Source organism: Nyctibius grandis, chromosome 8 (genome assembly GCF_013368605.1).
Source record: "Nyctibius grandis isolate bNycGra1 chromosome 8, bNycGra1.pri, whole genome shotgun sequence".
Taxonomy (NCBI): domain Eukaryota; kingdom Metazoa; phylum Chordata; class Aves; order Nyctibiiformes; family Nyctibiidae; genus Nyctibius; species Nyctibius grandis.
In genome coordinates this window covers 34,989,437-35,277,794 of record NC_090665.1, presented here as the reverse complement: position 1 = coordinate 35,277,794, position 288,358 = coordinate 34,989,437, and the positions used below count along the sequence as shown (strand labels likewise).

Sequence of the window (288,358 nt, the reverse complement as noted above, 5' to 3'; positions counted from 1 at the left end):
ACTCAAAGTTATGTTCAATATTTTATTTTACTGACAAACATTGTTGTTCCAATGTTTCAAACATGAAATCAATCCTTCAAACAGATTATAGTAGCCAATCTCAACAGTGCTGGTTCTGTGGGAATGTTAATCTTCTGTTGAGTAAAGGGAAATGTACTTATTTGTAGCCTATGTGAAAGGAAAAAAAAAGTAGTTGGAGAGTGAAAAGTGAGATAAAACAAGAGAAAGTGAAATACAAAGAATGGAGTGTCAGTTCATTTATTAAAATAATAAGCAAGCTTTGCTGCCAGTTTCTTCATTTTTACTGAAACTTTCCAAAAATATTCTTTGTACGTGCCACAGTCTTATATGTTAAGCAGTTCTTTGTCCAGTACTGCCAGAAATTAAGAAGACTAATGAGGATAATTTTTCTGTTCTTTAAAATTAAATTACTTTTTAATTTCTTCATACTCTTCACATGCTGTTTTTGTTCTGTCACAGTGCCTAAGAATGTCAAAATAAGTAACAAATAAAACCAGATTCAGGTTACTGCTATCTGGAGTACTTTGAAAGAGTTTTTTATCTGGAGTTAATTTTTTACCATTAAATGTTTAGGATAAGGGCCATCAAATGATAGTGGAGTTGATCCCAGTTCTCACAGAGGAGAACCTGAGTGGAAATGTCAGCCTCTGCTTGCACATCCTTTGGCTGAGGACCCCAGCCGTCTGTGCAGTGACTAGCATGATAGCACTCAGGTGTAGTCCTTGTTGACTGGCAATTTATTTTAAGAGTTGAATCACAAGGGAGGTTATTTTAATTGACTCGAGTACAGAGTCAGTGTTCACAGCTGTGTGAAATATCATCTTCTTTTATACTCCTCCTCTTCTGATTCTTGCCATTCCTTTAGATATACCTGCTCATTCTAACACTTCTGGCAGTACTATGTCACTTTACCAGTAATCTAATGGATCTTTGGACATCTGCAGGAAGGATCATAGCATTAGGTCTGACCAGATGCCCCAAAATCCCAGACAGGCGGCTGGAGAACATGCACAGATTGATTCTACACTGTGTGTACAACTGAGTCAAACAAGTCAGACTAATTCTTACAGAGCTGCAAGATTCAATGGGGACACTTTGTAGTTTCTTGAGTTTTAATAAGTAAGGTGAGCTGCACATATTATGTGTATACGTGGGAAAACGTCCAGTGTGTGTATCGCATCTCTCTGCATGTGGGAGGATTTGTCTCACATATGCATTCTTTAAATGAAAGTGAATTGTCACCTGCCATGGTGTACTACTTGTTTAGTTCTCTCCTATGGTTTGTAGTGCAATGTTCTACATCAATTAAAAACAAATGAGAGAACGGTTTAGCTGAAGAGTTTGTTTCCTTGTAATCAACTGCAAAAAAAACAAGGTCATGTAACAGATTTCTTCTTCCCTCTCACTTAGCAAAGGCGGCTGTGTGAATGCAAATTGCTTTATTGGTGGAGGGAATTAAAATTATAAAAAGCTAGGCTTAAAGAAGTGCAAAATCAGGACTGTGTCAGAACAGGGACAATATAATTGTGGTATGGATTCCCATATGGGACTAAATTATCTAGATTTTAGTAATGTCAGCAGTTCTATGTGACTGCTGGAATGCGGCCAATGTGCCACATTTGCTTCATTTTTTAAGATGGTTCCGATAATACACAACTTTAAATATGCAGAACGCTAAATTTGCTCTAGGTGTCATAGTGGCACTTCTGTGCTACATAATTTTGCATGTTAATTTTATTTAATAGAAACATAAAAGGACCCTTGAATGTATCCTAATCCAAAGTAAAGTTACTATGATTTTGGTCCAGCTTATGGTATCTTCAGAAAAAGATTGCTTAGCTCTGCAGACACATATCAAGGTTGTCTCCCTTTACAGTGCATTCCATTCAGTAACACTATTTTGTAGCAACTCAGTAAAGCTGATAGTTTTTCTGGGTAATTACCCACAGCCCCCTGCAGGACAAAATAGCATTCATGACCTGAATAATGCTTACTAGAAAGAGTTCAATGGAATTTACTTAATCAGAATCATTGCATTCTTGTGGCTACACTATTTTTAACCTAGTCCCTATTGTCTGCTAATAGCAAAAATCCTGTCAGTGCCAGGTCCAATTTGGCACTGGGTATCTAAGGAGAGAAAGATTATCCTCCTCAAAGGTACACAGTGTATTTTTAAAGCTTAGGGACTGTGTTCTGCAGTCTTTACTCAGACCTTGCTTAGGTAAAAGTACACTGAAGTCAGTGGGAGATTTGCCAGATGACAGAGTGTTGAATCAGACATTATGAAAAGAAGTGTATATGTCTGCTAGGCAGTCTATGATTTATAATTTCTGGTAACCATGAAAGGCTGCTAAAGAGGACTTGCAAAGGTGATTTTTCTTTTCTGGGCTTGTGAGAGGAGGAAAAGTTCCTGCCTGTTTCAAGTTACTTTGTAGGGTTGTTTTTTTTTAATTACCTCTGATGTTTTCTAAATTATATAAAATAGAAATAACTACTGCTTTGATGGTTTTGACAGTTCGTGTTTTGCCTTCCACTTCCTGAGACTGTGTAGCACATCAAGGTTAGTACAACACAGGTAAGCCCTACAGTGGCTTAACCAGATGCTCACTAAAGCAAACCAGGAGAACTGAAGAGAATTTCTGAAATATTACAGAGATTAAGTTCATGCACGCACACACACACAACCACAGCCACCAACAAAACCAGAAAAATACACAGAAGGAAAGTTATGTGAAGTTGAGGTACCACTTCCCATGAAAGAATTCATGTTTTAGCTGTGTTTTCCTTGCACAGGTTGTATCGATCACAGTAATAGGAAATGAGAGGTGGACCTAATTTGTACAGAACTCAAAGGCTTTGCCAGTGTTGTCTGACCAGTGGCTTCAAACTATGGCCAAATGACTTTAAATTCCTGGCCAAAGCTATAATGATAAAGAAACTATGTGGAAAGTTGTAGTCCTTTGATGTCCCATCCCTTTAAGCAAATGTCTTTTACTGTTATTAGTGTGTATTTGTGCAGTAAAATGTATCTAAAAGCAAATTTTAATGACTGATTTAATGGCCCTGGAAGTGGATGTTGATAGTAAGGATGCTGGAAATACAGGAAACCTTGGAGGACTCTTCAGGGCCATAGTCTTAGTGAAAGGGGTATTTGTATGAGTACCAATATACAACACATAAATAGCATTCAGTACACCAAAAAATCTTGAGTTTCACTTTGGTGGCTCTCTCCATCTCAGCCTACAGAAGTCAGAATAATCCTAGGTGACATTAAGCAAGAAATGGGACAAGCTGAATAAAAACAACATGTGAACTGTTGAGTAAAGAGAGACTCATTGAGGCCAAATTTATCCTCAGCTGTATGTTAGCACAATCCAGTTCCGGATGATCCTGACTTACTTGTTTTTGTAATTGTCAGGAGGTATTAAGTAGTGATGCTCTGTGAGGAATGGAGTAATAGCATTGCAGCCAGCAGTATATTTTATTGTTCATAGGTGCAAAAAAAAGGGAGTTGTCCTTTAGGTTTGCATTTCTTTTACTTTAGCAGTAGAGACTATGCCAGGATATTGCAGGCAGAACATTTCCTCTCTGCCATCACTGAAGAAATACAGTCTTCTCAAGTAAAGCAATAACAATTGCTTCCTCAATGAGAGTGAGTACTCCAGTTTCAAATATATTAGATGAAATAACAGGTTAATTTATTTTAGATGAGCATCATATTGTTTATTTGAAGAGAAGATCTAATTACAATGGGAAACTTAACACTAGCAGAATTTACAAAGAAGTCTTAGTCACTAAGGTGGAGTTTGGCTTTAGCTGGACTGACTCATTCCCAAAGTAGACTCTGAAGCCTTCCTCTTGGGTAATATCACCCTATCCCACACCCATCAATTATTTAAAACTTCTTTTCTGAATCTTCACATCCATTCTTGAATTAAAACCTTTCCAGAAGGAGGCTAAAATCAGGTTCTAAAATTCTCAATTGTCAAGTTCAGTTTTTACTTTTAAAATTCCTTTAATAGATTCATTTAAATTTGAGACTAAATGTGTTTTTCTCCAGCTTTATATCCATATGCAGAGAGGTTTTGAGAGACCATCACAGTTGGAGATAGGGTTTGGTTGTGAAAATACTCCTTAGAAAGTCTGAATTTCGCATTTCCTTCACAGTGACTTCTCTCATCAGGAAGCTGGCCAGGGCAACTAGAGAAAAAGAATGGGTAAGACAGCTTCATAGGAATTTATTTCGCTGTTTCACAGCAGTATTTCCTATCTCTTTGCTTTCACTTCTGCTTTTTACAGAATGTTACTAAATCAATCTTTCACATTCCACCATGCTATTGACAAAAATTATAAACTGTAAGTGTAATGCATTTGACATTCTTTTGATTTCTAGTTCATGTTATTCTAGTTCACATGGTTAAGAGAAAACCTTAAACAATTTTAAAATAAATGTTAAAAAGTAAAACAGAGTCAGCAGACGGCCAGGCTCCCAGAACCTCATTTTTTCTTTAATGTCAAAGTAAGAACAGGTCACATATGCAAAACATCAGATTGAAGCTCACATTCATTTATTAAAATAATGAACTTGATCAACCACTCCCATCAGGGTTATTTGCTGAAGACAGTACATCAGACTTGTAGACGTATTAGTGGAGGAACAAGTAATGAAACTTCAGTCATTTCAAATACTCTGGTTATTGCTTGTGGATTCAAAAAAGGGGTTATTGATAGTGTTTAATATGAAACAATTATAATTCTTCCATAGATAAAGGTGCACAATGTAGAATGCTTCAAGCAGTATTCAGCAATATCTATCTGTATGGGATCCTATGATCCCTTTGCCCAAGAACTGTCTATTCATTCTGATGCAACAGGAATTAGAAATCACCCACACAGAAACTCTGAATGCCTTGACAATTAAACTTGAAGTAGCACTGATAACAAACAGTAACTGTGAATATTTCCTTGATTAAATTCCTAAGCCCATTTTGCCTGGATGCACTGACCTCTGGAATTAAATTCTGGGAGTACCCTGCTACTTACAGGATTATCAGACTACCTACCTTGGGCTGAACTGAGGCAGCAGCACTCTCATCTAGTCAATGTAAGATCATAATTCTCAACTGTAGTAATATATAAAGCACAGAATTAAAAACCTTAAAAATCTTAACCACCTCAGAAAAGTTTACAATTCCAAGGAATGAGCAACAGGAAGGTATCAAAAATATGGCATTTAAACTGGTAAATTACTGCAGTAGTTTGCAAGCACATAAGAATTAAAGCCCTCCTCTCTGACATGTGCCGATCCTGGTCATATCCCATGTTCTAGGTGGAGATAAGGGACCGGTTTTGCTTTGCTCATGAAGGAACAGGAACAGCAGGAGCACTGTGCTAACTTCTCAGGCAGCCAGTCTGGGAACTGAGATACAGCTGCTTGATTAGAAGTGAATAACCGAGATTGAGATGACTTCAGTCTATCTTGCACCGTGAGGTGTTATGGCATCTGACAAGACTGAAGGAAAAATTTCCACTGGGAAGACACTGTCGTGTTTGCAATGTATTTCAGTAGAAGACAAGTTGCCAATATCCTGCTATCCAAAATGGCTAAGAACAGAAATAGTCCAAAGATGAGGTAATATAATACTTGATGGTGAGTGGAAGTAGTCATCACAAACTAGAGTTATGGTGTTCATCTATTACCATATGTAAAGGGAGTGGGAACATGTACAAAAGAGATATTGAGGGAGAATCAGGCCTTGGAGGCTTAGGGATTTATATTGGTGAAAACGGCACTCTGGAAGTTGTTTAATTGGCTTTTCCTGTCTGTTAAATGAGTATGCTTTTTCAAGAGGGTACCAGCATCCATGTGCCTATGACGTTTTTAGAAAAAATATGAACTAGCATTCCTGAAATTCTTAGTTTATCTTGAACAGTAAGCAAATATTCTGCTGTAATGTGAAAGAAACAGTTTAATATTTTACCTCCTAAATCAGCAGGAGAATTATAAATACATATTCAGTAGCTCTCCAATGAGTTTTTTAAACACTTTTGCCAGCTAAAACGTCAGCTAAGAAGTGACGTTCTGACACTGATGTTCTTCATAAGACATTTCCTGAACCTTCAACAGTTCTATGCATTGCACAGGGGCAGGACATGGTCCTCATAAATTAAATGGTTTGATTTAGACATTTATTACTGCTGTGTGGAGACATGGACTCCTGCCTCCAAGTAGTCATGATGCCTGCTTCTTTATTTCCTATGGTTATTTCTGCAAATGGGAATTTTCATGCCCTTCACCTTACTACTGCTCATGCTTCGGTAGACATCTGTTTAACATCCACAAACATATTTCACTAGCCTCCTTTTAACTCTCTTTAACATCTTTTGTTATGATATTGCAAAAATACATGACAATGATGAGGTCACTGGGATTTTCATGCCAATTGTGCTAAATAGTATGATTGTACACATACACTTTTTGTCTTTTGTCCAGAAGATTACTCTTATGGGGAAGGTTGGTCACAGTCTTGTCCAGGGCCAAAAGGATCTGACTGAGGGGATGATGGTGGGTGGAGCCTTACGCAAAACATCTTGTATTTGCAGTGGTGGGTGATTTATGTAACTCATCCTTTCCGAAGAGTGGATATACTTAGTATTATATTTGAACACTTGTTCTAGTCACTAATAAACTTTATCAGTGTGTGCACTGTTAAGTATTTATATTTTGGTGAAGGTCTGAAGATATTTGAGTGGTTTTTAACAGAGACAAATGTTTTAGATTTGCAGACAGACTGACATAACATTATCTTTGAGAACAAAATTTAAAAGTCAAGCAGTGTAGTATGCCTTCTATAACATTTGAGTGGGAGCTTTTCTATCAATAATGTAGCTTTGCCAAACACAGAAGTATGCTGGAGACCATGACCTTTGGAAAATAATGTTTAGTGACATTAATCTACATCTAATAGAGGGTTTTGTATCATCACTTTGGTTTATATCTGCCTTATTGTAGCACATAGGCTGTCACCTGCATTTATATAACATGAGACTGATTATTCCTTATCACACACAAAATGCAGACCTCAGAGAAGAGTTCATTTTGGATCATTTCCAGGGGTACATGTAACATGTTATGAGCAGAGTACTGCTTTTAAAGCTATCGAGTGCAATTTGCACTCTTTTTCTCTTCGCTATGTCTTACACTTGACAAGATAATTGCTCCCCATTACACACACACATCCTAAAACACACTCATTACAAAGCCATTGTATTGACTTATAGATACAGACATCAGTGAAGGAATGTACTTGATATTCTTTATACAGTATGATATATGTGGAATATATCTTCATAAGTAAAATAGAAGTTAGCAATTGTAATAAACTGAAGATAAAGAAACAGAATTGAGAACCTTGCATGTGTAAGTGTTCCACTTGTCAGAGAAAAGAGAGTGTTCTTTTTCACATAAATAACTTTGAAGAGGTGGTAGTGATCAGAGTTTAGTTTTTATTGTTAAGTTTCTTAGAAGTTTGTGAATATTCTTGAATTCGGACTATTGTGTACCTATATTACCTGTGCATATATACGTACATATACGTGCTTTGAGTGTGTACCATTCTGGAACATAAGATATACATATTGGAATATCTTTTCTGAGCAGTTTATTGTTTATTATTATTACAATTCTATACATTAGATACATAGAGAATTTACAACAAAATAGAAAAAATAATCTGTCTTTGAATATTTGTAAGTTACGAATGATATCTCAGCCTCATTACTGAGCCTGAGTTTAACACACTCTAGAAAATATACAAAAATTAATTTCAAATTAATTTTGTTAATTTGTTTCACACAAATTGGTAGGGAGAGTAAGTTTGCACCAGGATTATGGCATTATAAGATATTATTTGTTATATTTATTCTTTTGTTTTTACAGTTACTTGATGACTTTTTTTCTTTCTTTTTTTTTGGCAGAGATTATAGTCCATATCTTTATGATTCACTAGCAAAAAAATGGGCTAGATGTCTCATATTAGTCTTTTCCATTCTTTATTCTGAAAATTCTGCACAGGTCTTCATTTTCAAAGCACCTAACAGAGGTTGCTGCTCCTTTGATATGGTTGTACATAACTTAAACATTGTTAAAATGTAATAGAAGATCTGCTGTGTTGTGTTGTACTTCCTGTCTATTTCTTAAGCTATAGTTTTTATTGAGTGATATAATCAAAGATCCTATTATAGCAGCATCTAGATCTCGCATTCCAGTTTGGTGAGAGCATTGTATATGACAAATAACAGGGCAAAGCTGCTCATGTAGAAAGCAATCATTCCCTTTAACCTCGGCAATGAATCGTGTTAGGTAAGCTGTGACACGCTCTTCCTTTGGAAAGCAGTTTTCTTATATCTATTCGTGACAGTAACAGTATATCCTGTGGGAAATATTATTTTACATTATTTCCACAAAAGTAGGTTCAAGTAATGTGAAATAAACATATAGCAAAGAGAATACTACAAGGTATTGTTCTACTGAAACTCATATTGTGCAATTCTGAATGTGGATGGAAATAAACCTTTCTTTAAAAAGGGCTGTATTTGCCTGTGGGATGCACAGTATTCCTCTGTTTGGTAGTTTTAGGAATTATACCTTTGCTCAGTGGCCTTGATTTGTAGCTGCAGCTAAAAGCAGCTCTGTTCGGTGAAGGTCATTTTTGCTCTCTCCTAAACCTAATACAACATGTATGAAATCAGTGACCCAACATACTCAACAAAATTTGTTTTACAGTAAGGAGTTCCCAGCCAAGCAACCTTTATTCAGGCCTTGCATTTGCAACACCAGCTGTAACAACAATGAGCAAGTGTGTTCAGACACCATTCTGCTCGCTTAGTGCTACTGAGTGACAAGACCATGGTGAGCAAGGTTGCATTACATCAGCCCAGCCAAAAAAGTCTGGCTAAGCACAAACTGAAAGTGAAGGATTGACCTGCTGGTGCAGTGACTCAGTGCTCTGTTCTGTTCATTTAAGTCCATACGTAAAATACAGAGCAATGGAAACTTAGGGCAGAAAGAATATGTTTCTTGCATTAACGATAAAGCCCATGTTTAAAGTGACAGCTTTACAAAGACAAAGAATATTTAAACATTTTTCTTTTCAACACTGGCATCTTTAAATAGCTGTTTCTTTTTACCGATACTCTAAAACTAGACCCTTTTTTCTGACTGTTGCTGTTGCTGAAGTTACTGCTCTACTTCCTACATATGCAATCAGGGGAATTTTCCAACGCACCCACTTTGTGCTGGGCCTTCAGTTGTTTTTCAGAGAGGCTGTGTTTTTTTCTTCAAATATGAAATGTGCTCATTCTAGCCATAAGTACTTTTCAGTCTATCACTAATGTTTCTTTCCTATTCAGGAAAGTAACTTTTAATGCATTAAAATATGATTTTAAATTATATTATTTACAAAAATGTGAGTCTGTGATAACTCCAGTGAAGTCAGGTTTGCATGAAAATAACTGAGAGTTCACACACACAAATAAGACAACATCCACAGACTATTGATGTGTATTAACTGCCTGCTTGTGTGCACTTAAATTGTTAAATCCAAGTTAGCTTAGCTTGGGAAGGATAAGGTCCCAGAGCACTTCCTTAGTGAAATTTGGGGCATGTGAGGAACATTGACCAGGTTTTTATTTTGCTAGCTAGTGTATTTCTCAGTTATAATACAAAATGTGTTGTAGATCTATCCTGACAACAAAGATCTGGGAATATACAAATAGTTCAGTACTATGCATTTAATTTGCGTGTTCAGTAGTTTTTCATGGGACCAGTTAGATGTAAAACTGGACAGTAACGTTGCAAAGGCAGCTGAATTACATGTGCAAATTGCACTAATTATAGATGAAAATTAAGACTACGCTACAAATTTCTTTTTGTACGTGTAGATGCATGCATGAAGTTTAGAAAATCAGTCCAGAAAACTTAAAACACAAATGAGCCACACGGATCAGTAAGCAAACAGTCTGAAAATTCTGCTGTATATGATGTCATCCCTTTGCTGTAGGTCAGAAATAACTTCATGCTGTTAATTATAGCTATTTATCATAGTTCATATGATTTTGTGGGGCCTTGTCAGTGATCAAAGGTGGTTCTTTGGACGCCTGTCATCAAGTGAGTTAGTAATTATAGAATAGCTTATTTACTGAATCTAATATGCCATTAAATAGACTTATTTTCCCTTTTTCAGCAGTTAATGTTGTTGATAAAAGGACAGTTCTGTTTTAGTGAAGTTGATTTGTTGCAGTCAGGTACAATAATTATGTACTCATATATACTGTATGTTTGTGCATTAACACATAAAAGTTATAATAGAGCTTTAAAAGTCTATCTTACATTGGTGATAGGCAGGAAAATACGAATTAAGGTGAAATGACCTGTGGAAGCTTAATTTTAAAATGAATAACAAATATGACAAAAAAATAAGACAGTAAAATCACTATCATACATGTTAACTATGTGCCTAGACTGATTCTTGAAATTATTATAAAAACATAAGCTGCAAATTTAGACCTCAGGCAAAAATGTTGCATTTGAGAGATGAGGGCTGCTTTTATAAATCATAATGAATACACGGAATACAAAAAATAGAGAGGATTTGAGCTGGAAGTGAAGTAGATAGTGCTACTATTAGATTGTATTACAGGTGGGAACTTTTTTTCCTCTGCTTCTCTGAGCCTGAAAGTACTTTTGTTCTAACCTTGCACCTGGATTCAACCTACTTCCTTTGAATCCACTTGCATTCTGCCTGGGAAAACCATTTATGTAAAGAATGACCTCTCTCTGGGTTTTGCAGCTTGTTTGTGGTGCAGATGAGTGTGCCAGTTCAGAGCCCTCTGTTCAGTGTTGACTAAGACCTTGAAGAGTTCTTCAGCCCCACTAGGCCCCAGAAGAGCCTATTGAGACTGTCAACCTTTTTTCCTGCCAGCTACTTTTTTTATGAGGCTGATAAACTCCTGAATTGTTGAAAAGCAGCTGCTCTGAGGAGGATTTAGCTAATTCTCAGGGCAGTTCTGGGTGTGTGGGAGACATATTTACGTCTGGACTATGAAGGTCCCTTGCATTGTTAGACCTAGGTGACCTCTTTCTAGATCAAAAAGAGGTTGCTGGAATGCAATTAAAATGCAGCGTTACTTTCTTGTAAAGCCTCAGTAACCCAATCAACTGTTCTCTTTCCCCATCTTTTTGTCAGTTTCTCTGCTCTTTCAGATTTTATTCCTATTTCAAGTTTTGTCTGTGCCATAATTTGACTTTACCTTATCGGAAAATGCCTCAGATAGTATTATTAAAATTCTCCTTAAAAAAAAAGAAAGAAAGAAAAGGTGTCCTGTCTTTTAACAGCCAGTTCTGCAGAGGTTCAAGCTATTCATTTTCACATATTGCTCAAGTAAGCAGAACTATGTGCATTTGACTTTTTCCCTAATAATCTCAGATGTAGTTTTGCTGTAATGTAGTACACAATTCATATTGATTAACATGTCTGTGAGATATGCATTTTATAGACACATTCCAAAGTGAAGCATGAAATCAAACTGTAAATAATTACATTTTTAAAAAGGGTGGTTTTTTTCAGTTCTATGGCAAAATTTGTACTTACTGAAAAAAAGGTTTGATTAAAACTAAAAACAAATTTACATTTGTAGGAGTTTCAGCACTGTTGTTTGCAATTTGTTATATGCCTTTACCTGGCATGCTATTTCACCCTTCACGACACACATCAATACCTTCTTTATGTCTGGCTATTACCACTCATTTAAAAATCTATTTTACATGATTCTTTCAGCCAAAAATGGACCATAATGACATAGAATAGAGCCTGTGCTTCATAAATTCTCCAGGAATCAATACTTTGGCTGGGAATGTGTCAGTCTCACAAAACTATGCATCATTAAACTTTACTATTATTACAGTGGACTCTGCTTCAAAGTTCTCTACCTAGTTGATATGGGATGAACCCATTTAAACCAAGGAAAATATATGAGATACAAATGCTTCTGTACTGACATGTATTTATCCAGATAATGTTTAATTTATGAAATATAAGTATCTCTTAAACTGCTTATTGGTTTATGGGCAAAGTTCAGCGATATCATCATTAAAGATTATATGCTGATTACAAGTTATTGGCAAATGACTTGAAACTGAATCCATTCAGATTATTTCAAATACAACTTATTCTGCCCATAGGATCTTATACATTAATCATACAACTATGAATTTGTGAGCACAAATATCCATTCAAATTCAGAACTCATATCAAGCCAAACCACATTAGCAGGAGTTTTTATTGTTGTTAGATATAAACAGTTTTTTGTCACTGTATCTATTTGTAATATGGGGTTTCTTAGCAAAAATATAGGTTCTGTGCAAACAAAAGTATTTGTTACACACTATTGATCATGTGGTATGCATCAGGTTTTGTGTGAAATATTTTAGCTCTTTTACTGAAGAGCAAAGATTTTTACATGGCTCCCAGACAGAATAATTAATAAACAGTGACATTCAGGAATTTATGGATGACACACAGGAGGAGAACTGTTTATTTCTACTACTCAGGATTATTCTTGAATACTGAAAACATACCCACAAATCAGGATTTGTTTATAGAAGGGTTATGAGCAGAATAAAAGCTAAATTCAAAAGATCATTAGTATGCACTAAATGAAACAGGCTGTATACACTGTCTGCCTCACACGCTTGCTTAATTGACCAATTCCTGGACTTGAGAGCTATCAGACCCCTTTGGGTAGCCGCCTTCTGCTCTTCCACAGTGCTCCTGACCATGGGCCAAATAACAGTCAGCTCAGTTGAGAGTACTCGTGCTGACACCTGTAGACTTCAAACGGTACTCATCATGTGCGAGTACCTGAGAAAATACTTAGAATTGGGATTAATGAAGTATTTTCTCAAGTACAAGGATTGGGATTAACTGAATTTGTTCAAAGTGCTCTTGGTTCGTCCTACTTCAAAGAAACATGGGCGCATGCAAGGCTCCAGTAAAATCACAAGCTTCTAAAAATGCAAGTATTTTTGTTAGTCCCATGAGAATTCACCTGCAAGAAGATAAAGGACAAAATCAATGGTTTGTTGGCAGGCACACACACACAGGCACATGCCCTCTCTATCCTCTCCTTGGGGTTGCCACACCTGCCTGTCTGCTGTCTCAGCATCATCTCTCACACTCAGGAGATCAAAAAAGGAGAAAACAAAAAGGGTCATTAGTTAAGAGGCGCAGGTGTGAAAAGACTTTCTAAACCATAGACTTTTTGCACCTGCTCTGGGGAGCATTGCTGGGAATTGGGACAGGTGTACTAATCTCCAAGCCTTGCCAGGCTTTCAGAGATTGCTGGCTATGGAGACTGAATGTTGTGTGTATGCAGGAGAATATAGATAAGTACTGGTCTTAATGCATCTTTGCATTGTGATCTGGTGCATTCATGATCCAGGGCAAATTATGGCACTGTGATCTCTTGCACAGCTGCAAATAAACTGCAAAATGAGCTTTCCTTTAAAGCTAGAACAAGTTCTGCATGTCTCAGATCAGCTATGAAGCTTACATTTAAAAAAATGTGTTCCTGCTTTGATTACCTTGTCCATTTCTCTTCTTCTAAGGCTTAAATATTGAAAAGAAGAAAAATACACACAAGGAGGCTGAAATATTGCACTCAAGTTTAAGAGGCTTCCCTCAAACGTGTTCATTTCTGTTGTTTTTTTTAACGGGTATTGGGATCCTCTTATATACTTTTTCCAGAGTAGATTGAGTTACTGGATTGTTTGCTCATGTTTTGATAGTATCTTAAAGGTATCCACAGGATCAGGTTTATCATTCTAGGCCCAAGTTTATATGAGGATTTAGTCAGGTGCCAAAGTAACTGTGCTGGAATCAATGTTCCAATAGCACAGTGCTAAAGATGCTATTTGGAAATCATTAATGACCCACCAAAACTTACAGTGTTTACACTTCATTTGAAGTGTTCTCACAGCTGAAAACCAGACATATCTCTGACCTCTCATGCACACACTCTCTGTATACATATCTATATACAGAAAATATCTGTTATATAGGTTTTTTATCACAGAGGAGAATACTTGAACTAAATGTAATTAATACAGTGGAAGTTGAAAGTAAAACAGAGTGGAGAATGATATAAAAAGATGATGACTTACAAAACAGGGGTGCATGTGGCATAGTTGATAGAAGATCCCTAAGGTTTTAGAGAAACTATTCAGCTTTTCATTAGTATCGAGCACTTCCTCAGGGACACCAACTACATGGAACTGGAAAGATAAACTTACCCTTTCACACATAATCTCATTCAAAATCTTTCACAGCATTTCCAAGTCAGAGGATATGACAAAGATACAACTGCTGTCTTCATTATTGTCTTAGTATTATTTCATTTATAACACATACTTACATGCCTGGCATTTCACAGATAAAAGGCAATCCAGGGCCTCTATGCTTGGCATTTTACAATCTAATCTAATCAGCAGAAATCACACCTGAAGCAAAGCCACTATAAACATACATATATCTCTGTGAAAAAAAAACAAAAGTGTGAAAACAAAAGAAAGGTTCTCCAGGAAATGTTCTTTTTTTGTTTGATTTTCGTTAGCCTAATTGCTTTAATCATACTGGCCTGTTAAGGAGAGAGAGTGTCAGTGGGCTGTTCTTAAGCAAGGATAAGAGGTGGAAAGAGAGGATAAAGAAAATTGAAGTAAGAAAATGAGGAGTTGAAGGAGGGGGAATGAGGTCATTGGAAGCACTAGGGAAATGTGGAAAGGGGTTGACTGCTTGAGGCGGAGGCAGTAGCCTGGAAGAGCGTATGCAGTCGCAAAGAGACGAAAGGAGCACAGCACAGGGCAGAGTCTGCAGAGTGAGGGTGGAGTGTCTGGGGAAGCAATATGAAGCCAGAAAGGAGATGAACATGGATTAGAGTCATTACAGGGATCCCTGAATGTGAAGAGCAAAAATCACTGGTTGTTTTAAAGAAACAGAAAGATGTTTTGTAAGGTAAGTGCTGATGTTTTGAGTTGAGAGAGCAAGAAAAGGCTTTGCTAGCTTGAGATAAGTGAAGGTTTGTGGGACGGATTCTTCCTTCAAAGCACCTGTATAAATGGTGTACAACTATTGCTACAGGCTTTAGGTTGAAATAGCAGACGTGTCTTTGCATCAGCCTTTTGAGTCTAAGACGCTTTGTGACACATGCTGAATCTACATTGGGCCAAGCCAAAAGAAACATCCCTGCTGTCCCTCACACAGCCAGCTCACCCTATTTGGTCCCTACCTGCCTAAAAGATGCGACCTTTCAAGCCTACTGTGAAGGTCATCTTTTTATGTATGAAGTACAACCCTGATCCATTTGAACATTAATAGTAAAGTTCCCATAGATGTGGTGAAACTAGAGTTTCATCTAGGCTGTCAGTGGCTACCAACAATCCCAGTGTTTTAAAGTGGGTTTTGTTTAATGCTACCACATAGGGATGCTGATATACTTCTCATTGACTTCAGCATGTCTAGTTTTAGCTTTCTGCATCTATTGAAGCAGGCAGTCCTACCAATGTTGCTTTAGTTTTCAAAGTTCAGAATTATGAGTGATTTTTTAACTGTCTGCCTAACAATCTGTTGTGTTGACATTTGAGGAACATCTAGCGTATTTTGAGCAAATATATTCTTATGGGAAATTCCTGTTGGACTGCATGAAGAATAATTTTTGTATAGAATTTTCTTTATTAAATGATCTACTGTGTTTTTAGAATTCCATATATTTGATATAACTCTATTTTATAGGGTTTTGGAATAATTTCTTCTTGATTATATTTACTGTCCCTACAGCCTTGTTTTATTCTGCAAAATACTTGTCTTTTAGGATTTAGGCACCTAGTTTTATGACAAACAAAATTCTCTTTGCTTTTTATTTTGTATTCAAGGCACTGGCAAAACTTTTAGGAGTTATAGATACTGCATTCTTTATGCAAACGTCTCAGAATTTATAAATCCTTTTTGAAGCGTCATTCAGTAAATAAGTAATTTTTTTCTCTAAAATTCATTAAGAGTAAATGGTTACTGGGAACAGTTCCTCCTTTAAATCCATAATGCTTGAAGTCCTTCCTATGCTGCCTTTATCATCCTTGCAGAGTTCAACGATTACATATTTGACTTCAATTTACAAAAGCTTACCGCTGGGGTAAAGGTAATATATTTGGTGTTTTGATATAATCTATTTCATGAGCACTACTGTCAATATCTGTAAACTTCTCTCAATACACCACACGAATGTTAACATTTTCCTTTTGACTATTATTACCTCTAAAGCAGCAAGGGTGTTCAGGAGGGAAGAGGGAGAGGGATGTTTTGGATGATTTGTCAGTTATGACCCAGGGGACTACAGATGCAACTAGTCTTATTTTTATATTTATTGTGAAATTAAATGTTGACATAAGGTCTGAGGGATTTGCATGAATACAACAATGTCATTATTAAACAGCTGGGATCCTTGAATTTTTCAAAACTAATTCCAGGGGAAAAAAATGAAAACAGAGCTCATGTGATAGAGTGCAATGAATAGTGCCTCTTGTTTTCTCAAGAAATTATTCTGCACTCTTGAAAAATTATCGGCAGTGGTAATTTCAGTGCTTCTTTCATTTAATACTTTTTGCATTATTCACATGAAGTCTGTAAAGCCATGTACCGTGCACACTGATATCCTTTTTGCTATATCAGGTGCCAATTTTATTGCAGAATATAAATGTGTGCTATACAGAGGCCCATTTTTCTCCTCAGACAATAATGAGATATGTTTGTGTTGTTTTAAATAGTGTTGGTTGTTTTAAAACATCTGGTTACAGAGAAGGGTTGTATTAAGTAAAGGGTTATGCCCGTCTCTCCTGGCATATTCAGGACACAAGGTCAAATTTTGCATTAAAAGGGTGAATGAAGGGCGAGACGTCAAAGACAGGTGTCCCTGGCTGTGCTGTCAAATATTTAAAACCTAACATCTGCTGGCAAACTCCAGCCAAACCCAGTAATGGACCAGAGCTATGTAGTTAGTGTATGTGCTAATTCCTTCCCCAGATAGATGGTGTGTCTTTTATGCATCAGTCCATAACCTTAACTGCCCTCCTCTTGTGGAGCCACTGGGCCTCGGGGAGCTGCAATGCAACGAGCTGTTGCTCTCTGTAAAGGTGGAGGTTCTCACCCAAAGGCCTAGCACTCTCACTGGTTTAAGTAGAGCTGCATCAGCTGGCAGCTTTGTGGTCCATATACTCACCACAGTAAGCAACTGTGCATGAGCAAGCGCGCATATGTTAAAAGCATGTACACTCATTGACTGAAATTCAGAAAGTCTAGTAAACATCCTGTCATCCAGACTGAAGATAATATGTAATTATCCTTTTTATACTACTGCATGCCACCCAAATTGTGGTTGCCTCAGTGTAGGTAGTTTCATTAACTCCTGAAACAGTCCTGTTGAATCCCTTCCCTTTTCATTAAGTGGGCAACTGAAGGGTCAGTATGAGTGAGAAGCCCAAGACAGGTGCTACTAATTGTGGAGTCAACTATTAGGAATAGAAACTCCTCTGCCCTTCCTGAGGCAGCGAGGCAGATTGATGTTCACAGCTGTTCCTAATGCTATCAAACACTCTTACCACTAGCACACACCTTATTCAGTAAGTGCTGCATACAGACATATGAATAATAAATGGTTCTGCTTGTCAGTAAGACATCTTTAGCTAACATTAGTAGCCACATTTCCAAATTTCTATACTGAAAGATTTGCCAAAGATTTGCCAAAGATTTGCAGACGAGATAGCTTCAAGCCCTTTCTCAATTTTCAAACCTACATTTCTTCTCAGTTTACTAAAATGGCAGAAGATACCAAATTGCTATTCAAAAATCCTGAAGAACTGACAAGAAACAGTCTATTAATTTCTTTTTTCTGTCTGTCTGTTGTCAGTCTTTCTTTCAAGCATGGAGTTTCAGCGTTAACTTTTGGAGAGCAAGGTCTCCTCATCACAGCTTGTCGGATTCCAACGAAGACTTTGCAACTTGTCAGTAAAGCTTCCAAAGTGTTAGAGGCAAGAGAGCACAATGTACCAACATCTTTCCAAATTTCATTCACCCCCATTTTCAATTCTTAGCAATATGGAAATCATGTCCAAATTCTTGTCATAGCCCTTTACACCTATTCTGTATGTGTGGTAATCCTGCTTATTCAGCTAAGTAAGGGAACAAAAGCTGATGCTGCTCACTCACCTCCTTGTTCCAGCTGTCCGAACTAGAGGCTGTACACTGAGCCAGGCTATTTCCTCACATCCATTTCTGCTTTAGGTGTAACTGGGTAGAAAGAAGGAAGGACGAGCCTGGCCTTTGTACCAGCACTCTTCTCCCTATCCCAGAGAGGTCTGGTTCTTCCATAGCTGATTAGGGTAGCTAGCAAGCCAGATGAGGGGAAAAAACTGACTTTCACAACTGCAAGAATGTAGCTTTTGAGGAGCAAAGGGAGCAGCAAAAGTGAAGAATGATTTATTTCTTAGTAATTGAAAAGTTTCATTGCTATGTCAATTATAGAACTAGAAGAGACCACTGAAACATCCTACATAACACAGACTACAGACAGACTGTCCCTGAAATAATTCCTCCTTAACTGCAACAAATCTTTCAGGAACCTGTGATCTTTTGTTTTTGAAATTCCAGTCTTGGAAAATACACCGCTATTACATGTCATGTCTTATTCACGACTATACACTGAAAAGTTCAATCTTGCTTTCAGGGTCTCGGAGACACATTTATCCCCCTTAGTGGTACAGAGAGCCTTTAATAAAGCAGATGCTTTTCCTCCACTGAGCAGAAGGAAAAAAGGAATGACTGGAAAAGGCCTTAGTGAATTGGGGCACGGTTCTAGGGAGGTCTCCAAGCTTCAGTAAGCAGAGTGGAGGACAGCTGGGATGAGGTTGATCTAATGAGTGCATCATGACCCAATGAATCAATTGGTCGTTCCAGCTGTGCTTTGCCTCTGCAGCTTATTTGAACTGATTTGTTCTGCCAGTTTATTGGTACAACTGAGCGATCTTCAGAACCCATCCTTGTTGTTTAGACTCTCCACAATTTCTCCCTAATCGTGTCATCTCTACAGTCATCTTTATAGTTTTAGCCGCAGCACGACTGTGTTCACCCTCTTTCCTATTGTGCAAAGTGGCTAGGCCCCTATTCATGGCAATTTGCATCACTGATTCTAAAACTAGAGGATCTAAGTTAAAGACCAAGCTGTATTTTACTGAGGATGGTGCTTAACAAGTGACAATCTTTTGAGTGCTGATAGTCTGCCTCTGTTCAGCAAATCTTCGGGACAAGACACACACAGTAGAAATGAACTTTCTTAATCGGAAAGAATTTTAGAATATTTCATCATAAACAACTGTTTGGTATGCCCTTGAGACAGGCAGAAAAAGCAAGGATAACACAGAAAAACCTTGCTGTGGGAACCCCTAAACTTAGTCTGAGCTAACCTGTGAGTTCAGATGTAGATGCCAATCATTTGAGCTAGCTGTGCAGTATAAACATCCTGGGAATTAAAGTACAAGTGCTAAAGCACATCCCAGTCTTTTTCTGCAGGCTTCAATTTTCACTGACTTCCAGTAAAACTGTAAGATTTTGTTACTGCCACATGCTTATTGAAAGCTAAACAAACTAATCTGTCTTATAAAAAAAAAACTCAGACTGATAGCAATGTATTATAAAGGGCATAAAAGAAACTAAAATCTAAACTCAAGATTAAAATTAAAATTAATGTCATCATTGGCTCTTTGAACATCCTTGCTGGAAAACTAAAGCAAAGGGATTTTTGAAGTTTGAGGGTCCAATCTTGCGTTCTTCAGGGGAGGATGTTTCGTGCTCAGGCATCTTCTGGAAATTCACTGTAAGTCTTCTTACATAATTTTGGAGGATTTTGTACCTCAGGACTAAACCACCACATCATACAATTCAGGATTGTTTTAAAACCTTGTAGGGGGTTTCTGCACCTTTTTAAGGGCCACTTACACCATTTCTTACATGTGCACTAATGTGAACTGTGACTCTCCCCATGAAATTCATTTTACTTAGTGTATAAGTAGAGAATATTGAAGCAGAAATAGTTTTTTTTATTCTTAATAAGTACCAATACAGTTCTAAAGATAATCGGATTATTCAAAATGCTAATTTTCTCCAGTCTGATAAGAACTAAAGGTAGGTATTGTTTCTCTCTCTTTCCCAGAAATGGCATCACTAAGTGTGTGTCTGAACTTTTAAATACAAATATTTTATTGTTAGGATTTGTAAAAGCAGTGCTCTTTACAAGGTAAATGGTGCCACTGAAAAGAGGATGTCTTGTCTGAGTTCACACAGAGTGAAGAGAAAGGAAGGTTAAGTGATTTCCAAATCCTCCTTCAGTGTCCAAAACTACCCAAGTCCAACTCACATTGACAGTCATTGAAATTGTATTCAAAAAGTTTAAACTTAGGTTTTTAAGGTAAACACCCTAATCCATACTTAAGCATCTGAAAAAAAAAGGTGATTTGACTACCTGAGTACCAAAATTTTTCAGATCTTTAAGTTAAAATCAGCACCATAAAAAGTAGTCTGGTTTTGTTTCAGTGCTAGGATGTGGACTACATTTAAATTTGGTCCTTGAGTTTGGACTTGGCTCCTACAGCATATTCTTCTCTTATTGTTTGGGCTTCTTGCAGCTTCATAATATCAAAATACAAGGACTTGATGAGATATAAATATTCCAGCTAGGCAAGATTTTTAAATTATCAGTTTTATTTGGTTTGATATGCAATTCTGTCTTTTGGTTGTAGGAGGAGTTGGAGATCCATATTTAGCACTCACTAAAACCATTTTTGTTCAAGCATGATCAGTTGTTCCTGGAAGTGAGGAATTGTTTACATGCAAAAAAGACTACCGCATCAATTGTAGGGGGATGTTGCAGGTTACTGACATTCCTTCAAAACTTTCAGAAGCTTTATTTTTTTAAGAGCTGATTAACATGGAAATTACAATCTTTTCTGTCTTCATCTTGCAGATATGCAACTTTTTTCTCCTCCCCCTATGACTCAGATGGGTTGTACCTCCGTATCTGTGTCAATTACTGGAGGAGCACATGCTACACCAGCTGATGCTAATGAGAGAGGAGGCAGGAGGTTTAAGGAAGGAAAGTCACTTAAGCCTCTTTTACCTATGAAAGCCATGTTCACAAATGTATCAGCAATGTCAATTTCTACATATTTCACTCTCTACATACTTCAACATCGGTTCATTTAATCTAAAAATATCACTGCTAAAGATGCAGAGTAATTAATTTTTGAACTTTCAGAAGACTGCAAATAATTCTAATTGTGTGGTGGTTGTTTTTATGGTGGGAACGCTTATTTCTTGAATTTGGATTTTGATTCACAAACTCATTTCATGTTAAAATATCACATAGCCATCAGGTGGTAAAAAGCTTTCAGCTGTTTCTAGCCTTGCCTGGATTTGAACCAGTGACCTAAAGGCAAAAAGCTTTGTATCTCATTAGCAAAACCCTCAGCTATGCTGTGCACCCATTCAATTCAATTCAGTTCAATTTAAATGAAAAAATTTAGCTGTGATATGAAACATAAAAGAAGCATTTTACATTTAATTTTCTGCATGTGTGTTTTTTTTAAACATTGGTAGATGGAGAAAGTTTCAAAAGGGAGATGATTTTAAAAAATTAACATGTAGCCACTGCCATGACTGTTTAAACGTCAGAAAACTCTAATCTAAGCAGTATTACTTCCTGCTGTGACTAAAGAAAAAGCAGAAAAAAGCAGCTTCTTTGCTGTTCGAACATATTTCTAATAATAAAGATCATTGTCTTTGAACTCTCCCAACCTTACTCTGCTCTCCTTTGCTAAAGCCATTAAAATGATTAGAACTTCAAGCAGGGTTACAGAGTTAAAATACTCAACTTTTCCCTTTCTCCAAACAGAACAGGCTGGTTTTAAACATGGCACACATCACAGTAATCCAGTCTAACTCTTCTATCAGTCTGGCTAAATTTCTTCAACAGATTTGCCCAAAACTGTGTTAAAAAACATAAATCACTGGATTAAACTTGTAGAGAATGATGAAAGCTGAATTCATGTATATACATGTGGTGGTACAAATGGAGTCTTTTATTATTTAACCTGAATGAAAGCAATAAATTTGAAACAGGTTTAACTGATGATATTGGTAATCCACAACAGATTTCATGAATGTTGTTGAATGAACATCGGTTTTGTTGAGTAATCTCTGAGATTAAAGAAGGGACAGATAACTCAAACAGTCTGTTGAGATTCATATTGTTTTCCTTTAAGTTTTGCTCTGAATGAAAGCTATAGTGGTCATTGCATTTTTTAGTTATTAATAAAGAGAATACTTGCTTTAAATACTTATTAAAAATCTAGAAAGCCTGTATTAATCCTCTCCAGAACAGACATTCTCAAGAGCAGAGAACCTTTTCATTGAAATTAGCTTAGCTCCATTTAAATGTGGAATTTAAATTCAGATTGGTAACTTTTGGAAGTCTTTACAGACTGTGCTAATTCCCCCCCCTTGGATTGTAGGGAACATGATTCTCCTTTAATTTATTCTGTCCTATAATTTAGGAAGCCCTTTTCTGGCAATTGTGTGAAAGCAATATTTAGCTGCAGGGAACCTTTACAGTGATTTGAATTTTCTAGGTAAGAAGGATTTGAGCATAAGCAATTGGTGTGTGCTGACACAGTCATCTTTACTACCTTTGTCTCCATTTGATAACAATGGAATATGTAATACAAATTTATGGCAACAATACACTAATCAAGAATATTTCACCAATAGAAAAAAAAATTATACTGAAGAATGAATGATTATATCAACAAATTACTGAGATAACCAAGCTGGACTGAAACACTCAAACTGAAATGTTTGAAAAATAATGGTTAAGACTTGGCCCTGCTGAAATCAGTGAAAGTCAGAAGCAACATTTGCAGTGACGGCAGCAGAGCTAGGAGTCTTCTGAGTCTTCTGCATGGGTGTAATTTGAATGGGAGGAGAAGAAATTTAGAATCAGCCCTATGGAAGTTGAATTTGTTAAGGAGCTGTTTTGACATTCTTATCTTTCTTTGTCGCGTTTGGGTTTTTTAATGAGATACACAATACCATGCTTCTGTTTTTATATTTTAACCAACCTACTTGGCTCTCACATCTAAAAAGATAAATTGGATGTAATCTGTGAAAAGAGCAAGGCAAATTGATTACTAGTAAAATGCACATGGATATGTACACGTATTCATGCACACTGCAGGGAAATCAGGAGAAGTAACTGCAAACATAGTTGATGCATTGAGCTTTTAATAAGTATTGCATCATATATTTTATGTATTACCTTAGAATGATGTTCTGCACAGTCATTCCTGCGCTTGTCATCAAATGTCATTGATGCGTATATTTAACTCATTTGGTTATTTAGATCTATGCTTATTTGACAGCGAAAAAAATCACTCAACTACATTTTTCTCCATTACCAATTCAGCAAGATATTTAATCGTCTGCTTAATTCAAAATATCCACGTTCTCTCATCTAGAACAATGAGAATCCTCACATGGTTTAAGTTAGGCAGGTGCTTAAATATCTTCATGAGTTCAGTGTTAACTATGTAACTATAGCACGATATTTCCAATGTCATAGACGTTCCTTAAATTTTACTTGCCTGTCACTAGGAGTAAAATTTGCCCCATGCTGCTTTTTCTCCTGCTGTGTATGTTTTAATTCCTGAACCACACTCTCCACATTAAATATTTCTCTGTGACAATTCCAGTAACATTTTCTAATCACAAAATAATATTTACCATCCTCCCCCATGTGGTTTTCAGAACAGAGGGAGCTGCTGCAGTTCTGTAGAGGTCATGAACCTCCTTGATGAAGCACAGATGAATATAAAGTATTCTGCTGAGCTTAACAGGCTTTATTAATGTGCAGATCTAATACACATTTTTATTTAAATTCATCTAAAGGCTAAAGGACACATTTTTCAATTGTTATTTTGCACTTAGTTTTGTGAGATTAGTTTTGCATGTTTTTAAAGAAGAAGTGTGATTAGGTATCTACAAATTACTTTCCCTTAATTATAGTCACTGCACTTCATAGTACTTTTGGACTTTTAAGGGAAGAATCAACGAGCAATTTAATTTTAAATAGATTTGCACAAAATTCTCTGCTTCTTGCCCCTAATCCATACATTAAATCTCAGTTCTAAGACCCAAACTTGATACTTCTTTTTCTTTGAAAGGTCAAAAATAATTCTTTGAATATATTTTGTCCCTTATTTTCTACTTCTCATCCTCTAATTGAATTCCATCCATAAACAGGAATATTTTACTGCATTGCCATTGGGGAAAACATTTTCAAAGAGTCTAAGTCCGTTCGTCTGTGCCTTACTCATTGTCATACTTGATGTATGATCAGTTTTTTAAAGGTACTTCAGTAACTAAAGATTCAGAGAAGTGATTGTTGAGATTTTTCATAAGTATATGTTGATTTCAGTGAAAGACAAATGCCTTAATTCAAGTGGATAGTTCTGTAAATTCTCGTATTATATGTAGCTTCAAGCACCTAAGCCTTTGGCACCAAAGTCTTTGGCAGGCATTTCCTTTGCAGTACAACTGCTGTGTGAGATGTTATCATCTTCCACTGTTTCCCCACTGCTGGAGATTGCTGCTCTCAGTGGAGAGCAGGCAGGTTGGGACACACACCCGCATCTCAGTCATGTCAGTAAGGAGTCTGAGGGCTCTACTTTAAACTGCTGAGTAAGGTGCCTTTAATCTAAGCTCTGAGACTTTGCATTTAAGCAGCTGAGAAGCACGTATGCATTCCATTCCCCGTACTCAGCAGAGGGGCAAAGCAGATAGTGGGAGAAAGCATCTGGCAATTTTCTGCAATTACATTTGCTGCAGCCTACTGGTAAATGCACTTAGTCATCTGAATTCCCATTTTCAAAAATATCCTAGGCATTCCTAAGGGATTGGCTCCTCTTAATATATCTAGGTGCTGTAATTATAGCAGTTCGTTGCCAAGGAGTGGCATGTTACAGATCATACTGGTGAAAACACAGATGAATAGGCTTTAGCTGCCATTTCTCTCCTAGTGCTCAATCTTAGAAAGAAATGGAGCATTGCTCCCTGAAAAGTAGTAGTGAGATGCCCACTGAGCAACTTTGCAGATGCCAACCCTGCCATCTGGCACAGCCCCACACACTGCATGCCAGCAATATATCCCAGCCACAAGCTAAAATGAATTGCATACAGCATTCCAGTGCCCCTTTTATTTATCGGTGGAGAAAAGATATGTGTGCCAATTAGGATTAAGCTGTTGTTTCTATAATATAAAGGAGCCAGCCAAAACAGCAGGACTTCTGCTCTATAACCAGAGTCATTTTCTGAAACTGAAGCTTCAGCTGCTCACCAGCTCCACCAGTCCATTTTTCTGATGCCCTGATAGGGGCAAACTGGCATTCATGTAGCTTGCCCCCATTGCCGCCTTATTTGTGCTGAATCTATTGCTAATAAACATACTTAATTTCAGTCTGTGAATGTTTCATTTCAGTGGAGTTTTAGCTGCTTACATTTTAAGTCTGTATTTGTGAACTCTTGGCACTGACATCTGGATACTTAGCTTATAGGACCAGATCTTCAATTGCAGAAGGAGCTGGTACAGCTTGGGGATTTTAAGTCATTTTTATACTTTTTGATCCTGAAGTATTCTAATTATGAAGCATGTCAGACCTGTTCTTAGGCTGCTCTGTGGCACCAAGGAGACATTGCATCAGCCTGAAGCCTGCATAGGTGCAAAGTCATCCTTCCCTCTAGCAGCGTCATCTTTTCTAGTTGTAAGGTTTCATAGGGAAGTAAAGGGGGTTTGTTGTCAAAGGTGGTTTTAAGAAGAGCTTTGCATCAATGTAAAAAAAACCCTCTTCCTTCATTATCAGAACATCCAGCATTCATAACTGATCTTTGTTATGATGCTATATACACTTCAGGAAAGAAGTAGAAGGCAACTGCATCTTGTTGCATATAAGCATTGCAAGCAAAACTGATTACAATAAGCTTGCAGTCTGATGAGGAAGGCTTTAAACTATGTGGAGTAGCATATGGGATAACGACCTTGTAGTTAAGTGAGGGCACAGAGGTTGGGGTGGTTAGTACATAGGGTAGGTTCATAGGAGGAAGGGAACCACCAGAAAGGCTAAATCCCACCCTGAGGGAGAACCTCAAGTGCCTGTGCACAAAAGCACACAGCCTGGTAAACAAACAGGAGGAGCTGGAGCTCGACACATGGTTGCAGAACCATGATATCTTTGGGCCAACTGATGCAGTGGAATGGCTTGTAGGACTGGAGTGCAGCTAGGGTGGAAGGTACAGGCTTTTTAGGAAAGGCAGGCATGGAAGAAAGCGGTGGAGGGAGGGCCATTTAAATGAAGGAGCAGTTCAAATCTCTCTTCTAGGAGCTTTTCTAAGGAAGAGGTGGCGGGCTTGTTGAAGGTAGACTTTTTTGGGGAACTGGTAGGTGGGGTCCCATGGGAGACAGTGTTGAAAGACAAAGGAGTTCAGGAAAGCTGGCAGATTCTCTAAGGATAGCCTCCTCAAAGCACAACAGCACTCATCCCAATACTCAGGAAAACGCTATCAGGAGAATATCTTGGTTAAACAAGGATGACTGAAACTCATGACTGAACTCCAGTGCAAAAAGGACATATACAGAAGGTGCACATACACAAAAGGAAGGAGAGAATACTAAGGAGGGATGTAGAAGCCTTGCCTAGGCAAGCAGGGAAGGTGTTAGGAAAACCAAACCTCTGCTAGAATTGAAACTGGCAAGTGAAGCTAGAGCTGGACCTGGCAAGGGATAGCGAAGTCAACAAGAAGTAAGCAGTAAACAGCAAGTGAACTTGCTGCAAAACGGATCCTGCTAAATAGTAACAGCAGATGCAGATAAGGCTGTACTGTAACTCATTGCCCCACTCTTCACTGACAAAGTCTCCCATGCCTCTGACTAGACACACAGAATTTAAAGAGGACAGAAACTAACAGCAGTGGGAGAGGATCAAGTCAGAGTTCTCTTGAGAAATCTTGACCCATACCAGTCCACAGGACCAGATGGGAGGCATCCAGAGCTGCTGAGACAACTTGTTGATGAACTGGCCTCATTGTGGCCAGTGAATTGGCCTTTCTCCATCATCTTTGAGAGGTCATGGAGATCAAGGAAGGTCCTCAATGGCTAGAGGGAGACAAAAGTCATATCCATCTTCAAGCACATCAAGAAAGACAACCCAAGGAACTATAGGCTGGTCATCCTTATTTCAGTCCCTGGGAAAATAATTGAGCAATATTGGAAGCAATTTTTGGGCACATGAAGGAGAAGAAGGTGATTGGGAATAACAAACAGGAATTTACAAAGGTAAATCATGCTTTACCAACCTGATTACCCTCTATGATGAAATTAGTAGATCTGTAGGTGGCAGGGGGTATAGTGTGTGTCATCTACAATGGTCTTAGCAAGGGTTTCAAAACAACTTCCCTTGTATCCAAGTTGGGACATCACAGTTTAAATGAGTGAACTACTAGAGTGAAAAACTGTTTGGATTATCCAGCTCAAAAGGTAATGGCCCATGGTTACTACTCTGCTTGGAAAGTGTAATTCCTCTGTGATCTATACTGGCCCTGTTTCATATCTTTACCAGTGACCTGGAAGAGGAGACACTTACCAATTTTGCAAGCCTAGGAAGTGGGAAAATGGGACCTAATTAATTTCAGCAAGAACAAATGTAAAGCCCTGAACCTGGGAAGAAATTATGCTCCTGCATCAGTAGAGGCTGGAGACTGCTACACAGCAGCTCCGGAAGGGAGCTGGGGATTTTGTTGGACAATAGGCTACACCAGGCTACACCAGGGTCATCAGTGTGTCCCAGCAGTAATGAGGACTAACAGCATAAAGGGGTTGTATAACCAGGAGCATAGTCAGTAGATCAAGGGAAGAGATTATTCCTCTTTAATTAGCATTCGCTAGACCAGTTTTGGGCTCCCCAGTACCAGACAGACATTGAAAAACTGGATCAAATTCAGTGGAATGCCTAGAAGATGATCAGAGGCTGGAGCACTTGGCCTGTGAGGAGAGGCTGAGGGCCTGGAGTTTGTTCACCAAGGGATGGCTCCAAGGGGACCTAACAGTAGCCTTTCAATATCTACAATGAGGTTAAAAAAAGACGTAGCCAGGCTCTTTACAGAGATCTACGACAGGATCATGAGAGTTAACAGTCATAAACTGGTATAGGGAAGGGTTTGACTAGATGCAAGAATTTTTTTTTTCTCATGCTATGAAAATAATTAGTCTTTGGAGCCGGTTGCCCAGAGAGGTCGTGGAATTCTCCAAGAGAAGAGATATTCAAGTCTGAATTCTTAGTTGCTTGGTCAAAATTCAGTGTTGAGACAGCTTTAAGCAGTAATTTAGACTAAGTGACCTTGACAGGTCCTTTCCAACCTGAATGTTTCTATGATTTTTGATTTTCAAAGGTTAGACTTGCAAACTCTAATTAAGCAAACTGTTAATCTTTACATGTTGTTGACTTGTAGGGCAGATCACACACACAAAATCTGCAGGATCTGTTTCACTTTGCCTAAGTGCAAATATATGCATGAGAAAAGAGGCAAAGAGAAAAAAATTTCCAGGGGCAATAATTTGGAAGTGTTTCCGCCTACCTGCTTCTCTGTGCTTTATCATTCAGCCACCTATGCTAACATTGCATTTCTTCACATCAAAGAAGAATTGATATATTTTGTTGACTTCTGAGGTGCTGAAGATTTTTGCAGTAGCTTGGGAAGGAGAAGCTGTTTAGCACTGGCAGTTCTGTAATTGTGATGTGTTGGGAGAATTCAGTGTTAAATGATCCTCTGACTAGCACTTGCTCGTATGTGCACTATGATGAGGGGTAGGATTCAAATTAGTACATTGCCCTGAAATATAAATTATGTAAGAGCAGAGGCTGGCTCAGATGCCAGATGAGTCAGATAGATTACACTTGATTAGCCACCTGGGTCAGGTATCCTGGTACAGATCCGTTCTTAGCTGCAATACATATGAGTAGAAGTTGAATTCATAATGGAGTGGGGATCTTATGTTGCAGTGTCCTTGTCATTGTCAGTTTAATTCAGACCTGTAGGATTATATTATTGTAATTCATTGTATTTATGCTGGAAAACACAGGCGACTTAGCTTGCTGTTCATGAAATTCAGCTGCCAGGAAAACCCCCAGCCATGTGTCTTGGAGCAATGTGATGTTCAGTAGCCCTTTGCTACCCAGACCTTGAGACAACTGAGTTTAGGAGTAAAAAGGGTGAGGGAAAAACACTGATGAAGTTGTTGCCTCACCCAAATTCTTGAACGAAATGGCCAGTTAGGAGCTGTTGGCTGCTTTGGGGTGTCTGTGTTGCTCCTCTCCACAATTTCAGTTACGTGGGCATAAATCCATAAAATATCCAAATGCTACAGAAGCACTTTATGTCCTACCAGCAGTTCCAGCTCTTACTTTTCCATATTGTGGCTGAACTAGCCACCTCACAGAGTAAGTGCATACATGCAAGTGTTCAAGGATTTGATTTTTAGGGGGAAATCCTGCCCTATCTTTGTAGGTAGTAGAAGTAATGCAGGTTCTAGGGACAGTACAAAGGAAAACTGCTGTTCAAGAATCCAGATCCAGGTGGCTCTTCTCAAGCCAATTTGGCACTTCAGAAGAGCAGAAACTTTTACTGCTTTGGCATTCCTTTTTTTTTTGGACTTGTGCATCTGTCATGCAAAAGAAGTTGCTGAGTTCTTAGACTCATGAAGCTTTTAGAGATTTTGTCATCCATTAAATTTCTACATAATAAGTGAGATGTAAGTGCTAAGTTTGGATCATGGTACCAAACATAACTGATAGTAGCCCTGCAGCTATCCACTGACTTTAGCTAAATTTAAAACTTTCATTCATAAATACAGATTGAGAGAGCATACAGACTGTTATAGCATAGCTACAGTCCCAGCACACAAATGAATGTGTGTGCACGCATGTGCACACAATTAAAAGGTAACCTCTAACTCAGGGAAGTTTTATACTCAGAAGGCTCTAAGGACTCACTGGCACAGTCCCTGTGATTGTAGAGCTGAGTATCTGCCATGGTGTTTTATCCAGCCGCTCCAGGGGAATCTTAAATGCATGCGGAAAATGTCTGCCTACACCTAGCATTCTGTCTGCATCCACTAAATGAAAATGAGGATATTCAGTCTTAAAAAAAGCATTTTTATTTTTATAAAGAAATCAAAACCAGTTGCAATTAAATAGCAAACAAAGGAAGAACTGGAATCCATAAAACATCAGGGGCAATATTTAAAGCAACCAAACTAAAATCAGTTCAGTATTTCTCTGCTGTATTTATATACAAGTGCACTTATTTTTAAAGTACCCTAACACTTAATTTTGCTTTCAGTGATATTTTTTTATTTGGATTACATATGGTATTGTGATAGGATGTTTCAGAAAGCCATAAAGTGTTCTTGCCTGTAAAAGCAATGTCCTTTCTTGTTAATGCCAAGAATGCTTTTCCCAAAACACTCGTTCCCTGCTCAAGACACTGTAGCTGCTAATGAGGAAAACACTGCAAGTACCTCATTCAAATGTTTTCTTTTGTTTATCTACAGGGAGTTTACTCTGTAATAGTGAAGAATCCCTGAGTATCAATGAGTCTGAAAGTACTCATATTCTGCCAAGAGTAAAGTTGTAAAGCTTTGTGTGCCAACACTTTAAATTAATCTAAAATAATGCAAAGGGGACTTTGTCATCTTGGAAGGCTTTTTAAAGCCTCATCACTATTGTCTCAATTAATAAGAATATTCCATATCATTCACATGGCTGCCTTCCTCTGTCGCCAATTGTAGTTTCGATGGATGATGCCCCTCTGAGGACATATGTCGGAACTGACAGAAAGGATGATATCAGCATGTGACAAAATACACCTTCACACCAGTAGCTTTGCAGCACGTTGTTTTGTTTCCTAGGCAGCTCTGCTTACTCATAACCTTCTTTCCTAAGCATCACTTAGTGCCCAATGCTAATCAGTCCCTTTAGATGGCTTTTACAAAGTAGAGAGCACATTAATTTGGCATACAAATTGAGATACTATCTTTGATGGTGAAACAAGATTAAAATACCTATGCTCACACTTCAGTTTCATACAAAAAACATAAATAATGCAGTAACCCTCCCCAGCATTACAAACAGCTTCACATTTTCTCTGTTGAATAGTGTTTAAAATCTACATCTATTGCAAACTTAAAAAAAAAAAAAAAGAAAAAAAGAAAGGCCATAAACAAAATATCATGCCTGCCAAAAGGCTTTTTTTTATGTTCCCATCCACAGGGCCCTTAGTCACAGATCTGGCCCAGGATTTCCTCATGAGATGTTGTTTAAGAGCTTTTAAAAAAAACACAATGCCATTCCCATGATATATGCAGTTTTAAAATTTGTATTTCTGTATGGCCAAGGCTGCTGTATTTTGTTATAAATATGTGAAATCAATAGATTGCCCGGATCTCCATTTTTACAGGGGATACTGCATCATTAAGTACTGAAAGAATATAATGTAACTATTCAAACTACTTAAAATATTTTGTAACCATAAATTATTATCCAAAAATATTTTTCGAGTAGATAAAAAGAGTTGTCAATTCTGCATAGTGAATGCCTCATAAGGGGCTCATTTATGGTTGAAAACTGAATAAAAGCAGTAAATTAAGAACAGACGTAACCATAGAGAAGCTGTAATCCACAGCAGATTTCCTTGGTGAATGAAGTATTGTTGTGTGGATTTATCCTCCTTGCTTGTACAGTTAACCAGTCACATCTGTGGCCAAAGTGCTGTCTGTGCACACAGACAAGTTGGGTTCAGTAACCCCACGGAGGTAAGCACATGCTGGTTTACACTGTATTGATAAAGTGCAAAATAAACTTCACCAGCTGTTTCATTGGGGCATGCTATGCTGAGGGGCAGATATAATATTGAAACTGAATTCCTGCGACTTGGAGACATAAAAATGCTAGGGCATTTGAAAAACTGGAAGCAACAGCATATTTCTCCTAGATTTTGTATTAGTATCTCAGGCCTTGTTTTCTGGCAAGTTACAACAGACTGTGTCACTGACTCAGAATTAGTGTTGGTACTTCCTAAATACGATAACGAATGGGAGCTGCTTGAGCTATAGTGTTTGTGAAGGGAAAGCCACTTGTTATAAATATTCATTTGACAAAATGTAAATAGTTTTATAGGAGTGTAAACTGTTGCAAGTTATTTGATTCAGTACAGTTGTCTCTTCTGTATTGTTTGTCACAAATGCACGTAATGAACCAGCCAGGATGACATGTAGACTTGACAGGCTTATTCCTGTTTGTTTAACTTTGTGAATACACACCAGTCAGATAACTCATCTCCTTTGTCTTGAGAAAGCCACAGCAAGTTCCATATTTCTTATGTCTCTCCATTTCTTTGCTCCTTCCAGTACTTCAGTGTATCATTGGACACTAATTTTGATTTTACATCAGAAGGTTGTACCTATAGTGAGATCACCAGCTTATTAATTCAGAACATTCAAAAAAAAAGATCCTTGTGAATTTCTTTTCATCATTGAGGGCTTTTTTTAATTATAAGGCATGCTTCCCTGACAACAATAGATTTCATTTCAAATAAATAAGCTTCTTTCTAGCCGTGTCTGAAACAGCATTTAAAAAAATACAGTAAAAACAACAAAAAATGTTGTTGTTTAAAATTTGTAACATTGGTTATTTAGAACCCATTGTCTTCATAGAGATTTTATCTTCTTTATCTAAGTATAAAAACACATCAAAACTTATGTTTCCTCTTTTGGAGAGGAGACATAGTTGTGGAGAACATTATGATCAGCATCAAAAGTGAACTGTAGCACCTCTGTCTTACAGAAGATGACTACAAAGTTTTGTAGTCATTATAAATTCAGCCTGCGTGTGAACTGAAACAACACATGTATAAAATCAATCTCTTGCTGGTTTAAAGTATGTGCTCAGGTTAATGTGTGCATGCACATGCTTAACTATTATTAGTGCATACCTGTGTAGACAGAGGCTTACTAAATTTCTCTTCATAATCAGGAAAAATTAACTGTCTGTACAGGTCTGGTCCGTAACTTGAACTGAGTGAAACAGAATTTGTAAACTCTTGTGTCCCTTTAAATTAATCAGAGACTTTGAAGGTAGTATATATTATGTTTGATTTTGCTCCTAACATAATTTAAAGTTTAAAATCATTGTTGTCTTTTTGTACTGAGCAAAGAGGTCACAAGTCTATGCCAGCTACAGTTATTTATACAGCAATAGCAAATTTGGCTCAGGGGCAGTTTTGCCGTTTGTTTCAATGGTCAGGGTCCTTTTATATCTATTGTTTTGGTCTAGATCGTGTTTTCTCAGAAAAAAAAAAAAAACAAAAACAAATCTAGTGCTTTAAAAGGTAAAGTGAATAAAGTATTTTGTCTCTAAGTTTTGTCCTGAAATCTCTTCTGGGAAGTTTACAATCTGGAGGACTTAACTAGATTGCTATTTCAAGGCTTGTTCCAAAGATTTCAGTGAGCTTCCATGCCCTTAGAGACTGCTGGGAAAATAAAAGATTATGTATTTTAAACAAGAAAATTTTTTTAATGTTTATGAAAATTTATCTAAAAACCTTATTATGAAAGGTTAGAGCAGCAAACTTATTCGGTGCTCCAAAAGATAATTTTCTGAAATGGTTGCAGATTCATTTAGAGCTATCAAGTGTAGAGGGATTTGGAATTGGTTTGGGTTTATTTTTTTACTTAGTAAGATTTCTTTCCAAAGAGGTCAGCAGGACTTTTCTGAAGGAATTTAATTAAAGTTAGCAAGTAATTTTGTGTTCTACAGCATGTTACATATTGTGAAAAGGTTATGGAATCACCCAATGCAACGCATCAACAGTGTAAAGGTGATAGGTGAAATTCTTTTTGTTGCAGGTGCTGAGAGATAATCATTTAAAAGGTCACTTGCACTCAAGAAGAGCATTTATTTAACAAGTAACTTGTTTTGGGATATGCTGCAGTTTTAAAGGTTAAAATAGTGTCTTGCTGATCAACGTAATCAGCGAGAAGTAATTTTTTGCTTCTTTTAAAAAATTTCTCCATGTTACTTCACTATTTAGACTATTTATTAGCATCACTGATTTGAAAGCTCAAAATACTAAGATTTCCCACAGAATTACTAAAACTTGAGAAGCTTTGAGATCTAGAATTAGTTTGTTTATATTATTATGTACATTTTTATGGTAGTAAAGCTTTAACAATTCTAAGTGCAAAAATACAGGAGACGATTTATCACGGTGCAGACTGTGTCACTTTGTGTGTAAACAGTTATTCTGATGGGAAATGCCAATCATCTAAAATGAAGGGGGAAAGATTGATTTTTTTCTTTTTATAAAGTGATTTGGGAGTGAAATAAATTATGTAGGTATGATAGCTGGACAAAAGTGAATTAAATTTTAAATGATAATGTGAAAGACCATAAAATCAGAGAAAATTTTTAGGGAGCTGAAAAAGAAGATTTTGTTTAAAACAATTATTTAATTCTTACTACATTTATGCAAAGGAGCTCTTATGCAATGAAAATTACGTTGTGTGTTTAGAGGAGTTTTTCCCTTTTCTTTAGAAACATTTCAAATTGGCATTAAATTTCTTTAAGTCACGATGTTCTTTCCACTTGCATTGTTCAATAATCCGTAGACATCAAGGAGGAAAGAGATCTTTTGTAACCACTCTTTGCTGAATAAGATGTTAGGGTGATTCTTTTCCTTGATCTTAAAGATTGCCAGTACAGAGCAGCATTTTGTTCCTAATTTGTTTAAAATGGTTTTGTTGAACTGTTATCCTGTAGAAATTATACTAGCCATGAAAACAAAACTATTTTAATGAAATTGTATTGATCACTTATATCCACTGAACATTGCACATTCCAGATTAAATTATGTGAGCAGGAAAAAGAAAAAGTGTACATAAGGAATTAACAGTTAAAAGTGAATGACTTACATTTGTTTCAGGATAATTTTTACTCAAATAAAGTCATCCTCCTTAATTTGCCTTGCTTTCCATTTGAAAGAGGGCAAAATCTATTTCCTGGGCAATTTTGCACAGCACAGATATTAATACTTTGGGGTTTAATTGTATCCTGTGTTTAAATACGCTGTGGGTGAAACCCTAGACCTCTGCTTAATTGCTGTGAGAAAATAGCCTGATTTCTCTGAGATTAGGCACACGCTTATGTATACTTTGACCCAAGAGTGCCTCCTTCAGAATTAATCTTCTAAGGTAGTGGGATTTGCTTTTGTACGTGCAGTAGACCCATTCATGACAAACGGTGCCTAATAAACCAACTTCACCCTCCAGACCTCTCTTTTTGCTGTCAGAGGTTTTCTTCAACTATTCATTTCACACATCCCTTGTCCAGTTGCTTATTAGCAAATAAACTTTAAAGCAGGCAATAGGAATAAATTTAATGATTCCTCTTAATTAGAGAGGCTTAAGGTTTAAATAATGTGCTGCGGAACTGGAAATGTAAAGAATTTCCATGTAATTGTTAGGCAAAAATATTCTGTACCTGATCCAAATATGCTGGCTGTTAGAAGACAAATTTCCTCATATTTATTTTTAAAATTTCCTCTGTGCTATGCTTCAGCTGAACCACCTATTCCATAAAAGCACTTTTCCCTCTGTCATCTGCATTAGGATTGTTTCTATAAGATGTAACAGAAAGTTCTGGTTTTCAAATATTTATATTAGTCAAAGTTAGTCCTGTTTATACTTTTTGGCAATATAACTTTTTTCCTTAAAAATGAAGTACTTCAGTTTAACTAAACAAAATATGTTGAAATGGATGGTCTTATAAACTTAAGTACACTTGGCAACAGAAAGGACTAAGGCTTCAACCAGAAAACACTGACTCAAGTGAGTAGCCCCTACTCATACAAGTATCTCATTAACTTCAAAGGAACAATCTGTGTGAATTGGAGTTTTCAAAATCTGGCACTAAAGCACCAATCCTGACTGCAAACACTGAGCCAGATGTAGAAGTTTACTTCGTTTTATTAATGCCATTAAAATCAGGAGCTGGGATCGTTAGCAAAGTATTCCTTTATGTGTTTTTCTACAAATAATATGAATGCTTGCAGGAACATGTCCTAAAATTAGAAGATAAAGACATTTGTTTCAGTTTTGAGTTAGCATTAGACAAAATCATCTTTTTATGTTTTCATAGTTCTGCAAAGCAGTTCTCTGTATTTGCATTAGAAATATTAAATCCAACATCTACATATTACATTTGTAAGAGTTGAGATGCAGTTTGACTTCACTTTTTAAAATCAGTAACATTACAGTAGCAGAAATAATGATGTAGCATAGGAAGAAAATCCCAGATGAACTGATTCTTTTAATTAAATAACTGCATTGAAAATTATAGGAATAAAATATTATTTAACTTCTGTAAGTCTATATTTGTTCAAGTAGACTTTTCACTAATTATCGGTTACTTTGATTTTTTTGTCTGCTATTTGTTATTTTCTAAATAAGTGATCAGAAACAGACTGAAATGAAAGGTGGTTTTTTTTGGTTTGGGGTTTTTTTTTGGTGGTGGCTTTTTTTTTGTGGTAAACCCTCTAGCTATTGTTATGGCAATAAGCCTTGGTTGGCTGATACTGAACTACATGGTCAGGACTCTCATAAGGGAAATGCAGTCTTCATTAAACAAGCCTTTTAACAGCAAGCCAAGCTTGATTAAAATCATATACAGATGAAATAATTTCTTTACAATTCCTTTGTAGTTTTGTGCATTCCCAATAACTCTTTAGGCTTAATAATACTTAGGAGACAGCTGGATTACTACTTAAGATTCTGTTATAACTTCCAATTATTGCTCAGAAGTCAAAATACATAGTATAATTTCTGTTCAAATAACTGCAAGTATATTAATGTGATATACAAATGTGAAATGGGTTAGGCAAAAGTAAACATTACAGAAGGCAAGGAATTATGGCTTGCTGACTTCTATGGAATTCCTCTGCTAAAACCTTAAGGGATAAAACTTTAAAAACAAACAGGAAAGATTCTGTGAGTTTTGTTATTGTTACTCTAATCAAGCTGCGATAGCATACAGCAATCCTAAATTACTTGTATTGTAAAACGTAGCTACCACATTGTCTGCTTAATTTATATTTAAACTGTCATTAAGAGCTTACACTTCCTAAATTTAGAGGCACGATGTAAAAAGAAGCAAACTTCACTAAAAGCTTAGGAAACTAGGAATTCTTTTCCCTGGCATCTAGTCAGAGGAAAAATATTGTTGATAATACTAAACAAAAGAAAACAAAACAACTCTCTTAAAACTATTGGTTAATTTTATTAGCCAGAGTCCAATTAAGTAACTATAATCCTGTTGATCTTTATTACTGGTGTGCATTCCTTCCATAGCATAAATCTCTATAGGAGAGAGTTTAGGACTTCATGGATGGCAGAGGCCCATTGCAAATGACAATTCACTACTAAACAAAGCAAGAAAACAACTCAATCAAAAGGTCAAATTCCTTTCCGTGGGTGATGACGGAAGGATGATAAGAGGAAAGCCTTTTTCTTTCCTTCCTTCTTTTAATGCATCCCTTCCTCAGTAAATGCAAGTCCTTAAACTCCCCCTAATCAAGAGGAGTGGGCCCAACCTACCCTGCCAGCTAACAAGGCGATCCGAAACGTTAGCCACCAGTTGTCAGAACTGATAGGATGAGTTGATATAAAGCTCTTTTTTTCAAGTACTTGTAATATTTCACCTGCTCTTTCATTCCCAGCCCATGCACACACATTTCTTCTTCACCTGACCAGCTGCTAGCTTCTGTGTACTGTTCCAGTGACACAGCCTTAATGCTTAGGCATGAAAAGCATCATTCTGTGTTGTCTTCCCAGAAGGATTCTTTTAACTTATCCTTAAGACTTACAGGATTTTGTTCCTAGCTGTTACCAGATCGCATGTTCAAGGTTGCAAAGTGCCTGTGTATTTGCAAGACAACTCCCCATATTTTCTCTTCGGTAATCCAGATACTGAACTGTTTCTACCGTGGGTCTGCACTCCACATGCACTCCCACAGACTGGCTATCCCTGTCTGAAGTAGACTAGCGATTGCACCTATACTCATTTGATTGAAGGAGTTTGTATGCTGTTCAATTGGTTGTGGATGCATTTTTTTACTGTGTGGAAAGAACCAAAGACTTGAATTATGTACGTTTCTGTGTGCTTTTCAGTAGGATCAGAAATAATGCTGTGCTAATGCATAAACTCTTATGAATCCCCAGAGACTGTGCTGAAGTTGTGAACAACCAGTGACAAGTCACAGCAGTGCAGAGAGCAAGTTATGAATCACTGCAGTCCTGCTGTTCAGTATTTCATGTATTCTTTCTTTCTTCCTTTCTTCCTCCTTAAAAAATAGACATGAGTTTGCATCTACTAAGTCTATCTAATCTTTACACTACCATAGTATATGAATGCTATTCCACAGGCATTGCTGTTTGTGATTACAGCCAAAACAATTTTCTGCTGCAATATTCAGTAAAAATAAACAAGTAAAATATCAAGAATGAAAAGGAAATATTGTGGCAGCTTCTTAGCTACCAAAAATCAGATAACACCTCTAAAGCCAATGGAGCTGTACCAATTTATATTTGTTCTAAGACTGATTTAAAGTTTTAAGGAATAATTCTTTCTGTTGTCTTCTCTACAAAACATTTTTGTATATTCCATGTGACATATATATGTGCATGCAACAAACTGTCTTAATCTGGAAAAATTAAAAATGGGAAACTAGGCCAAGACAGATATCAGTAGATGGGAAGATACCAGAGATAAAAATAATATGATCTTTTCAAATAATTAATATGCTTTCTGTGATTCTAATTGAAAACCAAAGGAAGGGATATAGACCATTCAAATACAACCCCTTTTTAGATGGACATTCAGTTTATCAATAAATATCAACAGCTGCAGTTTAAATTCATCACCCAAGATTTATAGCATTAAAATTAAAACTACCATACTACAGAAAACAAAGAGAGAGTAGGGCATGACTGCAAGTAGGGAGCAGAAAAAGATCATATAAAAACAGTTATCTAGCTGTTCAGTATTCAGGGAGTTTACATGTTCTGTTAATTTTCTTTTAAGTTTTTAACCCATTTATTTTACTTTCTTTCTAAATCTCCATGGTTTCCCTAGGTATCTAACCTATTAGATCTAAAATCAGCACCAGTACTTAATTTTTCCTGAGGAATAACTTTTCCGAAAAAACAGTGTTCTTTTGATTTGCCTATATTATCTAATAGATTATTGTTTATACATCTATAACTTTCCACTTTTTTTTCCTTGCCACTTATTTATCAATGCATGTATAAGCATTACTGATGCAAGACAGTATTGTTTCGTAACACCTTTCTAGCTACGTGGTTTAAGTGGTGAATGTACCTGTGCTCTAGTCCAACATACTCTTTCATTCATTGTCTTTTTAGGTTCTTGGTTTCATGCTTCAGAAGTATCATGATCTTTTGTCAGCCTGAAATAGTGAGCCTCTTCATCAACAATAGTCCCTGAAATGAAGGTAGATTTTAAATCCTCAGGCACTCTTAGACAAAGAATGCATTGGGGAAGGAGCTCTGAATAGGATTGTGCTCTCATGGTCTTTCAGTAAAAAAATCTTTTAAGTTCCCTGTAAAATTCCGATAATTTAAGCTGATCAGATCTAATTGAGAAACTTTGTACAATTCAGCTTGCCTTTAATCACAATTCAACCTGCCATCAACTGGGCTTATCAAAACTTAGAGATGTGATAATTTACAAAAAAGGTCATTATTTTTCCATGTACAGCATGTCAAATTCTAATGTTATTTCATCCCACAGCTAAGGTATTAATTGAATTGGCATCTGTTTGCTCATCTGTGAAACATGACCATCTCTCAATAACATTGTTGCAATTTCTCTTTGTGTATTGATAGAAAAATATGACTGAGATTTATTTGCCATCCTTTTTATGGCAGGTCAGGTCAGCAGTTCATTGTTAGCTAAAACAAGACAGCCCAAAGAATGTTGCCATTTTGAGAGCAGAACTGTTAAAAAATATTATTTTGTAGAAAATGGCTTTATTCACGGAAAAAATAAACTTGGAAACTGTGTCCGAAATTCCTTCAAATCATCCTCCTTCCATTATGTAGGGCTTCTTATAGTTTAACTTATACAGATGCCATAATGTCATTAATAATATCTGCTTGTATTATAGAATAATGACAGTCTACATGTCATTCTTGATATTTAAATGATCAGGTTCTAGCAATAATATTTCTGAGCAAAACTAATAATGAAGTCCCTTTAAAAGGACAATTTTCTTGATTATAGTAAAATGCAACTTTTAATCTGACATTTGCAATTTCATTTTTCTACTTAGGGTGAGTCTCTCTTTCCTCCTTTTTATCAACTGAACCAATATTTTCCTAGTCTCCTTTTTCTTTTCTCCATTTTTTCACTCTTTAGCATGCTTTATTTCTAAATTCAGACTGTAGAGACCATATCATCCTTTAAACTTCCTTCAGTTATCTATCCATGGCACACACAGATCTGAAATTAGAGTTATGACATAACATTCTTTTGCTGAATAGTGACAAAGTTACCCCACACATTTATAGGTCTCACTACATGAAAACTTGAACAGGGCTAACAAGCTAATTCCAGTGTGCAGACAATAGGTACTTTGGAAAAAAAATACAAATTTGGCAAACTAGAAAATCCACAAGGTTCCTTTCCATTTATGTAGACTTTTATAAATATTACTCTTAACATCCATTTACTTTAACTGCTCTATTATCTCCAACTTCATTTCCATTACAAAAGTTTATCTAGATAACATTTTTAAAGTTCAAGTTTATAATTATATATATATTTGAGATCTAAATAAAAAGCATAGGAAGATTTTATGTATTTTTGAGAAGCAAACTTGAAGAGCTGTGATTATTTGCCTGTGATATCATAACTCTTGAAAAGTAGAAGTATCAAATTACCTGCCGAAAATAAATGCATTGAAACAACTTATAATTACATGCCTATTTTGTCTGCATTCGGATAAAACATTAGCTTCTGCTGGTTTTCCTCCAAGACTGATAAATTCAAATCAAATGCCATCCTGACCAAACAGCATTCAAATGTCCGTTAAAGAAAAAGAAATAAAATAAGGCACAGTCTGGCCACCTTGATTTTACCATTTGTTTCAAGTTGTTTGCTTACAATTATCATAATAATTGAAAGGTTACCAGAAAGTATGTGGAAGGCAGGGGCAACTGCAAAAGTGATCCATGTCAGAGCAATGTGAATACTAATGCACCTCCTCTCCAGGTGATCAGGAAAGAAGATCAGCTTCCCTGGAAGAGTGCAAAGTGTAGCACAGTGATTTGTAAACTACACACATTAATGTCATGGTTTAAAGCTGGGCCGGCTATTAAACCTGTGGCAGATGCTCTCTGTTATCCCCCTCCCCTCCCCCCAAAGGGAAAGGGAAAGGGAAAAGGGAGAGAGACTTCCAGGTTGGAAAGTTAAAACAGTTTTAATAAACTATAATAATGGAAAAGAGTATAATAATAATAATAGAAATAATCAAATATATACAAATATATATACAAAACCAAGACTGAGCTCCCCTGAAGTCAGCCACGTCACCACCGGCACTGCAGGGCAGGCTCCGGGAAGGCCCAGGCTGGGCCTAGCGACAGTCGAGAGCTGGATTCAGGGATGCACGGATAGGGATCGGGGGCAGCAGGAAAACAGACGGAGTCCTCCTTGGACACCGGCCATAGCAGAAAGAGAGCGAGACCCTCGTGATCCCCCCGCTTTATACCGAGAATGACGTGTATGGGATGGAATACCCTCGTTGGTCAATTTTTGGTCACCTGCCCTGTCTGCTCCCCCCTGCAGCTGCAACCCCCCTTCGGCTCTTCACTCGTAAGCAGTGAGGAATTCAGCAGTGACCTTGGTTTCTCTAAGACTAAGTACAGCAAGAGCCTTTCTGCACAACATCCCTACCGGTGCCTCAGCGATAACTACAAACTTCGAGCGTTATCAGTCCTGGAAGCAGACACTGTCTGCAAACATGTAGTTAGTTTCAGAAAGTGCAGTTACTTAGAGGAGACTTAGCTGAAAGTAAAAATCACTGAAAGGAAAATCGGCCTGGTTTAGGCCAAACCAGGACAATTAATTAAACAGAACAGCGCATGATAGTCGTTGTTTGCTTTTTTACTTCTCTTTTGTAGTTAAAAATGCATGTATTGTTTTTAATAATGTATTGATAATCCTGGTGTTATAAATTGAGGTTATTTATTTATAATGTAGCTCATCATTTGTATGCGTTGTCTATATTAGTAAATATTGCTTCTCATTCAGATAAAGTAGCATTCCTTTAAGTTTCCCAAACAAAAGCTTCCAGTGAAGCTGGTGAAGGGTTTTCCTATATTTCATTGCTTGTATATCTGTTTGGGCTCCAGGAGTTTGAAGCTTACACTCAAATCTGTATTTAACGGTCTGTTAGAGATGGCACTCATAATGTTTACAGCCACTCAAGTATTCAGTATTATCAGACTATTGAATTTTAATTATGGAATAAACAAATTCAAAACTAGTGTTACAAAGAAGCAACAGGTGAAATTATCTAGAACCACAGACCATGACATCTCCACCAGTGTGAGTCAAATGATGCCATGAGTCTCCAGCACGTGAGGAAACAGGCTCATGCTTTTTCCTCTGCCTATATCCTTTTCAGAGGGTAGTGCAGCTCTGAAAGGGAATTAGATACCAAATCTTGGGGGGCCTACACAATTGCAAATATTTTTTATTAAGGAACATAAAAAAATAATTTGGAATAGCAGGCACTACCAGCATACACCAAAAAAAGCCTGGATATATGGTATTGAAGGGAACCCAGAAGGGGAAAGAGGAAATATATTGGTGACCTACTTGACCATCAGGATGAATTCCTCTTTCCACATAATGGAGGGAAATAATATCAAGAGAAAAATTAGATAAACAGCCTGCACATCTAAGCTCTTGCACTGAGAAGGGTAGCTAGGTTTCCACTGAGATGTTTTCTGAGTTTTTTTTATGAGTGGGTTTGCTACAATGGTCTTGATAAGTTTTTACAGGGATGTTCCACAAACCTCTGTATTATAATACAAGGGTAAATCTTCTTAGCAACTACTTTGTATTAAGGTTTTTCCAGTAATTTCTCCTTACAACACGTCTGGAGTATTGTCTGTTATGGTTAGATTTATAATCCTAGGGGGAGCAGTGCACATTATCAGTAAAATGTTTATGTTTAAGAACAAGAATTAAATCCTTTCCTGGCCAATACTCTGAAGTGTATACTCAGACTTCCAGCTACTTTTAATCACTTTCCTTTTAGAACTTTAGCAAGTGGCATCCCCTGTCCCAGCTCCTTTATTAATGGCCAGTTGTAAATGACTTTAGCAAATGGAGCACCATTTGTCACGCTGTAACAAGTGACACACTGTACTGTATTTCTAGTCTTACCACTTAATTTAAGCATTGAGATTTATAGCTTGTCATCATCCTCTCTATCTTTCTGTTCCTTCTTTGTGCCTTCCCAAGTGCTAAAACAGGTTGTTGGGAAAGGGGTTTATAAGTAAAAACAAAGACATTTCTACCTTGGCTCAGAGCACTGAAAAACACTCCTGGTTGTTTTTCTTTTTCTATTTAATTGCTTCTCCACATTTAACTGATATTTGATGTAAAGATCCCCCTATTTTACAATTTCTCTCAAAATAATCCCACTGTAATTCCATTGCAGTCACCTGTGTATACACTACCTTTGTTTATTACTTTGAAAGACACATATGGTACAGACAGCAGCCAACTTGTATTGCAGATTAAAAACTTTTACTTGAACTTGAAATTAGTTCTTTCTTCAGTGTGCTACTATGCTCCATGCCATCAGCAAATTTCCCTGGCCTACAAATTTGTAGCCCATTCCTCTGTCTAGGCTATATAGATTTTTATATGGATTACAGACTCTATGTGTGATTTATATACTGCCACATGGAAAGTGGCAGACATCCAAGAAGTGACCCCACCAGTTTAAAGCTCCTATGAATCAAACATCTGTTCTGTGTTTGTGTGCATTTGTTTGTTTGTTTACTCACGAGCACTGAGCATTGGCCTTGCACATGCTTACCCTGTCTCTTCTAACAGACCAGATAGCTTGTTGGGTTTTACTTTTAATTACAATCGATAGCAGGCTTTTTTTCTTGTCATCCTTGTACTGTTAGCAATCAACTGCTCATTTCCCTCCAAACAGGTGAGACCACAGGTCTCTTGGTCAATGCTATGAATGCCTAGCTGGACATGAAGGACCCGAAGCAAACATTACATCTGCAGCAGTGTGTAGATTTAATACTCCCAGACTGCAAACATTTGGCCTGTTTCTCTACTACTCAACACCTTGTGAAATAATTTCACTGATGTAATGTGAGTGCGAAGCACAAATTCAACAATACACAAACAGAATTTCCAAGCACACGAGTGCTGATATTTTGCACTGTTTATGCATAGCTGTAGCTTATCAGAAAAGGCACAGGTTAGCAAAGGATCAGGATCAGTAACATATGTTATGCATGCTGTCTGACATGTCAAAGACAGCGAAGTTGACAGCCCATGTCTCAGTCTTTCTCTAGCAGTTGTGTCACTCGATGTGACCAGCTCTGTTTTCTGCACTGAAAGAATGCTGAAACCATTCCAGTGCTTCTTTCCTGAATCCTTGCAGCTACAAGCCTAAGCAGGGGCTTGTCATGTGAAAATGGTATAAGAAGCTTTTAGAAATTCCATATAAATAATGTCATATGACTGTAACTTTTCAGAACAAAAGAGCTAAAGATCAAGCAAATTGTTTCAGCCAGAATTCTAGTTGCACATTGCAACGTTTCCGCAGCCAGAAGGGCAGGCAGGATCTGTCTGCTCTATGTGCCTGCGGAAGGCTGCAGCCTCAGCTGAGACTGATGAGCTCTCCATGTTTACCAGTAAGGCTATGCAAGTTTGGGAGTTGCCTGCAGGTAGCTAACAGTTGGGCCTGAAACATTTTGAGTTTCCTATGGGTGCTTAAAAAAATGTAGCTCATAAACTGGGAAAGGAACTGAGAATAGAAGAACTGGAAAATGAGTCATTGATCTGCTGCTCTCCAGCGTGGTCATCTTTAAAACTTCAGGATGAATTCCAAGGAGTCTACTAAATTTATGGGAATTAAGAAGTCACAGAGTTACTGAACAGAATGAATCAAATTCAATTCTAGAAAAAGGAGGTAAATTTTTATTAAATTTTATGAAGCTGCACCTGTTCACATAGCTTTGAATTTTAACCCAGTAAATCACCTTGTATATGCCTACATTAATCCATTGTTTTCTACAGCATATTCTCAAATGCTTTGTCTACTCTGATGCAATTCCACGGCTTCACTTTGAATGTGATCCCTTTGTATATGCTGGCCAGAATCACATTTGTTTGTTTTCCCAGTGCTGTATCACATAGCAAACCCTTATTTAATTTGCTGTTTACTACTAGCCCTAAGTATTTTTTTTTAGTGCTTTCTAAACACTATCTTCCTTCCATAGTATATTTGTGTTTCAGATTATTTCCCTTAAGTATTTGACTTTTTAGTTTTCATTACTGAATGTTGTTTTGTCTTGTTTTTCAGATTTTCTACCCAGCTCTTGTAAGCTCTCTCAGTCTCCATGTACTATTTATTTACTGTCATTTAAATAAAGCTTCACAGGTAAATAATGTGCAATTAAGTTGCATTCCCCTCCTCCCCCTTTTTTAATTTAAGTAAGAAAGGGGAAAAAGCAAAAAGATTACAATGGAAAAAGGGAGAAAAGGTTACAAATGAAATTAACATCAATGCCGACAGTATTTCACCAGGTACATCTAATTCCATGTATACATATGAATGTTAAAAGTTAGTATGATACCTTCATATATTCTCTGACATATCTTAATATACTAAAATAAACGTCTGTTTTCTGTTGGATGGAATATACCACAATAATAGGGAATATTTTCTCTCTTTTGAACCTCCATGTTCTTTCTTTTTATGTACAGGAACATGTTCAAAAATACTGCATAGAGCAATATCGTTCCCGTTACTCAAAACAAAAATGCCAGCATCTTACCTCTTGTCAGGGCAGAGCTGTGTATTTTAGATAGTGACTGCATTTACTGTGCACCAGGCTAGAATGAAGCTTCAATGCCATCATGATGTTTCTTTAAGCAGTGTTTTTCCAATTTCAGATACAATTCTAAGAGCATAATCTAAGACATTCCCTCTGGAGCTGCCTCCATACACAAACACACTTTAATAAGTGAGACCTCTGCCGGGGTCATCAAGACTGAAATGAACAAAAAAAAAAAATCTTCAGTGCTGCTCTTATTTAGTTAGTGACCCAACCTTACCCTTTAAATATAGTAGGATCAACATACTGGGGCATGACCTCAAAGAGCTGTCATGTCACTTTTACTCTGATTTTCTTTTAAAATGTTATGTAAGTTGGGGAACTCAGCTGCAATGTGTGCTGTATCATATGTCTAGATTTATTTCTCTGGATTATGGGAAATATCTGTGGAGTGGGTGTGTTTAATTATTTGCAGATTTATATTGGTATTTTAGGATTGAAATGGCAAAACTGAAAAATAAAAATGTCACCAGTAAATTTTTAGCAACCAAAAGTGGTCACCTTATTAGTATTCAGTAGTTCTGTCCAAATCCTCAGCCATTCTTTATTACTGCTCTCAATCCACCCCAGTTTGGTTCAGACTTGGACAAGTCTTTGGCTAAAGAAGAATTATTGTAACAGGATTGCCAAAGCCTTTTTCCCTATGTAAAATCATGTGTCTTCAACACCTCCACCTCCACCCTCCTTTTTTTTTTATACTTTCGAGGCTCAATCTGCTGCAGTATTAATGGCAGTAAAGTAACTATATTTTTACGCCAGAGGTTTATTTTGTGTGTTGTTGGGATTTTTTTAACACTGGTCTGAGGTTGGAACACAAAGGCAAAATGCTCCTTTTTGTACCTTTAATCCCCCCAAAATCCTGTATCTCTGTTCACCTAGCAAATAACTTGATCATATCCAGACATAAATATGGCACGAATAAAACATACTGTGATTGTTTGATATAGTTATAGCTCATGATGAAAACAATTTCTTCCTTACTAAATCTGCAAAGTTAACTTCTGAGCTAATAACTCACAATCATCCCATCTTGCTTCAGAATGACTAAATATTAATTTTAATTTCACTGATACACAGTTCTTCTTGTGACAATAGGCAGGAACGGCATTTGGTAGCAGGAGACAACATTTCAGTTGTTGTTCTAATGCTAACTGACATTTCAAGGATAAAGTCAGAATTCCAGACGTGGGATAATACATTTCAATTTGTTGTCTTTTTTTAAAAAGTGACACTTCTGTGTAGACATTCCATCTTTTATTTTGTTAACACATGGATTGTAAAACATTGCTCTCTAACCAAAGACAAACACCTGTAGGGAAACAGAAAGTGTGAAATATTAACTTTCCCTAGTGTGCTCAATGTATTTTAATAATAATAACAAATAAATAAATAAATAAATAAATAAATAAAAGTTTCAAGACCACACTAAAGCTGCTATTCTGATACTATGGCCACTGCCATAGGCCTGGTACACATTAGGAAAGCATACTGTAACACAAAAGATATCCAAAGAAACGGGAGAGGATGACACAATCTAAACACAGGAGTGCAGCAACACCTGTGTTTCCCACAAAAGGCAGCAGGATCTAACATATGAACATTTTCTTTCAGACTTTTCCCCCAATCACCTTCTCAAACAAAGCTCAACTACAAGGGAAGAAAAGGCAGCAATTAACTCCATTATACTGCGTAGAGTCTTAAGGAAGGGCAGCAGACCAAAAAAGAGCCAGAGTATGCTCTGGAATGATTTATAGCACTGCACGGGAGTGGTGATGTTTGCTGTTTTCCACAGTGGATGTGAAAGGCCAGTGACATTTTCATCTCATAGGATAAACCAAATCAGGCACAAGTATACTTTTGAAAGGTCTCCATTTGATTTTGTAAGAATATCGTATTTCATGAGTTTTTGCATAGGAGGCCTTTTATCTTTAAATTACAGACCATCACCTCAAACCCCAGTGAAAGAGAGGGATTCAAAGTTAAAACATATTGTGTTCAGAACATCTCTTTTCTTCCTTACCAATAAAGTAGCTTTTCATTTTCTCTTATAGCTAAGTTTTCACATAAACTTTGGAGTCATTTCTATTTTGAAATTTGTCCACTTCTGCTTTTTGAAGATTTTTTTTTTTAGAGATACCTTTAAAAATGTTTTTTAAAATGCCATGAAACATTGCATAAAATGTAGTAAGAATGGTTAACTATTTTACTGGAAACAAAATTAGGGCTGTGATTTTTTTTTAATATAACAAATAAATCACAAATTTAGAAGCAAGAATGACATAGGTTTCATTTATCTTGCCTTTGGTAGGGAGATGAATTAGTTCTGTTTTTCTCAGTCTTTTGTAGTCAAAGGATCATCCAACCCTGTTCAAAAAAGTCCGTGGACTACCTTGTCTCCAACTCTTATTCAACTGCTGGGGAAGAGGGGTAATAAATAAAATACTTAACATTTAGATTAGACTGTACTCTATGATTTAAAAAAAAAATATCTTAAATTTCATTGCAGTAATTACAAATATAGGTTCCCAACTGTGTTTGCCTGCAGGTACTGACTGCAGTGGGAAGCCAGCTCCCAATTAAGCCCTCAGGAGCCAGCACTCAGGAGCCAGGTTTTGCCTCTGCCTGCCGAGAGGCGTTTGATAACAATTGAGAGGCAGCTCCTGAAGGTGCTTGCTAGCTGGCACAAGCAGCAGTCGTGCAGCTCACCAGTGGTCTACAGGTTGTTGAGTTATACTGGATCAGATTAACCTCCAGAGGTCCTTTCCAGTACTGTTTTCTAAAACAGTATGATATGACTTGCAATAAATTTCAGGGATGGCAACAGGATTTTAGGAGCGGCTTTGTTTTAGAAGATGCTAATGAGCTCTGCTGATAGATTTTCCCACTAGAGAGGAGAGAATGAATTTATTATGTCAACCAGAGACTTTCTAGAAAAGTTGTTTAAATTTAAAAGCTGTCTGAATTATCCTCTACTGGTACCCTGAGAAAGGACTGTTAACTGAAAAAGTTGTGTAGGAGCCTCTCGTGATGACTACAGAAAAGTCTATCCATGCCCACCTCCATCATATAAAAAATATACTGCACCAGATCATTGGTGATGTGATGGCTCACAAAGGCCTATTCACTAATTCAGTCACTGGAATTAACTTCACTAAGTCAGTCAGAGCTGAAGTGTGAGAAGGTGTGGGGGGGAATACAGGTGCTCTGCTCCCTCTTCCATCTGCCATAGGTTTTGCCATGTAGCCCTTAGCCCAAGAGGTGACAGGAGGACAGCGTGAATTGAGTAAATGCCACATTTCCTACCTTGGTGGAGCTGATAAAAGGCATGTTTGCACTCAGTGTCCTGAAACAAATACATACGAATCCAGACAGCTTTTAATTCTGCTTACTGTATGTTAGTCTCTAAAGAACACATGTTCTTGATGGAGGCTACAGTGTTGTTTTTTTTTTCTGAATGATAATCAGTAAAAATTTTCTCTCAATTAAACATGATCAGCCTCCTCTTTTCCAGATGTAAATGTTCCGCAAAAGCCAACACAGTTGAGATAACTGGACTAAATGCTCTCCTCTGGTCCATGGTTTCAAGATGGCTAATAAGCCTGTTTCTTCAGAACATGGTCAGAGAATAATAAGCAACCTTTGCATCCAGCTCTTTAAGTTTGTCAGTGGTATCTCTGCCTTAAAAGTCACTGAAGGGTCAGGATTTATTCCACAGAATATGTGGCTCTCAGCAGTTGAACATCAGGATAATCGGGTGCTTCTTCAGTTACAAGTCTGAAATCTAACTGGAAAATCTTCTAATAATGGCAAGTAACAAATAGCAGGTTTTATATAATCATATTCAGAATGAGAGGATAATAAACAGCAGTATCTGAAAGTCGGAATCGTGAGGCAAGATGGACTATTGTATTTTTCCAAGTGGGTAAAACAGCTTCCAATGAAGGCATTAGTTAGCAATAGCTCATGGTATTTCTGACTAGGCCAAATAGACAGTGTCTCTTATTGCAAGGTGAAAACCATAAATGGCAGAAAGATTTCTGTTTTATAATAATTCTGTACCTCAGTCAAAACCAAAAATTTCAAACAGAGGCCCTAATGTTGCAATAACACTTTAGTTTTCTGTCAGTTTGGACTAAACAATGCTGTACATAGTACAAAATTATATGTGCACCTATCATAAAAGTAGGCAACTATTAATCAACTCCTGTCTTAATGAGGTTGTATAATTTTAAGGGACAAAACATACAACTAGAGCTAATTGAACATTTGCATGGACAAGAGCGACTTGCCAAATCTTTGAAGCTCTGAACTTGTATTTCAAGACAAAAGGAATCATCAAATTGAAGAAAAAAGTTTTGTTCAAATGGAGACTGGAAATATAATTTTCATGTAATTTGTTTTAGAATATCAGCTACAAATGCAAAGTGTTTTAATGTCATATTTCCAAAGAAAATTTGGTTGTTCTTGTGCTAAACTTAATTTTCAAGTGAAAATAGCAGAAGGTTATGTTTTGAGATTTCCAAATTATCATTGTTTAAAAAAAAATTAATCAATCCGTATTTATTTATGTTACATATTTATTTTGATGTATTTCAACTTTTAAGATTTCTATTTTCATTATTTCCTGCAAGAATTAATTTTGGTTTGTTTCAAATTCTTGCATGTTAGTTATTGGAAAGTACTTTAAAGTACATAGATGAAATAAAAAGCAATAGTTTTAATACGTAACAAACTGAGTAGTTGAATGTACAGTTGCATCTTGGAAAAAGAGTAAGGTTATTAGAGTGACACTAAAGACATATACAGTCATTAACTACTTCCAGTCATTAACTCCTGAAATTGATACAAAGTCCAGTGGTGCCTGAGCCTCCCTAAAGATTAGGAAGGCTCTTTTCCTTAGTTATTTGCATATTAGTATATTTTCAAAGCGAAATCATTGTATGCAAAGTCTTGCTCATAGAGTAAAGAACTATTTAGTTGTACTGACTGTGAGCAGGTTGCAGGTTATAGTTGAATACAGGCTGTAGACTAAATCAGCCTTGTTTCTTCTGGGGTTATGTATATATCGAGTTATTTCCAGGACTATGATTTCTGCCAAGCTGTCAATTTTGTGCAGGCTTTAAAGAATATGGTAGTAGGAATAAAACTACAAATTTGCCAAGTTTTGGTCTTTAGAAGTGAGACTCGTTTTGTTGTTTAGAAAAACACCAGTCTTAAGTTGTCTTACTCCTTCAAAAAGACATTCACAGAGTACTTCAATCAAGTATTAAAATTTCGTTTTTTCCTTTTTTGCAAGTTTCCTTCTTGCCAGCAGCAGTTGCCTACATAGTCTGAAAACACATCACATAAAATTAAACTAATATACCCCTATTGGCTGTAATTGTCTTGGGAGACACATGATGCTTAGTAATAATGACATGAATTACAAAAGATTTGTAGTAACAGAATTAAAAGTCTGTTATTCAAAACCTGTTGAGAAGTTTCCAGAAGAATTTGGTGTTTTTCCTTTTTATCCATTGTGGTTAAGTTCAAGACAATCCTTGAGGGCATTTACTTTCACACGTATAAAATAATCATTAAGTATTTTGAAAGCAATAGAAATCAAAGGCAGTTAAGTTCCACAAACATAACAAGTATTTATCTCACTGAGTTCAGAAAAGAAGCAGATGGAATGTATTTCCAGTATTATTAAGCATTACAACTTGTGTAAAAGCTCCCGAATTTGCAGTGCAGTGTACCTGAATCACAGATTGTATATTATTCCCCAGTCTCATTAGAGCTTTCAAGGAGAAAGCCATCCTTACTTCTCCAAGCTACTAGTGTGTCTGCCAATGCAATTTATGGTGCAAGAGTGACCATTAACTCCTACTCCTTTAAAACATATTTTCTCTTAGAGACCTTGACAAGTTAGACATAGGACAAAAGTGTAGTTTATTGACTTCTGATTGAAGAAGATGGAAAAGTAGTCCACTAAAAAAAAAGAAAGTAACAAAAATAAAGCTTGAATTATTTATACTGTAAGGTAATAAACAAGATGTCCTAACTACTAAATCCTCCCATGAGCATATATTGTTATTTATTATTTGTATTACACTGGAGAAGTTAAAGAAGGAGTACGGCCCTGTTGTGCTCAGTGCTATATGGACAGAACAAAAGCATATTTGTCTGAGAGAACTTACCAAACACATTTTCATTAAACCATATATTCATAATCCTAACTCTATCATATATTTAAAATGTTAGTCACAGCAGTTATCTATTATTACATGTAAAAATGAATATGTACCTCACCTCTCAAAGCAACATTTGCATTCCATTCACACCCACAGACCCTAAACAAGATCGGGGCAGCAATGTGCTGTCCCTGCACTGTTCCAGAGAGTTAGCATGTCAGGAGTCAAGAGAAGCAAAATGAGTGGCTAAGCATCCCAGAGTAGAGCATGTCAGAGGCAAGTAGAGAGAGTGCAGCCTCCCTTCCAGATCAGTTCCCTCTTGTCTAGATCCCTGTGACAGTAATGAAGCCTTGCTTGGTCCAACACTCATTTCCTCATGCAGCACTTACTCATGGCAGTGGTCCTAGTCATTCCAGTTTGACAGACTGCTGTGAGCACACCATTTAGTTATAAATATTTGCAGTATCTGGCTTTATTCATGACTAAATAAGTTTAGTTATGAAAAAAATGCAACTGATACTTAAAGGGACACTAATTTTAACAGTACATTTTCTATGGTAAGTATTTCTCCTACTGTCAGTGGGAATAAGATTAGATCTTGCTTCAGCTCCAGCCCAGAGAACATGACTTCATTGCTGAGTTACAGCCACTAACATGTGGCTGTGGGGATATTTACAGCATGTAGTGGTATTTCGAAAGACAAATACAGAAAAAATAGTAATAGACAAGGAAAAGAATATAGAGTGCAGAGCTTGATAAAGGTGTGAAACCTGAAAGACTTAGTGATCTGATCCATGTTCACTGGAAAGGGCTTAATTGTGCTTTCAGTCACATTGCATTGCCTCCCTGTGTTTCTTTGTTCCCCAGCATAAGACTATCCAGATTTTTTCATACAGAAGCCCAAAAAACTCATTGTCTTGCAAACAGTCTGTTTTTCATACCAGATGAGATGGTGAATACAGCCAGTCTTATCCTTGTATTATGACTTTGCTGTCTCTTCAAATTCATTACATCATGAATTTCTAGTGAAATGTAGATGTAGATTCCAAGGAAATGTTGTTCATAAACATGGGATCTACATATAGGAAATGACATCCTACCCTCTTTTCTCATTTAAAACAGTCAGAGACTTGGCAACCTTGGTAAAAATGTCAAATAAAAAATTGAAACTATTTCAAATGAAAGGTTTAATCAAAGTTTTGAAATTAACCAATAGGAAAGTCAGAACCTTTATACTCTACTACTGTTACATTGCATCTCAAAAGCACAAATTAAATGTCAGAAAATAATTTATTTTCCCATCTTGAGACTGACAGCTACTTAATTTCTTTTATATTAGATATAGTATTAAAGTCATAGGAAACCCACAAAAGCTCCTGAAGTTTCACAGAGATTTCTTTTTCTATTTGTTTTGCTTTCCTCCATTCTTTCTAAGCAGTAAATGGGAAACCACAAATCCCAAAAATCATGCAAGATCCATACAGATCTTGAATATTGAAGGTCTTGTTTCTGTGTGCCAACTCAAGGGCACATAGGAGAAACAATCCTAACTTTACTTGCAGAATGGCTGAGCGATTGCTGCTGAGGAGAGAGATCTCGGAGTTATAAAAGTTAGTTCCCTGAAAGAAAAAACAAAACAAACCAAAACCACAGCTCAGTGCTTAGTAGCAAGCAAAAACCATTAAGAGAGGAAGAGGAGCAATCATTACATCATGTATGAGTCCATGGTGCTATCCCAAACCGAAAACCCACTAGACCTTGGGGTTTTTTTTTAAAAAAGTGATCTCAGAACCTGAAAACTTACAGAAAAAGGCAGGTACGATGATCAGAGGAGTGGAACAGTTTCTGTACAAGGAATAACTAGATGCTTTTCAGTCTGGGACAGATGACTGATGAGGGATATGATAAAACTCCAGAAAATCAGAGTAGCGTGGAGAAGGTGATTAGGGAACAATTATTCACTGTCTCTTATAATACAAGAAAAATGGGCATCAGATTATATTGTCAGATAGCAAGTTAAAATCAAACAATACATAATAGTACATAATAGTACGTAAGTATTTCTGAGGGGGCTGTAGATAATAGAATTTGCATGGATTCAAAACGCAATTACACAAACTCATGAAACCCACCAAGAACTGACTCAGAATATATCTGACTGCAGGTGACTGAGAGGTGGAATATTATAATAGAGAAGCATCACTAGATGCCTGTCCTGTTGTTATACTCTTTTCTAAGCATTTGCTGCTGGGCACTGGACTATAGTGACTTTTGATCTGAATAAATAATATTATTCTTACATATTAGATGGTGCTTCCAGAAAATACAACCATGTCGAAATCCTCCTGCTACGATTTTCCTTTTCTTTTCTCTTTATGTCTGAGATGCAGAATACCCACAACTTCACTGAAAGCCATGGTGATGATGTTCAACACACTTGAGGACCAGTCCCCAAGGTGTCTTTGAAAGAGATTCTATACACAGTTGCCCCAAAACTTGGTCATTTGGTCTTTTATGCTAGACACAAGAGACCACCTCAATTATGCTGTGTTTATCAATTAATTTACAACAGCAAATGAGATATAGATTAACCAAGGTAAGGAAAAAAGAGGTGCAAAGGATCCAAAGAGAACACACTTTTTCCTTCCCCTGTTAGTTACTGTCTGTGGAGGGTTTTGACATCCAGTGTTGTTGCGTTGCAGCTGCCCCCAAACATTACTGATGTCAGAATAGTATCAGAGATATCCAGAGGTGGAATATTCAAATGGTATAGATTCTCTTGCAGTATTTTTTACCAGTGCTTCTCTGGTCAGTTGATCCAGGACATCCAAAATCTTGAAACTAAAAGGGAAAGCTGAAGTAGTTGTTGAAGTTGTTGAACCAAGCCTTCAGATCTGTAAGCTTGGTTGGTGCCTTTCGCCTTCCCTCTCTCCTGCTCTCCAGTTGGTGTCTCACTAAAATATCGTGTTATCCCAAAGGCTGGCATTCTTGCGTTACTACTGCAATACTCATCCCTCATGTTGGTTTTGCCCATCATCTACCACATCATGTATATGCACAGACAGTACTGAGCCCCATGCCTTTCAGTGAATGACCAGTGCAAAACAAGTTATATTTTAATTCCATCACTGTAAGTGTACAGAGATGGAGAAAATCCTCGCTTCCAACATTTTCTCTCTTCTTGCTGTAATCTGTCTTCCTTTCTCACTTCTTCCACATCCCTTCCACTTTGGCTTTTATTTTTAAGGTATGATTTGGTAGCAAAGAGGGAAAATACTGAGAGTGCGTAATTTAAATTAGAGAGTGTGCTCTGCCACGCTTTCGTTAAAACTACAGAAAAAGACTTAGCTGTGCGGAGTATAAGATCAGAAGAGTCCCAAATCCTATCATTACATCTTACCTTTTTTTTCATCTAATGTAATAAAGCAGATGTCCTGAATTGATAAAATAGGGTTGAAACTGGCTGTAGCAAAAATAAAAACGCAAACGGTACAAGGTTCTTTTCCCATTCTTACATTTTGTTTCATGTTTTTATAATACTCCATCTGTATTTCTTCAAATAGTTCTGATGATACAATATAATAAGGTTCCCCTGTTCTTCCAATTCCTTTTACAATGCTTCCCTGAATAATAATGGGAATTCACTTACTGGCCTGAGAAACAGGTTCAAAAGCTATATGAAATTTTTCAGTGTCTGAAATGATACACAAAATGCTGAAGATTTAAGTTTCTTCAACTTACAGGAAAATATAGCAGTTATGCCTCTCTTGCCTATAAAATATTCCATGCTTGTCTTTGGACACCAGAAAAGGCTGAAGTTTGTAAGCCTTTTGCCTCATTGGTAAACAGAAATAAATAAACTAAATAAAGCACACCATGAGAGCCCACTCCATCATTCCTAAATCCAGTTTCTCTACAAATAGGCAGGTGTTTGCTCCATATACTCTGTCAGGCTAAACATACTGCACTCTAAAAAAGTCCAAGGTACTGTTCATACTCTAAATATACCGTAATGCCTGAAACACAAACTGAGAGGGAAAACACAATCCAAATTTTGCTGACTTTTTCAGATAGATATATATTCTGTGATATGTACAGCGGCACAATTTCACCAGTCTTTTCAATATAACTACGAGAAAGATTCAGGGCAACAAGCCCTGTTCAATCTGGTGTCACAGTGGTAGCCTCGTGGTCCCCATAAAGCACCCTTCCTCCTGCCATGTAATGAAGGAATCAAAGCTTCTGTATGTCTTACCAGTTACCAGCTGCTGGTTCAATTGCTTGTTGCCTTCATGAGCTATTACTTATTCAAAGTTGTAAGCCCAACATGGAACAACTCGCGACTAAATAAACAGCAAATTTTTCTTGTGTTGCCCTTCACACTGTGGAGTGCCACTTAGATGTTGTTGATTATTTGGATTCATACCTTTCTATCTTTTTAACTCACTGCCTCATGCACATTTCTTACATTCTGGCCAACTTTGTTGCAGCTTGTTATGTCTTATCATGTTTTCTTGCAATTCATCACTCTAGTTTCCAGCAGCCTAATCGGATGCCGTGTAACTGAATTTAACACAACAGAATGTATAAAAAATATTTTTTTCAAAATGTTTTCATCTGCCAGCATGTTAGGTACTGAGCCATGAATCTGTGCATAATGGGGAAATAGAAGCTGTATGCCCAATGAAGTACATCTGCTGTTTGTGAATTAATAAGCAGATCTCTCCAAAGTAAAACAGTATTTCAATTTACAAACATTTGCTGTAGCTATTTGCATGCCATTGCTTCATATTCCTGATATTCACAGATCTTCACGCCAACGTCTTCCTCCCTCCTTGCCCATGACCAAAGGCATGTGTGAAACATCTCTTCTCTGAAGGGCAGTGATGCTGTTAGACCATAGTTTAGATTTCCCTTTATTTCTATGAACCTCCATTTTTTCTTTGTTCGTTTTTTTCTTGTTTCTGATATTGCTTGACTAAAATGAAGAGATACTTCCTGTTCCAAAGGAATAAATTAGGTTCAGTGCACAAATTAGCTATACTTTGTTTTATGTGTAAATACCCCAAGGCTTGGTACAAGTCTTGAGGTACTTACATTACTGTAGTTGTGGTCCACTTCACTTTGTAATAGATTTTTCTTAAAACTGTGTATGATGGAAGTACTGCTCTTCACATTTTAGGAGAGGAGACAAAGGTACAGAAAAGCTAAGTGTCTGAACGAAGACTATACATAAACACAGGATAGAAATGAACCAAGTACTTCTGAATAGTAAACACCTTAACTCCTGGAAAACCTTTTCATCCTATCTTAACCCTAAGTTTCTACTACACCTCTATCTGATCAGTTGATTGTCTTAAAATATTTGCAGCATCAGAAGCATAAATACAGAGCAGTTGTCTGGTTGAGGGAGTTTGGCAATATCAGACTTAGAAGGAGAAAAATTAAAAACAAATTAAAATATGAGAAGTCCACAAAAGGAAGGGTAGGTGAAACCATTGGAAAAGTAGATGAAATAACACAAAAGAGGAATAAAAAAAAAGGCAGTGCATTTAAGATGTAGAAAGTTGAATTTGACGGATTAAGATAAGGAAGCAAGTGGAAAACACCAGAAGTGATGTGGTCACGGCAGCAGGTTGATGCAGCATGTTGGTTTCAAGAGCTGCCCTTAAGTTTGTGGGGAGAGGGATTAAAAAAGCTGCGATGGTGAGGAGTGGACAGAGAAAAGCAGATGTCTGTAAACAGAATGAGAGAAGGCTATAGACATGTTTCAGCTGGAATGAGCAAGAGTAGGTTGGTATTTTGGATCTACTCTGTTTTAAAAAACAAATTTTCCTAAGAACGTGGCGGGGGTGATAAAAGGAACAGTTGAGTACAACTTCAAACCAAAGTGCTGCTAACAACAACATTTCCTATAAAAATGGAAAGTGAGAGCATTCTCAGCAAATATCAAGCTAATCTTTACACCCTTTAAATGCCACATACGTTAATATTGGTGAGAATTATCCCACATTTGCTGGTTTTACATATGTTACCTCCTTAATACAAAAATACAGACAATGGAGTGACTGCACATGTATGTAGCTGTAGAAAAGTAGTGGCCCCTGGACCTGTTTTATCTTACATTCAGCTTTAAAATTATCGAGTCCCCAGCACAAATAGCAAATGCCACTGTGCCTGCTAAAACACATTTACTTCCAGCAACAAACAATAGGAAAACTCCATGTGGCACTTCGATTACCCAAGGAACCCAAATCACTAAAGAGATGCAACATCACAAATAAGTATTTGTAAAGGTTTGTCATCTCCAGTGAAGTTACACTTTTCTAGACTCTACTTTTTTCCACCTCTGCAATTACTCACTTGACAGAAAAAGGGTGATGCCGCTAAAATGGTGAAACCCTAATATAACCTTTTCAGCAAGAGATAAAATATATTGATTGGTGACTGCTGAAGGACATCATTAAGCAGTTCAATGTTTGATTTCATTTCTTCTTTCTTTCTTTCCTTTTTTCTTATTTATTATTTGGTTGCCCGGCAGGCATCTCTGTACTCACTGACCCTGCCAGTTCAACTATTAAAGAATTTATCTCTCTGAGGAGGCCTGATATAAACATGATAATCTGTTTGGCGGCCCCTATGATGGCCTATGAATAAAACATATGACAACACAGTTTGAGCTGAAGAGCTTACTATCTGTTACCAAAGAGAATGTTTGGAAGGTCCCTGATGGCTCGGCCGTTCTGAATCCCAAAAGTTGTTTGCTTTATACTCTAGCTAACCCACTCAGACTACACACAAAAGGTGTAGTTAACTATTTTTCCCTGACAACATCTGTTTTTCTAATGGCTTATTAAAAAGGAACTAATGCAAAAGATTGGAGTTTTCAATTGCATATCTGTCCACGATGAGAGAAAGGATTTTCTTCAAGCTAAGATAGTGCTGCTTTGGAGAAAAACAACAAAGAAAGAAAGAAAGAGAGAAACAAACAACAAACATTGATTTTCTTTAAGGAAGATCCTAAATTCCTTACGCTAGAGTGTAAAAATAGCCACTTGAGCTTACATATAGAATGCAAGCAAAAGTATGGCAGTTGAACTCACAAAATGTGTTACTCAGATGCATTGTATTTGTGAACTACTTTAAATAAGTGAAGCTTTTCCTTTGATTACCTGTTGAAATCAAGGAACTCTGATTCATGGTTCTACCCACAAGGCTGAGAGTCACATCTTGGCAAGTTAAAGAGGCAAAACCTGTTCCTAGTTCTTAAGGCGGATAAAGCCAGTGTGGAATTGTTTCATGTGACCTTTCCAGCACAAGAGAACAGTTGTTTTTCCATTTTCAAGTTTGTTTTTAAAGCCTAGTCATTAAAAAATGCTTATAACACACTTTTTTCCCTGGAAAACTCTCCCTTTATGTAGAAGCTTTGGCTATTAATCCTTTAATTATGTTCCTGCATATATTTCATTTTTGATCTTCTGTACTAGGAATCATAAAATGAGCATTTTATATAAAGGCTGTTTTATACTACTGCTTAACAGCTGCTATTGGCCAAACAACTTTCGAGGGACTGTCTCTTGTCCATCAGCGGTTCTCTTTTCAGTAGCAAACAGTACACTGTGCAGAGCACCTTTTACCCTGTAGCTTCCTTATTTCTTGTTAGTTGTTTTCGGATGCCATTTACTCCTTCGTGGTAGTAATGTCTGCACAAAACCCGAGTAAGAATAAATGGGTCAAATAGATGAGGAGGCTGGGGGTTTTTTTAGTAAGTTCAGGCCATCAAGCTGTGCAAGTGAAAAGTTATTTGACTAATCAGTGCAACACAGTAAGTGAATGTCAAGAAAATGTCTAGTTTAAAATAAATAAAATGAATGCCTAACTAAATTTGGTTTTGATCACCTTCCTGATGAGTCTAATTTATTATATGAGATATTTCTGATGTTAAAACTCTTCAATTAGTATTTTAGATGTAAAACCTTTTATTCTAGATTTTGCTTTTAGGAACACACCTTAATATAGAAAAGCTCTAACTTCAAAGCTTGCAGAGGTAATTATTTTTAATAAAAACATAAATGAAAATGACATGCAAGTGATTGATTCACCTTTATGGGGTTTTTTTATTCGATCTTCATTTGAATCATGGATGGTTAGAATGCTCATTCCATATTTATTATGTATTTTCTAGTATCTTGCAGGGTCCATTTTTGTGGTAATTGTTAATGCTTTACCTGAACATATGGCTGGTTATCTTCATCAGGAATTTTGAAATCATTGGGAAATATGCTTCAGTTATTAATAAGTAAAGAATATTTCCCTGCAGATCTGAGTCTGCCATTGATTTCAACAGTATCAGGATTTGATCCTCAGGGCAATTCACAGCTAATGTATATTGACATCAAAGGAGCTGTGAGGATTTAAATCAACAGAGAATCAACACCTGTTAAGTGTTTGAGAGCTACTGGGTTTTATCTGTCTAGATTTTCCATAGCTCTTACTCTGTCTTTGTTTTCTTCTATCAGGTGTATTTATTTCTTCAGAAAATGTAGACTGCCTTAAATGTGCTTTGGAGTCTTGAAGAGAATAGAAAATAAGTTTCTGAACCTTGTTTGCCAGTTTCCAGTGATCAGGGACTTCTTTAGGCTTTTTTTTTAATGGTAGCCTGTCTCCTCTTCTTCAACTCAGGAAAATCACTGTTCATCTTTGTAACTTAAGTCCTTCCACTTCTCAGTTTCAGCCAAAATCTTCACTTTGACTCATGCATCAAGAGAAAGGCAATAACTCCCTCAGTGCTATGCTTGTCTGTTCATAGTTTTACTTGAAAAAAGTTGTTCTTAATCTTTTTTGTTTCCTTCAGGATATTCCCACATAGAATTTTTCAATTATTTCATTATAAAAGCAGACTAGAATTGTTAAGAGTTATCATAATGGTACTCCCAGTTTAGTCTCTTCATTATGTGCTTGTAAATTTGTTGCCCAAACATTGTCCCAGGATGTCAATTACAGGTGTCAAAAAAATTATGCATTATTATAGTTAAGTACTATATCTGCTAAGCACTTCACCTGTGAGAAGAGATGGTGTGATAGGGTAAGTGCATTCAAAGTTATATTAGTTTTGTTCTGTTTTGTTCAAGTAGCTTTTCAGCCTTTGAAAATTAGTTCCAAATATTTATTATAAGATAGCCATGCTCTGATACAAAAAAACTGAGGGGAAGACATGACAAAGAACATCCAACATGAAAAAAAAAAAAGTCTTTACCTCTTTCAAGTGAGTGTAATGCATTTCACAAAGTAAGGGTCTAAGCAAGAGCTATGGAAATGCTGCATTACATTGCCTGTGGAATCTCCATTACGGGAATTCTCTAAAAACAGATTGGACAAACATCTGTTGACATTTACAGGAAGCACAGCGGATCCCACCTTGGGCAGAGGGTTGGACTAGAGGAGTTGTAAAGGTCCTTCTCAATCTTATTTTTAAATCAAAATTTCCTAACATCAGTGTAAGTGACACATACAGCTATATGGAAATACATTACTTTCATTTTCATTCTGACATAGAACTCAGGCTCAAAGGTAGGAGACCCTAGATCCACCATCAGTGAAAGCTACTTTTATAAGGCAGCAGAGTTGGAATGTGACCCTGCAGCAAATAGATACCATTTTGTATGCTGTCAGCAGCAGTAAGGCAAGAAAAAAAAGAAGAAAATGGAAGATAGAGAAATTGTTTCCGCTAGTCTGACCCAATGCAGATAATGTTGTAGGCTGGATTGAGAATGAGACATTCCACTTCACAGCAATCACATGTGGCACTTGAAGGTATGTTTGAAAGGAGTTTCCATGCTTGTGAACAACCAGTGGGCTCCAGATTATTTCCTTGTTTGTGAAGTTTCTTAACATCATGGTAGTAAGACTGAAAAATGAAATCCACTTAATAATTAATGTTTTTAAAAATCTGAAGTTAAGGAAAAAAAGGTAGATTTCATGCTTATCATAAATCACCTTAGAAGAAATCATTCAGCTTACTCAGAATTTATAGTATCTGACAACTGTCTTCTGTGTCTTTCTCTTCTACATATTAATACAGCATCCGTGATTTAGCAGAATATTTTTGTGAGGACTCTCATGAGGTGCTTCAGTGATATTTTGAGACACAGCAGAATTTCCAGAGTATATATTAGAGTCAAGGTAGGAGTAAAAATTTCATGGAACAGAAGAGCAGTGGGGTTTTTGATGAGATACGAACAGCGGTCCCCTTTGAAATTTCCCTCTCCAAATCACTTTCAGCTCTGAATATGCTTTACACAGGCTGAATGATGCTGGTGCCACACATCCAACTTCTAATGATAGGTCTGAACTGCTGCGGGGAACTGACACCTAACAAAGCTATTTAATGAGCATCTTTTTTTACAGCATGCAAATTAGGTTTTGAAAATTGAAGATAATCCAATTGAAATCTAAGAAAACAGTATTGAGTGAAAACATGAGATATAAATTAGAGAATATCCATTTAGGACTAGAGTCTTGTCCTTCAGATACACTCTATAGTCTCCGATTCAAAGTGCCCGACAGTGACAGGAAATGTACTGGTGGCATATGCCAAAGGAGAGCACAGTTCCTCCAGAGAAGGTTTTGATCAGGGAAGCCTCTTTACAAGACATTACATGAGCAGTCAGGCCAGCTCCACTGCCTAATGCAAAAATAGGGAACAGGCACAAGAGGTGTCTTTGTGCTTAGTGTGTTTTCAGGAGGTTTTGTTTGAAGTCATGTCTCAGCTCTTTCCAGCTCTTTTCCAACTTTGTGTGTTCCATCCAGTACAATTTTCAGTGTTACACACTCAATTTATGGGACATTAACATTTATTTCTCTCTATCGTATCAAATATTAAATACCAGTGGAGACTTTACTGGAAGGTTTATGATAACTGTTAGCCTAAGGTGAACTTACATGATCCATGCATGAAAAGCAAGAAGACTTGCTAACATGTCAAAAGCAGTCTGATCAAGATTATTTGGGTCCTACCTACCCATTACACGGCACATGCAGGCCAATCGGGGCATCGGGGCCAGCCAACATGGATTCATGAAAGGCAGGTCCTGTTTGACCAACCTGGTCTCCTTCTATGACCAAGTGATCTGCTTAGTAGATGAGGGCAGGGCTGTGGATGTAGTCTATCTAGACTTCAGTAAGGCATTTGACACTGTCTCCCACAGCATCCTCCTAGACAAACTGGCTGCCCGGGGCTTGGATGGGTGGACTCTTAAATGGGTTAAAAACTGGCTGGATGGCCGAGCCCAGACAGTGGTGGTGAATGGGGCAAAGTCCAACTGGCGGCCGGTCACTAGCGGTGTTCCCCAGGGCTCAGTTCTGGGGCCGGTGCTGTTCAATATCTTTATAGATGATCTAGAAGTAGGGATTGAGTGCACCCTCAGTAAATTTGCAGATGACACCAAGCTGGGTGAGAGTGTCGATCTGCTGGAGGGTAGGAAGGCCCTACAGAGGGATCTGGACAGGTTAGATAGATGGGCCGAGACCAACGGCATGAGGTTCAACAAGAACAAGTGCCGGGTCTTACACTTCGGCCACAACAACCCCATGCAGCGCTACAGGCTGGGGAAAGAGTGGTTAGAAAGCGGCCCGGTGGAAAGAGACCTGGGGGTGCTGATCGACAGCCGGCTAAACATGAGCCAGCAGTGTGCCCAGGTGGCCAAGAAGGCCAATGGCATCCTGGCCTCTATTAGGAATAGTGTAGCCAGCCTGTCTAGGGAAGTGATCCTCCCTCTGTACTCGGCACTGGTGAGGCCACACCTTGAATACTGTGTCCAGTTCTGGGCCCCGCACTTCAAGAAAGATGTTGAGGTGTTGGAGCGAGTCCAGAGGAGGGAGACCAAGCTGGTGAAGGGTCTGGAGGGTCTGTCCTACAAGGAACGGCTGAGGGAGCTGGGGTTGTTTAGCCTGGAGAAGAGGAGGCTCAGAGGTGACCTTATTGCAGTCTACAACAACCTGAAGGGAGGTTGTACTGAAGTGGGAGTCGACCTCTTCTCCCGGGCAACTAGCAATAGGACAAGAGGACACAGCCTCAAGCTTCACCAGGAGAGGTTCAGGTTGGACATTAGGAAGAATTTCTTTTCAGAAAGGGTCATTAGACATTGGAATGGGCTGCCCAGGGAGGTGGTGGAGTCACCATCTCTGGATGTGTTTAAGAAAAGACTGGACATGGCACTTAGTGTCATGGTCTAGTTGACATGGTGGTGTCAGGGCAATGGTTGGAGTCGATGATCCCAGAGGTCTCTTCCAACCTGGTTGATTCTGTGATTCTGTACCCATGTGCAGTGGCTAACGCCCCAAAGTTGTGTATTAAGTTACGTACCTTTTTACAGACACATGACCGTGTGGACAATTCATGGCATGTTTACTTCAGAGTAACCTGGATGAGTTGTCTGTACAAATCTTCATGGAAGATTGCTGTTACCTTATATAAACCATCCATGTTATGTGATCCTTACAATTAGATTTTTGGCTGTTTTTTCCAATGTTGACAACAACTATTCAGTTTTTCATAGTTACTCTGAGAAAAATAAGATCCAGTCTTTAGACCTGGCTGGGAAAATAACACCTGCAAAATATAAATCTGACACTACAACCATAGTGAGTACTATGAAGACCTGAGAATGTTTTATTTTAAAAGTACAGTACTTTTCTTTCTGTGGTCTCCTTTATAAAAACTAGAACTGTTTATGAAAATCCTAAAACTTGAAAAAATTCTGTCACAAATTATTTTGTTCTCTTCGTGAGGAAAGCGCTGAATTTTTTTGCCCCTTCATCTTGAATAGACTTAACATGAATATAGCTGTTTTGTCTAACTTCAGCTTCTTGAAGTGAACACCTTATCATGCCAGAAAACCATTTTTTGTTCGTGCACCTGCACAATGATTAATGGAGGTACAGCCCTGGAAATAGCATTTGGCAGTTAACAGCTGCTACCAGCACTCTGGAGAGTGCAGAGAACCTTGCAAAATTAAAGCCACAGATTTGTTCTCCTCTAAAAAGCCAAACAGAAGTCCTGAGTCATGTTTGAGGTGTAGATTGTGCATCATAATTTCAGGTATGCTCTTTATCTCTTTGTCTAAGAGTGACAAGTTTAAAGCCAGCTGATATATTACAACAAAAGACCTCTCAGAAAAATGTCAGTACACACCTGGAGAATATTGCCAACACAAGCAAAGAATTTTAAAGCGGTCATATTAAAACAAACTAAAAAAGTTGCAGTTACATAACCGACTAGCACACCTCAGCCAAGATGAAAGCACCCAGTTAGTCTCAAATGAAAATATATAAAACATAACAAAATAAAAGATAACTAGGACAGCAGCACTGAACGATCCCTTCTTGCCAGTTATTGGTCAACATCAGTTCAGTATTGAAGCCACAGCTATACTTCTGTGGAGTGAATGACCCTATTGACCTACACCTGTGCCAGAGCAGTTGGTAACAGCTGGTAAATGACAGTCAGGCTTTCTGATTACATGAAGCATGTATGACTGAGTCTTGGATTTACTATGTACTCAGTAGTAAATTTTCAAGGTGAGCTCCAAAAGAAAACTAGAGCTATTCTTCTTGACCCTAAAGTGACCTGTAATATCATTTGCCACAGTAGCACACCAGACAAGATACCAAGAAAACTCATACATAGATCGTGATAACTTATCTAAAATAAATATTTTCAGGCCACAAATTCAGCACTTGAAGGTTCTCTAGAAAGTTAGAAAGTTTGGATTTGGCACCAATTTGGTTCCCATCGATTCATCAAAGGCTTAATGACCTAGATCTTCAAGTAGGTTTACATATGCTTCCAATATCCATTTAACCTCAAGGAATTTGTAATTACCAAGGGACTGAAGGGAATGTGAATGCTGATGTAAGTGCCAGAGGTGACTATCTCCAGAAATAACAGACTAAAGCCAGGTTAATCTAGTTTTGATCTACCACAGCTACATTGTGAGAGCTCTGTGCCAAGCCTGCTTATGACTGTTGCTATGGAGGATGATACATACGTGTTAGATACTGATGTCAGACTTGTGTTGGACTCCCTGGAAGTCTGCTCATTGCTAGCTCAAGAAAATCTAGCTGGTTTGTGTTAAACCTAGGCCTTCTTGTCTTGCTATAGAGATTGCTATAAATAAGCACTGTTGTTTATTCAGGTCAAAGTGGGGATGTTCTCAAACAGCTTATGTTTTCCAGTTCTTGATGATCTCTAACAGTGGTAGTAAAATGTTGGAGAGAAAGCTGTCTCTGTGCACTTGTAGACATCTCACTCATGCTCTGAAGCTTTTTATGATTTATTAAATAAATGGATTTAATGGATGTGCTGGCCCTCTGTTCCTTCTTCTTTATCTAATACCTTTGAAGTACTCTCAGTGACAGCTGTCAACTAAGAAAAAAATATCAGTCGGACTAATGAATAGGCCCAAAGTTTCCCTCCCTATTCTTGTCCCCTGAGAAAAGGCCATGGCATATTGTCGAGGCAGTACAATCAGGATTTACTATTCTCCTCATTCCTTCTCATCTAAAAAAAGCTTGCACCAAACTGCAGATTAGTAGAGCATCTGAGAACAACTACTTGTCAGGAAGAGAAAGTCAGAGTAAAGACTTGGCCACAGAATCTTTCTGAAGGGAAAGGAAAGCAAGAAACTCTTCTTGAGAGATCAAATTCAGAAAATGTCTCTGCTAAGGAATTTGTGCCAAAGGGGCAATGGTAAGACACTGAGTTACAAAAGGAAACCAAGGGCTAGAGACACTGAAAGGAGAGGCGTCCCACTGTGGAACGACTGGAATGCCCCAACAGGGAAGACCCTGTATTGACCATCTTGCTTGATCTACATGTCAAAAGCAACTTCTGCTGTATAGAAACATACTGCTTCTGGGGAGGGGCGGGGGGGGGGCGTGGAATGCTGTGATAAACAAAGCACTCGAGGCCATGCCGTTGTTCTCTTCCTCAGCTGGTTTCAGGACAGATATATGGCATGAAATAGCATGTCTTTCAGAAAATCCCATGCACAAAAGGGATAATAAAAGTAAACAGTTATGGTCGCTTTGTAATGATGGATTCTACCAGAAGTAGGAGTAAAGCTCACTAATGTACAATCACATTTTTAGCTGTTAAGTCCCATAAAACTAGGTATGATTTTTCAAAATATTTTACAGTTTCACAGAATTCTCCAGGCAAACTCTAAAGTATTTGAGTCCAAGCAGGAAAATACCTTCCCTAAAGAACAGCTTACATAAGTTAACAGGTATTTTTGTGTAACAAGGATGAAAGATGCTGGTAAACAGACAACCATGGAAAAATGTTCTGTTGCTTGAAAATTGTCCACACATTTACTGTACATGATGAGTGCTTTCTGAGCACTTCCTGACATACAGAAAACAATGTAGCTTTTGGAGATATGCTCATTCATTAAATAAATATACACTCCAGTTGTCATGATGAGAGGATCCATTCCACAGAAAATTCAGAAACAAACTGATTTTTGTCATTTTGCCTTCCAGTTATATCTATTCACACTAATTAGTTCTTTTAGCCAGCTGAATATGAGCCAGCAGGGTGACCAGGCCAACAGCATACTGGCTTGTATCAGAAATAGTGTGGCCAGCAGGACTAGGGAAGTGATCGTCCCTCTGTACTTGGCACTGGTGAGGCCACACCTCGAATATTGTGTTCAGTTTGGGGCCCCTCACTACAAGAAAGACATTGAGGTGCTGGAGCGAGTCCAAAGAAGGGCAACAAAGCTGGTGAAGGGTCTAGAACACAAGTCTTATCAGGAGTGGCTGAGGGAACTGGGTTTGTTTAGTCTGGAGAAAAAGGAGGCTGAGGGGAGACCTTATTGCTGTCTACAACTACCTGAAAGGAGGTTGTGGCGAGGCAGGTGTTAGTCTCTTCTCCCAGGTAACAAGCGATAGAACAAGAGGAAACAGACTCAAGTTGTGCCAAGGGAGGTTTAGATTGGATATCAGGAAAAATTTCTGCACCAAAAGGGTTATCAAGCATTGGAACAGGCTGCCCAGGGAAGTGCTTGAGTCACCATCCCTGAAGGTATTTAAAAGATGTGTAGATGTGGTGCTCAGGGACATAGTCTAGTGGTGGACTTGGCAGTGCTGGGTTAACAGTTGGACTCGATGATCTTAAAGGTCCTTTACAACCAAAATGATTCCATGATTCTATATAGATTGACATTTGTGAGACAATGCAGAGTAATTCCAAAGCAAGTACTCAGGTAATTTATCTGGGATGAAACTCTTGATTTTTCACTTATCAGTTCTGCTTCTTTCTGCTTTCCAGGGCCTTGCACTGAACCCATTTGAAAGGATCTTTGTCACTGGCTTTAACAAGAAAGTTATCATCAAAAAGCAATGGCTTTTCAACTCATTTGCTAAAGAGCTTTGTAGGTTTCAATATAAGTGAGCTGTTGCTGTTAATGAAAGATTCAATAGCAAATTGATCAATGAACCATCAACACAGACATAGTTTTGTGCTTGTATCATCCATATTTCTGTCTAAAGGATAAATCTGTCCTAAGCGTCACTTAATTTCCACTCAAGGTTTCTGGTACCAAATAGATAGGTATGGATACAGGTATAGTTATGGATACATATTGTTTTCCACTAAACAAAGGAAAGTGTCTTGAAACTAACAATTCATTTGCTATAGTTAAAAGGCAAATACATTTGTCAAGATCTTTAACTAGAACTGAAGAAAATAGCTGTCATTCAAAGATGAATGTTTTAAACTTCACTTAGTAGAAAGCCAGTAAGCCAATTTACAATTGTTTCTGTGTGGTTCAAATGCCATAACCAATGTTAACAAGAAGAAAAAAGCTTTGTACTTGAAGTAGATTGACATAAGATATAATTATCTCTGCAACATAGTTTTTCCCTCCCCAAAATAAAATAAATACTAAAGAAATAGAAACTGTGAGTTCAGAAATAGGGATTGTATTATTAATTATTTTGTAAACAGAGAACATTACATCATCTAATGACTGATTCCAAATGTTACTATTAGAGTCCTGAAGGCTGTGATATAATTAGCTGCTCCACTGTACAAACTTTCCCAAAAAGCAAAGCTTCAGAAAGCAGAATTTTCAAACACAATCCCAGAAAGGTAAGATAACTAGCACTCGGCATGTTTGGTGGGCATTATGGATGTATCTCATATGGTACTCATTTGAGAACTATCATTATCGGCAACGAGGCACCACGGCTGCTAAAAGAGTCAATGAGATGGTACTATGTAAGATGGCATCTCTGAGACTGTTAATTTTAGAGGCTGATTTTCAATAAGGAGTCAGGCATGAGTTCAGGAGATGATGCATTTGGTCTGATTTGAAACACTCTTGAGTCTTGCTGAGAATCTGGAAATTTCCAGGCTTTAACATTTTCAAAAAAAAATTATTACCACAATTATATTTGTCTCTTATAAATGAGACCCAGTTTGCTAGTCATCTAAGTTCCGAATTGGGCAGAATCCGTCTTTGCCAGCACCATGTAGTAACTGCTTGTATGATTAAACCAACATTTATCCCTGAACTACCACATTCTGCCAGTCCTAGACATTCCCCCATATGAAATGGTTTTTCAAACTCACAGGGACAACTGAGATTGGGTTTAAACAATACGCAGGGTCAGTTTGAAACCTATCCTTGGATTAGTGACCCTCACTGTGTCTCATTTTGATGCACAGAATATTAGACAGCAACACAAGACTAGCAGCATATGCTTTACACATACATGCATGTGAAGTGCCTGGGCTAAATCCCTACCTGGTATTAGTGGATTCACCTCCTCTTGCCTTCAGTACAGCCACACCCACACAGCCAGGTGGGAATTTGTCCCAGGGCATTAAAACTTTCCAGGGAGACAGACAAATCTTTAAAAAGAGGCAATTTGTTAGTAACAAGATAGCCAAGATATCTAAGAAAAGGATATTTTCTATTGGATATATTGTTTTTAGCTGAACAAAAGCAAACCAGACAGACTTACGTTAAGTTAAAAGAGGAAGCTGGGAATGGTTGTTTGTTTGTTGGGGTTTTTTTTAAAGTTATCAGTCATTAGACAGAGACAAAAAAATCACAGTGGGAGACTTGTAAAATGGTTCTTGCTATCCTCAAGGGCATATCTTTCAGTCTTTCAACAACAGAACTGGTCTATATCATAAGTCTTATTTATAAAGAGGCTTTCAGGCAATTTCACACTGCTTTTCTCTGATGCCGCCCAGAAAAACATGTAAACCCGAGGGATTAGTAGTGACTTAGAGGGAAAATAGTGTAAAGTTACAGGATGAACTGAGCCAGTGCAGCTGGCTTGAGGCACTGTTCCCTTGGGCTACTGCAATGAATGAAACTTATCTAAGTGCCCCAGTCCACTCCCACACCGCCAGTGTACCGACTCCTTTGTTATATTGTGCACTAGAATTACTTGGTCTAAGGGGGCCGTCAAGCCTTTAATAGTCTAGAGTGTGGAAAGAGAGAGGAGTTCACTATCTAGGAGCTGCAAGTTAAACCTCCTTTTATATTTCTTTTTTGACAGTAACAATCGGGAAGCACGGTAAACAAAATGTTTACTCACGCACTGCGGTTGGTAGCCTATTTTGATTCAATTATTTTTATGTTATATCTTAGCATGCAAAATAAATTGTGACATTAATTATCCATTGTGGGTCTGTCCTGAGTTACAGGTATGAATTATATTGTGTTGCAACTGGTTAATGACACTGTACATCCCAGAGCCTTATTTTGAGAATATATTTTCTCATTTATTGAGTTTTATCTGCAGAGGAGTTACGAATACATAACAAGACTGTATCAGTTCTCATCTTTTGTTTACTATATTAACTGACGTACACCTGATTAATCCACTTTACATTTAAATTGTTACTAGAAGTCTCATATAAGCAATTGTCTCTCTGTAAACACAGCAAATGAAAACCGACACAAATTTCACTTCAGTCTTCAATATGCACAAGCTCTATTTTTAAATATAGGTCTTAAAAACCCATCACCTCTGGAAAAATAAAGTCTATATAGCTCACTCCCATTTGCTAAATGAAATACTGATTCGTTTTAGGGTTTTTGTGTTTACAGTTGTGCATACACTTCCAACAATTCCATATGTTGGAATATTTAGCATTCACTTGTCAGAAAGAAGTACTGGGAAAAAGAGTAGGAATATATATTTAGTCCCTTCTGTTACTGAAGTCAATAGCAATATTGTCTACCACTTCAAAGTTGGAATTGATATATTTTTTAATAGTTCTGTGGTCATTGTTATCTGTCTTCTCATGTTCCTACTTACTCTGTTAGTAAGTAAAAGGCTATTGAGTATGGACAAGAGTAGAGTTTTGCTTAGTAAATAGTGCATGATCAGACTTATTCCTTTCCCACTGAAGTGCCGTGAGGATTAATTTGCTAATGTCAGTGCAGCACTTTGAAGACATAATAAAGAAAATAAAGTTACTCTGGTGATGAGTGCCACAGAAGTGTCTATAAATGAATAAAGTGCTGTCTAAGTGCTAAGTATTATTATGATTACTGCCTGCATTTGCAAAGAAGTGGTTAAATACAGTGGGGTGTGGGTGTAAAATTGCATTTTAAATGGATCTATTTTTAAGATTACTTATCAGCATGATTAGTGTGATAATAATTACATTTATCATTAATAATACATTTTTGAAAAGTTAGGCAAAAAAAGCTAACAAGTTTGATTTTGATTTTGTCAGAAATGCGCAGTGCCTTCCAAAAGCAATCTGTGGAACTTGTCTCTGGAATGCAGCTGTGTAAGATTTCACTAACATCTTGCAGGTGGAGCCTAATTTTAGTTCAGCCTTGAGAAGGGGGAATTGTTTTCTCTGATATGCACAGTACCATAACAGCAGCAAAGCAGGTGGAGATTTAGACAAGTACTTGTTTACTTTCCTGTTTAAAAAAAAAACAACACAGATGATTCATATTGTTAATCATACAGTTTCAATTTGATTTTAACAAGTCTAACAAAATAGTCTGGAGCACATTTGACCTACTGATTCTCACATGTGGTACAAACCCAACAGAATGGAAAATGTTCAGAAAATGAGCATTCAATCCTAAATATAGTGGAGAAAGAGCTGGTAAATGATAGGAAGAAAAATTTAGAACTACATCTGCTCAGTCACAAAGAGTGAGCTGTAGAATCAGTCTCAACAATTTCTCTGTCAGCTTCAGCACTCTCGTATTAGGACTCTGAAGTTAACATTTTGTAGAGCTTTGAGATTCTTGAGCTGCAAAATATGGAAATGAACCAGGAGATAAAAGCTAAGCAGCAACTCGCTGCTTTTAGTCAAATTGGTAAAACAAACTCAGTGTAATAAATCTCATTCATTTATTTTTGATCAGTTTATGCTTTAAGCTCACTAAAAATCCTTATTAACTGAATGATCAATCACTGGTGACTTTTTCATCAGTTGTTATGAAACTTCTCAGTTTGTACATGGCATGGTAGAGTAATCCCATAGTGTCCATGGGGTAAACAGTATATTATTTGTCTAGAAAGGCCATTTTGCTATACATTCTTCTTTTCTAGGCTTCCACATTTTGGATTAATGTACAAGATATATTGAGGTTTTCAATTTATTGCCTTGAAAACCCAAGGGTCCTTTCCAGGCCTGTGTTCCACGTTTTTTAATGTGGTAGATTGTGAAGTTGTTGGTCACACACATGCTGTATCTGGTTGTTCTTGGTTGTTCTTTTCAGATGGCATTAACTGTGATATTTACGCCTCAGGTTAACTTTATGCATCTCACTTATTTAAACTTATTCACTGTAAAGCTAGTCCAATGTAAGGTTTTTCAGGTCTACCACAGAAAAAACAGTTGTGCTCCAGGTCATATATCATCTATAAGGAAATCATGGCTACTGGATTAGAAAATCTGCAGCTCTCTGACTCTTGATTTCTAATAGTTCTTTTAAAATTAACTGAGTGGACAGGAGCTGGATCCAACAAAGTACTATTGTTTCATGTGTTGTTATTTCCAAGCATCCATTTGGGGAGTTCATACACTTATTACCCAACTATATAGACCTTGCCTTCCAAATATCTCTTTTAACAAATAAGAGATGAAAATTTGTCTCCAAAGTTTTTCATAATTTCTCAAGAAGCATAAGCTGCTCCTGCATTAACAATTAGATGGGCTCATTAAAGGTCTATATTCAGAGTTCTTTTCTTTCCTTTTGCTCCAGACAGACATGACATATCTAAATAATTCCTGAGAAGGCCAATAGTTTGCTTAATCAATTCAGTGATCATCTGTTTATGTCTTCATAATGGTGATAATAACACTACTTTTTATGCAATGGTCCCACGGTGCTTATCATTTTTTTCAAATGGCTCAGCCACCTCACAAATGCAGCACACTCTGGAACATAATGTCACAGACTGTTGACTTCTGTCCAAGTAATTTTAGTATGAAACTGATTGGTAGTGACATGCCTATGAAGCTCAGAGATGGTGAACAGAGCTCATCTTACCTTATATCTCACCTTACCTTAGCACTTACGAGAGGTCTTCCAGACATCAGAATAGCTCCTTATACCAAAGGCATGTTTTGTTGAGTTGCACCTGTCATCTCCTTCTTCTGTATGTACAGGGCCTGTGTGATGGGTCAGCAAAGAGGTCTGGGCATCAGTGACAGACCTCTAGTCTCATTCCCATCTATTCCAACTCATGCAATTGCACCTGGCTAAGAATGAGGTGTGTGCTAATCTGATCACCCTGAAGTGATCCTGTTTATGGAGGTTTGTGGAGGAAGACCTGGCAAGAATTAGCAGACTAAGGACATGAATTCACTGGCATTTTTGAGAAAGCAATAATACCCCAGGAAGTATTTTGTGGTCAAAATCCTGTTCTTACTCTGCCTCTGAAAGTGTGCTGCCCCAGTTGTAGGGCCAATTTATCATTGATGCTGAATGTCTTCTTCTGAAATATTTGATGGAGATTATAGCATTTATAGTCAGTACCATAAAACTGAGCTAAAACAAAACCACCAAGAATGATATCCCCAGTGTTGAAGAAGGAAGGTTGTACAATAATTCCCTTTAGTCTATCACTTTTTTGTATTGATTTATGCCTTCCGTGGGAGCAAACTCCAGCTATCTGTGTAAAAATGTTTACTCTCTCAACTGGAGTACTAGCAATGTTGGTACTTAAGCCTGTACAGATTAGCACTGTATACATGGCTCAAAGAATGCTATTGCCATGCTATAATAAACAAGAAACTCCACAAAATAATGTTTGTTTCTAGTACTATTGGAACTGCAGCAGTGCTGGTAAGGATGATATTCAGATTGTCAAAAGAGACAAGTCTTTGGGCCTGGCATGTCCAAGAAGAGAACATAGCTATGTGAATATACTGTAGCATTTGAAAAGAAGCCAACAATTAGAAAGATATGACCTGGGAGTAGTTATTACCTTTGCCTAGTTTCTGTGTTTCTTGAATTTAATGAGGACTCACAGAATATATGGCCATTGATAAGTTTTAAAACATTAGCAAAGGCATTCTAAATCTTCTTATTGCTTAAGCTCAATTGATTCTGCAAATATCTGCCAGGTCTATATTTATCCCCCTGTGTTTCCAATGTCTTCAGTTTATGTTAACCCAAAATAAGTCTTTCTAGCATTTCCATGTTTTTACTACGTCAAAGCAATTTGAGCTGACACATCTTGTTCTGATCTATATTTTTTTATAAGTGATGGAAATGGACCTCAAATCCAGCAGAAGCTGAACATGCTCAACACTGAAGCGATGAGCATAACAGCCACAATGGTGTTTCAATTCAAGCTAAAGAAACTGGGGTTTGCTCTTGTCATGGTATTTCAGCACTTCCTGTGTTAACTGAGGGAAGATAAGTTACTATCCTGATTAATACTGTTAGCATGCAGAAGTCCTCCTTCTGAACCAATGTTTTCCAGTGTAAATCAGAGTAACTTTTCAAGTGATGCACTGGCATGATATCAAACCTTTTGTCATTACTGCCACAGTTAACTGTATTTGGCAAACAAGAACTCTCTGGGGAAGTTAGACCTTGTGCTTTACAAATATAATTGTGTTGTGTCATAGACTTTTTCCCAGTGCCTCACATTAAAACTAATTTTAAAAGACCGTATCCTTCCTTTAAGTTGTTGAGAAGCACAAAAGTAATCAGTAAGTGCAATGCTGCAAAGAACTAAGGGACCACGATAGCACTAAAGTGGGGAAATATCCTTCTTCATTGTCCTTCTTTGGACAACATCAGCTACTTTATCAGGATATCCACTTGTGCATTTCTCTTTTGTCATATTTTGAAGGAATTGACTCTGCCTTTTCCTAGGGCGAGGTTACGTGGAGAAAAAAGATCTGATCTTACTTGGGCGTGTGCTTTCTAGTTTATTGGGAGGTTTAGATCATTTTTTCAAACTGTTGGTGTCCCTTGCTATGGTAAATCTACCAGTAGAAATATGAGAAGCTCTCAGGTAGCGGCTCTGCACCAACAGCAGTCTATGGCTCCAAGGAAATAAAGTCATAAACTCTCTAACAGTACTATAATTCTGCAGTTGAAGACGCATTCTGTATGAAATTTTGTAAATGCAAAATACCAATGGGCTTGATTATATTATTTTCTGTTTCTGATGACTATAAGAGAATGGTCCTATTGCAGACATATTTGTGAGATAAAAGACCACTATAATATTTTAATTTCTCAGAGGAGATCTCAGCTGAAAAATTGTACTAAGAAAGGACTTCTTTCAGCCGAATTATAAAACCAGAGCAGAAGACTTCATTGTGAAAGAGGCTGGAGCTCAGCACTGCCCCAGAAGTCAGCATTTATGGATCTGTGCTGCAAAGAACTCTCTCTGCTACAGTTCCACTCTATTTGATGAGGATTCCTGAAATCATAATCAGATCTAGCTGTCAGCTCTTCCACTCTCCCTCCCCAATGCCCTATTCTTAATCGGCAAGAGCACGCCTTTAAAAATAAAAAACCATTTCAGGGAAAAAGAGAAAGAGAAGGAGTTTTCAAATTAACATTGAAATTGTCAGAGATTAATTGTATGTTAGCATCAAACAAACACTGTTGATGTTGTTGTTGGGTTTTGTGTTTTATAAGTTTTCTGTAACCCCTAATCAAACATGGGTGAGTATCTGTTGAAACAATGTATGTAATTTGTTTACATTGTTAGTTGAGATAATTACAAAGCAAGCACAATGGAAATAACTGGTTTCTTACTTTTATGTGGAAAGTGTCGGGGGGGAGGAACTCAACAACTAACCAGCGGTTGTCAGCTGCTCTCTAAAATATTGCCTAATTTACAGTTGTTGCATATTAGCATTGCTAAGAATGCTAGGGACATAAAGTGTCATGTTGAATATAGGGTGATGACTTCATACTAGAGCAAGTCTGGGGATATGACCGGTTTGCAGTCACAGAGAAATCAGCTTTAATTAATCTGAGTGCCAGCACTGTGTATAATTACACAGCATGAGAGTTTGCATGCAAATTCTAAAATGCTGATTGTTGAAGTACTTGCACTTACTTATTAATACATTGGGACTAAGCAATCCTGGCCTGTAAGCAAGGTACAGAAAGAACACACAGTGCTGTCAGGGTAATTTGCACTGCCCTATAGTTAGCAAGCAGAATTCAGATAGTTCTACTTCTTAAGTGATAAGCATAACATATTAGTCATTTTTGTGGGTGACATACCTTGTAGCCCACTCTCAGTGCACAACTAAAACAAGATGATCTATTATTATTAAAGTTGTCAAAAACATAACAGCAGGATTTGAGCTTCATTTATTGTAGACACTAGCTACAACTCAATCTTGCTTTTCAATTTCATTTTTTATTTACTTATTGTATATCGTCACTGTTCTCAATTAGAAAAAATGGCTTGCAGGCAAATGTAATGTAGAAATTGTCATAGCAAAATTAGCCCCCTTGTGTGATGTTTAGTACCTGTCAGAAACAATGACAAAAGACCATATGTAGCTTTTTCTCCCCTACCCAAAAATTACCAGTGCAAGGCTTTTTTTTCTGGGCTCTACAGTTGCCAGTGTTATGTTCTGAGGCATCAAAACTGGTAGCCTGAGAAACTCAAGTTATATATAGTCCTGTCCAGTTTTTAATCAGTATGTTGGTGTCAGCCATGTGTGACTAATCCCGTTTGCAATCAATTTATCTCAGTATTTTACTGCAGCAATGAGTTTCACTGATTAATTTTATGCTGAGTAACAAAATAGCAGGAACACTAAAAACATTGTTTCTTAATTTGGATTAAATTCTTTTGCCTGATGATATACACAGGGAAAGATCCAGAGGTCTTTTCTTGACATTCATTACATTCTACATCAGCAACATCTGCTGCTACCCATCTCCTCTCTAAACTCAGATAGCCCACTCTTCTCTAGTATCTCACCATATGGAAGCTTCTTCATATCTTTAATCATGCTATTGACCTTCTCTGGATCTAGTCAAAATACATTCATAATTCAGAAAAAAAAGTTTGAATGTACTTGCTCATCACACAATGATTTTTGTATACATTAGGTAGTATAACAGAGGTTAATATAGGACCTTACTTTGTATGCATCTGGAAATTAACTGTTTTTTTCTGTTGTTTCTTAAAGAATGTTTTTCATTTGCAAAACATTAACATTTGTCAGGGTTATTTCCAGCCACACAGAAAAATGTTCCTTTGTGTATTTTGATTATTTAAAGCAATTTTGTTTCTCTAATGCATATGTGCATCCAGCACAGCACGTTCACTGCTTTGAATGAATATGTGGGGAATGCTGTTAATTTCCTCGTGTGCATGTACAGGAATGCTTTTATTGTCTACTGCACATGTTGAGATGGGGTTGCTTTGTCTTCTCTTTCACATTATTTAGTGCAGACTTCTTCTTTATATTTGAAATGTAATAACTACCATAGATTACAAAATTGACTATAAACAGTATATGGTAGACACAGTTGTGGCTTGGGGCTTCCCAGGGTCCCCAAATGAATTCCAGAGTGCTCTGTTAGGCACCAGGGCATTTTACCATGCTTAGGGTGCTGGGTGGTTAAGAGAGGGAGTCCAGTATAACTAGATGGTACCTGGAAGGTTTTACTTAGATTACAGTGAGGAAAAATAGATACTCTAAAAAAAAATTTTGATGACTTGATTTCATGAGTTTAAGAATGCTCTAGAAAGCATTACTTCCAAATCCTTCCCCTAAGACATACGTTTTTCCGAGCACAGTAGATTCTGCTGCATAACCAGCAAAAAGTGCTCAAGGAGGTTACACCTCCGGCATGCTGCAAAGTCATCTTGCCCATGGAGCCAGGGTCTAAGAGCTTGAAATGAGTGTCACAGAGACAAGATTGGTAAGGTGCTGTGAATTGCTCTGTGACTGTATGTGTTTTCACTCACCAAGCTTCAAGTACAACTTGAAAATATCATGTTGAGAGGATTATGTGCTTCATCCTGCCTTACATTTAAGCATGTGTCTAATTTTAAACGCATAAATAGTTCCATTCACTTTACTGGGACTATTTTTGTACATAATTTTAAATATGTGCTCAAGTGATTTAGTAAATTGTCTTCACAGAAGGCATCAGTGGCAGCAGTAACAATGAATGTGATGGGCCAGCTGGAGAGCAACTGTCCAGGGGAAACATCTCTCTTCTGTGTCAAAACCACTAGGTCTATTCTTCTCCAGTTTAAAGAAAAATCCCAGTTTCTCAGGGTTTCTCACATCCTCCCATGTAAGGCCATTGTGAGGTTTTTCCTTCGGAGAGAATTATTCCAGCTGCACCTCCTAGCTATGATATATTGTGCTGTGCTTTCAGTTCAAACCTCATCAAATATTTTGTCATATTTATACTGTCCTTTACTGAGTATTTCAAGCAAGCTCAGGTATTTTTAAAAACAAACACAAAGACATTTTCCTATTGTTTTTAGGAGATTTCAGTAGAGCCCAGTGCTGAACAAATAATTGACAGTACAGAAAAAAAAAAGTCAAGCACAAGACTACAAAGTGGATAGCTATGATTTAGAAAACTATAACTCAGTATTAATGTTTAATGGATGTGGCACATTCCTTGCTGTGAAATGTTATAAATCTGTTGAAAGAAAACAACAGAATATTTGAGGAGCGTGTTGACGAGGGTTTTCTGTGGTTCAAAGGTGACATGGAAACAATGACCACCTGAAGACAGTATTATATCTCTGCGACAAAGAGCAACTCAAATCTGATCATTTCCTAAACACAAAAAAAAAGAGTAGCTTTTTTATTGTTCTTTTGATTCTGCTGTATCTTGGGTATATTCTTATTCCTTCTAGCAAGAAGTAAGATTTTCCACTCCTCTTCTATCTTTCTTAATTAGAAGCTTTTTTCCATCCCAGTTTTTAGTCTATCAGACATGAATGTTCTTCACTGTGTTTGACTATAGCATTAAGTGAACTGACTGCTCCCAGAAGACTTGATTCTGCCATCCTTATTCCTGTTGAGATTGATTTTGATACTGACTCTACCCATCCCGAGTTGTTTCTTTCTTCTCAATAATTATATCGAAATCAGTGGGACTATTCATATTAGTAACTGCTCACTGTGTAATGATGTTCAGAGCACGGCTCAGGAGGACTAACTGATGGCTAGCATGTTTGTCTGCATGAATACAGGTAGCCAAATCTGTTCCACTGAGTAGTTAGCTTAATAGCACTTTCCAGAGTAATTACTGCTTAGCAAATGGAGGCAGAGCTGGATCTTAACATGTTTTCTCTCTGTGTTGCTTCTCACATTCTTTTTTATTCCTGAAGTTAGTGTATTTGGCAAAATGTTTCCCTAGAAAAAGCAAGGTATGTGATTATAACCAAATGAGCAACTTAGAACCACAAAAAAACCCCACAAATCACATTTGTTTATAACTTGTTACTGCTTTTGTTTGTTTCAGAAGAGCCTATTACATTTACTCCTAAATGATGCAATATGACCAGTGTGATCTTGCAGTCTAAACAACAAGAATAGCTGTTACTCAGATTTTACTTTCTGCAGCTTCTCAATGTTTTTCATTAAACAACAGAACTTGTAAACTTTACTTCATACATTCACCTTTTAACCTCATCGATCCTCATAACGAACCTTAATAGCTAGATGTTCACATCATACAAACTCTGCTGTGGTTCAGATCTTGGTCAACTCATTTTTTGAAAGATTTTTGGAACACTAGTTGGTTTCTATTTTGATTATATGTGTTGAAGAGAAACTTTATTATGAATATTCCTTTTTATTTAGATAAACAGATGCTTGTTTGAAAGAAAACTTACTTACACCAAAAGGTCATGGGAAACTTACTATTTTAGACATAAGTGGCCCCAGTAATTAGTAATTTCTGAATTTTACTAACCTTTCTACATGTGTAGTTTAGAGAATTGCTAATAATTTCCTTCTTTCAGCTCCTAAAAGTGGATATTTTCCCCTTTACCCTAAGAGATTAATCTATATCAATAGGGAAGTTGTGTATAAACACACAGAGCACTATCAATATTAGCGGTACAGTTTTGCCTTGAATGTTGCTACTGAATAGACATTCCTGTCGAGCACTGTGAACCTACCACTAATGATAGGTTAATACTAAAAATAACACACAAACCCCAGAAGAGAAGTACCCAAAGGCCTTGCACACCTTTTAAGTAGTACACGTGTATTATGTTCTGTGTTGGCCCTCCCATGATGTGTTTTCTCTTTCTACTATTTAAGCTTATCGATGAACCTGATGGCATGGGTACTTTAATGTAGCGGAAGTATTCTCACTGCATCTTTTACATCAGAGGTTTTCATATCAGCTGAATTGGAAGAAAGGCAGAACTCGAAATTGTGAGAACCAGATTTCTGGTCTCAAAATGCTTAGTGTGTGCTTATGCGTGTTAGGTCTTTATCTATGTATGTTTTTACAAATACATACACATTTTAATTTTGTAATCAGTTAACATACAAATTTGAAGAAATATCAAAGCATTCATCCAGGTTCCAGCTCAAACACACTATGATGAGGGCAAATACTGACAAGTTGAATTCTATATGTTATGCAGGAGAACAGAATAGAAGATCATGGTCATGGCCCCTCTTGACCCCAGACTCTTCTTATTTGAAGCTCATTGATAACAAGTGCTGGGCCATATTCACAGACAGTTGTTTGAAGCTGTTGAATGGAAAATCTTTTTTTTTTCCAAAAATATTTGGCTGATTCTTTGGTAAAAGTTGCCTTCAGGCAAACACATGGAAAATGATACAGCTTATTAGAGCTTAAACTGAGAAAAACTCTTGATAGCTGATGTTCACACATCACTAATAACCTGAAAAGCTATGGGTTTTAAACAGTGGTATTAAAAGCAACTTTCATGTGATACATTGCACAAATGCCAATCCTATTCATACAAGGGTCCAAATGTTAAAAATGTATTAAATCAGCTTTCTGAATGCCCCTCTTCATTATTTTGCCGACTTGGAAACCTTGGAGTGTTTTGTATCCATTTCATTATCTCCAAAAAGCATGAATTGTAATGGAATTTACATAAAAATCCTGCTGGAGAGTGGAGACTTTACTGCACAGTCAGCTGCACCCCCTAATCCAATCTTCCCCAACGCAGTTGGCCTGATGGTTGCCAAACTCTAACAGTGGGGATCTCCTTTGTTAAGAAAAGTATGAATTTGAGCTTTAAAATGAGCAGAAGTCTTTTCTATTACTCGGGATGCCTCCTCTTGCTGAGTTTACATGAGATGTCTAGCAGGAGGTGTTATTAAATAGCCTCAAAATTTAGGCAAAAAACCAATTATCTAGAAAAGGGACACAAAAGGCTTAAAGAAATGAGCATTTGAATTTTCATTATTGAGTATCCATGGGACACCATACCACTATTTGAATTTTGTTATTAACCCTTTGCATAAAAAGGATTTAATATTTTTAATCAGTTTTGAATTACACTTTGAGGAAAGCACAAGTTGGGAATTTTAAAAAGCCTCCTTCATTTCTTTCAGTGTTATTTCAGTGCTCTTATGTTTGCACTTATCTCAAAAGAGTTTTAACTTTGTATTAGATTTTTTGTGAAGATTGATTACATGGGCATTTCAGTCTCACCTTCATTCTCTATTTAGCTGAAATTCCTAATCACTTCAGTGGGTGGTAGACAGGACTCAAGTGTTCCTTTAGATGAATTTCAGCTTCTAAAAAATCTTAGGGGTTGAGTAATATATTCTTGTTTATTTTTTCCACTTTACAGATAAAAATCTAGAGAGCATTCATCATCACCTGGATAGAAGTGATTTAAAGCAGTTCACAGTTTAGGCTGGCAGCCATTTTCTGAACTTCAGCAAAACATCGAAATCAGAATGGCAAGAAATAATTTAATAGTGATTTCATGTAACCCTTGAAAAAGAGATACAGATAAAGATACACATACTGCTAGGGAATTCTACCTAGATCAGCTCTTGCTTTGTTAACAAAAAGCATCCAGCTGCCCCTGCCTCAGGAAAAATGCTTTTTTCAAATTAACATTAAGGAACATATGTTTTTTTATTCTCCTGAAAATAAACTTTTATACCAGTTCAGTGAGACTCCTCACTTTCCTGGTCAGTTTCTGCTTCTTCGTTTCCTTCTTCTTGTTGCAGTCTTCATCTTAATTTTTTCTATTCTTTTACATTTCTTTTCATAAGCTTTTCTTTGTTATAATCCCTCTAACAGTGGTGTTCAATTTAAGTATCATTGAATGGTAAAAAGAAGCTACTATGGCAGAACACACATAAGCTTAGAAGTTGTACGATCACTAACAGAAATCTTCACTTGGTTTTCTTTGTTTTTATGGGGCTTTATTGATTTCTACTGGAGTACCAGTGTTCCCAAGAGCCATTAGGAGAGCAGTCCTTTGGCTTTCTTCCAAAATGCATTTGCCAAATAATAACGTTAGAAAACTCCTGGACGTTCTAATAGAGAAGACAATAGCAGTGTCCAAGAACTGTACACCAAGATCTGTTGAGTCTGCCCATTTAGCCACTATGCCAAACTCTACGCTCATTTAGAAAGAGATCCACAGAAACCTCCGACATCAACGGATTTACAAGGGCAGAGTTTACTCAATACTAATAGCACCGATGAGAATAACAAGCTATTACAATCTTTCTTTTACTGTTTTAAAAAAAGCTCAGTTTCCAGGCAAATATGATATCACTTCACTTCAGACCTATATAGAAGATACAACTTCGGATGGCAGTAAAATTTGGTGAACGTTGTTCTTTTTATGATCTACCTTAATTTTTTAATATGTTTCTCCATCTGAAATGAATTTTTAAAAATAGAGTACAGCCTTTTTATTGATGTAAATACAGGCTTGGCCTTTGCTCATTTTCTAACATTGTATTTAGGTTTTGGGAGAGGGAATGAAGGAAGCATACAGCCATGCATGTCCAGGACCCCGTGAACATCACTGATGAGTGCACAGTACTAGTGAACTGAGAAGGAACTGAAAGGACTGCCAATTTTTTTTGCTGCAGTACTACAGAATCAACAAAGTAATGCGGAAACCAAACGCAGAAAAGAACTGTTATGAGTGAAATCAAACATTTTGGGGCATTCAGAAAAGCTCTACAGAAAATCAGGCTCAGATCTGCAAAATCGTCACTTGGGAAAAGCTCTGTTTGAAGATTTGTGGAAGGATTCATGACTGATCCTTGTACTGAAAAAAACATAACAGGGGAACCTTTAATATTTGTGTCCACATCCTTAGCTAGTGGAAAGGATGCAGTTCCATTAAGTCAATGCAACTGTCCTAATTTGCACCAGCTGAGCTTCTGCTTCTTTGTTTGTGTAGCCTTGTCGCCACCCCTTCCAAGGGAAAGCAAACATTCATTGTTCCTTCCTGGGTCAAAGAAAAGTCAGTGCAGAAGGATCCCAAAGTTTCCTTATCTCTTCTTTTTTCGTTTTCGCAACCAGCACTATTCATGTACAAACCATTTGAACTTACAGTGCAGAACTTAATGCATGTGCTTCTGAATGTACCTGACACTGGCTGATGGATGAGTAATTTCCATGACTAGAATTCATGTATTGTCATTGTTTTATGCAACATAAGTCATGCCTCATTAATTCAAAATGTGTAAACTGAAAAAACAGCACAATCTGAATCACAGTTCATTTCTAATGAAATTAAAATCACCTTTTCCCCTAAAGATTTGCTTCTTAACCATCTATTTCTTTTAACAGTCATTTTATATCCTTTATTATTTTATCCTTGTGGTGTCTGGAGAACAGAATGTGTTCTCAATGAGCTGTGTTTTCACTCTAAGTTGAGGCAATGCAATATCTGGATCCATGCAACACTGTCTGCAAACAAGCTATTAGTGATTGAGGCATGATCATAGAGAGATGATGGTGCCTTCATTTGCATTCATATATATACACTCTTACTGCACATAAGAGTTATATTGCTAGCTACAATTTTATTATTTCCCATACAAATGCTTGCTCATATTCTCATAGGATGTTATGCGTTCATTAGAATAAGAGCGGCTCTCTTGATTAAGTTGAAATCCATATCATGAAGGGGTTTGGAAGTTATTGAAAAAGATTTTTGAAAGCCGTTTTCTAGGAAACTATTAAGGAGAAGCTCCTTCTCAAATGTTGGTAGGTATTTCCAGTCATCTAGCTTCTTTCAGAATTAATTGGGAAATCAATACTTAGTCACCCCTTAATTAGCCAATGCTAATTATAATGTAAGAAATATCATACCAAAAATGGAGTCCTAGGATCCATCCTCTGCTGAGACATTAGCATAACTTTCAGGACTCTGGTTGAGGGTTTAGTGCTGAATGTTTCTCGCGACTGTCTCAGAAGGGCTTGCAAATCTCATTAAAATACTGTAACCAGAATGAAATGTGGTTTGGAGCGATTTCCTTGTCCCTGATGGAAATCACCCGTTCCCAGGATATTGCTATCTTGGTTTTGCCAGGGACAATATATCCCTAAGGCTCACAAAGCACTTGGGAGTAAGGAAAATGTTTGGCCTTTAAAATAGACAAGGTTATGTCAAGAGCCAGTTATTTTAAAAGGAAAAAAAAAAAGTCCCTGGAGTGAGAATCTTCACAAGTTTAAAAACTTTCCCCTTTTCAAGTGGTGCAAGCTGAGCAGTGGGCTCTCGTTGGCTGTACATTCAGCACTTTATCCACCAGCAAAGTATAAATATTTCCAGAAAACCCATTTCTATATTTATTTTCAGAGTGATGCCACTTCCCCTCTTTGTACAGCTGGTAAGAGAGCATTTTTTATTACTGGAGGACTTCAGTCCAAAGCGAGCTCTATTTTCAGAGAATATAGGGACACATAGCCAGTGTGCTAGCTCTGTATCTGCAGGGTTTTCACTGTAAATGAAACAATCATCTTACTTTCCAGTTCCTCACCCGAATTCTCTGTATTTTTTGGTTTAGTACAGGCTAAAGAGCACATTTTTTTGCAGGGAGTCTCATGTGAAAATATTGACAGCCTATCATCAGGCAGACTCCAGTAGCAATTACTGTAAACTGTGCTGCTCCATCCAATAACATTAATATTTTTAACAATTTTCTTTCCAAAAATAACTACACTTTGTGAAGATCAAAAATGAACAGAACCATACAGTTCTCTGCTGTCTTCAAAATATTTTCTGAAACAAACCAGTATTTAAATATATTCTTCAGTACACAAGTACTATATAATTGATGCAGTAAGTTTATCTGAACCTTTGATCATACTTTTATCAGTATCAAAATATGTTTTATCGCATTTTATAGAAATGTGTTACATTTATGTACCTTTTTGTTTTCTTTCCACCACTTTACCCCTGAGAAGAGGCTCTTATGAGGCAGAGTGTTTGGCAGCATCCTACTCATGTTTCAGCTTAAGGGTGCGCTTCCCTCAAGGAACAGAAGGCTGCTTAGCTTATAAATATCTTCTCAGCCTCTTTCTGTTCGAAAGGCCAGTGCTGCTGGGGCTCAGTCACTGGTGGATAGGCAACCTTTCCTGTCTGGCTACGGTAAACAATCATCAGGTTTTACCTTCTCCTGCAGGAGCCTGGGAGCATTAGCTGTGTGATAGACCTATGCTCAGGAAAGAAGGGATCTGTCACTGCTTTTCTATCTGCAGAGTGCAATTAGCTGCACTTCCTGAGCCCTGGCTGCCTCATGAACAATGGTCTTTAGAAACATTTTACAAAAAAAGAGATTTGTTTCCTCTTCATTTATTTACACGTAATGCTTAACTTGGACAGTATGGCATGGTTTTCAGAGCATGGCTTCTTATCTAGCCCACTAAACTGGACGATGCTTTAAGGAAGCCAAGCAGTTTCTCAAAGTCACACATTCCTCCAGTGGCTCAATAAGGATTAAAGACAGGGTACTCTTACTCCTTCCTTCTCCTCACTTAATCACATGGCCTCCCTCACTGCTGACAACATGCATCTGAATTACATTGGCTAGGAAAACTGCTGCAGACAGGAAAGAAAACAGTATATCACACCTCCATAGCCTTGGGACTCGGGGCAGGTCAAGGCAGCTGGTTACAGGTAATGCATCTTTTCACCAGGAAAGGTCTATTTAATGTGAGATCCCTATCAAAAATGCTAACTCAGTGCCCTAAAGCTCTGTTTTGAGCCCCTAAAGAAGGATTCATTAGCTAGATCCTCCATCTTTAACATTTTAGTGTTTGGAAATTGATTTCCTGGAGGTTTAGATAAGACACCAGGTATCTTGGCTCCAGTACAGGTTTTTAGAACTTGAGTTGATATGGGAATTTTGTGTTGTGCTTTCCTTATTTTGTGTATTGTTAAATTATACCCTTTGAGGTGCTCTCATCATTAGCATCATTTAGTCTCAAATTCTTATGAACTGTATTTTGAAGCACTTCAGATATTTTCATTTTAATGACACATAATGATAACTGTAATTATTAAAAAAGACATCCCCATGCAAACCTAGCAACTTCTTAAGAATCCTGGAGTTCCTTAGAAAAGCAGTAAGACAATAAATTAAAATAACATCCAGGCTAATTGTGAGCCAATTTAAAAACCAGCATTTTAGTTTGCTATTTAACAGGAAGTGTTTTCATAGTCTGATGTCTAAAGGAAAATAATTCCATTGATATAGCAATTTTAGAGAATAGAGGGCAGAAACACCCACTTTTTGGTAAACCTTTGGAACCTCTAGCAAAAGCAGTGCCACAAGAAAAAAAAAAGAGGTAATCACTTCCATAATATAGAGAGTGCTAAGATCATGTACTAGCAGTACCCTGAATGTTAATTACAGAATCTTGGAGTCTATTCAGTATTATATAAAGAATCAATTCAATGACCTGAGATCAAATGAAATATGAAAAGGCTTCTCAGTCTGCCTTTGTACCCTGGTGGAGGCACTTTCAATCAGTGGAAATCACTACATTCATTTACTTATTAGGAAGTTATTCAAAAAGAGAACTCTACTGTGAACCGTCTATAGAACAAACTGATCTGGTGTCTTTCCAGGAGAGGTGACCATCTAAAGTCTGAAATTCACAAGATAAAAGAAAATTTTAGCTGATGTATGGATATATGCTGATGCTGAATGACTATTAAAAGATAGAAAGGACCAAAAAATCCACCAGAAGTTTTTCTGGCTGATAGAACACGTGTTATGTCAGTTTTGGGGAAGGAAAGAGAATGTAGGGGGAGTAGGGCAAATCATAAAACCACAGCATGTATTTTACGGATAAAAACTGAAATACACAATATAATAAGAAACAACCCAGAAGAATACAGCAAACTTATAAAAAGTTCCACCAAACTTCAGAAAATCACTAAAGCATTGAAATTATCAGCGAATTTGCCCTAATCTGGTGTTCACACATTATGATCTCAGTCTTGCCAGTGATTTCATGACTTTAAGCAGACATGTTTTGTAACAGCATTTTGAGTAAACTTCTGTTCTAAGGGCCCAGCCAATCATCTTAATTTAACTTTATCTGTGAAGTTTCTAGATTGTCTTGTTCTATGAAATAGTCCAAATGAAGTTTAGATAAGCATGAAGTTGTAGAAATCAGATATAATTAAGGGATTTGTTCCATTCAGCTCCCATATTCATCCAGTTGAGTTTCATGTTGAGCTTCCATATTCAACCAGTTTGACTGTGTACTTGAGAAGACCTTCAATATGCCACTTTGATATTCATTTTAGAATATGGTCTAGATCTCCTCTTATCTCCTTTCTCACTCAGTAGCGTCAGCAATTTACCTGAAGAAAACAAAAGCAGGAAGGAGACAGTGTCGGCAAGCGGACAGAGCAGCAGGGTGGTGTAGTTTCCGGTTTTGTACCTGACTTGATGGCTGAGCACTGTTTTACCTTTCTGTGGTGCCATTTCTATGAAATTTCAGTTAACTGATTTCTTCAGTGAATTATGCTTTGTGATCTACATGTGGAACACCCTTTGAAAGGGTTTATTATTTATTATTAAGGATATATCTACTCAGAATATTTTCATTAAAATGTGAGTTTATATTGTTGTGCAAAAATGTTTTCAAATCCCTTTTTTGATGTTCTTGCATTGATCTCCAAGTGGCTGTTTTCAATTTTGCTTAAACTGATTAAAAACAAGTTAAGAGGTGAAACAAAAATAGAACTTTATTTAACCTGGGTTGTACCTTTTTAATCAAAGCAGTTAACTTTTTTTTTAATCTATTGAGGCAGTTGTTGAACACGAAGCAGAAAGAAAGAAGGCAGAGCACAGGACAGTAAAGAGGTTAATGATAGGAAAGTCTGAGAGACTGATTATGGCAAACCAGTGTAATTATGGAAAGAGAAGTTTGTAGACACAGCAAGACATCAAGAAGTTTTCTATTTAGAAATATAATTTTCTTTTTTTTTATGCATGTGTAAATTATAAAGGGGAAATATAATCCTCAGGTCTAAGCTGCTGAAAGCTCAAAGTATGCAAATACTTTGCTACATACTACTACACCAGTAGAAATGATGTCCAAAAAAAAGATGAAAGTAAGATATGTGATGAAAGAAGATATGAAACTCAAAGAAATTATATGCAGTATGTTTATGTTTGGAAAGCCAGATAGAAAACAACAAAACAGAGACAAAGAGTACGATTAGGAAAAGCTGTTCTTAATTGCTAAAATAGAGTAAATTTTGAAAGGTTAAGTATTTTTGTTTATATTTTCTGATATAAGCTGAGTTAACTAGTTCAAAAGGAGCAAGAATTTTTTAGGAGCAAGAACTTTCAGAATCTTTTTTTCCTCTTTTTTTTTTTTCTTCCTGGTCTAGTATTTCTTAACTCTTTATGTTGCATACATTCAGAACAAATGCTTGCCATTTCTCTGCCTTGAAAGCCAACATAGCTACATTTAAATAGGAGGTTTTTACGATACATAGGGTTAATGAATGTTATTTGGTATAGAATCATGAAAGGATACAACTGATGGAAAGTCATTCTGTAATTAGATAAGGGTTATACTTATTCTTGAATGGAAACGTACTGCTAGCATTTTCTAAACAAATTATTACGTGGCAAACTACTGGGAGCCTATCATCAGCACAACATTTACCAAGAGCTCCCTGGAAACACCCCAGCTGATCACTGGTATTCAGGGTGAGGTTTACAGCAACGTTTCCAGTCTGTGGGCCTTGCTGTGTACCTGGTGGATGCGGCAAATGGACACTGCTTAAGTTAGATTTGGAAAGGTTCTTTGCTTGCTTGAGATTTTCCCATGGAGTTAGCAAATAATTGGCAGAGCCTTTTATGTATTAGACAAACCACATCTCAAACCACATTTCATATACAAATTTTTCAGCTTTTTATCATGCCCATATGCACACTGTTTCTGCAATATGCCTTAGTCCATATTGATACTTTTGTGATCAGGAGGGGCTGTTTGATTCAGGTTTCAAAAAGAGGGTGAGATTTTGATTTTTAAATGCTTGGGGATTCTTCACAATAAAAGGTTCTGTATTATAAGAAGTTATTGTACAGCTAGAGCATTATACGTAAACACAAATTGCTGTATTATATTGACATATATAGGTATATTAGGTATAATATGACTGTCCACATTTGAAGAGAAAAAGTAACAATATGTCTATGGGTTATGTTGTCATTGGAATAGATGTGGTGAACACATAGCCATAAACATAATTTTCTTATAACAAGGAAAAGCCTGGGAAAAATTATATAGCTTTTAACCACAAAGATTTCAATACGCCTTTGCTAAAGTTAACTCAAGATAACTGTGAGTTGTATGAGCTTCTATCCTGCAGGGACTTATTGTGTCACAACACTGTGTGAGAGAGCAGCCTCCATCCACAGAGCTGCTGCAGCCTTGCCTGTGTGAGGCAGTGGCAGCAAGGGGGGCGGTGGGCTCCCCAGCACACTGTCCTGCGCAATTCAGACTTGAATGATACGGACACTGCTCAGGTACAACTGCAGGCTCTGTGGCTATTTACTGCATCTGTGAAAGAAATTATAAATGGTTTTCTGTGAGAAGTAGAGAAATAGCAAATATGTATACTATCTATATAACAGGTTGAAAAGTTGTAAGAAATTTAGGTTAACATTACTGGTTTTAAATCAAAAGATTCTTTAAAAAGATTGAAATTTCTATTTTAGTTAGTGTGTATATTTACAATATTCCTTAATGCTGCACCTGTAACATAAAAAAACAACCCAGGTGAACAGTACAAAGTGTATAGTACTTTGGGGGTCATTCATGCCTCAGTTCTGTGATTTCTTGGTGATTGCATGTAAGTTTGTTTTGAATTATTATTTGATTAAGATTGGACTTACAATGATCTGGATGCCTTCTCAGCACTAAAGAGCTTACGTACCTTGTAATTGCATCTAATGTATTCCAAATTTTGTGTGCATTTGTAAGTATGACATCTGGTTCTTTGCCAGACTTTTTGGGTGGCATTGCTATACGCTTCATTCTCAAAGTGCTGAGTGACACGGTCATGAAAAATACCCCCTCTTCACCCATAAAAAACCCCAATCATATCAGAGATGTTAAAATTTATGCTAAGTCTATTCAGTGAAACATAAATAGTCATCACTTGGAGAACTTGCTATGCAAGGCATGATCCTGCAATACGCGAGGCTCTTCCTAGATATTCTCAGCACCCTCAACTTTTAGTGAGTTGACTGATGCTCAGCACCTTGTAGGATCTGGCCTCAGAGCAGGAGCATGAAAGGACCCAAAGTAAACTGGCAAACATTCAGCTGTTCATTGTACAACTTTTTTTCTCTCTCAAAAGTAACAGTTCAAAAAAAGGATTAATTTAGAAAGAAAAAAATAATTAAAATTGAAAGAAAACGGGGAAGGAGGATGTGTGAAAAAGATTGTTAATAACAGTATTTGAAGAGGCAAAGAAATTAGTAAGATGAAAAACCTGATTTTTCTTTTAAATAACATTAGGAAGGTTGTAGATGTTGTTTAATATTGTCCTTGAATATTTTGCAAGTGGCACAACCACTTCATGAGATGCCAATTGCTGAAATACAGAGTTGTGATTTAAAGTGACAATGTCACCTTAGTTTTAGTCCAAGTGATGGATTTTGTTTTGAAATGGGGGAATCGTTTAACATGGAGAGATGTGTTTGCATTTGTTTTAATTTCAATTAAAATTACTCTGGTTAAAAACACCACTCCCATAACTTTCTATTAAAATTTTATATCTTCTAATGTGAACTCAAATGGGCCTTACAAGATACCAAGTACTCAGGAACAGAGCTGATGCATCCAGATAGACAAGACAGACACCAAAAATCCCAAACTGTAGAGATTAGCTTTAGACATTTCTTTCCTTTTTAACTGAACGGCTATAAACAACACAGACAAAGGGTTTTTAAAACATAGAGGAAGAATATTCTTAACAGCTTGAACCTGATTTATGTGAAAAGCTAATATGGAATCCTGCAATACTGACTGATATCACTTTCTTTTCATTTTTTATTATGATAAATTATAAAAATGGCAAGGTGGTGGAGTAGGAAGCCTTAAGTCTTTATTTCATTGGTTTGTAAGTAGCAGATTGCATAGTAAATCAACTTAATCTATGTACCATGTTTATTGTTAAATTCTCCAGATTCATTAAAGCCCTGGAACTGCATTCATATAACAAAATATGACCTCTTTTCCTGGCTGTTTAATCCATTTTCAAGCTGCATACACCTCTTTGAATATGTGTTAAAGTAGTAGCCTCATATGACAGGGAGATTTCATAAAGCTTTGAAGTGTATCATTAAAAGGGACACTGTCAATCTGAATTTTTTCAAGATGACCAATTTAAAAAAAAATCTTTTGAATGTTGGAGGGTTTTTTCTAATTCCTAGAAAATGTCTACATTTTTTTTCTCTGTGAATGTTTGGAAGCATCATTTAGAAGACCAGAGAATATTACTATCATAGCCACCATTATTAATCATGAACACTTTCATCTTCCCCACCTCACATCCTTTTCTCTAACAGGAGCTCAGCCCAGTGCATACAGCCAGCCTGTGAATCATTTTAGCATTATTTTAAAACTTTGAACTAGGACTTTACTACAACATTGCTTTGTCCTGTGCACTGCGGTTATTTGCATTCTTTGACTGCTGTCTGTTGTTTGGAGAGGTTTTTTAGGCCTGAGCTTTCCAGAGCCTCTCTCCAGCAGACCCCTGCCTGCAGAGACCACACTGCCAACCAACCTTTCAGTCATGGGTCTTTGACAGACAAGCTCTGCCAGATGTAGCTGCCATGATTTCGGATATTCATGCTCACAGCTGTCTATCTTACAATTCTGCTGGAAATTACTGTCGACCTACAGGGACAAGAGAGAGAAGCATGTGCCAGTACTTGAGCCACCTACATTCACATTGCCTGTTAATTTAAACTGCCAGTGAAAGAGCCTTTGCCCTAATCGTCTGGACTGGCGATGGGATTACAATCTTCCAGTGGAGGGGCAGGGCATAAAGCTGGGAAGTGGTAACATCCAAAATTGTGGCAGCTTTGCACTTCGGTATATGTGAGCCAGAGCACAAATTGCCTGTGCTAAGTAAATAGGAAAAAAATAGAGCAAAAAAAGGTCTGTAATCTTTCTCAGCTACACTGCATGACAAGTTTTTAGATGAGAAAGTGGCATTCAAGTTCCCAGTGTCCTTTTAATGACTCAGTGAAATATATTTTATTTTCCCAGTAAAGTTTTTAAACTGTGAATATTTTATCCAAGCGATTAAAGTTACTTTTTACTCTTACAAATTGGGCACAGAATATTTAAATATAAGAGAGAGAAGGAACACTAGATATGATAATATCTGACAGTTCATGGGAATGTGTTTCAAATTACAAGCAAAGCATGTGCGTGCACACATGAATACAGCTGTGGTCTCTCTTCAGCGTTAGGTAATGCTCTTTCATAAAAGAAAGGAGCTCCTTTCAATAGCTCCTGCTATTCTGTTCAAAGGAAGGACGTTTATATATTTTATATAGCACTCTTTATACTGCTGTGTTATGGTATGTAACATATTGGAAGTTCTCAGTATGTTATAGACCCCCAAAGGGTAGACATGTAGGTCTAAGAGATGAAAAAAATCAAAGACATGATCTCTTGACAGAATTATATAACCTTCTCACACTGCCTCTGAACTTCATTGAATCCTCGAGGTGACAGAAAGCTGGTAAGCTAAGTAGAAGCAGCTGCTTGTGATGGCATGCCTAAGATACATGAATCTATTTGGTGTGATCAATGGCTGAATGCTCAGCCGCCCAAGTCATTGATCACCACGATGACCCCAGTTCCTGCTAAGTCCATCACGTTGCTGTGGAAGCTTTGAGAGGAGGGAGTGGAAAATGGAAAGCAGGCCATAAACAGCAAAGGGAGGAGAAAGACAGAGGCATGAGCCCTCCTCATAAAAGCTATTCAGGAAATTGCAAAGCTCATTACTATTTGTGCGGTACTTGATCACACTGAAGTTTTGCTTTAAGGTGCATACCTGAATAAATGCTGAGAAATTCTGTTCTATACATAGTCTGGGATTGCCACTGGAACCTGCCTTCCATGGAATTTCAATCAGGGCTAGGGGTCTAGGTTCTCCATGCTCCTTTGGCAGCCTCAGCTATAATATGCACATGCACATGCACATGCACCTTATTTTTTTTTTACATCCTTTCCACAAATGTTCTTTAAAATATTGCATGTAATAAACAAAATATCAACCCACAGTATATGCCAAATTTTGCCAAAGAAAGCAACAAGGATATAGTGCAAGCAGAGTGTTTATTATATGAACGTGTAAAAAGGGTACAAGTGAGCTTTATTAAATGTGTTCTACTCATACGCAAAAATAATTTAACAATTGAATTGTTTCACAAAAGGAACTATTTTAGTGCAGTTGCATCATGAAAAATGACTTTTTTAGAATGGTAAAAAAGGTTTCCACATGCTTTAAGTCTCAGAGGATTTATCTAATTTTCTCAGTTCACTAATAAAAATATCTTTTACAGCCTTTAACCACAAAACTTGGAAAAATTAAATGGGCTGCAAAAGGCCAAGCTGGGTTCCTTCTATCTCATGCATTCTGTTATTACTAAAGATGCTCCCAGTTAAACCTTAGCAGTTTTTCTTTTACCCTTCATTGGGATAGTTCAGTTTTAGTATAGCACAGAATTTAAATGCACTGAGACTGCACAAATCTCATTGTTGATACAGTAAGTAATGCCAAAAGAGAATTCAGTTCACTCCATCAGAAGTGGGAATAAAAACACTTTTTCCACTAAAGTAATCATACATGAATGTGAATATACACAGGGGGCCTGATCCAGAAGTAAAAGTCTCTCCCAGTATTGGAGGGACTTTTGGAATCTGGATTTAGTCCAAAAAGCAGATCTGTTGAACAAAACCAGTACATTTTACGTCAGTGCTTTTAAGCATGGAAGTGCCCTATAAAGACAAATGTCTGAAGGAAAAATAGTCTCACATATACAAATTATTTAGTTTCATATAACAAAAAATTATATGAATCTCAGCTACTTGCTTTTAGTATTCATTGTGCACCAATTAGATTATAAAACTTGAGCTTAGAGCCAAAGTGCTCAAAGGAGAAGAGAAGATTAATTCTCCAGGAGAAAGCCACATCCCTATTTGTTGTATTATTCTGATGCATGCATTAGTATTTCTTTTTTTTTCATTTTCACATATTTCCTTTCATTATATAGCAGTTGGACTATAAATATAGCTGTTAGTATGATATAGTTTCCAAGTACACAGAATCAGAGGAAGAGATGCTTTCTTTTGTCCTGGTGCTAATTGGGAGTACTTCCAGTGGTACCGTTGGGATTACAGTATTGTAAAAATAAGACAGAACAACATTTTTAATCTTCCTTCCCACCATGCCTTCATATCCTCATCTCCAGGTCCAAATGCTCTTTGATTTTTGAGCACTTCTAAGTCAACAAATATGCATTGTCATGGTGATAACTGTTGGATAACACTGTCATGAAAATAACGGAATTAATTGGATAGAGTACAGTTCCTTATTTCTTTATGTGACTGGGATATCAAGCCATCTCTTTTCTTTCTCAGTGCAAAACACGTAATAATTTGCACAGCAAATATACATTGTTTTGAGGTTTGAATGAAGGGAAGTAGCAAACTTAACAATTTTACCCACAAAGATAAATGATCTATTCAGTTTGTTCACCTTCACCTCTAATGAGTGCATCTGTTTGCACCTGCATAAAATGTGATTTGCAAATCCAAATTCAGTACATATTTAACACATACTACTACTACTACTACTACTACTGTTTTTTTATGATTGTATCTTTGATCTCAATATGCAGACCTTTGGCCATGTCAGTTCTGCACATCTCATGTATTTTTTATGGGATTTCATTGAATCCCCCAGTACAAAAAAAGGCCTCTTTTGCATTTAGTTTTAGAAATACTGTATCAGGACAGATTATTTAGAAAAGTTCTCTAAGTTGGTCTCACATACTCCACGGATTCCAGATGTTATTAGATGTGCTTGTTAGCAAAACTTCCTGCCATCTCATTTCTGACCTGGGTAGATCTCTGTCTTACTGTTTCTGGGTCCTTCTCATATGTATTTTGCTGGGCAAACTCAAGTGGAGGAAGAGGGTGTACAGATCGTGGAAGGAGGGGCTGGCCACTTGGGAGGAATATAAGTCTGTTGTCAGAGGATGTAGGGAGGCAACTAGGAAAGCTAAGGCCTCCTTGGAATTAAACCTTGCAAGAGAGGTCAAGGACAACAGAAAGGGCTTCTTCAAATACATTGCAGGTAAAGCCAACACTAGAGGCAATGTAGGCCCACTGATGAATGAGGTGGGGGCCCTGGAGACAGAGGATAAAAAGAAGGCGGAGTTATTGAATGCCTTCTTTGCCTCTGTCTATACTGTTGGAGGCTGTCCTGAGGAGCCCCGGACCCCTGAGGCCTCAGAAGAAGTCAGGATAGAGGAGGAATCTGTCTTGGTTGATGAGGGCTGGGTCAGGGACCAATTAAGCAATCTGGACGTCCATAAATCCATGGACCCTGATGGGATGCACCTGCGGGTGCTGAGGGAGCTGGCGGAAGTCATTGCTAGGCCACTCTCCATCATCTTTGCTAAGTCGTGGGCAATGGGAGAGGTGCCTGAGGACTGGAGGAAAGCGAATGTCACTCCAGTCTTCAAAAAGGGCAGGAAGGAGGACCCGGGTAACTATAGACCGGTCAGCCTCACCTCCATCCCTGGAAAGGTGATGGAACAACTTGTCCTTGGTGCTGTCTCTAGGCACATCAAGGATAGGGGGATCATTAGGGGCACTCAGCATGGCTTCACCAAGGGGAAGTCATGCTCAACCAACTTGATAGCCTTTTATGAGGATGTTACCCGGTGGATAGATGATGGTAAAGCTGTGGATGTGGTCTATCTCGATTTCAGTAAAGCGTTTGACACGGTCTCCCACAGCATCCTCGCAGCTAAACTGGGGAAGTGTGGTCTGGATGATCGGGTAGTGAGGTGGATTGTGAACTGGCTGAAGGAAAGAAGCCAGAGAGTGGTGGTCAATGGGACAGAGTCCAGTTGGAGGTCTGTGTCTAGCGGAGTCCCTCAAGGGTCGGTTCTGGGACCAGTTCTATTCAATATATTCATTAATGACTTGGATGAGGGATTAGAGTGCGCTGTCAGCAAGTTCGCTGATGACACAAAACTGGGAGGAGTGGCTGACACACCGGAAGGCTGCGCAGCCATTCAGAGGGACCTGGACAGGCTGGAGAGTTGGGCGGGGAGAAATTTAATGAAATATAACAAGGGCAAGTGTAGAGTCCTGCATCTGGGCAAGAACAACCCCATGTACCAGTACAAGTTGGGGGCAGAGCTGTTGGAGAGCAGCGTAGGGGAAAGGGACCTGGGGGTCCTAGTGGACAACAGGATGACCATGAGCCAGCAGTGTACCCTTGTGGCCAAGAAGGCCAATGGCATCCTGGGGTGTATTAGAAGGGGTGTGGTCAGCAGGTCAAGAGAGGTTCTCCTCCCCCTCTACTCTGCCCTGGTGAGGCCGCATCTGGAGTATTGTGTCCAGTTCTGGGCCCCTCAGTTCAAGAAGGACAGGGAACTGCTAGAGAGAGTCCAGCGCAGAGCCACAAAGATGATTAAGGGAGTGGAACATCTCCCTTATGAGGAGAGGCTGAGGGAGCTGGGTCTCTTTAGCTTGGAGGAGACTGAGGGGTGACCTCATTAATGTTTATAAATATGTAAAAGGCAAGTGTCAAGAGGATGGAGCCAGGCTCTTCTCAGTGACATCCCTTGACAGGACAAGGGGCAATGGGTGCAAGCTGGAACACAGGAGGTTCCACTTAAATATGAGGAAAAACTTCTTTACGGTGAGGGTGACTGAACACTGGAACAGGCTGCCCAGAGAGGTTGTGGAGTCTCCTTCTCTGGAGACATTCAAAACCCACCTGGATGCGTTCCTGTGTGATATGGTCTAGGCAATCCTGCCCCAGCAGGGGGATTGGACTAGATGATCTTTCGAGGTCCCTTCCAATCCCTAACATTCTGTGATTCTGTGATTCTGTGATTCTGTATATTCCCACCATCCCTGCCCGTTCAGTCCTGTAGCTTAATGAGTCTGACAGAAATTCCCTCCATCTTTATCTTAAAAGGCAGACAAAAAAATGTGCATGTCATTTTGCTTGGAAGTCACAACACCTATATAAATTTTTTTGAAATTGCATTTCCTGCAGCAGAAATCAGAGCACAGTCAGTTGGCCCAGAGGAACTCCTAGACACACATAGCTGGATAAATTCCTGCTGTTCACTTTTGTCTTGCCTGTAGGCATTTTTTAACAGTTTTCAGTTCAAGTGCACTTTTACTTCTTGTTTAATTTTAATTTGTCTAACAACATAATAATACCTTTAGGGAGTATTAGTGCTACAGTAGAAGCATACATAAATTCTGTATATACATATATGTATGTATGTATGTGTGTGTGTGTGTTTCTAACATACATAAAAACCGAGCAGTGCCTCCTCTGTAGTAGTTGCACTCTCCAGCTTGGTTAAGCTGTAAAAAAATAATAGTGTGGTCACTTGCATGAACAAGGAAAATGGACTCTGTATTGATTAAGCTTTATAGAAAGGTTTCAACTCAAGTAGAGTTGAAACTAAGCAACTAGAGAACTGAGCAGAAATTGCTCCAAGCAATGTACCAAGCAGTGAGTCTTCACCCTGGCGAGAGCGAGAAACAGAATGTGTTGAGAACCTGGAAGTGGGAATCAAAAAAATGAAACTCTGGAGAATTTTACTCAGCTTTTGAATTTTCCTGTCATGCTACCCTGCCTCTCTGTCACACAAATTTCTCCCTTCTTTGGCAATCATATGAAAAATGGAGCTGCAGCAGCTACCAGTGCAAGACTCAGTGTTCTTTTCTTAAGGCAAGACATTCAGGCTCTCAAAGAGCGGGAGTCAGGGGAAATGGGTGGTTCGCCCAAGAAAATGTCTGTTTTGGTGGATCAAGAAGAAGCCCTGCAATGGATACCTGGGGTGCAGCAGCTCTTGGAGAAGGCGCCTGCAGAGAGAGGGGTGGTGCTGGGCAGTGGGAGAATGCCAGGAGCTCTGCTGGTGCCGGAGGGAAAGGGGACCCTGTCAGATCACTGAAGTGAGCTTCTGGAGGTTATAAAAAATGTAGTTTATTATACTCAAAATGAGGGAAGGGTGGGGTTAGGTTAAAACAGAGAATGAGGAAAAACCTACTTGGAGACGGAATGAAAGGCAGGGAGGAGACAAACTATTGCTGAAAATTAAAGGCGGCCCATGGCAAAAATTTGTAAATTGCTAAGAAACCTACTAAGAACTGTGTGTCCCCTATACAACTGTGTGGCATGCCTTAGTTTAGAGATCACATTGTATTATACTCTATTGTACCCTGCAGAAAGCAGAACTTCACCAAAAAACTGTTTTGAAACTGTTTAACTTTTGATTATTACCAATAAACACAAACAGGTAAAGTGCTTGATAAAGCTTAAAATACTTCAACAAGTCTGCTTTTTTTGCAAACGTAACTCACTCTTAATATTTGTTGGGTAAGTCTTTCATACAATCCTAGACAAGAATCAAAAGGATAGGAAAATATGTTCCAGAACTGGAATATTTGTACTAGAAGTGTATATGAATAATCCCAAATATATCAGCCTTTAACTCAGTTATATTTCATAAATTAGTAAAATTAACAAATTAAACAGAAATGTGCACAGGGGAACATAGATAACTCTGTCCATTTCCATATTTTCCAATCATTTCTGTTCCGTGCATATTTCTTCATATGATCTTTGAGCCCATACAGAATAAAGTCAAATTTCCTCTCTTCTGTACTGCAGTAAAATCCCACAAGGTCCAAAAAGCATCCTCTAATGACAAGGCACTGTTCTGTGGGGGTTTTTGCAATATCTTTTATGAAAGCCTCCAGTTCATAAACTATTCAAGCAAGGAATATATTGTTTGGCATAGATTTCCAGTTGTATATGGCATAGATAATTTCAGCACCATAAAATTATTATTATAAACACTATGCACCGGATTGTCAGCTGGTGGAAATCAGCATAGCTCTTCCCATGTTACATGAATCAACTTTTAAATGAATTCTTTAAGTGGAACAAGTTATACTACGAGCATTTTGTAATCTTTAGCTATGTATGGATATTGAATTTTTTAGGTATAATGTTTTGGGGGTTTTTTAATTTTAATTTTAGTGCAGAATTGCAAACTCTGAACTTTAAACGATCTTTGCATCCTCTATGGCACAAATGTTGTTTGGACACATTATTAAAACATATAGTGTATCATTTTATACATAGCTTATATTATATAGACAAAGCTGCAGGGAAATACCTATTTTAAATTACTGGGACCAGCCTTGCAAACATAAATACTTTTCACTTATAAGATTAGACCGATAGATTTCAAAGGGTATATGTGTACATCTTCAGAAGTACTGATGTGAAAAAAGCATTGTAGATTCTGTAACTTGTAGCTTGTCCTTCAGAACCCTAAAAATACAGCAATTTCACTGATGGATTAGGAGACCCTGCTGTCATATGACCTGAGTCCACAAATGTTAGGCTTCAGCACCTTAGCTGGAAAAGTCTCCCCAGATCCTCAACAGACATCCCACGTAACATGTACTTTCATGTTATATATGATCAGATCCCTTGTCATGTATGAAAAGCATACTGTGCACATTTTTTTCATTTATTTTCCCAATAAGTCGATGCTTTTATGGTTTCTTAGTATCTTGAGTTATGAAGCCTCTAGAAAAGCTGCTATGGATCACATGGAGATAAACTGTAGAGAGCGACTTTATATTGCACAGTCAGGGAGGCTGACCAGACTTTATGATCATTGACAAGATGCAGAGTGGCTCTGACAATGACTCCATTATACCTCTCTGGAACAACAGTGGCCCAAGTCGACCCTGTACTTACCCAGGGTTTCCAAAATCTTTAAGACAGCAGTAATCCAAGACCTTATTTGAAAATGAGCTGTGATAATTTCTTACATCTGAGCAGATGAACGGCTATGAAAAATGCATGTAGAAGCAAAAAGCCGCGTAGAATATTTTCTTAAACGCAAAAAAGCAAGATCAACTAATTGACTATTTAAAGACAATCTTCAGAATATGCAGAATTATGTTTTAATGCCTTATGTCTATCATTCTTTCCTATATGTCTGACTGTAATCCAATCTAATTCAGTCTATCTAATGCATTTCTAATGTGTTTTTCACCATAGAAGCTAGACACCATTAGAACTTATCTCTGTTGCCACTTCACCTTGGTGGTGACGTTTTCAAACCAGATGATATTCTATGTCAGAAATATCAAGACTTCCCATAACCTGAATTTAGTAACCCCCATGTGCTTTTAGCTTCCTGACTCTTCTTACTGTCTGCATTTCAATATGGAGTCCCCAGTATCTGCTCCTCACTCCTAATTACTTTTATTTTAGCCTATGTTCCTGATTTCTCGGCCAAGAAGATTAAAGAACGATGATGTACTCTGACGAAGCATTTAATCAGGGCTGAGTAATCAAACAAAAATCTTTTCAGGGCAGGGTGGAATATGGGAGGAACCATATTGTCTGCCCAGTTATTGTGTTTCCTGTTCTCAGCCCTGAAAGAGTTCCTGCAGGGACCAGAAGACCTGCCCATAGCTTGATGGGAAGAGTTCCTGAGCAATTAGAAGCCATGTAAAAAGGGAGTGGTGGCAGAAAACAACATAAAATCAGTGAAGTAGGAAAGATTTAAAGTATACACACTTTTCATCTCCTAAAGTCCTTGTCATCAGGGTGCAAAACTCTCTAGAAATATTTGTGGCTATGGGTGAGGGGTAGAGGAAACCTAGCCATTAATTCCTAAGAGGTGTTATCAGATGCATCAGGGTTTGGCTGTAAATTTGACTACATTGCTGTGGTGCACAGAGAAATGAGTGAGGAAATACCTGATTAAAGTGTACATTGCTGCTGAGGCAACTGAATGTTGCCATAGCAATTGAGATGAAATGTGCAAAGAAGTGAGATAATTAAATCTAACCCCTTTAGTAGTTTTGATAGTCAATGCACTGCCAATAGGAAAAGTTATCTACAGTGTTAAAGATAAAACATATTCCTTGTGGAAGTACTCCTTGCTGGTATTTTGTTGCTCTCTTTCTAAATGCATTGCTTCAGGTAGCTAATTTGAATGTTCTCTTTAATAATCAAATACAGTTTTGACCTTCGTCTGTAACAGCCTAGAACTTTTGCTGACTTATTGTATAATGGGAACTGTCTACACAAAATATCCAGAATGTTTTTATTCCCCCTTCCTCCGTGTGCAGTACAGTAAAGCCCGAGCTGTCATCTCAAAGCTCCCAGATCAATAATATCTAGAACGTGCTGCCCTCTTCAGGAGCTGGCCCTTAAAAATAGGTGATTTTGTTTATTGATTCAGAAATGCTAGTGAGCAAACAGGAGCTACAGAACTGAATAGGTTTGGGGTTTTTTTCACATTTGTAATGCCTATGCCAGAGACACTGAAAGTAGCTGCAACATTAATAGACAATTGTGATTTTAAAAAAGGAAATAAAAAACTTTTTAGCATTTCTTAAACAAAATTTGAGAACTGGGCAGTCATACTCACATCCACTCAGATTACTTGTTTCAGCCAGTGAAAGCAAAAGCTAGGAGAAGCCTTGACTCACTTCTAAACTAATAATTCCATATTCTATATACCAGCAAATAACCTGTTATTAAAAATTATTTGTGTCCTAAAAGAACTCATACATTAGCTGTCACACTAAACTTATTTTACTTTGAGCTGCTCTGCTCATCTGAATCCATGTAAGGATTTAAGCCATGATTTAGCACAACGTTAAAACATACACTTAACTTTAAGCACAAACATTGCTGCAATGACTTCAGAGGGATACTTGTGTGAAAGTATTGAACTACTTGTGTATCAGTTTGGAGGCTTCCATATGTGGCTGATAGGTAGGGGACAGGCCCACAATTTTCATTTCATATCTTACAACATTGTAACTCATGTTACAGAATCATAATAATTAAGCAGTTAAGAACTAGAGGCAAAATCTACCCTTTTTTGAATATAATTCCCTTTGAAGTCAGTGAGAACTTTTGTTCATTTATTAAATGGTGACATTTTATTGGTTTACAAATAGCTTTGAAAAAAAAATTATTATGGCTTTGTGGCAGGGGGACTCAAAAGTTGTGTGGAGGAAAGGCAACTACTACTTTGCTGAAATTAATGGATTTTTTATGTAACAGTTCCAAACAGGCAGTGGATTAATGATTTTCTCACCCAAACAGCACAGTTTGCAAACTGTGAGGGCTGAGGAGCAAAGATGTCTGGGAAGGACACAGAAGCCAGTGCTTTGTGGGAACCTGGCTCAACTGAGATGGATGTTCAACAGGTTCATTTTAAGCTCATGTGAAATATTATTTCTTTGTCTGAGGGGGACCCTATTTTCCTGCATTTCATAAATGAAGCAAAAGAGATATTATGTGCTACTTCGCACATGAAGCACCATACAGAAGATGTAGACCACAAAGAATGGAGCAAAAGAGGCTTTAAGCCATCACTGTAGATGCTCAGATTCAAGGCTGGATACAGGCCAATGAATCTCCACGTAAATTAGAGCAGCCCCCAGGGACTGTTCTAATTTACATTACCTTTATCCAGGCTTCCTATATCTTGTGCTGTGCTGCAGCCTAGATTTAGTCTGAATTTCTGCAGCACTGAACACCCTGGAAACTCCCTTTTTGCCCAAGGTAAACTCCTTGAACGGAAATAACTTCTGTACCATACTGGGGAATTCTCTATCTGGACACTCCCTTACCCGTAAACACCTGTTTTTCATCCAGCAGTATGTATGGTCATGGTGAGAACCTGGAATCAATCTATCATTTATTTTAGTTTCTAGTTTTCCTCTTTAAAGGTAATAGCCCTACCTAGACATGAACATTTTTTCTAAGTGGTTTGTGACTCTATCTCTTGGTTATAGTAACATTTTCTAAACATAATTTCTAATTGAATTCCTTAATTCTCTCCCTTGCATGTTTACTTTAGGATTTAATTTTCTCAAAGAATTAAAACAGTTAAGAATAACAATCAGGTTTTAAGTGTTCTCCCTTCTTTGGCATAAAACAGTCACCTCTGAACATTTTGTATGAGGCAGATAGATGGGCAGATTCTGTACCTAACCCTGGCCACTTCAGCAGGAGTAAAGTTGTCTTCTGTGTGAGAAATGATGGCAGAATTTAGCCTATTGTCCTGAAAACTTTTTTACTCTCAAACTTCACAACTGGGACATATAGTACAAGATGTTATAGAAAAGTTAAAATTCTCTCTGTGTAGATATTGAGTGAAAGCAGTTGCTCTCTGTTCAGCCTTTAATTTGGTAGCAGTGATTCATTTCTTTCTAAAGAAAACAGAATAGCTACGATGTCAGGTATAAAACAGACTGAAAGGGATCCCAGAAAAGAAGGAAGAAAAAAGAGTTAACTAGTATCCATTCTTTCATTTCCACATCACAGCTAAAGCATGCTGATGAGATGTGTGGTGTACTGAGTACTTCCTTAGTACCATGGGCTAACCATTGCAAACTTATAACCCATGAGCAATCTTTTCCCAAAGCGAAAGGTAAAGGGTGATTAATTATTTTAATAACATGAAAAGATTTTTTTTAAAAATCATAACACATATTCATTAATGAGCTAAGAAGAAAATCTGTAGCATTTCATTGATAATTGTCCCTCTTCATTTTAACCCTTGATGCACATGCTTTACCCTGTTTTCTCCCACTCCATAGCAGAGTGACAGCAAGCCCACGGTTTTATTTTCAAAAGCACAATCACAGGTTGGATGCCAAGATCCTATGTCTGTATTTTATGAACACTATGCAGACAAATTCCAGCTGGCATGCAGTTCTAAATACAGAAATGCACAATAGTCTGTGCTTTTTTTCTAATCTGGTACCTTCTAAGTACATGTAATATATATTCAGAACTGCATTAAACTATTGATCTATGATTTGAACACATATTTTCATTTTTTGTTTTGATGCTGGTGCATTGTTTGGCAGCTAGAATCCCTGCAGATAGGAGTATAATAACTAATAACATTTTCTTTGCTTTCTAGGGTCTTTATGGCAGAATGACGAATTCCATCTTTTCCAGAATGGTAAGCAGAAAGCTATTTGTGTTTCTGATAACGAACATAAGGTAAATTCTTGTAAGGAAAGATTGCCAAATTGCTTGAGAAATAACTGTACTGTACAATTTCATAATTATATGGCTTATACAACTGAAAATATTTGAATATTCAAATCCTGTAAGCTACCTAGAAAAGATTTGCAGAACATTATGCTAATTATTCAAAAGAAAATAAGTTAGGATTTAACATCCTTGTTAGAAATGCTCTGAATGCTCGACTTTTTATTTTTCTTAACAATTTATTATAATGTATAAATTCCCATAAACATAAATACATTGTTCTGCCAGTGAACAACATAAATACCTATCTTTAGGCTGAGAAAGGGTGAGTTCCGTAGCATGTGTTACTATGTGAATTGTATAAAACTGATCTTTATTTATGTTTTACTAGGGCTTTGTTGTATCTGTGAATTTAAAAATACATAGTTTTCAAACATAAACAACACTTCTGCATGCTATCATGTTTAAAAAAAGATGGTTTCATTTGTCATTCTTTTTTTTTTATGGCTGAAAAAGGCAATATTTATTTTGCCCCTTGATCATAACATCTTTACAATCAAATAAATAGAAAAATTCAGCACACTGTATGTGTAAAGGTCATCCTAAAATAACACTTCTGAGCAAACTATACTGAATTCTATGAGTATGTTGCTAAGGAGAAATGTTTTCCAACAGGTCTCGGGCATTCACTTTACAAAAAAATTTCTTTCCCACTACATAAAAATGTAGTCTGAGATCAACATAAAACCATCATGAAGTGAAACTACTGTTAAAGTAGAAAGAAATATTACTCGAAAAATATCCCATCGGAGCACAAATTCTGACTTGAAATGTGACTGCTTCTTAGTGTTACACTTGAAAGATCTTCCACCTAGTCCCAAAGGAACTCAAGACCCTTTAAAAAAATGACATTATTCACAAACTTTAATGCATAAGAGCTTACAACAATGATAGATTTAAAATAATGTGGGACTGATTTTTTGTTGGTTTTGATAGAAACAGTATCAAAGTTGACTGTTCAAGAAGACTAATAGCAAAACACAATTTTTATGATGAACTTTAAGAATGATGACTTGATTTCTGATGAACATGGAATGTTGGTTGTTCTTTGAAACTTTTTTCTAGGAAAGTAAAACCTGCAGGTGAAGCTGTTTTGAAACACTTATTTTTGACCTGTAGATATACTCCTGTGATAATAACAATGAGGTCTGCTTTGGCAAAGCCTGTAATGTATTTTTACCTGCCTGCTAACAGGGGGTATTTCAGAAGATTCTGGGTTGAGGATCCTTTAGGGGCATATCTATGATTAAAGAGAGGGAAAAGTCATGTTGAACTAAGGGAGGGGGGGGGAACTAAAAAAAAAAGAACAGTCCAAACAGGCATGAGAACTACATTTAATCTCCTTCATCCACAAACATAAAAATGTTCATGAAGAACTCAAGAGTCATTTTTAATCAAAAAAGATTAACTATGTGACAGTTAAGTATGTTTGGGATTAAACCATCAAAGGGCCTGTCTCTTCTGTGTATATTTGCCTATTAGCAGTAGGTACTTGGCACAAGGGTCATATGTAGGTTGCAGCCAGTCAGACACTTGCACTGCATACACCCCTTTCTGCAATGTTCATTAGGCAATAATATTGTTAAAGGTGTTTACCAGCAGCTTTAGTCTACTTAAAACCATTTTAGCCTGAGGCTGATCTTGTGAAGAAGGCTTGGGGGAAGGGCAGAAGAGAGAAAAAACATTTCATTTTTCATGAAAACAAATGTACTCAGACAGTATCCTGATTTGAGGTAATTCATAAATCTAAATTTGCATGTTAAGTGAAATTACAATTATTTTTATGTTGAGGCCAACTGTGTGATTTACAGTATAAGCAAAGAAGATAGGACAAAGGCTTGGACGTTGAGGGTTACTACAACAAACACAGTAGATTATTTTGGGGAGAATTAATTTTTATATATATAACCATGTACAACTCAATGAATTTTCCTGACTTGCTCAGCAATACAGGGTTACCCTGCTGATTATGGATTTCCTTTATGTAAATATTAATTCAAATATAAATATATTTTCAAGTTGGGAGTCTTTTGTTTAAGGAACGGGAAACTGAACTTCCTCATATTACTCCCTTTAAACACTGCAAGGCTTTTTTCAATCCCAAAAACAAGATAAATATCACAGAAGACAATAAATTCTTGAATATAATTAATATCACTTTAAGAAAATATACTTTCCTTCTCATTTCTAACTCTAGCTGTGCTTAATGAATAAAGATTAAATGCGCATTACTCTGAACAGTCACAACATCTAGATTTTAATCTGAAAATGAACTTTTTTCTATACATGTTAATAAATGATCCGTTACCTCAAATTATTCCTAAATATGTAATATTCAGTAGTAGCATAGCATTAAATATATAACCATTATGTCATGAATTTTTAATTCCACAACTGTTTTTAATATACAAAAAATCATGTTTTAGATAAACTGAGAACATAAAAGACCCACTGACATACGTAGAAGACCGCTGCAGCTAAAAACTGAAGAAGAAGAAAATAGTTCTCACTTTCCTCTCAATTAAAACTCTGTGCAATTATTCTTTTAGATTATAGATCTCTTTTGGGATTCGGGTTACACAGAACTTTTTGGTTCATTTCACAGGAATAATATTCATCTTAATTAGCAAAAACAATTGATGGGTTTTTCTCTTTTTTACAAGAGGGAGTTCACTCGGTGTACTGATTACGAGGAGTAGATTATCCTGATAAATGAAAAGTTCTTGTCTTTCTGAACAGCAGTGGAATATGTTATCTGTCTTCAGCCTTGTAGCTTTTTTGTTAGACATCACCTTGTTGAGACAGAATGACTGACTTGGTAAGTGGCTGACCCGATTTTTGTCTGGCACCCTAACATTGCTGGGCATTATGCCAAGCTGGATTCTGTAGCTATTTATGACTGCATTCAAGGTTCATCTATGCAAATCACAACTATTAGCCAAAAAAGCATAGCAGATTTGTTTTTTAAATATTTCCACAGCTCACAAGGTCAAAGCATTTGTTTTCACAATTTTCAAATATAGTTTTGTAAGTAATGATCAGTAATGTTTAAAGAGATTGTAACCTTTTAACATTTTATTTAGACTGAATTAGACAGAACGTAAACATTTTTCCTCATGTGCTACAAAATAATTGTATGGAGCACAGGAAGAAGAGACGTGAGCTGAAGTGAAAAAATATATATCATTTTATCTGTTTGTGAACAGCTTAGCTGCACCATACAGAATTACAATACAATAAAAGGAAGATGACCTATGACAAAAAATCTTTGGGGAGTGCAGTCTTCCTCCTGAAGGCCGCCTTGATGAAGCTGGCTGCCGGGAAATGCAGAGGAGGGCAAGGCCCAAATGCCTGCCCTGCCCGCAGCCTGGGCAGCTCCGCGCTGCCTACACCACTTCTGCTCCTCATTGGTGTGAAACTAGACCTGAACCCCAACCGAAGCCCTAGCCAGCATGTATTCACAAATATTTATGCCTCTGTTATTTCCCAGACCTAAATCCATCCAGCATCTTTCCGGTGGATTGTAGTTGCAGGCAGATACATGGTGCAACGGCCCTGTAGACCCGTTCTTGCACCATGCACTGAAACTGTGGTGGTTTGCTAGGCTTCACCTTGGGAGATTTCTGTTGGGTTCAGCCTTGGTTGCTCACCCCCCATTCCCACGACATTTGAGCAACACCGAGACTGAAAAGTAAACGTTGTGCAACTTCAAGAGGAGGTAGCGCTACAGAAGATCTTTGAATTGGGTTTGCCATTTGCTCTGTGTGTTGTCCAGGATCAGGCCTGATTTGAATCCTTTGATAATCAAACGTATAGGCTGTTGTGGTTGCTATCATCCTGCAGATTAGCTGTTGATTTGTCTCAGTTCTTTGAAGTGACAGTGAAAACATGTTTACAAAACTAGCAACGGTATGTTACATAGCAAGAACTGTGTCTATGGAAAATTGAAATGCGATTTAAACACATATAAAATGATTACTCATAAGCAGAATTTGAAAAGAGGCTGTGTGCACAAAATGTTGCAAGACAGATTTTAAAAAGGCATATATCTCTACCATATCCTAATTTCCTGTCAAACTTGACAAAAGTATTCATAAACCTTACACATGTATCAACAAGCTTATCTAGGAAAGATACACAATTAAAAAATAATAATTCTATTAATCCAACACTTAAAGATTCTTCAACAATATAATACAAATAGGAAATAGATAACATGTAATATAGAATATAGAATAATAGAGACATGTATAATGATAATGTATTATAGACTATATAGTAGTCAATATATTAAATTTCCTCTTAGAGAAAAGGGAAGTAGATTTAAATATGAACAGTATGCAGTCTGTTTTCTGATACAGATTTGGGCGTATTTTGAATTAGGTCCAAGCTTTGTGACAGAATCCAAGGTGGGAGCACATGTTCCTTCACCAGGTGAGCATCCTTCACATAACACCAAGAGTGGATAAGGGCTGCTTAATTTATTGATTGTGACATGAAATAATTAACAAGGCTGAACCTCTGGTTCAGAGTATTTCTTTGTCTGAAATCAAGGACTAACATTAAAAAACTAAAATAAAAGTTATCTATTTTAACAGTTCACCTTATCAACAGTTCTTTATAGTTGTAAGGCAAAAAGTATTTTTTTAAGATTCTATTGACTAAGAAAAACAATCTGAGTGTGAGCTAACAGTGGCTGAGTGTAGTTTTCATTTGTGAGATACTCTTTATTCATCACCTAAGTTTTGTGAGTTGTAGTAAAATAATGTGTTTCGGCAGAAGTGAAAAAATTATGGGAGAAATTATACAAATGAGTGCAGAATAAAGCCAATAAAAATAAACTAATTGGTCAAAGTCTGATTTCTCCATTTTAGTTACCATCCACTCACAGCAGAAAGACTCATTGACCTTAGTAGGGTTTCTTCCCTTAGAACTGAGACTGTAGGGCTTCCCTGAATCATCTGTAATGGTATTTCCCCATACTTCTCCTAACAAGGTGTGAAAAAGGCTTCTAAAAAAGTAGGGAAAATATATTGAAGTGGGACAAAAAACAAAGGCTGAATTGGGAATACAGAGATTTTCCATCTTCATAGGGTTTGTACAAAGAGGTAGAGTTTGAACCTTATTAATACAGTACAAAGTCCCGGAATTTATTCATGGTCAAATTTATGTGCTTTAGCCAATCCTTTTCTAAAGAGTCCCTTCTCCAATGAAAGGCACAGAGCACTGTGTTATGGTAAACATTGGCAACTCTGTCCATAGTCAAATCTAAATAATACTTAAGAAACTAAATCCAAAACATTAGCAATAAAAATACTTAGCATGTATTTCTTTCCTGGGAGCCTACATGGAAATTGAATTCCACTGAGCTGCACTTACACAGAACAGAATTCGATTAAAAAAAAATCCGCCTGGATTCCATGCTGTGAAAAGCCCTTGCAAATTTATTTTAGGGACTTCGGGTGTGGAGCCTGGACATAGTTTTATTTTATTTCTTAATGGAATCAGTCTTAATGTCTAAGGTTATTCTTTACTTGCCTCTGCTGCACAGTTTTCACATATAAGCCAACTGAGGACAACTCGTTATTAAAGAAGTCGGCAGGTGTCCTGTGCTCTGAAACATATTAAATAAAGAACTCAACGGGATCATGTTGACTATAATCTCCACAAAGAAATTAAATAATGAAGACAGAAGCTCTTCAACAAAGACCAGTTCTGCATAAGTAAAAAACATCTTGTCGGAAGAAGGAAAGTTCTCCTACAGATTTTTACTGGAATCTCTATTTTGGTATTTTCTGAAAAGAGGCAGTCTATAGATTTTAGACACTTAAACTTTCAGACCTGAGTCTTACGCAGTAGAGAGTGATCAGAATGGCAGGAACTGAGTAGTCAAAATCTGCCATTCTCTACACAGCTTCATTGCTCAACAAAACAGCCATTGCAAAAGGGTCTCGTTACCACTCTGAAGTTTGTTGAATTGTCTTACCCATGTCAATATTAATATGAAATAGCTCTGGGAAACACAAAGAACAGAGTAGAAAAGGGTCCGTTGTATTTTTAGTTAATCTTTTTCTAATGTATGAAGCCTTCCAGCCATGGAAACATTTAAAATACAGTCCCCTTTGAGATTTAAATGTATTTTGGCATAAGGTAATTCTAAATCACATTAGGAAGGTTTAAAACCAATATAAATACAGTTTTGAACTTCCCACTTATTCTGAGTTGCTGAGTAATTGCACCAGACAAATGTTTTTAGAGTGCACTTTAATATAAGGAATCGCAAAATGTATTCGATTTTCATTTATTAAAAAATGTTGTCATGCAGTAATTGTTTGAAGAAAATTGACAATTAAGAAATCTAACTAAGTCTGTATTTGAAGAAAAACTAAACGTGATTTAATTCTCTTTGGAAAAAAAAAATGTTGACTTCAACAGAAGTAGGTCTGGGCAACTCAGAGTCAATTGGAAAATAAATTATGCTAAGTGCATCCAGACTCACCAAGCATCTTTAAGAAACGGAGTGTTCATAATGAACCAAAGTCTTCCACCAGCTTAATATGACTTTAAAATAACTAATACAAAAAAATATTATAAAACCTTTGTTGACCAGGTGTTTTCCCTTTTTATCAATACAATATATTCCTGTAATGGCCATCCCATGCTCTGTCATTAAAATGTGAGCTTTCCTTTCAGGTGCTCTGCCTCAGACATATGGAATTCTCATCTGCAGTTTTTACCTCCAGTCTCCAAGTTAATCACACAGAGCTCCGGAACGACAGTTTGCTGCAAACACAATTCCTTACTCTGGGACTCAGTGAGTTTGTATGAATTTACCAGAACAATTAAAAACTCCTTCTCCAAAACCCACCATCAATTTTAATACAAGACATAAGATTACACATTTCCCTATATCTGTGACTTCTAAGTCAATATTGTTGATGAGATTTAACAGGCATAAGTATTTGTAGGACTGGGGATATGGTCTTTGTTCAGCAAAAGTCTGCTCACCTAAACCTGTGTGTTTGCAGAAGTGGGGCCTCAGCTTTTGTTAAGTTACGAGTGGAAAACAAGCATGATGTTCCGATGTCCTGATGCCTTTCATTCCTACCAATAATTTATTCCATATCCATATGCATTTTTCAAGAAGGAAACAAACAATTCTCTAATATTAATTCTTCCCTAGAGATAACTTAAACTTTACTTGAATTAGTTACTATGTTTGCCAATCTCTTGTTGTCAGCCTAATGCCTCTTGTATGGGTAATTACGTGTTTAATAAAAATACTTCCCAGAAAGTTCAGAGGAAACCACAAAACTAGTCCAGTTGTATGCACTTCAGCCTCAATGTATGATGGAAAATTTTTCTTTCACCATCCTTTCATTACAGTTGCTATTGTCAGATCCCCCAGCAAATGTCCATAGTGATCCTTATGCTTTCTTAAAATGAAATATGTGCACATCAGTCTGCCTGGGTCAAAAATTCTACCAGTGCTGTATTGCGCCAATCCACGGACACATGCAAAAATACCTGTAACAGACCATACGCTACAGCTATCAGGGGGTCCACTGGTAACACTGAAAGCAGAATTTGGAGTAACATCCAGGCTGAGAGCTATTCTTGTGGCTCAGTCTATACGACTGTCTAACACTGTAATCCCAAGTCAAAGAATGTGGTAGGAGTGTGGGAGCTTACCCTTAGAGATCTTCTGAGTGAAGCACAAATGGCAATCTCTAAGTGCACTGGAAGAGTGAGTGACCAAATAAATTGAATGCATTCAATCACTTTTAAGACATCTCATTCGTGCGTAGCATTTTGATCCTGTGCTTGAGTAAATGTATGATTAAACTTTTATTAAAAGGTAATGCTCCTGTTTTAATGATAGCTAATTATATATAATTAAAATGAAAGGATTAATAATATTAAACATTTCATCAGAGGTAAAGATAAATATAAATACATATATTGTAGTATGCTTAAATATGAATATATAATATTGAGCATAAATTATCTTCAATGCATTATGTAAAATAGCAAATGAATAACATAATATATGAAATAATATTATACTCCAGGTACTATGTAAATTAAAGGCCTGGTTCAGTACTTCTACATTTATAAAATCTGTTTGATTTTTTTAGGGCAATATGCAAAGAATAGTTGAGGTAGCCTTAAAAATTATTATAAAATGTCGCTATGAAACAGATGCTTACACTTTATTGCTATGTCACCCTTCCATGTGAAAAGTGAATTACAGTGCTAAATGACACATGTTTTGGCCACAAAATGAATCCTTTTTAGAGTCATAGATCAGAATTTGGAAATACCTCATTTCTAGCTAACTCTGAATCCATACATCTTTATAGGCCTAACTTCTGATTTTCAGAATCTTTGAATCAGGCCTTAAATATTCACACACAGGGTATTCCTCTCGCATGCCACTTGCTTATATCTGCCATATCTAATCTCATTTTGCCTCTTTTTTAAAAAATTCAGTGTTTACTAAAGCAATGACACAACTTGATCTCTACCCATAGATAGACCATGTTTTAAACTATAACACTCATTCCAGTTGCCATTTCTGCCATTAGATACAGAAAATCTGTATCTCCAGATGTAAATTGCTATGAATCCACTGAACCTTTGTCCTGTAAAATTTTGTGCATTAACATAGTTTAATAAGCTGAGAAATGTGTTAGCTTTTTAAATAAACCTTTAAATTGTGTAGCTTTAAATCAGAGAGATGTTTTGGTCTCTGCAAATTATAAGGAACTGGTATTTTTCTAACAAGACCTTAAGACCCTCAGAAGAATTTCAGGGATTTTTATGAACCTCTCTATGCATTCTTTAACTAGATTTTGGCATTGTTTCAGTATAACTCCAGTACAACACAATCAGTTTATTTTATAATTAAAAACAAGGAAATAGTAACAAAAATACATAATATATGGTACTCGGGTTTATAATAGAAACATCCATAAAGAAAGAAACATGTTCTAACTCTTCTCATTACCCCAAAGGGAATTGCATCTTTAATCACACAAAGCACAACGGCTTTCTAATTTTGTTTAAAGTGTTTCAGTACTTACAAAAACCAGATCAGGTTATTGTAAATCTAGAGCAAATTAGAATCATTGGCCTCTGCTCAGCTGTATTCAAGAATACTATGTAAATCATAAATTTAATGGCATACTAAGACACACATCTGTTTCTATTTTGTAGAAGTTAATAATCTAACTTCAGAGTATTTAAACATTACTTTCATTAACTGGAAAATTGTGAAAAATAGAGACTGCTATAAGTCACAATGTGTTGCTGCATTATGCTAAGGGAAATATAAAAATTGTGAGTCTATACAGTAAAGCATAATTTTTCTGAGACATATGTGCCATTGTCTGTTTCATGACCTTGCAGCTCCTCTGTTTACTAGGGAAAACACCACTTACACAAACAGAGCTGCATTGCTAAGTAGAATCTGCACCTGCACATAGGAGATTTCAATTTATATTTAGTAGCAAATGTCTTTCACATCAAGGAATAGATGATGCCTTAATTCCCTAAACCTATATAGATAATAACCTAATGATTTTTCTTATAGTTACTATTCCATAATCCAAGTAAATAATCTGCAGATCAATATGCATATTGCAACTGATTTTAAAGATATTTTTGTCACTAGAACTGATAAAAATGTTGTGCTGCATAGATCAATTCCCAGTATATACTTATTTTTAGAAAACTTAATTTGTGGTCTAGCATGTACACTATCTTATAAGTTGCTTCATACTACTGTACTTACTGAAAAGTTTAGTTTATTAACAGATTATTACACTATCTTATCATAGAATCATGGAATGGTTTGGGTTGGTTAAAGATCATCTAGTTCCAACCCTGCCGCCATGGGCAGGGACACATTTCCACTAGACCAGGTTGCTCAGATCCCATCCAACCTGGCCTTGAACACGGCCAGGGAGGGGGCACCCACAGCTTCTCTGGGCAACCTGTGCCAGTGTCTCACCATCCTCACTGTAAAGAATTTCTTCCTAATATCTAACTTAAATCTACCCTCTTTCATAAATTAGGTGTCATGCACAATTTATATAATTTGCAAAGAACCAATTGTATGGAGAAATACATTACTGTTTTCAACTTTTGGTTGTAAAGACACTAGTTTCCCCAAAGGAAACAAATGTATTACCATATATGTACTACTCTCTTTGAAAATGTAGTTGAATTCAGTTGCAAGGCAGAACAGAGTTGTCTGCCAACTTTAGCACTGTAATAAAAGATCTAATTTGTAAGGTTTACTATGATAAAGGTAAGGTGATAAATTTTGACCAGTAAATTCCTTGGAAACTCAAAACTGGGTTGCACTAAGTGGCAAAGTTAAAATATGCAGAATATTAAATTAAATTTTTATTCATAAAAATTACAATATAAGAAATGTAATTTCTTGTAGAATTTTTTCTCTTCAAATAATCTTTTTATTAAAAGACATCCGATCTTTGGGAATTCAGATGTCATGTATGTGCTGTTTTGCTTGTGCTAAAATTACCTGCGGTAGTAGATACTTTGCATTAATGCTTAGTGTGCATAAAGCTGAATGGGATTTATGTAAGTGACTGTATGAATATGTATCTCACCTTTTACCAGTGCTAATTTCAATGAGCTGTATTTGAGAGGGAGTTTTATTAATATATACAACTGATAAGGAATTTGCACATTAATTTTACTATCAACAAAAATTCTAAAGAAAGCAAATTAAACCAGTGTAGCTATATAGAGAGACGACAGGAAGGGAAAACAGAAAGGCAAAACTGGGCACCTACATGGTACAATGAAAATTTGTGGTTTATTCCTTAGTAAGAGTCAGTGGTTGCACATGCAGGAAATTCTCCCATTCCTGTGTAAATGCATATGGAGTTCTCACTTTGCTTTCCAGGCATGCAATGAAAGCTTAAGTGTGTTGTCTTACTGATGTTCTAAATGTAGTACCACAATTTACCAGATATAATATGAAAAGATCATATTTTGGTGCTGATTATTCAACAAACAGCAGCCGGTGTTCATAGTGTGATGGGGAATAGCATCCTAATTAATTATTGAATATATTTTAATATTTATAACTAGCAGTAGTACCAACCAGTCAATCGATGTTCCTCACAACAGAAGCATGGTAGTAATATCATTCTTTGACTGCAGTGTTTTTAGAAAGGCGTAACCATACCTTCAATCAGATTCAAATACTATTTGTCAAAAACATCAAGGTCTGTCAGAAGTAAACGATCATTTAATTAAAGAATGAAAAGGTGGAATATCTTTGATCCCTATACTTTAGTGATATTAATTCCCATGTGCTGCAGGTGTTTGTAATGTATAACAAATCATTACTGAAACAGAGGCTTTTATAGGCAGTTTTGGTGAAGGAAAATGAATGTTCTTACAGCTGCCAGAGTTACACCTGGCAACGTGACACAAGCATGACAAAACGTGAACTAGAATATGTAAGCCTGGAAACAAATCGGGTCTCCCTCTCCATGCTCTGCTCGTGCCAGCTGAGATGGATTGCAAAGCAGTGCTGATGTACAAAGTTGATGGGGAGAGGGGAGAGACTGAATTTGCTGCTGTTTCTAGGCTCTCTGACCAGTGATCCATGATGCATCTCTGGTAACCGCTCCAGAGGGAGCCAATCACATAACTGTCAGCATTTCAATGGCAATCAGTACCAAGAGGAAAAAATACATTCTTATAAAAAAATGTAAGGGACCAAGTCCTTGGTTTAAACCTCTAAACAAAATCAAAGCAAGTATAACCAATCAACTGAGGTTATAAAAGAAAGAGGTTATAAAACTTCCAGAGTGGCATCGGAAACTGAGAAGCAGAACCAGATGAACTGTATGTAAAGCACAACTTATACATCGTCTTGATTAAAGCTACCAAATGAAAACTCCAAATTAAAAAATAAAACAACAAAAAAACACTTGTTCTTGCATAGTAACACCTGGTGGCACACTGGGAAAACAGTAAATGTGAACTGAAATATGCACGTTTGGAAGCAAATATGGCTCTCATGCCCTGCCTTTCCATAAGGGAATTTGAAAGTTGCAATCATGAGATGAGGAAGACCCAGTGGGAGGTTCTCTTCTGTTCATGATTGATCATGAGCACCCTGTTCTTTCCTGTTCATAACCTATTACCATATCTCTGAACTTGATTACTGTGACTATGAACAAGATTTTCATGTAGGCATCGTATAGAATTCCAACAGCTAGACTCCTAAAGAGAAATGTGGAAGGAATTTAAGCCCTTAAGCTTAAAAACCCCTCTGCTTCAATGCTGCCTACCTGGGGAAGATGTCTCTGTTCAATAGGTACTTCCATGTTTTTATATGAAATTTTTCTACAGCTCTAATGCTCATCATGCCGAATATTGCTTCAGTCAAGATAAATCAGACTAAGGAGCTCTGTGCCTACATCATTGCTAAAGCTGTCTGTAAAAAAAAAGCTGAGCAGTTAAAGGTGACAGTCATACTCTTAAGAGCACCTGACACTCAACAACACAGTTAGCCTGTCACTAAACCCAGTGGTAATCACCACTTTCTTTTAAAGGTGTAGCTTTATTCTACAACCAGCAGTTACAGACTTGTCCAAAGTGTGAGAAACAGGATGAGTTCTCCTCTGCCTGAAGGGATTCAAATACATATCTTTCCCCAGCTAAACCGTTCTCTAACTCACAGCCTGATTGGAGATGGAGATATTCTCCTTTTCCTGTTAAAGTCATGCACCAGGCAGAAAATGATTCAGAATGCACAGGGCTAGAAAGTGATAGCACCAGCAGGAACACGACTCTGTAGCTTAATGATTTGGGCAGTCAACTGGAATGGGGAGGCCTGAGTTCTGGTTGGTGGCCCAAGAATTTGATGTATTTTACCCCATAACTTCTCAAGAAAGTAAACTTAACCTTACCCCCAACGTAGGCATCTAACTCTACATGGGTTTGTAGAGCTCTGCAGATAAAGATTAATATATCTTCAAATCTTGGCTTATGCCATCAAGAACATGGATTTTAATAATGCCTAGGATGATTATATTAGGTGCTTGGGTAAGAAGAGAAAAGCCTTCATGGATTCACACTTGCAAATACGATGGTTTCCCTTTGAATTCTCCATTCTCTGTTCACCTTTTTTGCATCACCTTTCATTTTGTGACACACAAGTAACAGAAGAGTGGCTAGCGACCTAGGTAATATTGTAGTTGAAAGCACTCTGTAATGAATGTAAGTTCTAGATCTGCGATTGGAGTTTGATAAAGCAAAACATAAGAGGTAGAAGGGTTTGGCATGGATATCCAGTCCTCTCTGATTCAGTTTCAAATCTTCCTGCTCTGTTATATCAAGCAGTAGGGTAGGAAGAATATGCAGTGATGTCCACACATGCCAGTCTGAGATATGGGGTACTTCTCTGGCTGCAAATTACCGAGTGAAAGAGATACAGAGATTTACAGAATCACAGAATCAATCAGGGTGGAAGAGACCTCTGGGATCATCGACTCCAACCATTGCCCTGACACCACCATGTCAACTAGACCATGGCACTAAGTGCCACGTCCAGTCTTTTCTTAAACACATCCAGAGATGGTGATTCCACCACCTCCCTGGGCAGCCCATTCCAATGTCTAATGACCCTTTCTGAAAAGAAATTCTTCCTGATGTCCAACCTGAACCTCCCCTGGCGAAGCTTGAGGCTATGTGCTCTTGTCCTATCGCTAGTTGCCTGGGAGAAGAGGCTGACTCCCACTCCACTTAAACCTCCCTTCAGGTAGTTGTAGACAGAAATAAGGTCACCTCTGAGCCTCCTCTTCTCCAGGCTAAACAACCCCAGCTCCCTCAGCCATTCCTCATAGGTCAGACCCTCCAGATCCTTCACCAGCTTGGCCGCCCTCCTCTGGACTCACTCCCAACACCTCAACATCTTTCTTGAAGTGTGGGGCCCAGAACTGGACACAGTATTCAAGGTGCGGCCCCACCAGTGCCGAGTAGAGAGGGACGATCACTTCCCTAGACCGGCTGGCTACACTATTCTTAATAGAGGCCAGGATGCCATTGGCCTTCTTGGCCACCTGGGCACACTGCTGGCTCATGTTTAGCCGGCTGTCGATCAGCACCCCCAGGTCTCTTTCCACCGAGCTGCTTTCTAACCACTCTTTCCCCAGCCTGTAGTGCTGCATGGGGTTGTTGTGGCCGAAGTGTAAGACCCGGCACTTGTTCTTGTTGAACCTCCTGCCGTTGGTCTCGGCCCATCTATCTAACCTGTCCAGATCCCTCTGTAGGGCCTTCCTACCCTCCAGCAGATCAACACTCCCACCCAGCTTGGTGTCATCTGCAAATTTACTGAGGGTGCACTCAATCCCTACTTCTAGATCATCTATAAAGATATTGAACAGCACCGGCCCCAGAACTGAGCCCTGGGGAACACCGCTAGTGACCGGCCGCCAGTTGGACTTTGCCCCATTCACCACCACTGTCTGGGCTCGGCCACCCAGCCAGTTTTTCACCCATCGAAGAGTCCACCCATCCAAGCCCCGGGCAGCCAGTTTGTCTAGGAGGATGCTGTGGGAGACAGTGTCGAATGCCTTACTGAAGTCTAGATAGACTACATCTACAGCCCTGCCCTCATCTACTAAGCGGGTCACTTTGTCATAGAAGGAGATCAGGTTGGTCAAGCAGGACCTGCCTTTCATGAATCCATGTTGGCTGGCCCCGATGCCCCGATTGTCCTGCATGTGCCATGTAATGGCACTCAGGATGATCTGTTCCATCCATTTAGCAAGGTCATAGCAAATATATGTAAAATATAGTTGCATAAGGGGGAGGAGGAGAAGGAGCTTCTTACCTGCCAGGCAAAATTACATGTATTTTAAACAGAAAAATCTATTTAATTTCTTACTATTCTCTTGGGCCTTGCCTCTTTCCTTAAAAAGCATTATTTGCTGCCTAAATGCAGAAGTAATGCCGAGGCAGATACAGCAATTGGAGAAAAGGGAACCTAGAAATGTGCAAAACTATTTGGAGAATTGGGATCTCGTGACATACCTCTTTCCCCAAAAGCTCAGCACTGCAGTTCCTTTCCTGGTATGATTGGTTCAGCTTCTGTGCTGAGCTTTTCATATGAAAACAGGGAATTGTACTCGTCTCTTTTTAAACGTGTTCTGCTACGTGACTCCTAACAGCTCAATCTTGAAAACTCTTTGGCCTTTATAAATGCCTGCAGCATTAAACCGTAAACTTTTCTCCACCAACGTACACCCATAAATACCCACAGCCCAAGGTAAGGAATGTACTTCTTCAATAACACTGAGCTCCACTGCTCCCCTAAATTTACTTTTCAGGGAGTGGAGGGGCAATGGCAATGTCTTAGCATGAACATAAAAAACTGCATCTAAATTCCCTGGTAAAAATCTTATTGATCGCCTATAATTTATTAATGTGATACAAAAATTCTGTTTCAGCATACCTAGTTAACATGGCATACACATGCTTTTATTTCATAGCTTCATTTTCTCTGAACAAGGTTGTTTCTAATATTACTTAATTAAACAAAATTAAATTAATGTCTGTCTAAGAAACAAGAAACAACAGCTTTGTTGAATAAAATGATCTTCATTTTCTTGAAGCTATTTAAATTAAAAACATGAGTTTCTACAGTTGGAAAAAAAAAATCCATGGTTAAAATGTTTGAAGCCCATCAATCTCTTTAACCGCACAGCTAATGCGTTCCTTCTGTTTTCTTTGAATGAAATCACCACGAGCGGTTAGATGTTGATTTAACATAAAGCAAATGGAAATGGGTGTTTCCTTAGTCATGTGTAGAATTTATTTTTAAAAACAATTAGCAAGTGTTATGAGTAAGTCAATGATTTTGTCATTTCTTAAATAATGATATAGATTATGAGGCATTAAAATTGATTACTGAAGTAAACCATGTAAAATGCAAATTTATATTAAATTTATTTGTTAGGAATAGCTGCAGAATTCTCTTATTTTACTGATGGGTTTCATTTTTTCCCAAATGGCACTAAAATCAATTACTTAGTTTAAAAGATGGGTAATTGTCAAGATATATTTCCAAACTTTTAAGACAATACATTGGATATTTCCTCTTATGGATTGTATCATTCACACTTTATTTATATAAATTTGTCTGGAAAATTAATTGGGGATTTTCCTAAATGAAACAAGCAAAATTTTGCCCTTTCAGTTTTGTGTTGAAATGGTAAAATCATGTAATGGTTTGTTATTTTTCCATGTACCATGGAAAAAACCCCACGTCTTTACATTATACCAATTAAACCGTGTCTTTCTATTACACCAATTTTAGCTGGTGGTACTGCACTACATATATACATTCTGTCAGTCTTTGCTAACATTACATCTAATTATAAGTTCATTGATACGTTACTCACAGGAGTACATACAGAAAGGAGGAAATGTCAGTTGCTAGTATTTAAAGTTCAGTCATAAAACTCCAGTAATAAAAAAATAGGTTGCATAAAATCAGTGTAAACCATTTCTCATGGGGGAACTGACACTTAGGGCAATACAAAATATTATTTATCAAGATATTAAAACATTTTAAATTAACCTTTTTAGGAATAGGCAGATGTAAAATGCAATTCTACAGCAAAAATCCCTCTAGTGGAGTCTACAAGATCATATTACAGACATCATAATTTGGCTAATTTTTGCCGCAAGTTAAATCATCTTTCTCAGATGCATCGCCTTCAAGTACACAGCTGACAGTTAAATCTTTTCCAGTTGTTACTGTCCTACACGTAGTCCCTAGAAATGCTAACTGATACACAGTTCTGGTGATTGTTTCTAAAAGTTACTATGAATTTGATTTTAGTTTTTCAAGGACATGATCCAGCAGGTTACACCAAAGCAATTTGAAAGCAATTCACACAGAATATACGGCTTAACATGAAACATTACAAAATTTAACATTAGTAAAAGGGGTAAATAAAATATTGTCAAATTATTTTGCTAAGATTATAACATCTCTTGTAGTGTTTTCAAGATAGATATTTTGCCCTGTTGCAGCAGAACAAGATTTTAAGGAAAATCTATTTGTCTGTACTTATTTGTGGAGTCTGTATGGAATGAGATACATATTTTATAGGGTTATGGCAAAAAGCAAGTAGTAGACAGTTTTAATGGTGAAAAGAAACTTGATTTGTTATAATTTCTTCTTATATATTAATATTCAAATATGGCAATAATTGTGGCTGAGTAAAAACTAAAGGATCAGTTTCAAGTATGGCTTGGGTATATGTGCGTACCATTTTCCTGTTTTAAAGAAACAGATGCTGATTCATGTGAAGTAAAATTAATCGCTTGAATAATATTTCACTTGCCTAAACAATATACACCTCTGCCAGGTATTCTTATACCTTAATCCAGATTTAATGAGAATTAATGGAAGCATGCGTTTTTGAAACAAATGCTGAAAGGTTATAGGTCTGCATTTTTACCAATTGTTTAAAACTCAGTTTTACAACTTTGAGTTGTAAAACTTTGAGTTGTAAAACTCCATTTCTGCACGTAGAAAGAAATATGATTCCAGAAGTTTTTGATGAAAAGGGGAAAAATAAACTTCAGTCCTGCAGTTGAATCCACGTAGGTGAATTCACTTCGACTTCAGTAAATATTAACACAAGGCCCAGTTCTGCAGTTCTTTTCAATCCTTTTGTGGGTAAAAAAAATTCACAGAAACTAACAGATTTTTTGCTCCAAATAGAAGAATTCCCCTCTCTCACATCCTCTCAAAGGAAAATTGCCAACCACACATAATTCTTGTATTCTCAACTGTTTTCTTCCTAAATCCTGTTCTCATCAACTAAGCAAAAGGCTGTTAGCTCAGGGCTATCACTTCTTATCTGCAATTACATTTGTTTGACAAAAAAAAAGGTAGGATTTGTTAATGATACGTTTTAAAACTCTGGTAAAACGATATCAAATCAATATGTATGTCTCTGTATTTCTATGACCCTCTTTTTAAGCATGTTTCCTTAACAGATGCATCCAACTCTTTCAATGAAAATCAGTTTCTAATAAAATACGTTGAAATGACTGTATGATTTAATTCCATTAGAAATGCATAAGAGGTTCTTTAGGGTTTATACAGATAATTATAAGGATATTTTCAACAAGAAAGGGCAGTCAGCTCTACTAGGGATACACAAAGAACTTAAAAAAATGGGGAAAAAATGCAGAGCCTGCTCTTTTGCTACATTTTGCTCTCACAGTAACTCATACGTTTAACTTTTAACTATATATAGTACCTACAAAACTATCACACAGACACATGATCTCCTGTCCTCCCATGCTGAGTTTGGTTTTGAGGAAGGTTGCAGATTTAACCCAGTTGACACTGGCCTCAGGAAGATGTGCTGCTCACTATGGCAGAGCTCCTGCTTTGGTCCTAAAAGCTTGGGATTGCTCTTCCGCTTCCCAGTCCCCTCGACAGGTACTGTAAGTTGAGGAAGGTCCGCATGGCAATGGCATGTGCGTATTTCAGTGATTTTTAGATACTAATCTCTGGGATTATTGCTAGCACTGTTGAAAGTTTAATGTGGTTTTGAAAAGCCCTGGACCAGCTCTATCAATCTTACTACCTCTTATTGCAAGGTCTTAAAGATCCAGTTTCCTTTTAAACATGTCATGTTTCCCTTAAAACACGTTACAATTTTTTAAACAGGAACACTAATTGCACAGGTATGCAGAGAAGTCAAAATAATTGAGTTAAAAAATAAATCATCACCATTAACAAAGGTAAGGATCCTGATTTCCTGGTGTGGTGTGGGTGTTTAAACCTGAATTGTCAATATGCTTTGGACCTAAAAGAGCTGATCAAGCCCCGAGTGGTCCTGTCTGCTGCATGCGATTTTGTGGGCAGATTCAGCTGGGAGGATTTCATTTCAGTGCTGCAGCTAGAGAAGGGAGGGGATGGCTACAAAACACAAACATCGGGGAGGGGGGAGTTGTCAGGACAGCTCTGTGCTGCTTCGATGGGTGGCTGTACCCCTGTTTCTCCCTATGGCCACCGCAGCCTTCCGCTAGTTCCGAGCGCGGAGCCGGCGCGGGAGCGCGCCGGCCCCCCCCCCCTCCCCTGCGGCCCTCGCCCCCCGCGGGCCTGGCCACGCCGCACTCGTCGCAGAAACGAGTCCTTGCTAGTGCCCAGCTGCTTCTCCCTGACCTTGAGCGCTGGAAATTGTTCACGTTGCACATCCTGAAAGGTCAGAGCAGATCCTCCGTATTTTGCATCAATACAGAGGGAAAAAAAACCCCTACCAACAACCCCAGCCCCTGGTTTCTAAGAGCGGATTTTTGGAAAGAGAGCAACAGCGCTACTAGACTGCGTTTTGTATCTGAGCACAGGAATGAGTCAACTTAGCATCCTTTAAATCGTTTCCAAGTGCTGTTTACCCTGTCCTGACATGTTTTCCCTAACGTATCGCTGTGCTGCGCAGCGCCGTCCGTGCCGGCTGGTGCGGGCAGAGGGGCGGAAGGAGCCGCGCTCGGCGGGCAGGAGCCGGGCACTTTCAGTGCGAGGAAATAAGGCAAGGGGCGAAGAGAGCCCTGAAAGCACCGGGGAGCGGAGGTCCCCCTTCCTGCCGCCCCTCGCCTGCTCTCCCTCGCTAGTCACCCAGCCTGGTGAATTATTTTCGGGTGCAGACGGGGGCGGGGGACGACGACGACACACACAGCGGTGCAGTGAGTTGGCCCAGCCCGCGCAGCACCTGAGCAGGGCCCGCCGCACAAGTTGGGGTGCGCGGTGGCGGTGCGCGGCCGCGCTGGAGGATACGTCCAAGGAGAAAGTGCCGCGGAGACGCCTGCCGGCCTGCAGCGCCCCAGCAGCCGCCGCGGCCGACGGCGAAAGGAGGGAGAGCGGGCGGCGGCAGGCCCAAGGCCCCACGCCCGCAGAGCGACGGGGCCCGAGGCGCCGGTCAGGGGCGCCCAGCGGCTCCGCGGCGGCGGAGGGGCGGCTCCGCGGCCGTGCGCGCCCCTCGGCAGCCGCGGCGATGGGGTGGGGAGGGGGCAGCGCAGGCGCGCAGCCTATCTGCTCGGCCCTTGGTGCCGAGCGGCCGGGCGTTCGTTATTAGCCTTCACCCTCCTCAGCTGGAAGAAGGGCGGGGGGAGGAACAAAAAGGCAGGAAGGGAGAAATTTTTGTCCTTCGCCGGCGCTGCTCTACGTGATAATATGTTTATATGATTAGCTGAGCCCGGGGGTGGGGAGTGGAGGGAGAGGGGAGGAGATTGGAAGGGGAGGAGGCTGGAGGTGACTCCAGTTCAGAGCCCGCGGAGAGTCTGTGTCAGGACTTCGCAATCCCCCGTCACATACGGAGAGGTGCATGAGCAAAAAGGAGGCTGCGATACAATTCATTGGGATTTTTTTTTTTTTTTTCTGGTGTGTATGTATTGCGTTTTTCCCATTGCTGTGCGCGTTACTAGCTCAGCGCCCGACGCCCGGTCTCTAGTCGCTGGCGGGGCAGCAGCACCGGGAGGAAGAGGAGAAAATCCGAGGAGGGGCCGGACCCGCACCCCGCCGGAGGCCAAAATGTCATCCCGGGAGATGTAAATCCGGTCGGTGCGAGCGACAGAGACGCAGAGGAGGGGGGGGGTCCATTGTAACATTTTCGAGTTGTTCCCCGCTACTCCTGCCGCCGGCATCGCCTTGGCTTCCCGTCTCCTGATCGTTGCACAGAAAGGACTCCAGAGGCTGGGCGCACACACTGCGCCCGTCGTCCCCTCCATTTCGTTTTTTGAAAAAAAAAGATAATTTTTTGTGCGTGCGTGCGGGAGCCTGGCTGTATCATACGTTTCGTGCGGAGCGGAGTGTCGGAAACTGCAGGAAAATGTTGACTTAGCCCCAGAAGAGCCTCCCGGCTGGCTGCTTGGAGGAGAAGCCGCCTGCTCTGCGCTGCCCCAGCCCGCCGAGCCGCAGAGCCAGCTGCCTCCCGCTCCCCGCCCGAGCCCGGCGCTCGCCCGCCCGCTCCCCTCTCCGCCGCCCCGGGACTAACTCTGCCGCGCTCTCCCGCCGCCCTGTGCTCGGCGGGGACCCGGCTCGCGGGTCCCGCCGGGCCGAGAGATCCCGGCCCGTCTTCGGCTCCCAGACAGAGGTAAGCGCAGCGCCGCGCTGTAGCCTCGCCGCTCGTTTCTCCCGGCGCCTGCTCCCCGCTTCTGGCGGTCCCCACCGAGCCGCCGGCGGGGAAACACACACCTCGGGGTCTGCCTCGCCTGCCGGTGCCCGAGGCCGCTGCTTCCCCCGCACTCCCGCGGGGGCCGCCACCCGCCTGCCGGCCCCGCCGCCGCCGGAGGAGGAACGTGCCCCTCAGTGAGGCCGCGGCCGCTGGGCGCGAGCAGCGCGGCGGCGGCGCCGCCGACCCGCACGGCCGCTCTCCGCCGGCGCCGAGCCGGGCCGGGCCGCCCTCCCCCCGCAGGCCGCCCCCTTCCCCCCGCTTCCAGCCCTGCGGAGGGGCTTGCGGCAGCCGCGGCAGGTCCCCGCAGCCCCCGCCCGCCGCCGGGTGGCCGCCCCGCTGCGGGGCCGGGGGCCCGCCCGCGGAGCAGGCCCCGCCGCGGCTCGGTGCGCACCGCGCAGCGGGGAAAGTTGCATCCGTTCGGTAAATAATTACCTGTTGCGGGTTTATTTTTGTAACTCAACCGAGCGTCCGTCCACCAGCCCTGCGTGCGGGGCGGGGGGGTGGCTTTGGGAAGAGGAATAAATTACCCTTTGTTGGCTGTGGAGTGAGAGCAACTTTTTTTTTTTTTAATTTTCTATTTATTTTCACATGTAGAAAGCTGGGGCCATCTGGAGACAGAAAACAGAGTGTGTCATGAGGCACCGTAGCTGTGTCTGGCTCTAAAAATAACATCTTGTTGTTAGTCTGCGCTAGCCCTGCTGGGGTTTGGACGTTGTGTGTCAGAAAACAGAGCGAGCTGCTGGTGCTCAGGTGTGTTTTTCTTTGCATAGAAATGCCCCTGTGCGCGACGGAAGGAGTCCTGCAGAACAAATGTTCTGCTGTTTGGTTTCCTTAGCCGCCCCGGCTCTTTCCTTTTGTTGCTTGCCCCGAAAAGAGGTGCCATTTCGCATCATTCTGCACAAATTGTTTGAATTAATGCAAGTGTGAATTCTTACCGTTTGAAGGAGGGCATTAGCATATCAAAGGTTTCTTAGCTCCGGCTCAATTGAGAAAACTTCAGCTTGTCTTCCATTTGCTTCCAAGCAGAGGCCCAAAGGGCAGTGGGAATTGTAAAGGGGTAAAATGGGGAGGTGGGTTTGGGTTGTGTTTCTGAACTTTTGCCGTTTCTCAATTACGCGAGTGAAAAACAAGGTCCCTTCGCTGCAGAGCCCTTGCGAGCGCTCGGACAATTACACTCTATTGATTAATGGTTTGTTCCGAGGGGAAAAAAGTGACCTTTTATGACAAGCACTGTTGCGTGGTTTCTGATGTCTCCTCTCTGTTAGGGGGATTTAGAAAGCCCTTTCTACCGCACTCATGCTCAGGGTATGGCCTACACGTTACAGCGTGCGGGGACTGAATGGGGAAGACCTCCTAATTACTTCAGAAAACAAATGAAATCTTGTAATAAAAGACCTCTCGATTCCGGACCTTTGAAACAAATATGCTTCCCTCCTTAATGGGTGGGTAGGCTGAAATAATAGATATTTTTATGGAGAGTTCTAAAAGAACTTTTGATCACCACCAGCCACATGGTTCCATTTTCCTTTTATTCTAGAGAAAGTGAAAATGAGTAGTTCATGTAATCTCATTTAATCAGTGATACCGTGTTTACTAAGATAACTTAATTTGTGGTTAGTATTCCCCTATAATAAATAATTAGAAACCAAGTATGGCGGGAGTACTGTTTTGGTGGCAGTGTAGAACATTTATCGCATTGGAAGTTGTTTTACGACTACATATTTGCAGTTTTTTATTATTTTGTTGCTATGTCCTTGAGTCTGAAAGGGAATGTGGCCTAGCCTACCCTTTTATTACCTTTGCAAATCAATATTCATAATCTAGCAATCCAAACCCAAGCGAAATCCTGTTATCTGTCAATAAGTTGGGACCTTTTCCAGGGACCAGCTGTTTATTGGGAGCTGTATTCTGGTTTGTAACTCTGGCAAAAAAGAACTTCTTATGCTTTCCTTGCCTGTTCCTTCCTTCCAAACCTTTTACTTGAATGATGTAGACATTGAAACATGCATTTTATGTTTATAAAAAGTTGGTTTAAGTGCTTGGTATGTAGCATTTGGTCTGTTTGTTTTTCCCATTCTCCGTTTGATGGCTTGGCGGTGGGAGGTGGGTGCGGGGGTGGGGTGTCTCTTTTTAAGCCCTGGAAGTGATGTGCGTTTGGAGTAGGATGTCTTCACTCATGCTTCAATTTTCTTTCATTTAATGAAGGAACTGAATATATATGCTATGTCTTGGTGAAAAACCCTGCAGTTAATTAAATAATTTGTATAGTTTTCTCTTATTCTTAAATGGACATGACCATTTGGGCATTTTGTATATAGATGTGTTTAGTGATCCTAAAATTGCGTGTCGTTACTTTCAGGTAATTTTCAGCAGTTTATTTACCTAATGTCTGCAGCTGTCTGAAGTAGTACCTTTTGGTGGTGTAAAAGGAACATATTGATGTAATTGCCATTATCACACTTAAGTTGCTGTTAACTAGTCTGCTTTGAATGCAGAGTGCTATAAAGAAAGTGCATTATCCTTTCAGCTATTAGGGATAATCTAAAAATTGTCTTGAAAATGTTGTACTTCGGTTTATCTGATGGCAACCCCAAATTCGACAAATCTCTAAAGGTAAAAAAAAAAAAAAAAAGTAGTGAAGAGAAGATTTTCAACATTCAGATGACAAAATTGGACCACTTAGAGTAAAATTAATGTGCTGCAGCAGCACTTCAGCTGCCATTTTCAATCACTGTGGGTTACTATGTGTTGGCAACAGCAAAAAAGCATAGACGTTCAGACAGCTCAGGGAGCTCGTAGTTGGGGGAATCAGGATATTGGATCATGTGGGGTAAAACAAACCAATTACTTCAGGTTTTGACTTGAGAATTTGCAGTAAAAATTTTTTTTTTTTTCCTGGCTTTTGGCTCCCCTGCTCATTAATAGACCGACATCAAAGCAGGCAGCCAAACTTCCAAATGTTATAAAAACTAATGTAAAGATACAGATCTCACATGTAGTCTTGCAAGTCTTAATTTAAGACAAGCAGTTGGAGTTTTTATTGCTGCAATTTTCACAATCAGCAGAGACATTAACACCAGGCTTCTGGGTGTTTCCCTTGAAATGAGCAAGAGGGGAGCTTTAAAAAAAACCCAAAGTTTGCTTAGTTAGTTCTTATTTGATCACTTCAGAAGCTTTCTCAATGTTTTATTTATCTCTTATAGCTTTTAATGCGTAAAGTCAGGAAAGGGGGTTACTCAGGAATTCTAGTCTCTAGTAAGGAAGCACCTTATTAAAATTTAAATAAGCAAGGTAGTATAGTCCTAGGAGTTTGCAGTCTTTATGGTTAATAATATGATTATTTTTGTTTCTGAAAATGCAATATGTAGACATGCCATTTTGATTAATATATATGTTTAAAATAGAAATAGTTATGATGAAGAAAAAATGCAACAGTCTTGAGTGACAGCTCTTTAGAAAGGTCCATAATTTTCACTGAAGGATGTTGAAAAGAGAAGTCTCTAGTTAGGCAAAATATTTATCAAAGTTATATTTGCAATACATTTCTATATAGTGTGTCATAAATTCACACAAATAATAATATCCATCCACTATAAATAATTGTTTAATGTTTAGGGATGGTAGAAACTTGATCATAAGTTTTTACCGGAATTGGGTCTAAAAAGTTTATGTATTTCCAAGCCCTTGCTCATCCGGTGTCCACCTAAGATGTTAACATACACATAAGAAGATACTATTAACTTCTAGTACAGCTCTTACTGAGAATAGCACCATGCCTAATAATAATAATGAAGAAAAACCTACCAGTAACCACTTGGAGATATTTTATATCAAAAAATGCTCTATGTCTTCTCTGCATTTCCACTGAGGAATATCCGTGGATGATTGATAATACAAGAACTGGAAGTAACGATTAATGATTTTACCTGGTGAAGTGCAAGAGAAGAAGTTAAACTATGTCTGGTGTATAATTGAAATCATATTCCTGCATAAGTAGACAAGCAGTCAGTTGTAAAGCAATATACTTCAGAGCACAGGCTACAGAAATTTATAGTCAGACGTATTACTTGGAGATGTCATGTTAGACTCTTTCCAAGCATTTTTTAGGATTGATGTTTGTGATGTACAAAAGCAATTTGAAATTGCAAGAAATTCACCTTTTTAAGCATTTATGTGCAGCTTTTAAACTTTAAAGCTGTCTGTTATTTTTTAAAACCCTCAGTTTGAAACAAGTAAAAGATTTAAACCATCATGGTTGTAATTGGATGTCAAGAAAACTGGAAAAACAAAAAGCTATTTTAAGGCCATTCTCAATACTCTTTAACAATTGTGTTTAATATTTAAATAGTTTTCAAAGGTAGCTGCATTTTGTTTCCAACAGTTCTTAAAATAAAAGTAGTAGGTGGTTCTGTTGGAATATTGGTAACTTGCGATTTCACGTGAATGTATACCTGGTTTAGAAAATAATTCCAATCTTTATTTAACAAATACAATTCTTTTAAACATTCTTCATATAAAAGGTGAAAGATGACAGTCTTAAAGCCCTTTTCAACAGAAAATTTTCTTGGAGTTCATGCTTTTTTCAACCTGTAATGTAGGAGATGTGTTTCTGCAGCATAGGCTGTGAAGATTGTGTTGCTTACTATAAGCGATTTAGTTATAGAAATACACTGGCTTAATGACTGGTAAGGTTTTACAGCATCCTCTAGATGCAAACTGATATTTAACCAGAAGTTGATTCCTTAGGGGAAAAAAAAGAAGGTGCCTTCAAATTCGGAATGGCAGCATCTGCGGGTTATGGGTTGTTACATTAAATGGAGTATTTAATGCGGTTTAGAAGAGTATGTAGTCTGCATGTGTCATGATTTCTGTCTTTTTAATTTTCATAAGGTACTGTAATGATTTAACTTACTCTAGCCTGCTATTTGGCCAAATTATTTAGAAAGGCATAATAATCAAAAACATCGCAGCCTGACTGAAGCAAGCACAGTCCTTAACACCTGCAGGTAGAGTGCAGTCTCCAGCAAAATGCTATTGATTGTTAACCTGGCACAAAGCAAGCTTAAATATAGTTTGCTTAATTACAACAAAAATTCGTTTTTTTGAGTAAGGTACTTCATGTTGAGGGAATGTTTTGTATGTTGTCTGCTAAGTAAAATCCCATCACACTTGTATAAATTTGTTCAATTATCAGAGCAGCTAACAGGAGGAAAAAAAAGTCAATTTACCCTGAAAAGCACCAGAAATAAGATTACCTTGGCTAGTAGGAACTTGCCAGCACTGTTTAGTGCTGGCAAAAACATTGCCACTTTTCATGTTCAGTAAGAAGGATATTGACTATTCTACATGTTCAGGTCTGTTATTTCTTTATAAGGTATAAGCATGTCTTATTTTTATTCTTACAATAGCAGTTACAGATAAATCAGAGGATCTAACATTAACTTTACAGAATAGATGGAATAATACCATTCACTGGAGAAATAGTATTTACTTGAGATAAGTGATCACAACTAGTTTTTTCTCCTGTCTAGCGTGTTGTTCTTGTAACAGACAAATGTAAATACCTTAGCAGATATTTCAGAGTGAAAGGCAAGAGATAAAATGTAATTACTTTTCAGGGTGGCCCTGACGATGCCCATGCTCTTGTCTGCAATACAAAAAAAAAAATCTTTGCTCATAACCTCAGAATATGAAGGCCATTGTTACTTCTGAATATAAAAATATTTTCTGATTTTTAATGTTGACCTATGTATTTATCTTTAGCTCTTCTGTGTAAGATGGAATCCTTATAGCCGTAAATTCTAGTCACTGTTATCCAACGGAGCATTTAATAGAGCACCTAATGGACTCTGCTTCTGTATTTTTCTTGAATGCATAACATCTTGCTTCATTCAGTCACCAAAACTAACTTTGCTACAAGGACAGGCAACAGGACAAGTTAGAATCAATGGACCATTTGTAGGTCACAAAGTCAGTTTACTGGAATTTCAGAGGAAACTGGTTGAAAAGAGAGGACAAATGTCACTTTGAATAGAGATGTTTAAATCAGACTTCTGCCTTAGGGTAAAATTTAGGTCTGTTGTAGCCTAGATGTAATGTCTCCCTCTACAGAGCACAGCATTAATCATGGCTTGACAAGTGATCATGGGCTAAGAAAAATAGGGCCTGTCTTGGTTGTGTGGTTATTTTTTTTTCTAATCTTAATCTCTCAGGAGCACATTATAAACACTAACATTTACACAAAAAGATTTAAGTATCAATGTCTGTATTTCAGTAGTGAAAGTAGCTAGCTTCAGAGACAATCTAGTTAGAGCTAATAAGAGGCTACTTAGGTTTCTTACATTGATGCAATATTAAGAATATTTTCCTTTTAATGTAATGCAGTTTTTTGTCATAGGAGATTTATCTCATGCCATTCCCTCATACAAATATGGTAGAGTCTAGGTCTGCCTGTTTTGTTCCTTGGTGTACTCAATAACTCTGAAATGACCGTCTTTTCGCTTTAACAGCGTTTTATGACGTGTTTACCACCCAAGAAGGATACTTCCTTTTGTCCAAGCAGCAATATAGGGAAGAAGTGGAACAGTTTTTAAAACATAACACAGATTGACTTGACACTGATCAATGTATATGAGGTTTTTTTATACTATGTTTATATTTTAATGGTGTGTTACTTGGCCACAATGAGCTACAAAAGTTGGAATGAAATAATAGGAATTAAGACTGTTACTTAAGATCCTGAATTCTGATACTGTACAAATAAAAGTGTTTAGTATGTTAATTCTTAAATTAGGGATGCTTTGATGCATAGATTAGGTGTTGGGAGTGTTCATACCTTTTATGGTAAAGAGGGGATTTTCATATTTCTTGGGCTGCTTTGCTGCTTTCTGTGGTGGGGACAGTGTAGGGAGCAGCTGAGCACTCCATGTGCGCCTCTGCTAGAGAGATGTATCTCCTGAATATGCAGTTAGATTTGTATCTGCAACTGTTGAAAAAATAGATAATATCAGCAAAGTAGCAGCAAAACAATTTATCACTGGAGAATATTGCTTTAAAAATTAGGCTGCTTCTGTTTATTTAGTTGCCTCTGGACATGCTAAAATCCCAAATCTCTCATTTAGGGTCGGCTGCTGCTTTCCTTTGTGCCCTCTGTTGTTTTTTTCCTATCAGTCGACACCTCAAACCGATTATTGCTCTGAATCTAGATGACAGAATAATCTAACACTGATTACTGTTAAAAATGGTTTCTGGCAGCTGGGGAGGGGATGACCGACCTTGTTTCTGACTATCGTACTTGCTTTGCTGTTGATGGGATCTGGTGTAAATAGAGAGCGAGCCTTACTCTGAAATTAGTGCTGCAGTGGTGGAGAGAGATCACCTGCCAGAAGGAGACTTCAGTTCACCTTTCGATAGCTTCTCTTTCAGTATCATATTTGTCATTTTTACGGCATAGCCGTCTACACCGGGGTGAAGAGCGCTCAGAAACAATTCCCTCGCAATAGGCTGCGTCGCTTCTTAAAGTGACATTTTAAGAAAAGATTCCTGAGAACAAGTTCTGCTGTTGACTCTGCATTTCTCTGGCAAATTCCTGATGCCTGTGTGGATGGTAGGCACAATTCTTTTCATCTGATCCAGGCATCCTTTCATTCATTCTTCTAAGCTTAATTTAGGCTTTTTCTATGCCAAGTGACCGATTTGGAATTGCTTTCTCAGAATGAATAATGATTGCATCTTCGGTTTGAACAAAGTGAGTGTTCTCCAGAAGACCAGTTCGTAGCTGTTCCGTTGGTAAATTTGTCATTTAAATATTGAGGGCAGTGTCTCCTACAGCTTCGATGTACTTCAGTCTAATAGGTATTTCTTAAACGCAGACTGTCGATAGGTGAGACTGATTCTTGTGTAAATCAGTATAAAGTGCTTAAAGGCGAGAAGGTGCCTCCGCAGCTGAGGTGTGTTCCTGGCTGAGCTGCTGTGCCAGGAAAACGGGCCGAGGCTGGGAGTTGTCTTAGAGAGGGAGGGGAGTTGCAGGCTGACATAATTTGAAAGTGAGAAGAAATCCTTTTGCCCTTCAGGCAATAATCTGACCTGGTGCTTGAATAGAGCATCATCTCTCGAAAATGGTAATTTTTTTTTTCTTCCTTGCTTTCTTTACTTCCTCGTTTTTTCCCTCATTTGAGGAGGTGTATAATAGTATCTGATAATAACTGGTTGTGGATCCAACTGTTAAAAATATTCTAGCAGCAGAGAAGAGCTCTTTATGCAGCAGTCTCATAATCTTGAAGTGAACACCCCAAATTTGTCCTACATTTGTTCCATGTAATGATTGTACCTTTACTACAGTATCGTGAGTCTGTTTCCACTATTTTTTCTTTTTAAAGCTGACATTGAAATCTTGGAAGGTTGTATTTTGGGGTTTATTTTTCCAGTGAAAATTAAAGTCACACAGGGCATATGTGACTTTATGCCCTATGCATATGCATTTATTTTATGAGTGTTCTTCATGAGTCTAATGGCGCTACTTGCAGAAGTAAAGAAAGTGGGATTTGGCTCTGTAAGGGAAACAAAACCACAAGCATACTTTCATTCTTTCCATGTTAGAAGATAAATTAATGTTGCCTGATAGCTTCCCAGTTTTTTGAGAGTGTGCTAAAGGCTAGATAGGACTAAGGCTTAATTTTGATCTGCTTAATATTTATAGCTTCATTCATTGAAGCTTTTTCTCATTTGTGTTGAAGGGATTTTTATCCAGAAAGCTCATGCTATTACGGCGAACAAACTTAAGACATTTTAAGGTAAGAGTAATGTCTTTCGGAAGAAAAGTAGTTTACCTCCAATTGGATGAAAAACTACGTTGTTACTTCATAATTTGATATAAATTGATAGAGACTTTTTTAATTTTCAAGATAATTTACTGCTCAGTTCAATTACTTTTTAAACTTCGGTGGAGTGCATGTGTAACTGTATCTGAAAGTGGCATTGGGTTTTATCTCCTGGCAGTAAATAGAATGAGGGATGCTGCTGTTTGGTTGGTTTTGGGTTAGGGAGATGCATCAGATAGGATGAATTTGTTTTCTTGTTTGGGGCGGTCTTTAATTTCTGTTTGGTTCTAGGTAAGCAGAGCAATATTTTTTTTTTTTTTTTTTTTTTCCCCCCCCTGCCCTGAAAGCATTTAGGTGACTTTGAAAAAGAAATCTGTGTATTTTGATATAGGAAAGACTGAAGCTGAATGTTTAACTTTTCTGAGGGAATGAGAAGAGACACAAAGCTGGAAGAAAAAAAAGAATATTTTCTGTGTTAATTCCTTATGTCAGATAACATTGGAGAAGAATTTCTGGGGGAGTTTCTTTAAAATGATGACTGATTATTTGGGTTCCTATGCTGGCTGTTACCCACATTTTTTCCATATTTTTGCTCATTCTTCTTATTACCTGCAGAGGGAGCTTGTATATGAGATAATCAGAATAATCAAGGCATTCAGGGCTGAATTGTTTCCAGTAAGTACAATTTAATTTTACAGTGCCTTCTATGTTACGCGGAGCAGAAAGGCTGTGTAAGATAGCTTTTAAAAAGGCTGTCCATCAGTAACTGTAAATAACAAAGGGCAAAAAATTTAAAATGTCAGTAAGCAAAAGCTGACTTCAGAAATACTTCATATTTCAAAGTGCCTTTATATTGAAAGTTTAAAAAGGAACCGAGGAAAACAATTCTTGCATGTCGAGGTCTAAGAGGAGAGTCTTGGTACTCTGTGTGATGGGAAACAGATTTTTGTTGTATGAACTGCCTTCCCTGATTCTAAAAATGTCATGTCAGCATGAGAGAGACACCACAGTACTTTCAGGTCTTGGGTACATCTCGTGCAGTGTAGTGTGCTAGCCAAAAAGCAATAGGTAAGTCTTTTCTATTTATGCAAGCAGTGTTATGAATCATAATCAACATGATTGCAGATGCAAGGTTAACTCTTAATTTTGCTTTTTCTCTATTATAAAGTATAAAAAGGTGAATGAGTTTCATCCAAATATAATTGATGAATTCATAGTTGGGCTAAAGCAGGCAAACAGTGGTAAAGATTGCTGTCTTAAGCTTTAGAAAAATACTGACAACAAAGAGCAAGGAATATAATAACCTAAGTTTATTTGTAAATGGTAACAAAAACTAATATTTCTTGAAGAATCAGAAATACTTATTTAAAATAGTGATTTTCCTTAATCTAGCACAATGGAAGAAATGATCTGGTGTATTGCAGGTTTTATAATTATAGTTGTCTGGATGGTGAAAGTGTATGATCCTTCAAAAAGTTAAGACTTTGGAGAATAAAATAACTCATTTATTATAATACAGTTTTGCTTGCTCAGCAAGAAGCATAATAGATGGCACTTAGATGAATTCTGCACTATTTATCTCTGGAAAAATGGTGGCAATAATTTTACTTCAAAAAATTTCAGTAAACTTAAAAGATGATTTGCTATGATGCTGTTAGGAAATAAAGCGGTGTGCATGCACATTCCATAAAACAGAAACAGCTCTCTGTAACATGCTCTCCTGTAATAAATCTGCCACATAAATTGGTTTGAGAGTGGTTTTTTTTTTGTTATTTAAACTATCAGAACTTTAAACTTAACATATGTTCAGCCTAACGTGGTCTTACGGTTTTAGTTTGGATTCTCTTTTTAAACACCAGCAAAGATTTACCGTATCTAAATAGCATCAACTGGGTGTCGATTTATTATTTATACTGGCTAATCCTTGCTAAAATGAAAAGTCAGCTTGTTATTGTAACACCAAATGGCCCTCTAAGTAGAGAAACAGTTAAGTAGATCTCCTGTAATAGGTTGTTGTCTAATAAAGAGATTTATGGTATTGGCAAGGGCTATTGTATAGGTATTACCCTCTCACAGCATGGTCATGTATTATCTTAACAACTCAGTGCCACATCTATGTTGAGCATTTTCATACCAGGGTAAGAATATTAACCACAGCAATTACACTCCAATAGGATTATAATGGTAAGATTTACAGAAAAATATGTAAATTATCTCTTTCGTGGAGATTTTGATAGGTCCTGGGAGTTGAAAAGTTGCATCATCCTTTTTGCATGGGAAAATACTAATGTGTTAGTCATGATGAAGAAAGAGAGATTTCTTAATTTAATCTTGTTGAGGAATTATGGAGAGGCAGTGGACATAATCTTTCTTTACACAGTGTGTCTTTCTTTCCCAGTGAGGTAAGGATGTTTCAGAAATTCCATTCAGTGGAGATTGCTGTACAATGTGAAAATCAAGACGTACGTGTAACTAATGCTGTTGTGAGCATAAAACTTCTGGGATTAAGATATATATTTTTTTTTTGAGACCCTTGTATTTTGAAGGTAGAACAATGGTAATTTACTTGCTACCTTGGAAGAGCCTACTTGAATAAAATCATGTTACTTTGTTTTAGCCGTAGTGTAATACGTTTTCTGTTTCATTAGCACCAGGTTTTTATGGTGATAACTCAGATACTTTTTTAAATTACTACAAGCAACAAAAGTTACAATAATGTCATACTTCTACAGTTTTCATGAAAGTGATGTTCAAGCTGTTTCTTAATTTTTAAAATTTTCCATCTGTTTTTTAAAAAACAAAAAGAGACATTAATACTCACTCACTTGGCAGAAGCAATGTACCAGTCACATTTAATAAAACTAATTATGTTTTATCAATAAAAACCACCTATGAGGACTGATTGAACAAAATACATTAGGTTATATAGTAATTTTTGAATAACTGCATTGAGTAGAACAGCTGTTTGAGTGGCAAAGTGTGACAAAATAGCCACACATTTTAAGATGATACCTTGAGGTATAATTCAATAAATACTGCAATAATGAGTGTTTAAACAAACAAAATACCTTTCTTTCCCTGATTTACTGTAACAAAATGATAATTAGGTCATTCCAAATTAAGAAAATTTATAGATGACAATTCTTACTGTAGAAGACCTTTCCAATATATATTGTACACATGCATGGACAGTATTAGTTAAATTTGTAAGGCACAGCATTTCCTGGATGTTTTGAATTAATTCTATGTATAAGACTTTATGTAGAAAGATCCTGTACCCATCTGTTGTAAATTGTTATTGATTACCAGAAGCCAGAGGAAAGATGCACCTGTTTCTTTTGACATGAAATATCCCACTTCTGAAAATGTGCTGATAGAAGGTAACATTGCACACAGGTTTAAATCTTTTCTAGTGGATTACTGGAAAAGAATTGGGGCCTCAAAATTGCATTAAACAATGAATATTCAAAACTTCATTATTTTTGTAATCATAGCAGCAATGTATGACTTCATCTGTCATCAGTAACTCATACATCTTGTATTTATACAACTAGAGCAAAATTCTGGAGCTTTGTCTTTAGTCTTGTGTTCCGAACAAGAATTATGACCTGAAGAATAACATTTTCTATTTTAGAAAAACTCCCGTAGGTTCTTAGATTGGCTTCGCATTTCATTCATTTTGAACTGTGGAAAACGATTGTATCTTTTGTCTGAAAGTAAAAAGAAAGCACAAAAGGACGAATGTTACCCCCTGATGAATGTGGAGCTCCGACGGATTTAAGAGCGTGAACTGTGACTGCATTGTTGAGGGCAGTGCCTGGCTTGTATAGCCTAAGAAGACGCCAGTGCTTAGAATAAAAGGGCGAATAATGCATAAAAATTTAATAAAGAGATTGAAAGCATTCATAAAAATGCTTTACATTATAATTATTTATAATTTATTTTAAAAGTATTAAAAATAGGTTACAGTGGGTTTGTTTTGTACATATTTACAATTTAAAAAAATTCTAATGTTTTAGAAGACAATTTCTATGTTTGAAAGAGGAAAATATATGCAGAAATATTCTTACCAAATTGTTGTTATGTGCTCTCCTGAAGCATTTTTGGAATATGTGTGCAAAACTGTAAGATAAAGATTAACCATTTTTCTTTTTGTAGAAATCCCGTAATGAGTGGCTTCTTAAAATTAGTATTCTTCTGTTTGCAAGACAATAAATCAAAGCACAAATCCACACTATAGTCATTTTACTTAGTGTGCATTAAAAATGAAGCTACACTAAGTCGTACTTACCTGCCCACGGACAACTAACCCTGACAAAAGGATGTCTGTTGTTGGGGTTTTTTTCCTCCTGTCTTTTTTATTATTATTTATATCTCTTTGTTTGGAACAGCAGTGTTGTTATGACTAATAAAGCTATTGTATTTGGCAAATGGGATGCAAGTAATCAGCAGTTCTTGGCTCACAACTGAAAAATCTGCCGAACAGCACATGAAAACAGTATAACCTTTGAAGCATACCTGTGAATGAAGTTCTTCCTTATACTTCTGTACAGAATTCATATATCTTTACTACATCTTCACTTCTAATGATATTGTTTCTGATTATATAGTGATACCTACAGCAGCGTTTGGAGAGTGGCGTGATTAGAAAGTACTGTTTTCAGCCTGCTTCTGAATATATAGTCCCTTTGAGTTTTGTTTTTTTTTTTGAGAGATAATATAATGACTTGCAGTGAAATCAGCATCTTTCTATTACCTGTCTAATTAATGGCCAATTTAAGAGTTGGTTTATTTTAGTTATATTTAGCTTAATTTTTTGTCCAACTTTGACTGATCTTTGCATGTGATAGATTGCCAAGATTCTGTAAACAATACATTTCTTAGTTCTTGTACATTTTTCACAGAAAATCACTTGATATATGATACAGTTATTTAAAACAATTATTTTTGTTCAATACAGCTTTATATTTAAAAAAAAAGTTACTGAAGTCCTATATGTTAATTGAAGGAAAGTCAAATAAGTGAAAACTTTGTAATAGGTCTGCTGGAAGGTACCCAGTAAATTATTTCTGTTTATACTCGAAATAGATACATAATAACCCATACACCAAATAAAGCTGCAGCATTAACAGATTATTAAAATGAATTGGTAAGGATTTATGAAAAAAATACGTGGGGCAGTGGAAAAATTTGTTGCTGTTTCAGTGCTATGATGAAGCAGTTTGCACAGCTGTGTTCTCGACCGGCACAGTTGAGAGATACAATTAATATCTCCTCAATCACTTAATTGCAGCCATTATTTAAGTTACCTAAAAGAGTAACTGTTCAGGTCTTGTACATATAGGAAATATTAGCTGCTGCTAAACCAACTGAGAAAATACGCTCAGTGGAATTTTATCATGGCTCACAAATGATATAAAGAGGTAGCTCTTGGTATTGTGCTCTAAAATTCCCTCAAGTCCATCTGACCATTGAACAAGTTGTGGTTTTACTGCAGTGTTAGTGAAAAACTGTGAATGCCAATGTGTAAAAGATGTTTCCATCCAAAAAAAAAAACCCATTGTGGGCACCTTTTTTACTGTAGGCTTGTGATTTGGAGCTTTCTGGTGACACTGCCTGATAGGTAACTGTTGTCATCCTGCATGCCGTGGTGGTCTCAAGTCATGGCTCCCACTCAGGTCTGGGAAAGCCAGAGTCCTCCTGTGCTGCAAATCCAAATTCATGGCTAGATTTTTTCAGTTGCTTCATAATAAAACAAAGATGTAATTAGGACTAATCTAGCTAATCATCATGAACTGGAGGTAGTCCCATCTGCCCATTCCCCTCAAAAATTGCTTGTGATATAAAAATGCAATTGTTGTGGGATGAGAGGGGAGAGTTGTGTGTGCTGTCTGCAGATGAAGATCCTCGGAAACCAGGTTTGTCCTTTTTCTGTTACAGTCAAAAAGTCAAAATTACCATTTTAATGAAGACATTGCAAGGAACAGACGAGTTGAAAAAGATACTGTATTTCTTTACATGCTCCTTCCTTTTAAACATGGAAGAACCCTTAGGCTATAAATTAAAGAGTAGTTTACCCTGTGTAGTTGATCTTGGGCTGCCCAGTAGCAATGAAGAGTTAAACTTTAAAAAAAAAAAAAAAGGAGTTGTAAATGGCTTGGTGATTTCATGTTTTTCAGTCTGTGGTTATCTTATGTCCCCCTCATGTCCTGTTTTTGTCAATATTTTCCTTTCACCTGAGAACTGTAACAAGTGGGAGGAAAAGTAACTTGAAAGAATGTAATTATGCCAGAGATGCATTTTCATGTGGGAACCTTTATAATACCTTCATGTAAATGACATTCACTATGGAAACCATAAGAGCACTTATGAGCAGAAAGATTCATCCTGTGCTCCATGGGAAACACCAATTTGCTTATCTCCCTTCCTGGAAAGGGCACACACGTGCGCCAGGGCTGGGGGAGGCTTCGACCATGCTACCTGTCCAGGGCTGCAGGTGAACGGCATGGGGACCATGGGAAGCTTGCAGGAGCGTCTTGGGTAATGGCGTGTCTATAGTCTGAGCAGACCCATCTTAGAGGATAACTGTATTTTGCATTTTTAATTTTTGCTTCATAGGTTGATGTTTTGTTTTTAAATCAGCGTGTTCACTGACATTCATTTTCACTGAGTGCTTTCTTCTGGAGGGGGAACTTACAACAGAATAGCTTTGAGATCAAAAAACCTTCAAAGTTGTGTTGAGAAACCTTATTAAGCAGTGCAGCACATTATATGGCACAAAGTACTCTAGTGCATGCTTGGAGCAGCAGAGTACCCCCGCGCAGCAGCCTGGGTCACTGGTGATGCTCGTAGCTTTGCTGGTTGGATTCCAGAGTTGTGGCTCCTAGAGTCCAGGTCTTTTAACCTGGCACAAGGAGAGATGTAGATTTATTTTTCAAAGGCTTCATATTTGTAAGCTTTGTTGATGATTCTTGGTCCTTAGAAGGGCAGTGGTACTTTTCCTCCTATACCACAGCCTGTTCAACCCCAGTTTAATGAGTTATATCCCAGTACCTGAAATAGAGCAACAACATGAAAAAAATCATAATTACCGCTTATTGAATGGGGCTCAAAATGAAAAATGGGAAATGGACTTTGTGTAAGTCTAGGCTTTAAGAAATTGGTGCTTTGCGAATGTTGAGGCAATCGGTACCTGCTGTTTGTAAGTTAGAGCTGTTAGCGGTCATTGCAAGATAAATAACTTCCTACAGAGGAATGCAACATTTAGTAGTACATTTAAATATTTGAAAGTATTTAGCTGAGTATGTTTTATTCTTACCTATCTTAAGCTATTCTTAGAGATTGTGTTTTTTATAAATATTTTTGAAAGTGAATGAAATAATAAGTTGAACAGTAGTAAATGATCATCTCATGAACACGTGTATGCTTGAGTGCACGTATGTTTTGAGTATTTATTAATCTGGTACTTTTTCATTCAAAACCACAAAGTGTCCTGTTTATCATGTGATAAAATTGTGAGGTATATCAGGAGAAGAGATGCTTGTCCAGAGTCACGAACGAAGGTTGCTGCCAGCGAGGAAGAGCCTGGTTTCCTTCGTTCCGCTCTCAGCCAGCTGGACTATATGTGTACATGTTCTAGTTAGTAAATAACAACACTGAGGAAAAGCTAAAAATTGATATTTACTTAACTCTCCTAAAATAGTACTGTAACAGTGAATTTGGGTTTTATTTTGGTGACCAGAAATCATTGGGGTGAAATGTCTGGCTGTTTGAAATCTTATGCTGTGCTTGCTGCGAGGTCTTCTTGTATCCTACACGATATTAATCTTGGGTTAGATATTTTTATTTTTAGAAGACCTATAAAGTTGCTTTTTTTTAGGTCAGAAACGTCAAATAGCCTTTTGACTGAAGAGATATTAAAATAAAACTGAGTAACTTCTAGAGAGTATGTTGATAACCAGGCAGTGTCAGGTGAAGTGTTCTGTCATGCCTTTCTCTGTCACTTCTTATGTATCCGAGAAGATGGACCTTTAGGTTGGGTTATTTTTTTTTCCCTTTCCATTTTTGTCTGTGTTATTCATCCTCCCGTCTTGCTTTTTCTCGTCTTGTAGAAGTAAAATCTCAGTTCAGCCCAAGAGTGACCCTTAAATAAACTACATTTATTACTGTCACAGCCTCTTCTGGACTTGATTTTTAAACAAAAGAAAATGTCCAGAATGTGCAAGAGTTATGTGGAAATTGTGGTCAGCTTTTTTAATTATTGTTATTCTGGCACTGTAAAATCATTTGACATTTATAGAATATGATTACTTGCAGAGCAGCAAGTGTTTATTAATAATTGTATGCAGGTACACACGCAGACATGCATCTCATTGCATGCATGTGATGGCCCCTCTTACAACATTTAGTGCCAACATCATCTTTCTCTGTCTCCACATTTATTACTGCTTTGACTCATTCTTCGAACAGATTCGCAGCTTCTGATGTGGATTGTTGGGTTTTTCATATGGATGAAAAAGCGAACAGTTGCAGTGTAGCTTTCGTTTGTGTTCCAAATAGAAAGTAAGTCTTGTACATTGGGTTATGAAAGTGTGGCGAATGATCCTAAATGCTGGCAATTTGCTTGAAGGAAATCAAAATACACTTTATACTAGCAAGTCCTTCCCTTTTCTGTACTGTGCTGCATGTTTTCTGTTCCCTGTTGACTTGCATTCCTTCATGGTCAGCCTTCTTCTGCTCCTTCACTTGCCTCTTTATTTTGCGCAGGCTCCCCGACCCATCCGCCCATGGCATGGCAGGGTGTGCCTGCCTGCACTGCTGCATCTTTCCTTAGGCCTTCCCTTCTCCATCTGCTTGCTTCCCTTCTGCGCCCTACCCAAGGGCTTTCTCACTCCCACTGCACTTGAAACTGGCTGGGGGGATGCCATCTTCCAGCTCTGCCTGCTCCCTTTGCTCCCCCCACCCCTTCTTTTTTTTTTTCCTCTTTTTTTTTTTTTTTTTTTTTTTTCTTCTGGCCCCATGGTGTGACTCTCACTGATTTCTGGTGAGTAACTGTCAGTACGGGGGAGTCTACCTGATGATGATGATTTCATTGTGCATCTGATTTGTAATCTGTTGCAGAAGTGCCTGCAGTGCAGAAGGCTTGATAGTGTTATTTAGTGTTAGAAATTTAAAATATTAAAGTACACAGAGCACCAGTTAAATCAAGGTGGCTTATTGAGCATGTATGTAACTTGCATGGTTTTGTGAGTGTGAAGGTTTTGCGCAATAAGACATCTTTGGGCAAGCCGTGAAATACGGCGATCTAGATTAAATTTGGGGTTTTTCAGATTGCTGAATGAGAAGCTGGTAAAACGGCGTGCATTTTCTAAACAGGGACAACTTCTTTCAAATTTACCTTCTGTCTGTTGAGCTGTCAGCCATTCTGTCACTAAAGGCTTAAAACTGTATTAATGAAAAGAGTTTGCTGGATTTCAAAGGAAATGCTATTTTTGTTAAAAATAGCAATCAGACCAAAAGGTTAGACATATCATCAAAGTGTCTGTAAAAATATCCTTAAGACCCCGTTCTGTTCTTCACTGTCACGAGGGAAGATGACTTGTAAATTGCCTTTCATAAAAGTGAGTTTGATTTAAGGTATTAATAAAATCTAAATTTGTGCATTCTTGCTGTGGGGACTGAAGATTTTAATTTAGTGAAATGCCAGAACAATTTTTTTGTGCTCAGTTCGATGAGTGTTATGTGAGAATTCCATCTTAGTAAATTAGGGCAGACATATATATTACACTGTTTACAAACTTATGATTAAAACCTGTTAAATTTCATATTTAATATTCAGTCATCTTTGAGCAAAAAAGTCACCTTGTTTCTGTCTCAGCGCTGTTAGATTCTTGTGTTAAAATAGATTAAATTGCAAATGTTAATCTGAGTGACTGTGGAAAGTTGTGACCTGGATTTGAAATAGCCATGAGACTACTACAGCAGCAGTAAATCTTCAAGAACATGTGAGGTTAGCACATGGCAGGAGATAAGTCTGATGTGAGAATTAGAGTGTGGGTGGAGGAATAGCCTGAAAACAAAGTTGTGTGCCAATACCATGTTTTTCTATTCTAAAAGAAAAAAGTAAGAGTTTTTCACTTTTACATAAAGCTGTGTTTTTACAGGAAGCACGCAGTAACTTAAAAAATTTTTATTTTAAAATGGTAATCTAAAATTCAAGCTGTATTTAAGAAAGACTGTTTGTGGCACTGAGGCATTTGGGTTCTTAATCCCCATGTGCTTCCTCCCCCGACACTGATTCTGATCTTTGAAATATGTATGGGAATTGCAGGTGCAGACTTCAGCCTAAAGAAACTATCAGTCTGAGGGAAAACTAGATACTAAATGTATTTACCTTTTGCTTTAAGCTTTTTCCTTCCGTCCTTAAATGACTGCTTTTTCTCAGCTAAGCCTGGCTTCAGCCCTAGTTCTGGGTACTTTAAAGCCTGATAGCATCAAAAGGTCCTGAGTGTTAGTTGTCAAGCACTGGCATTGCTGGAATCTTCTATTATCTTATTGCTTTGATTTTCTTCATCTCTCTTACAACAAGTCAAATAAGAATGTAGGCGATGTTAGGAGAATACGATAATAGTAATTTTTAAAGCAATGTTTTGACTTTAAAAATAATGTTAAAACAATCATGCTTAAGCAATTCATAATGGAAGTTTAATTTCTAATTAAAAAAAGAGATTAAATATTGTCTATGTACTTATTTGATCCGTTTGCTGTTCTGTCATCTCTCTGGATATTTTTGATTCAAATTTCTTTCTGCATAAAAGAAAGAAATGAGCTTGCAAATACTGGCCCACATGTGTCCACACAACAAAATTATCTTGGAGTGCTATACAAAGGTATTATAAGTGTTATAATATCTATTATTGCAATGTTGACTATTGATTCTTTTCCGCTTCTAAAAAATGCTGAGATTGTAGGGCTTTATGAAGTAAGAGCCTGAAATCCTTTACCTCTCTGTGTTTTTAAAAATATACTGAAAACAGCTTTACAATAAAATGGTAACGTGAGCTAGAATAGGACTTTGTTCGTTTTATTCGCTGCAGAGGAGGGGTGATTGGCAGGCTCTGGCATTCGGCTGTCCGTGGCTGAACTGCAGGGCCTGAGTTGCGTTGGTAGGGCTGTGTGTAAAAGTTTGTGCCGTGTTTGCCAACTGTGGTCTTGGCTCAAGCTGATGTTACATGTCTCTCGACTCCAAAGCACACTCATTTGCCAAATTCTACCTAAAAATGTATGCTGGAATTCCTAATTAAATGAAACCCTTGATATTTAATTTATGCCTTGGGAAAGGCACGCATTCTTTCACAGTAGATTCTGCTTTGGTAGAAATACAAATAAAAAAGCTCAAGGTGGATTAAAAAGCTGTAACTGGTATTAGGAGAGAAATTGTCTCTTGCAAACAGATTGGTAGCTTCAGTTTCTTGTAAGTATGGAAATTGTGGGACTTTACAAGGTTCTTACCTGAAATTCTTTGCATGCATACATTTTTTGGTTATTTGTCAAGTATTCTGAAAATCATTCCACTACAAATTATAATTGCAGTCAGTATATAATCCCGTTGTTTTTCTCCCTGCTGTATAGCAATATAGCTACCTTATTGTTGCCGTAAGCTAAAGTTACCAGTTGAACGATAAAGGTATAATTTGTGCCAAACAAGTCTAGAAGCTTCTTTAGAAGACGGATAGCAACTGCTTTTATACATATTGCTATGTAAAATGCTTATTAATGTTAGCAGATGTTGCACTTTAATCCCCCAGAATGATTGTTTGGTAGCAGCAGGAGATTTATTAAGCTTGAGTTGTGTGAAATTGTGTGTGTATAAGCTGCTATTTAGACTGTAAAAATGCCATTGAAAACTGTTAAAAAGTTCTAACTGTAATTGGCAGAGAGGTATTAGCTGTTCTAAAAGAAATATATGTGTACCATTGGCCCTTGTGCTGTAGTCTCTTTATCATTTATCTTCTTGTATTAATGTCACTGAATTATTAATTCATGAGCAGGGGTGGATAGGGTGAAGGCACTATTTAAATGTGTGGCACATGTATCCTTATCACTGGAGACATGAAAAGAGTCATTTTGTGTTATCTATGAAATGGGAAGGACATTTAAAATTTCATTTACGGTAATCCACTTCACTTCCCAGTAAAACACCTAGATTATTACTACTATAATATAATGTTCTTATTAAAATTTTGTGATCTTTCCACTCTATTCACTTACAAATATTGTCAATAGACAAATGTAGACTTTTTTTTCTTTTAGTTGCACATACAGTTCATGAACTGCAGTAGAACATATGAAGAGCATGTTTTTTAATTAAAAAAAAATATTTTTAATTTCTAGTAAAATAGTACAAAATAAAGGCTATTAAGTATTTGTAATTGTGAAAGGGTAAATAAATTATCATTTAAAATCATAACGCAATGTATTTAAAGAAAAATACGATTTTTTCCAAAGTAGCAGTGTCATTGTCACATCGAGCTACCAAGACCTATATTATTTAAAAGAAATTGTGACACAGAGTTCTTGGTCTGCTTAATGAAACCACAGAACATCAGAGGTTGTGTTGCTGCTAAAAAATGTGTTAAAAATGTATCTTAAATTTCATCTATGCTGTATGGATGATTTAAAAAATTAAAATGTATGGGAAATGTACTGTTTTCAGTCACTCCAATGAAGTGAGTTCATTCTGTTGAATACTTTAGAAAGTATTCATTCTTTTTTAAAATTCTCCAAGTGAAAGCGATTTAGGGATACTTTGTCCACAAGTGCTTGCTGTGGCTGGCATGGCAATGCTGGAGATACCTTCTATTAAATAAAATGGAATATGGGTTATCACTTCACGCTTCCCTTTTCACAGTGCATGGGAAAGGCCTTCACTGTTTCCAAAATACATCTTTTTTTTTTTTTTTTTTTTTTCCCCCCCCCCCACCCCCCTGCCCCCTTCCTCCTGAAGGAAGAGAAAATAATTTTCTGTGTAGGATGCTAAGGAGAAGAGTTTTAAATAGGGGTACATGCAAGTAGAAGGAACCTTTCTGTTGAATTATAATTTAGAGCTCTTTTTGCTCCTGACTTCTCCAAATGTAATCATTATAGTTTTCTGACTTAGTTTTTCTATAACAGGAATAAAAAATGAACTGAAGTAGTTTTCTGTTTTTCTATTATAGCTTGAATAAATAAGAAAGCCCACAGTTCACCCCAATTAAAGGAGTGGTACAGCTCTGACAAATGAGCGGTAGTCATTCAGCTGCCTTGCACAGTTAAGAATAGTCACCTGAATGTTCATTGCTTATTAAATTGTACAAGAAAATACTCTTAACTATAGTTGCACCATTAGATGCCTAGGTAACTCGTACGTCCTTACAGGTCCCACCATGCAGTAACAGAAGTGAATTCTTTGTTTCGTTGCAGAGTCAGGCCCTTTCTGAATAGATACTGAAGATTTATTTGCCATATTTATTGCATATGTTTCACACATTCGTGATGATGTGTGAGCAATAGTTACGTAATTTGGTCATATAATTGTGTGTACGTGCAAGGAAGAGTTAGTTAGTGCTGTCTATGCAGTAATGTCATATATGGCTTCTCACCCTTGAGTTCTTGTTTTCACCATGAATGTATGTATGAGAAAAAACCGTTACAAGGGAAGAAAAACAGAGAGTTTGTTGGGTTTATTTCATGATTTTTGAGTTTTCAGCCTTCTAAGTGCTACTGGTATGTAAAATTGGTGAACCTGAGAGATGTGTCTTCTGTCAATGTGTGCTTCTTTTTTGGTGCTTAATATACACACTGAAGTCCTCCAAAGGGTTATGTAAATTCAGTGAAGTTTCTACCTGTAAGTCATACTTGCCTGGAGAATCTCTTGTGTGCTTAGAAAGTAGTTAAAGAACATTCTTAGTTGATTATTTTTTCAAAGGTGACATATTTGAGGTCTCCATCATTTCTTCCCTTCTTCTGTTGTCAAAATTACAAATTCTGATGTGGCTCGTGGCCGAGTTTGGGATGGTAGCACACAGCAGTGATCAGGTTTGTCTGCAAGAGGTGATCCACCACCTTTTAATAACTAAATGGCTTGTGAATGGTTTGGAACTATCAGGCTGCTGGTAAGAAAATACTACTCTGATCACTGTAATATTAATTGTACTTCAGAGAAAACTGAAACGAAACTAGTAATAACTTGAGAAGGGGTTATTTGAAAGAAAAAAAAGAAAAATGCTCAAGTATGGCGTGTTTTAAAACATAATTAAAAGCAAGCATTATTGAAATGATCTTTCATAAAATGCATTATTGTGATACTATGGTAAATTTTAATACTTAAGGATATGATGGAAGAAGAGGTATTTAAAAATACATTTCTCCTGCTGTCTCTATATTTAGTCACAGGTTTTTCACATTTCTTTGCATGGTCATCTGATATATTTTATCCTAGATTACCTCATTGCTCCAAGAAATCCCTTTTGGTAATATTGATAACCTAATATATGACAGATTTTGGTCATTATTATTTAATTTAGTGGTCATATGTATAGACCAAGAGGGAATCTGAATATTGATTCACTGAATGGCTAGTAACAACGATTTATGAGTCAAGAATTCAGTGCAGCCAGCCAAACCCAGTACGGATTACATCTTATGTGCCACCATTGATTTTGTTTCATATTTCACTGCACAATGATTAGGCCATGATCTCACAAATGTTAACATTAGAACCTTATTCCTCTTTAAGCAAAAAATATGCCACAAATTGCACCCAGTGCATTGTGTGTGTATACGTATGTGCCTTCTGCTTCTGATTTTTAAAAAATTATAAATATTTTTCAATTACTTTTTAGAGAGTTGGTATTCTTCTGGTAACAACAAAGGGGTTTGATAGTTTTTGTGTTTTGTTTTTTTTTTTAAATAATCAAAAGTGACTTTGCTGCCCACACAAACCTTCTCTCCAAAATTGGATGGTATCATTTATATTGAATACAGACCACATACACTGATCTTAATTACAGCTGATAGAAAATGGTATGCTTTAAAACTGATGCTCTCACAGTAGCTTCATGAATCTTCTGGATAATATTCCTTGGCGCATACCTAGGAAAGAAGTCTTCAGTGCAGTAGCTTCCAGGGGATTGGTACTACCAAACTGAGGTTTGTGCAGGAATACCAGATGCCAAGGCTGCAGCACAGCCATCCATGACCGTGGTTTGGTTGCAGTTCCAGTGTATTGGGGCTACACAGCCCCCATTAACCCAGTTACAGCATGGGTAAGAATGCTGTAAATGCATGACTAAAAATGTGTTCTTGTCGGCTCTTGCCTGTAACTTGATTTTATTTTGGAAGTTAGTAGCTCTGCTAGCAAAGTGTTTTGCTGGTGGCTCTGTGCTGGTCTGATGAGGTTGTCTTACTTCAGTGTGGTGGCTCTGAAGGGCATATCTGAAGTCATTTCCCTGCTTGGGCCCAGTGATGAGCGGTCATAAAGCAGATCGAGTACGTTGAAATCCTTGCAGCCAGCTAGAGAAACACCACGTCGCTGCACAGGTGAGGGCATGTCTGACCACAGTCCCAGGACTTTTCTGTTTGTTTTGTTTTTCAGTCTGCTTCCACTTCAAACACGTTCTCAGCTGTGAAAAACACTGGATGGGAGGAAAAAAAAGAGATCAGTTAAGCGGCATAACAGCTTTGAGAATATGGGCATTTGCATAGCCTTGTCAAGGCTGTCAGCAAACAGTTTACTGTCTTACAAGACTGAAGTGTCTTTGGTTGATGCTAGTCTAGTGATTTTTTTTTTTTTTTGAGGGAAAGGAATGATATCTTCTAATATAAATAGATTCTGTTGAGGATTTATATTCTGTGAGAAGTTTGAAAAGCCTTTGAATTTTCTTTAGCTGTTATGATTGCTTCTTTTGGTTTGTCGTATGGTTCTTGGTGTGTTTTATAGCTATTAATTATTTTCTTGTTTATTTTTGATGTTCATAAAATCTGCCCTACGTAGGTTTGAAAATGAGAGCTATTTGTTTTACAGTTTAATGAAGAGAATGGCAAACAGGCTCAGACTGTGCCTCTGGTGTCCAAAGTGATCAGCATATTTAACATGCTCAGCATGACACTAAGATATTACAGCCGATAACGGTTCTAATTGACTACAGCATCCCTCTCCCTCCCCCCTTCTTTGGATGCTGGGGATTTATCTTTGATTCCTCAGGAAGATGTAGTGACACAGAGGGCAGAAGTGTTAAAAAGGTTTTACCTGCACTGTTTGAGTGGATGTGGTCTGATGTAGCGGCACGATGTCGTTTCAGGGAATTTGCAATGAGGACTGAGTGACAGCCCCCCGCCTTGATTCTGAGCATTTAGCAAAGGCAAAAAGAGAAATTCAGACTTGGCAAAGGGAGAGTGCCTGGAGCCAAAAAAAGCCATTCTTATTAGCGTTAGCAAAGGTTTACTTTGCTGGCTTATTGAATGAAAACTCCCTAGAGTGTCCAGGCTTTATCCTGTGTTAACAAGAAGGGGCAAAGCTGGCTTGTCGGGAATGGAGCGCCGTGTAATGTGTCTGTAAAACACAAGAGTGAGGCCAAGCCGAACTGGAGTGCTGATGAGGAAATAAAATCTTTGTCTTTTCCTCGTAAATCCTATTTATTTTCTCTGTGAATGATTGCAGTGGACCACTGAGCTTCTGCGGACTGATGGACTAAATTGTGATATTGCACTGTTAAAGCAGCGTCAGTGCGCTGTGTAGTGTCATGTCTTACGTAGGTAGATTTGGTATTTTGAATCATCTGCTGCACTGGTGAGCTGGGAACCCCAGCTGGTGTGGGGTGGACATTTCTGTGGTCATTCTAAATTTAGGGTGCATGTTCATGGCACACTATTTCAGGCATTCCTCAGGTATGGGTATGTCAGTTCAGAGCACAATGCAGCTGAATGCATTGAAGTAGTTTTTTTCGTCACAAGATTGGATTACCTTGGTCAAGTCTTGTTCTTATTGTATTATTCCCTTCCCTGTACCTATATTCGTACTATGCAACTTGGAAAGAGATGTTTTGGGTTAGAAATCCAGTGTTCAAGGTGACAATTAATAGGGACTGTTGAATACAGAATTGAAGATAAGACACTCTGGTACATTTTAAGCATTAAATTGCTTTTAATGGAAAACAAGTCTTTGTTAACCAATTCTAGACAGAGCAGAGTTAGCCTTTCCTGTCTTCTTGCAGTATAAACTTGTTTAATTGGAACAGATCAGGCACTGATTGTTCACCATAGGTAGCAGAAGGATGCTAACTAAACCAGCACAGGGTCTTGCTTGTCTTCAGGGATTTTTTGTAAGGTCTCATAACATCTTCTACAATCTGGTACTGTAACACCAATGCAAAGTTATTAATGTAAGTCAATTTTTGAATAACCATATTGAAGACTTAGGAATAACTCACACTGAATGGATCTGAAGATGTGTTCAATGTTGAAAACCAGAGCTGGGTCTAATTGCAGATACGTATAAAACTGTAGCTCTAGGATCATAAACAGTATTAGTCTCATTCTAGTATTTTACTAGTGTGGCTTAGACGGTTTTACTAATCACACTGCACTAATTAAATTCTTACGTTACAGATTATAGGAAGTTTAACTTTTTTTTTTTTTTTTTAGATTGGGAAAGTCTCATGATGGGAAAGCACATGGACACATGATTTCTCAGGAGACTACATAGTCTATTATATTGTATGAATATATATCTACTCACCCTTGCCTCCTCTTCCCCCTCCTTTCCTCTGCAGGGTGTCTCAGATATATTACAGAATTACTTAGTTTCATAAACTGGGTTATGAAAGGTGGTGGGGGTGCTGCATGTGTGGCAAGGTAGGTCATACAGATTTATAAGGAGGATTGCCTGGGTCCTGCTAGTTCCTTGGCATGTACAAGCTGTGCAGCTATGGCTGATGTTCCGTACCTCTCTGTGCCTCATTGTCTGTAAAGCTAGTGTAAATTTTATTTCTGTAGTAGAGATGTTAAAGCTTGACTGAGGTTGCAAGTGCTTCACCGTGTTTCCAAGATGATTTGGAAAATTAAGCACTATATTGTAAAATACATCAGTATGAGTCTGAAAGACTTTCAGCTGAAGAAAAACATCCTTGCTTAGCTGGAAAGGTCTCTGCATTCCCCTCTGTCTTAATTGACTGAAAAGCTGGATGGAACAGGAGGGAAAAGGCAGCTCTTGAGCATGCTGTGTCAGTTGTCCGGAAGCTCTTGAAAGACCCTTTTCTGGCTTTTGAAAATAAAACCTTGGGAAGGTTAAACAGAGTAGAGTCAGGACGTGGCAGTCCTTTAGAGATCTTTCTCTTCAAAGATGAAAGTGTTTCAAGAACATGCTTGGAGCAGCTTTCTCTTATCTCTGGGGTGCTCTTGAGCAACGTTGCGGGGAGAGGGATGGCCAACAGTGGCACGTATTCTGCAGCGGTCGTGTTCTGTCTGTGAGAAGTTTCAGAAGTACAGAAGAACAAGGAAGCAAGGCAGGGGCACTGAGATATTCAGGACTTTGAGCACAGCTTATGAATACGGTATGAAGAGATGCCCAATACCTTTGCAGTGTACAGGTTTAAACATTAACGTTTCCATTACTGATCTAGTCTCCTTTGACAGCATGTATGCGAAGAAACTTAACAAGGTGAACCACTGTTTCCAGTGGACATTTGGTGGATTTTTTTTCTATGAGAGACTGCAGTGTGGCCCACAGGTAGGAATTTAAGTTACAACTGAGATTTTCTGCGCAGCTTTTATTGCACTCTGAAATTCAAGCAACCTTTTGCTCTAGGGAATTTCTCTCTGCCCCACCCACAAGCCCAAGCAGTCAGTGATCCAGAGAAAAGGTTTATTAAGGTCTGAGGGGAGATAAGTTATTTGTGCAGGACAGCAGCTCGACGACGTGATCTCCTTTTTTTGTTTACAAAGAAGTAACTTAATATGTCTTTTCCTGGTCCTACTTGTTTGGTTTGGGATTTGTTGTTGTGAGATGCCGCTGACAGTCTCCCTATCGCGGATGGATGGATGGTCAGAAGGATGAGGCTGACGGCAGTGTCTATAGCTGAGTGCTCTCTGGCTCCAGCTCATGTTTGGGTACCTTTTTCAGGATTAGCTTTTGTTATGCTGATGAATAGTTTGTTCAGAACTGCACCATTCTTTTAATTGGAGCCACATAGGGTTTCTCAAATATATAGGTTGCATTAAAAATTGTTTCCTGTGAAGCTGTTAATTTTTATTCGAAAGGAAAGAAAGAAGCACAACCAAACCCTATTGCATCAAACACCGCTTAATTTTTTCTTGCTCTTTTGGAAAAACATGTGTTACTGATAATCTGGTAGGGGCTGTTTAGTTTATTTTGAATTCTTTTTGCAGCAGCACACTGAGTTAAATTCTATGTCTGTAGGCTACAGCAATCTAGAGAGAACAATCTATTGCACAAAGCACTTAAATTTTCGTTAAAATATTTTGCATTTATTCTTAGTTGAATAATTTCTGCTGGTTTTGGTATCACAAAAACATCAATCTCCTTCAGGAACTGTGGTTTCTTATCAAAACAGTTAAAATAAGTCAGTTTATAAGGTCAGGAACTCTTACTCGGATTTAAAAAAAGAAAAAAGAAAAAGTCTCTTCCGTAAATTTTGCAGCTATTTCCTAGAGAGATGTTGGGTACCGCAGGTGCTGCTCTGATTGTTGTTTTTGTTTTTAACACAACCCTTTCCCTCCAGTCCAATTTAAAAAAAGACCACAAGGAAGCAACGAGTTTAAGGATGATAAAGCACAGGTATGTCACTATCCACTTGAAGGTCAAGGAAGATGTCTCAAAATCTGAGTGTGCAGTGATATGTTATGGAAATAATGATAAAACTTGAGTCTCAGGAAGTCAAAATTCCTGGATAGACTGGGAGCGATCAGAAGGCTGACTTAATTTCTCTTTTAGCCATTATTGTTCCTCATTTGTTCTCTTGGATTATTCTGATTGCTTACTAAAATTATACTGATTAGGCTGTAGTATCCGCGAAATAGTTTTATGTTTTTTCCTTTGGATGCTACAGGTAAAAAATTAAAACAAGCTCTTTCCAAGCTTTTAGCTGAACTATCTCCAGGGTTGTTTTTTTGATATATCATGGGGACAATTTTTTGTTTAGTGAACAGGAGCTCCCTTTGCAATCGTGATTTCTGCTGAATGCAGTGCATCCTTTGTGGATTTTTAGATTTATATTTTTTTTAGTTGCAAAACACTTTCAGCCCAGTGTGAAAGATCTGGAGATACAGTATGACTGTCTCTTCATAACTGTTTCTGGGCTGTCCTGTAGCAGCTGGTGTATCACGCTCTAAATTGAGGGCACATCTTTTACCTCTAGGCACAACGAGTCTGTGCCAGGGAGCCATGCTCTGGCTGTCCTGCACTGAAGCACTCCGTTTGCTATTGCATGCTCTTTGTTGAAATATGTGTGGATAAAAGTGTCTGTGATTGAAGAGCACCTGTCTGTAGTTGGAAATTGGAAAAAGGGTTTGTTTTTATATATAAATAAACATAAAATCAGTTGGCCTCAAATGTCAGTTCCCTTTCATTTCCCTGCGTGAGAAATCACAAGCATGCTTGTGTTGTGTGAGAGGGATGCCTGCACTGAAGTGGCATCTCTCCTCTTAAAGGGGAGCCAAGTAAAGAAGCCTACTTGGCTATTTAATAATCTCCTAGTCTGCCACAGTCGCATTGCCTTCATTGAGAGCCAGAGAAATTGTTCCATGATGTTTTCTGTTAATTCCCGTCTCTCTCTCCTTGCGGAAAAAAGTGTCAGTCTTGTTGCTGCATGTGTGCTCAGGGAACAAACGTATCATTGATTAATATTAACATTGACAAATTATAAAAGGAGTTACACTTTCTACTTCTGAAAATTATATATAGTTCACAGAATTTCTTTGTCTGGCATTGTGTGCTCTTCATCCTTTCCAGTTCTCCTTGCCGAAAGGGTAAATGTATTTTTAAAGCCCTCAACATGCCTCAGTATTCTTAAGACTCTTAAGTGGCCCTTGGATCCTGCCACTTGAACTTTTACATAGGCAGTGTTACATGTTTTTAATGTAACGTTAATTTAAAGTATCTCAGGGATACATCCACACAGTCCTGTCCATTGGTCTTGCAGAGACCAAGCCAATGTGGCACCAGACTCAGCTCTTTGGATCTGTAATTGCCGCAATGTTCAGAGTCATTCTTCCAGAGTTGTTTCATGTATCTGTAGTGTATAGAGCCAGCTTTGTAGTAAAAAATCATTTGTTTTTATATGGATGTTCATTTTTCTCTAGCTTCCCAAACTCTAATAGTCGGGGCTGAAGCATGATCTAGCCTCATACAGTGAGATATGGAAGAGGATGTACGTAGTTACTCAGTTGGCTGGTGAGAGAATGAAGTCATTAGCAAAAGGGAGCACTCTGCTGTCAAATCTTCTACCACAGCAATTGCACTCTTATCACCATAATTATATTTTTCAAATGCAAATGATAGCTTTAAGAAGTCTTCCTTTGGTACATCGTTTACAGAAGCAGTTCGGTTCATATTTCTCAGTCGGAGGCAAATCTCGTCGGAGGCTAAGGACAGGAGAGTCCCATCCATTATGTTTATTCCCTTTTCTCTAAAGGTGTTTATTGGGTAGAAATATGGCAAACTAGAGTCCTATGAAAAGGCTTCCTCGCCAAACAGATTATTTTGTTGGCAAAGTTGCTCTTAGGGCTTCTCATCCAAGGAGAGTGACCTATGTGTAGCACGAAGGGAATGCCGGAGCTGCGGCAGGGAGGAGAGCTGCAGAGCCTTACTGTTCAGCGGAGCTGCTCTGTTGTTCTCAGCCACTTCATGTTTTGAATCAGTAAGAAATATGGCAGTGCCCTGGATTTAATTTTATTGTTGACGTGGAGAAATGCAGGTTGTGTCAGGTTTGGGAAATGGGAAAAGCTTAGCCTAGTCATCTGCAAATCCAATTTCTTATATTCAGAGAAAACATGCTCCTTTTTTTTCATGTGTCTTAGTGCAAGTACATCAATAACATTTGTACTTTCAACTTTAACATGTATCATTATTTGGCATTCTGTTTAATGATCACTGACCTTGATAGATTACATCCCACAAACCTGCCAAATTCCCAGCTACAGTACAAGTGTACTGTCAGTTTTTATTAAAAATTTCTGTTTTCATGTCAAGTAAAATTTGGTATTCCAAATTATTGGTGTTCAGCTATTGATGTTTTTTTTTCTCCTTTTCTTCCAAATCGTCTGCTTCTCCAGGTATGAAGATGAATAATGCAGACCTCTGTTTTCGATGATGCTGGGCTTTTATAACTGGATTCATTAAGGAATACAAAGAAAATTCTTAAAGGGATCAATAATGGTGCCTTTGGGCTGCAGAATGCGAAGTTTTTGGTTTCTGCTCATTATCGGCTTCCTGCAGTGTACTGAAGGTAAGCTTTAGTTTATTTTTTACTTGAGTTTGCAGATGAGATGAATGGTCTATACAATTAATTTCTGTTAGATGAATCGAAGCTTTAGGATGTCAAACTAAAAGTATCTGTAGCATGTTCTAGGTTTAATTTGTAAGATTCAAATTATTCTCTTTTAATGAAAAAAAGAAAATATATTATTTGGTTTTGATACAGTGTGGTATGTTGAAACTGAAATGCAGTGTTCAGGCAAGTGAAGTGACAGTATTAATATCCTTGATTGGTAGGTGCCTTATTTTTGGACTCTTCCTGTTGATTATTCTTTTTTCTGTTCTCATTGTGCAGCCATTTAGAAGCAATGTATAGATATGTTAAATGTGATATAAAATAACTAAACAGTGCAAATGAAATACCTGTTTTAGTTTTCTAATTTGGCTGGCTGAAAATAAAATGGCAAACACTTCATTAAGATTAGAACTATGCAAGTTAAATTTCAGGAAATAAAACTCAAGTGCATACAGGAATAGTATCTACTTAAAAATATTTTTGCTTTTTAAAAAGAAGGGAAAAATACCTCACTGCTATCAAATGTGGTGTTTAAGATAGCTCTTAAATTAAAGATATGAGGAAGAATAATTTTTTTTAAAAAAGTTGTATCATCTGTTCTTTTTTTTTTCTTCATAAACTCTTATTTTATCCAGTTAGTCTGTCTCCCCAGCTGTTTCTGTAGCCCTTTTAATTAGTAATAGAGAAACACAAATGAATGATCAGAAAAACATGGTTTATGAGTTTCTAATTACAAATATTTGTATAGAACTTGAGTCTGTTTCTGGGTGTAATCATTTTGATTGACTAGATTGCAGGTGAAAAGACTGGTTTAGTAATAAAGAAGCACCTCCACGCCTTCTTACATTATTCTGTAATCGGTATATAATATATAGGCTTCTTTGGTGCATCTGTGGTGTGATCTCACCGTCTTTTAAAGCAGATACATACTTTACCCCGTAAAAATTCTGTGAATTTTAAGGCTAAATTTTCAGAGATACTTCAGGAAAGCTGCTCTGCCTCCCTCCCTTTTCTTTCCCAAATCTATACAAATAGACATGACCTAGTCCCCAGAAATGGCAAAACCCAAGATTAAAAATTTAAATATTGTATGCAGTCTTCCATGTTCACTATGTAATCTCCTAAGCATTTATTCTAGACTAAGACTCAGATCTTGTGTTGTACTGACAGACAAGCTTTGCTAAAATAGGTTGTTCATATGTATGTGTGAACATACACATATATCAGAGAATACGTACTGGGAGTCTTCATGAAGGTTTCTGAACATGGGGAAGTCTCATTTCACTGAAATAGCTTTCACAGTCAGTTTCCCCTCCTTCCCCTGTTTCTTCTTAAATATTGCCAGGATATGTTAGAAAACTGGCATTTCACACTGCAGAGCTTGGATGGTTTCATCATTGATGGGATTTCTGATTTGGTAGCCGTTGTACTGACTGCTCTCTTGGTCTCTGTTGAGTCTGTGGACTTGGGTAGAATCTCACTTTTATAGCAAAGTAAGTGCCAACAGCTGGAAGGTAAAACACTTTTCAGCCTCTTTCACAGGTAAGGAAGGTAAATGCATATTAGGAGAATAGAATTATAAATCTTACAGCTGGCTGGTTAGGTAATAACTTGTGTTAATTATAAATGCACTTACATTGCAAAAGTGGATGTACTAGTTGAAACCAAAGGTGTAGGAAGTAAAGGCATCTATTTATGTTTCTCCTGAACTTTTAAAATAGTAAGGATTTTAGTTGTTATTGTAATTGTTTTGAATCTCTGTATCTAGTACATTTTACGAAGATTCACCAGACTACTTGCAGTTTAATACTATGTGGTGGTTGAAAACCTCTGAAAACAGAAAGGAAAAGCAGACAAACAACTTACTTTCTCTGGCTTGGTTACAGTAGCAAACAGCATGCTGCAAAGAGTGTTTTATCTGCTGAGTCTGGAAAGGAAAAAGTCAACTGAGAACTTCTGCAGATTGAATTTTTGCCATTTGCAGAAAGCTAATTTTCATTGTCATCTGTAATATTTCAAGTTCATTTTGTTCTGTCCCTGTTTTTCTTGCTTTTAGTAGCCAGTAGCAATCTTTTGATGCTTCAGTTATGAATTTGCTTTTTAAGTCTATACAAGAGCTGCTTTTCCAGCTAAAAGAAACAGGGAAGGAAATTGGGAGCAGATAACAGAATCATACCAAATTAATTGTAAATTCTTAAAATAAATGAAATATTGTGGCTCTGTATACTGGAAATGAATATTAATATAGAGTTGGCTTCCAGCCACAGAAGCAAAATGAATACCGCATTATTACACTTTCTCACAAGATTACATTGCCTTCTGCTTCAGTAATAAGAGATGCCAAGTGTAACGTGCTTTAGTAGCACTTCATGCCTGGAAGTATGAACATGAACAAAGGTTAAAATAAGAGCCTCTAACTTCTGCTAGAAAGAAGAAAATCTTTAATTCTCTTGCTTGGAACTTAGGGTTTTTATAGAAATCTTATGTGTATATGCAGGTTGTTGCAGTTGATGGGGGAGATGAAACCTGGCTGAATTCCCTGCTGTTACATTTTGGTGTTTCTGTACAGTAAAACAGAGGGGGTGGGGGGAAGATCCTGGGTGTGGACAAGTGATTCATTTGTTCATATAACGAAACATTTTGCAAGCAAGATAAAGACCTCATTACTCTCTCAGTGCCTTAACTTTTAACTCACCAGGGAATTAGCAAACAGGCACAGTTATATGAAGGCTGCAGTTTTATTTTAGTGTTGCCTATCCAAATAGGAATCATATCTTCAGTTAAGAAGGTCTTGGTTTTGCTTTGTTTTTTTCTGGCTAGAGCAGTCCAGGTGGGGTTGCTTTTGAAGCAGTCCATTCCTTCAGGTAAAATGAACCTGGAATGGACGAGTGCTGGCAGCTGGAGGGAAAACTGCACTGAGTTATTATATACTGCTGGTACATTGATCAACAAAAGGTCACTATTGTTGTGTAGAGGCTTGAAAAACATTTTTATTACCATCAACAGCAAGCACTGCAGCCCTAAATAAGAAAAAGATGGGAGGCAGGAAAAAAGAATGATAAGCTGAAGTCACGAGCTTGAGTATTAGTGTCACTTTGGAAGGTATTTTTCTGTCCCTTTTTCTAGCATATTCTACTGTAGGTATGTCTTTGAAACTACAATTCTATTACAAAATACGGACTGAAAGAACTACCTTGGAAGGTAGTTTGAACCGGAGGTACGCAGGTAGCTGTGTGATGCCTGGCCTCGTTTGGTGGCTGATCGCCTGCAGGAGACAGGAGCTCCCACTGCTCCTGCGCCAGAGTCCGTCCACGTCCCAGGCCATCCCGGCTCTCTGGGCTCGCGAAAGGAGGGTGTTCATGCTCCTGTCGGTCATGTGCAGTTGAGTCCCACACCTTTACATATCTGTTTCCTACGGACTGTAGGAAATGAATTGCTTTTGACACCACCTCTTTTTTCCCCCTTCCTAATTAGGTGAAATCATCCAACAAGTTAAAAATTATCTGAGAAAATACAGAAAGTCAGAGGGTGAGATCACACATGCCTTGTTTCCATAGCAAAGCAGAGTAAAAAGCTTATTATACATATTATTGGTTTCTCTTCAAGCAAGTTAAGACAGATACACTAATATGCATGTGAAGAAAAAATGTCAGAGCTAAACATTCTGATTAAGATTGGTTTTTGGACTGTACAAGTTTTGATATTTTAAGCTTTACCTTGCTTACAAAGTCCACCTTTTTGACTAGCTTTAGATGCCTTTTGTTTTTATTCTCTTCTGCTTGAGAAGCACAAGTGCTTGGGAAGCACCTAAATAATTTTCTTTGCTTACATTTATTTTAATCAAGGTTTAATACAATTTTAATTCATTTTATTATGAATTACTGTCTATACTTTGTCCAAAGGAAGAAGCATCATGCTTTCATTATCTATTTAATTCTGTTTTCCTAAACGGCATTAATGTTTTTTAAAAAAATCCAGCCTGTCTTTGCCTCTGAATGTACGTTTTAATTAACATTACACTGAGAAATAGGAACTCCTGGAAATTCCGCTTAGGCCAGCCAAGGAGCTGAGTGTTAATTTGGAGGCAGTTTTAAGTGCGTATCCAACATTAGTGCATTTACTAAAGAAAAGACATACTCAATACAGATAACGTACATTGGGCCACTACAAAGGTACTTGCTATTCTAGTGTGTTGCTTCAGATCTTCAGCCTCCTATCAAGCCGCTCAAGAGTGTCTAAGGCATATGGCACCGGTACTCAACAAACTGTAGAAGCACATCGGTTTTCCTACACATTTACTAGGCAGTATTAGTAGGATTTTGCCCAGGATAAAAATTCAAAAGATCTCGTACCCTGGACTTGAGAAGAAATCAACTTCTGTTAATTAGCAGATTTAAGTTCTACAAGGGTAAAACCCATTACAGAGTCACGCAAGAGCAAATAGGAGCACTAATTTAATTTCTAGCCAGGGAGTTTATCACAGTGAGAGCTCTGTGAAGCACACAGTAGGCAACTACTTGGTTTAACAGAGGTTGCAAAGCATCCATAAGCACAGCCAGCATACTAAGACCAGCCAGTTTTATTGCCTGACCTTTGGAGGGTCGCTTTAATAAGCCTTCGAATACTATCTTCATTTTTATCATGTATACTGAATGTGTTCTATGATTCTTTAGCAATTGTGGTTTTTTTTGCATCAGTTAAAGCAGTTTATGCAGAAGAAAATATCTGTGTGAAGGGAGCAACTGGGTTTCTGCAGAAAGCAACTGCTGCACTAAGTCATGTTTTTTTTTGCCTGGAAGAGCATGCTGGTTTTCACTGGGATGTTCTGGTTCATGCTGATCTGAGACATCTCTCTCTCCTTTTCTGAGGGAGGTGTAGGCCCAACGTTTCTTCTAAAAAGGAAATTGATCTAAACAGTGAGACTGAACGTCTTCTTAAAGAAGAATGTCTGTTAAACTTTTCAAGTACATTTCCAGATATAGAGACTGACAGACTGCCTGGAAAAAACAGAGGTTCTTTAACGTGCTGGCAGTGAATATCCTTTCATATATTCCCTGAGCAGTGAGGTCTACAGGATCCTCTGCTGTAAGATTACATTTTTGAAGTCAAAGCAAAACTGCCGCTATTTTAAAAAGTAGAAGAACCATGCAGAAGAATGCATGAAGAACCATTTTAAATACTGTACTAACATTTGTATGAGAATTTACTAGGAAATGTTAATGTAAGGGTCTTACACTTTTTTCTTTGCTTAAATTATAAATGCGTAATTACTATGAAATGAATAACAGTATTACTATTTTGCTGGGTTGTCGTCTTCCTCAGTTATTTAAAACCAATCTCCTTTATAAGGGATATTTTGCATCTTCTTGCACTGTCTATTCAGAAGAAAAGAACCCTGTAACATGTAAAACTGTAGAAACGCAGTGTGTTGTGCTCAGGGCAGATGTTTATGTTTTCAGTGCCCTCTAAGCTAGTACTTCAGTTTACCATCTTTCATTGCCGTAAGCTCAGTGGAGCAAGGTGGGTGAGGTGAGCCGTGCAGCTGACCACTGCAACGAGAGGGGATTGACTTCACCTTCAGCTAACCTGCACTGAACACCATTGGCTAAGAGGCTTTTCTTTTATTAAATATAAATCTGGGTATATTTTAGATCAGTTTATTACGGTAAGGTACCTTTCCAAGAACACAGTAGCAGAATTTGGAGATACATGTCTTTTAAAAAATGAATATGCTTCATTAGTATTCTGTTACTAAATGTGGAAAAAATGTATCATTTTTATTAACAGTTGTATTTTGAAAGTGTTTAATTATTTTCATTTCTGTTTTCTGTCAAGTGGAAGAATATTGTTTGTCTTAGTAACAAGGTTTTTTATATACAACAACATTGTCTTTATATTGTACTTTTAGGTCATAGTGTAAAATGGAAGTATAACTGCCTGAAGCATCTGATATCAGTGAATGCCTCAGCACTGGCTTTCTTATTACATTTAGTGTCCTTATGATCAGATTATAAAAATTATCCTGAAGTATAATGATTTTAGATTTAATATTCGTTGCCGAGTTCTACAAGCACTTAATGGGTTTTATACTTGCAAGCAGATCCATTGATGTTCATGGTCTGCCTCTGTGAGTAAATGGTACAGAAGAATATTACATTTTGTGCTAATTGTGTGTTGTACGGGTGTCTTAATAGCAGCAAGTGTATGTAGGACGAAAGCACTACAGAAAAAGAACTTATGCAAACAGTTCTAATACATATTTCATGTATGTGCCCGCTTCCATGTTTGTCATAGCGTTCCAGGTTGTGTTACGTGAGGAAGAGGAGTTAAAACCATTCACAGAGGGAAGTTCTTGGCTTGTCCATCCGTACTGTCATCATAAATGGACTTAACAGTATAGGAGCTCCCAACATGTTGTTATGCAGTTGTATATATTTATACAGTAACCTTCATGGAAGAGACACTTAAAAAAATTGTCTGGCCTTTTACAGTGCTTAATTAGTGTCTTATTTACTCATCAGTGTTGGTTGCTTAGAAGAATATTTATAGTTGCTCCCTCTGATTATTATTTTTTTTGTTTCTTATATGACTTTGTACTTGGATAATATGGCTCTAAAGCAGCACTTCATTGTGTTATACACTGAGTATAAAATTAGAAGAAAGGAAGATAAGGAAATAGCACACACACATATATAGAAAGGTTTGTGAATAATTTTATTGTACTTTCAGTTTTACATGGTAATTATTATGTGCCTGTGATGGTAGAATCACACTGCAGGTTTTTTATTTCTAATCACGTCAAATTTGATAAAATTTAATTCTGTCAAAGCTGGATCGGCTCCAGTTTTACTCATTTCTATAGATAGTATTAGTTTAGCCACTGATGGCTTGTTTGAATTGACATTTCAAATGAGACGCAGGAATGCTGGATATTTTTCTGATCATAGTTCACTTTTTTCCAGGAATACTAAATTTTTTACATTTTTAACACAGGATAAATTTTGTATGGGTGATTCTGTATGTAAGCCATGCCTCAAATCCAAAGACATCATATGATAAATTGAATATGCAGTTCTTTCTGATAGACAGGAGATGAAAAAGTCCCTTTGCTTGAAGGTGTCCCGAATTCCTGCCCTTCCAGAAAGAGTCTGGAACTGGCTTTCAAAACCAAATTGTGCTAAAGCTCTTTGTGTTTGTGTAGTCTCTTACCTCCTGGCTTTCTTTTGAAGTGTAAAGAAATTGAGTTGTAGGAATGTTAGTTTGGTTCATGGGTCCTTCTTCCAATCAGGGAGACGATTCATCCATGGCCTGGTAACATTAAGGTGACCTCAGTAAACATAGGAGTGTGTTGGCAGTGGTAGGGGGGATTTCCTGGTTGTTCCTCCTGAGCTTGGACCAGTCCAGGTGGTTGGAAATCATATGTTTCATTCTTTTTGTTTTCTTGATTTATACCAGTATAATAATCACTGATGTTTTCTCAGTGTGTAAAATGTGTGTGTGGGAGACTAGTTGGGAAGCAAAATGAATTTTTTTTTCAACTGTTGCCTGAGCAACTGATACATGTGAGAAGCCCCGGGGGCCCCCATAACTTCCAGTTGTTGGATACAGCGCTCGGCGAGTTTTATGAGGGATCCTGATGATGGAAGAAGAGCTGACTTTTGTGTTCTCCCGTGTCGGGGATCTTGATGTCTCTCTCAGGAGTTAGGTAGTTTTGTTCTGTTCCAGCAGAAAGTACAATTAATGCAAGGTGCAGTTTTCCTGCTACATTGGAATTCAGTAATTCATTTAGGAAATCTGAGGAGAAGTTGACACTGAAACCAGATCCTCCTATCTGCTGCATTTTTAGTTGGAAAAGCAATGAGAAGTGTTTGCTTTTTAAAGACCTCAGTGATACTAGGAAGATGGTTAAAACAGAAGTTAAATGAAGTGAGCTTCAGTTGGATTTGCCTGTTCACCCCTGTTTGACTGCATGTGACTCAGTCTGCCTTCCACAGTTATTTCATGTTGATTTCTCCTATTTCTCCCCGCTGAAATGCCCCAGTTCTTTTCTCTAACTTAGGCTTACAGATTGCGTTTACTATTTTGTCATCTATTTTTTTTTTAATTATTAAATGTTACTTTAAGAATAAAGTTGGAATTTATTTCTGTGCCATTGTTAACATTTACCATTGAAAGTCTATTGGAAAAATGTGGGTTTGTGGTTTAGAACTGATAATGTTTTTTTGTGGCTTAAGATAAATATACTTTTAGTAAACGAAAATGAACAGTTTGCTGCTTGTGCTTTTGCATCATGTAATTTGCAACAGATGAAGCTGGCATGCATGAAGAGTGAAGCATGGAACGTACTAGAGGGCAAATGGGTGGTTTGTGATGTGGATTATTACCCATAGAGATGGATAGAGTCCACAAAACATCACTTCATGTACTAATGTACCAGCTGGAAAAAAAATTAAATATATCAGTGTAGCATGTAATGCATAAACTGTTTGGTTTAGGCCTTCAATTCAAATCCTGCTCAGTAATAAAAAACTTTAAATCTTCTTTATCTTTATACTAGTGTAAAGAGATATATCTCTCTCTCTTCATATATATAAAAAGCATCTGTGAAAATACATTTTTAAAACTTAAGAATATGAAAGTCTGGAAGTCATCCATACGTAAACCGTCTTGAAGGGTTTATAATAGACAGTGTTTTGTTCTGCATTGTAAGCTAAGTGTCAACAGAAAAACGGTTGTGAAATGCATCTAACCACCGGTGTTTTCTTTACCGGTTAAACTGTAATCTACTAATACAACAATCATTTTGTTATGTGTGTTTATATACAGTATAACAATTCATTTACTGTATAAATTATTTTGAATTTCACTCTGTTAAATGAGCAGAGTCCTAACTCAGTCCTGGCAACAACTCCAGTTATAATATGTAACCTTACCTCTTTGATGCGTTATTTTCTAGCTCTTGGATTTGCTGTGGATCCATTTAACAGCATTTCTATGTTGTCTTCTTTTTATGAAAGGGTTTTTGAAATATGAAGAGAGACTTAATGAATATTTGCTATTAAATTTTTGTCATCATGTTAATACCATTTGTAACAGGCTCAATGATTCTAACTTTATTTACCTCAAAGCCTCGTCTGTTTCCATGCTTTTTAATTCCTTTTTTTTTATTTGGCTGATTTAAAAAAAAATAAAAAATCTAGTGTCAATAACAGGGAAAAACTTTACTAAAGAAAATTTTTGGTCTGGGTGTGAATGATTGTGACCTGAACAAAATTTATTCTCTTGATCCTATTTCCATTTGGAGTAAGGGATCAGATTGTAACAGGGGGAAAAAAAGAAGAAAGGGGAAAAAAAAAAGGTGCATTTAAAAGCATTCAAAGATGTTAAGCAACAATAAAACTCTGTAACCATTTAAATGACAGCAGCTGACTATTTGAATTAACTTTGTGTTTGGCTTAATTTGGGGTCCTAATTATTCCTAACTTACGTGAGTAGATTTCAATTATACAATACTGCAGGGATTTGTAGCTAAGGCAACTAAAGGAATCATTTTACATAAAGTACTTTTGTTCAACTGATTAGGCAGGTTAAAATAGAACAACAGAAAATGAGAACTCTTGTCTGATAAGGCCCAGTGAATTGTTTCCAATGACACTACAAAGAAATAGCACAAGGAAAGCTCATTATTGAAGATTTTGAGAATTTTTATGCAACATATTTATATCTTGATAATGTGGCATTAGTTAACTGCTCACAAGCAAGTGATTCTCATGAGTATTACCAATAGATCTATCAATAAAAAGGCAGTTCACATTTTTGTGGTACCTTAGTTTGGTCTTCATGAGGTGACTATTCCTAGCAGCTTGTTAACTAAAAATTTAGTTCTTAAAAGCATTTTAAAATATATTTATTTATTTATTTATGCCAGTCTACCATTTAAGTAGGCAAAACACACTATGCTTACTGCATGATATTTCATGTTTTAGACATGAAAGCATTTTTAGACATACAACTCTCATCTCCAATATCCCATTTATCTAAAATTGCTGTTCCATGAAAATAATTCTCAATTATGCTACATCCTTAAGATAACCTGGGGGAATTAGAGGTGAAGGAGGTATTGGAATAAAAGACTCTGGAATCAATTTCCATTTGTATTACCCACACAAATGTATACCCTTCATTGGGAATGAATTTTTTAACAAATTACCTGCATAGTTGGAGCTTAAAAGCAGGTGTTTTATATATATATATATATTTTTATATATATAAATATATTTAACAGTGTGCACAACATATATGCTTAGCTAAAATTTCATATTTATTCTTTGAGCATTTTAAAGTCATGCCCCCTAAATTAGATCTGCAGCACAGATAGGTGTCTCTTTTTGATGATGGTAGACTAACATCCCTAGACTTAGAGTGCTTTTTTTTGTTTTTCTCTGTGTTTTTCACACTCACCTTTTTTTGGTTTCTTCAACTAGAGGATTGAAGGTTACAGGAATGCTTATTTGCTGACTCAGGAGAACAGACAGCACAAAGCATGGCTGCAACCTAAACTGATAAGTCTGTTTTTAGAGCTGTCTGATTTGCCTGTGTCATTTGAATATACACCTTGTTTTCTGTGTATGTTGTATTTAGGAGATCAGGACTTGAAGTACCTCTAACGAGGTCAATGTAAGGCTTTGGTGCTGTTTAAAGGGAGGAAAAAAAACCCACCTATGAAGTGTATGGTTAAATGTGTAACAGTAATTTCTAAATTAGATCCCAAATAAATACTTAAAATTAATAAATGTACGTGATAATAGATCCACATGCATCTCTTCTCTCCCCCTGACAAATTCAAGTTTTCTATGGCAAATACATATTTTTGAGCATATATCTTCTGTTAACATGTTAACACTACACACTTTCAATTAGTACTGCTGACAAGTTATTTAGGGAAGTCTCTGGAGCAAGTGGAGATGTGCACAGCTTCTCTGTGTCAGATGTTTGCTTTCCAAAGTGAAAGTATTAAGATTTAATTATCAGAAGATGTTTTCAGTAGGCAGTGTGCCTTTGGAATACCGTCAAGGGCAAGGCTGCAGGTGCCCTCCACGCACCTGGGCAGGAGGACATCTGCACTTGCCCCAGGAGCCGACAGCACGGAGGTTGGGCACGGCTGCGCTTCTGAGTATGGGCACGTCAGTGGGGTCAGCCAGATAGCGCTGAGCTGCAATATTTTCATCTGATGGTGGGGGGAGGAGTGTTGAGTCGTGCTCTGTCACCCCATCAGCTCCCTTGTGCTGGCTCTGGCACACGTGTGGCAGCCACATGGTGGACTGATACGGGGAGCAGGACTGGCAGGAAATGGTCTTTCTTTTAGGAGGATGTTTTCCTCAGTCACCTCCCTGAACCATGTCACCTGAACATTGGAGAAGTGGGAGAGGTGTAGGTCATGGTAGAGCTGTCACAGTGCTCCACCCTTAAGTAGATGAAAAAAATTGTGAGATCTGTGCGTCTACTGGAGCTTGGGAAACCACTGTGCCAGATGAATGCGCATTTTATTTTCAGGAGGGAAAACGGGTCTAAAATGTGTCGTTCTTTGTTACAATCTAGTACCAGTTTGACTCTCAGCATGATTAATATTACTTTGTGGGACTCTGCCATCTAAAGTCAGAGTATCTAGAACCTGAATCTCCTTGATATAGTTGTGAAGATGATGAAGGGTATCCCAAATTGTCTGCAAGTGTTTAAAAGGGCAAATACAAAGACTCTTTTGTGGCTTTATAAGGGTGTGGTTAAGTAGATGTCAGAGTTACATCTGATTTTTTGTCCTAAAGAGGGAAACAAGATTTTTCCAAAGGACTCATTTTCCAGATAAGCTAAGGTGCTTTAGGGATTTTAAGATTGCATATACTTTTACTGGAACTGTAAATGGCCTCATTGTGTCTTGGTCCTTCTAGTTCAGATTTTTTTCTTTCGCTGATAGTCAGTATTGGGAGCTTTAGAGGAAGGTGCCAAAATGCTAAAATGCACAAAGTAGCCCGCTTACAGTGGACGTTTCTTAATTATCCACTGTCATTGAGTCCCGGTAGATATATCCTGACTCATTGCTTAATTAAATACTTTTTGAATATCCTAAGTTATATCTTCAGGTTTTGGAGTGGATTGGCGTGGTCATGAATCTCTTCTCTTTTGCAGACTTCACTTTTTAAAGACATTATAATGGAGCAGATTTCTCCATCTCTCCTCACCCCATTTCCAGATCATTTAAGGGAGTATACTGAGTAATACTGTTGCCTTGTAAACTTTGTCATCCTGTTTCTCTCCCTCCATCCTCTCCATCATCCTTTTCTGATGATCTACGCCACTTCGCAGACCTCAGCTGCGCAGAGGAAATCATTCATCTTCTCTGCATTGTCTTCCTTAGCCGTAGTTGGTCACCTAATTCAGCAAACTGGTCACTTCTCACACAAAAGTAGGCTTCCTACTTTTGTTGTACTTAAAGACTTTATTTCTGGTTATGAAATAATTGGAAAACGTTTTGGAAAAACACCTGTGAGTTTAAGATGTGCACAGAACATAGGCATGGAAAAATATACCACAGAGTGGGGAGACAAAAACGGTCATATTTTGCCGGTTTGGTTATCTTTATATAGTGATACAAGTCATAGTGCCAGATACTTTTCTGTAATTTTGCAGCACAGTTATAAATTTTGCTATCTCTAATTGCAGCAAACTTTTCCTGCTCAGCAGATTTTTCTTCTTGCTGAGCAAGTAGTGTGTTTATATGAGTGATACTTGGGTATATAAACTTGGTTTATGGATGTTTAAGGGCTTATAATTTTCTCTTTAAAGTCAAACTTAATTTTTATTTTTTTTTAATGAAAAGATTTTATGGCCAACACATGCCCCATGAGAAAAGGAAGAAGTTACAGATGGTCCAGAGGAGAGGGTCTGCTTCATACATAAAAACTTCATGTCAGCATTTCAACAGAGCATTTTCTTAGGGTGTCTCTGTTATCACTGACACTTTCACATTGACAAGCATATGGGATGTAGTGCTGAATGTGTAAATTGAAATGATCACATCTAGCATTTCTCTCTACCAGGTGCCAGCTTGCTACTGCAGCTCGGCACTTAATGTTGAAGGAGGAGTGCTAGGAATAGTTTAATTTGCTGATTACCTCTTATCTGCATTACGTAGTCCTTGGGCAAACAGCTTACCCAGGTGTTTTTGAGAACACCTATCTGGACAGTGCAGGATTGCAGGTGGTCCTGTGGTGACAGTACAGTGTGCAGAACATACAAGAAATCTTCATCCATCTGTGTATGGCTTTTTTTTTTTAAGTCTTCAGTGAAGAACAGAAGACAAATTTGAGAGAATTTTTCTCTCCTTATAAAATTTGTCAGTGTGAAAAGCAGCAGACTGCTATTCCTCAGCCCAAGAAAAATGTGTGCGTGTGTTTGTTACGTTGGGGTTTTTTTGATAACAAACCTGATTGTCCTGTCTTGTGATTTCAGCAGAAGGGAAAGGACATACATGCCGGTAAGAGTTCTGCAAGGACTTGCAAATTAAAATAAATAGAATGTGGTGGTTTAAGGAAGTGGTAGAGTCTGAATTCCCTTTCAGTACTCCTTTTCCAGGATCCAGTTTAACAGGATTATATAATTTTACTAATACCCCTTTGATCTGTCATTTATACAAAAAGGCAGGCTTTCTGAAGCATCCACCTTACATGTTCTTTTTGGGCTAGACTTAATAATTTGCAGAACTGATAATATTTTCTCATTCCTTAAGAACTCATATTATAGTCTTATGCTTAATATGACTGTGGTTTGAGTATGGAATGGTAAAAGGAGCCTTTTAATTCAAAGTCCAGTAGTTCAGACAGCTAAATTATGCCTCCCTTTACCTGATACTTATTAAAATGAATCCAAAGTAACTTCAGAAGTGTTGATGTCATCCAATTACCCTTTTAGGTTTCTTTAATGCTGTTTATAGAATAGATACATTGCTTACTATGAGTAAGTGTAACATCTGTTTCTTTATGCTTTATGATTTCTCCTTGCATTTTTCCACTCATAAGAGTTACGGTTTTTATTCTCAGGCATTGTATACAGTCCAAAATTCATGATGTTCACTTGATCATCTCAGTTATATATGTATGCCCAAGACAATTTTATTAGTACTTGCACCTTCACACTTGTTTTATTTCTTGCCTGTAGTTTGCAAGTTAATATTTACTAGCACTGAGGAGTCATTATAGAGCAACTTGTTAATTTAAAAAAAACGACAAAGCAAACAAAAACGAGAGGGGGAAAAAAAAAAACACAAGAAGCAATCCAAAGCAAAAAAGAAATGGATGATAATACCTTCCTTTTGAATTGAAAAACTCTCAGACAAGAGTTTGTAATCCTGATGAAGAAAATTTAGTTACTAATGATGCACTCTTTAAAACCAGTTATGAAGAGTTAATAAGTATTTTAAGACATAGTTAATCGATAATTACAGAATCCATCAAATCAACAGAATTTTTTTAACTAGCTTGAAAAGGACTCCTACCATCTCTCATAACATCATCATGTTGAGCTCATGCTGCTATATGATAATTTGTGTTTGAAAATACTGGTCTTAAGTGTGCTCAAAAAACATCAGTATCAATCCCAAAGCCTATTTTAAAGGATTTCAGGTTGTTTCCAAGGTTAATTCTCATATGGTTCTGTGAAAACAAATCCATGCATATCTCTTTCTCTCTTTCATTTCTTCTGTAACCTGTTTGGTTTGCAATGTTACTGCAAGAAAACAAGGGTTGTGTTTCAACAGCTAGAAAAAATCGTTGTTTCATTATCACTTTGAGTAAGAGTAAAACTGAGCAGGGTAATAACTCCAGTTAATACATAAGGCAAGGCTGACTGAAAATTATGGGTGTATTTCTGAATGGGTTAGGTGCCTAACTTCCATTTCAAGCAGGGAGAATTAGGTGCTTTAAAAGCCTTAAAAAAGATAGCACTTGATAAGAATTCTTACTTAACTGAGAAATGCTCCCTCATAAACGGATGAGTGTCTCTATGTGTTTAGATTAGGAAGACTAATCAAACTTAGGTCACATTTATGTCATGCAAAGATTATGCTGAATTAATCATCGTTTCCTTTTGCTCTTGCCTTGTCTGTGTTCATCCCCTGCTACTCCGGTGCTGGGCCTGATGCTAACCTTGGAGGGGTGTTTATGGGCTCAGCAGAGGCAGCTTGCTGCAGGGTCAGGTTAGCTGTTCTGGGGACCTGGCCCTGCGAGGTGAACTGAGCAGGTTATCTGAGCATCACAGAAACTTGGAGCTCAGAAACTTTCCCAGTGCATTCTCACCTTGAACCCCCACCAGTCCATTACAGAATCACAGAATGGCTAAGGGTTGGAAGTGACCTCTGGAGGTCATCTAGTCCAACCCCCTGCCAAAGCAGCTTTACCTAGAGCATGTTGCACAGGGTTGCATCCAGGCAGGTTTTGAATATCTCCAGAGAAGGAGACTCCACAACCTCGCTGGGCAGCCTGTTCCAGTGCTCTGTCACCCTCAAAGTAAAGAAGTTCCTCCTCATTAGCTGGTACATTCCTCTTCCCTGCTTCTCTGTCTTCTGCATAAGTTTCTGGAGAAGAAAACATAACTTTGTAGAAGAGAACAGCTATGCGTGTCCATTGAGTTTTATCTCCCCCCTACTAAAGCCTGATCTTGTATTAGCAAACTGATTCTGAGTAAATGTCCTAATTAGGAAAAAAAAAAGTAAAAATGATAGAAAAATTTAAAAAGAAAACATAGATTGAAAGCGTGGGAAGGTATGCAGTAGGGTGTAGCACAGCTCTCCACTGCATGATGTCCTCAGAACACTTTATAAACGGTCAACTTCTAGTGCTGTAGTGCTAACATTTCTTCATTTTGTGTAAATGAATAAATTGTGGAATGAAAGGCCAAGTTACTTGCCGTAAAATATGGAGGGAGAGAACACTGGAACCCTGATGAGCATTCAGAAGTCCTTTCCTCTCAAACTAAGGATGCTAAAGGAAACATTATTTTTAAAATAAATTAATTCACTTACAGTCAAGTCATTTCCTCTGGCATCTGTTGCATAAAATATATATTCATAGATGAACAGTTTTGACTAAAAACTCAGCAGGTACCAAAAGGATAGTTATAAATATATATCTCTCTTTTTTTGCATCTTAGAGGTGGGAAACTATCCTGAATCTGTAGTTCTAAAAGGAATGAGTCTGGAATAATAACTGAGCATGCATTTACTCTATGCAAATCAGACTGACTTAAAAACCAGTGTGTGGGTTTTGATGTAATGGATTAGATCTTTCTCTTCTCTTTGCATAACTAAACTATTGGCAATGCATGTTTCTGTTAGTGCCAATCTAAAGTAAAATAAATATTCATGATAATTGGATCCAGCTCCCTAAAATTAATTTAAACTTTCTCCATGTGCTTAATCTGTATTATTTTCTGTCTCTGAGTTTGTAGGCAGCAATTCAGCAAGCTCGGAGAACAATTAACGTCTCAAAGAATTTTTTCAATCAATTAACTCCAATTTAAATCTTGATCTCATTCTGGAGGTCGAATTGTCTGGCTAATTCATCAAGACTGTAGCTTGCTTTAAATGCAAGAGCAGCACTGGTCAGTTTGCTTCGAACTTTTGGGGACATAAAACAGGTATTCCGGTTTCTTGAAGAATTCAGTCCCGGCAGTGATCTGCCCTGCATTGAATGGGAGGGTGCTGCTCCTCCTCTGCCCCAGCCCCGACTGCTGGTTCCCCCTCTCCCTGATGGGCACGGCCATCTCTGTGGCCCCGTGCTGATGGGAGCCGGGCCTCAGCCCTGATCCTCATCCCGGTGCTGGCCCAGAGTGTTTCCCAGCCCTGGGGGTGGCACAAGGGGCTGGGCATTGATGGGGACACGGAGGAGGACACAGGGCTACCTCTTCCTGTGGCAGCGCAGTTTTATGATGGATCAAATTAACTCTGAAACGATTTCCTCAGTCTCCCATCCATGTCCTAGTTTCTACAAAGCTTCAGTTTTCTGTCCCAAGAGCCAGGTATTTTTAAAAGTGTTGATGTGCTTAGAGATGGAGGCAACTGCTTCACTGTAGGTGCACACTGTAGGTTCTTAGGTGTTACAAAAAGTATGTTTATGGATGCTATTCGGCATTGTATCTGCATTTTAGGTGCCTAAAACAAAGTCATGGGAGACTATGATGGTGGTGTTTTCCAGCTCTTATTTCTGCTGAAGTGCATTAACCAGAGGGAAATGGGTAAATAGTGAAAACCAAATAGCATCTTGCACCTAGGAATTTATTTCAGGCCTCTGAAGAACTCATTTACCTCGTTCAAGGGGTCACTTCTTTAGGTGACTCCTAGACCAGGAAAAACAGGATTTTCAGAGAATACCTCCAGGCCAGGTGAGGCCCCAGACCTTTCAACTCTGATTTTCCCCAGACCAGGCATGAATAGGCATCTGGGAAACTGATCTGTTCATCCTGCAATAGCCTAAGCAGAAAGTCAGATCAGCCATTTCTTGTCTTTCTGATATTTAATGTAACTGTTTCATAAGTTTTACTTTGAGATTTATGAGCTCAGCTGGGTTGATCATGTAGAAGCAAAAGAAATTCAGAGAAAACTGGACACTTTCACAAAAACATGATTTTTTTTTTACTCCTTTCCAAAACTCGTAATAGAAAAAAGTGCTTCTAAATGAAACAAATAAGAAATATTCATAGTGAAATATTTTATCCTGGAAAAAAATTAAAGTGATTTTAAGAGTAATGTTTATGACATCCGATGTTAAACAGTAATTCTTAAAATGATGACAAAGTTCAAATAAAATTTCAATGCTAAGCAAATTCAATTTCTATCCTGTAATTAAAATTTACTGTTTGTCTTTAGTACTATACTGTGTTATGTCTTATAACTACAATATAATGATTATTTGAAGGATAGTTTTGTTTTTCCCATTTTTTTTTGCTACAATGAGTGTTTCTTTTGGATCAGCTTTATACCATTAAGACTACATTCACACAGTATTTTGAAGAATATATATATATATAGGGAGATAGAGGTTGAGCTATAGAAATAAACTCTTCCATTGTTTTCATCATACTGATATTTCCTGTGGTCGACATGTAATCTCCTTTGTTATGTCAACAACCATGAAGTATTTAAAAAGATTATTGTGCAGTTCAGTTCTATTTCTAAGTATAGTTGTCACTATTCTGAAGTATCTTCTTATGATTTGGTTATTCATATAGTAAGATGTTGGTGCCAAGTCATGGCATTTTTTATGTACAGGTTGCCCTGTACCATGCAGAAGAGGCTAGATTCATGCAGAAGGCAATAGATTCCTTTGGGACATGTAGGAAATATTTAACACAGATCAAAAAGAAAATCTTGCTGTTATTTTAAGAAACATGGACTGTATTCTTTCACCTTTTAACATGGCGTATTTTCTGTTACTGGAGCTTAATGGATCAGAATCTGAACAAAGAAATTGGATCTTACAACAGTACCAGAAATACAGATTTGCTCTGTTTGGTGTTTTTCCTTAAGATTCAGTTGGAGGGAACTACATTTTGTAGTGACATGACTCCCAAACTGATACAAAACAGTAAGGGACACTAATCTGGAAAAGGCATTCTAGATGCTAGCAGTATCATTCATATGTTTCATGTGACCTCCATAAAACGCTAAAAAGAGGCATTAGGTAATAAGTAAGCTATGTATACGCTGAATACTTCTAAACATATAAGATTTATAATCTGGAGTTGTACATGGTAATAAATCTTGAATCTCATTTGAATGAAACCTGATTCCCTAGTGCAAGGAGACTGGTGTCTTACTTAATAGCGTTTTTGAAATAAATTTTTACTCTTGAAAGCAGGAGGGGAAAAATACAAATTTCCACAGCCGTATTTGATATGACTAGTGCTGGAAATTGTGAAAGGCAGAGACGCCTGATGGGAGACTAAGATATTCCACTTTGATGGAGGGGAGAGGAAGGTAGCCCAGAGCAAGTGCTGTGAGCAGCCCTGGGGGGACTCCGTCTTTAACAAAGGAACAGAGGAAATGTAGCTGGGAGTAACCCTCTGAAGCAGGTTGGCTGTGGGGAGAGGAGGAGCGTGAAAACCTGCCAGTGAAAGAGCTGGGAAGGGTTCCCTTGGAAAGCAAGCTCTACAGTTTTGCTTTCGTATTTTACATTTCTTTCTTAACTCTTCCCAATTTTGTAATCAAGAATGTGACTCTTTCCCACTTCTCAATTTTTAAAAATGTTTGTCTACCGAACACATACAGGACATGGGACCGGCAGCAGCAGGCTGCCTCTCTCACTACATGGCTAGCGTGGCCTGGCGAGGGGTGGTGCGAGGGTGCGGCGGGAGGAGGCAAGGACGCTCCTCTGGGCAGTGCCCTGCGGGCAGCAAGGTGTCCCCTCTGGCCAGAGGGGGATAGCAGCAGGGCAAGGTGTTCCTGCAGGGTGGAAGGAAGAAAATACTTCTTGTGCAGGAAAAGCTGCACCTCTCAGTCCAAACCATTGTGCATGAGAGACATTTGTAATGAGTAATATGCAGTTTCTCACATGGAACACTAAAACAATGAAAGCAAATATTGTACAGATTTTCTAGTTAGTTTTTGTGAGGTTGAGAATATTTGGAAGGTGTCTGAGGGAGAAAAGCTTGTAGTCACCCACTCCAGGTTTTTCCACAGTGATGTGCTTGAGTGGGGTTGATGCAAAAAAACCTCAAACAAAACCATTTAGCCATATGAATATGGTGTGCTTTTAAACAAAGAGTAAAAACAACTGAATTAGCACTACAATTAAAATATTTGCCTGTAATGTTTATTTTCTACATTGTAACTAGTCAGATTTGTTGATGCTGTAAGGGGTTAGAAATGGTAACATATCTTGCATCTCTCTGAATTGGGTTGTTAGCCATAACAATCTCATGAGAGATCTGAACCCTCTCAATTCCTTATCATCTGCAGGAGTTTCATTTTCTTTCTAATTTCCCCTTCAGCTATTGTTCTCTATTTCTGACTTGTCTACAATTTAAAAAAAAAAAAGTTTTTAGAACTCACTCCTTGTTAATCCCTCTCTTTTGCAGTGTTTCCCTTTGGGGCAATTCTTAATCTCCCAGAAGCATCAAGGCATTCAAGTTAATGTTGATTTAGTGGCCAGTCCGGATAAGAGAGCATTCTTTAGCGTGTGTTCTTCTATCTCCCCCCCCACCCCCCACCCCCTTTCATCCGGTAGGGTGATTTCTAGAAGGGTTTGGAGTTGAGGCTGCAGATGTGTTCACCTGGTAGTCTCTGCCTCCCACCATCCATCCCTATTTCCTTGCCAATTCAAACAGCACTTTCCAGATTTTCTTAATGAAATTCAGTTCACCTTACTCAGCCTAAAGTGAGCAGTAGAGTGTTGTATTCATTTAACGTAGGAACTCAATCTGTGAGTTATCTCAGATCTGTCAGCCTAGGTGCTTGTTGGGACTTGGATACGAGTTGCAGGAATGAAAATTTCTTGCCAGAAGTTTTAACTGCAGTCTCTTGGAATAGCTAGCATTGTCGAAATACGAAAGAATTAAGTTGTCTCATTACTCTTCACTTTGCAGAGGTGAAAAGTGTGTCAGCGCCTTCCCACAATGAGTAGAAGTATTTAAGATTAGGTATATTTTTTTTCTTATTACTTAAACTTAATCTCTTCCCCAGGTGCTTATTATTTTTTGTCTTCTTTGCCTGCTTCAGACTCCTCCTGAAATAAATAAGAAGCCGTGCTGTGCATCTGGGGACAGTGCCTGGCCCTTTGGAAGTGTTTTGCTGTAGTGTCTCTACTACTGTGGTACAAGTCTCATAATCTGAAATACCTACTCTGCATTTTATACCATAAGAGAAGTGAAAAAAGAAATTGAGGACATGACTATGAAGTTTTTTTCATGCGTATGGGAAGTGTGGTTCTCTCGTTAACGTTGTTAACGCAGTTAGTAAGGAAAGAGCCTGGCTGAAACAAAGATAGGTATCAGTAAAACTCAAACTAATTGGCATCAAGGTAGTAAAAGAAAATAGTCACTGCAATACAGTTTATTTTTAAAATTAAGAGATCAAAGTTTTTTAAAAATTGTGATTTTTTATTTTGACATAATTATATACATGTTACCAGCATTTCATTGTAGACATTTCATGTAACAAAACACACCATTTATACAAGCTGTTGAATACTCAGCTCTCAAATTATTCTGACTTCAGCAGTATGAATTACGCATATAAGCAGAGCCTTTAACATAAAATGACTGTGGCACCGGCATCATCTTTCATCTCCTTTGCCTCCCCCGTCTCACACTTACTCCTTTGTTTTAAAAAGGTCATATCTGTTAGTGTAAATGGTCTTGTACCAATAGTAATAGAAGGGAAAGGCAAAAGAATCTCTATTATGGAGAATTATCAATACTTGTTGCCTTGTCTATATTTCAATTATTATTAATTAAATATACAAATCCTTCAACTGCTGAGAGCAATAGAAAACTAACATTATACTCATTTGCAATTAAAATAAGCCAGTGTGACCACTTAAAAAAGCATCCTGCCGTTCTCCCCCACCCCTGGCACCTCTTTCCTATTTTAGTTTGCCCCTCCCTACAGAAATGTGGTCTGAACCCTGATCAGTAATGCAGCATGGGTGATCCACTTGCACTGTAAAAAAAAAACAAACCAACCGAACACCACAAAACACCTAGCCAAAACAAGGGAGGAGCAGCAAAGATGAAAGCCGAACTGTTGGTTTCCCCCCTCCCCCTTTTTTTCTTTTTCTTTTTTTTTTTTTTTGTGGTGATGCTCATTTATGCCATTTGAAGAGACAGCCTTGGTCTTTTTAAACTCAGTTTGTAGTTGGAGAATCAAATTTTCCCAATGCAGCAGGATATGAGAAGACAAATTGAAGGATAGAACCCATGATATTTTTTACTCCCACTTTTGGGAGGAAATGAGAGAGTTTTATGACCCTTTTTATTTAAGGAGAAAAATAGAACCCAGGTTGGACTTGATGTTATAAGTATTCCTTTGCTTATAGTTTTGAGGTATTATCAGTTTTTATAGGTTGATTTAATTTCCATGGAGTAAAATCGGTGTTAATTTCAACATGTGGCAGGCTACTGTAATGTTATTTCTTTTGCTGTTTTACAATTTCTTTTTCTGTTCTACTGTTTGATTACTTTTATTGTAAACCCACAAAACAGCTGGCATAATGTACAGATTAAAATTGCACTTTTACAAGAACGATGAAGTGTTAAACTACTTTTACTCTGACATTTTGGGCTGCTAGATTTTAATTATTTGACTAAAGTTGTTAATTCAGCTCAATGAAAGCCATATCCAGATGATAGATGTAGATGTCAAAATGCCACAAAGGGTTCCCAATCTTTGATTAGAGGTGTTACTATGATGTTAAACTCAGATTACAAGAGCATCTTAAATTCTATTGATTCTGTCATCCTTCTTTCTAATGTGCTGTTCAAAATCAATGTTTTTAAAAAAAAAAGAAAGAAAAAGGCGAAGAATGACACTATATTCCCTCCCTAGACCTGATGGTTTCTCTGTAAGTTACCAAGAGACGGTCCCCACGTCTTTCAGTCAAGAAAGGACTCGACGAAATAGGGATTTAGTAGGACTCTGCTGTCTTGCTTTAAGTTTCATTTTGTTACACATGCTGCAACCGTCTTGGGACGTTGTATCGGAGCATGTGCTTGGGGGAATGCAGCTGTCAAGCATTATTCCAGATAAACAGAGCCCAAGCTACATCCTATCAGAGAAACTGTCCAGAAAATCAGATACTGGTTCTTTTGGGGTTATCTTGACTTTTGCTTACATGCGGCACAAAAGAGCTTACAGAGAGGAAACACACTCCTTGGCGCATTTTGACTAGTTGCAAATTCATGAATACTCTGTATTCTGTCTTTGTTTAAGGCTTAGTCGTTATGACCCCAAGCATCCAGTTATTCGCTTCCCTTTCCATTACCTTGCTCTTCTTTCCTCAGGGAGATAACAATGGTAATTCTGCTATGCAATGATACAGTTCTTAATGGCAGTATTCTTTCAAAAAGAATCGGTAGTATTTTAGGAATAAGAAGAGAGAAAGAAAAGTGATAGGACGAGGGGGAATGGTTTTAAACTGAAAGAGGGTAGGTTTAGATTAGATATTAGGAAGAAATTCTTTACTGTGAGGGTGGTGAGACACTGGAACAGGTTGCCCAGAGAAGTTGTGGCTGCCCCCTCCCTGGCCGTGTTTAAGGCCAGGTTGGATGAGACTTTGAGCAGCCTGGTCTGGTGGAAAGGTGTCCCTGCCTGTGGCAGGGGGGTTGGAACTAGATGATCTTTAAGGTCCCTTCCAACCCAAACCATTCTATGATTCTATGAAAAAGAAAGAAAAAGGCTGTCGGTGTTTATGGGAGAAATCCTGCAGAGGACAGGTCATACAAAGTGGTTGATTCTTTTCCTTTAAGTGTGTCTTCCTGTGTGTATTGTTTGAACCCTAAGGGCATACCCTTCTTTGAAGTAATAGTTAAAGTCACAGCTTATAGGATAAATATATGTATTAACTTTTAGCATTTGAATGTAGAAGCGCAGTTAGGAAATGTGATGTCTACTGTATTGAGCAGAACATTTTACTTTTAAAATATGTGCTTGTAATCTTAAAATTCTGTATCCTGCACAGAAGAATAAAAACTGGAACCAAATCTTATTTGTTTCACACTATCTTGCTTAAAAGTAAAACTTCTACAATCCAATTTTTTTCTTAAAACCAAATATTAAAATCAGCATGGTTAACTTCTTAAACTTTCTTTTACATAGGAATTCTGCAGAAACATAATGTGAATGTTATGTACTGTGACTTGGCATTTATTGCATTTCAAGTTTCATGCCCCAAATGGATGTCTTAAATAGGAATTAAGACAAAATGATTTTTTTTTTTCCATTTAAGTAGTTGCTGGGAAAGAGGGAATAGTCTGGAAATACCATCTTGTAATCATGAATTAGAATGAGTTATGCCAAGTAGCTGTGGAGGCCATTTAGTATTTCAGAAACACAGCAGGGGAGCTTTTTTAAAAGACATAATTAAAAACAACGGATGATATAGACTGTTATGGATCTTAGGTCCCAGCCTTCCAGAATAATTTAAGTTCCTCTAAAATACTTCTTGCTGTTGTTGCCTATTAGCATTTATGTGATATTTCCCTTTAGTCAGTGTATTCGAGTGGGGAGATTTCAGTATGTCACAACTGTATTGGTTACTTCCATAATATTTTGGTCAAGTATTGTTTGTTTGGGTTTAGATAATAGACCTTTTGAGAGAATATTTGAAATAACATTCACGAGCCTTTACTAGGAGAAAGACCATACTGTACCAGTGAAGGTGAAGTTACTTCTATTGTTATAAATGACAAAGTTGTTCAACTGACTAAGGGTCAGTATTTTTCTTCACTAGTTACCAAACTGTACATGAGTTGTTTACAATCAGCTCTCTACTGCTTTAGGCACAGAGCACCATGCTTTAAAACAATTCTGCATAACTACACAGGGATGTATCTTAAATTTCAGCAGTTTTTACTGGGGACTGCAGTATTTGGAGGAAAATTTCTTTGCCACTGTGAAGATTAATGTGCATCTTTGAAAAACAGCGAACATAAAAATATGAACATAAAAACATGCATAAAATTTTCAACACTATAATGATATTCCTGAAAATGTTAAGTAGGATTTTGAATTGAAACCTTATTCTTTCCTTATTGCAGTGTTGATCTGCAATCATTATATATTGTCCCCTAAATTCCAATGACATATTCACCGCTGTAGACGTAGGTCAGTAATGCTGTGACACTGACCATTGGCATCTTTAAACAGGATGTTGTCTAGTACAGTTTATAGCTTCATTCCCTGTACCATTAAATAAATAAAGCATTCAGTGTGTGCATCAGTGCCATCAAGCATGAATATCCTGGTGGACTGGGAATTAAATGCCAAGCGAGGGTCAGAAGCAACAAAGGCTGAATAACACTCAGCAAATGTATACATATTAGGTAAGGAACAGTGCCCCTGATGCAGAAGAAATTGAGTAAGCACCTTGCAACGTCTAGATGGAGCATAAAGGCTTCTTTTGTTTGCCTGAGCTACCATCATTGACCCAAGGAGCATATTCCATTATTGAATGAACTGAACAATAGTTTATTACAGGTAAAAGGAAATCTTGGGATCCCAGATTCTTCTGCGCCATTATACAATTAGGCCTGATCATTTTACAGTCTAGCCCCTCAGGCCACATGGACTAGTAAAATTTATTTTGAAATACGTTCTCTTAGCAGGCAAAAAATATTACTGCGTTTTTGCCAGATTTTCTTTGTCTGTCTTAAAGTACACTTATAACTTCATATTCTTACAGATACGGAATAACTTTGACTGTGCTAATTGTGCTAGTTCCCCTGTTTCTAGTAGTTTGGTTTTGGTTCTATGAAATACTCTGCTTTTTCCAAATACAAAACATATATGTAGGTGACAGTATTGCATTCTGGTTGACCAGCATGAAGTTACTGCTGAAGCAACTTTTCCTCATCTAATTTAAACAGTTTTTCTGAAAATATCAATTATGTTTTATGATCTAATATAAATGTAAAACAATGTGTCTAGCAAAAGTTCCCAGAGGCTGAATCTGGTTGTTTCTTTCTTGGATTATGTTTGAACAGTTCCCATAAAGAGACATATTTTTGTAAATATTTAAATTGGTTATTCTTCATTATTATAGCTTGACTTGCTTCATATTACCCTGTAGTGTACAAATATCCTAGAAATATTATTTTTCTTATTAAGATTTAACAGGACCGAGCGCTTAAAAGAGTTACCTCCTTTGCTTTGCTTGCTTAAAGTATGAATAATGAGCTTTTTGGCTGATCTAATATAGATCATTTTATTTTAGCATTAAAGTATCCTGTGTAAGCAACTGAAATGAAAAGGCAAAAATTGTATTATGAAACCTTTGGTAAAACAGAAGGACAAAAATTAAATAAGTGACTTCCTGGTAAGCTGAGTCAAGGGATAATTATTGCTTTGGATGAGTAGTAACCCGGAATGCTGCAGTACTGATAACTGTCTGTGTTCCCGTAAAAATTTTTTTCTTCACTCTTCATGTATAAAAATTAAGTTGGTTGTAACTCTGTCAGTGGGTTGGGAGAATTATTGCCAATAGTTTAAAGGAAAAAGCGTGGTTATGACAGAATTTTCCACTCAGTTACTTAAATGTGTTCTGCACAAAGACATTCAACAGCCAAAAAAGTCTATGAATTGCCTGAATTGATGGGAATTAAATAATGAAAATTAAATGAAATTTGTTTTGGAAATAAAAATGGAAAAAAAAATCAATAATGCATCAAACTGTCATAAGAGGGTATTCAGTTTCTTGCATAGTTTTAGTAATTTATCTCCTGAACTAAACTGGTGGATGTGCTGATATATGATACTACACACTTACCAAATTCTGTAATTTAATCCACGCTGTAACTCAATACCCTTTTGCCTAAAATGTTGTAATCTCTTTAGGATGTGCTTATCCCTGAAAGTAGAGCCTACCAGCCTCTGTGAGACTGTATGTGAGCGCAGAATTTAGTGCCCATTTAAGTAGTCCGATGCAGTTTTCATTAGGTAGTTTAACAGATCTGATTTTGTAAGGTTTTGTTTCCTTAAAAAAAACCCTGAAATTAAATTAAGATAATAAAATTAAAACATCATGGTAGTTGTTTTATTCCTGCAGGTGAGAGATTTAAGACCAAATCCTCATTAAATGAGAAGATTAATTGCGATGACTTCACTAGCCATGAAGTCAGTGCTAGCTTTCTCTTATTAAGATTTGTTTTTATGACTTTGTGTAAATATCTCTTGTTTTCCTGGGAGTCTGAAAATACACATTTAAACCCTAGAACTGACAAGCATTTAGTGCCTTCACTAATTCCTACCTCTGTGTATGTGTTCCGAGCCAACAGAAACATAAACAGGTATAATGCTGGGTACTTTAAGGCTTTCCTGTAATCTCCTTTAATGCTCTTTATTTCTGAATTGGATAACAGCATGGAAAAGGTCAAGCTATTGTCTTTTGATTACTTAGTATCACAGTGTCTTTTGCCAGAGTTACAGTAGGTTTGCATCTGGTCATAAAAAAATGGTATTCAGTGTTCATCAGTCTCACAGTGGTTTTGAAAGTGTGATTCAGGTGTGTAAAGCCAGTTATTTGTGTGGTAGGAATGAGGGGTGGGTGTTGTATAAAATTATAATAAAACAAGACTTCTGTATGATTAGGACTGCTCACTGCCTAAGCAGGAAAAAAATTCAGGTCCTACATATTCTCCCATTTTATGGATCGTATTGCCAGCTTCATGGAATAACTGGAATACTGGAATACAGACAATTATAACTACAGTAACTGAAGTAACTGGAGTACAGATACTTTCGTATTTGAAAGTAAATTTAGAGAAACTAGATAAAGAGGTTTGACTATTTTGAATCCTGTGAATAGTTTAAAATTACTTTTAAAAGGTAGCAGTAAGAATAAGCAACGTATTACCACTTGGCTGGATGTAAATGCAGATTGCAAAATCATGTAAGATTATTTTTTACTCTGTATTTTTGAAGTCCTTACCTTTATGGAAGAAGTAATGCAGATGTAACATCTTTTGTGGGAGAACAACATCAGGGTGAGCTTGTGGACATGTCCCCTCTCCAGCTTCACCGTAGTCCAGCGCCTCACATGGCTGGACTCAAATATTCTTTAATGTACAATGAAACTCTGAAGAGAGACTACAAAATGGATTTTTAGGCTCAACAGTTGTAGGTCAATAATATTCAAATGTGTTCTATCTTCAGTTAGAAAGACATTTTCCTCTTATCAACCTCTTCAATCCAATCTATGTGTAAAAGAAGATGCCATTTTTTGACCATTTGTGTGGAGCTAATAACTGTAAATAAAAAACTTAATTTGTGTGGATTCTCAACAGCATACAGTTTGACCCTATTAGATTCCTCAGACCCCTTCATCTATCGACATCCATTTTTATCTGAAGTTGTTAATTTGTAAAATGATAATTAAGATTTTGTCAATTAATTTTTAAGTGTATTGTACCACTATAATGAACATGTTCAATTTGTGCTTGTATGGCACAATTTCTTCTTTGGCGTCCTATAGTCTCTGCTTCATTATCCAAACAAGATTTCAACTTCCTTTTCAAGTACATCCTCATGATTAATTGGGCTATTAGCTAGAAGGTACCTCATGCAACTGAAAGGGTAATATAGCACTGATGTTTTGGGATGTGTGTGGTGTCGTCCAGAGACCAGAAGAGGCACCCCCAGGATTATGTCTATGACAGACTTGAGAGATACCCTGTTTGTGCTTTAATAAGCAATTGGAATGGGTAATCTGGTAACAAGTCATTGTAAGTAGTGAGTAGTAATTGCTAGAAAATAAACTGAGACCTTAGAAAACAACTGCATGCATGCACTTGTGGATTTTCACTGTAGCTCTGGAGCCGGGAGTTGAGACAATCCTGTTTGTAGAAGTCTGTTTCTACTGAGAAAATAGAATAAAGTGTAAAATAAGACTAGTGACTAAGCTTTCTAAAAGTAGTGTTCTCTCTTAAGATTGATAGTCTGTGTCTAAATTAACATTTCTTGTGGAAAATAATGTAGAATAACAATTATTTTCTCATTCATATTATGCTCTGATTGAGGAGTAATTGGAATGCCCATGCGTGCGTTTTTTTAACACAACACTAGAGTGTATCAAAAAGTATTTATGAACCACTGATTGGTACCTCTTAAAAAACTAACAGTGTTTGAATTACTTAGCTGTAGCTACAAACTATAGCAAAATATTTATGTTAAATAACTAAGGAGGGGTAATTTTGATGTTATTTGTTATTTTCTTTTGTCTTTTTAAATTTTTTTTAACTTTATGATAAAGAATAGCGGGCTCTGCCATTCCACTCAAAGATCCTTAATCTGATAATTTAACAAAAAAAGCTCTGAGACAAACGCTCACTCTCCAAGAAGTAACCTTCTCAAATCCTGGGCGAAGCTGACTATTTGGATTGTTTGTCCTGTACTGAAATTCAGGGATTCGTGTTATACATGCATATGTCACAGCATGTATCCTGGGCGGACTTTGAATTTCAGAACTTGTCAGGAGGAGCTGCTTTTCGTGTTCAAAGGACAGTGAGTGTTCCTCATTGCTTTCCAACGTGCCGCTTTTAAACGTGCACAGCACTTTGTGGCTTTGTCTTGTGTTCTGCTTGCCTCCGCCTTTGCTTGCTGTGTTTATGAGCACAGTTACTAGTGAGCTTCTCCCTACTGTACATACTTACACATAAATCACCTCTTCACCCTCTGTTGGATTGATTTTGTACCCCATGTAATGGAAATTCATAGTTTCTGAGCCATTTCTGTAATGTTGTAATAGACATTTCACCTCAGAGGAGCTGCACGCTGAGCCCCTCCGCCTCCAGACCTCCCCGGTGAGCCGCAGCAGCCTGCGAGCTCTCGCACGAAACACAGGGGCCTCGGAGCCCACCAGGTTTCCAGCAGAGGAGGTTCTGGAACTCTGTTCTTCGTTCAAAATCCTGACTCCTGCCTTGGTATGTTCAGCCTCCTCTGATCAGAAACTTCAGTGTGGATCCAAAAATACATCTCAAAACTTTATTTTAAAAAAAAAAACCTGTAAAATTTACAATCAGTAAATTGCCCCAGGCCCTGCTGCATCCCTGAATCCCCAGGTCCCGCTCTTCCCAGGGCAGCAGAAATGTGGCTTTTCAGCAGGCCTGGCCTGGTTTTACAAATGTATACAAGGTTTACTTTGATGTTGACTGCACAGTTTTATTTGTCTTGGTTTACATAGTAACTTCAACAGCTACCGGAGTATACTATGGCATAAAACTTCCAGAGCTGCCCAAGTGTGTAACTACTCAATGTTACGTTGTGCTTCCTCACCCTCCCTCAACCTTGAAGAAAGGCAGTATAGGATTTTATAAGTTAATTGTGCTTGATCTTGCCGAACTGTAAAACAATAAAAAATAAACACCGATTTTGAAATCTGAGCAGAGGAACAAACGGATTAAATACTGACTGATTTTGAAACCGGAGCTGAAGAACAAACAGTTTTGCCCAGGCACGCAACCTGGAGTGCTGCATTAATTTACCCGATCTGTTCCTGCCTCTTCCCTCCTGAGGTGTCGGGGGCTCTTGTCTGTGTCATGCCAGCTGGTGAGGTACACTTGTTGGGTTGAGGATGGCTCTCGGCCAACCTGCATTGCTTCCAAACATGTTGAAGTGCCTAAAATTTAGACTTGAAGTATTTAGTTACTCTGAGCCAGCTCTTCAAGGCTTTCTTTTTCCCATCCCCAGTGACAGCCCCTTTGGTTTTTTTTGTGCTGGAAGATGCAAAAATTGTGGGCTGCTGCTTTGAGACTTGAGCAAAAATTTCTGATGAACACCAGATGAAGAAAAAGTCATCTTTTGTAAATGTTTATGTTACGGTTAAGAAATAATTTCTTCCTAAGCACCTGCAGTTTTAGACAGTAGAGTCTACTTACAGTTTGGGGATTTTTGATTTTTTAGTACTTATTTGTGCTTTTGTTTTGACTCTTGGGCTCTCATTAGTTTGACAGATGCCTTGCTCTGCAACTGTGTGATGCCTTCCTGGAAATGTAATCGAGTCATATAAAAATGACTGTACAGATCGTTTGAGATACTGCATCCATTAGTTTTGGCCTCTTTTCTTTGGCATATGTTTGTGTACAGCTGATCTTTGCATTTTTTCTTTTCAATTTCAGTTTTTATCAGTAAGTAATTGCTAATTCTGGAAGCAGTAATCTTTAGACACTTGCAATATTGACATGGGAGCTTTGGAGATTGGACATTCAGTCTTGGTCTTGCTTAACATTAAGTATGTGGGCCCATACTCTTAAGGTCACTCTGCTCCTTGTGCGTTTAGTGGTACCCCCAAGTGGGATCTGAAGCTGCTGGTGGTCTGACCTAGAATTGTCCACTGCTAGCCAGTAGGAAATGTGTTTTTCTGGGACTTATTTCTGAGTTAGTGCTCAGGGCTACTTGCAGACATCTCCTTCCACCTGAGATCTGCAAGGCAACACTTGTTCCTGAATTTAGCATCTTTCAAAGGTGAACCTGCCAGGAGTGGTTCTGTTCGTGCTGCTGGTACCATCTCCCACCTTTTACACAAAAATACTCCTGTGCAGGTGCACTCGCACAAGGAGCTGGAATCTCGGAGAGTGTCTTCTGTGCTTGATGGGCTGAATATTTATTTCCTCTGAGGCCACCCTAAGCTCCAGGCTGAAGAGGTCTGCTCTGCCCCTCCTGTCAATAATTTGCTTGGGGAAGGTACAAGAAACCCTGCAAGAGGCTGTTCTAGAATAGCCTGATGCTGATGTTAGATATGTATCCTCCAACCTCGATAAATTGTCGTAAAGCATGAAGGCCTGCTGCCAATGATCTCAAAAGAGAGTAAAAGCTTCTAACTAGGTCACTCTGCTCCTGGTCGTGCTCCTGATCTGATGGCAGTAGTCTGTTTGTGCTCAGTTCTAGGCCAAGTTACAGCTGTAGTCATAGCCAAAATTATTTCTTTGGTCCTAAAATGAATGAATCCTCAACTGCCTTTGGGTTACAATTTGTTAATAGATCTCTGGAAAAACCTGGTATTGAGAACTCACAATGGTATTAATGTGTTACCTAGGAAATGCTAATTAATCCACACATATCATTTCCACGAAAAGCAAATACTGAGTGATTTATTAACCTTTTGTCTGAGGGAGGTGGAGAGAAAATGTAGGACTCACCATTAATCTACCCTCCAGGAGAGATGGGCAGAGAAGAGGTACAACTGCAGAGTTTATTATTTCTCTCCAGTAAGAGTGCCAGTGCCATGTACAGAGTTTATTATCAACTTCTGCCCACAGGGAAGTAGGAGAAAGAAAGAAAGAAAAAAAAAAAAAGAAAAGTCATTAGTGTCTGCTTAGCAGTGGTGATGTCAGGAGTCAGAGCTGGGTTTATTAATTCCCCAGCGCAGGCAGGTAGGTGGAGGGCGAGGGGTGAGGGAGGGGTGGGCGGGCACACCACCGGGCCGCGTGCGGGTACTGTGGTTCCCTTGCAGGCACTTCTGGGTTTGCATTTAGTAAGCAATATTCAAGCACTACTGGTTTGCTTCTTTCCTCTCTAAGAAAGAGGAATGGTTGAAAGCATCGATTTGAGCTGGAACAAAAGTCTGAGAGGTGCTAAACTAGCTTTAGGCACGAGTGCTCTTCTCTGCAGGCATAGAAATAGTTTGGGATTTATTTTTAATTTCTGTTTTTTCTGTTTATTCTACTTCTGTTACAAGTTTGTTAAAAGTTAAATTTATCTAGTAAAAGTGAAAGCAGAAAAATCTTTTTTTTCTTCTGATCTGTAACTAAAATTTTGGATGTAAGAGAATGTGATTAAACTGGTTTTAAAATTTTGCATGACCTTGTCACCAAACCCAAACAATTCAGTTTTTCATTCCAGAAAACGTTGTATTATTATGTCCGTTTGTAATGTGAACAAGTTGGATAATTTAAATGGCAATAATCCACAAGATTTGAAGAGGTGCATGTTTAGTTGAATGCCAGTCTTTTTTTTTCCCCCAAAGGTCCAACATAAGTAAGAGCAAGATTTGATACTCATTTAATTAAAAAAAAAAAAAGACTTATTTAGCCTTTCTAGTATAACAAAAGAGGAAGAATGTAAAAATCTCAATTGAAATATAATTGAAGTAGATATATCTACAAATCGGCAAAGGGAAGTGCCAATTCAGTTTAAAATCTGTTTATCAATATGTATGATTATCAATCACTGCGTTATCCTTTCTTTAATAATAAAAATACAGATGTAAGTAAGGATAAATTGATTCTCTAAATATAGGTTTCTTTCCAACAATTCAAATAACTGAAGTTTGATTTAAACAGCAATTTAAGTTATTCTAAACAGTTTGATTTACATTCATCCATTTTGTTCCGAGAGGTGTGGATGGCAGCGGCTCTGCGTGCCACCCGTTCTTTGCTCATGCAGTTGTTCCTTGGCTTAGTGTTTAATCATTATTGCATCAACAGATGCTTCTCATCTCCAGCATGTAAACAAGAACAAACGATATTACGCGTCATACATAGGAGCACTGTGTGGCAATGGAAACCAAAGACTTCTCTAAGCTTTACTCAAGGTTTCCACCTACATGAACCTGTAGAGCAGAGACACTTCTGTCCGTCCTGGGAGTCTGAGGGATCTCTCAGACAATCCTGTCTCACCGCTTGCTGAGGAATTCCTGAGTAATGCTTGTCACCAGAAGGGATCTCTTTTATCTTGTTGCTGCCAGTGGAGCTTGGTGGAGGAGTTCTGTTTTCCTGTCAAGTGCCCTTGGGAATTTGCTCAGCACTGTGGAAGTGACCTAAATCTCTGCTTTTACCATACAATTAACATCATAACTTAGGCGTGGAACATGCCTCATTGTTTGGCAGTTATCTTGAATTCACCTTTTAACACCAAAAGCTAAAAAAGACCAGAGAATGTCGTTACCAGCAGATCTCAGATTTACAGTATACAAATAAAATGAAAACACTGCTTGCATCTACCAGTAATTAAGTTAAACTCCAAGGGGTTTCTTTTACCTGGCTCAAGCTGATGGGATTTTTGTGCAGCCCTGTGACTGGGCATCAAACTTGCACACAGATGCTCAGTCCGAAGGTTTCCCTTCGTGAAGGAAGACCCATATTTGAGGATTGGTACTCAGACTGTAGGATGCTATTCAAATTTACATTCCCTTCCCCTCTCCAGATTTCTGTGAGCGTAACTTAATTAGTCAGTTGATCTTAACCTTTTCCTGCTGCTGCTTAATTTTTAGAAATGCTAACAGCCTTTGGGAATGGTTAGGTGGAGCTATTCCTGTCTAGACAGTAAATACAGCTTAATGACTGTCCTGGTCTTTAAACAATGTTTAACTCGTTGTGAAGTACATGCTCCCTTATGCTTAGTAGCGCAGGGGGTACCTTCAGCATCCTGACCTCTTTTCACATATAAAAATCCCCTTCTTATAAACAAATATGTGTATTTATTAGCAACCAAACCTTACTCAAATCTTTAAATGTGAATTGTCCATGTCAGTTTTTACTAATGCTCAACTGAGGCCAGACAAGGTAGTAAACAAACCCTCTCAGGTTGTAGTGGATTTGTGGGGACTGACCCCAGCTTCGTCTTTCAGGGATACTGGGACAGTGTATTACGCTTCCTCAAGTGTATTACTCGCTCTCCAAAATGTGGGAGCTAATTTAGCATAATCTGAAGAGTCTGGGGAGTTATTACTGACCTCTGTGTTTGCTTTCAAAAGGCACCATTCTTTATAGAAGTTTGAAGCCAGACATCAAAGTATTAATTTTGACAGACACCGAATTTCACAGAAATTCTGAGGGAGTTGTCAAAATGTGAAAGCAAACATCACAGAGGAAAAGCAACCAAATGCTGGTTTTAGTTACTTTAATCTATTCTGGTTTTGTATAAACACATTTGTGATGTTGCTTGCTGTTGGCTGTGTACTCTTCTGGGCATGAAGATGTCCTTGGTTCCTGTCTCAGGCAGTGTTTCTTCTCACTTCGTCAGAAATTGGTCCTGATTGACAACAGACATTTGTGTTTTTAAACTGGCTGTTAGGAATAGTCACAGTGCCACAAAGAAAAATAGGAGACATATGTCCCTAGAAGTGTGTAGTGAATGTAATCTATTCATAGTAGTTTCCAGTGGGCTAGCAGCAGGGAAACTTAAACACATGCATCGAAGGATTCAAGAGTCAGTCTTCATCTGCTTATCCTAAAAATGTGTGCTTTTAAAAAAAAATCTTTCATAATCTATTGTGGATTTTACTCAAACCTTTGCAAATAAACTTCTGTAACTTGCTTTGCTGAAATGGTTGTGTCTGCGACGTTCAGGATTAAGGTGCCTAGGTTTATGTGTAAAACTTATTTTTTAATGTAGATTAAAATACGAACAAAGTAAGTGCTGTACTTATTCATGTTCTGTTACAGCCCACACAAAGAAAACAGGGAAGTTAAGACTCAAGGTCTATTCCATAATTCAGGGTTTTACTGAAATTTGAAGGCAATTTAAACCACCTACTTATTTCAAAGGTAGTATCGATAGACCACCTGCTGTTGACATGCACTAAGAAAGATGGAAGGATGTAAATGAGTTTTAGTGATTTGCCTGCCTTTGAATACAAATGAGGCTAACAGCCTCCTGTCCTGCACTCTGGCAGTCAGCTACCAGAATGTTTTCAGGGTGCTTTATTGGAAAGTGAGTGTTGTCATCATGAATTATCATTAGACTTTGTTGTTGTTGATGACTGCTTGTTAGCAGTGGATAATTCAAGTGCAATTCAGATAGAATATTTCAGTTATGTCACTAATTATGTATTTTGTAACTGGCAGTTGACAAGAAAAACTGCTTCCAGCTGAAACTTCGGAAGACTTCTCTTACCTGCACGTAGATTTGAAAGATTTGCGATGGAGAGCGAGATTTAAGCTGAATTAGCTGAAAGAGGGAAGAGTGTAGAAGGCTACCTATCCCTATCCTGTGGTTGTAAAGCTGATCTTCCAGGCTCAGTCAGCATTTTCAGTCTGTCCAGGGGAGATGTGTCAACTTTGCTCTAACGGTCGTCTGTGCTTTTCTGTTGAGAACACCAGGAGACTTGGAAATTAAATCAAAGATTACAGAGATGTCTAAGTTTTTCTTTCAATGCGCATGCAGAGGCCTTTGTGGTGAAGACATTATTTCTTCCAGTGGCCTAACAAAAAACTAGGAAGCAAATGATTAAGAGCAGGAAGAGCTCAGTCACTTTTTGGGCTGATGAGATAAAAATGTGAACAATCGGGACTGTCCCTTTGGAATAGCGCAGTTGGCTGCTGGGGGAGGTTCTTGGACTGATTTCCATTCATTGTTTTCAGTGACCCTCCTTGAAGAGCCTGAAAGACATTTTTAAAGTTAGCACCTCTTCTTTCTTCACTTGCAAATTTTGAAAGCACTCTGCTGTGATTCATCTGTGGTTGCAGACTGCCACTGGCTGTCTCCTCCCATAGTATCAGCCATCCCTTTGAATCCACCTTTTCCTTGTTTGTGCATTAAAAGCAACAGTTGTCATAAAGCAGGCTATCCTACGTGACAGTTTTCACTGTGTTTAAGATCATAGGTCACCATGGAAAATGAAGGTTCACAGATGATTTGATAGCACCAGATACTATCCTGATGTCTTCATAAACTAATTTTACCGTTTAATTCACCACTGTAAAACTTGCAAGTCAAAGAAATGTCTGCTTGTCCTTAGATGGGCAGCTATCATAGCAGTAATTTGCTTATGAGACGCTTTTCTTTCAGGAAGACTAGTCTGTCTTGGTTCCTATCAAAAATAAATCAATATCCTGTGGAAACTGGCATAAATCTTCCAGACTGTTTCTTCATGTTCTTGCAGTGTTTATCAGGGTTGCTGTTAGCTGTAGCTGGGTATTGTCTTCTGATGAATTGTAGCAGCGGATGAACAAAACAATATTAATCTGTTTCTGTTAATCCTGTTTTGTAATTAAATACATCTTTCATATAAATTCTGTTAAGATTTGAATGAAAGGGGATTTGTGGAAACATGACTTGCTTTTTATAAGATAGTTTTGGGATTATGAAATCAACACTGGGAAAAAGAAAAGTTTGACTTGCTCATAGAGCAAAAGATTTTCTCTTTGTTATTCTTGCTTTGCTGGTGCTATGGAAAAAAATATAATAAGAGCATTCAAGCTGGGTTGCCTGTGGTTTAACTCTAATTGTATAGGCTGCACACTCTTTCTCCCCAAAATCCCCACAGCAAGTGACCTTGTCAAACAAAAGTGTGGAATAATGGGAGGCAGCCCAGGGACTGTGGCTCATTTACAAGCAGCTGTTTGCTACTGTCAGAACAAAGGCAAATCAAAGTTGCATTAACGGGGTATGACAGGCACAGTGAGCAACTCCCCAACAATGTTCATCCTCTCGTGTTGTTCTGGTTATAATATTGGTTTGCCTGAAGGAGAAAATGGTCATGAGGTCAAGTCAGACGTGTATGTTTTCAAAAGTCTTTCAAAATTGCACACATTTTTCAGCTGATCAACTATTGATGTTTTTTAACAAAATTAGCACAACGGCAAATAAATACATATTTATGTGCATGCCTGGCTTTTTGTATGAGAACCAGAGCCACACAGAGAATTAACAATTATGTCTTCACAGCAAGATAACTTTGTAGTGTCGTCTGGCCTTCCCCTCTTGTTTGATTCGGCCAGTCCAAGAACTAAGGCAATTGTAGGTAACGTTGCTTTTGAGTGCCTATGTGGCATCCAAGCACGTTTGGAGGATCACTCCGTCTTCTGCATAGCTTTTGTAGTTTACTGCTTGATTAGAACTTTTTTCTGCGCCTTGCAAAATAGCACTGAGTTATCTGACACTTTGGTAAAGAAGTTACATAAATGACGTACAACCTTCCTTGAATTTCTATTAAAAGTGTACCCTGAATTCCGAGAAGAATCGTGGGCGAGGTCTACTTGATTTAGTTTAAGCCTGGTAGTGTGTATTTATTGGGAAAACTCAACACCGTTAAAGAACAAAGTAGATTCCTTAGGGAATAGTGAAAGTTTTTAGGCAAAAAGGGCCAGAATCCAGCATATGAGTGAGCAGTACTCCCTCATCATGACTCAGTGGGGTACGCAGTAGGTTAGTTTTGAGCCATGTGAATGAGGCTGTTGCATAACTCGAGCCTGTACTGCTCAACACCAGTCTGTCGTCCAAAATCATTATGAATGTTAGACTTGCTGAGAACACGTCAGATGAGAGAGGCTTGGGAAGAAAGGAAAATCAAACAGAAAAGACAGCGGAATTGCTGGACATGAACTTTATAACAAGGCACACAATAGGCAGCACATTTCTCAGTGTTTATTATACCTCACATAGGGTGATAAAGGCTGAAGGCAGAGTGACTTTAACACTCCCTGAAGTGCAGTATTCCCTGAGAAATACACAGTTTAAAGTGCCTTACTGCCATTATGGAATTTATAAATAAAAATAAGGAAAGCGGTAAGACTATTGGGCAAATGGATATGACTACTACATCCTTAATAGCTGGTGGAAAAGATCTATTCTAAAAAACAGCTGAGAAACAATCTTTTGTATTTAGCAAGTATTTTACTACTAATGTAATTCCTGAATTGCTTGATTATTTTTTGATAGGGAGAAGGAGTCTAGGAAGAGGAAGAAGAGAAAAATGCTTTTAAAGTAAAATATTCTGCACATTTAAGGCAACTGTGGAATACATTTTGGTAATGGCATTTGACATCTGCTATATTTCACAATTCAAGATACTATAAACTCTTTTAGAATTTAACAGTTTGAAGTGCAGTTACTTCATTTTCAGCCTAATTTGCAGTTTAGTTAGGTATGTTGAGAAGGTACAGACATGAATAATGTGAATAAAGGCCGATTAAGATACGGCCAGTGTATATCCTAACCTTTAGAGACAGCGTGCTTGAATTCTAAACCTTTTAGGATAAAACTTTCAAAAGTGCAGTGGCTTGCATGCATACAAAGTTGTACTGACATCTTTTAATGTGCTAACATGAATGTGAATTTAATTTAATTTATTCTCACAAACTTGCAGTTCTAGCTGTGTGTGTTATAGTATCATGTACAGGTGCCAGCCAAGATTACAGCTCCATTGAGCTCTACTCATCAAAAAAGTTCTATATTTATCAGCATGGAGAGCTTGTAGAGTTTCCTCTTTCACTGCTGTTATCAACTGTTTTGAAATATTCAGAACCTTAAATGATATTGAAAACTTACCCAGTGTCCAAAGCACATTGTGTATTTTGAAGTGAGAAACAGAGCTGTACTTGTAAAAGTGTGCTTGCATTTAGCTTAACGCTCAAAATAGAAGAACACAGTTTGCATAGGAAATTTGATAATACTAATTTCTTTCTTTGAAAGGTTCAGATTTCTCATACTGCTCTAGATGTCACACAATGTGCAGCGGTTTTGTATCATCACCTTATAGTCAGTATGTTAACAATAATTAAAGAAACTGAAATTTTATTTTGTTGTGAATCAGTCTGTTAGACTCGCATGACAATATCCTAATTTCCTTTCAGTTAATGGTCCTACTCTTGCTGGGAAAGGAGGACATTTTGTGCATTACTTTGCTTGAGTAGTACTAACAGACTAGCAGATGGTCACTTTCCAACTGGTTTGCCTTGAAAAAAGAAATTAAAATATTATGGTGCCAGGGAGAGATGTTGTAATGTGTCCCTTTCAAATTAACAGGTCGTTTTTTTGTACTGTTTTATGATTGTAAAATAGCTCAGTGTCACATAAAAGGTTAAAAGCTGGAGTAAATGGCATCATGGGAAATTTGAAATAAATAGGGTCTCATATGGTTTATGGCTTTATACTTGAACACACAAGGAATATATGTCTTTCCTTGAAAAGGCGTTCTGTAAGAGCTTGCCATGTTAGTATGAATTGTGGTCACAATAGATTCTATTTAAAGTAGTTTTAATTCATAAGGTTAATATTTTTTTGTTTACTTCTTGCAAAGGCCACTTGTTCAAACTCTTTGCAAGCCTAGGAGAAAATGTGATATTTTCAGAAAAAAAGTTGAAGCCACAAATTCCAGTTCATTGAATTATTCTGCTGGTGACTTAGTGGTTACTTTTCATAAAGCACAGACCTTCAGAACTGATTAAGTTTTAGACTCCAAACTGTCAGGTATTTCATATTAGTTCCAGTTTTGGGTTTTTGTGGTTAAACTGCCTCCAGTATGATGTCCTGCGATCTTCTGGTTCCAGTATCCCTACTGTGCAAGACTTGAACAAATTTAGCTCCTGTGTCTGTCCTACTGGCTGGTTTATTGCTATGAGTAAAGCTTCTCACTAGCTACTTGGGTGAGATAATCCTTGTTTCTTCTTCTGATACACCATCATCTATGGCTGTTACAGGGTTTGTGTCCAAAGACTAAGAGGAGATGTTTAAAATTGAACTGTAAAAATCAAAGGGTTTCTGATTCATAAGTCTGTAAAATTGTCGTGGCATTGGGAAATGTTTTGTCTTTGAAAATAATTAGCAGTAGTAACCTTTAAAATTATCAGTCCCATGCAGCTAGGATGTTTTTATGTTGAATCTGATACCAAGACAAATTTTTTTATTTTTTTTATTTTTTTATTTTTTTATTTTTTTTTCATGGGGGATTGTAAACTATATCTAATTCCATCAGGGACCTGGAAGGAGATTTGGGAAAGAAAAGAGCCACTGGAACATTGTCCTGCACCCAGAGCTCGTTCCTCAACATAAAGTTTCACAAAGGGGAATGCTATGGTTTGCTGTTTTGAGGGTTGTTTTCAGTCTTGTCCTACTATCCCAGAAAGAGGCCTATGGATAAGTTGCCTATAAATGAACATCACAGCCAGTTTGTTTCGAAGTACCTTTAATTTCTTATTTCTGTTTTGCTTCCAGTCATCTTTGCTTGACATAGTTGGTAATCTGTGAGGAAATACAGAACGTGTTGCCTGTATTTCTTAGCAGATGCATAGCAATGGTGACTGCAGAAAGAGGCTATTCAGATAGGTGATGAAGCCTGAAGATATAATTTCCCTAAAAGCTAGCTTAGGCCAATTAAAATTAATAACCATTTCTCATAACTACTGCAGGAGAGAGTTGTGGATATTTCTGCATGATACTGTACGGGGACATATTAAAATCACATTTGAGCTCCGAACTGTTCAGAAACTGCTTATCTACAGTTGAGTGGTACCATGCGCAACCTAATGAACCAGAATCTGGCAGTGGTTGCTGGTCAGCACGGAGCTACCCTGCAGCCCAGCTTTTGGCCCATTTGAAGCACAGACAGTGAGTTGAAGTCTGCAGCAGCAAGGGAGGCAGTGTGCCAGCTGCACCATGCGGGCTAGCACAGGCATAAAGGGATAGGACATCCTTGGCTTCCACCGTTACGGGACAAACTGCCTCCATTTCAGTTCATACCATATCAGTAACAAATTGGTTTCAGATAAAGAACCAATAATGCCTTGCAAAAACTCCCTGCGTAATAGCGAATTTTATTGAAGTCCAGGGATTAGTGTTGTAGAGAATAAGAAGGTTGAAGGCTTTTGTTTAAGATTGCAGGAGTCTAAGCAAAAAGGTGAAGATAAAAGATGATGGATAGAGACTGCTCAGAGGACATAAAAATTGTAAAGAATTGACAAATCAAATTGACCACCTGGAAAATTGTTCAGAGGAGAAATATCAGGTTGTTATGGCTTCCTACCAACAGAAGAGACGGAGGTATTTTTTTCACAGTGGATTATGATGGAGCAGGCAGGGTCTGGGTACTATTGAACTCCTTCTCCAGCATGTTGTGTCACTGGGAAAGCCAGTGACACCATTCTTTGAATCGCAAAGAATGTGAAACTGTTGGATGACAGAAATAGATTTTCACAGAGATGTTTAGCCCTAAAGGTTCAAGATCACTGAAATTTAGCAGAAGACGTAAAAATGAACTGTTTGCTGTCATTGTGCTCAGGAATCCAGACTAATTTTTCAAATAAGAATAAAATAGTCGTAAGAGCGTGCCATAGTAAATTATCTGTAAATCAGCTAAAGGCCTTTTTTCTTCTGATGGATGCTACATGCGTATTTTGCAAATGAGCATGTTTATGCCCAAATGGCACATTCATTTGCTTTTGTGTTATCTTTTCTAATGGGAACCATTATTTGTCTTTTTCATTTTTTTTTCTTAAGGTGATTGAGTTTTAGAGGCATATACCGTGATACAGATATTAATATGCATTATTGTAATTGGCTGTAATTAATCCATAGCTGCACCTTTTTAGCTGGAATGACAACTACAGGGACTTCAGTTTTTAAATTATGCAGGAATAATTCTTATTATATGTGATTTAGGTTTTATAGCTGGAAGAGGTATTTAGATTAAAGAATATTTTGAGCAGGTAGGAAGAGGCAGGAGTCCGTTTCAGCCTGAATTGTCTTATGATGCTTTGATTCTGTGAACTGTTTTGGAAAAAAGGTCAAAGATGAATTTGCCCAAGCTCTCTTAGCTACCAAACAGCTACCTTGTGCTTCCTGGGATGAGGAATATGGATGAGATTTGGGTTGGGTTTGGAGAAGGGTTTATTTTGTTTTGATTGAGCCTGCTCCGGAACAAGAATTTATTGCTTTTTATGCATTGCGTGTCTACAGATCTGTTGGAACAAAGGCTTTTACCAACGTACTTAGCTTATGTTGGAACAGTTGAATATTACAGCAGAAAAACGATGTTGCACCATATGTTTTCTTGAGGTGCTGGTTTAGCTACCAACCAAAAACAAAGATATGATCATTGCTAGAGTCAATAAAATTAAATAAATAGCTTGCTTTGAGTAGCAGCTGAACAGACAGAAGAAAGTGCTGTTAACATATTATACCCCTTTGAGTAATGGATAAAAATAAATTTGTAAATGACATTTATCCAAATGTGATGTCATGATAAAGTTCAGGAATTAAATAGTGGGTATGCAGAGTGTCCCACTTGAAACTTGGATCCTGAGCCAATCCTTTGCATTCCTGAAGCACTGAAAGAAACAAAGATCATTGGAATGGCATATAGCAAATGATTAAAATCATGAGAGTTTGTCAGTCTTGTTACTTTCAACATATTTTGCTAACATTAAATTTATAAAAATATATTAAAGAGATTGGTTTTGGTGGTTGTTGCTTGGAATAGGACTAGGAAGTAAAAGAAGATTTATCCATTGGTAAAATAGCAAGGAGACAATCAACTAGTCACAGCATTTCAAACAAGAATCAGTTGCAATTCTTCCTTTAGAAATCTTTCTGGTAGTCTTTTTCTCTCTGTAGTTCCTAAAGGGAGATTTTAATCTTTTTTTCCTTCCCACAATCCTTCCCTGTCTCTGGATATTCGTTTGCTTACAGTCAGCTGGGAACGTTATGTACTTGCCAGTTGTTCCTCCTATTTCCTTACGTTGAAGATACTTCCTCTACAACGTGCTTCAGGATTTCTTGAAGGATGAGATAGAGACACTAATATAGCTTTTTCCCCTTTTTGGCCTTCCTGGTGTTGAAGTACTGGGAATTGCTTATGCTTGAAGTTTGGTGTGTGTCCCATGGTGATGTGTGATTACACCAAAAACAGAAGGAAGAAACAGGTTTGGATATGTTTATGAAAGGTAATTATCATTGCAAAGGAAAAAGACAATGATGCAGTAAGCTATATAAATGACTTGGCATGGAGTCAATTTTTAATCTGTTTTGTTTTGTTTTTGAAAGCATTTATTTTGTCTTGTACGTTTCCCTATTCTTCTCTTTCATAAGCATCATACTTGTCCACAAGTAAAATGAGCGGCTGATTCCTGCTTCCAGGAGGATGTGCTCAGGGGAGTAGGAGCACAGGGGAACTAGAGATTCCTGGGACTTGTGACAGACCAAGATAACCAGGCGCAAGATGTTAGCAACAGTAAATTAGGAATACCTTCCTAGTAAACACAGCTGCTGAGACGTTCCAATGCCACGATCAAGCCGGTCAGTCCCCTTTCTAATCTAAGAGTTGATGGCAGTGTACTGGAGCTCAGTAATTAATTACTGCCTGCAGACAGGAGGCGGATGGTGCTGAACGCCACTGTGGTGCAGCCCCGCTCGGGCGAGCTCACTGCAAGGTACAGGGATGCCTGAGAGGAATGGAAAAGCTGCTTTCTCAGTCTCTGACCAGAATGCATGATAAGGCTTGATGTCAAAAAGGGCAAGATTGGGCTCACAGCAATTATGGCAGAGGCATACTGGTTTCCTTGACAACCAGACTGAGGATTCTTTGTGATTTATTATTTACCACTTCAAACTCTCATTCTCTGATTTAATTAGGGAGAGGGATTTCCATAAGTCCCCTCCCTTCCAAATTTGAATATCCCCACACTATTGTTATGACCAGCTACACCTGTCCCAAATTGATGTTGCTCTAAACCACCTATAAATCAGGCTCGGCATTTAGCGTTCGGAATTTTAGGCAGGTCACTCAGACAGCAGTTAACTGAAATTCGATTGATATTATGTTGGGTGATGACTTGTTAATCTGTACTTACTAGCAGGGGTAATAGACATCTGCACTCACCACCTCTCTTTCCACCCTTCCCAGCCTCCCCCCCAGTTTTTGAAAGGCAAGGGACTGCAACAAGTGATCCTTCTCAATTATCCTTAGAGCTATGGGAAAGATAAAATAGTATCTGCAAGTGCCGGTTTCCCTTGTTTGGGCAATTCACATTATTTTCTCCTTGAAGGCTTTATTAGCAATACATCAGCCACTGTTGTGTAAACACAGTGTATTTTGATACTTGGGAGGTTTTTTACTACTACCAGTTGGATAGCTATTTGAAACAGAAATCCTTTCCTAAAATGTGGCTGAAGACGGGAAGTACAGTTAGGCTGCTCTAACTTCACATGTATTTCAAATACGTATCTCCCACATTTATAAAGCATTGAATCGTGATCTACAGGGCCTATTCTAAATTTAGTAATTCAGAATAGAATTTTGAACACAATAATATATATAATAGAGATTTTTATTCAAATGTCATTGGCAAATCTGTGTCATTACATATCAAGACTGAAATTGGGTCCTCCAAAGGGCATTTTTTCTTAAAGTACTTTCCTGGGTTGCATATTTTTTATTTCATATTCAGCATGAGGTGTCTGCTGCATTTAATAAAATAAAATGAAGGTCACAGAAGATCACTAGTTTTCCCATAACATGTCCCAGTAGATGAATGGAAAAAGGTAGTGATTGAAATGGGTTGAGCATCCTCCATTCAGACTATATAGAAAATTTGTGTCATTATTTAATTATAGGAAGGAATTTTAGTTTTAATTGTGTTTATTTCACTACATATAGTCTTTCAGCTGTGCCACCCCAATTTTAATTTCAAAAGTTTATAAACATATTGTCATCTTTACCGCAGGGAGTTCCTGAAGTGAGTCAATAGGTGTTGCTCTTCCCTTGGTGGGCTGAATGTGAAGCTCATTGAGTCAATAAAAAGACTTCCAGTGACCTAAACACTCTTGTGTCACGTCCTAGCTCCCTAATGCACCAGTGCCCCATTAGGCTGTTGAGCGAAACTCACTGCTGAAGATGCTTCTTTAAAATGGAGTAGAATAATGAAGCTCATTAATGCATTTTTCATTAGAACAAGAATATTGAGTGTCCAGGTTAAATTCTAAGGAATCTATCCTGCACTCATTGAGGTTAATAACAAAGCTCCCAATGACATTCATGATGCAGGATGAGAACTTAATTGGGGTAATTAAGATTCTGCTTACCTGAAATTCCCTATTATTTTCAAGTAGATAAAATATTACAAAATTACTACTATGAAGAGTTGTATAGTGTTGGATCTCAACCTGCCATTCAGAGATGACAGCATTTCAGTGGGAGATAATAATATTTCTGTGTTTTGCATTTGGTTCATAAAGTACCATTGTAATCTTCTAGAGGCTTGTGTATGTGAAAACCATCGTTGTGAAAAATAGTGTTCTTTTTGGTTTTGTAGTTCAAACGTTGTCTTTATTGTGTATTTAAAGATAACATGGGCCGTACATTGCTGAAACCAGTGAAGGATCTGGACTTCAAATTCAGCAGTGGCAGAAACAGAAAAGGCACAGCAGTACTACTGTGGGATTGAATAAGTTGCAGAAAATGGTTTCACTACATACAGCTTGCTTTGTGGCAGTGCGGCTTTACTAAAATCGCTATTTGTACCAAAGAAATGCAGCTTCCTTACTAAGCAGAATAGATAGGATATCCAGCTTTAGTGCCTTCCAGGGAGTCTAAAGCCTCCGTTATAAATTATGATATCCGGTTGCCTAATTTAAATAGTTACCCTAACACCTGCTCATTCCTGCCTCCTTTGGACACCCCTAACCTCGTCCTTCCCTCCTTGGCATCCCCGGAAGATTAACAACTCCCTCCTCAATTACGCTGCCATAGTGGCTGCTTTGATCACGCCCTGAGCTCGCTCTGGAAATTATCTTGATTAATAAAACGCAGCGCTGTAGAAGAAACAACAATGTAAACGGATCAACAAGCGGCAGGTCCCCATGGGTGCGAGCAGAGGCTGGCAGTTGGCTGGGCAAGGCTGGTTTTGCTGCGTGGGGATGGCGAGGAGGCGGCAGCCCTGCGGGACCCACGGCTCCTGGGCAGCCCCAGTGCCCCCTCCTGACCTGGCGGTTAGGTCAGGAGCCATCCCCTCTGACTTGCAGGAGCCATCCGCCTGTTTGTACACCTAAATAATGTATCGGGAGAACACGGCACTTTCGATAGGAAAGTGTCATTTTAGGTGGTGTGGAAAGAAGTGGAGCAATTAGATGTTTTATACTTCACAGCTTCCTCCGCCTGAAATACTAGACACATAGGGAAAGATTTTTTTAAAAGAAAAGCGTGACCTGGTACAGTGAAGCACTATGTAAAACGCATTAATTAGTGAGGAAATTACCTTCCACATCTATAGTATTGGTGCAGTACTTCTGTCTTACTGAATATTGAGCTTATACTTGGAACACTTAATGATGATATTTTCCCTGGTCTGGTGTGGAGCTTTCCTAGTGCTTTCCTTTAATATTGGTTGTATTAAGATCAATGAACAACTTTGGAAGCACAGTCTTTCAGCTATTAGATGCCTGCTTCTAAATAGAAATAATTAGCAAATGCAAAGTTTTCCTTTCTGTGTTCTGTTACAGTGTGCAGTCATCCCTTTTGTTAGTTTCTAATGTAAATAGCATTAATTATGGAACTCCTATCACATAATTATGGAAAATTGTTTACTTTCTGTCTTAGTACTTAGAGAGAGATTTCAGGGATCGTGATTTTTCATTTATTTCATTTGAGCACCCATTAGCTGACTCCCTAAAAGCTGAGAGTATTCTTCATCCACATTGTGACAGCTGGGGGGGGCACAAATTCCAGGATTAAAAACCAGAATCCAAATTCAGAAGCCCTGAATTTGAGTCCGCGTGGAATTTAGCTATCCTGTCACTTTATCTCCCTTGTCTTTTGTGTTTGCAATAAGGCATATGGATATGCAGTTCCTTTATAGGTGATTAATAGCAGTTTGACAGGATAGCAGAGATGTATATTTCCTTTATTTACTCTGGAAGTGGTACCTCTGTTGCCATTCTTACTCCCTGCTGCCCAGGGAGCATGGTAGAACTGCATATATTCCTTAGGACTTCTAAAATTACCTATTTATTTATAAACAATTAAATAGTTTTCTTCATGCAATTTATTATTCAGAGGATGCTCTCAAGTATCTGGATAGGATTATTCCATGATTCCCAGAATGTGCCAGAACCTTAAGTTTGTTGTAAAAACTGTGTACCGTCTATCCCTCTCCTCTCTATAATAGTCTTCTAGAAATCCACATATATTTCATGGAAGGTAAGGTCAGGAAGAAAGCCTTTCACTCTGACAGGCATTTTCTGAGATTGGTTGCTACTCTTGTCTCTTATCTGTTTGTGGGAATATGTGAAGTGACGGCACATTTACCTTAAAGTACTTCCATCACATTGCTCTTCTTGTTTTCAAAAGGTGTGACTGTGTGTTTTGGTTTAGCAGTTTCATCTGCAGGATCTTGAGCCTTTATGTTTCGGAACCTATACTGAATGAGAAGGGGGATTGCTCTGCTATTTGCCTACTTATAAGCACTCTTTTAGTGGCTTGCCGTCACTAAAATTAACCACATAATTTTTCCACTGTAAAGTATACTGTGACAATTGACTCTACACCATCATTTTATTGAAACAAGAGCGTATAGGAACTCTTACATTGTTGCTTGATTTCATTTCTAGTGCATATATATTTGTTTGTAAACAAGAAAATGCCATCTTTGTAATTTTACAGCTATGATCTCAAATATTACCATGTGGTAGCAATCGTACAATATTTTTAATTAAATCAGCGATAATTTTGTAGCACTAGGCCCATATTTGGTATTTTAAACTCTGGCACTTGGGGAACAACATTTTCTTTAAAATGAGCCAGAATTATCAGGGTCCAATTTCTACATTTTAGTGAGATTAAGTGTTTTGCTTTCTTAAACAAGTTAGGGTATAACCTGTTTCAGAAGGCGATGTACATAGCACACCAAGGGTTATTACTGGCAACCAACATGTCACCTGCTGGAGTGATTTAACTTTCACCAATGCACATATTCCCAAGGAAATGGTACATCTCTGCATGGTTTCTATCAACCTCTGAGGTGACAAGGCTTTGGGTTTCTTAAAGATGGGAACAAAAGCATATTTCTTTTGTCAGCTGTTCACTCTGAATACTGCTGATGGAAATCATACCCCCGTTCTTCCTCTTCCCCTGCTCCTCCTCAACGCAGGGTTTCCAATCAAAAATGATTGAGATAACTGGAAATATAAATTGTTGTCAAAATACATTTTTATAGAAAATAAAAGAATATTTATTTTTATTCTGCTACCAGCATCCTGTGCAGAGGAAATAATTCAACGGGAAATCCTGTTGACACAACATTTCTGACACATCAGCCTTTGTATGTCTTACCTCCCTGTTTTGGAGATTGTTTCTGATTCAGAAGCTTCTCCTTCCTGACAGGTGGTGTGCTCAGAGAGTTCACAGTTGGTAAACTGCAGATAACCTCCAGGAGGGGGATTTACAGAGACCACGGGACGTACTTGCCTTGAGAAATTTTGAAGACGCAATGTATTTAATGGCAAGAAAGAAAAGGGTAGAGTGCTTTCTGTGAGCTGGCAGAGGATCAAGTGTGTATGATGTGAAGGAAAAAAGGAAGGAGATTCTTGCAGCCTGAGAACAGACATCTGGCTGGCAAAAGAAAAGAAATATCATTGACAGATGAATACTGTTTCAAACTGGGATAATTTTAGATGAAGAAGGCAAAGTTTTGCTCTCATGCGTACAGCTCCCACTGAAAGGGACGGGAAAGGGGCATGCATATGAGAATAAAATTTGGTTCTAAGTGAGAACTGAACAACATGCATATTTTTACACTAGATATTTAGACTTTCATGTTTAGATCACATGGTTTTCATCTGCCATATGTAGGCATTGCTAAAATGCTGCCAGGAACCAGGCTCTGGTTTGGTGACTTTCATTAAAAGAATTAGTGGTTTCTATCCAGTTTCAGTGTGGCTGGATTCAAAGTGCAGAAGCCCATTTTCACAGTTTAGCATTAATTAGCACTCTTGTGGCAGCCTCAGCAGGGAGGTGAAGGATTAAATGGGCATGAAGACCAAACTATCTCTTTTCCCATAGTGGTGATTCCTTCAAAATGGGGTAGAGACATGATGGACTAATGTGGGGATGCATGCACAGCTGCTGTCTGGGCTGCTCTTGTTCCGGATGATTGAAGGACTTCGGTCTGCAGGTCTGTCCACGTAGCACTCTTTTCTCTCGTGCTATTTAAAAAATAAAACACAAATCCCAACAAAAATACAATCAAAAAAACCTCTTAATTCTGCTACCTTGGAGAGACATATTCTCACCCTTCTGAATGAGAGGTGAGAGCTGTTCAGGAGAATTTAAATGAGATCCTTGCCAGCTCTACACAGGAAGGATCGACGCTGTTACTTAAAAAGGCTGAGATGCTGCTGCTCACTTTAGGTTTTGCTGAATCATTCAACAAGGTGCAGAAAGCAGGTAAGCGCCGACTTTTTTTGCTGAAGAGAGCCTCACAGGGATATTTTTGAGAATTGCATGGAGACTGGAAAACGTAAAAGGAAAATTGTAATAAGTTTCAGCGAACCTGGAAGGCAGGACCTGTCCTGGTGTGAGTCAGAGGGCGTAACTCAGGCTTCTGTCCTGAACTTCATTAATCAGACACACCGTGCTTTGTGTTCATGTACACTGAATATTAAGTGCATAATTACAGAAAATTACTTACTGTTGTAATTCTGCTGCTCACACTGAATTTTGAAAAACACTAAAATTTGACAAAGATTTTTGAAATTCTAAGTTTTTTTAAGACTAAATAGCAATCTAATAAAATATAAAAATTACTGATAAAATGCCATCATTAGTTACTTAATATTTCTAAAAGCTTTTTTTTGATAGCAATTCATATTTCTATTTTGTAAGAGACAGGCTTCCAGATTTTAGCCAAGTAATTAAAATATGAAATGGTATATTTGAGAAACTGAAGGCTAGAAACCAGTGTTAACAATCACCCCTCACAGCTAATTTATTCAAAGAAATAGTTGCCTGGCTTCAGTGTAATTTATGTGCACGTTTAAATCGTCAAGTTGGTTCTTAAGGACTTCAGGCCTCTTTGTTCCAATAATGAACATTCATGTACCTTGTTTTGAGTTAATAGCATTGTATGAATGAGTTAAAAAAAATGAGAAAGATGGCTCTTAAAATACTTTTCCTTCACTAAATAATCCTGTTTCTCTAGATGTCCATCCCCTCCTTCCAGCATCTTAAATGAAAATAATGAGTATATACTTAAAATGGCAAAGAATACAGCTGTAGGAGAGAGTATTTTTGAAATGATCGCTTCCTGCCTAATTTCACCCCAAGTGAACAGTGGGGTTTTGTCTGCCGGGCTGCAGGGCGGGCTGGCTGTGTGCTGGCTGCTGGGTTTCCCTGAAAGAAGAGCTGAGTGCTGTGAACTCCAGACCTCTGTGCAGTATCTGAAGCTCTTACTGTGCCAATGTAATCTTTTAATAGACATGCTTGCCAGAATGACTTTTTTTCCTTCAAAGATAGAATTAGAAAGCACAGTTGTCATTTAAATTGCCTCTATCTTTGTAGTAGTTGGTAGTGATCTGTTGACCAGGATTGGATAATTTAAAAGCTGTTTAACAAAATAACATGCTTGTCTGTGTGAAATATATATGGCACTGAGAGACAGGGAGAAAAGTCTCCCTTGACAGAATTCGTGCGATTCTTCAGAAACTGCAGGATGCTGAGGCTTTTCTGTCAAATTATAAAAGCTTTGCAGAGCCCATGTTGAGCATTTGCATGATTTTCAGATGGCGAAGTATGTTCCGCTGTCTCTGTGCACCCTCCGTGCGTGCAAGTACATACGTCGCTGGGAGACAGAGAGGATTCTCAGCACCGTTTTTGTTGGGCTTTGCATTTGTTGAACATATATTATTGAAATGCTGCCCAAGACGCATCACTTCGTCTTGTGTAGAACTTGAATCATCATGTTGCATGATTTGGTAAAATAAAAGAGATTGTGAAAGAGACAACTGTAAACATTCTGTTTGAAAAGACGTGCTCTTTTCAAAAGACCTTTCTGTTAGAGCCAAATAACACAAGAAGTAATATTTCCTTGCTTGCAGAGATATATATATTTATTTCTGCAAAGATTTGTTTTGGATTCTCAGTTCTTCCAGTATCTGCATTCTTTGAAATAATTTTATATTTCCATGTTGACTTTCTCTGTGATTTAAGTTTTAATCAAAGGTTCCTTGCTTCTGATGTCGAGGAGTACTGATGTTAGCCTGTTTACATTCCACTGTTTTTCCTCTGTACGGGGTGAACATTCAAATGTGGTGGTGCCTTTTTGCTTTTATCTACCAAACTTAGCACACTCTCTTATTATTGACAGCTCAAAAAGATGTTATGCTAGTGGGCAGAATGCTGTGAATCATTAACTTTTCTTTGCACTTTGACAAATTTAGGTTACTTTTTAAAGACAAATCATATCTTACGAAGGAACCAAGCCCATAAATAAGGCATCGCAAACTTATGTAAAGCAATTTTTAGCCAAATGTGAATTTGATGTATTTCTGAAACATGGTTCTGAGTTACATTTCTTTCACAGGACTTGTATTTTTTCATTTCATAGACTAAAGTGTAAGAGGAAAGATTTTTGGTTTTGATGTTTAGATTTTTTTCTCAGTCTGTTTTTCTACATGAATTGATCAACAAAGCATTAAAGAATGTGTATTACCGCTGAAAATCCCCTTTACCACCTTTTTTTCTTAGAAATGCGATTTCACAAAAGTGGTTTATTTTGTTCTTCCAGTGAAGAGCCTGCATTCAACTAATTTGTTGAGTAAAATGTGCAGGAAACATAAATTTGCCAGGAAGCTTTTCTATAATCAAAATGGACAGCAGGACAGAAACGTCGCACTTTTTCTCATTAGGTATTAATCTTCTTCCATTAGAAAAAAACCACACACACACAACACTGATTAATATATACAAACGCGAATGAATCAGACAGCATATGCTGCATTTGGTAATAGATGCTTACTTGAGTTAATGTTTAGGTTGTGCTGGAAGTCCCAGCCCCGGCACCAGAAAGGTCTTTGCAATCGGGAAGCACTTTGCGTTCTTGGGCGGCAGACGGTAGGAGCGATGTCATCCATGGCACAGTTTGCCTCGAAGCAATTAGCAGGAAGACTGAGGAATGTTGATTTCAGCTGCAGGAGGAGAGCCAAACAAAATAGGTTTATGTAAGGTACAGTAAGGCAAGCAGCAGGTTGAACACAGGTTGGTTAGAAAATACAGTATTGAAAATATCAATGAGGAATTGCATTGGAGACACAAAGTTACTGGTGACAACAGTAATTATTGACAGAGCCACATACTAACGTCTAAAAAGCTCTGGAATGATGCAGAACCAGGCAGTAGCATTCAGATGCCGGTCGTTCGAACTTCCATCCTGTGGCAGTGCATCTGTTATCAGGAATTATCTCCTGAATGTAAATGAATTTCAGTCCTAAGTCATTGCACCTGTTGCCAAGAGGTATTTATTCCAATCACTTGCCTAAAGCACTGGGAGTTATTGCATGACATTTTATAGCTCCAAAAAAAGCTGTCGTTTCAAAATCATTTGGAGAAAATGGAGCAAAACAGTTCATTTTACCCTAAGCACTGCTATTTGGCAGTATTCACATTTGCAAGGCACAAAGCTGCAATATTGATTTTTTGCTCACAGGGCCTCCCACTAGTTCTTTCTTCAATTGTCAGGGTTGCAAGATGGATTGAATTACACTTTGCTTGTTGATATGCTTATTTTGTCTTTGTTGATTGGAAAAGACTACAAATAAAGCTTCAGAATAAAGAACATAGCAGCTTTGTTAGTGGACTTCAAATTTATTTATTTTATTTAGTTAAAATTCTTTCTGCACCGTGGAGATTCCTTAGAGCAGTCTCCCCACCTAATGCATGCTGCATTGTTTTGCTTTATTGCTTGCTGCTTTTGCAATATAACACCTACATTACAATCTCAGGTGTGTCCTCTGTTGCCTGGGAAGTGATCTAACAATGCTTCTCGTATTTTTAACGTTTGTCCAAATACAGAACTTCTCATGGATGCCTGCAGGGGCAAAATTTGCAGGATAAAACACATTCATAGTACTTATAGCAGTTGCCATAGATGATGAAATAAGATTTGCAGGCAGCTGATCTCTGTAACAAACTGCAGAGGTCTTGTATTTGGATTCCAGGTGTTTCCTAGCAGAAGTGGAGGCTGTGCTGCAGGATCTGCAGTAAGGGTTCAGTGCTTGTCACAGGTTGCTCGGTGTGTGTTCCTCAGCCCTGGCCCCATGACGATCCATACGTCTGGCGTGCTGCTGCACAGACGCTGCACGCGTAGCCACCGACACCTCAGTGGCTGTACCCTACGCACCCCCACCCCTCCCCGCACTGCCCTTCAGCACAGTCGAAGGCACTGTTCCCCTCCTTGCTGATGGAAACCCAAAAGTGGGGCTGCGCATCCATGTGACGGCATGTGTGGGGCTCCTGTGGGAGGCGGGCAGGGAGGGAGGGGGTGGCCGCGCTCCCCCAGCCAGGCCGTGGGGTGCTGGGTGCTGGGGGAGGCCCTGCTGAGCGCAGGAGGTACAGGCAGTGCTGCCGCCAGCTGGAGGGGTGAGCTTTATGTGCACAGCGTTAAATTTGACAGGAGCGGTAGGATGTAGGAATGGCAGTCACTAGCAGCATTATATTTGATCCCGCCGCAGCTGCCGTGATGGTAGTTAATCAAAGGAGCTGCTGTATGCATGTGTAGTGGGGGCTGTGTGCGTACCCCTCTCTGTGCCCATTTCACGCCCTCACTGAGCCGTGAGCAGCTTCTGTCTTTGTTGTATTAATTTGCTGCATGGGAGGAACATGTAGGGTGTTAATGTGATGGATTCACGTTTTAGCTCTTTCCAGCTTTCAGTTCATGATACTTCAGCAAGTATCTAATAACTGAGTTTGCTATTGCGCATGGTATGTGAGGCCAAACCAACATCCAGGAGTGAATTTGAGATGGAACTGTGGTGCTTTCCACAGCAATATGGCTTCCTCCCTTGTTAACAAATACTGAAACATACTGGCAGAGTAACGGTACCGGTTTCATGTAGGATATAGTTCCACAAAGGTAAACTAAAGGCAGACCCGGTTGCTGCGCTCTGGCCTTCCCCTTCCCGTGTGCCGGGGTGAATTCCTGCCCTGCCAAAGAGCTGGTCTTCTGAGAGCTCATCGGTTCTTCTGCAGCAGAGGGAAGTTAGAGCCAGACCAGCCCCTTGCGTTAGTTTACTGTACAAGTTGGACAAAAGCAGGTGCTGGTGCGAAGGGGAAGGCAGGGGGTGTGCAGGTAGAGGAGGGGCAGACGGGAAGATGGGCTCTGGCTGCCAGGGAGCCACATCCTGACACTGGCGTGATCATTATCAACAGCTCTTTTTTTTGCAGTGCTAACAGATAATAATCTTCATATAGTAGGAGTTTTAATTCACAGATCATTCATTCAGTAGACAAAGTGACAGCCTCTGGTTCATGTGAAAATTTACTATCAAGGGATTATCTCAAGTTGTTCTTGATCTTTTTAGATCCTTGCTTCCTTGCCTCTTCTAACTCATCTTCCTTTTTAAGAAAAGTTTATTTTCTTTGCCTTCAAAACACCATAGAGCTCTAACTTTCATACATACTAGCTATTTCTCTTTGCTGTCACAACTTTTCTCTAGCAGCCTGCACTGAAATATTAATGGCCTTGTGCTACTCTATTAGGATGATTTTTTTAAAAAATAGGAAATACTTGTAATTCTGCTGAAAATTTAGAAAGGATTTACTATTTTAAAGAAACAGGTATTTAACACTACCGTGGTACCCAGTTTATCTTCCAAAAGGCAGCAATGCACACGTTTTGTAAGAAACAGAAATACTCTGTTTAATAATAATCCACAGTATCTGTGTACAAGAAAGTGTTAGACACATAGTTTTTCTGATGCAATGTATTTTTTACATAAAGAAGCGTCTGTAAAAGACTAAACATTTGGATGAATATCTGAACCATAGTTTTGTTTCTGAAGTATTTCATACTGCTTCATTAGAGAATTTACCTATTTTTAGGAATTCTGTCATGCAGAAAAACAAGTTAAAAATGAGAATTCCGTGAAACACATATATCATTTTTGGGAGGGATGGGGAGATTTTACATAGTATATACGTGCAGTTTGCAGTACTGATAATTTATATTTTTGTTCAAAATCTTATCTATCTGTGGTTTAATTTATGTAAAAGGCATGGTAAAGAGCACTAAAGTTCAACTAGGTAAAAGTATCAGTATGTCTGTAGATCTGGTGGCACAAACATGGCCATGCTGGGGACATAAAATAGCTAAGCAAAAGAAACCAACTCTTCCTGGGGAAAGGAAGGTAGAAATTAAGAAAGACTAATGAAGTTGGAACTATGGCTTTGGGTGTTTTTTGGAATTTTTGGGGGTGGGTTTTTTTTGTGTTTTTTTTTTGTGTTTTTTTTTTTTTTTTTTAAGTCACTTCTGCATTTGCAAATCCTGCCTGCTCTGCTGCTTCCCACTTTCAGACACGGCCCGTCTGACTGTGCCCAAACAGGGGAGAAGAGCAGAGAGAAAAGAGGTGAGAAAGGGAATATGCAATGTAGCTGTGCAGACAGGCGCCACTGTCTGCCCTGGCAAGGGTTAGAAGTAAAGAGGAATTTCCTCCTTTACGACATTAAGGACACAGCAGCAGTGGTGTAGGGATGTGACAGTTTCATGAAAGATGCTTCACTTAATATGGTACCAGGTCAAACTGTTGAAAGGTGCACTTCCTTTAGTGCACTGATGAGAGTTAGTGCCTATGTGACAGAAAAAGAATAGTCCAATGCAATATATCCTTTAGGCTCAATCTGATTTTTTTTTTTTTCCTTTTTTTTCCAGGTTTCAGCCGAGCAGCGCTACCATTTGGTTTGGTTAGGAGGGAGCTCTCCTGCGAAGGCTACTCCATTGACCTCCGGTGTCCAGGAAGTGATGTTATTATGATAGAAAGTGCTAACTATGGACGGACAGATGACAAGATTTGTGATGCTGACCCTTTCCAGATGGAGAACACAGAATGCTTCCTTCCAGATGCTTACAAAATTATGACACAAAGGTAAAAAAATATATATAATTTTGAGGACTAAAAAGTAAAAATGCCTGAATTAATACAGTAAGAGGTATATACTGTAGGAAATGCTGAGTTATAGTTGCCATTTTGCTATTGAGGTAGTATTATTTCTATTTAGTAATATTAGAAGGAAATAAAAACTACCAGTTGCAATTAGAGAGGTTTGTTTTTTTTTAAATTCCATGAGCAGAAGTTAAAAAGCAGGAAGGTAACTGCAAGGAGAATGGAAGAATTCACTTATTTGGAGATTCCCTGTCTCCATGTCTTTTAGGTGGTCAAACAGCACTCAAATGTGTCCAAATGGCTGCTGCATTTTTCAGTAACTTCTACATTCCCTGCCAAAGTTACACATTTCCTATGAATTCAGTAAATCATTGCCTGTACAATGTATCCGATGGAAAACACCAGGATGATTAAATGCCAGGATGATTATATGTCATTATACATGTGTGTACAGAAACATATATACATATAAGTGCAAGTTACATTATGTCTTAGTGACAGCGATTGTCATTCAGAAAAGACAGTCAGGAGAGCCAATAAAAGTCTTTTTAGTACAAAAGGTGCATCAGAACCAAGATTCACAGAAATTCCTGTGCTACAGGCCGCATATGGACAGCAGTCACCCAGTACTGACAATTGTGGAAATGTCAGCACAAATCAGTAACAGACATTGTTACTGGTTTAAACTACAAGCCTGAATAAATTCAGGATTGGTGGGAAGTTTTCCTCCTAGGACATTTTTCCTAGGGTGAGGAATCTGAATAAAAAGGGGATGGGAATAATCTGGGAGCTTTCTGGTGCGTGTACACAGATGTGTCATATGAAACATGCAAGTTGTCTGCATGCAGTGCTCCATTTACTGTGTTCTGTTTGAACATGGTAGCACTCAGTAACACATAGTCATGTCTTAAAAATAATCTTCCATTTTGATTTCCCAATTCACTCAAGTTGTCATGAGTGTGACTCTTAATTTTTATTATTTTCATTTGAATACATGGATGTTCTCTACTTCTCTAGTCAAATATTTGGGCTAGATCTCAGGCTTCAATTTCAAATGCTGGAGGTAAATTAAGGATATCAGGCCTTTTATTCTTGTTCTGTGTTCAACCTGTGACTTGTTCTGTGATCTGCAAGGGAAAGGCTCCATTGCTACACTAGGAAAAAGGTAATATAACTTCTTTAAATCATGTTTGAATTATCTTTTTGTGGTTCTAGTTCATTGTTGTTAATTAGATCAGGCGAGATTTCCATTGAGACTGCAGCAGCAGTGTCATCATCCTCTCATCTGTCAACTCCCTTTGAAACCACCTTCAATTGCTTTTGTAAATGCAGTGCCTCTCTGTAGACTTCCTTGTTGTGTAAAATGCATGTTGTGTTTTGATCAAAGTCCTCCTTATGTTCACTGCAAATATACAGATTAAGGTAGTCAGAGACAAATATAGAGGCACAATCTTGCTTAAAGTGACATCAAACTGTTACTGGAAAGCTGAAATTTCAATCCTTCCCTTTCAATTAATCAACTATAAGTTTATTATAGCAGAGAGTATTTTTGAACTTCCCCAGTCTTCCACTCTTACCCTTTTTTTCACAAACTTCACAAATGAAGTTGTGATCACATGTATGACACTGGTTCAGAATATCTATGCTCAGAGAGAGTTTCTCATTTTTGTTCGTGTTTTTTTTTTTTTTTTTTTTGTCTCAACAAATGTCAAAGATCATTTGACACTTTGCTTTCTATTATTGTCTGGCATTTATAGTAATTTGGAAGTTTGCTTTCGTAGTTTTCTTTCTCAGATCCTGTCATTAAGTAGAAAAGCAGTCTCTTTTGCCTTGTTTAATCTTTTTCTCAAAATTGCTCAATTGGTGCTATATTGCAAACGTAGAAGAACATTCCAAATTCCTTATGAAATATTAAAAGTTCTTGTATTGCATTTATTTATAACTGCAGTGGTGATCATAATTTTTTGTTGTCTAAGGCAAACTGTTGTTTGGTACTCAGCACATGTCCTTGATCTGATATCTAAAAGTATCACATCAGCTGTATTTTGATGGCAGCAAGTACACAGAAAAATCTCACCTGAAGGACTGTCAGATTCATTGGTTTTCTTTTTTTAAAAAAGTGGCTAGGAAAAACCAATCTGTTAGAACACTTGATCACAGGGAAAACTTTTCTTCCATACCTTTAGAAATAAGCAACAATAGTTTCTACATTGCTACTTAAAATCTTACAATGTTTGCTTCTAAGGACTAATGACATAGTTTTTATCACTTCAGCCCACGGTGTTTTTACCATTGCATTTGACCACTCGATTCAGTTTAGACCTGCAGTTAAATGTAATTCTATGGCAATTATTAAATATTCGTCATTCATTTGCAATATTGGTCCATAGCTTTTGCACAGCAACTACATTTACTGTAGTTATAGTGTGAAAACGCTAGCTGAATGAGATCAATACTGTGAAATCTGAAGACTGAGAAAATAAGATGAGGTTTCCAGTTTAACACAAAGCCATGTAATCGCATGCCCTGCTCCCCTTCCAGAGAATTTGAGATACTAGCACAAAAACTTTGCCAGCGTCCACTGATGTGTCAGCTCCTCTTTCTCAGAACAAGCTGCTACTTAATCTTTTCTCCCTCCCTTTTCTTTCTTTTCTGCAGTTCTCAAAAGATTTTTGACTTAATACTTTCCTAGGAAGCCTGACTAGAACACTAATGACTTCATTGCTTTACTTTTACCTTTGTAAAGTAGTTATTAAATTTTTAGTCCCTGATTGAAATTACATCCCAATTATTCTAGAATAAAGTCTTTCAGATGTATTTAGATTCCGTGTAAACTTCAGACTGGCACGGTTAAAATTAAAGCTTTGAAGAAAGAGACTAGACCTTTAGAAAATCCCTCTCCCCTTTCACACTTCTCTGATAATTAACCCCAGCGTTTGCATACAGTCAAGTTTGAGAGATCCTGCCACGCCCTGAAGATGAGTATAGAAATAAGCTTATTTCTAGAATATTTGGTGAGGGAGTAGTGTTAAGTGCGTGGCAGAGGACCCACGTTTCAGGCAGTTAGATCTTAAAATAGTCAGACTCCTTGGTGCTCCGCTGTCCTTTAGCAGGGACAAATCTCCTCTGTTTCCTCTTCATTTAAAAAGAAAGTAAATGAACAGGGAAGCAGAAGATGCAAAGCAGCCTGAGGAAATTGCTCTAGATGCTCGCTCATAAAGTGTGTTTGTGTGGCTGTAGCCAGAAACTGTCATGAGACTTTGAAGTTGATAAGGCTAACTAATACTGCTCTTTATAGGCACAGCAGAGATGTGAAAATTAACATGGTAAAATTTACTTACGGCCTAGTCTTAAGTCTGCTTCCATTGTAAGCAGGTTGCAGGTGGATTGCGTGAGTTATATTCAAACTGCCTGTGCATTTATGGGGACTTTCTGCCTTGGGTGTCAACTTCAAAGCCCCACTCTGCAGGCTGCAACTGCAGGTGGATGCACCATAGGCTTTTGTTAGGGCAGGCCCTAAGGGTTACATAGATACCACTTAGTGTTTGGATTTCTGTTTTATTCGCTTAAAATAATAACAGATATTTAGAAGAACTTGTAAATAAATACTTAAAATACATTTCAAAGGCAAAGGCATATTGTGTGTGTAATTTTATAGTGGAACAGTAAGCTGCTAAGGTGTGTTTTTGCATGCTGGAACCTTTCTCTTCTGAATTAAAAATAGGCTTTTTTTAGTAGGAATAATTTTTCCTAGTCCTAAACTTTTTCTTTAGGAAAAGTTTCTGATTATTGGAAAGATTAGATGCCATAACTATCTGTGTGTTTCCAGTACAGTGCAATTAGATGATATTTTTTGCCTGTGTATTTAAATAAATACTTGGGTAGTGTGGCAGATGATAATTAATTCTAAATCTTGAGAAATCTATTATTAAAGAAATGCCATGTCCATTCCAATCTGTACACCTTATTTTTAGAGTAATTTACAGTTATAGTTACTGGTGGGGCTTGTAGAAAATTAACATTTTGTATTTAAAGGAAATACAGCCTATTAACTCTGAATCTAGGGAATCATTTACTTAGATGAAAAATTCAAGCATTTAATATTGACAGCCAAATTAATGTTAACTTCAGAAAGAAAACATTGTTTCCCTCCTAATAAAGACTAAAATACCTTGAATTTTTAAATAGGAACTTCTGATCTGTGTTCTGATACTAAGACCATAGTTGCAATCATTAAAAAGAGGAAAAATTTGAAATGTTTAAAACTACAGACTTTGCAGATCATGCAGACATCCACATTGAAAAATATAATCTCCCAGTTGGTATATTCAGTTTATTTTTGATCTGCAACAGAAAGGAGGTAACATCAATCCTGCACTGAAATGGCCTTGAAGTTCTATTTTCATTTACAATTTGCACTATAATTGTAGCTTTATGTGATCTTTACCTCTTTACTAAACATATTTAATCAGTATCATTTTGCTTTTGCACAAACAAAGCAAACCTCATTGGAATACGTAAACATAAATATAAAAATATGTTAGGTACAATAGATGAACTTAGGGAACTGTAAATTTTTAAAACACCCTTCCCTTTTAAAACATTGCCGCAGAAAAGTAAAAGGATTAAAAGAGGAATAAATCCTCTTCAGCAGTGAGTGGTTTTTCTGTTGCACGTATCCTGTCCTATCTATAGCACATGCAACACATGTACTTTCAATTACCATGTCCATCATGACACCAGTGAAGAGTTCATGCTTGGGGTTTTGTTACCATGAACTTTTCTCACATGGTAACACTCTTAACCTGTTATGTCCATCATCTCTCTCCAAGACAGCTGCGCTTCAACGGAGGGTCTTCAAAATGTAAGCGAAGTGCCTTCCTCCCCACAGAGGGATCGAGGGAAAGCTGAAAGAAGCAGCGTATCCATTCCTTCTCCTGAGACTATTCTTTTCTTAATCCTTCCCAACGGGAGAGTGGGAGAATGGAGACGTTCATTCTTTTCCACCTATTCACATGTCCAACAAATACGTCATTTTGAAAAATCCTATGTATAAATGAGAGTGAGACATTTTGGAAACAAAACAAAATGAGTTGTCATCTGAAGATGACACATCTAGCAGGCTTGGATGGATAGCGGGTAAATCTATAACTGATTAATCTCACTCATCGGAGTGAAAAGGTCTAACCAAAAGAAAAACTCATACAGGGTGTCTTTGCTGGTAGAAGGCAAAACCTGCTGCGGGGTCACTGCAGAGCTGAATTCGAGCCTTTGCAAGACTTCCACAAAGCAGCATTTTAGTGCCTCAGAAATAGCTTCCTCAGGGCCCATGGTTGATTCAGTGTTTAAACTGTAGCACGCTTCAGATTTGCATTTCTTGATGTGACTTGAAACAGTTTTCACGGGCAGGATTTTATCCTCTGCCATTCCCAAATGGCTGTGATTGTGCTAATGGGGCACTGCACTTGGGGGACTTACACGAGGGCTCTGCCGGGCTTACACAAGGGCTCTGCTGACCCCTGCTGCTATCCTTGCCTTCTCCCTTTCTTTTCCTCCTGCAGCCGAAGATTGGCTCCCTTTGCTAAAGATATTATGTATTTGTTTTGTGTGTTACTCACAAGACTCAGTTATGACTCAAATGTAAAGAAAAAAGCAGAAATACACATAGCCAATTTTCATGAACTAGGCATAATCACAGAGCCTAGAATATTCATGAAGTATGCCATAGTCCTTAGCTTTATTTCAGAAAAAAACAGTAACACCCATGACTGCGAAGAACCTTGTTGGGCATTGTGCATTTTCACTATCATTAGTTCTTAATATGAAAGTAGTATGTCTAGTTTACTCATTAAAAATAGGGGGTTTTATTACTGGGCTTGTTCCATCGTGGCGTTACTTAGTAAATTAAAAACAAATCCTCATATTATGAGGTTCTGAGCAGTCAGGTAAGGTGAAATACCTGTCAGTGGTACTTGATTATCTTTTTGCGGTACGTTCTATTATTATTTTCTGCAGAAGAAATTATATTACACATGTGTAAGCACATAGCACACACACGTGCGTTGCTGTAATCACAACATTGGGCAAGCTACAAAGGAAGCAACAGAAGAATCACTGATACCAAATAATGACATTTAAAATTTAGATTTAGTTTACTTCAAAAAAGATTGGATTCATTATTTTACCAGGGTGTAGCTTGATATTTTATTTAGTGTTTTCCTATCTTATATTTAAGTTGTTTTCTTTCCTTTATTATTGGCAAAAACACCATCAAATTCTTCTTAAGTCAGCATATATCTTATCTGGCAGGATCTGACATTCATCAGTCTTTACTTGTTGTTTATGGGTGAAAATAAATACAAATAACTATACATATGTATACGTAAATTTTTAAGTATTGTAACACCATTTCTTGTGTATTTGAGCATCATATAAAATACATGCTTCAGCTTCTGATTTTCTAGGGGTTTTTTTCTGACTTCTGAAGTGGATTCTACTAGGTGTGTAGCCTACAGTTAATCATACACTATGTATTTTGGGTGTGTAATTACCTCTTTTGGTAATTTAATAATGTTTTTGAGAACTTGACTGAGACAACGTTGCTTAACCTTCAACATCTTTCAGTTAATTGTTGTGTTCTCTTGGATGAACTTGTATGAATTTTATACAGTTTTCGAATTTCTAGTCTAGCCAAGATAAGTTCCTGATTTAGTTGCACTCAGAATTTTATTATTAAAAAATTCTGATTTACTTATATATTACTGTGCCAAATTTAGTTCATATAGAATAATACTGTAATAATTGAAGCCTATTAATTCCTCCCACCCCAATATATCCTCTATAATACTTAGCCAAAACAGCTACATTATCTGATAAGTTGATTTAGGACTTTATACATGTGTTCATATAGCCATTTATCTCAACCCTTGCTGAGGAGACCTTTATTAAGCTGTGATGACTGCTGAATATGAAATGTAACCAAGATTATTTTTTTATTCAAATATAATTTAAATATTCATCAAAGAGGAGTTATGCTTGAAACTGACAGAGACTATTAACATCAAAAAATATAATTAACTGCACTGGGTATCATGAAGCAGAGTTAGCCAAATAGCCAAGAGGTCTAATTGCTCTAGAGTCTGTGAAGCAGTATTTTATTTTATACTGTTACTGTGGAATTAATAGTGCTGTGGTTTCCTATGCGAGGCAATTAAAAGCTGCCTGTTAAGGTTCATTGCATTGTAGGAAATCTGTTGAATATCACTTAGTAAACAGAACTGACATGGAAAAGGTACATGAAGATGGGCAGAGCAGGGTATAGATCGTAAATTAGGACAGATTAATATGAATTAAATATACGTAACTTAATTATGAGTACTTTTTAGTGTTACAAAGTCAGCAGTAGCAATGAAAGTGAAAAGTTTTCATTAATAACACAAAGGAAATAGAATTTAAAGATTATTACAGTGAAGCTGTTTAAGTCAGAGCAAAGGAATAGAAGAGTAACATGGGTTTAAAAATTAAAAAGTAGCTACAGAGTAGCACAGAAATGAGCAGATCTCATATTCTGGAAATTTCCTTCTGCCACAGAATAATCTCCTACTTATATTAAAAAGAACCTTCTGACCTTTGTGGCTCAATTAAGCTTTTTAGTTGAATTCAACAAGAAAAAACTTCTTTATTGAATCCCATAGATTCTGCCTGTGCCCAGGCTGTACAGTCTAAAAAGGGGTGGCCATATTCATGGCATTTTGACATTAATGAGGTTGCTGAAATGGAAAAGTTCAAGGATAAAAGATACAAGCAATAACAGTATTTTACAGCATTTCTTTTTTCCTCTCTAATAATAAAATTGCAGTTTAATTGCTTAATAAATGGGCCATGATTAGTAAAAAGACATAGATAATTCCCTGCTTTGCACTTTTATTTTCTGCATATTGCAGAACAATAATTAGCAAAAATGCTACGGCCACAAATGAAAGAGGTCTTTATTTTTTTTCTTTCATATAATAACTAAATGAAAGGAGTTTGCGTGTATGTTCATTAATTTAGTATGATAGTCAACTTCTATGTCTTTTAAGAATCAATCTTAAAAATTAATGTCATACTGGTAAAATAAAATCAAACAAAGAATTCAACTAGAATTCCTGTTTTATGTAAAGATTGGCTGCCTGTTTCATACATTATTTAGCATGCTTACCCTGCTTGTATCAGTGACATAAGAGTGCGTGCTACTCTTTCAGCAGAGTGCTGTCTTTGCCGCCTCACAGCACAGTGCCTTGTACTCCCAGGCTTGCACATGGTGTTAGCAGATATTTAAAGCACTTCAGCCTAACGTTTTATAGGTCATGATGAATTGAGACTATAAAACAAGTACTGCAATGAAGTTAATGCAGTCTTAAGAGCGTTGCATGGACCGAATACTCAGTATTCAGTATATTTTTAGCCTGCTGTAAACACATCAATGGGGAGGAAAGGTTCTTATCATGTAGAATTTTTCCATGTCAAACTTGCTTTGTAATACACTTGCAATGCAGGATCTTTACTACACATTTACTATTGAAAACTGTATTTTTTTTCAGGTTTTCACTATAATACAGTAGCTCTCAGAACCTTTGAGTTTCAGTTTCTTCTAGCATGCACACACACAGGTGCACATGCAAAAGAGGTCCCGTAACATTTTCAAAAGAAATTAGGTAGCAGAAGCGTTTCATTGAGCAAGCTGCCCTGACCAAAGTCGTATAGTTCAACCACCTTACAGGGAGAAGTTTTGCTACTTCTCAGTCACACCGAGCTGTATAATGTTTCATCTGGCAAGATACGTTTTTTGTTGTTATATTTGCAAAGGCATCTATGCTCCTTTCTTAGTAGTAATCTGTGATCTTTAACCTTACTGTTCATTGCTTCTCAGTTATCTTGCTTCTTGTGACGTATAACTACATGATGAAGGAGCAATTTTGAAATTTGTTTAATACACACATTTTTCTAGCACTGTAAAATTGTTGTTTCACCATAACTCAGATTTTGTGCTCCTTTAACACATTAATTTAGGCTGAGTTGTAAGCGTAACTGTCACAGAACACGACAGTTCTGAACCCATCACCTTTCCTTGTTTACTGACTTTCTTAACAGCATTGAACTCAACTCTACTGTTGCACTTGTGAAGCTCTAGGTGTTTTTTCATCTAGGATGTAGTAGCACTGATATTGCCTTCAGTGTATTATTCTAGGGCCGGCATCGGTGGTGGGTATGAAAAAAACATCATTTACTTTGTATATTTAGCTTGCTTAGATAATTTTGCTGTATTTGTGACAGAGATACAGCAAAAGAACACCTCCTGGAGTCGCATTTAAAACAGGAGCACTTTGAGTAATGTGCTGTAGACAGAACACATACGAGTTAGTGCTCAGTTATCATGCATGCCATCAGCAATGCCTTGTTGCTTTCTTATCAGCCACTTCCTGCTGTCAGCCCAGTGCTTATTCCAATAGAAAAGGGTTTGCATCAAATGTAGTGCAGTATTATGTATGGCTAACATGGGGTTTTTAATTGTGTAGGCACATGAGACTCCTTCAGTGGTAGACAGTTTGATAAAAGGATTAGATCGTGAATATTTTTGACACAATTAAAGATTATCTGTGCATCGACAGAGTCAAGCCAGTGAATTTTCTGATGTGTATTTTACAGAGGTTGAATCTGCTCGACTTGCATAAAAACGAACCACAGAATACGCAGGACTTTTGCAGATGTAAAAACAAGCAAACAAAATCAGCCCCTTGTTGGGCTTAAAACTGGAAGTTCCAGGAATCAGAAAGCGCACAGCTCAAATCAGTAACTTCATCCCTTGACTTCAAATTGCAAAGAAGAAAGTGGGATTGTGCTTTCCAGGTTAGAACAGAAGGATACTTCCGCAGGGGAAGTCCTATACCTGGAAGCCCTGCAAGCTTTCCAGATGATAATTAGATCCAGACATCACTGTGGGTAATGAATAACAGTGCTTTTGTGACAGGCATTCCTCTCGGAAGAAAAGGAAGTATATGTAGTGAGGACTCGCAGACACACTTTAATAGGAAATGACACCACTGTTAGAGAGTTGATTAAAGACCTACCAAGGGACAGCACTTCTGGAAAAAATCAGCGGATGAAATAAGAAAAGCTGTAATTTTATTATTAGTTATCGGTTAAATATATATAACTTTAAAGCCATGAAATCTGCATTTAAAATGTTGAGGAAAAGGACCATACCATCTTACTAGCAGATTGCGCTTTTATAAATCTCATAAAATAGCCAAGTTATCTTTTGGCCTGTTACTCAGTGTTTTGCTTTGAGTTCTGTTGAGCCATAGAAATTAGTCACTCCACAGCCCTGTGGAATTGGTGGATACGCAGCGGTGGGCACATGGCCTCTGTTGATGAAAATTATAACCCAAAAAGGGGATATTCCCTGTGGCAAGTTTACAAAAAAACAATTTATTCTTTTTCACCCTGTAAAACTCATCTTACAGGCAGGATCTCTTGCATTATTACAAAGTCTAATCCTCTGAGTGGGTAATTAACAGACCAGAAAAGCCATTTGTGGAAAGAGCGAGCCATAAGGGTGAAAAATATTTCTCCACTGAATGATCTTTAAGGAGTAAATAATTACAAGAGTGAGAGGTTTGAGATGACCAATCTAAATCTGAACATAATTAGGATGAACACAGTTTGAAAATCGAAGCAGTTGGCATGTGCAACAATTCTCGTATCAGAAGACTAATTAAATATTTAAAAGCCCAAACCCCCTCACTATACACAGAAAAATAACCTGCCACAAAAGGGTCTGTAACTTTGCAGATAACTAGGAAGGGTTACAGGGGGGAAAAAATCACAAATTGGCTCCAAGGTTCTGCAAGGTCACGTCTTATTATGGTGTATCTTTTATATGGTCTGATAACAAGTTCCTTGCTAATTTAATCTAAGTAGGGCATCCCATAGCGATTTCCCATTTCCCTTGTTAAAAAAGTGATCGTTTTTCTGTATGCAAACTGCAATAGGTGAACATTTTTATAAATAATTGCTCCTAATTGATAGAGGCTATAATATTTTTAATTATTCAAGGGGAATGCATGTGGTAAACTTCAGTTAGGGTTGCCCCCATCATACCCCCCATTTGAAATTGTACTCATCCTGTCCATTGCAGAGGGAAGACAAAGGACCCTATGAAATCATGTTGCCTCGGCAGCCAATTCTGTAAATTAGTAAGTCTTACTTTCCTGTTAGAGCTAAGATACGTTTATATTGAGTGTGCATTTCTGCAAACGAAACAACTGTGTTAAAGTCAGGAGACCCATAGTGAGTCAAGCTGAATTTGCATTGACCTGGACGTCCAGTCGAAACGTGAACAGTAAAAGTATACCAAGGCTTCTACATTTCAGTAGTTGCAGTAACAAATCACACCTGTCATTTGAAATACCTTATTTTAGTAATGAAAGTGGGTGATTTTTAAACTTTATTTAAGATCTGTGCAAATTAATGTGAAGGATAAATCTACACGTTTTCAATATTGTAATTCTTCAAGTTAGTCATTTAATAATGACTCAGAAGCTGTCTTAAGTTCCATAACTTCTAACTACATTATGAAATGCTGAATGCCAAGCAATGGATAAAAAAGATCGACAGTGCTGCAAAAAAGAGTTTTAAAGGGTTTTTACTCTTATCCTATTCTCTCTACCTTGGAGTCTTTCTTCTCCTGCAAGTCTGTTGCAGCTTTATGCCTAAGGATCAGACACTGCGCTTCAGGATTTTCACTTGGATTTTCTGTATGCTCTGCTATAGCACTGTGCCTCAGAAATAAATGCCCCTTCATAAAGCTCTGATATTATTACCCAACCCTATGTTTCTTCCCTGAAAACTCCTCAATCCACAAGGTGTGGTGCTACACTCACGCTCAGTGTGAATAATCTGTGTAAATTGCTCAGATATTACAATGCTGCACTACTAAAGTTTTCATTAGTAAATAAGCATAGCTTCAAGCTATTTCTTTTGTCTAAATGGTGAAATATTTAAATGGATCTTTTGAACTAATTTCTTTTCAGCAATCTGGATCTGCTCAGCTTAGTTGGTGTACTAAGACATAGACTGCTTGTAATCCAATGCTGCATTTTGCTTGCAAATACGCACACGCATAAATAATATGACAAGATTATGAATATGACTTTATTTCCATTTCTTCTTCCTCAGGTGGGGTTGCATTAGAAACATTTTTTCTAAAAAGCAGGTTTCTTCTGCTTCATACTGTTACAAAGTTTGGGTTTGGCTTACACCTACACAAACCTCACCAGGAGATTGTTCCGTTTATTTTGCACACCTCGTTGCATCTTTTGGTGTCTAGTTTTCCTGTCCTTGCTTTACAGTCAGCTCCTCACAGGCTCTGGTAGTTCCAGTAGGGCCTTTCACATACGTGGTAGAAGGTAGTGCGGATAGAAAGATGGGATTGGAAAAGCACTTAAAAAATTGCCGAGAGAAGGCGGGAGTTACGCATTCCACTGGAATGTACATTTCCTCTTCCTTTTTTTTCCCCCTCCCTATTTTATCTAATGCTTCAGTTTCAGGTTATTAATAACCCCATAACAACAACATTTACACCAATAAACAAAGTACTGGAACCAAGAATGAATTATAGCAAGAAAAAAATATCTCTGATAGTTTAGATGTGAGTAAGTGAGAAAATTTGTCTTTTTAACAGTGACTGCTTTGAACGTAGAGAACATGAATACTAAAAGGCAAATGGGTCATAACTAAATGTATTAAAATTGTAAGAAGAGGTTGAAAGCAAGAAATACTCTGTTAAATTACTTTGCCATACCAGTCTGATACACATTCATTGATAGTGAATCAAACTGGGTAATCCTAAGAAAGGGCCTGTGGGAATTGCATATTTTCTGTTGTGTTTTATTGTCTATTTGGAATTTTCATCCTTAATGCATACCCTTAGACTCCCACAAGATTACATTGTATAAAGAAAACATAGTTAAATATTATTGCATATTTATTGGGCAAACGGAAACAACGCTATGGTGCACCTTTTTCTACGATATTAATTATACACTAGCTTCCTTATGTCATGTTTACTCAGTAATTAGGAAGATTCAACAAATCATCAACAGTATATTTAAAAAGAAAGTAGAAACAGTTTTCTCAGGTTTTTTCACCCAAATGTTTTTCATCTGAAGCACCAGGTTTATTGCTGTGGTGGTCACGTGGCCAAGTACATAGAAAATCCCAAGGCTGGGTTGTGAATTTTCAAACCAATTTCTAGCATGCCTTACTGCTTTAGCAGTCACAGGAGAATCTCCAATGTTTATACACAATTCTTATGGCCAAGTTCTGCTTTCACAGTGCTCATATATCTCTTGTTTTTTTCTTTATGATTATGATTATGAAAACTACCACCACAGCACACTAAATCTGTTTTCCCTTTGAGCTAGGTAAAATTCGTGCTTTTTTTTTTTTGCATGCTCTTTCCCCCGTAATAGTTTTAGGGTTTCTAACTTGAAAATAAGTTTTAGAAAATCTTATACATGAGTAAGCAAAATTGCAAGTGTGGCATCCTGGGTTTTTTAAAAGCCAGTTGCAGGATTACATGTCTGTCTTCAAGGAAGCGTGGCTCTGTAGGGATGCCTGTGCTCACTCTGCCTGCATGGGTAGGGTTGTGCTACTGCTGCTGCAGTGATACTGCAGTGATGGCCAGCCAATGCCACTTCAAATCAGGGCCTTTTTTTCAGGCTTTGGTTATGCCCAGTTTGCTAACTCATTAGGTTTCAGTATGTAATAATGTATTTCTTGTGAGATGAATTTGCAGCTCAGAGTTTAAATACATTCCTTTAAATAATTTTATCTACTGTGGTATGTGTTTATGCATACATATGTATCTATACACCCCTAAAATAAAATCCCTGCTCTCTGGCTATTTTCTATGTAAGTTTTGTACATACTTTCTAAGACCAAATTAATAAAACTTAGCATTTAAGTAATATCTGACATCTTCATACATATGTAGCTTTGAGTTTAATAACACGAGTGGAGGTCTAGTGAGTATGCATACAAAAGCAGAAGCTCATCTCACGTGGCAGTTGTAGACCATTAGGAATACATATGTAAAGACAGCCATTTACTCCGGGTAAAGAGGTTCAGGAAATTTTCAATTTAAAATATGCTGTTGTTAAAAGTCAATACATGAAGTGTAGTCATCCCACATTCCCATCTCTTTTTACTCAGACTGCAGCTCACCCAGGGTGAATAAGGAACAAGAAGACCATATGGAGTATGTGGTGCTACAACTCAGAGTTTACGTGCTTCAAGTGGTGTTCAAGCAGGTTGCTGCAGGCGATATGCAGGAACATGTCATCATGCTGGCTTTTAAGTATTTAATCAATATGCTGAAAGAGAAATATTGTCAGATCTGACTTAAAAGTTTCAAAACATACCAAGATGGATTTTTTTAATGTATTGACAGTTTTATTTAAAATGAATTTTATTTATTAAACATGGCTTTATGCTGTGTCTTTTTTTTTCTTTTTAAAGTGAAGTACACATGACTCTTTTCTGTGTTTGCCAGTTTTACCTTACCTAATGAAACATTGCATTCACAGAAATGCAGCATTAGGAATACACAAAATTATTTTGGTAGCCCATTTCTGGCTAGACATTAACTCACATCCTTTTCAAAATAACATTGATGTTTCTTTTATGTTACTATCTTTGTCAAAGTTATTTATGCAAAACAAAAGCATTTGAAGGATAAATTGTAACGTGGGCGTTATTTCCTACACACCTTCACTTTGCAAACCACTGCGAGAGGAACTGTGTGTATCTTTCTGTGGCTGACATGACTTACCCATAAAGATGACCTCTTCCCTCAGTCAATCTGTTTGATCCATGTAATGCTAATGTCTTCCCAGAATCTGCTTCTCAGATTCCAGTACTTCACTTTCTGGTCCAGTCATGATACACTGTGTTTTTCATTTTAATGCTGGAGTATATGTTCAAGTCCACAGATTTTGCATTTTTAATCTTCCTTAGAACAGTAGTGAATAATGGCCCTTGGCAGGAGATAATGAAATTTTCTTAATTTATATTTTCAAGCAGAAGCTTCAATTGAAAATGGCATCCTATGGCCTGGAGACATAGCTCTAGTGCAAGTTTCAGGGGAGCTGTAATAATAATGCAGTGCCAGTGGTGACGGGGAATGATAGGACAGTGAAGAAGTAATTTAAGAAAGAAAAGAGAATGTAGCAAAGCTTTATTGTAGTATATCTAATGATCTGCTGAAGATTCCCAATAGCTTTTGGAGCATGACAGGAGAAACTAATGTTATCTTGCCAAAACAGAAGCCTCTGCTTAATCAGTAGAACAAGATTATTGATTAAAACACCTCACACAATAGATTGCGCATGGAATCTCATCTCCATACATTGCACGTGGAAAAGTGCAATAATGAGCAAAGGATGATAAAAAAAAGAGCAAAAGCAATTTGTTGGGAATTGTACAAGTCAAGATTAGAATTGAAATACAAACAAATTATCATAGAAAGTACAGCTGTCCTTAAAGCTGAGCACAGAAGGGGATGGCTGCAGCAGGGACATGGGTACATGGGAGCAGAAGATGCTAACAGTCCTGCCGGAGCTGCTTTACTTGCCTTTTTTTCTGTATTTGTCTGAAATGTGAAAGGGCCATTCCTCATTTGCACAGTCTTCTTCCTGAGGTGAAAGGAGTTCAGACATTGTACTGTAACTGTTAATTAAGCACTCCATTTGATTTTTAGATTACTCTAAGTGATGCGTCTGCATTATGAAAATGTAACCTTTATTAATTCATACTAAAATACTGAAGAAATGAGTGTTAAGAGTACACAATTGCTCCTTGCATTCATGAGAATAGTGATACTTCCTACCTTTCCCTTGCAAAACTCTGGCTGCTGCTAGCACAGGAACCTGAATTATCATTCCTTCAGTGCTACAGTTAGTCTTCTCCTAACTAGGGTTTAAAATTTAATTCATATATTACCTTTCCTAAATCAGCTGTTGAGTTTGTATAGAGTTCTTTGCAGATCTGCTTTATTTCCTTGTAAATGACAAAGTCATCTTATCATAAATCTTTGTGAATATTGTGAAAGTCTTAAGCATAAAGACATTTCTCAGTGTGAGATCATATGAACTTTAAGACTGTACATAAAGACCTGAGAATTTGCGTATTTTAACATATGCTAGGGAAATATGCAGTTAACTAGATTATGGAACACTTAAATGGTACTTAAAACCTACAGAAAACTTAAACACTAGATTACAGACACTGAAACACTAAAGTATTTGTGGTTTGACTTCTTAAATTTGCAGAAGTTAGAGATGGTTTGTATCAGGTCTTCAGCTGGAACAATTCTAAAAAAGTTTGAATAGATGCACTGAACTAACAGTATATTGTATACAAAAATAACGTTGGTTAAAATGAATGAGGGACTTCATTTGCCAGTTAAGGTTTTTGGGGTTTGGATTTTTTTTTTCCCTGATGGTGTCTAGGCCAATTTTGCAAATCACCAGGAACTCTTGTTTTGGAGATTCCCGTGAAGTGGCTGCACTCAGAAAGGGCTTGCCCATTACAAAAAGGAATGAAAACAGGTCACAGGACTGAGTTGAAGGCTGTAACAGTGTAATAGCCTCTTCAATGGGCATAGTGTTTCTAAGTGTAAAAGTTTCTCAAAATGATGAAGCTCTGCTGTGGCAGTGATGTGGTAGCTTTAACAATCTGTAGCCATGTAGGATAATCTGCTGTTTAGTGCTATTTTATGGAGAGCGGAGTATCTTTTGTCCAAAATACCAGACAGAATTCAGTGTTTCTTGTCTTAAAGAAGCTCAACTGAAACCCTTATCAGTTTGTAAAATGGTCTTTGCAGGCAGCAGCAGAACTGTTGGCCAATAACTAATAGAGAAGTTAGTATCGCTGGTTTTACAGGGGAAAAAAAATCAACAACACAGCAAACAGAAGACACTCATTTATCCAGAGAACAAACTGCAGTAGTATAAATTCCTTGAATTGCTTGTCTCAGAACTACCTCTACAAAGTCCACTTATTCTTCATCTCTTCTCTGTCACCCATGAATTGGGATTGACCGCTGCTGTAGTTGTTGGGTTTTTGTGAAGGTTTCACTGGAATTGAAATTTGACCACTACCTATGTAACAAATAGTTACCTGAAGTTTCCATTTTTTTTGGATATGTATATCTTAATCAAGTGTCTTTAATTTGAAATCTTAGAAGTGCATAAAAATCAGAACCTTATATGAAAATGACTCATGTTTTATGAAATGCAACCAGCAATGCAGAAAAATCAGTGATATGAATGTAAAAAGCTATGACTTAAAGCGCAAATACTTTCTATTCATTCAGTTATCCAAGTAATAGCACTTCTTGGGGAGGTGGTGGTGGTGTGCTTTGTAGCACTGCTGTGTACTGTGGCAGTGGGCATAGCTCATTGCTTTGGAATTGGGGTCTCCTTCATTTTGACTGAAGGTGAGCAAAAGGTGACCATATGCACAGCAGGTGAAGTGTTGCATAAAGAAATGGTCAAAAGTTTTTAGAAGGTCAACAGCTTCCTGTAAGTGCCACTCAGTGCCTGAAATTTGATACTGGCACTTACTGTACAAAGGAAAAAATACTGCATTTTGTCCTAAATTATTATTCTGCATCCTTTCAATACAAGCTAGCATGAAGTTCTGCTCAGTTTCCTGACTGATGGCAACATTGAGTCTTTCACTGGGGAAAACGAAAGATAAGAAAACAACTTTTCATAGGTACACAAGAGTCCATCTTTTTCATAAGGTTTACAAATACTGCTAGTAAAACTTCTTTTCCCACAGCTAAATATGACCTTCATCAGTTTCATTCTCAAGCAATTTCTCCCAATATGTATCCGTTTTATTTTGTAACAAATCAATATTTCTCTCTTAATTGCTGCTCATTCAAGTTTAAAATGAAATTTTCATACAGCTCAAAGCTGTGGAAACCATTATACTGAGTGATGCACTACACAAAGTCTTTTTGTAGGAATTATTTTGGCTTCAGCATAAGGTTTTCACTAGAGAAACAGAAAGAAATGTAAAGAAATTAATTACAAAATCTTACATCTGAGATTTTCTCATGCTGGTTAGTCTGGCCTGAGGTGTGGGGCATAAAAAACCCCATACGGGGCTTAGAACAGAGACAGCTTTGAAGTTTTGGGCCATATTGCCTTCTCCTGCTTCTACAGCCTCCTGCTACACAACACACACAAGATCTGAGCTTTGACCTCCATGTGAGTACAGAAGAGTGGCTGTATTGTATGTTTTCAGTATTACAGATTCGGTACAGTGATTTTCTCTGCAAGTTGGGTGCACATTTCATCATTTCAGCATGCATCTGAAAGCCATTGGATGCGTCTGAATAATTGCACTGAATAATAGTGCTGTTGGGAGTAGTGCGGCGTTACCTGTGCGATAGCTGTACAGGGACCTGCCTGTGTTCTCTGGAAGGTCGCTGCCACAAGCAGCACAGAGGTGACAGGTGAATTCCTCACCATCTATCTGTATCCAGGGTTGTGCATGTACACAGAAATCCCTGGCTATTTCCAATTAGTTCTCAATTCTGAGCCTTATGAGGCTAGAAATAAGTATCTTAAAAAAGGGAAAAAGTAAAGAAGAATTAACTGATAAAGTCAGAAGAGTTGTTGTTCTTGAGTTTGCTCAGCAAGAGGCACAGTATGTCCTGACCAGCTCTGTGCTAGTTTGATTAGTATATAAAAAGGAAAGTGATATATATCAGAGTTCTTCAAATGTGCTTGCTCTACCTTTTATGAGATACCATGAATTATTCTTATACCTGTTGGCAATGTACAGCTGTGGAAGGCCGCTGATACAAGACAGATTATTTTAGCTTGGGATGTGGTATTCAGGGAGTGTGGGAAGTAGTAAGGCAATAGAGAAGTTGATGTACAGCTGGAGTCAAAGGCTAGACTATTACTTAAGTTCAGACTTCTGTTATTCAGTTTGCTGACAAACAAAACTAATCCTTGAGAAGATCAGCCAAGTTCTTTTCCTTTCAGTCACCAAACTCCCTGACCACCTCTTTTTTTTCTTCTGCTTCCTTCTGACTACTTTTTCTGTATTACATTTGGAACATCTCTTCAGGGTTAGGTGATTGTTTTTCTATGTTTAACTTCCAAGCTAATATTTTTTTTTCTGAGAAAGTTAACAGTAGTCTAAAATATCTCATGATTATTACTAAAAAATACGTCAAAAAACATTAAATTCAGTAGACCCTCGTGGTTAGAGGCGTTGTAATAAAGTTGTTCCTTGTATCAAAATGCATTGGCTTCCATTGTTAAGCAAATCTTATATATGTTTCAGTATTTAGTCTCCTCTAAAATAAATTTTTATTAATTTTCTTGCAGTTCTTCTTTTTAACTGTTTTTCTTACTTCCTCAGTCATTCCTTACCTCTTCCTGTAACGTAACAGAGGAACCTCAGAGTCCACCAATTACTCCTAAAATAATTAAAATGGAAATACTAGTGCTCTTTGTCTGCAATAACTCTTCCAACCAAAATCATAACTTCCTTGAATCACAACAAAAATATAAAACCATTCAGCAGTACGTTTATCTCTACAGATTGAAGGAATTGCTTATTTGTGTTAGTGTACATTGTTCATCATTACACATTTTTAAATTTTGTATCATCTTTGCATTTTGCTTTTATTTTATTGAATAGTAGTATCAAATCAGTAAATATTTGGGACAGGTATATCTACCAGTGGGAACGAGTGACATTTGAGATAACATCAATCTCCAAATTTAAAAGTATAAAGCCTGGACTGGAATATTGTCTTGAAGCCTCATTTATGCACTTTGACTGATCTAGTATTAATTAACTTTGTTGTCTTATGGATTGGACTGCGCAAGTATGAAGCGAGTTAGCACTGCATATAGTACTTTAATATGAACTTGCAAATTAAATGTAATTTTAAGTTAATGAGCTTGCTTTCTTTTCCCATTACAGGTGCAACAACAGAACACAGTGTATAGTAGTTACTGGGTCAGATGTGTTTCCTGATCCTTGCCCTGGAACATACAAATATCTAGAAGTTCAGTATGAATGTGTTCCTTACAGTAAGTATAATGTTTTTATTCTTGCTCACTTCCTCTGCGCTCACAATTAAAGCTGGAGTGCTGTTACATGGAAAAGCAGCATATGTTTATGGCCCATGGACCCATTATGCATGCAGAGCACTTGCAGACGAGGGCCTCCAATTAGCTTCACGAAGTGTGGAAGAAAGCCATGATGTGATGCTGGCCAAGTGTCTGTCTGTGTTCTTAAGTGTTTGGCTTTTAAGGTTACTGTTTTTCCAGAAAACAAACTCGAATTAGCTATTCAATAGGCCAGATAGAAATTTGTACTTTTGCCCGCTACCAGTTGCTGACAAATTGGCTTGGCTCACAGACTTCTAAAGCAGGAATTGACTTCAATTTTAATTCATGGTCTACTGGAAAGGCTGCCTGCTGTTTTGGTGACTTTGGGTGCACAGCAAAACCCAACGCTGACGCTCCGAGGCAAATGCCCCGATTGGGGGACATTGTAAGAGGACTTCGTGCTTCAGTGGCACATTTGTAAGTGAACGCAGATTCAGAGTGAATGATTTATCAATACGTTACTAAAACTTGTTCTTAAAAACAATGGGGAAAAGAGTGAGAAAGAAATGTTCAGTTCTAATGTAAAGAGAAAATACGAATTGTGCCTTGAATCAGCTGCCAAAACAGGATTTTTTACTGAAAACAAAGTAAATACTGAAATCATACCGAGGTAGAAAAATTTGAAGTTACAGCTACTTCAGCAGTTTTGTACAATATTCTTTCTAATGCCAGAATTCACTAGCTTTAGACATACTTCTTATTTCCTTGCAATAATTAATGCTTTTTTTCATTGTTGTGTGTGCATGTTTCTAAAAGTTCTGCAGATTCGACATTTTTAACTGGTTTTGCTTTCTTGTAAGGTCATTCTTTGCAGTGACTTCTCCCTCGTCCCGTAACTCAACAGAGAAATAGCCGTGTTTGCAGTGGAATTTGAGCAGTGCACTGACCATTCCCTTAAGTTATTATTAAGTATGAATTTCTTGATCTGCAGTAATCCTTAACCAAAGTCACATCTTCTGTTGGTACAGGAAACAGGCCAAATCTGAGATGCGAAAACACTGTGGTGACAGTATATATCCAAAAAGGAAGAAAATGAGTTCTGGCATAAGCAAAGCTATGTCAAAACTGTCCATACTGTTTCCTGCACCATTTTAAAATTTAGACTCCTTAAACCGAAATACTACTCTGTACTGCTTCACCACACTAAACCTTCACTGTTGTTAAAGGCCAAACACAGATCATCTCTGTTTTTTCTTCATTTCTCCTGTGTCATTGTGAAATGGTTGCTTGCTGATTTTTTTTTCTGTACCATTTGTAGGATGGGAAGCCTACTGCATTCAGTGATCCCTAGTACCATTCCTCCTGTGTGTAGTATTGGTGGCTTGTTGTAACCGTTCTTCTCGTGCCACTTTTGAGGAGTGATGTCTTACTCCAATCTAACCAAAGCTTTGTTCCACAAAGATCACTTTTACTTTAGCACTATTTTCATTCCCAAATTCTCAGAGAGAGTGCAGTGCATCTGATTCCAAACCATGAGGTCAGTCAAATGGCAAGAGGTTACGTTTCCAGTTCCAGTAAGCTAGCTCATAGAGAAAAAGTGTAATGCAAATAATGTTCAAATGTAATTTTTTATGCTGTTTTAGGAAGAGAAGTGTGGATATGTTCTACTGATTGGGTATTGCTGTCTACAGGAATCTTTTCTTTTCCAGTTTTCAGAAGTATAGTGCCACAGCGCGGCCTAACCTGTACTCTAACATGTAGTTATTCTACTTTGAAAATGTTTATTTTTGTTTAATGTCAATTGCATTGGCCTACCCTTTGCATTACGTAATTCTCTATCATAACTCAGGATTCTGGATACTTCTTATTTTTCAAAGTCTAAGTTTTGGAGTTTGTCAACTGCAGCATGTACAGTGATGACACTATGCCCAATTCCAGAACTGTAAGAGGCATCACCTGTCATTGCCAGCAGCCATCAAAAAGGTTGCCGGTTACTAAAATCAGTTTTGAAGTTTGATTTCAAACCATATTGTGCTTCAGTAGCCATTTTGATTGTTGACCATCTTTCCTCGCTGTCCCACAAAGCCTATCCTGTTATTTTTCCAAGTCTCTTTTTTGACACCTGATAAATTCAAGTTATCAAGTCTAATTTTTTTCTCCCTTAATTGTTCCAGTGCTCCATATCTAAATGTGCAGAACGACTGAAGTCATTACTTTTGCAAATAGCAGCTGTCCCAGCATAAGAAACTTCTTAGGAAGGTGGGATAGGCTTTTGTGGGTCTAGGAACGGAGGTTTTTAGTGATCACAGCACTTCTAACCGAAGTTCAGTTATGGTTGTCACTTTTTCTGAACTTCATCTTCAGTTACTACAAGACTGCAAAATTCGCTATGTCTCACTGTGACACCTTTCAGTCCATGCGAGATTAAAAATAGCAATCATGCCAGGTTTTGTGGTAAAAGTTGGGAGTTCTTACACACTGGAGTTGGTGTCAACCTTGTACAAAATGCAGTTTATGAGCTCCTCTATGTTTTGCTGGCTTCCAGAAATACATAGCTGCTTTGCTGATCATACGTACTGATAGAGCTTTCTCTGGATTTTCTATTCATCACCCTCGTAAAAAAGTACTTAATGAAAAGCTTCCTTTTTTGCATCTCGAAGTGTAGACCTGTTGCTGATGTTTTTCTAATCCTCTTTGGTAAAAAAAAAAAAAAAATCTATTGAGATACTCAGTTGGATGTCCAACAAAACTAAAATTCTAGGCAAATTTGATAGGCATTGCTTTTTCGTAAAATAAGAGTGTTATTGATCAAATTACAAAGAAATTGAGAGTACCATACTTGACATTTCTCTCAATTATGCTGCACAATGTATGTTGACACTGACTGAATAACAGAAGTCAGCCCTCTTATAAAGAAGAATATCAAAAGTACTATTTTGTACATCTGTGCATTTTTATTTTAAGCCTTTTTTTGGACTCAGGAATTCAATAGAAAACATTTTAAAGTGTTTTATTCTCTCTCTGTCTGTATTGATTGGACTTTGCAGCATTTGTTTGTTTCAATAAGCCCATCTGTCCCTGAAAAATGTACAGCTGTACGCCAATGCACGCAGAGCAGACATGCCGGTAATGATTTTAGTTATCCCTATCTTTTTTCCCCTCTCCTGTTACTAATTCTAAGCAGGTACAATATCAGTATTGCTCTTCGGTGAGGAATAAACTCATGCATAAAAGTTCACAAACAGAATCATCTGAAAGTCATTAGCACTGATTGTGAAACCCAGGAATTCACCTCAGAATACATCTTCTGTTTACTCGGATAACTCAAGGATTACAAATTGCAGAAAAACAAGTATTTTACCTAAAGATGTATAAATGAACAAAGGGTAGGAAAACTACTGGTTATTTTGAGAACATTAACCCCCTCACACTCCCCCATAATGTTTTTGAATTGTTCCCTGAAGAAACACTAGATCAGCTTAGCCAATACCATTCTCTCAAAATAATCGCGTGTAATTTTGTTAAATGAAACTGAAAATCCAAAACTTTATATGAAACATACAAATACATTCTTCAGGATAATACTATAATACTGGAAATGTAATAGTTGTGCAAATACTTTTGATACACTTCCTTGGTATCAGCAGCTACTGTTACACAGATTGGTACATCTGTCATTTTCCAGGTCATTTTATGAAACTGAGGGAGCATACTTCAAAGGCTACTGAGTATATGAAATAGATTTTATTGCAAATAATTATTGGAAAGCTATTGCCTAGCTGGACTTCAGCTATATGTCTGTCTGTAATATGTTCCTTAAAACTTCCTTGGGGAAAAATTACTATAGTAATATAGCTTTGTTAATCGAGTTCGGTTTATATTTTCCATGTACGGTTAAGGGATGGATATTTGTTTTAATCACTTAGTGTGACCGTCCTTGCATACTAGCTTGCTGTTTCGGGCTTAATCGATGATGCTGGAGAATATCTGAATGAGCTAAATGTTAATTTTTTCTTTTCTTTGCCTCTTGCTTTACTGTGCTTTTGCTTCTTTTTTCTAGATGTGTTTGCTTATTCCTTCTAGTCTGATTTTGCAGTTATAGACTAAGAAGTGGCAAAAGCTCTCAAGATTAACATTCAGGAAAAAAAGTAAAATAAAGCCTAAGGAGAGCTAAAGGATGCAAGCTGCTTTCTTTACAAGAAAGAAAAGCAGAGGGATGTCTGGGGCAAAGATGGTGGAAGGTTTAATAAGCACACATAACAAACCTGTATAATTAATATACTGCATTTTGGATTTATAATTATCTAATTAATATAATATGTATATGTGCACTCGCACATATATGATAAATTAATGTGTCACTTAAAAACCAACTTGACAGCATTATGCTTTGAGAATAAGAGTATGTATAGCATGCATTAGTAAAGTCATTCATTATTTATTCAGGTTCACTAAGTGAAACTACATGCCAACATATCTGTATTACCTCCTTAATCTACTAAAATGATTGATCCATGTTCGCTTGTGTAACTGTAGAATCTCTCTCCTGCTAGGTTTTCCTGTTGTCTGTTTCTCTTTATCCAATATAGTGCTGTTCTTATTCTCCCTATATTTAGCGTCTGTTACTAATTTAATCTTTAGATTAATAGTCAATTTATGTTAATCTTCTTTCTTTTTTCCTTGCACTTTTTTATTTTTCTTCCGATGCTTAAAATAGAAGTGGAGCAAAAAGGTAAATAACGTATACAGTCCAAACCCCAGCTCCTTGTTATGTGCCTTATGGATGTTAACCTCTTCCCTTCCCCTCCCCACAACACTCTTATATTATGATAATCAGCAGGATCTCATAAGTACACCTCATAAAGAAGTCGACTGTTTGCAATAAAGTGACTTGGCTGCTTGAAGTAGGTGGTGGGGTATAGTGTCTGAAATACTTGGGCTGGAGGGAAGACTCCCTTGCTTTTTTCTCTCCCTTTCTCTTTGTCTTTCTTTCCCTCTCTTTCTCTCACCCTTGGGTAAATTCTTGTTAATCAAGTGTCATCTTGCCTGGCTTCCAGAACCCTCTCCATAGCATGCCATGGTTACAGGGTTTCCTGGTCTGTTTCATTCATTGCTTTGGTTGTGTTTTGTTTTCTCTGCTCCTAATTGCTTTCTCTATATACCTGATGATTTGTTTTGTTTCTTTATTTTTAATCGAGGCACCTCTGTTTTCAGCCTCACCACTTCTTAAAGTTCTAAACAAGTCGATGCGATTTTTTTTTGGACTGAAATGACCTAGCGCACTGCTGCACACCAGTTAAAAGCTCTGGAGCGTTAATGCGTACTCACTAAAGTCTAAGACGAAAATGCAAGAGTAGCTCTACATTTTCAGCTGTCTGTGTATGCCACTGAGCCTTGATCTGTACTAGTGAAAACAGTTCCCATCCACTTGCCATACTGGTACAGCAAGAACATGGTAACTTTAAGAAAAGTGGATGATAAAGGGTGATAATTGCATTAATTATAAGGTATAATCTAGTGCAAATTAAATTGATTTTTTTTTCTTCCTCACACAGTCATTATGATTTACCTACCTTTTTTTTCTTTTTTTTATTTCTTTTTATTATGAGACAGTCTTAATTTGACATAATTCTTGTCTTACTTCTCTCTGTGACTGATAGTTTTTGTTTGCCCGGGGACGTTGAAAGCAATTGTGGACTCACCGTATTTATATGAAGCTGAACAGAAAGCAGGTGCTTGGTGCAAAGATCCTCTCCAGGCTGCAGATAAAATCTACTTCATGCCATGGACTCCATATCGCACCGATACTTTGATAGAATATGCTTCTTTAGAGGACTTCCAAAATGGACGCCAGCAGACAACGTATAAACTCCCAAATCGAGTGGATGGTACTGGGTTTGTAGTATATGATGGCGCTGTCTTTTTTAACAAGGAAAGAACTAGGAACATAGTAAAATTCGACTTGAGGACTAGAATTAAGAGTGGAGAGGCCATAATCAATTATGCTAATTACCATGACACCTCTCCATACCGATGGGGAGGAAAGACTGATATTGACTTGGCCGTTGATGAAAATGGCTTATGGGTAATTTATGCTACGGAGCAAAACAACGGGATGATAGTAATTAGCCAGCTGAACCCCTACACCCTGCGTTTCGAAGCCACCTGGGAAACGACGTACGACAAACGGGCAGCATCCAATGCTTTCATGATATGTGGTGTCCTGTACGTAGTACGGTCGGTATATCAGGACAACGAGAGCGAGACCGGCAAGAACGCCATCGATTACATCTACAACACCAGGTTAAGCAGAGGCGAGCACGTGGACATTCCTTTCCCCAACCAGTACCAGTACATCGCCGCAGTGGATTACAACCCCAGAGACAACCAGCTATATGTGTGGAATAACAACTTCATTCTGCGGTATTCTTTGGAGTTTGGCCCACCTGATCCTGCCCAAGGTAAGAAATTGTTTTTTCTTGTTTTTAATCTCTCTGTACTTCCATTCAGATAACTATGTTACGATATCTTTGGTCTTAGACTGAGCTCTTGACAGAAAGGCAAGGAGGGGTTGTTTGCGCCATGCTGAGCAGTACAGCGTTACAATGGTACAAGGCAAATTTGCAGAACCTGTGAAGAGAGAGGGAGTTACTTTATTTGTTTTACAGACTTGCACTTTTTTCTTTTTTATTTTTTTTTTTTTAATACGAGTGTTTAGCTTTTCTGTGTGAATGAGTTGGTGAATTGTTTGTGTACTTTATACCATCAGTCAGTTTGACTTCTATAGCTAAACTAAGTTTGAGTTCATTCCCGCTGAGCCAGGAGCCTGTTCCCATCCATTCACTGTTACCTGACTTCTAAATTGATTACAACACACATGCAGACCTTTTAACTTCTTGGCGCCAGCAATTGAGAGTGATGTGTGCTGAGAGGTCCCAGAGGAGATATATGGGGCTAATGTGCAATACCAAGCACAAATATTTTTCTGCAGCCCTATTTTCACAGTTTCTAATGCCAGGGTAGACAAGATTATCCGACATCTTTTTAGCAGGTATCTCAGTAAGTCCATTACAATTGCAATTCAGCTCATTTGAGGTTATAACTACCTAAAAAGAAAGGCACTAACTGCCAAAAGAGGAAAGAAAATCAGAAGTCTTTAGGTCTCAGAAATCCCTAAAAATAACATGAAGAGGCACAGCCACATATTAACATCTGCAGAGGAGAGTAAATACCAAGAGAAATGCTCTGTGGCAGAAGATGCGTGCAGCAAGGAACAGAATGTTGATAAGCTGCTTTAGCATCGAAGGTAGCACTTCACTTCTCTCATCTAACTGGTATGCATGTTTAGCAGCTGTTTCTCTACTTCAAAAAAGTAGTAATAATGGCTTCTCCACACCAGAAGCAGCTATCATGCTTCAGCAAAGCTGATTCATGCACAGCAGTGCAAACTACGTAGTGTGCACACAATTATATCAACATACATATAGCTTTTCCTAGGTACAAAAGTACATAAGACACTGCAGAACAAGACAGTTTAGAACCAATACATTAGTGATCTCCAGAGCCAAGTGACAGTCTGTCCAGCCTGTCTTCCACAGACCTCCCTGGCAATACACAGCCAGTCTCAGGCAGGTGCCAGGTGTTTGGGGACTGAGCTCCGGCTGCAAGGACAACTGTCCTGGCAAGCTTTGCTCTCTGTACATCAAGGTAGTCTATTCCTCAGGGAGGCTTTGGGGCTGCTCTTAGCAAAGGCATACCCACCAATGTAATTAGAAAAAATTTAAAGCTTTCATTTTCATACATGCTCATGCATGTCACTTTTCATTCAGTTTAACTGAGATGAAGATGCATTTTAAATTCTCCAAAGCTTTAATAGTAAGAGGAGAAAATCGAGGTGCAGGCTCTAAGTAGCTTTCGCAGTTCAGGCAGCTGCCATGAATGTGGCAAAAGCTAATCTTTAAATCATTGCGTTGAAGCAAAAGTGTTAAGGAAGAGCAGGGAGAGAAGAAAAAGGGTTGTGGAATCCTTCCTTTGGTTTAGTAAACCACCAAAGCTCTCCAGTGAGACATTTCATAGTGTTTTTATTATGAGAGTCTCCAAGATCCTAAGTGACAGTACATGTGCTGGCCACATCCCATCTGGTATTAGAAAGAGGTTTGGGCATCCACCAGCACTGCTTCATGTTCCTGAGTTCCTTGCTGGCATGCAAGGCAGGGGGAGAAATTGTTTGGTCCAACCAGACCTAGACGAGAAGGGATCCAGGGCACACTGCAGGGTCCTTGCCTCTTGTCCGAACTCTTTGCCCATTCACCCGTGAAGACAGAGAAGGAATATTTTTTGAGTGATTTATGAGTTTGAGTTTTAAATGCACTATGACATCAGTAAATATATTTTGATTGTGGCCTTTTTAAAATGTAGAAACCATATGAAGACACCTGGTTTATTTGAATATGTGATGCATATATTCACAAACAATATTTTTCCTTATGTAAAGCCAGTACCCAATATTTTAATTTTGTATGGCTCTGTACATAGCAGATCTAGGAATATGTTTCAGTTCATTTCCTCTTTTGCCTAAGCTAATTGCCTGTAGTTAAAGACTACTAAAATAAAGGAAAAGTTATCTAATATGATTGTCCTTGAGATGTACTGCTATAAAACTAAGAAGAGATTCTGTACAGTTTCTAACTCTGTATTTTATTTGTATTATATTCTCAGTTCCTCTTTGTTTCAGCGTGAAGTCTGTAGAAATTGAAGATCAGTCCTCCTATTCTTACACAGTTAAGGGATCTCTATGTGTAGTACACATTTGGATTTTTTTATCGCATATGGAATTAGATCACATTTTCAGCACATTTAATGAAGGGCATTTTTGTGTTTCATTTGTTCTGGTTTGGTTTGGGTTTTCTGTGGTTGACTGAGATTTCTTAATCATCTACTCAAAGACATAGGTGTTAGGATAACATTCTTTAAGTCACCTAACACAAGAACTTTCTTTTAGTGTCTTTTGCTATGGTACTTTAATATCAAGTATTTAATGGTGTCACAAGGTCAGTGCCTCAAAATTGGAAGTCGTGGCCTTTTCTGTTCGAATGGTTAACTTGGGGCCATTGTGGGAAACTCAGCAATCTGTGTTGCCTCTGTTGCTGTGGGAGCAATAATGATATATAGACACACACTGATTCTTTTTTTTCCCCATCTATCTGTCTTGACTATCAGTTCTTGTCTACACCGTAACTTCCAACTACTGAGTGCTTCAAAAACAACAGTCTTGCTTCCTACATGAAAGATGAATTTGTCACATTTGAGTTGTGCTTTTGAGCTCAAGGGTTTACATTTGCTCCCAGGGCCAAAATTTTGGACTCATCCATGACCCCAACCCTGCCTTTATTCTCTCTATTGTTTCTTTCATTTTTAAATCTGCCTATTGAAACCTCTGCAATACCACTATAATTAACCTAATGTTGACCTCGCCCTTGCTGCAAACCTACGCCATTTTCTCCTCTTGCAACTATCCATGTTACATGCTCCCCATATCCTTATTTTCTTGTCAGGGGAGCTCTTCAGATTTCTAAAACTGCGGATGCTGTAGCCAGGCTACTATTTTAGCCGGACAGTGGGGTCTGCTGCCCTTAGAACTCCCACGTTAACCTCATTCTCTGTGTGTTGTTTTTTCTTCTCTCATGGGAATTATAGTACATAGATGTAGAAATGGTTTTCAGAGCTACATCTGACAAGTATTTGGTAAATTTAGTGGATATGTCCTGTTACAATCTTTCGAAAGGAGGTATCCAAGGCACCAAATGAATTCTTGCTGAAATAGCAATTTTTAAAGGAATATTAAGTTGAAAGATCAGGAAGAATGAAGGGAATTTTCCCCCTAAAAAGTGAATATGAGCATTAGGTTGTAAGGTTTCCTTGGTAACAAGAAGATAAATCCTCTTGTTCTGTGTTAGTGCGTTAGGGAGAGATTTCATCTACACTCATCCCAGTTTGCGCTAACTGTGCAAACTGTTCAAACTGAAGTTGTCTCCCCTTTTGTACCATGATACCCATCATTAAGTTTTATTGAATCACTGCAGGTAAATATGGATGTTGCGAGTGTGGACAGAACAGAAACTCGGAGAATACTGTCACCAAGGGCTTGAAATAATAGGAAACTAGTGCAACTAAATCTTTGTAATGACAAGAATCTATGATGAAGACACACAACAAATCAAATTGTTAAGTAAATTAGATCTTTACTATTAACATCAAATCTGATACACTACAGATTGACTAAAGAGTGGTTGTACAAGTAAAGACAACATAATAGGCACCAGATAGCACATTTCTTGTTCGTAGGTATTTTGCTAATTTCGTGGCGTAGTTATCATTTTCAAGGTATAAATTTATAAATGGCTGTGCAAACATTTCGCTTTCAACTAATCGGGGTTTGACAGGGTCAGTAGAGTACTGGATAGCATAATAGCTGGAACTTATAGGTAATTAGGTGAGTCTTAGATGGCTTCCCTGCTATTCACTGAAGCATGAAAACAGGCACACAGTGGTGATAAGCAGAAGGCAAGGAAATCTGGATTTGCACAGGTTTCTGATCTCCGTTGCTTTACAGGGCAGCTCAGTGTATGACACCTTTTGAAAATGAAGGCGGGCACATAGATTTTCATGTGTCCGAATACATTGAAATACCTGACCTGTAAGAGCATACGTTTAACTGAAAAATCCGTGCAGCTGATTCTAAAATTACCTAGATACAGGAGATGAAAATGGAACCATGAGTGTTTTCAGAAGTGGCACATCATCTGGGCATTTCAACACGATTTTAAATCTAAGGTCAGAGTTTTATTTTGGTTGGGGACTTTTTTTGTTTTGGCTTGGTTTGGGTTTTTTTTTAAATGAATTTTATGCCTGCGTAGAATAGAAACCTGTTGGCAAAGAATACTAGAGAGCTTGTGTGCCTTCTCTAAATCTGCTCTTCACTGTCAGTTGGGGAAACAAAGTTACTGTTCCCCTGCTGTCCTAGGCAATTGTGTTATGTTTTTTATAGACATCACACTGTTAAACAGGTGTTAAGTTTTACCCCAGTGGTGTCTTCGTTTTTAGAAACAGGGAGTATGCATAACTGTCTAAATCAGCTGTTAGGAACTGCATGAAACAAATGTAAATTAATTACCCTCAACTTCAGTCTTTGGATTTACTTCGTATTGCTCTTTTCTTGTTTTTTTTGTTTGTTTGGGTTTTTTTTGTTTTGTTTTGTTTTTGTTTTGTTTTTTTCTTTTTTTTTTTTTAATTTTACGAAGACTTTCCTCAGCTGTTAATGAGACACACCTATTCTTAAAAAAAAGGAAGAAGGCAGAAGAGGTTTTGGTTTTCTCCTCGGCGTGTCAACCCTAGTCAAAAAGTCCGAAATAAAATCTCACATTGTAAAGGTGGCTTTTTTGGCACTGGACAAAAACTACATGTCTTTAGCCTTGTAGAAGCTCACCCCTGCTGCTTGGAACAATAGGTTAATAACCTCAACATGTTGCAGCATTTTAATCATCACTGCCATTATCTTACATTGGTAAAACGTTCTGCGAGCCAGTGCATGGGAGCACGCAGGTGCCATCACCCTCAGCTTTCAGAACAAGACACATTAGGTGGTGGCAGCTATCATGTGTCTTCTTGCAGCTCAGGAGGATGGCCTTGCAGATTAAGTTCCCTAACAGGTCATTAAAAACAAAATCATCTGCCTTCTAAAAGCTAGATGTATTCCTTAAAGTGGTGTGTTCAGTTGTTTCCTATTTTTTCAACCACCTTCTTTCCCAGACTTCCAGCACTGTCTGAAGTTTCCTGGTACATTCTTAAATATACTAGCTTCTCCTTTTTTAAAATTTAATTCAAGGGAAAATATCTTAGAAATTTTGTGTATTTTTTCAGTTTTGTGAGAGAGGTGGTTTGAAGTCTTTCTCCTAAAATGAGAGATTATAAATATATTTCTAAAGTATGTACTACTACTAAGCTATGCAGGTTATTTTTGAATCATAGGTGATATGCTTTGAAATTTATTTTAATGAATAGCATTAAAATTGTTCTACCTAAAGCTGCATAATGACAGCAGGATATTTTAGCTGAGGGTGCAGCACACAATATGTTCTGGAAGTTGATACCTCACTACTGAACTTCAGAGAGTTGTTATGAATTCTTACAGTGATACTTTGCTCCTGAGACAAAGCTAACCTAAACATTATAGGTTTTGAGTAGTAATTGCTTTAATGCTAATACACATTTCAGTGATTAAATATGTACTAATTAGCACAATGTGTTAGGAAATGGATAGTGATAATTGATTGCCCCCTGCATCATTCTACATCCCCACCAGTTCCCTGTTCCCCAGGACCTGATTCAGCAGGCGTTGCCTGACACTTCTGCAAGTGATTGCAACTGCTTTTGACGAATGTTAATTGGGAAAGCACTAGAAGGCTGGATGCATTGTAATCAAAAGAAAATTGCAGCAGTTTCACAAGATGTTAGGCAAGCACTTGCAGAGCAGATCCAGGGATTTCAGTAGGTTTCATAGTAGCTGGCTCTGCCACGAGCTCAGCACAGTTACACAGACTGTATTCAAGCAGCCAAGAATGAGACTGAAGAGAAGACGGCCTCTGAAGAAGTTTCTCATTTGTGAGCAAGAGAGGGATGAAAAGCACATCTTTGCATTTAGTCTTTAAAAACAGATCGTGATGTTCAAAAACTCCACTCCAAATTCATATTAAAATAAAAAGATAAATTCATATTTGAGACTTCTAATATATTATAAGTGAAATATAATTGAAAAAGGATTTTGAAATAATTGTTATCTGCTAAACTACTGATAGTTAATCTTATTCAAAACACTAACTTAAAAAACATCTGCTGAAAGAAAGCGAGGCAGCTCTTCTTTTGTTCTTTGTTTGTGATTTAATTTAGAGAAGATGCATTGTCCAGTAAGTCAGAGTTCAAGGGCCTAGCAGAAGAAGAAAAAAGGGAAGAAAAAAGCCACTTTATCCACTGAAGTTAATCCTAAAATTAGCTTCATTTATTTCTGTATCGGTTAGGATTTAAAAAATACTTGATACGAGCTTGTTTATTCTCAGCACAAGGATCTGTGCTTTTATGTGCCTATAAAGCACTGTTGAACACTAATGAAGATTTGGAAATAATTAATGATAGCTGTTTCAGGTACTTTGCTCACTTGCATTGTTTCAGCCGTTGCTCAATATATATTTGGAGGTGATGAACAGGAATTCCAGACGGTTATCTCCACTAGCATTAACTAGTGTTATCTCTCCAAAGCCTCAAAGCCGTGGCAGAGCTCAGGCTATACCTCAGCAGCTCCAGCACTGCGTTCCCGGCGTGGGTCAGTGGAGTGAGCAGCTGCGAGTCCCAGGCAGAAGTGGTTTGGCCTAAGCTGATCCTAGTGTTTCATAAAAGATTAAACTAGGTACTTGCCACTGGCTTGAGTGAGTTGTGTCTTCATACCCGCTTAATCAAAAAAGGATGTTAAGGCCCGAAATGTTCAAACACGAGAACACCACGTACATGCCAGGCACTGCGTCTGTTCGGAGCTAATCGGGCATGCTGCAGCGCTCTCAAGCAGAATGACTGCCGGGTAGGAAGATGTTATCGTAATTATTTTCCTGGAAGGCGTGCAGTGGGTGACTTGAAGTTTTGGGGTCTGTTTTTTTAAAATGGTCTCGTTACTTACAGCCCACTGCCTTTGTTGCTAAAGCTGGACCGCATTGTTTACGGCACGCTGATTCAAATGATTCTATCCATTGAGTTATTCCTTCTGCAAAAGTGATTTAATTGCTTTGAGCATGTTTGTTATGTACTGATAACTCACTACTAATGCCTTTCAGCCTTTTGAAATGTAACTATCAATTTTTATTACAGAAGAGATTATTCAGAGAATGTGCTGAAACATCATACTGGTATGAGCTGGGAGAAAAAAAAAATCAGTCAAAGTTATATCTTAAGCACCCAGAATAGCAATAAGAAAAGAGTAATATTAAGATAAAGGAAAGGAGACACCAGACAATCCTTTAAAACTACATAAATAACATTTAAAGAACCTTATTTTTTAATAATTCTGAAGTCATTTACTTTATTGTTACTCTAATTTTCTCTGTACAGTGCCTACCACAGCGGTGACAATAACTTCTTCAGCAGAGCTATACAAAACCACAGTGTCAACCACTAGCACTACATCACAGAAAGGTCCCATAAGCACAACGTTAGCTGGAGGAACAAAGGAAGGAAGCAGAGGACCCAAGCCACCACCACCCGTTTCCACAACCAAAATTCCTCCTGTGACAAGTTTTTTCCCTTTGCCGGAGAGATTCTGTGAACCGACTGAGGCCAGGGGGATTAGCTGGCCTCAGACACAAAGAGGAATGATGGTTGAACGCCCTTGCCCCAAAGGAACAAGAGGTATTGCCTTTAAAAATATATCTTGATTTCAAGCAGACATTTCAAAAGCAGTGTGCTGCTCTCTCATGGTGATTTTTTTTTAATCTCAGGCTGTCTGTCACACGTTTTTTTGTTACTTGGAGAATGCAGTACCTGCAGGCAATGGTCAAGTTCTAATCTGCAAACGGCATTTGAGCGTAGCCGCAGAATTACTTTGCACGTGGGCTTTTGGGAATCCAGGTCAAATTTTAGGGCTTTGCTTGAGGACTGTTGTGAAATATGCTTACAGCTGCCTTTCTCATCATGAGCTCCCCTCTGGATAAGCTCCAGGAAAAATCAAGGGCTTTTTGTTTGTTTGCAGAAAATGTCTGGTACTTTTCACTGACTTTTTTATTGCTGTTTGTGATCTACATTATTTCCTTACATTTTTGTCAACTATTGTCAGCTATTGCCATTAGCGGCATTCAGAATTTAATGTTGCTTAGGAGCACAGTGTAGCCAGTTTCCTGAATGCATGCAGAAAAATGGTTTCCATTTCACTGTAGTTTTCTCATGTGTTGTAGGAACTGCCTCGTATCTCTGCGTGGTCTTAACGGGAACGTGGAACCCCAAAGGCCCTGATCTTAGCAACTGCACCTCACACTGGGTAAATCAGCTAGCTCAGAAGGTTGGTTGAAACCTTTTAATCTGGTGTACACTGGTGATTAAGGATTTTAACCCTGAGCATTAATAATTCAGTTTGTTGAAGCTGTCTTTATTACTCTGTGTTCATATAAAGTAGAAGGAGTTATGTGTACTTTGTGTGCAAAGCATTGGCCAACAGTTAGGTTCATATGTGTATTTTGGTGCACTCTCCCTCTTAAGTTCTTGTGTTGAATCTCTGATTATGTGTTTTTATCGCTGTTTAAATCAAAATAGCTTTGCTGGTGTTCAAAAAACAAAAGCTGTATTTGCTTAATAAATCAAATATTATAAATCACACAGCAAAAACTGTGGTATAAAGCCAGTTTTTTTTTGTTTGGGAAAAATTATACTCCAATAAACAGATTTTTTTCTGAGTGCATTAATAACAGTATGATTAGAGCACAGAGCCACTTTCTGTGTTTTCCCTCCCTACTGAGATTTACTAAGTTTATGAAAACTGGATAATTTGTTGTCAGTACCAGGCTACTTGACTTTCAAATGCCTCAAGCACTAGTATGAACAGATAGATTTCTTACTGTCTGATAATGGCAGTAAAATAAAAGTGAAGATTAATAGAAGATCTAACTCAAAAGTCCCAGTCTGATTTCTGGTTTTGATGGCTGTTAAGAACTGCTTTTGTGTGTCATGGATCTAAGAACCTTTAATCTTCTGAGATAAAGAGAACCTTATTGGTCTCAATTAGTTGCAGATTTCAATGTATGTGCAAATGGTTATTTCACCACAACAAAGGTACAAGGGGAATTGGAATTAGGAGCTGCAAGCAGAACAAGGGACCCTGCTGAGATAATATAAATTGTCATTTCAGATCAGAAGTGGAGAAAATGCTGCTAGTCTGGCCAATGAACTGGCTAAACACACCAAAGGACCGGTCTTTGCTGGCGATGTTAGTTCATCAGTGAGGCTGATGGAGCAGCTTGTGGACATTTTGGATGCTCAGCTGCAGGAACTGCGGCCCAGTGAAAAAGACTCTGCTGGAAGGAGTTATAACAAGGTACACACCGCCCATCACCTCTGCCTGCTGGGATAACCATTGCCCTTGTTTTTTTTATTTTATTTTCCTTTCAGAAATATTAATCTATACTTTGTTCCTGCGTGCTTATAGTTCTGGAATAAACATGTAAGAGAAAACAGCAGTAAATACACAGCGGAAAGTTGCAATTACCTTCTTTAGGGAATAAGATATAATTCACAATAGCTGACTGGTCCTAAAATACATAGCTGTGTCCCTTATTAAAATCTGGAATGTGTTATAACTAGTGTGAGGGAAATGGGCATTAGCTCTCAGAAATTCTGTAACAAATCAGCATGTTTATCCAGTGATCCTTTTAACTGTGAACATATAATAAAATCAGTGGGATTCTGTATAGGTGCAGGGTTTTATTTTAATCTGACTTCCTGCAGAATAATAGCACTTTCTTAGCCTTTTAAAGACGCCAACATCACTTATAATTGATCTTTATAAAAATGCCTTAATACAGATATCTAAAACATAAATAATCATTTTCTCTGGAATGATGTTCAGAGAAACATTTCAGAGAAAACATATGTCTTTGTGGTTTAAATACAAATCACAAGTGTTATTACCATTCCTCTTGCTCAGAGGAAACGCTGTATTTCTCGGCCTCTTCCTTCCGACAGCTTAGTCAACAAGCTACAAATTAAACATTTTTTCAGCCTCCTTTAGCAAGAAAGCTCCTTGAACTCCTCTGTTGTTTTGGCAATAGTTTTATTTACAATCCCTAGCTGCTCTTAAGAGAGTTTTCACAGAAACAGATCAAGTGCCCACACAGGGATTTTCTCCTTTGACCTTTTCACGCAAATCCCCCTATTTGGGCAAAGATATCTGGGCACCTGTATAAAAGTTGGGGAAAAACGTTTCCTGTGTGATGTTTTTTTATAGTCATCACTGGACAGAAACTAGATTGATGTCCAGGCTATAGTTCAAATTCAGGATTTGAAACACCAGACTGATTTTTTGATGTTTCTGAAGCTTTCCAGAATGTGTCTAACTTCTGATTTTCTTTTTTCTTACTAAAAAGCTCCAAAAACGAGAGAAGACATGCAGGGCTTACCTTAAGGTATCTCTCCTGTGCTGTCACCCTGCTTTCTCCCTGCTTCCGCAACCTGCCACGCTTTATCATCTTGCTGCATGATCCTATGTATTTCAGTCTTTGATAAATGTGTATTGTGCCCCATATCAACTGTACAAATGTTGGCTTTGCACAGGTATAACACTCAGAAAAAAAAATTAAAGATCAAAGTTTATACCTCTTTTACCTCAACTTGTTCAAAACTAAAAGAGCAGAAATGGTTATTATCTGAATTGGAAGTAACATCTCTCTCATAATACAACTTTGGGTAGAGGAAAAAGCTGGCAACTTAACAGAAATTACTTCAGCTTGGTAGTATTTTATATCAAAGACTGTTTGGAGTTAATTTACTTGCATGAAAAATGTACATTATAGAGCCTGCTTTGTTCTTTGTGTATTCTTATACCTAGCAAAATCACTCTTTCTTACAGTTTTAAGAGTTGTTACAAAGGCTAGATTCAGTGACTTCAGGATAAAATGTGAAGACAAACATCTCTCTAACTTTGCTAGTAAAACTTGTGCCACGTGTCCCATTAACTAGGCATGTACCACATAGCTCCCCGATTTTCAGTTTCTTTCATCTGCTGTAGAATGGTTGTCCATAGTGGCCAGCTCCTGCTCTGCAATACAATGCCGGTAATGCCACCTTGCGCCTATGAAGAAGAGAAAAAAGTCCTAGAACAGATCATGTCTGGCTCTGAAAAATTTTATCGCACATTTTTTCAAAGTTTCTTTTAAAATACTGATTTTCACTTGTACCCTCTGAGATAAAATGTAAGAATGATTTTTGAAAAGAACTTTGAAGTACTTTGCAACATCATAAAATAATTCAGACTCTTACTGAAGAGACATTTCTCTGTATGGGGCACTTCTGTCTTTTATCCTGCAGCCCAGGAAAGGGGATGGGAAATGTCCAGTTATGCAAAAACTTGACAAAAAGGGACAAAGATCTGGAGAGAAATTAACTTCTCAAATAATAATAATTGTAATAGTTTTTTATTAGAAAATATTTTTTAATAGTAAAGGGAAATCCAGCACGTATGGTTTGAGTAGACTGAGTTTTCATACCTCATTTTCAAGAGTAAACACGAACATGAGAAAAGGCAGTAATGGGGTTGCTCCGACAGCTGCATCACAGGGGCTGCGTGGTCTTCCCACCGCTCGCTCACCTCTGTCTGAGAGAAGAGAAATATTACTGGGCAGGTGATCATTTTCCACAGGAAAAATGCAGAGTTAGATTATCCCGTAATAAATAAAAAAGTTTCATGTTAATGAATGCATACTGTCAGCGCTATACGGAGATACGCAAGAAACCGTAGCACAACCTTAATTTCCGACCGATGTCGTTTTCTGTAGGTCTCAAATGGGCTTCTCTGCTTAGATAAGACTAATAAACCTCTTGAAATTACAAATCAAAAGCTGACTTACACTATGCAAATGAAGCAAGTTCCCACTTTGTGACAGAGGATTCATTTGTACCTCAGATTAGAGGCTCCAATCTGTATTTCTTGGTGACTAATGAATCTGGCCTCTGCAGACCAATTTCTTTTCCACTCTAGTTAATGGCTGCAGCAGTATCAGTGCAAGCATTTTGACTATTCTGTCTCCCATTAGAGGAAGAAAAAAGGCTTTAATGCCACTTCGAAGTATCTTCCACCTGCCAGGAAGGTCGTGGTGGCTCACAATGCAGACAGAAAGAGGATATTAAAATGAATTAGGCTAATTAATCTTGCTCTGACAATAGCCGTGATCAACTTTTCCTCTTCGTTTATTTGCACAGTGTAGTATTCCAGACCGACATCCTTCTGTTTGTACAATGTGTTCTGTTTCCATCCCCAATACTTTTAAATTGATCAAACAAATTATATATATGCTTAATGACACATTATGACTAGGTAAATGGGACAGAGTAAACAGGGTGTTTCAGCAATGCATGGCGTACTCAATGCACAGCATACTCAATGCACAGCTACATTATGCATTAATGTAAGAGCCTGCCTTCAATTGATGAACTGATTACTGTGATTGATTGGATTATTTTGTAAAAATAATGTAATCATGTTGCTGAATTCTTCTTCTTCCTTATTTACTGTTACTTTATGTGCAGCTTAATGAACCTTAAAACATGATGATAGAGTTGTTACAAGAAAGACTTTTTAAAATGGCAGTTTTATTCAGTTTTACAGTTTTGCCTTCGCTGATAACAGGGACAGTCAGTGGACATCTTGTTTGCTCTATTGATTTCCTTTTTTAACTGACCTTTGTGCAGGAATGGGAGTTAGTAATCTTTTTAAGTGTCTATGAACAGGTACAGGAACAGGAGGGGGAGTAAGAGTGGCCCGGGCTAATTTATATCCACTGAGTCAGCTTCATTTCGTGCCTCCTGTAATAAAGAAGGCAGTTTGTCATAGACAAGTAGTTTATAGTGCTATGGCTGCATGAGTTGGGCTAAGGTTCGAAAAGGAGTATTATTGTCATTTTAGCCTAAACTGCAGAATGCCAATTTTGGCGTTAGTATTTTTAAATAGAAGTTATACATTTTAACTTTAAGTTGAAAGCTTCAGACAAAACTTCTGGCATTTATTTTTACATTTTTCAGCACATTAATAAGACTGTCTTTATATCTGACATGAGACGAGTCAAATCTGCATGTTTACCACTTAGAGACCACACAATGCTGGTGGCTAACGGCACTTCTATTAATGCTAATCCAGCGAGAGGATGGAAAATATTTTTATGTTGAAAATCGTTTTCTAGTGCCATTAAATCACAGTAAATCATTCTGACAGTTAAGTATTATAATTGTCACCAGATAACGTTGGAAATTTTCCCCAGCTGCCTAGGGCAATCAGACCTAATGATAGTTTTCTAATGAATGCAGGCAATTGTGGATACAGTGGACAACCTGCTCAGGCCTGAAGCTCTGGAGTCCTGGAAGGACATGAATTCTTCAGAACAAGCCCATGCAGCCACAATGCTACTTGATACATTAGAAGAAGGGGCTTTTGTCTTGGCTGATAATCTCTTAGAACCAACTAGAGTCTCAATGCCCACAGAAAATATCGGTAAGTGAATCTCTTTTCAAGCATAATTTTAAGTGTTGTGCATTGCTTTACGCAAAATCAGGAAAGAATATTCCAGATAGCCACTTTTGAGAGCTGAGCTGCACAACATTTGGGGGAAAGGTAAATGCTCCTAAGCGAGGGAGACACGCTTTTCTTGTTTAGTTCTTCAAAATTAGCATTCTTCTTTAGTGTCATTAGACAGTGAAAAATGGAAAGTAGTTGATGCTGCAAAGTTGATTTATTATTGAAAAATCATTAGCAAAATGTTTGGATATGAAGAGTGCTTAAATGGCAGAGTATGGATTTTTTGAGGTAACTGCTTTCTGTAGAGCTGCAGAAGTGCTTTCTTGTTATATATAAACTGTTCCTAATGAATTTAAATTACTTTTTTTGCAACAGGTAAATATTTTAGGCACTCAGAACATAGGCCAAATGTTTATATTAAACATGACTGCCTTCAGGTAAAAATGTGTTCAGTGAACTACATCTCCCATAATGCAGAATAGCTGTGCTCCAGAGACTGCAAAATAGCTGAAGATAGTTGGAGCATAATTTGGCATTTAAGTGGTGACAGAGAAATGAAGGGGTTTGGTATTAGAGATGTGCAAATATTGGTACACAGGACGTGTTAAAGCAAAAATCATTGCTATCCATAAAATTAAAATCCCTTCGTCTTATTACAGAGATTAATGTAGTCTCAGTGAGGTACAAGGAAGCTGAAAGTCTGCTAATTTGAGGGGTACCAAGATGGAGACTTGGAAGAGACTGCAGAAATTAGACTTTTCACATTTCAATGTCTGTATATTTGTAACTGTAGAAGATGGTGCCTAGTTTTTAATTTGAGTAGGAAGATACTGGGAAAGGATGGGGAAAGGTGTTACAGTCTGTTATCAAAGTAGCTTCACGGGTTGTTTCTGAAGGAATGTGGGTAGAATCACAGAAAATCTCTCTCAGGATGTACAGGAGCAGTTCTATGGAGCTCAGTAGACTGTCTGAACATGACTTTTTGTGATAAACTGTCTTCAAGTCATAGTAACACGTTACTGATGCCATGCAAGACTGAATTCCCAGTGCACATACGTATGTGTGACTTAGGGAAAGAGAAATCATTCCCTAATTTCATATCTTTTGTTTGTCTGTAGTTTAGACCAATAGTTAGACCAGTTTAATATAATGCAGATATTTGTCAACAAATTGACCACTCTGACTTATGTGATTTTACATATCCAAGGTGCCCAGTCCATATCCAAGCTGCCCAATATACAATGTGTTATATAATTAAAACTTCAATAAGGCTGAGTGGTATCTAAGTTTTCAATTTAAATATTTTTTAGCAGAACTAGTAAAATGGTTTCCTGTTATACAGAATTAGATTTAGGAAAAAAATCAGAAATTCTTTTTAGATACGAATACTGGTTTAGCTAAATACACGGCATAAGTATACTTAGGTATTAATTTGCTGACTGTTTTAAAAACTTTGTGTCTAAATCAAACTTAAAGTTCTAAATCTGATAGCAGAGGATACTGCATAGATGTTAGGAGCTTAAAAATTAACATTTCTCTGCAACATGTGTATGTGGTATTTTTAAGTGGATGTTTTGGGGGCACAAATTAAAACAAGGTTTGCTGTCATGTTATCACTATTAAAGTGCTGTCATTTTAGTAGTGTGCACTAGGTTTAGTTAAAGTAACTCCATGTGCTCAAAATGTGCAGTACAGATCTGTCTTACAGTGGCGAGGACAGCAGTGTGAGAAAACTAAATAAAGGTTGGGGGAAATACTGTCATCCGGCATATTGCAATCTGGCCAAGAGACTTTCCCTGCATTCTCCTTTTTTACCACTTTTTTTTTTTTTTTTTTCCTCCTCTGGTCTGCTTAGTTTTGGATGTTGCAGTGCTCATTACTGAGGGCCAGGTGCAGGACTTGAAATTTCCTCAGGGCAATAAAGGAGGCAACTCGATTCAGCTCTCTGCAAGCACCGTGAAACAGAACAGCAGGAACGGTGAGTCTTGGGCACGGAGCACTGAAACTCCATTAACTTTTATAAAACCTGCATTACTTCCCCTTGTTAAAATATCAAAACAAAACACAACAAAACTGCTCTTGTGGCTTTTTCTTGAAGATTGTGTTTTTCTTCAAATCCATGGCCTGAAAATGCCTCTCTGTTTACTGATGCATTATTGTCAGTTCATTAGAGTACAGGTTGCTGTCTTTCTGTAGATCTCTGTGGCATGATGATGGGATTTTTTTTTTTTTGTAGGATTAGCAAAACTGGTTTTCATCATTTACAAAAGTTTGGGGCGTTTTCTCAGTACTGAAAATGCAACCATAAAGCTAGGCAGCGACGTTGCTGGGCGGAATAGCACAATCGCAGTCAACTCCCACGTCATTGCAGCCTCTATCAACAAGGAGTCTAGCCGGGTGTACCTGACTGATCCTGTGCATTTTACGCTGGAACACATTGACGTGAGTTATGCTAATGAATTAATGGGAAGGTCATAAAATCAGCAAGAGAGAAAAGCAATGCAGAAAAATAACCTTTTTTCCATTTGAATTTTAGATGTTGGACTAGGTCAGAGACACAAGCTTAGTTAAGTCTATGAACATAAAATTAAATGAGCCTGGTTCAGTGATTATTAGAACTTAAGTGTATTCTTAATGAAAGCTAATTCAGTAATCAACATGAAAATGTAAATGACTAATTTGTTTCTACCTGAAAATTAACTCTTACCTTAGTAGCAGGGTAGAAAGTAACTGTTAAGATTCTTGATGGTCTGATGTAGCAAGTTTAATGACACTTTTTACATTAATTTTGGACCAAGCTCTAGAAGCCTATACAAATTGTTTAAATGCGTTTATTCAGTGAAGAATAAAGTATATATGTTGGTTTGTTGTACTTCAGATTTGTGTATATTTTCTTCATGGTAGTTTCTTTGATGTGTTTCTTTGGTCGTTAATTTGATCCTTTCTATTTTCATGTCTCACGTGGTGAAAGTAAATAGTCACTACCATGCTAGCGAAAATATGGTTGGATTTTCCTCTCATTTTGCCTCTTTTATAAATCTGTTTTGATTGTTTTTCATCAAAATAGATAGGCATTGAGGAATTAACTTTTTCCTGGTCTCTTTTCATATGACTTTGGCCTGACCAAAGGTGAGAATCAAAGGAAAAAGATCATATTTTCAAATTCTCAATTACTGGAAAAATATCTTCAGAATAAATTCGCAGTCCTAATTTTACAGAAAGCAAAAATGGCTATAATGTACCATCAGTGCATAAAATCGTAAGATGGAAATTGTAATGTTTAAAATTGGGTCTACAGTAATTGAGACTACACTTAGAGTGTTTCGGACTATAAAGTCCCTTTTAAACTAGATGTCTTCCTTGTATAACATAGTCCACAATTTTGCTGATGAAAAACTTTATTGTCCGAAACATGCAAAGTTTAATCTAAATTACCCTTTACACATATTAAACAATTGTTATTGCCATCTTAGTGTGTAAGATCCTCATTTTATGTTATCCTTTTATCTCCCAGCCTGACAATTATTTCAATGCAAATTGTTCCTTCTGGAACTACTCAGAGAGGACTATGATGGGATACTGGTCAACTCAAGGCTGCAAACTGATTGACACAAATAAAACTCATACAACGTGTGCTTGCAGTCACCTAACCAACTTTGCAATTCTTATGGCTCATCGGGAAATTGTGGTAGGTAATGACATTTCTGGCCATCACTAGGGAACAAACTTTTAATGATTTAGCTTTAAATTTTTAGCAAGATCCAAAGTTGCTGAAGTTTCTTAAGCATTTATAGCTTCTACCCACTCTTCCAAAGCAATTCGCTTACTGTATCATTTTTCTTCGTCACCCATAAAGTTACAAGCAAAATAACAGAAAGGAAAAACAAGGAAGGACAAGAGTTTTCTTCAAGTAATATTTTAAAGTTACTGACCAACCTTACAACTGTTTTACAGGCTTCCCCTCCATACAGCTGGAGAGTATCTGTCGGGGCAGCTGTGCAGGCTGTTCCCTGGAAGCAAACGTGCCAGCTGCCCTTAGAGCAGGAAGGTCAAGGAGCTTCCATACTGGTTGTTTAAATGCCTCTTCCTAATCTGAAATTGTGTTGTCTAGTTAAAGCACTTACTGGATGTCAGGGGGCCCGGAGCATACAATATTTGCAAGGATATGAGACTTCTCATAAAGCCATTGTATTCAGAAAGGTCGCTGAAAAGATAAATGAGATGATGAAAGTGATTCTGTTGCAAATGAAGCAAGGAACTTTCTTTAGCTAAACGTGAGATTAGAGCTGGAATTACATGCATAACATATTCTGCATTTTGTCCTAATTGGTGTGTAAATCGTTGCTTTCTTCTCCACTGTGGAGTTGCAGGTCTGTAGGAAAGAACATGTACTCTTACAGGAGGTCCCAGGGAAAGCGCTTCTCTTTGCATCAGAGCCTAGTGGCACTTTCAAAACGTTACATTTCTCTACTTGTTCTTGTCTGACAAGTTTACAGCGAGCCATAGGAAAAGTAAAAGTACTATCTGATCTGGCTAAAATAGTCACATTTTTCTCTCAGACCTGCTCCTCTTCTACTTACCCTAATCTTGCTCTTCTGGGAAGCTGACCTGAGTCTGAGAAATTACTGAGTACATTTTGCCCATCTCATGTAATGAACAAGTAACTTTTCTGGATGTTACCTGTGAAAATAGGTTTTTGTTTATACTCATAGAGAGTCATATTAATTTTCTCCATTCTTGGTTATTTCTAGTACAAAGATGGAGTGCACGAATTGCTCCTCACTGTCATCACCTGGGTGGGAATTGTCATCTCTCTTGTTTGCCTGGCCATCTGCATCTTCACATTCTGTTTTTTCCGTGGCCTGCAAAGTGATCGTAACACTATTCACAAGAACCTTTGTATCAACCTATTCATTGCTGAGTTCATTTTCCTGATAGGCATCGATAAGACAGAGTACAAGGTAAGTTTTCACTGTGTGTACTGATCTTGTTCTCTGAAATGGCTGTTTGAAATGGATTTGAGTTAAAACATGACAACACTGCCAAGCTTTCAGCATTCTGACACAGCAAGGCTGAAATAAAAGTTTAGTGTGAAAATAAGATAGACATGTTCATAAATAGTATTTACATCCATCAAAAATATCACTGTGGCCTTAATTTCCCACTTTCTGCAATGTTTTTCATTTTCAGTTGAGAAACATCTGCTATTAGTGAAGCAGGTGGTTAAACTTTTGAAAGAGATGAAATTAAATGTTGACATCCTAGGAACATATATATGTTTTCTCTATATACTCCTATGTCTCAACAGCTGTTGACTACTTTTTTGTGTGTGTATATAAGTACAGAACCTTATCTATATGTTTTTTACACTGCACATTCATGCAGATGTTTTGACAGTATTGGTTAAATTATTTCTGAAGCGATTCATTGGGTTGAAATCTAATAATTCAGTATAGTTTCATCCAGAACTCAGCCAAAGGGGAGAGAATTCAGATTGATTTCTGTTACAACAGTAGAAACTTCCAAATTAAGATAAAAATGGCTTGATGGCCACTTAATAATTTTAAATAAGCAGTATTACATTATGCATCTAGAACCAACTATTCATGTCTCAGATTATCTTAAACTATAAGTCCTAAAACCGTATCAGCTTCAAAATTATAAAATTGAAAAGTCCACTCTGTAATTGAAGAGTAGGGAGTGAGGGTGCCATTTCCTTATCTTCATTCACACTATTTATCTAATTCACTTTCTGTAGCTACTGAGCACACATTAGTATTCTCCAGTGTTCAGTGTGTGTTTTCAGGTAGGGAAAATGCTCCTGAACTTGTGAAAGGTCTCTGATAAAAATATATGCTATTCTATTACACGCTGTTTAATTGGAGATGTAATGATGTGAAGATTTTGTGGTTTATATTTCCATTTTTCTTTTTCTTTGCAGATTGCATGTCCAATATTCGCAGGTCTCTTACACTTTTTCTTCCTGGCAGCTTTTGCCTGGATGTGTCTAGAAGGAGTGCAGCTTTATCTAATGTTAGTAGAAGTATTTGAAAGTGAATATTCTAGGAAGAAGTACTATTATGTTGCTGGCTACCTCTTCCCTGCTACAGTAGTTGGTGTCTCAGCAGCTATTGACTATAAGAGCTACGGAACAGAGAAAGCGTAAGTAATTGCAAGTGACCTGAGTGTTTTTCAAGTGAATAATTTTTTAAAGCCTATTAGCTGTCAGAGGGTCCCTGACAGACTAAAATACCATCTGAAAGCTTTATTGGTAAGAAAACGGCAATGCTGTGCACAAATTACAATCAAGTCTTTTGTAATTCTCTGGGTTCAGAGAATTTGTACTCTAGAGAGACAGGTTCTAAATTATGGTCTTTCTTTTAACACAAAAGATTGACCTGAAACAAATTGAAAAAGTAAATAACTTTTTGGCTTCAAATGTATATTAAGTAGAAATTCTCAACTTAAAGTATCTGACAGGCCTAACCACCCAGTTTTAAGCTAATGCTTCATTAGATCCCTTTGTTCAGCTGCCCCTCTAGCTAACTCTTGTCCTGAATTCTGACAGTACAGTATTCCAACCCATATGTTTTACTTTGATAATATTTTATCAGGAGAGTAGAGCAGGATTAAAATTAGCTACTGCCTTTTACTTACAAAAATACAGATATATATAGAAAGTGACAGAAGGTAGACAGAAAACATTTCTGAGGATTTGAGTTGCTGGAGGCATGAATTTGCCTTCCAATAGTATTTACTTTGTACTTTGATGAAATTAGTTACAGAATGGGAAGATACTGTTGACTACAAGAAAGCTGCTTGATGTTGCTACTGATGAAAGACAAATAAGAGCAATTCAGCAGGGAACTGGACTGTATGAAAAACGAATCGCTAAGTGAAGTCAGCCCTAATAGGTTTACACGTTATTTAGTCTGGTATTATATGTATTCTTTCTCTACTGTTCAACTCCCAGTTGGGGCACTTTATTTATACCATATTGTTTTTCAGCAAAACATGGCATCTGAACATTATCTGTCTCATAATCCTCAGGAGTAAGCACTTTGCGTCTGATATAAAGTTAAAAGCAGATTTTGAAGATTACATGGAAAACCTGTGAAAAATATTTACTCATGTTAGATTCATTCGTCCATGATAGCACCTGTGACCAAACCTTTTGACTGAAAGGAGAGAGAGCTCGTTTTGGTTTTGTTTCCACTTATACGTTAGCTATTCCTGAAGATGTATTTTCAAGTTCAATAGTGTTGTAAACAGGACTCATCAGAAGAGTTTCAGGTTAGGAAAAATTGTCCATGGACTAAGTGGTACTGTGCAATGGTTATCATTGTTTACTGGCAAAATGTTAGCTTAAGAAGTATTTTTGCACTTTCCGTTTATTGAACTGAGGTGCTAATGCAATTGTTCACTTTCCATTCTCTGTTTTCTGTGATAGTTGCTGGCTCCATGTAGATAACTATTTTATCTGGAGTTTCATTGGACCTGTTACCTTTATTATTCTGGTAAGAACTTTGTTTTTTCCTTTCCTTTTATGTTGCCTCATGGCAAAGTTAAAAAGATTGAATAACATCAGTCAATACCATCCTTACTCACAAGACATTTCATGAAAATGCTTATAAACAATTTGTAATGTGACAAATGGTTATATAAATGTTTAGAAATCTTTAAAGAGTGCTGACCAAATGATTAATTGTCAAAGATGTGGTGTCACTTCAGCATAGCCATTTTTTCCTAATGGCTTGAACTCTGAAGGACATATTGACATGTGTAGTCATATGAAAAATCAGTGAAGTACTGAACATGGTGGGTTTTTTAAAGGAACCCTTATTATTGCTTTCAATTGAGTCACTATTGTACATGTTCCAGAATTTAACTGCTAATTATCCAACATAATTATCTCAAAAGGGTGTTCTAACACATTGGACTATTAAATAAATCTTCTATTTCATTATACCTACACGGTATTTGTATGTGTATTTGCATATGTATATGCATATGCATATTTTTCCATGACTACCTCTGTATTTGTGCTACATGTAATGTATGTCAGACATACAAGTTCATCTGTTTTAGTATAAATAATAGAATATTATGTAGCCGTCAGAAAGCATATACATGTTTTTGCAATCATTTGAGTAAAGTCGTCATATTCATGCACACCTATCTGTACACCCTCAGCTGTATGCCCCGTTGTCCATTTAAGATTGAATGTTGTGTTCATACATCAATTATCCATTCTCTGAGTGCTTTCAGGTAAAAAGTGCATAATCATCCGTCAACCCAGGGAAAAAACATCTCCCTATTATTTCAGACTAATAATACCAACACTGCACAACATAGGAATTTGGAAGGAAGGTGAATGCAAGATGTGCATTTTGGCTCACCTTGTTTTTCTCTGCTAGTTCACTATCTTTAAAGCCTGGCTATACTTGGGAAGTATTCTAGAAGACTGCTGCTGGGGATATAGCCTGTGTACATAGAGAGCTTTTCTCATAACTGCTGATAGTTTGGAAGGATGAATTAATTTGTTTTCATGCTTTTGAAAGTCTTGATAGTTACCTGTTCGCTTGCCTATATACAGTAGTAGAGTTGTGAAATGTTAACAGAAGTTCAGTTCCCTTGAATTTCCAAATTCAGGAATTCTATTTTGTCATTATTATTTTTTCAGCCTGAAGCACATTTATCAGGCATAATTTTGAAATTTCTGACTTCTATAGATCTGTATGCCAGACGTACTATTTCAACATTTTTTGTATCTTATAGTTTACTTTACTTCTCCATGTAAAAATAAACTGATACTTTGATTATGGAATTTTCTATAAAAAATTTATCCGTCCAGTCTTTTGTAGGTACTTTATTCCTTCCTGGTATCTTCAATATTGAAATAAACTTATGTATTTTTAGGTTGGTTTTACTCTCTGTTTATATAAAAAATTATTTCAATCCTTGAGCAGTCATTTAAGAAAAGATGGTTTTGCAGTTTAGAAGTTGTTTGAGTTCATTGGCGTATATTCAAAGACATAGGCATAGATGCCAAAACTCATGTATGTATGAGTTGAGTTAGAAAAATTATAGTCTTTCTAAGATTTAAGTATAGACCATAATAATTGCACAGAGTTTATTCTAAATACATTTAAATTAAATCAAGTCTCAGGATGGTAGGGATTCTTTTTTAATTAAACCTACAATTACAATTGAAAGATATACTTAGTATTTTCAATATGATAGACAATATTTTTCAACATGGAAGTTGTTTCTTGCAGTTGTAATCATTACTAGAAAATTGTTCTAAGTTTCATGCCACAATAGTTCAGTTACCTCAAGTCTGATTGTGTGGTGATAATTTTGCTTTTTTGTGTCTAGCTTTTTATTTTATTGTTACTGGGAGTATTTTGCTAAGTTACCTCTATTTCACTCCCTTGCTTTAAAATAACATTTCACAGGGGAAGCTTTGGGCATTGCTGATGGCTTTTTCACTTCCTCATAACCAGGTCAGAGTGAGAATAGAGGTGAAGGACATTTAATCATATTGACCATGTACAGACATAGTTCACTATTATTTACTGGCCATGACATTATTATCCTCCAGCAAATCATTTAGGCTGAGACGCAAAAGGCCTTTGGGAGCAGTATTCCCAACTTCAAAAATATGAAACAGCAGGTAGCAATCACAGCACAGTTCCTGGGAGTAATTCTTCTCTAGCAATTGCTTTGCCCTCTAATCGTCCCAACTGAGAAAGCAAAAGAGACTGGATGAAGAAGTGTGAGTGTAATGGCTGAAAAATAATATGTCATGTGCAGTGTAACTGAAGAGCCATATTTGTAGCGTAGCTTACTTAGTGTCAGTACTATGTGAGAATTTCACCTTGGTAAGCTTTTTAACATGTTAATCAAATCACTTCTATGATTCTCAGTTCAATAGTACCGTCAATGCACATAAACTCTTCTTTGACGATATTGCTTACTACTTTAATTTACATTTTTTTTCTCTGAGTTATAAGCATTTGCACTTGTGTCTGTATACCAGTTTGCACAAAATGAGGATGGGAAGTATGAGGGGGAAGTATGAAGTTCCTCAGTATGTCTTCTGAGGAACTTTCAACTTCACTATTTCTATAGGCTGTCATGCCTTTGGGCACCAGGGTTATTATATCTATGAGAGAAGAGCATGTAAGTAATGAGCGGTGGGAAACCATTAGTATGCCTGAAATGGTTTAATGAAAGCTTGGATCATGATACGTCAAGAGCTGTTCTTATCACTTGGACAGCTCCATCTGCATCTTTAATAATTAATTCAGTTCAGTAAGAGTTCAGTGTGCACACTCATTTAGAAGCCTTCTTCAGAGAACACCTCTCTCGCTGCCAGTCCCAGAGAGAAGCAGGCTTCTGCATGGCTAAGAGCAAAGATCTGGAGATACAAGAGCAGTTTTAGAGCTGCATTTGCCAGGTAACAAAAGCTCCAGGGAATTCAAAAAGGGTCAGAACATGTGCAGTTCAGCTAGGTTACTGCAGAGTGGTGTTTCTGTTCTTCTGTCTTATCATATCCATGTCAGCACTGCAGGCTGTGTGGAATGAATTTTAAGTTGCTAAGCTCAGGCAAACGTGATTCAATTGAGCGGGTTCATGGCTATGAAACAAACAGTGCACTCCTGTAATCTGTGGTCAGAAAAGCCTGAGCATTTTGGCTTCTATGTAGATCCATATTCATTCATATCCAAGGAATGAGTGATGTTAGTTTGGCTTTAATTCAGCCAAAACTACTGAAGTTTGCTTCTCACGGATGGAGTCAATACATTAGGCTACCAAAGGTTGTTTAAGCAAAAATTCCTAGGATGTCCTGTTTTATTAACATAGGAAAGATAGTTTCTTTTTTCACTCGGGTTGAGGCATTACTTCACCGAAGTCAGTGGAAGTATACGTACAGATTCACACATAATCTAGATCCGCATACGAAAATAGACTGTATTTGTAAGCTTATGTATATAAATAATACAGGTATATCTTTCTATAGTATACACTTGATAAATGGTGTTTATCTATTGCTCACAGGGGAAAATTTAGCATAATTATTGCAAAATCTAGCTTTATTTGGCTACAAATTCATTGTACCTGCAACTAATGCCAGTCCATTAGTCTTCTGTGCAAGTTATTACATCCACTTCTTTAACACGTTAATTTGACTTGGAGAGACTCCCTCTCTCAAAATTACATAGGTTTCAGGTGCCAGAAAGACAAAATTCCTACTGATACCATTTTTCGTGACCAGTACCTTCTGATTTCCAAACCAGAAACGACCCCTCTGTGTGTTGGCTATGAAAGAAGCATGATCTTCGAGGGTGCTGCATTTGATTATTACCATAACAATTCTTCAAATTTTATATTTTAAAGTAGTTACTTTTTATTTTTTAATATAGATCTAATTGTCTTTTGCTTCATTCTATCCAATTACGCTTGTCATATTAAGAGTTAAGTAGGAATTGGTAATTTTTTTTTTTTACTTTTACATAAATTTCTAAAATCAGAGTATAGGTTAAGCTAGTTCTCTGTGTAATCCAGTGTCCTGTCTCTTATAATGGATAACATATTTTAGAAATTACAGTAAAAACCTAGTATAAACATTTATGAAATACTATCAATTCAAGTTTTTGCTTATTGTTATCAGCTTATGTTTAAGAGAGCTCACATTATAGCTCCACCTGCTGTAACTGTGTGTTTTGTCACTCTCGGTATCACAGCAGAATCTTCAAATCCAAACCTGATGCCTGACCAGACTTTTAAATCCTTATTTTTATCCTTCAAAAGAGTGTTGGTCTGATTTTCAGAAGTGCAGCATGAAAGAGATTTTACTGACTTTATCAGGGGTATGAATTCACAACTGTTTGAGATGTACGCACTGCGGCTGTGTGTGTGTTTGCATAATGTATTTACATTTTTTTATTATCATTGAAGAAGAGCAGTACTATTCAGGTGCAGATTTTAGTTCAGCCCAGTTGTCAGGATGAGGTCCAGCAAGTCACTAGCCCTTCATGTTATATAAAGTGATGAGAAAGTTGTCGTTGTCAGAGGCTCATTTTTTCTCTTACAAGTTTGCTTTCAAAAGCCCAGCTTGCCATTCGTGTGGGCCTTTATGTGACCCCAGAGTACTGCGTGTTTGTGGTGAACATTCTTCTTAAAGATGTCCTACTCAGACCATGTGTCAAGCTTGGAAAACATGTACAGATTCGTCTGCTTAGATCAGGAATAGTTCAGTCCTCACACAGTTCTGAAACAATTCAGGTTGGAAGGGACTGCAGGAGATCTGTGGTCCAACCTCCTGCTCAAAACAGGCTCAGCTCTGAGCTCAGACCAGGTTGCTCAGGGCTGAAAAAGCTTTCCTTATACAAAGTTGGTACAAATGAATGCAAAAACTCCTTCTCCCCCACGTATTTCTCAACAAGAAAAATAATTCAGCCCTTCCTTCTAAAAGCAATTATTCTCCAGCAAGTTCCCTTCCCTCACTGCTTAGTGTCTTGTGTAATAAAATGGCAGGATGCCCGAAAGTCTTTAACTCATGAGTTCCTCCAAAACAATCAATTTCTAGATAAAAAGCAGTAAGGGAGCCAAAAGCAAATCTATAGAAAGGTTTGGTTACAGTATTTGTAAGTGGGCAAAATAGGCTTTTGATAATGATACAATGTGTAACAGAGATGCCAGCAGTTTGAACAAGTGGCAAATCATGGTCTTTTGACTGCTGAAACTGAAAACTATGCAGTATTTCACAATGATGGAGAAACAAGTATCATATGCTCTGTTGTCACAGTAACTTTGTCTTCAAAGTACAATATTTTGCTTTTTTTTTCTTTTTTCTTGGAAGGACTTTTACAGCTACTGTAAAACAGTATTACTGTTTCTGTGGGCCACTTTTGGGGGTCTGTACCTAAATTAGAATTAAAGTGTCTATTAAGAAACTGCTATGTACAGTTACTCCGTAGTCCAGCAAGGACATATATACAGACAGAGCTCAGTATCTACGTAAAACCTGCTTAATAAACTGGAGCTTGGCTCAGGCTCTGGGGTAGGTCCATGTCTGTTTGCATGTCAGCCAAAGGAACCTTGGTATGTAAATACAAGCTTTTGTTTTTCGTATGTCAAACCAGCACTTCAGTCGTACAAAGAATCAGAGGATAAAAACCTCTCATTTCATAAGGCAGTAATTTATGGGCTAAGCCACATCTATGAGTTTTTGATCCAAGAATGATGTTGCTAGTACAATACAGGATACTCCAGGGTAGCTACTTAGGCAAGGATTAGCTTCCAGCTGTGCTGTAAATACTATTCTGAACTGGATTGTGCACTCCCAGTTACACAGGTTGCAGCCAAAGTTGATTTACGTGTTAGGATTGGCATGGGGCACGTCTCCTAGCTCTTAATCTGCTTGTTTTCACAAAAAGTAAACTGAAGTTACGTTTTTTTTAAGCAGGCTGGAGAAGTTCATGTCATGTCAGCTACCAAAATGTGCAAGAAACTTTTTCAAATACAAAAGAAGAAAGTCTGCCCACAAAGACATGGAACTGAGGGTCAGGTGACACACAGAGCCCCCGTCCTCTGTCTGGTGCAAAGGCCAGGGAGAGAAGCAACTTGTTTTCTTAGCCAAGGAACTTACGCAGTACAGTGAAAACCTAGATAAGAGGAACAAAATGATCACAATGATATAATTAAGTGTTTCTCAACTGGTTAGTTATTACCTATAAGAATCATAAAAGGTAATCAGCGGGGTCATGAGATACTGACACTTCTGTTACTTTTTTCAGCAATGGAAATCATGCTTAACCTACACCAGGTACATACCTCCACTTAAAGGTGAAGTATTTTCTGTCAGTTCTGTAAACACAGACAGAAATAAATTATAAAAGCTTTTTTTTTGTTATTTGTATCACATACACTTTTTGTATTAATCTCAAGATACAATTGTAAAAATGTTTTACTTTGAATCAGGACTGATGAGGTCAAAAGCTGCTAAACACTGTTCTGGTGTTGAGAACTGCATTGCAGTTCATACTGTCCATCCTGATTTTGAGACAGCAGCAGCAGTGATAACGTGATTGCCCTTAGCAGTAGGAATTATTTCTGTAATACATGTCTTTATTAACAGACTCTAATCAAAGCCTTCAAAATACTCGTCTTTTTGAGATTAAGACCTGCTCTTTATTAGGATTTGAGTGACGCTTCTGACCATTGTGGCACAGCTGTAGGAACACAGCTGGTATGAACTTGTATCCCCAATGGTACAAAAATTGTGAGGAATTTGATGCTGTCTCAAACCAAAGGCTCCCCAGAATGAGAGTCTGGGCTTGACCGTTCTCCATCAGTAACCAGTTGCAGATATATACGGAAGATTGTAAAGAGTGGGATTATGATCTATCTAATGTATGTGTTACAAGGATGTCCAAGCATATTCTCCCATCTTCTCTTAGCTATCGGTTCAGCCATTTCTTGTAGACCATTGTACTAGTAGATAAGCTTGTATGTCTTCTCCCTGAAAGGACATAGCTTTTACTGTTTCCAAACATACGATTTTATTTGAATTGTCTGCATGATGTAGGACAGCACGTACTAATTACTCAAATTAACTGTATACCACTTTTCAACCCCTATTCTGCGGGCATCCTTGTATTTGGCTTACCTATGCTCTTCACATGCTTTGAAATCAATAGAAGAAAGGCATCTAGTATCTTTGATATCTGTGATTCTGTTTCACAATAGGAAAACTATAAAAACTTCCGTATCTTCCCCAGTGTTATCTATGTGAATGACACAACAAGAATAAAACGGCATAGTCCTTTCCTTCAAGTGGCATGCAGTCTTGCTTTGACAGAATCCAGACTACAAAGGGAAAGAGGGCAGTAGGAGGGTGTACCACCAGCATATGTCTATGGCACTGTGAAGTTTGATGCATTTGCTACATTTTTGTTTTTCTTTTTCTCCAGTTACATTTAAGCTGTTTTCAAGCCCCCTGTGGCATTTGTGAGAACAAAAGGGAATTAAAAAAACAGAAAAGGAGAAACCAGCAAAGGCAAAAAACATTCCAGAAGCAGGATGGGGTGATAAAGAGACAACTAGTATAGTACAGTAAAGTGGTAACCATAGTCCACGGAGGAAGTCAGTGAGATGGGGAACAGGGCCAGAGGTGACAGGCGAAGGTGAAGAGGGGCCGAGCACAACATGCTGGAAGACAGAGCTAGACTGACAATGACAAGTGCTGGACATAAGCTAAATATGGTGGTTCGTGATGATGTGGTGAATTTGGAAGATTAAGTGAAACAAGGACTTCTAACATCTTTTTTCCCCTCATCCGTATTCGCAATCACCTTTTACAGACTGTCTGATATAGTTACACAGTTTCACTACATATTTGAAAATAAACTACAGGGGTTTTGTTTAGTCTGTAATACCATCATGATTCAACGTATTACTTTAAGTAGTTTAATTTCATTCTTATCTGTTTTGACAGCTGAATCTTATCTTCCTGGTGATCACATTGTGCAAAATGGTGAAGCACTCAAACACTTTGAAACCAGACTCTAGCAGGTTGGAAAACATTAAGTAAGTGCTTTGTGTTCAAGTATGAGAACTATGATTATTTTCTGATTGCTGAACTGATTGAAAGCTACTCTCCATTAGGAGCACATGCCATTGTCTCCCAGCAACTGCAGATGTCAATTAGAAGCAAACAGAGCCAATCCTGCTTTCGTCACACTGTTGCTGTAATGTCACAAACACTGGTCAAAATTAGATAATTTCAGCCTGGAACTAGTGCCAAGAAACTGCTTCATGGAAATGCCACAGCACTGTAGTAATTTCATTTGCATTTAAAATGCAGTTCAAAAATGATGTTCCTGCTTGCATGGCTGATGTGATTATATTAAGTTTGTTTTGTTAAATGACTTTTTGATTTAGGGATTCTGAGCAGTTTCTACTCGTAATCCTGTTCTCCCAAGAGAATTGACTCTATTATTATTGTTAACTTGAAGATTATCTGCTGTTTTCATGCTAATTCAACAAATGTTTACTTTATCATGGTGCTGTACTGCAGTATCCCTTTTGCAGAGTAATATAAGTTTTATATAATTAACAAGGCTTTGGCAGCTCTTGCTTCTTTAGATAATCTTTTACTGTATTCTGTATAGATTTACATTGTACAGAAGGTTTTTGTTATCAACACTGAAGGGATGGTGCAACTTTCTAACACTGAGGGTTGGATGTGAAAGGGTCTTACAGATTTGCTTTGAATGTTGAAAATGGTGAAGGGAGATTTTCAGTAAGGCTAACATTGTGAACTAGATGTTCTAGATAGGTCAGTATCAGCTTCATTGCATGTTGCATGATGAGAGAGAGAGCTAATCTTCAGCATCTCTCTCTTTTCTTCCTTTTCCTCTTTCTGTCTTCTCATCCACACCAGTAATTACCGTGTTTGTGATGGCTACTATAATACGGACTTACCTGGGTAAGATAGAACCCTACATTAACAAATTTCTAGCATGATTTTTAACTTTACAAACTCGGTCAATATTGTGGATTTCCCTTAATTTTAATTAACTAGTTTTGAGATACCTGATTTGCTAAACAATTTTTAACTATTATATGCCTTTATAATTTTAAATTGCTTGCCTCTGCACTTTGAATTTTCTAATTTTGACTAATTTTTTATAGACAATTAAAAATGCTCTTATTAATTTCTGTTTCAATTCTGTCTAATAATTTTGTTTCTCTTTTCTGCTTATAATGCTTTCTAGCTATGAAGATAATAAGCCATTTATCAAGTAAGATCATTAGTTAGATGTGGAATTCACTGACTAAATTCCCTTTCCCTTTCATTCTGTGCCGTTCTCTACAATTCCTTTTCTTTAACCTATTCATGATGGAATCTTTTTTAGACTATTCTGTAGAGCAATGTCCATACTTTTGTCACATTTCAGCAGAGTTTCTTCATGCGGAAGTTAGATCATCTAGCTTCAGTTTAGCTGAGTTTATCAGAGCATTAAAGATTTGGGCTTTTAATCTGCTGTTTAACCTTTGTGCATTTGTGTTACATTATTTGGCGTCATATGGCAGCACCACTGTTTAAAATCTATGGTGTGATTAGTGTCTAAGCCAGATTTATCAATCTCTCTTCTAAAAGCAGATAAAGCAAGGGAGTAGCTGGGGCTTGCGCTATACTTCTGCATTTCAAAATAGTTTTGACATCCTGTGCAGTTCTTGAGAAAGAAAAAGGTCATATCTACTCTTGCTGTTTTCACTGGAGACTAAGAGTACTAAATGGAACTGTTCTTTCTTTAATAGATAAAAGGTTAAACCCAAGGAATTTTTACATTTGAATATGAACCTAGTAAAAGTCAACTGCAGGAATTGAAATGTTAACATTGGATTTGGCAACATGCATTCTCATAAGTAATGTTACTAAAATTAATTTTCTTTTACAGATCCTGGGTCCTGGGTGCGTTTGCTCTCCTGTGTCTCCTTGGCCTAACATGGTCATTTGGCCTGCTGTTTATCAATGAGGGGACTGTTGTGATGACATACCTCTTCACAGTATTTAATGCTTTCCAAGGAATGTTTATTTTCATCTTTCATTGTGCCCTTCAAAAGAAAGTAAGTTACTGAAAACACAGATGCATTTTCCCTAACTCCTTAAAAATACCACATATATTTCTTAAAAAATAGAGAAAAAAATAGCAATGTTAAGAACTGAAGTATTTTGAAGTAGTTTGAGGAGGGGACTAGGATTCAAAAGCAGTTCTTGCTGTGTGTGCTTGTGGGAATCATGTAACTGCTCTGTGGCCTAGGAGGGTTTAAAATGGATGCAACATTTCCAGCCTGGGCTTGAAAAGTTTTGAGGCTCTGGGGAGAAAATTACTATGGAAAATGTACTGTTTAACATTGGTAATGTGGTATGTATTGGTCTGGACTTAGAGCCAAAAGTCCTTTATATGCATATGAAACAAATCCTTCCTCCGTTGCAGCACTGCAAACAAAGGATCATTTACAATATCAGCCCATCTCAGCCTGGAAACTCTCTCTCCTTCTCACATCAAGGCAGAGGACCTCTTCTGAGATCCCATTAAGCTGCCACATAAAGCTATGGGTGATAGGCAGGGATTGTACTATGAGTGCTCATTCATTACATAATTAAGTGAGATCTAAAAATTAATTTTAATATGAACTTTGACACACCTCAGAAAAAAGTAGTCATTAATGCTAGACAATTCCTAACAGAGTTTTCCAAAGGTGCCAGCATGACTACTTTTTTTCAAGTGTTTACCTCCCCCAGCAATCCAACCGCTTTGTGCTCTTAACTGGAAAAACTGGAATCCCCTGGCGAGAGGCTTCCCTCACAAGTGGGATGTGCTAAATTAGTTCTGCTCCCCTTCGCCCTGTGGGAGCAGAGGGGTCCAGAAGGAGCAGATCTGCTGAGGAGAGAGAAAGCTTACAGGGAAGGGAGGAGCAAACTGGAGAGAAGGAAGTGAATCGTGCAGCTGGGTGGGATTCTCTTCGGGTTCCCTACACCCCTTCTCTTCCCCAGACGGAGGGTGGAGACTGCATCCGAGGATGCCTTAGGGGTGCGTTAGTGAAGGACAAAAGAGAAAAGCTTGTAGCCTGTGTTAGAAGGCATGGCAAGTGAAAGTAACAAGAGTTGAGAGGAAGGGTAAACGTCAGAAAATCCCACCCAAAAAAACTTGACGTGAAATGCCATACATCCTACATTTGGTAATAGCCAATTTGCAATATTTAGATTCTAAATATTTTTAACAGTTTTAGGTTGGAGATGTAGCAATTATTAACTCCCATTATAATTAGCTCACCAGAGACTGATATTTGTAAAATTGTTTGAGACCATTGGATAAAGCATTGCTGTCTAAGTACAAAAATCACATTCTTGCATATTCTCAACTGTACCAGCTCTGACAGCATCAGCATCTCTAAATTTGGTGTACACAACAGCATTCAGCCATGTTTTAGGAAAAGGTCTGTGGACAGAAAGAATTTTATCCAGATGAACATGGCACTCCTCTCATTTTGAGAGAACAAAAGCACACTTAGAGAGGAACTTGAGCCTAAGAAAAGAAGAGAGGGAAGAAAATGCAAACATTCCCAAAATGCAAATAATTTCTAGATTAGGGTTTCATATAATGTTGCCCTTTCTACCACTTGTATTGGACTTGAAAATCAAAAACAGATTCCTTTTTTATTTCTTTTTACAGCTGTGCATTGTTTTTATATTAAGTGGAGTCAGCAAAAAGCAATATTAAAATACCAGTCAAGTGTGAAAAAGGATAACCTAGAGCAATAAGATTTATACCTGAAAGAATGTTAAAGCTGCCATTTAAGATTTTTAAGTTTTGATGCCTTTGACTGGATCTCAACCTATCCTATGTCTGCATAGCTAATGTAGTCTTTTTATTCTGTTATTACTAGTTGGTCACTAAATTGAACAGAGAAATAGAATTGTGAAAGTGAAAACTATTATGTTTGCAGTTCTGACAAGATGATAGTGCTGTTGCTTCCATCAGTTTCCAACAAGCTATAATTTAGAGATAATGACAGTGGAATGCACAGTACTGGCAGATAATGCACATTCACTGCAATATAGGCATTAGGCAAAACCAGCCCTGGAGGGTGGTATTTGGGTAAAAATACAGTTTTGATGGCTTTTGTCTCTACTGTGTAGTGGTTTGGAGCATTTAATATCCATTAGTATTCAGGAGTGTATTTTCTTAGGTGTTATACTATCTAGTGATGATATATATAGACTTATGTTTTTCAGACTACAGTGTTAAAGATTATAAACCTATGTCCGTGCATTTTTGTTTTTCTGTATCTTTTATGCTGATATAGGTAGGGGTTCACTTAAAATATGCACCATATACTTTTATAAAAAGATGAGTTATTGTCCTAGCTTGAAGTTAAGGCACTAATTATTCAAATTTTCTTCAACTTTGTGGTTCATAGAAACATCATAGTATGTATTCCATGAGTAAAATTCTTGTAATACTGAAAACAGCACATGGCATATGTAAATCCACACTATTAATGTTCTTCATTTTCCCCTCTTCCCTTTTTACATATACATAACTTTCTTTCTGTCCTATATATTCCTAGGTCAAGCAGAATTTCAAGATTAGCTGAAATCCCACTTTTCCGAGAAACTTAGGAGTCTCATTGATGTAGAAGAGACACTTAGATTCCCAAGTATCTGGTGGAAGATTTACAAATTTAGACTTAATGCATCTTTACAATTTTTATTCACTGTGTCCTTTCACTGATGCTGTCGTGCTGCCAAGATGTGCATGTACTCTTCTGTTACCTGAAAATAGTAGTCAGTGTGGCGGACACCAAATATGAGAGAATTAACTGCTCTGTAAATTAGTCCTGATTACTTTCATGGCAAATGTTAACACACACAAATTACAAAAGTAAAGTTTCCAGTAGGTCACTGGAAACAGAAGGTGAATAAATGCAGGCCAGATACTGGAATCATTAATTAGTTTTGTTGCTCTGTCAGACAGAAATCTCGTATACATAGATACAGTCAAATTTCTAGGTTCAGCAAAGACGGTAATGAGGATTTTATTTTTTGGTCCTAAAAGTGAAAGATGCTTCACTTCCCAGCCTTTACGGTTCAAAATTTGACTCTGGAACACTGACAGTGCCTCCACACTGCCTAGAGTGGGGCAGTGGCATTGGTGAGCTTTGTACAGTCCCAAAGCAGGTATGGCCCATATGAACTAGCAGCTTTTTGAGTCACACAGAGTAACTTCATATGAAAATGCCTTTGTAGTCATTGCAGGTTTTGCACACTTTCTTGGGCAGTGCCAAGCAGTGCAAAGGCTAGTTACCTCAGCCCTTCTTGCATGCTAGGATGGGAAGATAGGCTTTCAATGGTTTCTGCACCAAAAGCTTATATAAAAAGGACTGTTTTCAGCCAGCACGCAATTCAGGTAAACTTAACTATATTAATGTACATTATGAAGATAAAATAAAAATAATCCCATAAATAACTCAGTAATGATTATTCAGGCACATCTAAATGAAGTGAGTGTATACCTTGGAAATAATTTGTTCAAAAATCCTGGATAGCTGATAATGCTGCCACTAAGTAGGGAAAATACCTGATTTTTTTAATGGCCAACAATTCAACAGACAAGAATTACCTATATGCTTGAAAAGTGTGTGAGTAGTTTCAATGCAAGGTTCATGTGTTTTTGCCAGCGGAGATATTTAACAATGTTTTTTGTGCTAAGTAATTTTTTTTTCCCCCGTAGGTACGTAAGGAATATGGCAAATGCTTCCGACATTCCTACTGCTGTGGTGGACTACCAACTGAGAGTCCCCACGGTTCAGTGAAGGCATCAACAACAAGAACTAGTGCTCGCTATTCCTCTGGCACTCAGGTAACAAAAATTTTGACAGCATCTTTTAATTAACCTTTTTTATAAAAAGCCTACTGAGATGTGTTCCAATCAGAAGCATTAATTGTCTTCTCATTATTATCATTTAGATGGCAAATACATACTTTTGCATAGTAGAATTGATTTCTTTTTAAACATTTCGTTTTACTTTGGTCTAATGCAAACACCTTATTTTTCTTGTAATTAGGGGCTGGTTTATAGGAAGGTTTATACCATCATGTTTCATCTAAATGAAATTTAGTAAATTAGAGTTTTAATGACAAGGAGTTTCACTACATGCTAGAAGAATGGCTTACTTTAGGCCAAAATAAACACAAATATTCTACATAATAGCACATAAGTAGGAAAAAACATTTTTGTAACTTACTATGCTTCTGTCTCACTGCTTTATGTTAACAGAGTCGTATAAGGAGAATGTGGAATGACACTGTGAGAAAACAATCTGAATCGTCTTTTATCTCAGGTGACATCAACAGCACTTCAACACTTAATCAAGGTCAGTCACTGGGAACATTTCAGTTTTAGAAGCCTTAAATTTTATACAGATTTTATATCATTTAACACAGAAGAATTGAAAAGAATGTTTTGAAAAAAAAATTCTGGAACAAATGTTCTCTAAAAGCAGAGTTTTAAAGTCATCCACTAGCACATTTTAAAACCGTGTTCCCTTAACTGGACCCCTGCTATAGAAGTTGAATTCCTCCATTCATGGGAATGTATTTAAATAAGTTTCATCAATAATTTCACTTAAAAGCAAGATCATAATTTTAAATCTTTCCTAACCTTCATAGGTTAAATCTAAAACAGAAATACAAGTGCAGTAACATTTTAATGCATATTTGTCTATGTTTTTTAGGTGCAGAAATTTTCCCAGTGAAATCTAATTGATATCATTTCTATGCAAAAGATGTCTGTAAAGCATTTATCTTTTCTATTTCAAAGAGCACCGTATCTGTCACATGGGATAGAATCCAGATTTTCAGGCACAGAGAAGTCAAAACTCCAAATTTCTCAGCTCAAATAGACTTCGAAATCTGTAACCTCATTCTCATGTCCAGTTAGAAGACAAGGGTATTAACCAAGACCAAACATCCCTTCCTTTCTCCTCTTCCCCCTGTGTTTTTTAAGGCCGTTTGAGCTAGAGTGGAGGGGAGACTGCTCTGTGCAAGTGAAGTTCAAAGCCTGTTCTTCCCCCTGCGTCCCTAGGAGAAGAACACATAGCCCTGATCTCATTGCGACCAGTTCCTGCTCAGCTTCGAAAGTTTCAAACTGAAAATTCACCACTGTCAGGGCTGCTGTAAAAGCCCTCATCAACCACAACTAGCAAATTTTCCTCCCTTGTTTTTTTTCAAGATTTGGTAGTAGGGACAGGTACTTAACTCACATTCATTTTGGAAGTAAAAAATGTGGTGTTTTGCAAAAGATTTCAGAAAGCATGATTGTATTTTTGCTATTTGGCATATAGAAAGTGGGTAAGACCTGTGTGTCTCACTTGTTACCCCCATCTGAATCTTCTATGTTCCTCTGGAAAATCAAAATGAAGTAACTTCTGCTAAGTAGAAAATGTATATTTTTCATGCCCAAGAAAGGAGTACATTCCCTTCCAGTGTCTTATTAAAGTCCCATAAATACACTATAGATAAAAGTCTAGGATTTCACCCTAATTTGATGTCTCTTACTCCTGAGGTTTGCTTTAACCATGCTGCACTCTTGGTTAATTCAGAGTGGAACAGAGGTCTTGGAAGCTTCTCCCTGTTTCAGAGCTCCAGTCTCAAGTCACTGGAGATGTTCTGCCATGAGTAAAAAAATTTATGTCATCTTTATTCAAATATAATATCATCACTATCTTAGTGATACATATGTATATGGGTAGTTTAGTAGTTAATGGCAAGTGTCATTTTTCCTTTAAAATAAAAATCAAGCTTTTAAAGGTGGCAAAAAATTTTGGCTTGAAAAAAAAAATTCTTTTAATTACAGGTAATAATTCCACCCAAGATTAAACATAGTGCACAAAAAAAACCCCAAGCAAAATATATTTCAGTTAGTATTTCTAGTAATAAGTACATTACAACTGAAAAAAGCTATGATAAAACCTTTTAGTTGTTCACTGACAGAAACTTTCAAATAAGATTAGCATAATAATGAGGCAATAGTTCTCTGAATCTTAGAATTTTGTGTATATTTTTGCTACCAAGTATCTATGGTAATACAAAAACATTAGTATTTGGAATATATACTGTCTTTTCCTTGCCAAATAAAAATATCCATACCATAAAAATATAGCTGGCTCTTTAGTTGTCCTTGGGTCTGTAATACACTGACCCTGATATACTGCTGTGCAGTGCAATAGAAAAGAAAGTGGAATTTTACCTTAATGAAATGTTTAAATTAAGCTTTAAGTGACAGCATTTTGTGTGGTTTGGTTTTGGGTTTTGTTTTTTTTTTTTTTGGTCATTATTCCAACCCATTTTTCTTCTAGTAGCTAGAAATCAAGAGATTAATTGACTTTTTAATAATTTTTCAAAATGTGCTGATTTTTTTTCTAATTATTCTGAGAGTTGTTTAAATGGTGTTGCATTAACATGTAAAATGGGTTTTAAAAAAATCTGTTCATGTCGTATTTTGCTTGGTCTTACATTGTTTGTAAACTGATTGTTTAAAGAAAATTCGTCATTCAAGGAATTCTTTTTTAAAACCTGGCAGATAAATCTGCAGCATGAATGTCCTGGGAGACAATATGAATGCTCTGATTTCTTAGAGCAAATATTTTGCTTTCCTCTCAGCATGCATACTTTTGCATATACTAAGATATGCTTCTTGCAGTTTGTCATCCACTGTCTGTTTGAAAACAGCAATTCCCTTCCACTATCCGTGTGTTTTTAATAAAGTGAATAACAGCTGTCATCCTGTCATAAGAGATTTTTCAATACCTTTCAAATTGAGAAATTCAGTTCTCTCAATTCTGGACAGAAGTGTTCCATACAATAATTTTTAAAGTTATAATAGCTTTAAGTAGTACCTTGATCTCTACACATTTAATTGCTATTCTTGTGTAGCAGTGATTTTGTATAAATTAGTAAATGTCACTCTCACCAGATGTTTACTTTGGGGATTTGGACAGCACCTGTGAATTACTAGAATCTAACTGTATTTTCCTACTCCCATTTCAAATACATAGTTCAAATACATTCAGGAATTTTCAGCTGAATTACATTTGACAAGGCCTGCATGATTCATGATGAATTAAAAATATTCTTTATTGAAACTGTCAGCTTAAAATTAAAGAACTGACATTTTTTTCTATTTCTTTTGCTTTAGGAATGACTGGCAATTACCTACTAACAAACCCTCTTCTTCGACCACACGGCACTAACAACCCCTATAACACATTGCTCGCTGAAACAGTTGTATGTAATGCCCCTTCAGCTCCTGTGTTTAACTCACCAGGTGTGCTTATACTTCCTGAATAAAACCCCTTTTCTTGGCTTGCTCCAAATCCCTTCTTTTCCCTAGATAGAAACTCAAGTTGCAATACCCTAGCTGTACATTCTGGATTTCTGTCAGTTCGAGAAATACAGTATTGCCAATGTCAGCTTGTAAAACTGCACTATATTATAGTAATGCCTTTGCCATAACAGTATTTACCAATAATTATCCATGTTTTTAACACAGGTGGCATAAATCTTAATATACTATTACAGGACTGACACCACATGGTCCGAGAGCCCATCTTCAAGATATATATCACTTAGAGGTATCATGTCTATGCAATATAAGGTTGACTCTAAAGCTTGCTGAGAAAAACCTGCTTATGGAACGGATCAGATACTAAAGCAGCGCAAGGCATCTTGACACCTTTGGATACCCCAGTGTAGAAAATTGTATCCAGCGTCAAACAGATCTAAACTATAGTATAGTGCAGCTTTATGGTAGATCATTTTCCTATAGGAAAACCTTGAGATTAACAATTAGAACAGTTTAGTTCTGTAGGAATAAAGGGTGTCATCACTTACCTAACACTTTGTTGTTACATTATTAGTTGCTTTTTTTAACTACAGTGCAATTCATCAGTAAATATCTAGCAATTACTGTTTGATGAGTCATAAGATCACTTTAGTATAACTGGAACGATAAATCTTTGATAAAGAGCTCATAAAACCTTGTTTCCAGTTTTTATTTTGAGTTTCCTTTTTAACTGAACTGCAGTTTCTATTTTCATTCTCTTATTTTCTTACTTTCCTTATGCTTTCCTCTAGCAACCTACAGAGAGACAAGTATGGGAGTAAAACTTAACTTTGCCTATCAAATGTAAATTTTTTCAGCATGATTTCTAATGGGCACAATTAAAACATAACTTGCGGTCATGAAGTAGACTCAGCGGGCAAGTGGTTCACAATTTGCAAATGAAATGTTTCCACATTCAAAAAGTACTTGCATACTGCTTTTTGGGAAACAACATGAGGTCTGTAGCAAACCCTATTGGTAACAGAAGTTATGCAATGCTGAAATAATTTGCTGTTTAAAACCAAAGCAGTGTCAAGCAGAAATGCTTAACAATTTACTTCTATTTTTACATTCCCACAGTAATCTTGCTACAGGCTATGGAAAGATTTCAAATGAATTACCTGATCATGGGCAACAAAATTTGCCTCATCAAACCAATTTGAATGTATTCTAGCACGCTTAACCCTGCAGTATATCATAGAAAACTCATTCTGGATTATCAGATATATTTTGGTATCTGTTTAGCAGAAGAAGAGAGAATTAAAATTACAGAATTAAATCACTTTCATGAGGGATATGAATGCCAGCATGTGGTCCATGTGTTGTCTGCTTTTATAAATGCCATATGTTCTGCACAGCAAGAAAAAATCTTGGAACATATATGAAATTGCAAAACTACAAAGTTGTTTAATCAAAGCTTAAAGAGACCTTTCAGACAACCCTCATCACTGTTTAAATCAGTACACATGGAGAGGAGATAACAATAACACAAATACAAAATGATTTGCAAATTACTCAGAATTTATTTCGAAATTATTACTCTGTTTTTTAGAGTTGAAGACAAAAATATTTTCATGAGAAAATGCAATTACTTTTTAATTTAAAACAATATTTCCAGAGAAGATTGAATTTTCTAGGATAAGCTGCAGCTTTAATTATGAAAAAAAAAACAAAATGGGAAAATGAATAATCTTTTCCAAAACAACTTTTTTCTTGTACTCCTCCAAGCCTTGCATATGATGCAGCAGCCTCACAGTGGTCAGTCTCATTTCAGTAAAGTCACTCCATTCTTTCTTTATTTCCAGACATATCTGTAGATAAAGTGGTTTTCTAGGAATGCTCTAGCCATCTGACTTGCCATGATTCAGACTGTTTAATTTCTTTCAAAGTTTGTTTTTTTCTTTTTTTACTTTGCTTGGGAAGCACTGTGCTGTCATAGTTTACATGTCTTTGTGTCTATAGGAGAACCTTTTCTTTATTGTGTTACCAAAAAAAAAAAAGCCAAAACCAAAAGCATAAAGACCTTAATCATCATAAGACTTCATTCCCCGCGCCCCCCCCCCCCCCCCCCCCCCCCGCCTTAAACTTCTTTTCATGTTTCCAGCAGACTTACCCAATCTGTCATTCCTCCAGCAGCTATGAGATATCAGCCATGGCTGATTTCCTCTTCCCATTCCACAACTAATATTTATTCTTTGGTTTAATTTCTGTGACCCATACTTACAGAAATTCCTAACATTTCTGCATTTGACTTCCATGCCCATGGTAACTGTGGGCCTAACTCTTAATTAGCTATTCTGGTTCATTCAGTGCTGTCACTGTGACTGATGCAGACTGCAGGCAAACTTTGACCTTTAGAAGCCTGGGGCCATTGTTGGCAGACAGAATATTAGTGCAAAAGAATTACCTTAAGTGGGAAAAGAAAAGCTGTTATTGCTTAGTAATCTAATTTGCTGAACCCTTGCTCTGACTAAGTTGCTGAGAAGCTCAGTAATTCTTCATCATGTTACAATAAATCATTTTACTTTCTTTTATATATCAGCTACTCTTAGGCCAGATAGCCTGAGCAGACAGACATGATGTGAGTTGTCCAAAGTGAGTCATTCCACCTGCTGTCTATCGTGTTGTTGGATGGTGCTTGTGGGCCCTGGTCCCTGTAGTGTGAAAGATGGCTGTCCTTGTTTAACATAAATCCTTTGTATTTATCCATTTTTTTCATTCTTTTCTTTACTTCATCTCAAAAAAAAAGGAAAAAATGTTAGAAATGTTGTTAAAGTAGTTGCTTGCCAGTTATGTGGGTTTATGTTGTACATTTACCTTCAGTTATGTCTGTGATCTAATTCCTTTTTAATTTAGTGTCGTTTAGGACAAATTCTGTTAATTTTCTTTTTCTAAATCATGGTGGTGTACTTCAAAACATAGATGTTTCCAAATGAATTGCTTTGCATTACATATGCAAGGGCATGGAGTGAACAGTTCCTTGTGGAAGAATCACAGAATTGACACTAAATTAATAAATTAAAAAGCCACTATTCCCCACAGGAAATACACATTACTATTTTTAAAATGCATCTTTCCTATAAGGTGTGCAACTGTTTACATTTGGGAATGTTCAATAACATAACTTTTCTCAAGTCTTACTTCCAAGTACAACTTTGTCCTGAACTACATTAAAGAATTTTGTTAAAAAAAACTAATTAGGTGATAAAAAGCACATCAGACATTAACCAGAGGTGTCCTTTTCCATTTCAGGACATTCACTGAACAATGCCAGGGATACAAGTGCCATGGATACTCTACCGCTAAATGGTAATTTCAACAACAGCTACTCATTGCGCAACGGAGACTATAATGACAGTGTGCAAGTTGTAGACTGTGGACTAAGCCTGAATGATACTGCTTTTGAGAAAATGATCATTTCAGAATTAGTGCACAACAACCTGCGGGGCAGCAGCAAGAACCACAACCTGGAGCGCACGCTACCAGCTAAAGCTGTGATCGGCGGGAGCAGTAGCGAAGATGACGCCATCGTGGCAGATGCCTCATCTTTGATGCACAGTGACACCCCTGGGCTGGAGCTCCACCACAAAGAGCTTGAGGCCCCACTCATTCCTCAGCGGACTCACTCCCTTCTGTACCAGCCCCAGAAGAAAGTGAAGACCGAGGGAACCGACAGCTATGTCTCACAGCTGACAGCTGAGGCTGACGACCACCTCCAGTCCCCCAACAGAGACTCTCTTTACACGAGCATGCCCAATCTCAGAGACTCTCCATATCCAGAGAGCAGCCCCGACGTTGAAGAAGATCTCTCTCCCTCCAGAAGGAGTGAAAATGAGGACATTTACTACAAGAGCATGCCAAACCTAGGAGCTGGCCATCAGCTTCAGATGTACTATCAAATCAGCAGGGGTAATAGCGACGGCTATATAATTCCCATTAACAAGGAAGGATGTATTCCAGAAGGGGATGTTAGAGAAGGACAAATGCAGCTAGTGACAAGCCTTTAATAGTGTAGCAAAGGAATATTAAAGGCCATGTACAAGTATTAAAAAGACTTAATTGGCCCCATGCAGGCTCCCTCATATCTGCTTGAAGAGACAATTCTGTTGACCCTGTGGTTCTCCAGTAACAGGGATGACTGGACCTCGCAGTTCTGTGAATTTTTATAAAACAAAAACTTTGTATATACACAGAGTATACTAAAATGAATTATTTGTTACAAAGAAAAGAAATACCAACAAGGTATTTTAAGATATCTTCTGCTGCTGAATTTAACAAAATTGTGAAAAAAAGAGAAATAAACACTTTCCAGCCATTTTACTGCAGCAGTTTGTGAACTAAATTTGTAAATATGGCTGCACCATTTTTTTTTCTAGGCCTACATTGTATTATATACAAGGCGTAGGCTCTAAAATCCTGTGGGACAAATTTACTGTACCTTACTGTTCCTGACAAGACTTGCAAAAGCAGGAGAGATATTCTGCATCAGTTCGCAGTTCACTGCAAATCTTTTCCGTTAGGGCAAAGATTGAATACACGTCTAACCACTAGCAATCAAGCCACAGGCCTTATTTCATATATTTGCTCAACTGTACAATGAACCGTTCTCATGAAAAAATGGCTAAAGAAATTATATTTTGTTCTATTGCTAGGGTAAAATAAATACATTTGTGTCCAACTGAAATATAATTGTCATTATAAAAATAATTTTAAAGAGTTTGAAGAAAATATTGTGAAAAGCTCTTGGTTGCACATACGTTATAAGCTGTTTTTCTTACACTCTGTTCATAGTATGGTAGTATGTTTAAAATGCAAGTTCTACCCATTTTCACTTATTTTTCACTGTAAACAGTGTTCTGCTTTGACAAGTTAGTTTTTATTCTTAAGTTTTGAATTTTTATTGCCAAAAGACATAATTTGGGGAGAAAATTGTTTTAGAAGCCAATCATGCCAAGCCTTGCACAAATTTGGTATAGCTAACAAAGATTGTAACTCAATTCCCTGTTCATTCTTTAATCAGGGTTGGGTGGTAAGGGGTAAAGGGGACACTGGACACTTCTCACAAGCTTTCTCGTGAATAAAAGGTGCCTGTCCTTTAAAAAAATAAATAAAACATAACTATTACTCTTCCATATTCCTTCTGCCTATATTTAGTAATTAATTTATTTTATGATAAAAATCTAATGAAATGTAAATGGTTTCAACAAAATTCTGCTTTTTTCATCCCTTTGTGTAAACCTGTTAATAATGAGCCCATCACTAATATCCAGTGTAAAGTTTAACACCTGTTTGACAGTAAATAAATGTGAATTTTTTTCCAAATAGGTAAAATGTGCATTATTATGTACGAAGCATAATTGGCATCAGCAGTCCTTTGACCCAGCTGTATCCTGCTTAGAATGGCTTCTTTACATTTCATGATTTAAGTGTTGATAATACAACAGAAACTGTCTATATAGCTCTACAGAAGAGAGGTCATCTTTACTATTTATTACTCTAGTCACGATTGAATAGGATCAAACTCAGACATAGCAGGGTCGTAAGGAAAATGTACTGTAATTTCATATATTTACATAACTTTTAAGTAGGCATCTGTACTGAAATTAAAAATAAAGTGGTAAACACCACTATCATATTCTCAGCAACAGTAATTAGCAAGTAATTATTAGTGATGAAGATGATACATTGTTGCAGTGGGGAAAACATGGATAAGCAGCGTTTGGGTAGCACTCCGAGTGCTATCTAAATAATTAATCCATCAGTTTTGAGTTAGATAAATAAGCATGACTGTTGCTGCTTTTATCAGAGTAGAGAACTGCAGAAGGCAGCTGATGCCCAAGATGTTATCTACAAATCAGTGGCAAAATTGAAAGCCTGAAGTCTTTGTTGTCTTCATTCCCAAGCCTCTTTTGTCCCTCTCAACCAGGGCCTCTCAAAGATAACACCGGCGACTTCATTTGTCACCACTTACAAACTTGCATTCTCTGAAATTAACACCCCGTCATCACAGAGGCCATGGTTTCATGTGTGGCCACTGTGACTGCATGTGTGATAACAGCAAAAATTTATTTGAAAGCCCTATCAATTCTGTTACCTTCTAATGCATTGGAATAGATAAAGTCCATTTGGAAAATAAATCGATGCATTTTGAAAAAGTTTGGATTTCAGAAGAATATTTTGGGCAAGACTTCCTGCTGTTGAGGCAATTCAAACTCTAAAAAATAATAAAATCCAGGTTGAGATGGAACCATGGGGCTCAGGTAACACCAATATATCTGTAATCAGGACTGTGACACTGTAGCAATTGTTCTTGAAGAGACAGGCATCTTCAGCATCAACCCTACTGGTAACTCTTGCCAGTATGTTTCTTATGTTTGCAGTAGAGTCACTGGAACATTTAAAATTTAATCAGAAACTGTTCACTTCTGTTCAGTAGAGATGCTTTAAAAATCCGAAGTCTCTACGAAATAAGAATTTGTTCTGATTCAGGGTATACAGCAGACTCTCTGGAGCAAAAATGCTTCCCTTGGTCTGGCAACTGAAAAGCATACTTGCTGCCTTCTACCTAGGAAATCATGTCTTAGGGATTTAAAAATTGTGGTGCTCAAGTAATTACTGTACACACATACGTCATCAACTTTCAGCAGAATCTTCAACTCTAGTTCGAGCAAGTACTCCTTTGTGTCTAACTAAAGGTGGCAAAACTACATGCTGGAAAAAGGTTTGTAGCATTGTGACCTTAAATATATATTCAACTGCAAATGTAACAAGTATTCATAAAACAAGAAAATGTAGCTGATGAACCTAAGATGAACCATCTGAACCTAAGTATCATAAGGGAATTCTTTTGTTAGCTTCTTTGTAATGTAGGCGTTGCTTTTTAGTGAGCCTGTTTCTTTTAATGTTATGCTAGTGAGTGTCCTGTGTTTAGCTAGCAGTCGATACCTTGCCAAATTTCTGTTGGTGTAACTTCTCAGTGTAGTAGGTTACAATACAATTATATAGCCGACAGCTTATTGTAATTTCTTTATGTTCCTTCTCACATTCCTGCCATCTTGTCTTGGGATCAGAAGGACAGAAGAATTCAGAGGAAGAGTTCGAGAATAGCGAAATAATGACAGCAGAACTAATGGAAACAAGTGTTTCTTCAGGGTCATCAGTTAACCAGTTCCTGTGATGGTGCCAAGGATATGCTACTATTTTAGGCACTGTCTTTCCAAAGAGCTGTAATTTTCTTATGGCTGGTAATCTTCTGTTAGTGTTAACCCTACCGGCTCAGTTCAATTCTTCCTTGTAACTTCAGTCCAGTTATATTAATTCCTACAAAACATTAAATGGGATGTGCATTTAGTGAACTGTTGTATAATGGTGCTATGCATTGTTGAATATAAAATACATCTCAGTTCTACATAAGTGAACCATAACATGAAGAAATGCAACACTGGTAATAACTTTATAGTTAAAATTAACCTTTATCTGTGAATTCTACAATACACCTTTGCTTCTTTTAAATTTGAAATTAAATTACTAATAAAGTTTACATATATTCACTTATGTAGGCAATAAAAGGTGTTTCAGATTGACATAAGTTATGGATAAAATATGTGTCATATTTTATGTCCTAATTTTTAAGG

General features: G+C 37.6%; 1 protein-coding gene across 6 annotated transcripts; it reads left to right on the top strand.

Annotated features, from left to right (window-relative positions):
* Positions 1-126,438: 126,438 nt before the first annotated feature.
* Positions 126,439-286,415, top strand: ADGRL2 (adhesion G protein-coupled receptor L2). Of its 6 annotated transcripts, none has more exons than XM_068405710.1 (22): positions 126,439-127,252; positions 158,482-158,654; positions 215,025-215,238; positions 235,318-235,427; positions 241,109-241,909; positions 249,600-249,896; positions 250,439-250,542; positions 251,386-251,571; positions 252,620-252,658; positions 255,552-255,735; positions 257,615-257,737; positions 257,996-258,201; positions 259,274-259,447; positions 260,511-260,720; positions 261,701-261,921; positions 263,210-263,276; positions 271,265-271,356; positions 273,234-273,402; positions 277,074-277,202; positions 277,620-277,683; positions 280,893-280,974; positions 283,977-284,065. In XM_068405710.1, the coding sequence occupies exons 2-21, from the start codon at positions 158,582-158,584 to the stop codon at positions 280,925-280,927; spliced, it is 3,498 nt and encodes a 1,165-aa protein (XP_068261811.1). In that variant the 5' UTR covers positions 126,439-127,252; positions 158,482-158,581; the 3' UTR covers positions 280,928-280,974; positions 283,977-284,065. The 6 variants fall into 6 exon arrangements, with proteins under 6 accessions (XP_068261811.1, XP_068261810.1, XP_068261808.1 ...); XM_068405709.1 differs by having other exon boundaries at positions 277,620-277,716; XM_068405707.1 differs by lacking the exon at positions 280,893-280,974 and having other exon boundaries at positions 283,977-286,415.
* Positions 286,416-288,358: the final 1,943 nt, after the last annotated feature.

What these genes read in the sequence shown, in the direction of transcription:
- ADGRL2 (XM_068405706.1), top strand. Translation starts at nt 158,582, where the DNA reads ATGGTGCCTTTGGGCTGCAGAATGCGAAGTTTTTGGTTTCTGCTCATT. An exon ending in GAAACAGAACAGCAGGAACG is followed by an intron (nt 257,738 to 257,995) that starts GTGAGTCTTGGG and finishes TTTTTTTTGTAG; the next exon opens with GATTAGCAAAACTGGTTTTC. An exon ending in GCTATTCCTCTGGCACTCAG is followed by an intron (nt 277,203 to 277,619) that starts GTAACAAAAATT and finishes TTATGTTAACAG; the next exon opens with AGTCGTATAAGGAGAATGTG.